Consider the following 288,358-nt stretch of genomic DNA (forward strand, 5'->3'; position numbering starts at 1 on the left):
CCCTTTATCCTCCCCTCTCTCTGCAGAACTTCTTGCCTCTCCCTTTGAACAGCAGAAGCAGGGATTTGTTTTTTGGTGTCAAATCGCAGCTGGCTAATGGTGCCCTGGTAGGACTTTTAAGGCAGGAGACCTTCAGAAGTGACTCTGCCCTTGCCTGCCCCTATATAGCGATGTCATTGGTGATTGCCCACACAAATTCCAGCCAGGGCTGACCGGCTTAGCTTCTGAGATCTTGCCTGGCTACACAGGACAGGGCTAGGGGCAGAACTGGAGGAAGTGTGCACATTCCTTATATTCGCAGAATCCATATAGGTTGCAGAATTCCTGTTTCTGTGGCACAAATTTTAGATTCCCGGGATTCAGTATGGTGGAGATAAGTGGAATGTGCTGTATGCAATTCTCCCTTTCGCAGAGATTTCCAAGCATGAGTCGTGTGTTGTTGTCTAAGCCACATACTTCAGCCATTTCAAAGGTGGCTTCTTTGGTATGTTGCTTAGGCTGCAGAGAAGGAGGCCAGGTGGAGACGAGCCTATTTTCTAGGCTAGCATATCAGGCAATGCAGTGATGACCTCAGCGGGGGGAGGGGCTCGCCCTTCTCCAAGAGTCAAAAAGGTACATGGCTTGTGCATTGCGAGTTACAGGCCTAACACTGGGTACTTTCTTCTCCCCCAGAGGTAGAGCCATGCCCCCCTCCATAGTACCAGGCAGAGCTACCCTTCATTCTGCCTGCTCTTTTCCTGAGGTGGACGGAAGCTCTCCCCGAGGCAGACCTGAACTCAGTTCTTGCCGTGCTTCCCTCTGACTTCTCTCCTCCCTTCTCAGAGGTGACTGGATGCTGGAGCCTCTTGTGCTGTGCCTGAAGACTTCCGGGAGCATCTCCTGAGAGCAAGGGTCCCCATCCGTTTGACTGGTGTCAAATCAGCCTGAACGAGGGTTGTGCGCTTTGGCTCGATTTGGCTGCCTCGGCGATCACCAAAGCCTGAAGCAGTGCGTAGGAGGCCAGCGCTGCAGCGTGGGGAGGAGGGCGGGTGGCGGAGGAGGCACTCCAACTGGCAGCCGCATACAGGCACAGAGCTCTGCACCTGCGTGGTGCCACTGGCTGGCCCTCCTCTCTGTGCTGTGGCACTGGCTGCCTCGGGTTTCAGTGATCGCCAAGGTGGCCAAACTGAGCCAAAGCGCACACCCCTAATGAACCCTGACACAGCATAGTGGTGCAGCAACAAAATGGCGGCCACAAAATGGCTGCTGCTGGAGGTGGAGCCAGCCCCAAAATGATGACTACAGCTTAACATCGGGAACACTGGGCAGATCCTTGTACTTGTTGGGGCAGCTGCTGCCAAAGCAAAACATTTTTTTAAAAATCTGCCCAGCCAATCAAACGTCCCTGAGTCAACCAGAAGCCTTGTTGGGTGAAAGCCCTACTGGACCCTGCCCACTTCTGAGAAACCCTTGGCAGACACCATAAAAGGGCACTGCCCCAGCTGGCACCTCTGCGTCCCACCAGGGCCAGGTCTGCAGCCACCTCAGTGCCTCTTGCAGCACAGAGGAGAATGAACTGGTGGAGACGAACTGGTTGGGTAACAGGTTTTCCTTCCTCTCTCTGCAGAGGTTGGCAAGCAAGAGGGACAGACAAATTGATAGGCATGGCAGGCGCCCACTAACGGAACGATTCTCTGTACCAGAAGAAGAGCTGGTTTGTACATGCTGTTTTTCCCTACCAGAGAAACAGCTTTTACTGCACGTGTGGTAAGCTGCCTGATTAGTCCTGGATCCACTGCTTTAAAAGTTAAGGGGAAATGTCATCCCAATTCTGGGATTTTCCCCCTGTAGCTGCCATTTTCCAAGATGGCGGATACGATTATATCACTGCTTAAAAGTACCTTAGGATACTCTTCCTGAGGTCAAAACATGTTTTTCAGGCTGACAAAGCCAAATCTAGTATTGTAGAGATGGTGGATTTCTCTCTCTCTCTCTCTCTCTCTCTCTCTCTCTTTCTCTTTTTTGCAGAGGCCTAATCCAGAATTAGACAGAAACTGGGAGTTAAGAACGGTCAGCCTTAGTTAGTACTTGGAAGGGAGACCACCGAGGAGGCCCTGGGCTTCTGTGCAAAGGCAGGCCATGACCAGTTCACCACTGCTCCTCTCTTGCCCTGGAAGCATCACGTTCCTGGTGTCACCGGGATTCGGGTGCAACTGGACAACATACAATGATGACCTCCATAATCAGCAAGGAAAGATGCACAGTGCTTTTGTTAACACAGTTTATTGGCACACGTATTGGCAAAGCATACATGAAATACAGTTGTATCATATAACACACCGACTCACTGTGTTTTTCTTTTACATGATGAGCTTTGAACATATTATTCATATGTAAATGAAAAAAAGTTAGTTTATTTTATAAAGTTTCACATAAATATACTGGAGTCAAAAAATTAATTGGTTTGAGGGCTTTACAAAAGTATTCTACAAGAATATAAGTGTGAAAGGAAAGAACGGAATAAACTTAAGAGAACAATAAGATCACCCCAACCCCCAATAATAACCTTTTTTTTAAAAAAACAGCTCACAAAATTAATGGATAACATGGCTTTCAAAATCCAGATCAACAGCAATTTTACAAAGCATAAATCCTCATGGGCATTGAGCATCTTTTTCCACATAAAAATATTTGTTATGTCTTTGAGGAAACAAACAAACAAAGACTTTTTAGTCATCCCACTGTTTTCAATAATTAAAACGGTTACCTGGGATTTGTTTTCGTGTCAGGTTTTAAGTGGCAGGTCCTCAAAACCAGTGGAAAGAAAAGAGGATGGGGGGGGGGGGCAACACCTGTCAGTGGCGGGAAGGACAGAGGAGAGGAGAAGGGCTAGGAAACCGCTAGGAAAAGACCCGGAGCCCAACTTCCCTTCCTTGAGGCTCCTTCCAAGAGACAGGAGAGGGTTATGTGCAGGTATCCCCCGGCTGGGTGGGAATTCGTGCATGCAAACAAGTTGTGTGTGGGAAATTCCCCTCTTCAGGCCAAGTCAGAATTGTGTGGGCCAACTGTTCACAAGGGGGCCTGACAGGCAGGATTCAGTTGGCTCCGTGAGCAGCTTCTCTGCCTGAACTCTGTTAGATCAGAATTGTAACACACTGTCAATATTCCTGGTCTCAAGTGAATTGTACTTGGTCGTAATGAACACATGTGAAGCTACCTTTTGCTGAGTCAGACCACTGGTTTCTCAAGGCTGGTATTGTCCACTGACTGGCAGCAGCTCTCTGGCATCCCATCCCCTACACCTGGACACTGACTTCCCCGGAAAAAAAAACAGGAACTGGTCATGGATCCACCTGCATGCAAAGCAGATACTCTCCCTCCCTCCCTCCCTCCCTCCCTCTGTGTCATGGACCGATGTGATTTGCAATAGCTGAACATTATTTATAATATTTTATATTAATATAATAAAAGTTACATTCATACAACTGAGAGGGGCACATCTTTGACAGTCCGTTGCTGAATCGCAGTCAGCTTGGGCTATTTTTGCAGCGGCCCCAAAGAATTTCAAGCAGGACAGCAGTGGGCTACCCTGTCCCTTCGTGATTAAAGTCTCCTGACATCTGTGGACCCTCTCTCCATTTTGCTTTCTCCACAAGAAACGAACAGACAAACGTAAAGCACCAGGCTGACCAGGGAAAACTATTCAGAGCATAATCAGGAAGCAAAGCAATTGGATTCTAGAATCAAAACACCCGGGGAGAAGATGAAAAACAGGGAGCCAACTGCCAAGCTAAAAAACAAGTGCCAAGAGAAACTTGTCTGCTAGGCTTGGGCGCTTTGGCGTCCGAAGCGCCCGTTCGCGCCCGAAGCTACTGCTTCGGGTGCGAACGGCCGCTTCGGACGCCAAAGCGCCCAACCCTAGTATGCACACAATGGCCTTTGCTGGGTAAAGGGGAGGGAATTCATGGTAGCGAAAATCCTGCACTTAGATGCATTGAGAAATATCCCTTTTTTCCTCCAACGAGCTCAGCGTCAGCTTAAATCACGTGGAAGGGCTTCCAAGACGAATACCCGAAAGCTTATAAAGTATTATCCTAACTTAAAAATGAAGGAAAGACAGCTGTACACCTCAGAAACAGGTCTGATATCTGTGGGAAGCTTGGAGGGTTTTGTTTTTTTTGTAACGAATGCGGTGATATAATAATTGCAACCTGCTGTTATAAGCAACAGTGGGTGTGGGTTCGGGTCACTTATTGGGAAGCCTGCGGAGTCGGGTTTTCAGACTTGGTCTCTGGGTTTGCTGGTGGTTTACTGTTCCACGGACTGTTGTTCCCCAGAGCCGGTGAACTGTTGAAATCTTCGTCCTCCTCCAGGCCGTTCGCCGCGTCGTACTGCGTGTTCTCTAGCCTAGTGATGAGGCGTTCGTCTTCGTCGCCAAATTCTCCTCCCATCAGGGTCGGTTCCCCGACTACCATCACATCCTGCGAATGGTACCGAACATTCGTTATACGGGGAAAAGGAAAGTCTTTCTTATAAGCAAGAGCCCAGAATGCTTATTCCTTGAAAACTCCCATGATGAAGACACACAGCAACCCCTCAGGACAGCCGAGCTCAGAGAAATTAACGTCTCTTAGACCGTTTACGCACTGGAGGTTTCATGCCGGGCTGCAGGCTGGAAGTTTAGTCGTGGCAGGTTGCCCCACCTCTTCCTGCACCCACACGGGGGAGCATTTGGCCCCGTGCACTTCATCTGCCCCTGATTGGTGCTCCTGCACGGGAGCTGGGGCAGTGAAGTTCCCAGTGCATAAACGGTCTTATTGGGTAAGTGCAGACATTTCAGGATTATACTACAAAATCTAGAACACAAACAATACAGATGGAGTAAACTGGATGTGTTCGTTTTAAACGTGCAAACTGTTACCCTGAAATGGATTGAACAAACTTGTCGAATTGGTTATGAGATCCTTCCAGATCAATGCGTTATTGACGTTTCTGGGTTTTAACCATCAACACTGATAGTACAGCGAGTTATAACATTTAAAGTCCAATGCACCCAGAAGTTCTCCTGTATAAACCCTGCCCCTCAAAATTCCTATGAGTAGCTATAGTTCATCCCACCCCCACCCCCCACCCCGATCCAGCTCCAATCAACTTGTCCAAGCAAACTTCTGGACCACAGTCTCCTAACATCGGCACTTCACACTTGATTTCTTCCAACCAATAATGGCAGTCGTTTAAAACAAAACTTACAAAACTACCTTTAGTGCATCACCCACCGGAATATGGAACTTGGAACCTCTTCTCCCTAACCAAATGCACTTGACATCCTGCCACTTAATTATGGTAATTAATTTAGGTAGAAGGGTTTTTTAAAAATAAAAACAATGTTCACACTGATTTGACAATTTGCATCGCTAATTAAGTCATTAGCAAAAAAAAAAACCCGCTGATTGCCAACAAGCCCTGAATTTACCATCTGTTATTTCGTGGTGCCTGCCACCTTTCTGCGTAGCAACCCTTCTGCCAATCTGTGCAGTAGAAGCACCAATCTGTCCAGCTGGTATCATAAAAGGAAGGCAGAGCGCTAAATATAATTACACTAATGAAGCCAGCAGTCGACAAATGCTGCAGAGGGCAAGAAAGAAAGGATCCGTCCGACGGCTGCAGGAAGCGCGAAGAATCCTTTCGGGAAGACAGGCAAGTGAAGCTCAGCTGCACATCACAGGGCCGATGCCAGCCAGGGCAGAAGGGAAATGTGCCAGGCAGGAAGCTAGAGTGCCTCCTTGGACTTGAGGCATTAAAGAAGACTTTGGGGAGAAGCAATTTAGCTGTGGGGCACAGCTTTGGGTGCAATGCCCCGCCACAGTTTCTTCAAAGGTCTCCCAGAAGACTCTAGTCCTGGCTATGTTCAGAAGGATGCGTGTGGATTTCATGAACCACTCAAAGCCCTACACAGGCCTGCCTGCCCAGAGGGACTGTTTTCTCTGTGTGATTCTCCATACTTCATTAAAAGGAAGAAGGGCTCCTCTCGCGATCGGCCTCCAATCGCATCACTCCGAACTCCAGCCTTGCTGTGTTTTAGGCCTAGACCTCCCCCTATGAGAGCACACCTCTCTTTTCCTCCCTCCAAATGCTCAGCACAAGCCCCGCTTAAGAAAATCTGACACTCCCTCCCCAACTCTCCCCGTGGCCACTGAGCACCAAGACAGAAGTGAAGGCACTGCAGGTAGGCAGCCAGCAGGCAGGTAAAGAGGATTGTTCTCACCAAGCAGCCCAGCTCCTGTAGCGTTGCCTGAACAGTCTTCCTCGGTACTCTTAGAGAGCCGAGAGCAAGGCTGCTTCTGCTTTCCTTTGCCCAGGGAGGAAAAGGCTCCCAGTCGTCTCCCCCTCCCCCAGCAGCTGCAATGTGTTCCGGGGTTTTTACTCGCCAAACACACGTTTTTGGGAAGGTTTAAGATTTTTCTGCTTTTATGTCAATAAAGGCCTTCTGATTCTGATTTTTTTGCAAAACTGGGAGAGCCTTTCCAGCAATGTGGCCCCAGTCTGCAGATATAAGTATCGTCAGGCTATTAGAATATATGACTATGTTCACTACCAATAAACCTATTTGCTTTTTGCAGAATGAAAATCTGTGATTAGACAAGCAACAACCTTTCTAACAAAATGTGTAGTGCAATTAATTGATGGCCACCTATCTCATGCAGATTGGGAAAAGAAGAACTGTTTTTATACCCTGCTTTTTACTACCTGAAGGAGTCCCAAAGCGACTTACAAGTGCCCTTCTCTTCCATGCCCCACAACAGATGCCCTGTGAGGTAAGTGGGAGTAAGAGAGCTCTGAGACAACTGCTGTGTGAGAACAGCCCCAAGACCACTGTGACTAGCCCAAGGTCACCCAGCTTCCTGCATGTGGAGGAGGAGGGGGGAATGAAACCCAGCTCTGCAGCTCAGAGTGCACTGTATGTAGCTAGTAGACCAGGGGTAGTCACACTGCGGCCCTCCAGATGTCCATGGACTACAATTCTCAAGAGTATTTGCTGGCAGGGGGCTCATGGGAATTGTAGCCCATGGACATCTAGAGGGCCGCAGTTTGACTACCCCTGCACTAGTCCATGCTGGATATCTCATCATATCTGAGTTTTCAGTGGGGATTCAATTGGCACGCTTTTGAGATGCGTAGCAGTTCACAGTGGGAGGAAGTGCATTTTCTTCTCCCTGTCAACTGCTACAGGGTCAGCTGCCTCTAGATGTTGGGGCCTATTTGTTCCAAAAGGCAGCATGTCAACAGCTTGGCCAAGATTCAGACTGTAGCATGTAGCTGGATGGGCTGATTATTGCAGCTATTTTGAAAAAAGTGGACCTCATCTCAGAGTTCTACCCTCTACAGAGCATACAACATAGTGCGCTATGAAGGGGCTCTTTGAGTCACGCATTCTTTCCTTCTCAAAAGACTACATCTTGCAAACCAGACTGTCGTGTTTGTGGTTCTGCTGAGGACTAGTTTGAAGTCCGAGGCAGGATTGAAGCGGACAATGTAATCGACCAATGGCTGCAGGACCCAGTATAAACCGAAACTGACTAATAGTGTGCACTGGTGGGAAGATCCATTGTTTACTTATGTATATACTGTATATACTTGCTTATAAGCCGACCTGCATATAAGCCGAGGCACCTAATTTCACCACAAAATAATGGAAAACCTTATTGATTCGCATATAAGTGAGGCTGGTGTTTGGATAGTGGCTTTTCCCTCTTCCCTTCCCTTCCCTTCCCTTTTGGGCAGGATCTTTTTTCCCCTTTTCTTCCCCTCTTCCTCCTCTTTCTCTTTGTCCCCTCCTGCCTTTTTATATCCAATCCTTCATCTTATCCAATTCCCTTCTTATTAGCCGGGTGTTCTGTTCTCTAACTTTCCATTTCCTCCTCTAGGGGCGTTTCCTCCTCCTGCTCTCTGCTCTCCTTCTGAGACAGAGGCTTCAGAGCTTCCTGCAGCAGCTACTACACGTGCTAGCCTCATGCTAGCCTCCTTAAGGCAGGGAGGGGGGAGGTGGAGACTTCTCTTTCCCTCCCAGGCTTGCTGCATTTCTACTTAGTTCTTGCTTCTGCTTCTTCAGTTAAGTATACTTGTCTCCCACCCCACCCTCCTGTCTTGTAGCTTTTTTTTTTATACCCGCATATAAATCAAGGGGGACTTTTTCAGCTTTAAAAAAGGGCTGAAAAACTCAGCTTATATGTATATATGATTTAAGTCGGAGATTTTCAGGGGTTTCTCGGTTCAGTTTTGCCTCTTGTACCACCATACTGAGAGCCTCAAAAAGAGCTGATTGAACTTCCTTCGAACCCATGGATTTAACACAAACTTTCATAAATACAAACATAAAAACAGCCTTCCTAGCTCACACCATAAGTCCTTTTAGTCCAGAATCCTGCTCTAACTCTGGTCAGCCAGATGAGGCCTTCACAAATTCAGGTCTCCTTAAGAACTTTAAAGGAGCTCATGCAGATGTTTCTGGGAACCACACCAACAGGGAAAGAAGGAAGTGGTCAAAAGCCCGGATTGTATTTAGAGCCTCAAAGCCTAACATAGCTCTCCTCCAAAAATGTGCCTCATCCTCCAAGCCAGGCTTCCTCAACCAGGGTTTCATGAAACCCTGGGGCTACTTGAAAGCCCTAGAAGGGTTTCCCAAATGGGTGGGAGTTCATTAATTTGTATATAATATGTATGTGTGTGTTAAACACTTATCAGCAGGGGTAGTCAAACTGCGACCCTCCAGATGTCCATGGACTACAATCCCATGAGCCCCTGCCAGCAAATGCTGGCAGGGGCTCATGGGATTGTAGTCCATGGACATCTGGAGGGCTGCAGTTTGACTACCCCTGGTATATGATCATGTTAATCCGCCCTCCCCCCTCCCAGAATGGCCCATGATGGGCCTGGGGAAAGGCCCCAGGTGGGCATGTACACACCTATGCTTACCAACCATATTCTGCACAATTGTACCACTTCTGGGGTTTTTTGAGGCCTGTAGAATGTTTCAGGGGTTTCTCAACAGTAAAAATGCTGGGAAGGACTGCTCTAAGCCAATGGCCATCCCCACTCGTTTATCCACTGTCTTACAGGCCTGGCAAGAAACACCCAGGTCTGCTTCATGCACCCCAACGCCTCTGCCATGGCTGAGTTGCAGAGGGCTGCCTCAGTTCACATGCGGCTCTGACAACCATACCATTCCTTTTTGTCACTCCTTATAAACAGCTGTGTGCATTCCCTGGAAGATTCTCATTTCTTTCTTCCTCTGGCTGGATGTGAGCTGCAGGAGATCAGCTGAACTGATCTGCTGGTTGAGGAATGCTTGCAAACTTCTGTGAACGGAGTTTGAAGGTCATGGCATTCGTGGGGTATTTTTGTAACATGATAAGATTTGTGCTCACAGGTTCTTTGGACAAACATGCGAATGGCACAGTGCCACAAAATAAACAGCAGGATTTTACCACATGTGAACAAATCCTTCATGACTGGTCAATTAATGAATTTACAATAACCTGATGAAGATTTCCCCCTTTCCCCGTCTCATGATATCACTTCATCACCACTGACAGCTGGTGTTTCAATGGCTGTCCAAGACCTCTATGAGGATAGATTCGAATGGGTAGCCATGTTGGTCTGAAGTAGCACAATAAAATCGGAGTCCAGTAGCATCTTTAAGACCAACAAAGATTTATTCAAGGCGTGAGCTTTCGAGTGCAAGCACTCGAAAGCTCACGCCTTGAACAAATCTTTGTTGGTCTTAAATGTACTACTGGACTTTGATTTTAGAGGACCTCTATGGTCTACCTGGGGCCTACGCCACAGTTCCATTCTACATCCTGGCCTCAGTTTGTTCACAAAGGCAGGGACAGAGTACAAATACTTCCTGCCTCTATTTCCATGTCCTAAACAAGCCATCAACTCTCAAGGGAGAAGAAGACATTTCAGAGCAATTAGCCCCACTTAAATTAACGAAGCGACAATCTTGTGATCTAAAGGCTTCTAACTCTCTTTGGATTGGGCCTGCTGCCTTTGCCCCCCAGCAAGGACCCCTGACCACTGGAGACCCCCACCACTTCCACACTAGCTCGTCTCTTCTCGCTACTTCCCCGTGCAATCGCCACCAACCTCTGAGGAGGACTGGAAGTGACTCCTTCTAGAGCCCCTCAATGCTTCTCCTTAAATTGGCCAGTAGGGGTCACTGTTGTCGAATGACACAAGGCTCCATCCCTCCCAGGGTTGAGGCTGCAGGTCTGGAGGGCTCCTAGCTCCTGCTCATGGAGTGAGAAGCAGAATCCAAGAATTAAACCCTCATCTTTTGCACACGGGGACACAACACAGCTATGGGCTTAGGCAAAGGAGCTTGAGCCACTTGGTTCATGGTCAGAAATGGCAATACTTGAGGTACAAATGATCAGTCCCGGCACAGTGGGGAGATCCACCAGCCAGGGACAATTTCAATCCCCATTTTCAATGTGCTGTCTACGTAGGACTGTAAAAACAGGGCACACAAGGACTCCTAGGGCCGAAAGGACAAGAGCCGTTTCTTGTGGACAGCAGTAGGGCTTGGCTGCTCATTTTGGGTGCACCTGGCTAGGGAATCCCCCTCCCTGTATCCCCCAAAGCGATGGACAATATTTTCCTTCTTCTTACCTTTGCAGACAACCCCATTATTATGATTATTTGATATTATAACAAACAGAAAAAAAACGATCTGACCTGGAGTGTTTTATGTGAGCACAGAATGGGAAAATGATCACATGGTTAATCCCTACAGGGCCCTTGTGAGGGGCTTGGACTCTTATATTACTGGGCTTTATTTTTGTTATTACTTTTTCTGGGGTGATGACAAACTAAGGGCCAGAGATGGTAACTAAATCCAAGCAGCCCTCAGTGTTTTGGAGGGTTTCCCACCCCCTACTATCATGGAGTGCCAGCTGGACCTCAACCACTTAAGCAGTTTGCACTGCTGGGAATACAGATGAGTGACCAGTGCTACGAAAAGACACCACGGGGATTTTCATTAATCATGTTTAATTTGGCACAGCTAGACGTTTCTTTGCTCTACTTGGGATCAGAACTTATTCCGCACATGCTGGATAACGCACTTTCAATGCACTTTAGAAGCCAATTCTCCTGTTCTGCACACAGGAAAATCCAACTGCAAAAGCATATTGAAAGTGCATTAACCGATATGTGTGGAATGTTCAAACTGATTTAGAGAGCCCCTCACTGCAGACTTTTATTTCCCCCTGCCAGCTTGTGTTGGAGAGTTATAAAGTTTTCAAGGGAGCCCCCCAGGCCAAGTTCATGGGCCTTTCAAAATGGGTCTTTGGGTTTATTAACAGTCGTCTGACAGCCTTATGCGGAGGCCTAAAAGGAAAGCCAGACTTACAGGTACCTGACTTGAAAGACTCAGGTTTGCGGCTGCTGCTTTTTTCTTGCTCGTGGTGCTGTTTGCGTTGTTCCCGGCACTGCTGTTGGAAGTGCTGCTTGTTGAATTTTTCCTTTTCCTTCGTTTGGTTGTTGGCTGTCTTGTAGGCTCTGCTACAGGAGACATGCAGGAAGCAAAAGAAAATGACAGATAATATATGCAAAGGAATGTGGCGGAGGCCATCATTTCCTCATCCCGCCCCTCTCCGTGGCATAATTCCTGGTGCGCCCACTGTGCTGATCTAGATCTTCAAACATTGGGAATGCTAATGTGGAGATGAAAGTAGACAATGGTGCACTTAAAAAAAAATTATATGACAATGTTTCTAATTATATGTAAACTGCTCTGAGCCTCCGGGAAAGGTCAGAGAAGAAATACAAGAATAAACAAAACAAAACAAATATTATCTCTTTAAAGATCTCCAGTAGCACAGCACAGGGGGGAAGCCTGGTGGGCGTCTTACATCCTTTGCAGATGCAACTGTGGGATTTCCACCTACTCATTTCCCTTCCTTGCATGTTCCTGGTGCTTTGGGCTTTTTTCCTCTTCCAGGTGTGCTTTGCTCCCTCTTGTGGTCGATTCAATATTACATCGGTTTATGGGCAGCATAAAAACCTTCAATGAGATATGCGGGACATAAAGAGACGTAAGATTGAATCAACCACTAGAAAGAAGAAAACCTGTACGGAAAGCAACAGGGGTACACAAGCAAGGAAAATGGGAATGCAGCAAAAGACGTTGGAACATATCTCCAGGCTTCTACCATCCACCTTTTAAAGCCACATGAAAGGCCACTCATACCTGGAGGTGCCACCATGCGCTGCCATTTCTGAAATAAGCAAGTTTTCAGGCAATCCCGAGGACTGAGATTGTACGTTTTATGCCTTGACATCAGCTCTTGCATTGGCTCCAATATTACACACAACTGCAAAAGAAAAAATGGGAGGGATTATATTTACAGTGAATGGCATGTCTTCAAAGCTAGGTTGAAACTTGGTGTTTCATTTCCTGGGCTTCCCCTCACTCTGCTAAGTAAACGCAGAACGATGCATTTCAATGCAGCACAGTGTAGTCTCTACTGACCCAGTAGGTCCCAGCGCTATGGGGAAAACAGGGTGTCGTTCATTGAGTAGCTTCTGGGGAGGTACACATGGGGACTGCATGTGAGCAGGCCTGCCATCGGACAGGTTTTATAACTTAAAGCAGCCTTTTTCAAGCTTTTGACCATGGAGGCCCTCCCAGAAAAATTTTTCAGGCTTCGAGGCACACTAGAAGTGGTCAGTTGGCCACACCCAAGAAGTGCCATGCCTCCCTGCCAGGCTCTTCTGCTGCTCCCCTAGCCTTGGAGCTCACCGGGGTCTGGCTCAACCTAGCACTGGGCCACATCTGGATGCTAGGCTCAGCAAGTCTCTCTCCTACCCCCAAGCCCCGGAGCTCACCAGGGGTTTTCCACAGCCTAGCACCCAGCAACAGCCTGAACTATAAAACCTCTCCAATGGCAGGTGTGCTCATATGCAGCCCCCATGCAGGACTGCACAGAAGATTGATGATGGACTTAATTTCATATTATTTTACAATTACATTTTAAATAATGGTAATTTGCTATATGGGCAGGGAAATAATGGAAATAAATCATGCAGACTGAAAGGTTTCAGCAACTCCTGGCTGTTCACCATTTTTAAACTTTGATTTCCAAAGTACACACACATTTTTCACCCCATGCTTTTGGAAAGCAGATGACATTTTCAGTTTGCTCTCCTTACCCAATCTGCCTTGTCCTTCGTATCTGTTTATGTTACAGATTTAAACATCCAAGTATGTTGTAGATTCTTCCTGCTGTGCATATCTTCCTCAGGGCTTTTCCATGTTCTCATTTACCTCACTTGTGTTCTCATTTACCTCACTGTTGTTTTGGGGTATTTTTCTGTTCCACGTGCATTTTGCTCTTTCTAGTGGCCTATTTGATATTACATAGTTTTAGGTCCAGCATAAAAGCCTGCCATTTAAATCTGCAGAGAGATATGCTGAGCATAACGTGATGTATTATCACTTTGACCATTAGAGGGAGCACTACAGGGCAAAAAAAAAAAAAAAAGGGAGGGAAATGGGAATTTGGAAAAGCTTTGTCTAGGAAAAGCATTCCTTTTTTCCCACCTTCCTCTCTACAGTTGGCGCTCATCCTTACTCTTTAAGCCCGATCCCATGGATCTGTACTGCAAGTGGCAGCATTTTCCATTGGTCTTACCCTAGTATAAGATGCTCTTCCAAAATTCTTATGTCAAGGGAAGAAGAGTTGGATTTCACTACCCACAGGAGTCCCAAAGCAGCCTACAAACCCCTTTCCTTTCCTCTCATTACAACAGACACATGGTGAGGTAGATGGGTCTAAAAGAGCTCTAACAGAACTGCTCTTCAAGAAGAGCTCTAGGGTTAGAGTCTGCCACTCTTTAACCACTATACCTCTAGAAGGTACTTTCTGCCAAAGAAAGCAGCTCTAGAAGCAGACTGAATCTATAGGATCCAGCCCCTTGGCTCCATCTTCCTATTTCCATTACTGCTGGTTTCTATCATTCCTCCCCCTTTTCCCCCCCTGAAAATCAAGAGGTGTTTCTTCTCCAGTGTATATAGGCCTGATTAGTCAAATTGGATAAACAGATCATTGCCCATGACAAAGAATAAATTGGCATAAGTCTGACATTAGAAGCCACAACATTCAGAAACCAGTAAGGGGGGATTTTAATTCTCCAGGACATTCAGTTGCTGACTTAAGAATAGCCGTTCTCTTGCAAAGGAATTTCAAAGGGTGATTAAAAATAGAGAGAGTTCAATAGCAACTAGGGTTGTGTGTTTTGGCGGCCGAAGCGGCTGTTCAAGCCCAAGGTGGTGCTGAACGGCTGCTTCAGCAGCTGAAGTGTACCACCCTAATAGCAATTGATAATGAGATTCTAGACAATGTGTCCTCCAGGACCCGGGTTTCTGGTCTCATCACCAATGCTCTTTCCTCCATGCCTATTGCCCCCTCTGCATATCACACCTCAACCAACTGCACCTGTTAGTACCATTTGGCCTCTGAAATCACTCCCCTTTCCAAGATATATGGATAGATGGACTCACATTCTAGCTGTAGCTGAAGAGGTTAGCAGCGACTCACGAAAACTCATACCCTGTCAAAGATTTTGTCAGTCTTTAAGGTACTACTGGATGCTTGTTCTCTTCTACTGCTACAGAGAGACTAGCAGAGAGAATAAATTCCAGCAGCTATTAGAAGTGTAGATGTTAAGAATGCATGTCTAGGTTAATTGTCCCCATGGCCTGTTTGGTTTTCTTTCACTCTTATTTATTTGAGGTTTGTACCCCGCCACTCCCAAATGGCTTGTGGCAGGTCACTGTAACATAATAAAATCCCCAATAAAGCTCATAATTAAAACCCAAAATGTTGTTGTTGTTAGGTGCGAAGCCGTGTCCGACCCATTGCGACCCCATGGACAATGATCCTCCAGGCCTTCCTGTCCTCTGCCATTCCCCGGAGTCCATTTAACCCAATATATCCAAATAATAACCCAACAGCAGCGATTAAAACCTCTTTGCACATCCCTACCCTCCCATCTCCACTTGGCTCCAGGAATGTGAAGTGCAGCCACTGGATCGCCTTGCTATCAGGACTGTGTGCAGAACCCTGACACCAACAAGGCTACCCAACTTACTCTTTGGTGAAGTTTGGTGAAGAGCTTCCAGACATCATTCTTGTCAACCCACTGTGCTCCGCCACGCCCCTCTCTATAACCTTCAGTCTTATTTTAGACATGATTTGTGTTAACTTTTAAAACATAAAATGTAATTCGACTTCCAGGTTGTTGAATGGTCAGCCAATGCACTACAGAGGTTTTGGCCAGGATTACTGTCTCATTCCTTTCCCCCCTCCTTTCCTTCTCCTTCCAACTTTGTTCTCTCCCAGGGCTAGCCACAGACATCATAAATCTATTTTTAATTATCAGCTCTTGTATTTCAGAGGGAAGGAGGGCCGACTAGATGATGGCAGGCAAAAGCAGTCATTAATTTCACGATTTGTTTTGGGTTTTTAGCACTCTTAAAAGAGTGCTAGTTTCATCTTTAATTAAAAACTAAAATAAAGCGAGCAAAGTCTTTGCCTACAAAGACACACACACACACACACACACACACACAACCGATCACAGGTGGAGGTGTTCTACACTTTTGGAGATTCTTTATTCCCTTCCACGTTCTCCTTGTTACCCCCCCGCCTCCCCTAAAAATTAATTTATGGAACAGTTTTTCTCAGGGCAGCTTTGTTTCGCTAGATTGCATTAAACTGCAAACTTTATTTTTAAAAAACCACAAGGAAACAAAGAAAGAAACCGCACGGAGGAATGGAACGAACTTCCACAGGGATCTGGCTTGCACGGACAGACCTTGGAGTATTATTGGCAATACAGCAAAACATGTAAGTGCCCCGTTTCAATTCCACACACCACAAAGTGAGGAATCATTCAGAGGTGCAATGGAGATGTGATGCGGGGAACAGGGCACTAGGCTGGAAACATGACTGAAGTCACCACTTTTAGGCTTTTGATAAAAAGAACAAAGGTGCAAAAGCAGAACTGCTTCTCAGGCTCATTCCTGATATTCCAAATGTCCTGCCAAGAAACCTTTTCTTCCTCCTTTCCTCCCTTCGCATATCAAGAAAACCAACCGCGGTCTGTTTCCAATTAATATGGTAACTTCACTGTTCTAGCTGTTTTTTGGGGGAAGAAAAACATTACATTTTGGAAAGGCCTTGGCAGTTGCAAGTAGGGTTGGGCGCTTCGGCATCTGAAGCAGCCGTCCGCGCCCGAAGCAGCACTGGCTGCTTTGAGCGCAGACGGCCGCTTCGGACACCGAAGCATCTAGCCCAGGGGTAGTCAAACTGTGGCCCTCCAGATGTCCATGGACTACAATTCCCAGGAGCCCCTGCCAGCGAATGCTGGCAGGGGCTCCTGGGAATTGTTGTCCATGGACATCTGGAGGGCCGCAGTCTGACTACCCCTGGTCTAACCCTAGTTGCAAGGATGGAAAAAAAAATCTTGCTAAGCTGTGAACTTAGTTAATACTTGTGCTTCTGGTCACTGCACACAGCAGGCCTGCTCTGTAAGGAATTCTGCTGTGTGGTCCAAGGGATTTTCTTTGGGTGACCAAAGCTAAGGGCAAAAGTCCTCTTTGTTCCAAAGGTAACAATATTGCTCTAATGGGAACAATAGCACTGCCCACCAGCATTTACCCACCCAGCCTGCTCTGACTAGGACAAGAGCCTGACTTTGCAATAAGTCCGGCCACCCACGATCCTCTTACCTTTTTCATACAATTGCTGCCATAGCAACTAATTTAAAGAAGCTGCCATGTGACAGCTGGTTCATCACTTGGGTTGCTGGCAACTATGTCCTCCTCCTCCCTGAAAGGCAGCCAGGGGCCTGTTCTCTTAAGTCCCTGCCCTCTCTGATATGATAAGGACTCTTTAGCACTGTCTCCCCTAAACCACCGACAGACGGATTGAATCACAAAGTTTCACTGATGCTGTTACAGATGCAACATATCCTTCGCCCCAGGAGTAATTAGCAGGTGGAGTTCACTGCCACAGAAAGTGGTGCCGGCTACAAGTGTAGACAGGGAATTGGATAAACATCTGGAGCAGAGGGCCAACGGAGGTTATTAGCTGCAAAGTACAGAGGGAACACCCAGTCTGGGGCAGGGATGCTCTGTCTCCTTGGTGCTTGGAGGGGCCCGGTGGGAGGGCTTCTGGAGTTCTGACCCTGCTGGTGGGACTCCTGATGCACCCGGGGTTTGGCCACTCTGTGACACAGAGATTTAGACTGCATGGGTCATTGGCCTGATCCCACATGGCTTCTCTCATGTTCTTATGTCTGCGGCAGGGATGCTTTGTATTCTCGATGCTTGGAAGGGCTCAGTGGAAGGGCTTCTGGACTTCTGGCCCTGATGCTGGTCCTCCTGATGGCACCTGGCCACTGTGTGACACAGAGGGTTGGACTGGATGGGCCACTGGCTTGATCCAACGTGGTTTCTTTATTCTTGTTCATTGTGATGACCATGAAAGCAAGTAACAGAGCAGGTCAAACGTTTGTTTCATTTATTCTTTACTTTTCTCTCCCGTGAAGATCCAAAGTGGCTTGCACTGCCCTGCCCTGCAATGGTAGCCTCACAACAACCCTATGAGGTAGGTTAGGCTCAGAATGAGAGTGGCACAAAGTCACCCAGCAGCCTTCTATGGGGACTTATTACTGGATCTCCCTGATCCTAGCCTAACAAGCCCCTCTCCAGCTCCCCGACTCTAACCAGGACACCATGCTGGCTTTGCCTCTGGAGCCAACAATATAAACAATCCAGCCTCCCTCACCCTTTTTACTGCTGACAAGCCCCTGAAACATTCTTCAGGTTTCAAGAAATCCTGGAAGTGATGTAAGCAGGCCCCACCTTCCTGTCATGTCCCTGGAAGTCACATGTCAGCAGAAGTGACATCATTCAGACACTCCCACCAGATGTGATATCACCAGGCCATTCCCACAGCAGAGGAAGTGGAAGCAGAGAAATATTTTCAGATGATTTTGGAATGGAACTGCACTCTGGGATGGCTACTAGTTTGGTCTTCTTCACCAAAGTGAGCCTGCAAGGGGAGCCCACAAAAACAGGGCTGGGGCAGGCCTATGCCACTCTGCCCCCCTCAACTCCCTGCAGTTAAGTTAAAATGAGATTTAAGTTAAAGTTCAAATGAGAGTACAAATCTTTCTGGACTCCAGTCGCTACCATGTACCTCAATGAGCCCCAGCCAACAAGGGTTTGTATGGTCAGGGGCCCTCCCCCTCCAGGCCCATCACTGGCCATTTTGGGAGGAGGGGGTCCGGATCACCATATATGATCATATCACCCAGTACATTTTAATTAAAAATATATTTAAAAATTAATTAACTACAAGCCAATCGACAAAACCCCAGGAAACCCTGGTTGAGAAATCTGAAACTTGTACACGTATTCTGAATTGCTGGATTTATTATCAGCCCACCCATTTAACTTCAGTGAGGCACAGAGGGAAAAGATTCTCCTTACATTACCAAAACAACCCCTTTAACGTTATGCAAACAAAGAACCTCCTTATTTTATGCATTTAACACTATCCTGAACCGTGAAATATTCTTTACAGAAGCTACCCATAAATAAGAAGTCCAAGTTCCTTCTGGTCATTCTGGAATAATAACCCACCTCCCAATGTATTTTTTTTAATTTCTGGTTTTTGACTGTCGATTGCAAACCCTCGTTGGACAGCACAGCTAATATGTACATCCTCGGTTAATTATTTTCTTTGTTCTCACCCTCAAATATTCTACGGTTGCTACCAGACCCCCTTCCTTTCACTGCAAGCTACTTGTGCTCTACCAACTCGTGCCTCCAGGTGGCAGGCCGCACTCATCAAAGGAAACTTCCCTCAGCTTTGGAGGAACGCACACCCCAATTTAATTCATTTTTTGTTGGTTTTTACTTTTAAACAGAAAATACAATGGGTTTTGGAGTTATTTAGGCGATGCCATGTGATTTGCACGTTCAATGTTTTTAGATCGTTAGAGGAGGTGACCTGAAGTTTTCCCCAGATCTGAAAGAAAATTCTCTACAATCCTGCGGGCGAAAAGTCTAAACTAGGGGTCCAGTGCCCAAATGGGATCTGGGGACCCTCCATTTTTACAGCTCGTCTCCAGGTCACAGAGATCAGTTCCTCTGGAGAAAATGGCTGCTTGGGATAGTGGATTCCATAGCTTCAGACTCCATTGAGGTCCCTCCCTGCTCCAAATCCCGCCCACTCCTGGCTCCACCCCCAAAATCAAGAACATATATCAGTGGTAGTCAAACTGCGGCCCTCCAGATGTCCATGGACTACAATTCCCAGGAGCCCCCTGCCAGCGAACGCTGGCAGGGGGCTCCTGGGAATTGTAGTCCATGGACATCTGGAGGGCCGCAGTTTGACTACCCTTGCAGTAGACAGGGTTTGAGTCCAGGGGCATCTTGAAGACCAACCAAGTTGAACGCTGTGCATACGCTTCCGTGTGCGTCCACATTTCATCAGATGGGCATTCTCTGGCAGGGGCTCATGGGAATTGTAGTCCATGGACATCTGGAGGGCCACAGTTTGACTACCCCTGGTCTTTGGTCTCTCTCTCTGGAGGCCATGGGGCTAAGCTATGGTAGCTTTTATTGTAAAACTGACCCTCCATAAAAGGACTGGGTAGCTCCAGACCTGGATCTAGACTTTGTTGCAAAATTAGAACTGTTGCAAAATTAAATTTGGGGCTGGGTTTCTGATTTAAACCAATAGCTTTGTTGAACATGAGACGAAATCTGTGACAGCCTTTTGACTTCATAGAAGCCCAGGCAGAGTCAGCAGGGAACTTTTTCTTTCAGACAATGTTGTTGAATCGTTTAAGATCAGCTTGTTTTTCACTTGGCCAGTTATTCTTTTTCTTGAAATAATCGTCCAGGTTTCTTTGAGTAACAGTTAAACACGTTTGCTTGCTTACATTCACAGTTAAACACAAAGAATACTTTTTGTACAGCTGGCAGGCTTTTCTTTTTGGGTAAAATGGTAAAAACAAACATAGATTCAATCGCATATGTTCTTACTGAGGTAAACTTTGTTCACAACACACTTCTTTTTGTTACAGGAACATACTGAGACACTATCTCAAACACGCAAGAACATAGAAGCAGAGGTGCTCACTGACTGATTCTTAAAGCTCTTAAATTACACTGACAAAACGCCATGGCATTCTCCCTGCATGCACCGTTCCTCTCTCCAATATGTAGAGTTCCTGTATGCAAAGATGCAAAAAACCCAGGATCTGGGTGGGAAGGGGTTAAGCGAATTGGCTCATTCGGGTACACATGGCAGCTGCCTCCAACCTCTCATGGGTTAGATGCAGTCTTTTTGGCCCTTGCCTGGCTTTGGTTTATTTTAACTTTAAATAGGACCTCTCTTCTTCTCTTTCTTACCTGGGCGTGGAGCTGTAGGAAGTCTCCATAGCTACCTTGGCCTTCCTTGGGGGTCTCTCACCCAAGTCCTAACCAGCACCCATCCCCGGCTGCCAAGTTTGGGCTAGCCTGGCCCATCAAGGTCACGGCAAGGCATGAAGAGAGGTGGTTTGCCATTGCCTACCTCTGTGTGGTAACCCTAGACTTCCTGGGCAGTCTCCTATCCAGCCCTGCTTAACTTCGGAGATCTGAGCAAATCAGGCTAGCCTGAAACTACTGCCCATCAATTCTCTTGATGGTTCCTAAGACACCCTCCGCTGGGTAAAGGGGGGGGGGAATTCTATCAGCTGACGTTTGAGGGACCACAATAAGGAACACTTTGCACAGGGCCACATTTGGAACTTGAACAGTTCCACAGGGCCTGTAAAAGGGAGCTCCTCCACCAGGCATTTGGTTGAGGTTGATCCAAACCATTGCTTCCCATCGCCCCCCCCCCCCGCAAGCCTCCCTCCTACAACCATCACTGCAGACTCGCCCACCCCATTGGGCCATCTGTAAGCATTTATTTATTGTTCTCCCCAATGTTCTATTGTTCATAATGCTATAGTTATTATTGTATTATTATAAACTGAGTTATTTGCATTGTTCTTGTTTGATGTAAACTGCCCCGAGCCTTCGGGGAGGATGGTATATAAATATAATGAATTAAAAAAATAAATTAGATGTTTTAAGTGCTGGTCTCAACCGTGAAGAATAAATGTGACAATAAAGCACCTGGAAGCCACCAACCCCTTCTGTACTACTTAACTTGTCAGCAAATCTAAGCAGGCTTGGGCACCAACTCTCTAACGCAGGGGTAGTCAACCTGTGGTCCTCCAGATGTTCATGGACTACCATTCCCATGAGCCCCTGCCAGCATTTGCTGGCAGGGGCTCATGGGAATGGTAGTCCATGAACATCTGGAGGACCACAGGTTGACTACCCCTGCTCTAACGGTTCAGCCCAGGCCTTCCCCAGCCTCCAAACATCCTTTTAAACTGGAGGCATCATGCACCGGACGCGGGACCTCCTGTGTGCTTGTCCATGAAGTTATAGGCCCAGTTTGCAATCGGCCTGTGGTTTTTCCGACAGAAGCAATAACAGACGTGGTCCGTAGTTGATACGTAGGCAGAACTCATTGTTCTACCACCTGGCAAAGGATATGAGATGGTTTTCAAAAAAAAAAAAAATCAGAACCACCAATTTGCAATGTACCCAAGACCTCTATGAAGACCGTATCTATAGGAAGCAGTTCGGGCAAGGTCTCTTTCCCTACGAGCCATTTCCTGTCACCATCATGTGTGGAGTTACCATATGACATTTCCTTCCTCTTCGTTCCTCTAAAAAGCAAACAATCAGCCGTTCTGAAACACCTGATCTGATGCTGCAGATACGCAAGCAGACGGCTTTTCCTATTTTGCAACAATGAGGCCTTATCTGTGTCGCCCGCTTCCCACTCTGACGGTGAAGGAAGAATGCGCCCACCCTGTCGTTCTTGACGGGTGTCCTTGGCAGCTCACACAGGTTGGGAAGGACTTCCGGGAGTGGCTTGTCTTGTGCATATCCTCACCCGCCCAGAACAAATGGCAGCCTTAGAACAAAACAGCCCCCATTCGAAATTCCAAAAAACAAAGGAAGAAGAGGGGGAAAAATCCTGTAGATTTGAACTAAGGGCAAGTTCAGACATGTTCTCCTCTGGATACAGATGGAGCTAGTAGGTATAGCAGTGGAATGGGCTTCCCAAGGAGGTGGGGAGTTCTCCTACGCTGGTGGTCTTCTAGCAACAGATGGACAGATCCTTATCCTGGATGCTTGAGGCTGATCCTGCAGTGATCAGGAGGTTGGACCAGATGGCCAGGATGGCGCCTTCCCACTCTAGGGTTCTATAACTTCCAGTTTTGCCAAGTAGCTATCGTGGCTTGCCGGGCAGTCTGAGAAACCAGATCTACTAGATCCCAAGAAGGCTGCTGACAAAATGCTCAGGGCTGCATTTAGCTTGATGGATCACAAGTTTTGCATGAGTAAGATGGTCCTCTGTTGCCCCAGCTTTATAAGGAACCCTTGTAGGGTGAGATTTTAAAAAAAACTCATTTAATAAACACTTTTAGGTTGGATTCAAATGAGTAGCCATGTTGGTCCGAAGTAGCACAATAAAATCAGAGTCCAGTAGCACCTTTAAGACCAACAAAGATTTATTCAAGGCGTGAGATTTCGAGTGCAAGCACTCTTTGCCAGACTAAAAACAGACCATCGTAACAGTAGGAATATATAAGCAAAAGTTAATCCTGTTACGTGAATAAACTTTCAGGTTGGGTTGTTTTAACCATGTTATTTATGCTCCACTTACGTCTGCACGACTGATCATAATGGCCTTTGGCCACATGCAACAAATGCTGTTTGGGTGTGGACTTATTGTGGGCATAATAATGAAAGTGACAGAAAAAATGTTTAAGGCTTGAACAAAGCTAAGGTTAAGGATGCCAGCCTCCAGGTGGGACCTGGAGTTTCCCTGGAACTGCAGCTCATCTCCAGACTACAGAGATCAGTTCCTCTGGAGAACAGGGATGCTTTGGAGGGGGGAGTACATGGCATTTACCCCTACGGAGGTCCTTGTCCTCTCTACAGAGGTCCTTGAGAGCCATACGGAGGTCCTTGAGAGCCAGTTTGGTGTAGTGGTTAGGAGTGTGGACTTCTGTTCTGACCGGGCAGTGATATTAGGGCTCTCTCAGCCTCACCCACCTCACAGGGTGTCTGTTGTGGGGAGAGGAATGGGAAGGCGACTGTAAGCCGCTTTGAGCCTCCTTCCGGTAGGGAAAAGCGGCATATAAGAACCAACTCTTCTTCTTCTTCTTCTCTAGGCTACACCTCCATATCTCCAGGAGTTCCCCAATTTGGATTCGACAACCCAACCCACCTTTCAATGATAGAATACTAGAGTAATATTTTGCCAAAGGATTTCCAAGTTTATGTGGGACAGAATTTATGGTTCTGTTTTATGCATTCTTCTACAGATGTGCTAAGAACATGAGAAGAGGCCTGCTTGAGGTGACCCACAACCCACTTTCCATAGCAAACATGTGGAAGAGGAGGGGCCCACAGGGCAGCTTGAACCTGGCACCCCGTGAGCTGAAGAATAGGGCCTCTGAACACAGAATAGGGCCTCTGAAGACGAGTCTTCCCCACCTGGCCCACTGGGTCACCTGAACCAACAGACCTCCATGTGTGGCACACGCATGAAAGATCCACCAGGTATCGACTCAAAGAAAGGTCAGCTATGGCTGGGAAGGGCAGGCTTTGTTTCTGGGAGTCATGTCAGCGTTTTCAAGAGACTTGGGAGCTACCAAACACAAAATGGGGGCTTGGCGAGAGGAAGCCTGTCTTGAACAAGAATCATAGTGGCCCAAAGCAAGTCTGAAGGTTTCAGACAAGGAAATGGTCCCTCTGTAGTTTTCCTAAAAAAGGGACACGTTTTCCCTGGAAGAAGCAACAGTGCTCTCCTTTACAATCCAGAGTGAGGGTGTGTCTGCGTGCAAAGAGGCGGGGAGAGGGATGGGAGGGGTGCTGGTGCTTTCCAGTTTAAAGGTGGGCATGTCCGCCTCACTCCCCTCCCAACAAAACAGAGATTGGGGGAGAAGGCTGCTGTGGCATTTTTAAAGGAAAGGATAAGAAAGGGATTAGATCAGCACTGGAGTAAGAGGAGCACTCCTTTGAATTGCTTGGCAAGCATCGGGCCACTGTGAACTTCTGCACCCCTCTGGTTTAAGGGAATGCACTGACATTCCTTGAATTTGACAGAAGTAGCCCCACCTATGGGAGCATTCATCAGGTGCCCTGCAGAAGTGGCAGGGCCCGAGGTCTCACTCCTGGAGCACACATGCAAAAGATCCGGGAAGAAGAAAAGACCAATCTGGGACTATCACTCTGTGGTTAGCCAAAAAAGAAACCATTGCAATACGCATGGATTTAACCAAAGATTTCAGACAAGGAGCAACCCTAAGCAGGTGTACTCAGAATTAAAACCCCATTTTATTCAAGGGGGTTATTACTCTTTGCTAGGTGAAAGCACAGGCATTTCCCTTTCCATCCCTTAGGACAGGGGTGGGCAAACTGTGGCCCTCCAGATGTCCATGGACTACAATTCCCATGAGCCCCTGCCAGCATTTGCCCACCCCTGTATTAGGAAGGGCTACACACCAAAAACAGACAAGCAAATTCTTACATTTTAGTCCCCTCATTTAATATTTGGACTCGCTGACTGGTTGCAACTGGACCTTGTCAATTAATCAACAAGAGTTTTCATTGATTAATCTGCCAATTACAGCGAAACAAACCTGATGTCCTGTTTTTGTTCGACAGACATATAATCATGCCCCAAACTATCCCCCACAATTCCCGACAATCTGCTCCAGTGGAGAGAATCACTTTCCAGGCCTGTCCCAAATAATCTCATTTCTCCATTGCAGCTCCGGCACAAATGTCCTGTTTTCACATAACCGGTTCTATTTTTAGACTGAACTGTGGGAAACCTGCTGCATTAATAAAGGAGGGAGAAGTGCAGAGCTAGACCAGGTGTTAAGGCGATAGTGCAAATGCAGGCCTGGCCAACAGCCAAGGAATTATTTCTTGTCCTCAGGGCTCTGGACCACGGGTAGTCAAACTGCGGCCCTCCAGATGTCCATGTTGGACTACAATTCCCATGAGCCCCTGCCAGCATGATGGTGGGACAAGGATGCTTGGGAGCTGTGCCTATTTTTGTATTCCTCGCCTATTTTGCTGGCGTTAGAAATGGGACTGGCATGATTCAAAATATTCCAGAGTTCTTTGGATTTCTGTGTGCCTTTCTTGGCCACCTCTTCCGAGACGGCTGCTTTGCATCCTGCCCTGCCCCGTGCTTGATCCTGTCTCCTGTTGTTTTGACCAGGTGGCTGTGCTGCCTAATTCTCTGCTGCACGGTGATCCTCATCGTCGTCTTTTACTGCCTGGGAGTGTTGTGTGGGACCTGCGGCTATGACAAGAACGCCACCCCCACCACAAGAGGCTGCATCTCCAACACCGGAGGAAACCTCCTGATGGCGTGAGTCCTTTACCCCTTTCCCGTCTCACCTGAGCGAGAATCTAAAGAGAAGCAAAACCTTTGGGGGCAAGCCAGTTTTCCCCATGTGCCGTGTAAGCCTGCGAGTGCCACAGGTCTGTTCCTCAGGCATAGCACTGACTTTTCTCTTCCTGTTGGGATTGCTGAAGGTAAAAACTTCCATGCTCTCATTCTAGACCAGGGGTAGTCAAACTGCGGCCCTCCAGATGTCCATTCGCTGGGAGGGGCTCATGGGAATTGTAGTCCATGGACATCTGGAGGGCCGCAGTTTGACTACCCCTGCTCTGAACATTAAAAAAAAGACCATTGCTAATAGGCGGCCAAATCTTTGGGCACTTCCACACCCGTTAAATGTAGTGAAATGCTTACCTAATGAAGTCGTTATAGTCCAGACCAGGAGTAGTCAAACTGCGGCCCTCCAGATGTCCATGGACTACAATTCCCAGGAGCCCCTGCCAGCATTCGCTGGCAGGGGGATCCTGGGAATTGTAGTCCATGGACATCTGGAGGGCCGCAGTTTGACTACCCCTGGTCCAGACCCTCCATATGACGTCGCCAACAACCAATCTCTGGGCAGTAACCGGCTCGCTACATCCTCCATTTTAAAACACAAGTTGGGGAGTAGCATAAACTAGGTTCACCAACCTATTTAACGTGAGCTACTAGAGAGCAACCAGCAGAGGGAAGGCATGGAGGCTCAAATGCTTTAAAGGTGCCTGCCTCATCCTACCCTCGCACTCGCCTCCCTCTCCCTTCTTCCTGGGGATGGGAATTCTTTTTTAAATATGGCTTACTGGAGCAACGAATAGGTGGACAAGCATGCAGGTGTTGCCAGAAATAAAATAATATTTTTTTCAAAGTTGTAACACAAAGCATGCCTCTCTAAAGTTTTCTCCCCCCCAAAAAAAAATCAGGAATGAGATTAATTTTTAAAAGTATCACAGGACTTGTGATCCCATAAGGGGTGGCGTTCAAAAAGCACTATGCATCTATGATTCCATGCATAGGCGTTTCAACTGAGAAGTATGGGGAAAAAAATTAGCGGGCACTGCGAGACCTTTAAAACATGGAGAAAGGGGATTGGTCGCCTGGATTGATTGACAGGTAGAAGCAAGTCGCGTATAAGGCATGTTGCTCTTTTCCACCATTTCCATTGACAGATGTGGAGGGTAAGATGCATGAAAAGACAGACAAACGTGAGACTGCAAAAAAGTGAGGAGAGGCTGGGAGGCACAATATGATATAGGGCTACGCCATTCAGCTGGCATAACGCTATTGTTACTGATGTGCGGAAATTGCGTTCCAGTATGCTGTCCAAAAACGATTGGTGATCTGTTTGTTTCGGCATCATGTCTTATCACCAAAGCGAACGATGTTTGGTTTGCAGTGAAGAAGGCCTCCCACCCTCCATCTGAAAACAGCGTTATGAGAAAAGGATGCATCTCACATAGCAGAAGATTCTTGGCTCTTGAAAACAGGGAAGAAAGAAAACTAGTCTGCTTCAATAGCAACAAATACTTCTCAAGGTGCCACCTCTGTCTCCCTCGCGAAAACTCGCATGTAGAGATCACTAGATCCCTTGTACAGAGGATGCCAGCCAGGAAAGTGATTATAGTAGCCCTGGAGGAAGCAGAACGTGACTCGGCATGATTTGGTGAGCTACTGGGCCCTCCAGAACGAACTCCAGCCCAAGCGATTAGTGCCAAACCTCTCTCTCCCTCACCCACAGCCTCTGAGGCACTATTCTGAAACAGAAACACCTGGGCATCTTCTCTGCATGCATTTTTGGGCCAGCGACCAAGTCATCCTCCTGCGTTATGACTCATTTCCTTCAGGGATGTTCTGTAACAATATTTGCAAACCAATTAAAAATATCCACCTAACAGCAACATCCTGAAGTTGTGATACAGGCCGATTCTGGTCCAAAGGAGAGGAACTTTCTGCCGCCGTGCACAAAGTTGCCTTTTCTAAAGCCCAAATTAGTAACGGGATCAAATCTTGTTTATGGCTCAGAGGGATATTAGGACTTCCCTCATCTCCTGCCCTTCATCGCAAACCTCTTGTTTCCGACCAACATGTGCCATGCGGCCAGATGGTTGTTTATATAAACACCCTTCAATTGCAACGACAGTCCTTTTGAGGGTTACGTAAAACAAACATCAATTACCAGAACACGGATCTTTTTAATTAAACGTATTTCAAAAAAGTAGGGATTAATGACTTTAAAGTAAGAGAACATTTTGTGCTTACAGCTGTGTATCATTCCCTCGCTTTGTCAACCGTATATTTCGGTACAGAATTGCCCGCGCTGAATGGCAGCGTAGAACTCTGGCCAGCGTAGGCTGCCAACTTTGGGTTGGGAACATCCTGGAGATGGGCAGTTTGGGGAGGACGGGGGACCTCAGCAGAATAAAATGCTACAGAATCCACCCACCAGTGCAATGATTGCCTCTAGGAGAAATGATCTTTGTTGTCTGGAGATAAGTAAAAATTCTGGGAGATCTCCAGGACCCACCTGGAGGTGGCAACCCTTTAAAGCAACTTTAACTAGAAGATTGCTTCATGGAAAGGATGATGGGTGGCAAGGCTGGGTCTTATTTCACCTCCCCTGAAAGAGGGGTGCAACCCTCCCCTCCCGCCATGGCCATCAACCTCTTGTGCATGAATAATTTCCCCCGTATGTGGCTCACTGGTAGAGTGCCTGCTTGACAGGCAGGAGGTCCCAGGTTCCATCCCAGGCATCTCCAGATAAAAGGGCCAGGCAGCAGGTGATGGGAAACCCTCTGCCGGAGGCCTTGGAAAGCTGCTGCCGGTCTGAGTTGGCAATCCTGACCTTGATGTGCTAATAACGACCTTGATGTCACTCAGCATCAGACAGCCTCATGTGGGACAGGCCGGCGACTGGCAGCAGCCAACTTCATGATCCCTAACGTATACTGGGCGGGGTTATATGCACTGGGAGATTCAATAAGCAGTTCTTCATTTTACACTTGACATCCATATGGCAAAAATGAACCGTGTAGCAACATGTTCTATATGTCATAAGACGGGTGCAGGCAACCAGACTTCGAGGATCTAATGCAGGGGTAGTCAAACTGCATCCCTCCAGATGTCCATGGACTACAATCCCCATGAGCCCCTGCCAGCAAATGCTGGCAGGGGCTCATGGGAATTGTAGTCCATGGACATCTGGAGGGCCGCAGTTTGACTACCCCTGGTCTAGGATATGGCCCCATGCGATAACTGAGCCAACCTATAAAAAGGATAGTCCTTTGGATCCACAAAGTTACGGGACTTTTACCCGTAATGGGAAAGATGTATGCATCCAATCTTCATGACAAGTGACCAACCTGGTTGGAAGAAGAAGCCATTCTTGGCCGAGGCCAGATTCCGGAAGGCCTTTCGGTCCTTGATAGACAAGTATGCTAACTATAAAGAGGACACACTGCTGGCTTCACTCCTGGACCTCAAGGCTGCTTCGGACTCAGTACCTAGAAAGAGGCTCTTGGATATGCCGAGGAAACGTTCTGGCCCAAATGTCCCCCTGATGGCAAGCCCACAGACAAAGCAGGGGTGGGAGGTAAGTGTTGCACCTGGCCAGACTGACTTGGAGAAAGCCAGATTCAGATGGGTCACTACATTGGTCTGAAACAGCAGAACAAAGTTTGTGTCCAGGGGCAACTTTCAGAACAACAATGCTTTATTCAAGGTGTAAACTTTTGTATGCATGCACTCTTCAAGAACCTGTTCTCATCCCTTCTTGCTTAACCATCTTGAAAAAGTGGCCGTGCACACGAAAGCCAGCTTGGTGTAGTGGTTAGGAGCGCCGACTTCTAATCAGGAGAGCCCGGTGCGATTACAGCACTGTTAGTGCTGTTCTGACTGAGCAGGAATCTCAGGGCTCTCTCAGCCTCACCTCCTTCACAGGGTGGTGGGGAGAAGAAAGGGAAGGGGACTGGAAGTCGCTTTGAGACTCCAGAACATCCAGAAATCAGCAATGGAGCATAAATGGCATTTGGAGCGCAGGAATAGAAATTAACCCCCAAGTGTCTATGGGACAGAATTCATAAACCAAAAGCAAGAGTTACATGAGAAATAACCACGAGCACATCTCTCTCCTCTGCCCACACAAAAAGCTGGTGAGGCTTTTATCTGTCCAGGAGAGATTCACTGCACTAACCCTGCATCCATGGCCAGCAAGCTCCGAGAACACAATCCGTTCCGTGACATGTAACAATCCAAACACATTGTTCATTGTCCATCCACTTCATAAACACACTTCAAAAAATGCCCATTTTCCTCCCTTTGATTCTACAGCTCATAGAATAGAATCATAGAATCACAGAGTTGGAAGGGACCTCCTAGGTCATCTAGTCCAACCCCCTGCACCATGCAGGACACTCACAACCTTATTGCTCATCCACTGTCACCTGCCACCCCCTTGAGCCTTCACAGAATCAGCCTCTCTGTCAGATGGCTCTCCATCCTCTGTTTAAAAATTTCCCAAGATAGAGAACCCACCACCTCCCAAGGAATCCTGTTCCACTGAGAAACCGCTCTAACTGTCAGGAACTTCTTCCGGATGTTTAGACGGAATTTCTTTTGAATTCATTTCAGCCCATTCGTTCTGGTCTGTACCCTCTGGGGCAAGAGAGAACAATTCTGCTCCATCCTCTGTATGACACCCTTTTAAATGCTTGAAGATGGTTATCAGATCCCCTCTCAGTTGTCTCCTCTCCAGGCTAAACAGACCAAGCTCCCCCAACCTTTCTTCATATGTCTTGGTCTCCAAACCCCTCACCATCTTTGTTGCCCTCCTCTGGACATGTTCTAGTTTGTCAACATCCCTCTACAACTGTGGTGCCCAAAACTGAACACAGGACTCCAAGTGAGGCCGAACCAGAGCAGAGTAAAGCTAAGTTCTCTTTACCTGTTCTCTTCCTGCCTCACTTGCTTAACCCTTAGGAATGGCTCAGTTCTTAGCCTGTTTTCAACAAGAGAGCTGCATCCTGAAGAAATGGGAAGGAATATACTTCTAAGCATAGGCCAAGTGTCTCTCTCCACCCCCACCCCCCACTTTAGATTGGAATGTATTTCTCTGGTCTAGCGACAGAGCAGAGAGACTGCGCAGCCATCACACAACCTCAGAAAAAAGAGGATGTGGTACTATTGCGTCCACATTTGAGAAGAGCTGGATGGAGCATAGTGGGAGTTAATTACTCTTGGCCTTCCACAATTAAGAAGGGAACATCTGTTCATTAATTGCTGATTTTGATACATTTATTTCCTTTATTGTGTTACCACCCCCACCAACCCCGGAATTAATCCCAAACAAATGGTACCACATAAACTAAGTTGCTATTTACTGTTTAGTCCAGGGGTAGTCAAACTGCGGCCCTCCAGATGTCCATGGACTACAATTCCCAGGAGCCCCTGCCAGCATTCGCTGGCAGGGGCTCCTGGGAATTGTAGTCCATGGACATCTGGAGGGCTGCAGTTTGACTACCCCTGGTTTAGTCCGTGCATCTGTTAAACACCTTTATTATGCTGTATACTATTTTGAGGCTCACCCTCTCCCTCTATGTATGGACTGGTAAGTTCCATTTCAATGTATCTGAAGAAGTTTGTCTTTGCGCGGAAGCTTGTGCCCTGAATAAAATTTGGTTGGTCTTAAAAGGTGACAAGAGACTTGAACTTTGTTCCCTGTTTTAACTTTCAGCAAAATGTTTTATGACTAAATGAAGGTGGATGGGTGTCTGAGGTTAAAGGAAGTCCTTTCCTTCTGCTCTCCATCTCCTACTTGGGCCACTTACCTTACAGATGTAACAATTCCCCCTTCCTCAAATTCCCTTATCCTATTTTTTTTGGCTGGGCGATCCCTTTCCTTGTTCTTAGTTTTGCTGTCTGTCCCACCTAACTGTTTAAACGTATGTGGATATATGCTGAGAGACGGACAAAATCGTTCTTTATCTGATAATGGTACATGAGAAGGTGATGATAATTCAAAACTAACAAATGCTTTTATTTCACATTTGGGAGGAAATGATCAGGTAGTTATCAGGTTTAAGTCTTAGAAGATGAACAGGCAACAGGAATGAGGCACCTTTGTATAAATATATAATCAATAAATAGCTTATCACAATCAGGTAGCTTTATTATATGGACAAGTCTTTACATCCATTGAGAGATATCTTTTGGCAGTAACTTCTTAAATAAGCAAGTATAAGCTTCTTTGCCTCAAAAATACGTACGTTTGTGATAAATACTTATGTCTGTCACACAAGTTCCAATATTCCTTCTTAACCATTTGATAGGGATCACTCCCATTTACTAGGAGCTATTTCCCTCAGTGAAGGACTACTTGTTCCACATCCCTACTTCAGGATCCTCCTTGGTCCTCTCACTCGACTTGACTCTCTTCACTGTTCTCACTTCACCATTAACTGTTAATCGTACCTGCTGCTCCCAGCTGTTTAATTTCATTTGAATCCCTTGTTACTCAAGGTTCTCCGATCAGGTTACAGCATTTACTGTCTGTCACACAGTTCTTAGTGGCTTCTCAGGTGGGTTAGAGGAGGAACTAATTTATAGCATGAAGATCCTAAGCATCCTAAGCATGATGATTCTAAGATTTTTTTGGAAGGAAGTTCAGGAAGAAGGATATTAGTAAAGGCTTATGAGAATTGGAATTATTTTATGGTGGCATTTTCCTAGGGGTAGGACTCTGAACAGTACAACCATCCTGGATAAAATGAGGCTATTGGGGTAGGGGAAGGGTTTTATTGTATGTTTCAGACTTCTCTTTGATGTGGGCTTTGTAAACGCATGCACATCTTTTGCAAAACTCTTGACAGAAAACCATTTAAATGGCACGCAAGGAAAATGCAGAAAAGCATTTGCAGGGAAATGCAGACTAGCTCTTAAAAAACTGGCTTACAGAAATAATGTACATAATTATTTTAAAACAAGGGTAATTCAGTGACTAAAAATACCAGCCTTGATCCACTCTATGGTGGAAGTAGAAGGAACCACAGATATGCAGGAGGCAGGGAGAGAAATAAGCACCCATTAATTTTTCTCCTTCGGCATTCAATCAGAGATCCAAACAGCCATGGAATGCTTTTGTGATCTGGTACAGGCTACGGCAGTCTCATTACTGCTGTCTGCACCCTGCTGTCTTTGCTAAATCAAATCAGAATTAGAGAGGAAGAGAAGGAGTGGCAGTTTCAGGCCACATCCCCCCCCTCCAGTTTCTCCTGCATTGAAGCTTATCAGAGAAGTAAGTTGTGATTTAGATATTTGCAAAGCCGTACTTAGGCTAAGAAGAGTCAGCCCTGCTTAGTATTTGGATGGGAGACCACTGAGGAAGTCTGGGGTTGCTACACAAAGGCAAGCAATGACCAGCCCCCTCTGAATGTCTCTTGCCTTGAAATCCCTACAGAGTCGGTGCAAGTTTGCTGTGACAAAGAGGTATTTTCCACCACCATACTGGCTTGGCTGTTACCATAGAGGGGTGATAACCGGGTTGCTCCTAGCTATGGAATTCACCTTCTGGCTGACAGTGCTGCTGAAAGAGTATATGTGGAATGTTTTTAACAATCAGCAAGTAAAGGCAAACAGCCCTGAGCCTCCGGGGAGGGCGGTATATAAGTATGATAAATAAAATATTATTTCCGCGAATGGGTGGGAGTTAATTTTTATATATATATATTTTAAAACTTGTTAAACACTCCATGAATAAATCTTTGTTGGTCTTAAAGGTGCTACTGCAGCGGTCCCCAACCTTTTTATGGTTGAGGACCGGCTCCGGGGGTGGGGAAGAGCTGGCGGCCCAGGCGGCATGCATGCGCGTTAGTGCCCCCGGTGGTGAAAACGTGTATGTGTGGAGCTGCTGCGCATGCATGTTTTCACCACCAGGGGGCGCTAACACGCACGCGCAACAGCTCCGCGCTTGTGTGCTTGTGTCCACCGGTGTGCCGGCAGCTGCGTCTGCCTCTTCCCCCCCCCCTCGCAGCAAGAAGCTAGTTGGGCTGCGAGCGAAGTGGCCGTTTCTCTCACGGCCTGGTGAGCTTCTCGCTGGGGGGGGGGGAGAGGCAGGCGTGGCTGCTGCCGGCCCATTACCAAGGCCTTTGTGGCCCGGTACCGGGCTGCAGACCAGGGGTTGACGACACCCGTGCTACTGGACTCTTAGTATACATTGAAGGAGTGGCGCAGTTCTAGGCATACAAAGAGAAAGAAACTGAGATGGCCGCAGTGGCACCAAGTGGGTGGTTTGCCCAGGAGTGGGTGCTTGCCGAAGCTTGCTTGCCATCCGATCTGGCCCTAAATCCAGGCTCCCTGCTCCCTGTAGGGGACAAAGTCCTCCCACTGAAATGTCAGAAAGCTCTGCATGCGCTGTTATGGGTATCCTGGGGAACAAGCAAGGAAACACAACGGGATATTTGCCACTGCTGCATTTCAACTCCGCTTGCTGTGTTATAGCTTTGTTGCCTGTCAGGCGCATGAATTTTTAATCTCTTCTCTCAGAGGTCCTGCGGTCTACAGTTCAGCAGCTAATAATCCAGAAGGACAAGCTGAGCTGAAAGGGGGGGGGGGAGGGAGATGGGGCTTTTGGATCCAGGGTATGGGGTGTTGACCTTCCTAGAATTGAAAATGAGCCCCCCCCCAAAAAAGTGTGGGGGGGCTGATCTAGCTCAGGCAGTGGATTTGGGGGTACCATTGATAGCTTTCAAATGGTTGATAGTTCAAAAATTATATTTTCACTACTTGGAGAGGGAGGGAGAAGCATTTGCATTTATTGGGCTCTAAATATTTTAGGTACTCCCTTCTGGAGTTTCTACACACCAAACTGTTCAACCAAGCTCCCCTTAGGAAATGGCTGCTATCCTGGTTATGTCGGCCAGATCATTTTAAAAGTCCCAAGGAAGCTAGTCTCTTGTGAGTATATCCTAAGAGCACTGCATTGGACTAGATGTTTCCCTGGAGGTCTCATTAAATGCTGTGTTCCCCCGGTTTCTCGTCTTTGAATTCCTTTTTATTTGGGGGTGGGGGGACACTTGGCCAGTAATGGGGTGTGGTGCCTGGAAGACAGAAGGCAAAACCTAATGGGGAGGGGAGGAGCCAAAGGTGGGTTAGTGGGCGGGGTTTGGTCATGCTGAGCTCCTGCAGCAGGTAGGGAAGTGAGCAAATAGCCAGGAACAAAACAGCCTGTTTCTGGCCCCTGACCCTGAAATTTGACTCATTCTGAAGACCCTCAAAGGAGGCTAGGCCCTTGACACTTAATCAGGTCAAACTCTGAGGCCTGTCCTTTATGTCAGACATCCCTGTCTTTGTTTCTGCACAAAGGGCTTTCAAAGTCTATCAGGGCCAACCACACTTTTGTTTTTGAGACGCAATAAAATGGGATGACTGTGGGAATTACTTAATGTCCCTCATACATATTTTATGTGAAATAGTCTGATCCACAGCAGAAATAGCCCGTAGACCTTTAATTAAGGCAGCTCACAGTTTTCTTTCTTTTTATAATATGTTTTCTTGGCCTAGATGATTAATAAGATGAAACTTCCTTCATTTGCCATTAAACCCCCCCCAACAAAACCTTGTCCATTTCTTCCAGTCTGATTCCCAAGGCTGAGAATCAGTTCTCTGGATACATCTAGGAACCAGAATCTATGACTAGACCGAAATCATTTTCACCGTGGTGCAAAAAATAAAATAAAATGCACAATAACAACTTTTTTTTTTCCTCTTGATATGTGGAGGACGGCATTTCCATAGTGAGAAAATAGCTCAAGGGAGCAGGGAAATTAATTTCAAGAAATTGGATTTTGGTGGGCATAAAAGACTTCAGAGTGAATGAAAAAAAATGGTGAGGACAGTAGGATAAGTGGAAAATATACTCATTGACTTTGACTGAAACTGGGCTGAACTCTATTAAGAAAATTTAACTTCAGATGTTGTACTACTGAAGCAGCCAGATGCCTGGGAAAAAAAGAAGGAAACCGTAAGATGGAAGAGGGCTGCTTTCAATGACAGTTTCAACTAGTCAGCCCTCCCTGTTGACTGTAACATACTCAGGTGAGAATGCCTTGCCCACCTGCTCAACAGATTACAGTGGTGATGAACAGGTAGAGACTGGAGGCAGGAGAACAGACGGCACGTATCTGGATGTTATGTTTACAGCAAAGCACTGCTCAGGAAAACTCCACAGTATGGCGTGAACCGGACTCAAATTCTGCTCTCTAATGTGCTGCATTTGACTTTTTAATTTGTCAAGAGTTTTTGGCTATGGCTATACTGACAGAGGCACCTACCTGCACCTGCAGGGCTATAACAGTGTTGTCTTCTCTAGCACCCCATGTAAGACCGAAAATAGAGGGGTGGAGGGGACCTCAAAGGACATCCAGTCCAACCCCCTACACAATGCAGGAAATATTTTATTTATTTATTTTTATTTATTATTAGATTTCTACACCACCACCACTCTAGGACTTGTGGCAGCTTACAAATAAAACCATTAAACCCCATAACAACAATATCCCCAACAGTACAACAAGAATGGTGAACACCATTCCCTACAACACTCACCCTAGATGGGGTGCCCAGATGTGAGTGCAGAGACCTAACCCTCCCCCCCTTTCCCAGTCACCCCTACTCTATGTTCAGAAGGTGGCAAAACACCTCCAGGATCCCTGGGGCATCCAGAGCCTGAAGGAAGATTCCTTCCAGCTTCAAGAGTGGCGATCATTGTAACCCTGGGCCTGTCAGAAAGGGCCACGAGAGTCGAGCATCGTCTCCTTCCTTCCGACCTTCCCCCTCGTGATCTGCCTACATTCACACAATCAGTGATGGCTGTCAGGTGCCCCCCCCCGGCTCTGCTTCAAAACCCCCAGAGAAGGAGAAGGTAGAAGATGATTTTCACTGGAGCGACAGATCAAGATGGGTCACCGTGTTAGTCTGTTCGTAGCAAGAAAAGAGCAAAAGCCCAGGATCCCCTACAAGACTAACAAAATTTGCGCATTTGAAGAACTGAGCAGTGGCCCGCAAAAGCTCCTTCCTTGCCTCAAATTTGGCTATTCTTTCAGGCGCTGCTGGACTCTTGCTCTTTTCTGCTACAGGAAAACAGGAAGGGGGAAGGCTTATGTTCTTCTCCCAGACCAGCTTTCTGTTTCCAACTCCGGTGCCACTGGCCCGGCATATTTAAAAAAAGTCTGGGAAAAGTCATGGGTTCGAGATTTTTCAAGTTTTGAAGCCAAACAACAGACCTGAAAAGGGAGCTTGCATTGTGGTGTTACTCAGGGTTGCCAAGTCCGGGTGGGAAAATTCTCCAAGAATTGAGGATGGAGCCCTGGGGAAAAGAGGACTAGGGGAAGGGAGAAGCCTTTGCAGGGGTGTGGTGCCCTAGAGATCACTCTCCAAAGCTGCCATTTCATTCGGGGGAACTGATGTCTGTTGTCTAGAGATCCATTGTAACTGCTGGAGATTGTAGGCCCCACCAGGAGGTTGGCAACCCCCATAGTCCTGCTGAGAGGCAAACCAGGCTGTCCTCCCACCTCCCGCTCTTGGCACAGACTGATGCTGCAGGGACCGAAACACGCAGAGAAGACACAGAACGGAGCTGACCCATTCATGTCCCCCTGGGTAGCTTTAAACTACTGTGGGGTTGGGGAGGGGATAAATGGTAGTGTAAAGGTTTTACACACTTTTAATTAATTAATTTTTTAAAAGACGGTGAATTCTAGCCATCCTAACAAAATCAGAGTTCAGTAGCACCTTTAAGACCAACAAAGATTTATTCAAGATGTGAGCTTTCGAGTGCTTGCACTCGAAAGCTTACGCCTTGAATAAATCTATGTTGGTCTTAAAGGTGCTACTGGACTCTGATTTTATTGTGCTACTTCAGACTAACACGGCTACCCATTTTAGTCTAGCTATCCTGTCATTTTGAACTTAAGAGGAAAATATGCTGTTGATGTCTTTTTCTAATGATTCCCCAACCCACACAAAAGGACAAGTCAACTGTTTCCAACATAGATCCTTCTATGGAGAGCCAGTTTGGTGTAGTGGTTAGGAGTGCGGACTTCTAATCTGGCATGCCGGGTTCGATTCTGCGCTCCCCCACATGCAACCAGCTGGGTGACCTTGAGCACGCCATGGCACTGATAAAACTGTTCTGACCGAGCAGGAATATTAGGGCTCTCTCAGCCTCACCCACCCCACAGAGTGTCTGTTGTGGGGAGAGGAATGGGAAGGCGACTGTAAGCCGCTTTGAGCCTCCTTCGGGTAGGGAAAAGCGGCATATAAGAACCAACTCTTCTTCTTCTTCTTCTTCTATGCTTAGGGCTGATCCTGCGTTGAGCAGGGGGTTGGACTAGATGGCCTGGATGGCCCCTCCCACTCTAGGATTCTATGAGTCTAGTTCAGCAGTGGAAGGGGCTGCCTAAGGAGGTGGTGAGCACCCCCTCTTCTTCAAGCAAAGGTTGGATACACACTTTTCTTGGATGCTTTAGGATGCTTTGGGCTGATCCTGCATTGAGCAGGGGGTTGGACTAGATGGCCTGTATGGCCCCTTCCAACTCTATGATTCTATGATTCTCTTTTTCCTGTGCAACATTATCCAGAGCTTTGGTCTTCTCACTTATCACCTCCCCCTAAGGTAAATCCAGCTTTATCTTCAATCTAGCCACTCATCTCCAGATCACGGATCTATCTCCTAACCCCTGCCCCCCTCCCTCGCCCGGCCTTTTCACTTTCTGAAGAATCACCAGTTCTGAATTCCCAACGTTCGTCTTGCGGGGAAGCGTCAGAGCGCCTTTTCATCTGGAGTTTCATTGTCCTTTTAAATCTTGACTTTAATTTTTGTTCCTGGGGCCACCTGTCCATACGGCCAGAATTCACTCACCTATGATCATTCAGATTTTACAAGTCCCTTTCCAAAGGCCTGACAGTTTTTGACTGGAACTGAGGAGGCCATTTCAAAGCGACTGCCTCAAAGGTTCTGCTTCTCACAGATCCACTTCATATGAAACACAACCAGATCAGCTGACTGTGTGTGGAACCTCCTATGGGGAACAGTGATCTCAGGGGAAGACTCCCGTAAAGGACGTGTCACGGCCTTGTGGCTGCAAAACAAGATGGCGCTGAAAAAAAAATCAATATAGCTTCCAAAAGGCAATCCTATCCCTCTCTTTTGTTTACGCAGGGGAAAAGGCAGGCTCAGGAGCATCTCCAAACTGGCTCCGAGGGATGATTAAAACATTAGATACAACCCAAAAGCGAGCTCTAGGAATCCATAGAAACTTTATGGTGGAATTCTACGGTTTCTGGCTATTTCTAGAGCTCCCTGATTCTAGTTCTGGGCTGTAGACGGAAGTGGCATGCTGCCACAGAGGCTGCCACAGAGGCTGCCACAGAGACTGTTCCTCCCGCCAGGGGCAACCGCAGCAATTATTGGAAGGTCTCCATTTCACCTGGATTCACCAGCAGCTTGCATATCAATTTGTCCATTGTTTTCAGATCCAGGGCTGGTTCTGCACTTACTTTGTTTTTTCCGTTGTCGATCCTGCTGAATTCAGACCGATTTGAACCGGGTCTTCCTCCTTCCTACTCCCCCCCCCCCCCCGAATAGAAACAGAAAGTGTTCTGCGCTTGATTGGGGAAGTTCAGAGGAGGGACGGAAGTGGTGGACATGAAGCTACTTGTTTATTGTTCTTTTCCTGAATGAGTAAGGGGGGGGGGGGTCGTGTGAAGTCCAGCCATTAAAGAGTACTTTCTTAGCAAGGGTAAGCTGGGGGAGAAGCCAAGTGCAGCCAAGTCTGCTTGCTTCTTTCTTTTCATGAAGGGGGCGGGGAGCCAGCAGCAGCCTCACAGAGAAAAAGGCAAATCTCTGCTGAGAGAAGCATGGGTGACTACTTTAAAATAGGGCAAAAATAAGGGGCTTTACGCACCGGGATCCATGTAGCAAATTGGTCACTGAATGAAAAATCGCCATTTAAAATAGTGGAATTCGTCGTTTTGCACACCTGGCTTTGTAGTGGAATCCAGCTGCGTTTTGTAGCGTTTCCCACAGGCTTCCGGTCTCGGCAAAAATCGCTAGAAAGGAAGCGCTATTGCCAAGCTCGTCCCGCCCCTGGCCGTCAAGCAGCCAATGGGCAGCCGTTAGCATGCTCCCAAACAGCCCCTTTCCCTTTAAGGAAGGTTTTTTAAAAAAAAAAAACAGACCCATTGTAACGAATCTGTGTTAATTCGTTGCAACGGAGAGACCCATCCAGCTGCCTAGTGTGTTTGAGCTGTCGTTTGATCGTTGCCACGCTCCCTCCGAGTGAAACCCCCCCCCTCTCACGGGCCCGATTTTCGGCTGAATTAATGTGTAAAAAATAAAGGGTCTTTATTTCAGCAAACGTGCTTTTCTGTGGTTTGTGCTTAGTGACTAAAGGGGAGGGACTGAAGCCAGGGAAGCCTCTAAACTGAAAGAGGCTCGCTGGTGCGTTTATCCCCGCTCGCTCGGAGAAAAAAAAAATGGCAATCGCTTTGCCGGAAGATCAGAGGAGAGAGCCAGGGGGAGGGACTTCGTAGAAACCGCAACAATGTTAACGCACAGGTCTTTTTCGCTAGTGTTGCAGATTGGTTGCAGGAGCGTATCGCTTTCTGGAGGGTGAATCCACTTTTGGGGATTTCCCTGAAAGCGCTACAAGGAAGCGCTTTTTGCAGATTGGTTTCAGGTGTGTGGCAGATTGTCGACGACGTTGTGCAAAACGGCAAATCAGTAGCGTTTTCAATTGGCAACCATTGTGCTATTTTGAAGGCGTGCAAAAAGCCCCTAAATCTTGGGAGGGAAGTCATGCAACTGGGGACTAGGAAGTCTTTGAACTGATGCCCTGGCCAATCACGGAAGACTGTTTTGCAAGCAAGGCAGGAAGTTAATCTGCGAAACACAGTACATCTACACTTATACTGGGAGCTTTAAAAGCCTGATCTTCAAATATAGTGACTTATATCTGCTCCTGGATAGCGTGGGGGAAAGGTAGGGTCACCGCAGATCAATCATGCATGTTACAGAGGGAAAATTTAAAGCAGCCAAAATCAAAATGGAAATCGAATACAGTGCAGAGAGGAGGGGTTTATTCGGGCTGAGAGAGGATAAAAAGCAAAGTGCCGACTCGACCCAGCCCAAGTAGCCACTCTTGGATGATTTAACCAGAAAGCTCTGGCAGTTTTATATATATATTCAGCCGCACAGGTGATAGTATGCAGCCTTTTGGAACACTACAAAACAGTTCCCATGGTGATGCACTAGAAACATCAGCAATGGTCTTTTCTGGGATAAGATTCAGCAACAAAGTTTGACAACAGCAGAATGTCAATGCCAATGCCAGCCAGCCAGCCAGCCGGCCATCCAAGCCACCTTTAAGTGAGCTGTGATGTATCAAAAGAGGTATAATAGGTCTGACAGGGAGATATTCCCTCTAACAGCTCCCAGATAAATATCAGGACTCATCAAGTCATCCTAATCTTATCATCAGGCTGGAAGTCAGATGGATAACAGCTGAAGAAAATTCATCCACAAATCTCTGAACTACTCTGCTACCAATCTTCAGTTAACTGCCGGAAGAGGCAATTAGTGGTCAAAAGGAAGAGATTAGTGGCTAAGACATCTTTGTCTTAAAAAAAAAACACTCAATGTTTCTCTACCTTAAGGAGTCTCAAAATGGCTTAAAATTATCCTCCCTTCCCCTCCTCACAGCAGACATCTTGAGAGATAGGTGGGGCTGAGAGAACTGTGACTGGCCCAAGGTCACCCAGCAGGGTTGGGAATTGAACCCAGTTCTCCAGATGAGAAGTCACCACTCTTAACCATGACACCATGCTGGCTCATGACCAAATTGTATGCATTAGCCCTCGCAATCACACATCCAGTCCTTTTTTTTTTTTTTTAAAGGGTCAACAAAATACCTCAGTTCTATTATTCTTACGGGTCTGTAAATTTGATCCTGGATTTCAGAATTAGACTTCAGTTCTACAGCTCTTTAAACAGTTCCAAGATCCTCTTATGGCTCTTAAAACAAGTTTTACGGTTCTTAAACTCCAGGCTAAATTGTACAGATAGGTAAGAATGTGAGTATCACAAGAAGGAGTAGAGAAAGTTTGAGTCCAGTGGCATCCTGAAGACCAACAAAGTTTAACTCAAGGTTTTCAGGTGCACGCACACTCCAGATCCTGTCAGGTACCCATGAATACCTACACCTTGAATAAAACTTGGTTGGCCTTAAAGGAGCCAATGGACAAACCTTGTTGTACTTCATACCTGCACATCGACCCAGCCAAATGCATAGAGAAAGCTATACTGTAATCAGAGTTCCAATCTCCATGCAGGCCAATCCATGGCAATGCCTCAAGATTGTGGATTTTGGTGTGCCTTCTCTGATGGCATATTCAGACCTTGCATTTACAATTATGGCATGTGCTCCTATGGTCAGAATCAGTTTTTTAAAATTTGTTCCTGTACTTGTTATGCTTATTCAGTCATCTTTAAAATTGCGATTGCCCCCCTGCTGGCTTTTAATTGCAGGCAGTGTTCCCTCTAAGCCAGGCTTTCATGAAACTCTGGAGTTTCTAGGTGGCCCTGGAAGGGTTTCCTGCATGGGTGGGGATAAATTAATTTTTATATATATTTTAAATTCGTTAAACATTTATCAGGTGATAGGGCCACATACAGTCCTGCTGAACTGCCCCTCCCCTACCAAAATGGCGAATGATGAGTGTGTGTGCAAGCTTTGCTTCCCAACCCTATTCTGCACGATTGCACAATTCTGGGAGTTTCTCGAAGCCTGAAGAATGGTTCGGGGGTGTCTCAATGGTAAACAAAGTTGAGAACGGCTGCTCTAAGCTGGGTCCATGAGAGTCCGCTCATTCACACAGGAAGCCCAGCAATCCGGAGCCACACATGACACTTTCCTAACCGCTCCCTCTGCCAGCCAAGGTTCACCTGCCATGGATTTTGCAGCCGGACGCATTTGCTTCTGCATAGCTAGCCGCTTTTGGCTCAGATAATAATAAAAATGATTTGTTCTGCTCATCAGCACAACTTTTCCTCAGGATTATCACTCGCATTTACAGCTTGCAGAAGAAGCAGAAAAGGCTGTCATTTATTTGGTTAAAAACCTTATATAAAAGCGTATTAAGTAACGCTAACAACTCTAACCACCAGGAATGTTTAAATAAGATTACACAAAGTGCTGATGGTGACAACTGGGATGCTCTCCCTCTTGCAGAGGGTGGTTTTTCCTGGGCCAATTTAATGTTCATTTCCATCAAAATTAGTAAAGTAGAGAGTTGTGAACTAAAACCGATTCAGCATTATCCGATCCCCTATTAGCAAAACATCCTCATTTTCTCCTCTTTCCTGTTTTCACAACCCTGCATAAACTGTGTCCTCATCCAGGTGAGCTGGCCTTGGTCCACGTTGTCTGTGCTGACTGGGCCATCACACAGGCCCTTTCTATATCATCCAAAGCAAGAGCTTCCTATTTGCACCTGTTCTGAAGAGGAATGAGTAATGATATTGTCTACACCAGGGGTAGTCAAACTGCGGCCCTCCAGATGTCCATGGACTACAATTCCCAGGAGCCCCCTGCCAGCATTCGCTGGCAGGGGCTCCTGGGAATTGTAGTCCATGGACATCTGGAGGGCCGCAGTTTGACTACCCCTGGTCTACACAAACAGAAAGGAGAGGAAAGCTGCTGGGGCCTGTCTTCTTCTGCAAATGACCATTGTTCTTGCTTGATTTTCTTTGGGCAAAGCCTTCAGGGCAAAGCCAAAGCCCGCCTGTCCTCCCGGCCAGCACCAAGCCACAGGGTGGCAAAACTGAAGCAGAAGGCAGGGGTGACTTGAGAGCCAGTGTAGTGCCAGCAGCCAGAAAATGGCCACGACAGGAAGGAAGCCAGATTGAAGACTGGCAAGGCTCCATGAAAGCATTTCTTGTCCCACTCTCCAGAAAGATAATCAAGCCTCCATGCCCAGGCCTCAAAGAAAGTCTCAGTCTCCATCAGATTTCTCACAGGGAATCCTTTGGCTGGGCGTCATTCCACATGTCCACCTTCTCTCCATAATCACCTCTCCAGGACACAGGCCCCCAAAAATGCTTCTTTGAGGCCTTGGGGGTTGCCCCTGGGGTCAGGGCTCTCAGCCATAGTGAACAGAAGTGGACACAGGCACAGCGCAAAGTTCTAGCACCCATGAGCCGTTGTTACTGAAGTTTGCGGACATTGGTTAAGTGGGTTCAGGAGAGGCCTCTCTGCTCCTCAGGTGCACCCTGACACCTGCCCACACCACCGGCCAACATGGGGTAGCTCAACCTGGGACCTCTGCTCAATTCCCTGCTAGCTCAGGACACTTGGTGTCCCACGCCTGGGCCAGCTGACCTTGTCAGAAGCGTTGAAGGAGGGCTCTGTTGGCAGGGACACTCCAGCTCTACTCGCTGGGTGTCCTTCGGTGAGAATTAGAAATTCAGGGAGAATTAGAAGTGGAAAGAACATGAGCTCCTCAAACTGCTCCTCTGGATCTCTGCAGCAGTGCAGGAGGAGCTCGCAGCACAGAGCTGGCACAGTCCTCTCCCCGGTCCTCAGATGCCCCCGCCAATGGCCTCTGTCTGTCGTCCACCAGGTGGATAAGCGGCTCCACTCTGGCAAGCAAATGCTCAGCAAATGTTCAGCTCCATCAGCCACAGATGACAACAGCTCAGGTACTGTGTTCAACAAATTTGCAATGCCTCAAAAACCTTCTGTCCCTGCGGTACCACAGCCAGGAACAAATCCACGTGGTCCATGGGAAAGAAGCATATGGTCAGCAGAGTCCCTTTTCCTGAAGTCCCAGCGCCGTGGCCAATAACCACCCGTGGATCTCTACAAAACTGGTTGAAGTTGTGTTTTGCCCCAAAGCTCCATTATTCAGTTTGCTTATTAAGGTGACGGGAGAGTTACCCAAAATGAAATCCCTACTATATAATTTCAAGAAAGCTGCCTCAATTTTCAACCACAGATGCCTCAAACGCTCAGCTTGAGTTCAGAGGTCTCCTCCAACCCAAGCCCCTAAGCCATCGGTGGTCAAATTGTGGCTCTTCAGAAGTCCCTGGACTATAATGACCATGAGCCCCATGGTCATTGTAGTCCAGGGACTTCTGAAGAGCCACAGTTTGACCATCCCTGCCCTAAACTATCCAGAGAAATCACTTGGCCAACCTTTACTAAGTAATATCTTACACCAGCCATTCCCAACCCTTTTTTGTCCCTGGTCTTTTCAGGAGCTTTTCTGAGGTTCCAGAGCCCCCCATGGTAGGGTGGCCACTCATGCTATGAGCCAAGCTAAAAAGGCCTTGCCTTATACATAGAACATTCGACCAAGAGAATCATGTGCATTCATTTGAATGCATTAATTCAAAGCACACACAAAGGAATGGATTACATGATTTCTTTATCTCTCCCTTGATGAAGTTTGAACTTTATTAGATGATCCCCAGGTCTCACCTGGAGGCTGGCATCCTTACAAAAAGGGTATTTCATTGGTTCGGTTGCCAGGGCCCCCCCAAACCCTTCGGACATTTTTTTTCTGTCTGTGCCCCCCTCAAGTGTAGAGGTCACTCTACCAATAAATAAACAACAATCTAATTCCATTCTCCTCACATTCCGCCCCCAAAATCTCCAGGAATCTCCCAACTTGGAGCTGGCAACCATAGTGGGGAGGACAGTGGATCACAGACGCACTACAACTGAAGTGGGATTTGAACCTGAGTCGAATACCTTTTACAAATCACATGCAGGACACAATGCAACTTCACTACTGGCATCTGACTAACTTGTTCTTAGCTATTTGCTAATATTGAGTGCAATCAGTGAATGGCTTGCTTCCCCCGGACTGAAGGGACTCCTTGCGAGCAGGCCTGGGCTTGGGAACCAGGGCTGTGCTCGAAGAGCAGAAAAAATAGTGTGTGTGGGGGGGGGGGGGAAGAGAAGGCCTTTCTCCCCCACCAGCGTACTTTTCCTCTGACCGTTGTCTACCACAGGGGTAGTCAACCTGTGGTCCTCCAGATGTTCATGGACTACAATTCCCATGAGCTCCTGCCAGCAATCGCTGGCAGGAGCTCATGGGAATTGTAGTCCATGGACATCTGGAGGATCACAGGTTGACCACCCCTGGTCTACCAGACCAGGCTCCTCTGGAGGCCTTCTTTAAGGCTTGTTCTGTGATTCTAATGCCATTAAAGGTTTTTTGAAATTTGAAATGTGTCATTCTAATGGGATCCATGGATGGTGATCATGTAGGACTATTGCTTGTGGATTTTAAATGTTTACTCCATGAACGGCACCTTCTGCTAAAATTGTGCCTTGCATAGTATAATTTCAGATTTACACCTAACGTGCCACATTGCATTGAGCTCCACAATATTCTGCACCTGCAGACAATTTGTATTTCAAACCTCACCGGACCTACCCTAAACTTACACGGCAGCATATGCATGTTAAGGAGAGCAGGGAACACTTTTAGCATATAAAAATAGCAGGTGATGAATGAACCTCAAGGATCCAAACACAACAGGACTGAACTCATTTACGGACCCTGGAAAACAGGCCAGGGTGCCCCCAGACAGGACACCGAAAGGCAGAGGAGGTGCGGGGGGCGGGTTGCCAGGTTTCCACCGATCACAAGGCGGGAGGGGATGAGTTGCCAGATCCAGTCACAATATTTGAAGACCCGGCTTTGAAAGCTACCAGCATAAGTTTAGATTTCTGCTTTTTGCGAATTAACTTCCTGCTCCATGCCTGCAACGCTAATGTAACAAAGCAGTCTTCCCTGATTTGCCAGGGTGTCAGTTCAAAGGCTTCCTGGTTCCTGGTTGCAAGGCTTCCCTCCCTGTTTTAAAGTGACTGCGCTCCAGAAGCCCACTCTCAGCAGAGATTTGCCTCTTGGATTTATTTCCCCCTACTCTGCTGTCTCCAATCCTCTTCTCACCCCCCTCCCCACCCCTGGTTCAGGAAAAGAAAGATCCTTCTGCTGTGCTTGGCTACCCTCCTTGCTCTAAGCTTCCCCAATCAAGTGCAGAACACTTTCTGTTTCAATTGGGGGGGGGAGGGAAGACTCGGGTTCAAATCAATCTGAATCCAGGAGAATCAAGAATGGAAAAAACAAAGTGAGTGCAGAAGCAGCTCAGGTTGGGAAACTCCTTGAGATGTGGTGATGGAGCCTGGGGAGGACATGGACCTCAGTGGAGTACAATACCATAGAGTCCACCCTCTTTTTTTTTTTTGTCCCTGAGGACCTGATCTCTGCAGTCTGGAGATGAGGTATACTTCCAGGGGATCCCTAGCAGCCCCCTGAATGGTTGTGAGGACTGTTTCCCTCATGAGGCCAGAGGGGCATCTTGTCTTCATGTTGCCTTGCCACAGGGTTCAGGAGGGCGAGGGCAGGTTTACTCTCTCCCCAAGCCTGACTGAAAAACAAATAGGAACAGCATAGGTGAGCAAGACTCACTTAGAAAATCCTCTCCTAGATATGAGGGACAAGAATCGCTATGCATATTTTGCAGGGGAAAGGGAAAGACAGGGAGGAAAAAGAGTATGCTTTTCTACCCTGTTTTTCTCAACTTCAAGTACCAAAGAGACCTGCAATCACCTTCCTTTCTTCTCCCCACCACAAGCACCTTGTTAGGCAGGTGGGGCTGAGTTCTGGGAGAACTGGGACTGGCCCAAGGTTGACTTCCAGAGGAGGAGTGGGGAATCACCCCACCCCACCCCACCCTGGGCTCTGCAGATTAGAATCCGCTGCTCTTAACCATTACACCATGCTGGCTGGCTGGCTGGGTGTGTGTTTCTTATGAACCCTCACCTCATAGATTGTCCTGCCCTCTACTGTGACCCCCATGTCGAATTCTAGACTGTGAATGCCTCAGGTCAGGACTTGTCTTCTTGTTTGTTGTTCGATGAGCACCAGGAATACTGAAGGCACGGAATAAATACAGAGGCAATAAACAGATGGAAAACAGCAAAGCAGGAAGAAGCTGAAGATGGACAGGAAATAAATCCACCTCCTTGATTAGCTGCCATGTCTCCAAGCTCTGTTCAGTGGTCCTACCAGGCTGCTAAAGATCAAGGAAGGAAAAAAAGAGCCTTTTTTGAAGTTCAAATCCAGCAGGACTGAATTACCAGAAAAAGCAGCTTTGTGAACCAAACACAACTTCTAGCACTGGCAGTGACCACACTCAGGAGTCTTTAGGCAATGGGAGGACATGTCAAGGCAGTGACAGTAACCTTTTCAAAAATTACTCACAGTAAGCTTACCCTGAGGTAGTTGAGGGTGAAGTTAGTCAGACCCATACGTGTGATATTTTTGGACAGCTGTTCCAAGACCTGGGGGTCTTGTGCCTGAACCCAAAAAACAGAGACATGCTTACGCTCTCAGGAGAGAAACAAAATCAATAGTAACATTGAAATTCAAGGGGGTTGAAAGTTAAGCATTTTGAAATTCCGACGTTCAAAAACAGACCGCTGATTTACAGAAAGCAACAAAGGCCTTCCCCATTTGCTGTGGGAAGGGCACATGGACGCCTCCAACCGTTCTTACCACTGAAGCAGTGATGTTAATATTACACATTTTATCGCAGGTTAGAACTTCTGTTACAGCTATCATGTACAGAAGGTAAGCATTCCCCTTTTTAGTTATTTAAAACGTTTCTATGCTTCCTTTCCAGCCAATTCAGGGCTGCAAACATTGAACTATTTCCAAAATAAAAGAACATTTAAAATACAAATCTATGTAAAATTGGTCATACAAATCCAATTTAAATAAAATATTTAAAATATATAAATAAAATATTTAAATTAATTAAATATAGCGTATGAACACACATAAAAATGCACAAAAAAGGGAGAAGGGCTGATAAGAGTGACTGAGGAAATATCAAACCAAACCAAAAAGTCTTCCGATGCTAGTGGAAGACATCAGAAGAGGGACCCAGATGAATCTTCGTGGGGAGGACTGGGGCCCAAAACTAAGAAGATCCTTTCTCGATCTGCCACCTGTGTGTAGCTTCAGGTGGTGAGAGCCCCCGAAGCAAGGTCTCTGAAGAAGATCTCAATGATCATGTAGGCTGGTATGAGAGCAGGGGGTCCTTTAGGTAGGTGGCCCAAGGATGTGTAGGTCAAAACTAGCACCCTGAATAGGGCCTACATGAAAATTGGGAGCCAGTACAGATAGGAAAAGATCTCAGCAATATGATCTCTACAGCTCACTCCAATCAACACCCTGCAGCTTCTGGATAGTCTTCAAGGGCAGCCCAACATAAAACACATTGTAGTAATCTAAATGAGAGATTCACCGGGCATGCCCCATAGTGGCAAAATCTTTCCTGCTCAGGCGCCCTTGCTTATCTTACTAGTGAGTGGAGAATATTGGCTATCAAGTTCCGGACAGAAGCACGATTTACACCCAAACATCCTAGTATATGAACTGAATAATGCCTGAGCAGCAGTTATGATACTGCATAACCCTAAAAGTTACTGCCGGAGCAGCGCACCTTGGGTTTGGGATCCTCATGCTCAAAATTTTCTGTAATGAAAACAAGCAAGAAAGCCAGCAAACAGTGAAACTCCTGAGGGTTACTTACATGCATGGCTAAAATACTGCGAGGGACTAACTCTCTGTATTGTCTAATTGTAAAGTGCCACGTCTTTATTCTCATAAGGTCGTCGAAGGTAAATTCCAAGATAAGACGCCCTTCTGTACACACCTAGAATAAAAGGGAGGGGGGGGGGAGAGAAAAAATAAAGTTCTCTGAGATACATTTAGGAAAAAAACGACCCAGTTTAAGAAATGCAGACAGAATTTTATATTTTGCTTTACTCAATCAATTGCCCCCCATCCCTGGAAAAAAGAAAGAATTACGGAAAGCAATTTAGTAGACAGCGGTTGATCGGATTGTAGATTTTATAGTGTTACAGGCTGTAATTCTTAGGTCCATTCCGCATGACTTTAATATAGCACTAGTATTACATTTTGTTCTCGCCACTAAAACTACGTTCCGCATGACGTCGTGAGCAATCTGCAACACTCCTGCAACACTAGTGCCAAAATCGCTTCGTTGTAGCGATTTCCGGGGAATCCAGAAAAGTGGATTCACCCTCAGAAAATCGCTGCACTCTTGCCAACAACCTGCAACACAGCGGTTGCAACACAGTCCCATTTTTTTCCTCTCGGAGCAGGGAAAGCAACGAACCAGCGAGGCTTGGTTCACCCAGCGAGGCTTCTCCGGCTACAGTCCCCTCCACAGAAGTGCTTTAAAGCTCCCCTAAGTCCCCAAGCACAACACAGCCCCGTTTGCCAGTTCCCTTCAATTTCGTCCAGGGGGGGGATTTTTTTTTCACTCGGGTAGCGTGGTAATGATGACTCGCCAGCCTACACACCAGCTAGATGGGTCTCTCCATTGCAACGAATCAACGCATATTCGTTGAAAAGTGTGTGTGTGTGTTTTTTAAACTGTGCTTAAAGGGAAAGGGGCTTTTCAGGAGCATGATAACAACCGCCCATTGGCTGTTCCGTTTGATTGACAGCCAGGGGCAGGTATCCAAGCACAGAAAAAAACGCTTCCTTTCTAGCGATTCCTGCAAGACCAGAAACCTGTGGGGAACAAATGAAACGCTACTGGATTCCCCTACAAATGCAGGTATGAGGAACGCCGAGATTCCACTATTTAAAATAGCGTTTCCGCTTTGTGAAACCAATTGGCAACATTGGTCCTTGTGCGGAATGACCCTTATTTATCACATCTCTTTGGTTTCCCTCTGAAATAGCAGCTAATTAATGACACTCAGCCTTTCTGTTTGCAGCTGTGCATGCACAATACCTCACTACACAACCAGAGTCTCCCCTATTCTACGTATACGATCATCATGGGTGTAGGTATAGGCGGGATAGTAAGATAAAGTCACATCTAGTAACTAGTGGTCTTCTGACTTCGATACGATTTCACATAGGGTTGCATCTGGCCAGCTGCCCCTCACAATCTCAACTAATCCTCCCCATCAACCACAGCTTTTGTTCCTGCATATCCCATGATTCCCAGAGTAGCCTTTTGATAGTCAAAGGGGACCTCCCTCCCCCTTTTTCTCCAGTTGGATCTTTCTACCCAAGCTCCTTTCCAGTTCCTCGCTTTCTCTGACTGGGTCTCCCACCCCTTTTTGTTCTTTCTGCTCCGCAGGTTCTTGGAGCAGACTACTTGCCTCTCTCTTTCGAAACAAAAGCTCAAAGCAGCTTGCTAGTGGGAGAAAAACACCAACAGGAAGGGCCTTGCAGGATGACTTGATGCTGTGGTCATAGGCTTGTGTGCTTCAGCGGCAGTTCAAGCTTGAGGTGGCCAGAGCCATGGCGCTGGCTGCCTTGGGCTTGAATGGCTGCTGAAGTGGCCAAAGCGTACAAGCCTACATGTGGTATTTTGATTCTGTGAACTTAGGCAGGTAGTGAGTGGGTGGGCAGAAGGGACTGTGTCGGTGCTTGGCTCTTGTGACCCTTTCTTGCATGCCCAGGGAAATGATGATCAGGTGGCGAATTTCTTCCAGGCCAGCCTGGTCTGGGATTCTGGGGTTGTTTTGGGCGGTCCCTTCCAACTCTATGATTCTATGACTCTATGAAAAGATGGGGCCAGGTGGCAGTATACATCAGGGGGCACCAACCTTTTTGTTTTTGGGAACAGAGCTACTTGTGAGTAATGGAAGACAGTCTAAGCTACTTCCCCTTTGCATCTGGAATGCTACAAAGTTTTGTCCTAGCTTAGAACGTGGTCTAGAAAGAGCACTGCAGATGAAGCTCTCAGCTAAGAGGCACCACCGGAAAATCCAATGAAACAAATGCATTCCCCAAAAAGCCTAGAATAGAAAATTTCCTCTTTTCCAACTCCTGGAAGCCCTATATCCTTTCCCCTTTTCCTGCTTCCCTTCTACTTCCCAACCACCAAGCAAGCAACCTTTTATTGGCCTTCTCTATCTGTCGCTTTATTTATTTGTTTGTTTATTTGTTTATGTAATCCCCAAACTCTTCTTTGCAACAGGAACTCAAAGCACCTTGAAGGAGAATCTCTTTATTGAAAGAATAGGGGGCTGGTCATCATGGGGTTCTTGCTAAGACTAAAGATTCTACCTCTACAGCCTCCTTCTCTACCCTTCACCCAATGGTTTTGGTGCAAAGGCATTTTCCTGACAAATGGTTAGGTCAGATGCAGGCACCAGCAAAGCCCCAAGGTCAGTGGGGAAGATGGTCATTCCCACAGCTTCACACATGAGACCCATCCATAAAACCCCAAGCTGGCTACCTACATACACACCTATGCTAATCAATAAGCAATAGATCAAATGCTCATACAGGATCAAAGACCACAGAGATACGCAGATAGTGTACGAAACAACCTGCAGCAAGGCAAGCCAAACAATACAAGCAATAAAAGTATAAAACATGGTTATGACATCCGACAGCCCATGGCAAGGCAAGCCAAGCAATACAGGCAATATATGGCAAAAATATAACATGTGGTTTTGACACACGTCATAAAACAGTACAATTTTAGGTTAAAATTAATGACACATTACAAACATTAAACCAGCATCTGTATTTAATAGCAGCCTCAGCATCACAGTTGTTCCTCACATGATCTCGACCAGTAGATCATTCCTGATTGGAATGTTTCTATGGAGATGTTGGGGGGGGGGGGGGGGTTAGATGTTACAAGATCCCTGACCCCGACCAAAGGCTTGGTGGAAGAGCTCCGTCTTGCAGGCCCTGTGAAGCTGAGCCAATTCTGTCAGGGCCTGGATCTCCTCCGGGAGCTCATGCAGGGGCCGGGCAGAGTTCAGCAAGGCTGCAATTCCAAAGAGTCACTCTCTGATGCAGCAATTTCCCCCTGGGGGATGCAGCCTGGAGATGAACTGTAATTCTAGAACTCCAGCAGGTAGAGATCACTGGGACCAGACTGGGGCACTCTGCCTGGGGCAGGGATGCTCTGTATTCTTGGGGTTGGGGGGGGCAATGAGAGGGTTTCTGGACTTCTGACCCCTTTGGTGGACCTCCTGACGGCCCCTGGGTTTTGGCCACTGTGTAACACAGATTGTTGGACTGGATGGACCACTGGCCTGATCCAACATGGCTTCTCTTCTTTCCTAATCATTCAGATGCTCAGGGGCACCTTGAAGCCCAACCAAGTTCAATTCCCAGGATACGCTTCTGAGTACTCAATAAAACCTGGTTGGTCTTCAGGCTGCTGCTGAACTAAAACTTTGTTCTGTTGCTTCAGACCGACATGGTGACCCACCTGAATCTCCCGTACCAGGAAGATTTTTGATAGTCCCTATTTGTCACCAAAGAGAGGGAAAGTTCTAACAGCCGGCATTCTCTGCCGACTCTGCGACAGAACATAACTTCATCACTTCATAAGGACAGGAAGTGGGTTGCTCTCAGGGATTCTGCAAAGCACAACAGCAGAAAAGACGCTAAACAACACCTAGATCCCACAACAGCAGACAATTACTATTCTCTAAGCGATTTTAAACCTCTCCAGGGCCTAGTCTGCACACATAGGATAATGCACTTTCAATGTGCTTTGGCAGCTGGATTTTCCTGTGCAGAACAGGAAAATCTACTTCTAAAGCGCATTGAAAGTGCATTATCTATTGTGTGCAGACTAGGCCCTGATGTGGCTAATAGCCTGTATTAGGTTCCACTGGAGAAGAAAAAGAAGAAGAAGAGCTGGGTTTTTATACCCTACCTTTCCCCACAACAGACTGCCTGTGAGGTAGGTGAATAAACAGAAAGAAATTTCCAAGCTGGTGATGGCAAAAAGCTTTATTCAGAACGAGTCCCTAGGTATAAAACCTCGTTTTCGTATTTTACTTGCTCAGTAAATGTATTTCTTAATTGTTTTTTTTCCAGGGATACAAACAAAGTCTTCAACCTACTATGTAATTCTTATATTTTATATACCTTATACTTAATATTTTAAGCCATATAATTTGGGTCTATTAGTATCAAAGGTCCATAAAGGTAACTTATCTTATAAATGAGGTAGGTGAGGCAGAGAGAACTCTGAGAGAACTGTGACTGACCCAAGGTGACTCAGCTGGCTGCAAGTGTCTCAAAGTGACTTACAATCGCCTTCCTTCCCTCTCCCCTGTGAGGTAGGTGGGACTGAGAGAGCTCTGACAAAACTGCTCTGGGAGAACAGCTCTAAGAGAACTGTAACTGGCCTGAGGTCACCCAGCTGACTGGATGTGGAGGAGGAGTGGGGAATCAAACCCGATTCTCCAGATTAGAGTCCGTTGCTCCTGACCAAGCTTTAGAAGAGTCACGGAGGCTTTTGCAAAGGGAAGTCTGGTCTTACCACAGTGATAAGGCTGAAACAACAAGTATCATACCTGTAGATTTCCAGAAAGCATTTGAAAAAGCCTCTCAATAAAAATTTCTGGGGCTGGCAATAAAACCAGGCTGCAGGAGAGGCTGGACCCCAAAGTTGCTATGCCACGGGGGCAATCCTGGGGCCAGCTTCTGCTGCGACACAGTTTAAACCACACTCGCCCCAGGATCGGATGGTGAGGGAGAGCCGAGGACCTTTCTTCCTTCAGCTCTTGTGCCTGCTATTGGGGGCCGGCCTCTCCTGCACCTGCCCATTACACCTTCTGGGCTCATAGGGAAATTCTGTCAGCTGGTATGGGGGGTTAGGGAGGGTGGGAGGGTTTTTCTTAGGATTGATTTACTGCTTTACTGTTTTTTATTATTGTGAGCCACTTCGAGCCAGCTGGTACTGGGAGTGGTGGCATACAAGTATAATAAATAAAATAAAAACCGGTATTGGGATCTGGGATTTTTTGTAATTACAAAAGAAAAATTCTGGTCCAAAAGAAAAAAATTAAAAAATGCCAATTTAAAAAAATTGCATATTTGTATTGTAAACTCAGCAATTTTGGGGAAAGATCTAAATAATAAATGATTTAGAGTCAGGGTTGATCTCAGGTTTGGAGATGACCACAAATAATTCAGAATGAAAAAAAAACAAAGTGTACTGCAAAGAAATGGATGGCAATCAATACAAGAGAGTCTGAATAAAGCACATCTTCATGAAACACGTAAGAAATGTTTTGGTTTTAAAGAGTTCAAAACAGTAGAAGAATTCGGAACAGTGGGAAATCCAGAGGCACCTGACACAGCAACCCCCCTAAAGCCAAGTAGATCTAGCACTGCTCTCTGGATTAAGACAACCTGGAGATCCCCACTTTCACTGCAGGGAAACATATGAAAGAGAGGTTTATCAAGAGATGGGAGCAACCATAGCCAAATGGAATCTCTATTCATTGATTTAATTTACATTAACTCAAAATGAATTACATAGAATAAATTGATAGAATCAACAGAGTGGGACCCATCTCCATCTGTGTCTTGTCTGTCAAATATCTAAGAAATGATGATCCCTATTTACCTGCCATAAATACAGCCGTATTCTAGAGCAGGAGTAGTCAACCTGTGGTCCTCCAGATGTCCATGGACTACAATTCCCATGCATTTCTGGCAGAGGCTCATGGGAATTGTAGTCCAAGGACATCTGGAGGACCACAGGTTGACTAAGTCTGCTCTAGAGGGTTGCCCAATAAGAGACTGCTTACACCAGGGATAATCAAACTGTGCCCCTCCAGATGTCCATTCGCTGGCAGGGGCTCATGGGAATTGTAGTCCATGGACATCTGGAGGGATGCAGTTTGACTACCCCACCAATCTTTAATATAAATCTTGTATCCCCCTTTTAGTTTGATTGTAGGAAGCTGGGGTATAATACTACTACTATAATAATAAGACTAATACATTTTTATTTATAACCTGCCCTTCCCTGAAGGCTCAGGACAGGTAACAACATAGATAATAAACAACAAGATAATACAATATGAACATTTAAAATATTCTCTCTCTCACCCCACTGCGGCCTGCTTAAAAACTGGCCATGGTGGGTGACAGAATGTGGCACAAGAAGCTGATATGGTCTGAGCCAGCAGGGTTGTTTTTAAAGCCTCCAAAAACAATTCATCTTCCATAGGTTTAAACCAGGGGTAGTCAAACTGCGGCCCTCCAGATGTCCGTGGACTACAATTCCCAGGAGCGCCTGCCAGCATTCGCTGGCAGGGGCTCCTGGGAATTGTAGTCCACGGACATCTGGAGGGCCGCAGTTTGACTACCCCTGGTTTAAACCAACCGTGCCGATGCAAAACCTATTCCCTTTGTTTCGGCCAGGAGTTTTGCTGGTTCCTGAAAATCTTTTAAAAGGAAGGATGACTGGAATAAAACAACACAGAAGCCTGGAAGGATCACCATTTATTCGCACACGAGCTTCTGCAGATCAGAGGTCACGCCTTCAGATCCTTGTTGGAAAGTAGTTATTGCAGAGATATTTATAACGGAGGGGGGGGGGGGGGAATCACAATTTCTGGAATTATTTCTTTCCAATAAGCATCTGAAGCAGTGACCTCTGGCTCACCAAGCCTGCTGTGGGAGAAAGTCTTCAAGGTGCCTCTGGACTTCTGTCTTGCTACAGCTGACTTCCTTTTTGGAATTAGACTGGAATAAATCAGTGCTAAACTTGGGTATTAAAGAACCGCCATGTTTGCTTTAGAAAGAAGCTTACATTTGCCAGTCATAGGTGAGCTCTAATGCCTAATGCAAATTCACTTACACAGATGCAGGCGGCTGTCTTGTTTCTTCCTCCCGTGAGGAAGAAGAGGAGGAGGCCTTTGTACCCCACTTTCCTCTATTTTAAGGAGTGTCCAATCACCTTTCACGTCCTGGTAGGTGGGACTGAGAGAGCTCTGAGAGAACTGTGACAGCCCCAAGGCCTTCTAGCAAGCTCCATGTGGAGGACAAGTGGGGAATCCAACCTGGTTCTCCAGATTAGAGGCCCCTACTCTTAACCACTACTCTTCCTTCCCTTGAGCTGGGCTCTCTTCTGCCCTGCACGTCACCAGCTGCTTCCAACAGATCTAATAGGAACAAATGCATCTCGCCGACACTGAAATCCAGGGGAACTTTAACTGGCTGGATCCTGCCCACATTTAGGACGTCCACGGAAGGCAACTTGAAAAAGCCGATAGTATCTGAACAAAAGGGATCACAGGACTAAACCAGCATGCTCCTCTGATCAGGCAACAAATATGCTATATAAAGACATTTAACTTTCTTGTTTATAGTACCCACTGAATTCTCTCTAATCAATACAATTAACATAAAAATCTTATTTGAGGCCGGCCTTCCTTCCTCCCCGCCCCCCCCCCAGCTGCCTTTCCCATCGAATCTGAAATGAAAAGGTCTCCAATTAAGAAAACATTTTCTGTTGTGCTGAATTCATGGTACCAGTACTGTGAGCTCTGACATTTTGTTTCTGTGGTAACCAAAATCAGCTGATTAGTTGGCATGGCAACAGAAAAGATGTAATCCCCCCAGACACACTCTAATCAATGCCCCCAGCACAGATGGTCTCTGGAGGATCAACAAGAAAGAGTCTGGCAGGCATTCAGAAGATCATGTGGCAGCTTGGCTGGGCCAGGGGAGGGGAGGGGAGGGGAGGGGAGAGGAAAAAGAGAGAGAAAGAAAACTAAAAAAGAACATTTCTCAAACTAACCAGCAGCTCTTTAACTCCTTCCTTGCCTCGATTAATTGTAAAACTTTCTGCTAGTTGTGGCAGAGAGGAGAAGAAAAAGACACTTCGCGTTTAGCTTGTTTTTTATTGCCCAAAACGCCAGCCTTACAAAGGAATAACTTCTTTTCTGACCTTCAGTTTTTATTGCTGAGAGTTTCTCATATCTGTCCAAAAATCCTAACTTGATCTGCAGGGGTAGTCAAACTGTGGCCCTCCAGATGTCCATGGACTACAATTCCCAGGAGCCCCCTGCCAGCATTCGCTATGATCTATGGTTTGTATAAATGCACACAAGTAACGCCTTGTCTTTCCTTTTTATCGACGGAATATAAATTGATCCTCGGTGCGGCATACAACACCAAAGATGCACACAGTTCGAAGCGTAGGGGGAAATGTATCTTAACCGGGCATAAAAGCCATGATTATAACTTTAGCAAATAAAGTTTATTTACGGGGACTCAAGAGGAAATGCAAGAATTTCTAAAATTAAATGACTCCATTGCTGGCCCTCATTGGGTTTGTGATTCAGGTACAACGGGAGAAATACTTGCAGAATGTTGGGGTTTTTTTGGACTGCTGGTTATGCCGTGTAGACTCATCCTAAAATAGGTTTTGCAGGTTTTTGTGAAGCCTGAGAGTTCTGCTTGTCCAGAGACAACAATAAGACAAAGAACCTATCCCTAGGCTACTAACAATATCAAAAACTATACCGAATAAAGTAAAAATTCTCTTCTTTGTTTGTTCCTTTAACCAGGGCGGTAGGGTATGGTTGGGAGCAGTTGCATTACTAGCACCCCTAATAGTGCAGAGCCAAAGGCCTGGGTATGCTTTAAACCAGTGGTCCCCATTCCTGGTCCAGGGACCAGTACTGGTCTGGTTGCGGCTCCTCCTCATCCTCCTCCCCAGCTGGTGCCTCGGGGGCTGCCCTGCCACTCTGCTGCTGGCTCACCTTTGGTGCTCTCCGGCGGCCACCATGGCTGGGGCTCCCCCTCGGCGTGGCACTCTGCAGCTGTTGCTGGCAGCGCCCCCCAGTGGCGGTGGGAAGTCAGGGGCACCAGCGGGAAAGCTAGTGGAGCAGGGGCTCATGCGGCAGTAACGTCCCTCAGCAAAAGACTACCCCCCCCCGGGCCTCAGTAAAATTGTCAAGCGTTGACCGGTCCCCGGTGATAAAAAGGTTGGGGACCACTGCTTTAAACTACTGAATAGAGGTAAGATCTGTATATGATTAGGGAACATTTATTACATTACTAGCTGCAAAGCCCGTTCATAAGAATGGGCTTTGAAAGGGCCCCCACAGGGGCAGGAGTGCTTGGCAGGCCACAGGGAAGGTAAGGGAACTCCCTCCCCCCTGGCCGCGCTGCTTCCCCGTGGCTCGCAGAGGCAGCGGGCGCACTTGGCAAGCCGCAGGGAAGGGACCTCTCCCTCCTCCCCACCGCCGTGGCTGCTGTCCTGCGGCCCGCTAAGTATGCCTGCTGGCTTGGCAAGGCCGCGGGGGTGCTTAGCGGGCTGTAGGGAAGGGATCTCCCCCCCCCACCGCCATGGGTGCTTACCTAGCCCCTGGCAAATGTGCAGGTGGAGGGGGAGAGACTTGCAGATGCACTGGCTCCAGCAGCCAGGCACATCTGTGAGGCAGGGGGGAGCGCTCGGGGAGGGAGGGCGGGGTCGCTTGCCGTAACTTGATTGGTCCTATTCTAACTTGGACAGCCGGACTCGTTCCTCCCCGAGGCCGGTTTCACAAATATAAATAGGCACCATGGATAAGGATTTGATTGAACATTTAATTATTTTAGGATCATATCCTTTTCAGGTGCTGAATTTTCCATTTGGATTATCATTATATTTACCTGCAAGTGAGAAGCAGAGTATAGCTTTACTTATATATGTATAATTTCTTGTAATGTTAAAAGGTATTAATTTTGAATATTTATGTTTAGGACAACCATTGAGGAAAATTACCCTTTGAAAACGGGATATATTCAGAAACTGTTTGGGTTGGATTCTCCATAAAGGAACAAAGAACAAAGAGACTTTTTAGTTTATTCTGTATAATTTTTGAAAATTTTGTCAGTAACCTAGGGATAGGTTCTTTCTCTTATTATAGATACTACAAACCATCCAATTTGTCTGCATTTGCTTGTCCAGAGAAAGCAGCAAGCTAAAAGAATCATTGGTTCCAAAACTGATAATTGTAAAAAGACAGGTGGGTAAGTAGATTTTGCAAACATCTAACCCAGGCATTCTCAACCAGGGTTGCAGGAAACCCTTGGGTTTCTTGACTACCCTGGAAGGGTTTCCTGAATCAGTGGGAGTTAATTATTTTTAAATATATTTCTATATTGGTTAAACATTTAGCAGGTGATAGCAACATATATGGTCATGACAACCCACCCACCCTTGCAAAATGTCCAGTGATGGGCCTGGAGGAGGTGGGAAGGGGAGGGGCCCTGGGTGGACGTGTATGCAGCTATGCTTCTCAACCGAATTCTGTCTCATCGTGCCACATCGTGCCGCTTTCTCAGTGATAAAAGGGTTGAGAAAGGCTGATCTAGCCTGTCTGTAATTGTCAATTTTTCAAGGAGGCCTTGAAAGAACATTAACATTTTCACACGAATACCTCAATGGCAGAGCCAGTCAGGCTGGCTATTCCTCTTCCTTTGCATTGTTCAGTGGCAACAACACTGTCACAGCGGAACAGAAGCAGTGGCTTATGCTCCCTCCACCCCTATAGACTTAGCATTTTGCTTTATTTTCCCTCAGTGAATATCACCGCACAGATAAATCTGACTGGCTACATGGTGCTATTGTGTTCACTGTGTGATCCCTGACATCTTATCTGGCACCTACCAAACGTCCTTAGAAAGGGAGTGGGCCAGGGCGGGACCAGCTCAGCAGGGCTTCTGATTTGCGAAGACTGGTTAGCTATGCCGATCAAAAGAAAGCTGTTTTGTCAGCAGCTGCCAACGTGGTTTGTTTTCTTGTCCCTTGCCCATTTCCCAGGGTATTTATAACATTTATGCCTCTCCTCCTTTGTCTTTGGGCTTCCTGTGTGGCTGACTCCTCCTCTTGCGGCAGCCATTTTGTGGCTGTGCCCCAATCAGAATTCCTAAGGTGCCCATAGACTCAACAATGTTGGGGGCCCCTGGACTAGGGGCAAATAAAGGCATTGTATTGAAACCAGCAACTTATTAAGAAACAAAAAGAAATGCAGAAATATAGGGGCCTTTGCCAGCCTTGAAAATTAGGGTTGCCATGTGTGGGTTGGGCAATTCCTGGAAATTTGGGGGTGGAGCCTAGAGAGGGGGAGGCCATTTTCTTCAGTGAAATGGATCTCTGTAGTCTTCTGGAAGATCTCCAGTTTCCATCACTCATGAACCTGTTTTGTCTGGTTCCTAAGCTACCTTTTTACTATATAGTAATCTGTTGGGGGTTGTACTACTTGGAGAAGTTGGTTCAAAATGTATCAGTTTGAAAGCAGAGTTTTTTAAATAATGACCTCACATTAAAAAGGATTTTGTATTTTTGGTGGTTCTGTATTATGCAATGGTCACTTAGTTCTTCCACGGATATTTATATATTTACTACTCATATTATATATTTACTACTCATATTTACTACTCATGTTTAGGTACTTGCCACTATATTACTGCATTTCACAGTGTTTTCCCTTTTTTTGTTTGTCCACCTGGAGGACGGCAACTCTAAACGCCAGGTTTTTAAAAATGAAAATCTACAATATAAACTCTCATTTGAACTCTAGCAACAAAGTCTCTCTTAATCGGCTTTCAACACACTACAGCTGTATTCCCTATCGCAAGTCAAGAATTGGGCAAGTCCTATTCTGGTCACTGATACCTCTAAGCTTTATTCGTTGTCAAGCAAGGTACATGGGTCTGAAATGCATGGGAAAAGGAAAGGCACAGGTGAGAAAGGAGTTCGGCAAGGCTGTATACTGTCGCCTTGCCTATTTAACTTGTATGCAGAGCACATCATGAGAAAGGCGGGATTAGAGGAGTCACAAATTGAGATCAAGATTGCAGGGAGAAATATCAACAACCTCAGATATGCAGATGATACCACTCTAATGGCAGAAAGTGAAGAGGAACTAAAGAGCCTGTTGATGCAGGTGAAGGAGAGTGCAAAAGTTGGCTTGAAACTCAACATCAAGAAAACAAAGATCATGGCATCCGGCCCTCTCAATTCCTGGCAAATAGATGGGGAAGAAATGGAGACAGTGACAGATTTTATTTTCCTGGGCTCCAAGATCACTGCAAATGGGGACTGCAGGAAAGAAATTAAAAGACGCTTGCTCCTGGGGAGGAAAACTATGGCAAATCTAGACAGCATCCTAAAAAGCAAAGATCACCCTGCCAACAAAAGTGCGTTTAGTCAAGGCTATGGTATTCCCAGTTGCAATGTATGGCTGCGAAAGTTGGACCATAAGGAAGGCCGAGCGTCAAAAAATTGAGGCTTTTGAACTCTGGTACTGGAGAAGACTCTTGTGAGTCCCTTGGACTGCAAGGCGAACAAACCGGTCAGTCCTAGAGGAGATCAGCCCGGACTGCTCCTTAGAAGGCCAGATCCTGAAGATGAAACTCAAATACTTTGGCCACCTCATGAGAAGGAAGGACTCCTTGGAGAAGAGGCTAATGCTGGGAGCGATCGAGGGCAAAAGAAGAAGGGGACGACAGAGAATGAGATGGCTGGATGGAGTCCCTGAAGCAGTCGGTGCAAACTTTAATGGATTCTGGGGAATGGTAGAGGACAGGAAGGCCTGGAGGATCATTGTCCAGGGGGTCGCGATGGGTTGGACACGACTTCACACCTAACAACAACAAGAAAAGACAGGCTATTTTGGATTGCCCCCAAACAGGGGGACAGCAGAATTTCTTGGGTGACGATTAAAATAGGTTGGAAGAAGGTAATATAAGCAGGACTTGGGAACTATGAATAGTTTGATATGAAAGAGTCTGAACAAAAATGGTTCAAAACATGAACCAAATGAGGAAAATGTCTAATAACCTCCCCACCGATGGCTTATTTTACCAACAATCCTGTATCTGCTGTGCATATTTTCTAGGGCAGGGGTAGTCAACCCGTGGTCCTCCAGATGTCCATGGACTATAATTCCCATGAGCCCCTGCCAGTGGTTGCTGTTCTAGCCTGAACATCAACTAGAAAAGAGTCTGTTGTAGCTAAGGCGCGAAAACCTGCTTGTACTGAGATTGAAAACAACTTTGTTAAAAATTCTTTGGATTCTGCTTTGCTACCTAAATAAGCAAGGTGGGATACAAATCTCTAAAAACATGACACTCCCCCAACCAGCCCCCCCTCCAGCCCAGCTTAATTTTGCTTCCATAAAAGACAACATGCTGATCATACAAGACTACATAATTACTAGTTCACCATCCCTTATTAGTTAGGTGTATATTTGCTTCAACAAAGCACCAATCTAAACAAGAAGTTTGAAAACGACTACAATTAAGAACTATATTGAAAATATGATTAAGTGTAGATTAACTATGGTGGGGGGAAACTGATGACATTTAGGAAATGATGGTATCACCTTAGTGAAAGTCAGGAAAAGCCAGAGAACCAGGGATTAGGTCAACTGAAGAAGAAATTCCAAGGAACAGAAGCTATGCACAAACCATTCCCATAAGGTTGAACCTCTAATCTGAGAATAATTCTGGGATGCACATGGCTCAGGCTGCTTAAAATTAACATTGACACATCTTCTATAATTAAGGGTTAGAAAATTCCATTTTCTCTGGGGGACCTGTTCATCTGATCAACTGTAATTGCAGGAGACCTCCAGATGCTGTCTGGAGTTTGGCAACCCTGCATAACAAAGGGAGCTTCTGGTTGGACTGTGGGTTGAATCCAACCAGCTCAATTTTACTGAATTCCTATCCTTGCTCCAACCATCCCACATGGCCTTGGCCTTTGCACCTGCCAGGAACTTTAAAAACACACAACAGCAATAAAAACCAAGACGTGTACTGAGTCCTACACAGTCAGCAACTTGCATTTGACTTGGTGGATTCCAAGCCGAAAGGCTTCAGCAAGGTGTTTCCTCTCCTGCCCTCACAGCTAACTGGATGTGGTGGTTATTTGGGGGGACAGGAGAAGTAGATTTTTGACAGAGGAAGTGAGGGTCAAGTTGAAGGTACTGGAGATATCGAGGAGTGGAAAGAATTTTCAGGCAGCGGGAATGTTCAATACAGTGACGTTTTGTCACACAAGAAGAATTTTCCAACTGTATTAGAAAGGTTTAAAAGTGGTATACAAAGACACAGGGCATTTCCGCACATTGTTGAAAATAGCGTTACGCCAGCTGAGCGGAAATCCCCACAGTCTCAACAAAGTCACAGGGCCACACAGAATAAACTATGGCAGTAGAAAAGAACAATAGTCAGTAGACCCTTAAAGACTAACAATATTTGTGGCAGGGGAAGAGCTTTTGGAAGTCACTACCACTTCTGAAGAAAGCTCCTCCCCAGCAACCTTTTGCTTGTAGGCTTGAAGGTGCTCCTGGACTCTTGGGTCCATTCCGCACAGGTTTAATGTTGCAGGAGTGTGGCAAATCGTAATCGCTACTAATTTGCAGTTATGCACGACATCGCTCACAATCTGCCACACTCCTGAAAACGATCAGCAAAAAGCGCTTCGTTGTAGCGCTTAAAGGGAAATCCCAAAAAGTGGATTCACCCTCCAAAAAGCGCTACAGTCTTGCAAGCTTAGTGTAAACAACTGGCCACATTGATACTTGTGCGGAATGGGCCTTGCTCTTTTCTACAGCCACAGACACACTAACAAGGCTCCCCATCTTGAATATACTATAGTTTTAGGTATGTAGCCATTTTGGTCTGAAGCAGCATAAGAAAGCTGGAGTCCAGGGGCACCTTTAAGGCCAACCAATTTTTTTTCAAGGCATGAGCTTCTGCCCACAGGCACACTTCCGTCAGATACTTTAAGCTATCGTTTTGTTTCTCTTTCAGGTCTTCCATTTCTCTGAGAAAAATGACCAAGGCCCAGGTATCTTCACCTGCCATTCCGACACTCCAACTTGCTTGCCCGAGGTGATCAGCCTCCCCAGGCGTCCTTCCCCAACAAAGTCTGTGGTGGTGACTTCTTGCAGAGGTTCTCTGTGTTTGCTGACTCAATTAAATGTAACCCCCACCCCAATTTAAAAAGAAAGAAACGAACTCCTGGCAGTCAGAGTGGGTCCTCAGCAGAACAGGCTTCCTCGGGAGGTGGCAGGTTCTCCTTCCTTGGATGTTTTTCATTAGAGGCTGGATAGCCATCGAACAGAAATGCTAATTCTGCCAGTTTGGTGTAGTGGTTAGGAGTGCGGACTTCTAATTTGGCGTGCCAGGTTCGATTCTGCACTCCTCCACATGCAACCAGCTGGGTGACCTTGGGCTTGCCACGGCACTGATAAAAGTGTTCTGACTGAGCAGTGATATCAGGGCTCTCTCAGCCTCACCCACCCCACAGGGTGTCTGTTGTGGGGAGAGGAATGGGAAGGATACTGTAAGCCGCTTTGAGCCTCCTTCAGGTAGGGAAAAGCGGCATATAAGACCCAACTGTTCTTCTTCTTCTTCTAATTCTGTGGATTTAGGCAGATTGTGAGTGGGTGGCTAGGAAGGGATTGTGTCCATGCTTGGCTCTTGTGGCCCTTTCTTGCCTGCCTGGGAAATTCCAGTCACCACTTTGGGGTTGGGAGGCAAACGTCCTCCAGGCCAGACTGACCAGGGATTCTGAGGGGTGTTTTTTTTTGGGGGGGGGGGGGAGGGGGGACATGATCTGGGCATGGAATTGAGCTCACTATGAGTGGTCAGGTAGTTGGGAATTTCCTGAATTCTGCAGGGAGTTGGATTAGATGACCCTGGAGGTCCTGTTCAACTCTATGGTTCTATGAACTCAGACCCATCTGTTCTCTGCACAAATGTGTCTCTGTTTAGAGCACCACCCTCCTGGGTTATATTTATTAGGGAGGAGGTATGAGTACCTCTTCCTCCCAGAGGTTGCCCACACTGGTTTGGGAAATTTTTGGAGATGTAGGAGGGTAGAATATGGGAAGGAGTGGGCGCTCCACAAGGTATGTGTATCCATACAGCCTATCCTCCTAAGGTGCCATTTCTTCTGGGGAAATTGATCCCTGTAGCCTGCAAACCAGTTGTAATTCTGGGAGAACTCCAGCCCCCTCCCCCACCTGGAGAATGGCAACCCTGCTCCTCCCCCACATAAAATGAAACCCACTCTGGTGAACTCAGCTCAAACATTTATGATTTAGAGCCTCTTGTGGTGCAGAGTGGTAAGGCAGCAGACATGCAGTCTGAAAGCTCTGCCCATTATCCTGGGAGTTAAATCCCTGCAGCCGGCTCAAGGTTGACTCAGCCTTCCATCCTTCTGAGGTCGGTAAAATGAGTACCCAGCTTGCTGGGGGGTAAATGGTAATGACTGGGGAAGGCACTGGCAAACCACCCCGTATTGAGTCTGCCATGAAAACGCTAGAGGGCGTCACCCCAAGGGTCAGACCTGACTCGGTAACTGCACACGGGGGAATACCTTTACCTTTACCTTATGATTCTTTTACTGAAAATGCAACTGTAAAAGCAAAATCATAGTTCTGATTTATGGCTGATGGCCTAGAATCCAGACATGCAACAGAGGCTTTCAAAACAAAAATCAGAAATTAAGATCTCAGGGATTAATTCCACCCACTACAGGAGAACAGTCATTTTTACCCTTCAGGGTGATCTTAAAAGGATATTGAAAATGCAGCAACAATTGCACGTTCCATCCCAGTCTCTCCTATTACCTTTGTAAACATAGGTTTTCCATGTTGGGTGACCATGGTGCATTGATCACAGTCCACTGTGATGGAGGAGTTGTGGTATGATTCTTTTGAGTGCTTGAGGATGTAATACAGGTCTGTCACACCTCCTTCAAAGACAGTGCTAAAATAACGAGGAATGAGGGTCCTTCCAATTGCTGTTGGGGAAAATACAAAGCAAAACTAAGCAAAATGCTGCAGGACATCAGTGCTTTCAGTTGTTTATGGCAGATTACATTAACTCTGAACAGACTGAACTCGTCTCTAGTTTGGCAGAAGCCAATAAAAACGCTGTTGATTGGAACTCGGATTTTCTTCAATGAACATAGCATGCCACTGAACAAGATACCTGTTTTTTTCAGGGAGTTGAGATATCTCAAGGTTATCACTGCCCAAGTGGTCATTGTCTAAATCTAGAGCAGTCAAAAACGAAATCAAAAGGCCAAACTAAAGAGTCTCTCATCCATTCTTTTAGGTATAACTAGAAATTAAGCCCGCTGTTGAAGAAATACAGTGGGCGCTAGCGGATGGGGAGGCAGACTGTAAGAAAGGAAGGAAGGAAGAAGAGGAAAGGAGGAAGGGGAGGGAGAAAAAAGGGCAAGGGGTAGTTGAAGGGATGGGTAGAAGGGAGAAAGAAAGGAAGTAAAGGAGAAAGACAGGAAGCAAGTGAGAGGGAGAGACAGAGAGACAGGAAGGAGATGGAGAAATAGAGGAAGTCAGAAAGTCAGGAAGTCAGAAGGAAGGCAGGCAGAGAGGTAGGTGAAAGGGGAGGGGACAGGGGGGTGAATGGGGGGAATCGGGGGGTGAATCGGGAGGGGGAGGTGGCGAGGGAAGAGGGGGGGTAGAGAGGAGTGTGTGCGTGGGTGTGTGGAGGGGGAAGGGGTGGGAGAGCGCGGTGGGTAGGTGGCTGTGTGTGTGTGTCTGTGGGGGCGGGGAAGCGGCAGCGGGGCGATCACGGGGGGGAGGGGCGGCCAGGGTTTTTTTTTCCAGTTTTCTGATTCTTCTTCAATGATTGCACGCAGTAAACTGTGTCAACAGAACTTACAGCCCACAAATTATTTGATTTATAAATGCTAAATGGAACATAGGTATGTTGGCAAATAGTTCGTATTACTTTGTACACATTGTGGTATTTTGTTAATTATGATGAAAATATTTATTTGTAGATTCTGGAGTGGCAATCATTGAATAAGAATCAGAAAATGGGAGAAATGTACCTGGGGCCCCGTTCTGATTGCCAAGAAGCTGAATGATTAATATACTTATTATACCTAATAAGATTGGATGAGTGACTCATTATTTTGGCTTTTTGATTTCGTTTTTGGCTTATCTTTAACACAGGGAAATCAACGGAGCAGCTTCTTTGCATTAAATCTAGAGCAGGGTCCCCAACCGTTTTGAGCCAGAGGGCACAATTCAGAATTCAGGCATGTCATGGTGGGCACAGACATAAAATGGCGGCCACCAGGGGCGGAGCCAGCCACAAAATTCTTGTAACTGCTTAACTTCAATAACACCACGCAAATCCTTCTGCTGTGATTACAGCTCCTGCCCAAACAACAGTTTTAAAAAATCTGCAAAATCAGAAGCCTTGCAGACCAAATACCCTACCTGGCCTCGCCCACTTCCTAAAAGCACTTTTAGGGCACCAGAAAAGGTGTTGAGGGGCCATGTTGGGGATCCCTGCTCTGGATTCAAAACAGTCTCAATTAGAGCTAAGAAGCAATTTCTCTGTTGGTTCACTGGACACACCAGGTTGGAAAGCAGGAATGATCATGCTGGCCCATAGGATTGCCAGCTTGTAGGTGTGGTACCTAACTGCAAAGGACGCATTCAAACATATGCTCCCTCCCCTGGACAAGCAACATGCACAAAGCCAGGTCTCCCATCAGTGGGAGACAGCATGTGCAAAGGCACCCCCTCACATGTTCACACCATGCATATGGCCCAGCAATAGCAAGGGGGGGGGGGAGAACAGGGTGGCCATGCCTGCTTCCCCTCCCCATGCAGAGGGATCATGTGTAGAGAGCCAGAGCAGGAAACAAAATCAAGGTCACCAGCAACTTTCTGCCTGGCTTGAGGACTTCTGCTAGTCCTTCTGTTGCTCCTCTCACAAGGCCTCCACCACTACCACCTCAGGTTGCCAACCTCTAGATCAGGGGTAGTCAAACTGCGGCCCTCCAGATGTCCATGGACTACAATTCCCAGGAGCCCCCTGCCAGCGAATGCTGGCAGGGGGCTCCTGGGAATTGTAGTCCATGGACATCTGGAGGGCCGCAGTTTGACTACCCCTGATCTAGATGTTACCTTGAGTTCTCCCGCCATTACAGCTGATCTCCAGACAACCAAGGTCAGATCCCATGGAGAAAATGGCTGTTTGGAATGGGACCTTTACAACATTATACCCTGATGAGGTCCCTCGTCTCCCCAGGCTCCATCCCCCCAAAACCTCCAGTTGTTTCCCAACACACAGTGGATAACTCTAACACCAGCTATGCACCTTCTTAGCCTGAATCATAAGGTCTCATCATCTGCCCACCAATATGCATGAGCAAGATCAGTGCAGGGCTGCTATTGTCCTGAATTACAAATGACATCTAGAATACAGATATCTATATCCCTTGAGAAAATGGCTGTTCGAGAGGGTGGGTTCCACAGCATTATGCCCCCCAGGTTCCCTCACCAGCCCTCACTCTCCCTAGGCTGTGCTCCTCCAAAATCTCCTCCAAAATGTTCCGACCTGGAGTTGGGTGTTTCGGCGCTGGAAGTGGCCGTTCGCTCCTGATGCAGCCAGCTGGAAGCGCCCAACTCTAGTGGCAACCCGAGCTCTATCAGTATCACATGAGGCTCCTGGTTTTGTTCACAGTACTTTTCTTGTGCTTTTAAATAACCATTCTGTTTATGTTGCAAGCCACTTTGAATTCCACGAGGGACAAAGGTGGTGAATAAATGTTTCAGATAAATAATAACGAAAATTCCCAAGTGGGCAGCTCTCTGGGGAGCCTCCACAGACAAGCTAGCTTAGCTTCAACCCAAGAGTTGCAGCATATGGCAAACAAATCCCTGGTATGCTGGAAGGTTATAATGGAACCTGCAAAGTGTGTGACAGTCTGCTCAAATTCCACGGTTGGATCAGTGGGCAGACCAAGAACAGGAGCGCCTCAAAATGGTGACGTTGTTACAGCATATCAAAATAATAACGCATCATATCAATCGTGAAGATTTCTTTCTAACATGGATGACATTTCTCGCTTAGAGGAAAGATCCTGCTTACATGTCCTAGAATGCGACCAAGTTTCAACTTCATATTTAATTCAGGAACTTCCATTTTTGCTTTAAAATCAAGCCGCTTAACTCATTTGGGTCAATCCCATTTTTGGAGGATCAATGTCGACGTTGTGCTGGAAACATGATGGTTTAGCATATTTCAAATTCAAATTAATTATGCAATAACCTGTAGGGTATTAAAATTCATTTATGGGAGGAATGTCAATTGTTTCGTAGGAATTGATTACAGATGCCACTGTAGTGAAACTGCAGCAGTAAAATTCAGAAAGATAATGTTGCATATGCATCGTGCATTGTGCATTTTCCTGGGCTCCAAGATCACTGCAGACAGGGACTGCAGCAAAGAAATTAAAAGACGCTTGCTCCTGGGGAGGAAAGCTATGGCAAATCTACAGCATCCTAAAAAGCAGAGACCTCACCCTGCCAACTAAAGTGCATTTAGTCAAGGCTATGGTCTTCCCAGTTGCAATGTATGGCTGCGAAAGTTGGACCATAAGGAAGGCCGAGAGTCAAAGAATTGAGGCTTTTGGACTCTGGTGCTGGAGAAGACTCTTGCGAGTCCCTTGGACTGCAAGGCGAACAAACCGGTCAGTCCTAGAGGAGATCAGCCCTGCCTGCTCCTTAGAAGGCCAGATCCTGAAGATGAAACTGAAATACTTTGGCCACCTCATGAGAAGGAAGGACTCCCTGGAGAATAGCCTAATGCTGGGAGCGATCGAGGGCAAAAGAAGAAGGGGAAGACAGAGAATGAGGTGGCTGGATGGAGTCACTGAAGCAGTCGGTGCAAACTTAAATGGACTCCAGGAAATGGTAGAGGACAGGAAGGCTGAGAGGATCATTGTCCATGGGGTCGCGATGGGTTGGACACGACTTCGCACCTAACAACAACAACAACAACAAATAGGGCTATGCAATGGGGGAGGATGCAAGAGGAAAAGAGTTGTAAAATTTGGGGGGAAGGCAGAGCCATAGTGAGAGGCTTAGCTGTTCTTGTGTTGCTGCAGAGAGCTGGCTAGATGGGGAAATGCGGCTCCCAAGTTTTGTATTTTACTTAAATGGGTTTGCCCATGGGTCCCAAGCAAAGTCCTCATGAGCAGTGGTCCAACCCCCGGTCTGGGGACCGGGACCGGTCCATAGATCAGTCGGTTCCGGCCCGTAGATCCTTCTTGTCCTCCTCCTCGGCTGCTACCTTGGGGGCTGCCCTGCCACTCTGCTGCCAGCTCACCTTTAGTGTTCTCCAGCGGCCGCCATGGCTGGGGCTCTCCCTCGGCATGGTACTGTGCAGCTGCTGCTGGTAGCGCCCCCCATTGGACGGTGGGACGTCAGGGGCGCCGGCGGGAAAGCAAGTGGAGCAGGGGCTCAGGTGGTGGCAACGTCCCTCGGCAAAAGACTACCCCCCCCCCCGGGCCTCAGTAAAATTCTCAAGCGTTGGCTGGTCCCCGGTGATAAAAAGGTTTGGGACCACTGCTCATGAGGATAGATTCAAGGGGGTAGCCATGTTTGTCTGAAGCAGCACACAAAAAAATTGAGTCCAATGACACCTTTGAGGCCAATGAAATTTGTTGGCCTGAACGGTGCCTTTGTACTCAAATTTTGTAGTCCTGCTTGGCATCCTGGCAAATGCTGACACCATTCCTGGTGCCCACCAAGTAGGCAGGGCTAGCTGGAGCTTTTGTCCAACTGACTGGCTGCGCAGATTCAAAGGCATCCTGTTAAAGACAACTGCTGCCTGAAAGGTTGAAGAGATATCATTAGGGTTCTATATCAACTGGCACCCTGAGTATTTGTGGCTGGCTCTGCCTCCTGCAACAGCAATTTTCTGACTGTGTTTGCCAACCTGGGTCAGAACTCCAAGGGTGACCGTAGGCTCCAAAAGCTTGTGGAAGCCTAGTTCAAAAATGTGCTTGTTGTTGTTCGGTACAAAGTCATGTCCAACCCATCACAACCCCATGGACCAGGGGTAGTCAAACTGCGGCCCTCCAGATGTCCATGGACTACAATTCCCAGGAGCCCCCTGCCAGCGAATGCTGGCAGGGGGCTCCTGGGAATTGTAGTCCATGGACATCTGGAGGGCCGCAGTTTGACTACCCCTGCCATGGACAATGATCCTCCAGGCCTTCCTGTCCTCTACCATTCCCCGGAGTCCATTTAAGCTCACACCGACTGCTTCAGTGGTTCCATCCAGCCACCTCATTCTCTGTCGTCCTCTCATTCTCTGTCGTGCTCATCCATTGACTAATCAGTGTTCTGCGACTATAACATTTCAATATTCATTATACAATTCAGGCAAATTGTCCCATTAATTCGTCACTTAGGAATCTACCTGAAGAGAGGTATATAACGTGGCTGAATTTGAGAAGACCCTGAACGGCCATACAGAAATACCAATTTTGTGATAGGTTTAGTTCTGCACAGAAAAACAGATGTTTTACATGCTCACCTCACTTATGTACAGCACACATTAACTTGTGATTTCCATGCTTAAGTACAAGAGTGGATTTGTAACACTCTGAAATCTTCTCTTAAACACAAAGAACTTTGTGATTCCAGATTCATATGTACACAATGATACAAAGCAGAATTTGCATATTCATAAATCATTGGTACAATAATAATTATTATTATAATTCCTCTTAATCTTTCCACCTACATGCTATGTGTGCGCTCTCCAAAGTTTTTAATTTAGTTACCGAAAGAACCTACAGTCCAGAGTACAAGTATCTAAATTGGCTGACTTGCCCCCTTCCAGGTTGCGAGGCGCCGTGCAGCCCTCCGCCCACCCGCTGCCGAGGTGGCAGCTCCCAAGAACTGTGCCCACCACTGCTGCCCCGCCCGCCATGGAGCCTACCGCTCCACACACACCTTCTCGCTGGCAGCGCCCTGTGGCCTGGTGCCCGCATGCCACAGAGCCTCCACTTCGACAGAACCCTTCCCGCCTGTGGAGCCGCACCGCCCTCTGACCGCCCACCAGCGGACCAGGCCCTCTCGACAGCCCTCGCTGCCAGTGCCACGTTCCCTGGCCGCCGCCCTCTCCACCAGCCACCAGCCCTCCGTGCGTCCGCTGCTGCTCGCCTACCTTCCTGGCAGCCTGGCCGCCAACAACCTCCTTGCCGCCGACACCAACGTCACCTCCAGTACGTCCCCCCCCTTTAGCCCACTCTACCTGCCGCTGCCCTCTAGTGCCCATTGCATTCCTGAATGCAATGGGCTTTGCGGCTAGTATACAAATAAGGTTGGATGGCGCTCTATTATCTTGGTGGCCCTTACACCACCGCTGTATATGAAACGCTTTGATCATTCACAAGTGCTATACAAACCATAAGTGTTGTTATTTTTTTTACGGCAGGTTGTAAGAATAATTTTATGCCGCTTCTCAATGTGTACATGACTTTGAAGTTCTGATCTCATTTACTGTGGTTGAGATTTTAAATAATGAAAAGGAAAATGAGAACGAGCACATCTGAATATGAATGAAAGGTGTATCACTGGACCATATCACCATGTCAATGTTTCATTTCTTCGACAAGCCAAATTCTGAAATGAAATTGCACGGCTTTGATATTCCCCAAAGTGTTAGTGCGTTTGTCATCATCTTCTTTTGAGGAAGAGGAGAATTAATTTCAAAACGTTGACTGTGTTTCCTATCATATCCTATGGCGTGATGCAAAATGGGGCCAATCATTCATCAGCTGGCAGTTAATTGTTTTCACTGATGTTGCAGAGATCATTTTGCCTCTGAAGTGGAAAATCGAAACAGAAGGATTATAAACACACACACACACACTGTCCTCGCAGCCCAACGCTGTAGTTTGCAAACTTGATTTCAGCAAACAATTTCCAGTCATCTAATACTAAGTTTAGAATGAACCTGAAATATAAAAGTGAGTGCAGGAGGTTAAATTTTGAACTTTATTCCAAATGGACATGTGTCCATTTAAAGAAAGCTTGAGAGATAAAAATTTAAAAAAACATGGTTAAGATTGTCATACAAGACAATCGATACAGAGATATAAAAATGTAAACATAAAAGAGCCATGATTGTTGATGAACAAATTTATTCCACTCTGTTGTCAATGTAGAGATCGTATCCCCCGCTGCCTACCTTTCCATTTAACGTGGAGAATTTATATTCATCTCGATCTGGCATAAGCGAAATTTGTTACAGATCCCAGTTTGGGATTTTTAAGTTCTCAATATACACAACTGTAAACATGCATTGACCAAGCCACAGGGCAACAAAGGAAACCAAATCCCATTGTGTGGTCTCCTCAGGACCCTCTCTCTTACATGGTCTGAATGAGTTAGGTTCCTTCTGCCTGATCCCCAAGTCAGAAAACTAAAATCAAGGAAAAATTACCCCCAGGGACTATTGTGTGAGAGCGTTCCTCAGGGAAGGGAATCCTCTCTTCTGTAACAAACAGTACAATGACATGGCTCTATGTGTGACATTCATCTTTGGGTCAATGGCCACAGATTTAGTTGCATTTAGCAATGGTTTGTTGATTAATACCATTTCAGAAAAGAAACAGCAATCAGAAAGCATCAGCATTTCTGGAATACTAGGGCAGCGGTAGTCAACCTGTGGTCCTCCAGATGTTCATGGACTACAATTCCCATGAGTCCCTGCCAGCAAATGCTGGCATGAAGACCTGGAGGACCACAGGTTGACTACCCCTGTACTAGGGGACATTTCACTTATACTTCTAGATTTCCTGATCTTTGACTGTCTTCAAGCCCGCCCCCAGCCTTGCGGCCAGATGCTCCCAGCTGTGGAGGGTGGTGGACTTGCAGCGCCCTGACTACACTGCCACTGGTGACGCCCGCTGAGCCAGAAGCAGTGTCTGGACACCGGATGTGTCCTAGACACCAACCTGGGCAGCACTCCTCCCTTAATGCCTTTTCACAAATATAAGAGGTATACTAATTGTTGTTGTTGTTAGGTGCGAAGTCGTGTCCGACCCATCACGACCCCATGGACAATGATCCTCCAGGCCTTCCTGTCCTCTACCATTCCCCGGAGTCCATTTAAGCTTCAGTGACTCCATCCAGCCACCTCATTCTCTGTCGTCCCCTTCTTCTTTTGCCCTCAATCACTCCAGCATTAGGCTCTTCTCCAGGGAGTCCTTCCTTCTCATGAGGTGGCCAAAGTATGTGAGTTTCATCTTCAGGATCTGGCCTTCTAAAGAGCAGTCAGGGCTAATCTCCTCTAGGACTGACCGGTTTGTTCGCCTTGCAGTCCAAGGGACTCGCAAGAGTCTTCTCCAGCACCAGAGTTCAAAAGCCTCAATTCTTTGACGCTCGGCCTTCCTTATGGTCCAACTTTCGCAGCCATACATTGCAACTGGGAAGACCATAGCCTTGACTAAACGCACTTTTGTTGGCAGGGTGACGTCTCTGCTTTTTAGGATGCTGTCTAGATTTGCCATAGCTTTCCTCCTCAGGAGCAAGCATCTTTTAATTTCTTTGCTGCAGTCCCCATCTGCAGTGATCTTGGAGCCCAGGAAAATAAAATCTGTCACTATCTCCATTTCTTCCCCATCTATTTGCCAGGAATTGAGAGGGCCGGATGCCATGATCTTTGTTTTCTTGATGTTGAGTTTCAAGCCAACTTTTGCACTCTCCTCCTTCACCCGCATCAACAGGCTCTTTAGTTCCTCTTCACTTTCTGCCATTAGAGTGGTATCATCTGCATATCTGAGGTTTTTGATATTTCTCCCTGCAATCTTGATCCCAATTTGTGACTCCTCTAACCCCGCCTTTCTCATGATGTGCTCCGCATACAAGTTAAATAGGCAAGGCGACAGTATACAGCCTTGCCGAACTCCTTTCTCAATTTTGAACCAATCAGTGATTCCATGTTCAGTTCTCACTGTTGCTTCTTGACCTGCATATATATTTCTCAAGAGACAAATAAGATGCTCTGGTATTCCCATCTCTTTAAGAACTTGCCACAATTTGTTGTGCTCCACACAATCAAAGGCTTTAGCATAGTCAATGAAGCAGAAGTAGATGTTCTTCTGGAACTCCCTAGCTTTCTCCATGATCCAGCGTATGTTGGCAATTTGATCTCTAGTTCCTCTGCCTCTTCGAAATCCTGCCTGTACTTCTGGAAGTTCTCGGTCCACATATTGCTGGAGCCTAGCTTGTAGGATTTTGAGCATAACTTTGCTAGCATGAGAAATGAGTGCAATGGTGCGGTAGTTTGAACATTCTTTGGCATTGCCCTTCTTTGGGATTGGAATGTAAACTGACCTTTTCCAATCCTGTGGCCATTGTTGAGTTTTCCAAATTTGCTGGTATATTGAGTGTAGCACTTTTACTGCATCATCTTTTAAGATTTTGAATAGTTCAACTGGAATGCTGTCACCACCACCAGCTTTATTGTTGCTCAGACTTCCTAAGGCCCATTTGACTTCACATTCCAGGATGTCTGGCTCCAGCTCCGTAACTACCCCACTGTGGTCATCAGGGATGTTAAGCTCGCTCTTGTATAGTTCTTCTGTATAATTTTGCCACCTTTGTTTAATCTCTTCTGCTTCTGTGAGGTCCCTACCATTTTGGTCCCTTATCATACCCATCTTTGCATGAAACATTCTCTTCATATCTCCAATTTTCTTGAAAAGATCTCTGGACCTCCCCATTCTATTGTTTTCTTCTATTTGTTTGCACTGTTAATTTAAGAAGGCATTCTTATCTCTTCTAGCTTTTCTCTGGAATTCTGCATTCAATTGGGTGTATCTTTCTCTTTCTCCCTTGCCTTTCACTTCCCTTCTCTCCATAGCTATTTGTAAAGCTTCCTCAGACAGCCATTTTGATTTCTTGCATTTCTTTTTCTTTGGGATGCTTTTAGTTGCTACCTCTTGTACAATGTCGCGAACCTCCGTCCAAAGTTCTTCAGCTACTCTGTCTATCAGATCTAATTCCTTAAATCTATTTGTCACCCCTACTGTATATTCGTTGGGGATATGATTTAGTTCATACCTGAGTGGCCTAGTGCTTTTCCCTACTTTCTTCAATTTAAGCCTAAATTTTGCAACAAGAAGGTTGCAAGAAGTAGGCACTAATGGTTACAGATTATTCTCTGCATGTGCATTAGAACATCTAATGTATTTGTAACTACGGAGGGAAGCTGTAGAAACCAAAACATATCTGGTTTTATGTGGTTCACAGGACATACTCAACCACCAGGGATGCTTGTCAATTGTACAGTCTGATATTTGCATCCCTGGTGTTTTTCATTTTAAAATATTTGCACACGATACAGTACATCTTTTATTTGTTGGTTAATTTTATTTGTTGTAGCTTGACCCTTTTGACATAACTGGAAGATCCTGAGTTGAGCTTGTTTCCCTTCTTTTGCTGCTGACCACTCGATGAACAACAGTGACCAGTGAGAGCAGCCCTGTTTTCATTGTTGTAACGCCTGGAAAGTCCAATGCAGAAGACAAATGAGCTGACCCAATAAGACCAGGAAGGCTGCCACCCTGCAGATGGAGAGACCCTGGTGAGAAACTACAGATGTCGCCTGTGCCCAGGCAGAAGGCTGGAAGAGAAGTTACTTGGATGGTGTATCCTGTTGACATGATGCTGAGTTCCCACTGGCCTTGGGAGATGTCTGGCCAAGCGAACCAATGAGGACTCAGCTCCTGAGTTGCTACATACGCTGGGTCCCTGGGATGTGGCTTTCCCCCTTGGAGTAAGTAATCTTCTCCCCTGCAGGGACTGAGATGGTTGACAGGCAAATAGGCAGGTCTATTGCAGTATGGAGGATGAAACATAAAGATTCTAAACAGTGTAGCCTGAAGAAAGGCCTGGGTTTTGGAGTACATGAATCAGAAGGGATCACCCCCAGTATATTATACATAAGCTTGCCTTTCTGCTGTTTATTAAGTACTGCGTCAGTACTGCTGCTGAGCAGGTCTGGGTCCTGGAAGGGTTGATCTTTGATTCTGATATAGGCTTCTTGTGGGGATGCCATGAACTTGAGCCAGGCGTGGCTACATTTCGTATGGCCAGGGCCAGGCTGTGTGCTGAGCAGGCCAGTACGTTTTTGGCTGTAGAAATTTGGTGCTTGGGCAGCTTGGATGCTTCTAGGGATAAGAATTCTGCCAGCTTGTGTTTGCCAGCTTGAATTCTGCCAGCTTGCCTAAGCAGGGGGCAATGCCATCAGAAAGGAAGAGCTGGTGTTGGGCCATGATGGGTGATGGTAATGGGTGATTTTGAAGCTGATGGTGGAAAAGATGTAGATCTTTCTGACTATCCCATCCAGTTGATGTCCTTCTGTGTTGACGAGGGCTGAAAAGTCAAGAGCCTTTGTTTTTCCCCTTGAATACCATAAGCAATCAGGGAGACAGCAGTAGGGTAAGGGAAGATGAAAGGGAGATGAAAGGGTATCCTGCCAACTTGGTTCTGTATTGAATCTCTGCATGCTTAGCAGAAGGCAACACCAAGGGCCAATAGGGACCTCAAGTACACCTTCCGTGACTGGGAAGGTGACGGGACCGATACTAGAAGGATGAAAACATCTGGATACCAGATCAGTCACCATTCGTAGGGTGCATGAGGCATATATTTGGAGTGGTTTTGCCACTCAGATGAGTTGTTCACTATACCTGCGAAGACTGGGAGAGTCCATGGCCAATTCTGACATAACGTCTCCAGAGCTGTTGGAACTGAGGATGCTTGGACCCTTCTATCAGCAGCCCTGCAGGGCTCTAATCTCTCTTTCAAGCGTTGATGGACAGAGATCTTCCCCAAAGTGCCGTAGTTAGATAGGAAGCTCTGTCCTGCCTTGCTTTCGGTGTGAACTGGTGACAAATGGAACAACACAATACATCTGTGTTCCTCTCTGAGGCACAGGAGGCATTGTTTGTGGCTGAAGATTTTTGACCCACGAACCCCGCATTACTAAAAGGAAGCTTTTTGTGCCATTCTGCAGGCTACACGCTCCTGTTAGGTCAATAAGGTCGGTTCATCAGCAACAATTGCTGGTGAGAAAAAGAAAGGCACTTCTGTGAATGAACCTCTCTCCGCAAAGGTAGAAATGAGGGAATAGCACTCCGTCCCCTCTAAATCACTCTGGTAAACAGAGCACCTCTAGGCATACTGGCCTTAAACCTCTCCAGCTTCACTTAGCGCAGACTCACCATCTCCAGTAACCATAAAACCCCAGACCATTAAGTGTTCCCTCACTTGCTGTTAGAAAACAGAGCCTAGTAGCATTCATTTGAATCTATCCTGTTAGAAAACAGAACGGCCAAACCCTTTGTAGACCAAGATTGTGCCTTTTCTCACAGCATGATGGCCAAGAATTCTGCTACATGTTCTGCTGCTGCAGAGGTTGTGTCCGCTAGTAACGTTTTAATGCCAGGAGCAGATAACTTGCTAGTCTGCAAGAGAGGGCCTAACAAGGAAGAGTATCTATTTTTAAAAGGGGAAGAGAAGATGAAGGGACTCAGGTTCACCAACATGGCAAGCACACATGGCAAGCACACAATGTTCTGCTGTCTCCCAAACAGTGCTGCACTAACATTCATAACTCTATTTGACTGTGCAAGCTGGGAGTCCTAACACAGAATTCAAACCAAATAGCAATTCTGGAAAGAAGCCATTAGCCACAATACAGATAGGAACATTTCATCAGTTGAAACAAGGCATCGTGGTGGCGGCTTGAGTGAGCACTCTGATTTTTGGCACTGCAGGAACATTAAAAAAATATATTCTACAGACTTTAGAACTTTTCCTTCTGATTGGATTTATCTGCAGCCCTCGCTAAGCAGACCAGGTCATCTTGTAGGAATGCTTGGAGGCAGATGCAAGTATCAGGAGACGTGCACTGAACTGATTCAAATCACTCCTCGCGGATCGGTCTTAAAGGGCCGCTGTTTGAAAGCCGTGGTCACCAGCGTGAGACCTGGTCTTCTGGGGTTCCACCGCCTGCAAATCTATCCCCCTGCTTTTCAAGCTCTATGGAAAGCCCTCGGGACAAATCATTTGTACTTCTGAGGTTGGTTGTCATCCATACGTGGATCAGACCCAGCGCTATATCCCCTTATCGAAATCTGCTGGTAATGCAGTGGGGGTTCTGATTGCTGTGGATCACTGGCCAAAAGGAAACAGACTGAGGGCATGTTGGTGAGGAAGGTGGGGGCCTTGAAGGACACTGCTCTTCCTCAGCTGACCCCTGCAGATTCAGTTAACACCCTTAGGGCTCCTCAGGTTCCCATTTTATGATTAGAGAAGCAAGTTAATGCAGCTGCCAACTCAGCCCATCCCATAAAACAGCCCTTTGTCTTGATAAGGCTGATCTGGCCACCTGGATCCACACCGCAGTAACATCAAGACTAGACTACCGTAATGCACAGTACCTTGGTCTCCCCTCGACTTGGAAACTCTAAGGGCTGCGGCTTGGCCATTATCGGGAGCTAGACAGAGCGTGCATATCGCTCCCATTCTGCAGACGTTCCATGGGCCGTCCTTAAGGAAGGGGCTATCGCACACAAAGCCCTTCATGGCCTTGGTCTCCCTTATCCAAAGGGCCACCTTTCCCTGTGCTCCACCAAGACCGCTTTCCTCATCTGAGCAAGGTCTTCTGCAGGTGTCAACTGGGCAAAATGGACAACTGCTGAAGAGCAGCATGGTGTAGTGGTTAAAGAGCAGCAGCCTCTAAGTTTGAGTCCAGGGATAGATCTGCATAGAGGGAGGTGCAGTAATGTAGTCTGGTGGTGACTCTTGCATGGATCACTGTGGCTAGGTTAGGCGTCAATAGAAAGGATGCTATAACGCTTGGCAGGGTTGGTACAATGCCTGGCATACAACATTTGTGAACTGGGCCTCCATAGATAAGGAGGCATCCAGAATCATCCCCGGGCTCTTGACAGTAGTTGAAGATGTCAATTGGACCCCATCATGAGTCAGGAGTTGCCTTACTCCATCCATGGCACACTGACTCAGACAAAAATTTCAGACAACTCCACTTGAGGAAATCCTCCATGGCCTACAGACATTTGGCCAAAGAATGTGGGGGGGTGTAGACAGACGGTCATCCATCAACAGAAATAGCTGGACATTGTCATCAGTATGCTGACCACCCAGGCCAAAACTCTGGACCAGATGAGCAAAGGGGCAAACATAGATGCTAAATATTATCAGGGAGAGAAGAGAAGAGTTGGTTTTCATACCCCACTTTTCACTACCCGAAAGAGTCTCAAAGTGGCTTACAATTATCTTCCCTTCCTCTACCCACAACAGACACGCTGTGAGGGAGGTGGGGAGGTAGGAGAGCACTCAGAGAACTGATCTAACAGGACTCTGACTAGTGTCTCACCCAGCTGGCTGCATGTGGAGAAGTGTGGAATCAAACCCGATTCTCCAGGCTAAGAACCTCCACATCAAGCTGGCTCCTTCCAGATTAGGAACCTCCACATCAAGCTGGCTCCTTCTGGGACTCCTTATACTAGGGACTGCCACAAGGCCATACGCGGTCAGGGCCCAGTGTACCTGAGGGACCGCCTCCCCGCCTATGCCCCCAAAAGAGCTCTGCGCTCTACTGCCTCCAATCAGCTAAGGATCCCTGGCCCTAAAGAAGTCCGTCTGGTCTCGACCAGGGCCAGAGCATTCTCTGTTCTGGCCCCTACCTGGTGGAACGAGCTCCCAGAGGAGATCAGGGCCCTGACGGAGCTTAAACAGTTCCGCAGGGCCTGCAAAAAGGAGCTCCTCCACCAGGCATTTCGCCGAGACCAGATGTAATCTACAGCGACCAAGGGCCCCTGCTCCCCCCCCACCCGCCCCTCAGAATTCAATCAATAAGCCACCCCCCTCAGAATCCCATCAACAAGCCCTGGACCTGTTTGTGTTATGATTGTTTATTGTTATACTGTGTTGTGTTTGGTTGCAATTGTTGGTTATTGGTGTACATGTTCTACAGACTGTTTTATGTATGGTTCTCTGTTATAATGTAAACCGCCCTGAGCCTCCGGGGAGGGCGGTATAAAAGTATGATAAATAAATAAATAAATAAATAAATAAATAAATAAATAAGGAGGTGTTCTCACCTAGTGCCAACCTCTGTACCTGACCCTGGAGAAAAGACTGTGGTTATTTGAGGGCTGCACCTTGAGTCCCCATGTCAGGTAGGCTAGTAGTCTATGACTGACAGTGTCAATCAGGCAGTAGTTGGCTGGGTCGGATAGGCCAGTCCTGATTTTTTTCATGTGGCCTAACCACAGCCTCTTTTAATCTCTTAAGAAAGTCTCTGAAACTAAGGACAGATTAATAATTTCCTCAAGGGAACTGAGATGTTCAACATCTTCATTATGTTCTATGCTAATTTCCTGTTCTCAAACCTGTAGCCCTAATAATACTCGGTTAGCGTGCCAATGACACACCAACTAAAATTTGCCCCAATTGGCCCTCAGTGGAGGATATGCCCACAATAGGAAGAGGGCCAATAGGAAGAGGGCCACACTGAGGGCCAATTGCAGGACTTGCCTGTCCTCCTTCTCCTTCCTGCTTTGAGCAATTAGCAGCTAGTCTCACTCCACAACCCCACTGATGCTAAGTCTTCCTGCTCCAGCAGCCTGCCTTGCCTAGCTGTGCCTGTGCTCTTCTGCAGCCTCCTGGCCTTCCCACCCACTGTCCCATGGAGAGCCCATTTTTACAACAGGCTTTGATACTAGCCTACATATATGTATGGACTGGTAACTTCCATTTCAAAGGATCTGAAGAAGTGTGCCTGCACATGAAAGCTGTAAGCCCTGCTTTCGGGATTCTACAGGGCCTGCAAAACGGAGCTCTTCCGCCAGGTCTATGGTTGAGACCAGGGTAGGGAGGAAGATTGGTGGGGACCCCCTGGCGTTGGGCAGAAGTTAGTTCCCGTCATCTTGACCCCTCTCTCCATCCCTCCAGAGGTTGGGTGGGGGGTTGGGGAGTTTGGAGGTATTCTGCCATGTGTTCTGTTAGAATTTTGTTGTCTGTTTTAATGGGGTTTTATTCGGGTTTTTACTGGACATTCTGTAACCCGCCACGAACCAGTCTCGGAAATTGCGGGAAATAAATTGAATTAAAAAAAATAATAACTTGAATAAAACTTTGTTGGTCTTAAAGCTGCCACTGGACTCAAACTTTGTTCTGAAAAAAACAGAGCAATTACGCCACTTGGCCAGCCTCCCTTTTGCTCTGCGAAGTCCTGCATGGTGAAACGTGGTATTATTACACTTCTCACAAAATGCATTCTTTGTGCCAGATCTTAGGCGAATATTTCCATTTCTCTCCACTCTGCAGTTGGCCAAGTATGCCCCCTTCCCTCCCACAGGGCATTGCAGATACTTGCCTTTACAATGTCATTTTGTCTCTCATGAAAGATGCCTTCTGGTTGTGCTACACATTCGGTACGAACTGGGTATCACAACTTCACAGCTTTTTAAATGTACGATGCCCTAGAGCAGGGGTAGTCAATCTGCGGCCCTCCAGATGTCCATGGACTACAATTCCCAGAAGCCCCTGCCAGCGAATGCTACATATGCTGGCAGGGGGCTCCTGGGAATTGTAGTCCATGGACATCTGGAGGGCCGCAGTTTGACTACCCTAGAGAAACCGAAAGCACCTGACAAGACTTCAACAGGTGAAAGGAAATATTGCAGGTATGTTTTCCAAGAGCAAAACTGTTCCCAAACTTTATGCGACACCAACCATAACTAACTCAACCTGCTGCAACTTGGCCATTTTACAATGGATATTTCTCAAATGCAGCCTGATTACACTTCAGAAGAGATGATCCTCTGTGCTAAATTTCAGACAGATGGGAGAAGCTGTTGCTCAGTGGAAGAGCATCTGTTTGGTATGCTGAAGGTTCCACGTTCAGTCCTTGGCATCTCCAATTCAAGGATCAAGTCAAAGGCCTCTGCCTGAGACCCTGGAGAGCAGCTGCCAGACTGAGTAGGGAATACTGACCTTGATGGACCCAGGGTCTGATTCAGTAGAAGGCAGCTTCAGGTGTGTTGAGATGTATATTCAAATGCTCTCTACAATTTTAGGATGAACAGATTTTCAAGTATTTTTGAGGTAGAATACCATGCAACTCCCCTGGCTTGTAGACTTGCAATATGTGAATTTTGCAGAACTAAACTAGCCATCTAAATACAGGCAACAATAATCTTATTCCCCAAATATCTTTAAGTCAATTTTAGGCTTGTTGCCAACCCACCAAGTGCAACAGAGATTTTTTATCATGCTTTCCCAAGGTCAAAAGGGACTCCACCAAGCAGGCCCCAAAGTAGAGAGGAACCTGTGAACTGAACACTAAGGTGGTATCAAAGCATGGGGGAGTAGAGAGAAAGAGGTATCTTAAGAACTGATCTATTCTTATGGTCTATGTTTTGCTGCTGGGCTGGGTTTTGAATGCTGGATTTTAATAAATATCTTTTAATGCTTTCCATGGAGATAGATCAAGATGAGTGTCAGTCTGTCTGTAGCCAGAGAAAAGACTATTGAATTGCAACAGATAATGAGACTCAAGACAATGCATCCTCCTGGAACAAATCAAGACTTGGGTTTCCTGTCTCACTACCATTGCCAATTTCTTCACACCTAGAATCACAGAGTTGGAAGGGACCTCATGGGTCATCTAGTCCAACCCTCTGCACTATGCAGGACACTCACAACCCTATCGCTCATCCACTGTACCTTGCCCACCCCCTTGGGCCTTCAGAGAACCTGCTACACCTCTGCATATCATGGCTCATCCAATCACACCTGCTATCATCATTTGTCTGCTGTTGTCATTTGGCATTGGAAATCACTCCACTCTTCAGGATATAAGGACAGATGGACTCCCATTCTGCCTGTATCTGAAGAAGTGAGCAGTGGCTTGTGTAGTGGTTAAGACCGGCAGCTTCTAATCTGGCGAACGGGTTTAATTCCCCACTCTCCCACATTCTGGGTGACCTTGCGCTAGTGACAGACCTGACAGTGCTGTTCTCACAGAGTTTCTGTCAGAGCTCTCTCAGCCCCACCTCCCTCACAGGGTGTCTGTTGTAGGGAGAGGAAGGGTAGGCCGTTGCAAGCCAATTTGAGACTCCTTTGGGGAGTGAAAAATCATGCTATAAAAACCAGATCCTTTTCTTCTTCATGCTTTGCCACAAATTTTGTTAGTCTTGCAGGCAGACGTGGCAATCCATCTCGATCTATTTTAATGTTTTTGCTTGTATAATTTTTTGTTATTTTGCCAGCTGCCTCAGGAGGTTCCTGAAGAGGCTGTGTAACAGCCCCCCCCCCCTTAAATAAATACATAAGTCCTCTGGCAGCAAGTGTAGGAAAGACCCACCTTTCCCTGAACCATTCACAGCCTACAAATTGCTTCCTCTGGAGGGCCAGTGGAAGACACCATGCCAGATGTCTGACCGAGGTCTGTGAGTGGCCTTGGCTGCTTTAGGACAGGCAGAGCTTGCCTGGCTTCCTCGAAGAGCTCCATATTGTTTGGGAGAGGGGGCTCTACAGGGGCGCAAAGGCCGAAGAGCGTCCCAGTGGGCCCGGCCACATGGATGCCAGCCAATGATAATTAATATTAAATGCGCTCCTGTCTCCAAATGGCATTTAACTCCAATTATTGGTTGTCTTCCAGCTGTAAAACAAAGGAAACCCTTTTTAAAAGTTGTAATTACCATCAGCATAAATGATTCATGAAATTATAATGGAGTAATGTGTCAAATGTCTATTATATTATTTACATTGGGGCTTTGGGAGACAGCGATCCAAGCACGGGGCACGGTGGGAGTTACTCTAAACCCCTGACTGAAAACCCTTTTTCAAAGCCGGGGCCCGATTTTCCAGGGAGGAAGTACTGCGGCATCATCATCTCCCGCATGGCACCCAAGCCAAGGCAGCAGCAAAAGACTCTGTAGCCCCTCTTTTCCGGAGTCACAGAAGCAGAGCCCTTACAAATACTGTGCTTCCGTCCTTCTCCAACCTCTTCTCAATTAAGGCTGAAAAAGTTAATGCCTACCAAGGCCTGAGAGCGGGTGAATTCATTTCCTATGGATCTGATAAAGTGTAGATGCACACGGAAGCGTATGCACAGCGTTCAACTTGGTTGGTCTTCAAGATGCCCCTGGACTCAAGCCCTGTCTACTGCAGGGGTAGTCAAACGGCGGCCCTCCAGATGTCCATGGACTACAATTCCCAGGAGCCCCCTGCCAGCGTTCGCTGGCAGGGGGCTCCTGGGAATTGTAGTCCATGGACATCTGGAGGGCCGCAATTTGACTACCCCTGGTCTACTGCTTCAGACCAACATGGCTCCTCACCGAACTCTCTCAGATCTTGCATGGCAGACTGCATGTCTGAATGCTTCCCACATAATTAGTCACTCTATCAAAGTAGGCAACATTTCAGCACAATCACAACAATGAAGCCCTTCTTACTGGCATTTCACCGTCCATGGGAGGACTGCACACGGCAGACATTACTGAGCACGGATTTATTTCTGAGCAGGGATTTTCCACATATGCCCCTCTTTCCCGCAGAGACAATCTGAAGCCCTCCAGTCCGGAAACCAGCTGGGAAGTCCTCGGTCCAAATTTAAATTATTTGCGCAACGATATCAAAACCAACACAAACGAACACGAATTGCTAAACGGTATTAGAAACCAAAGTGTACGCGCATTTTGTTAAGCATCCCACTGTTAAACCTTTACACTATATTGGAGCTCCTGCTGAGACGTTATTAAATATGGTCGACAGATTCTATCCAGTTGTTCTGTTTACAACTAGGGGAGCCATTAGAAACAATACCTTTGGGATTTGTTATGCACACTTTGGAAGCTTTTATTCTGAAAGAGCTACTTATCAGACCTTAGCAGTTCATCCTGAAAGAGGGGCAACAGCGTAAAATGTTTCAACCTTCCTGCAATTTATTCCTCCCCCAGGAAGATAAGACATGTCAGTCATGGGGAAAGCAGCAAAAGAAGTTTGAGAAAATGCTGAATAATTTCTACCAAATTTGTGAAATGTCTTTAGAGCAGTGGTTCTCAACCTTCCTAATGCCGCGACCCTTTAATACAGTTCCTCGTGTTGTGGTGACCCCCAACCATAAAATTAAGAAAGTTTTCTTTCTCAGAAATTAAACTGAAACTGACCAATGGCGTGAAGATCCATTGTTCATGATTGTATATAAATTGGTCCCCCCCCCCCGGGGTTTCTCAGTTCAGTCCTGTCCCTTGTCCCACCATGCCGATCTCCCTCTTTTCTGCTGCTCCAAACAACGAACGCTCTCTCTTGATCTACCCTGCAAGGCTGTTGTGTGGATGGCGCCCCCCCCCCCGGCCAAGCTGCTTGCCCTGCCGTGACCCCTGTGAAAAGGGTCATTCGACCCCCACAGGGGTCCTGACCTCCAGGTTGAGAGCCACTGCTATAGAGGGTTCTGCACATCCAATAAGCTCTGGATTAAATTCAGAGAGAAGTGGGGTATGAGGAGATTCTGTTTAGGAGGAATGTTGGTGGAATTCTGAGGGGCGTAAAAAAAGAATGTCTCCAGAATTCGGGGGGGAGGGGGGGATCAGTGAAATATCTCTGTGTAGGAAGAGGAGATGGTCATTTCCCACAGCCAACCTTTAAAGCCTGTGGGCACACTGGAATTCTGACTCAGCAGCCAATAAATGGCTGTCGCAAAATGGCGGCCGCAATAACTAATGATGTTTCTTCAAATGATGTTGAGGGCCAGACGATGCCTTCTGATGGCAAAGTTTCAGGACAGAAGCAGATCCGTTTAATCAGAAGAAGATCCCTCTAAGGGCACAGCAGAGCATAACTCCAGTTGGGATTCCACTGTTATCTGCTTTTGTGGGAGGGGAGGGATACGGTGGGCTAGAGAAAAACAACCTCAGGCATGTAGAGGCCAAGACAGCTGCTAATGCATGTATTTTGATTTTGGAGAACTGAGTCATCTTCTAGCACTCAGTGCACACAAACCTCTGAATGGTACAGAGGGTTGGCAGCTCTGGGTTGGGAAACATCTGGAGATTTTGGAGGTGAAGCCTGAAGAAGGCGGGTTTTGGGAGGGGGATGGACTTCAGTGGGACATAATGCCACAGCGTCCACTTTCCAAAGCAGCCGTGTTCTCCAGGTGAATCAGATGCAATCCCAGGAAATCTTCAGCCACGACCTAGCGGGTGGTTAAACAAAAATGTTCTGCAGCATTCTTTGTCTAAAAGAAACCAAGCCTGTCAGTTCCTAATTCTCAGGGAAGCAGGGATCACCAAAACAAAGTACAGAGTAGCCTACCCAGATTCCTAGTGGAACGAAAGTTGGAGTCCAGCAGCAGCTTTAAAACCAACAAAGTTTTATGCAACAAAAATAGAGTCCAGTAGCATCTTGAAGACCAACAAAGAAAGCTCACGCCCTGAATAAATCTTTGTTGGTCTAAACCAGGGGTAGTCAAACTGCGGCCCTCCAGATGTCCATGGACTACAATTCCCAGGAGCCCTTGCCAGCATTCGCCAGCGAATGCTGGCAAGGGCTCCTGGGAATTGTAGTCCATGGACATCTGGAGGTCCGCAGTTTGACTACCCCTGGTCTAAACGGTGCTACTGGACTCTACTTTTGTCGGGCTACTTCAGAACAACACGGCTACTCACTTGAATCTAAACTTTTATTCAGGTTTATAAGGCTTCATGTGCATGCACCCAAAAGCTTGTACCAGCCTTTCTCAACTTCTTTACTGTTGAGAATCCCTTGAAATATTCTTCAGGTTTCAAGAAACCCCAGAAGCGGTGCAATCGTCCAGCATATGGTTGGGAAGCAGAGCTGTGTACACTTCCACCCAGGGCCCTTTCCCTGCCCTCTAGGCCCATCACTGGCCATTTGGGAGGACGAGGGTGTCGACATGTCCATATACGGTCATATCACCTGATAAATGTTTTTAAAAATATATACAAATTAATTAACCCCCCAAGAAACCCTTTCAGGGCCATCAAGAAATCCTGGCTCATATCTTGAAGAGAAGTTGGTTGGTCTTAACAGTGCCCCCGGACTAGGGGTGAGTGGTTCGGCATGGTTCGGCCGCCACGGCACTCACCAAAGTTTCGTGCCTTTGTGCGGCTGCCAGCTTGCGTCCCGATACCACCCCTCCTCTCCGCACCCCGGTGCTGGCTGCCTCGGGCTTCGGTGAGCGCAGAGGTGGCCGAACCACGCCGAACCGCTCACCCCTATCCCGGACGCAAACTTTGTTCTGCTGCTTCAGACCAACAGGGCGGCCCACCTGAATGTATCTTCACTGTTCTCTTGGCAAACTCACCACAGAGGGAACTGCTCCCTCCAACAGGTTCCACTGCACAGTAGGGTTTTGTGCTTCCCCTCCAGGCCCCGCTTTGGTTCCCCAAGCCTCCTGCATTTGCTTACTGTGCGGAAAAGAACACTGAGGAGATGCGATTAGCGCTTGCTTGTTTCGGTAAACACAGAGTGTAACATATGCCTCTCAAGTAATGTGTATCCAAACATACAATTTACAAATAATTAACATCATGTTAATTAGTCACATTAATTTATGCCACTTTGTGGAATTATTTCCTCAGAGTCTTTAGGAAAGCTGCCAGCAGTTTGAGCCAAGGAACTGTGAACGTTTGCTTGGAAGGAAGCATTGTGATCGGCCGCCACACGCAGCGGGAGCGGCAGCAACAGGAGGCCGGAGGCTGCCTGAAGACGGCTGGGGGGGGGGTTATTAGCGATGCTCTACATGCAGCACCCCAGCCACACAACCTTGCGCATCGTGAAGAGCACTGCCTCTCCCCACAATGGAGTCTGCTGTGCACAAGAAGCCTCTGGCCTTTCCTTCTTTTTTTTAAAAAAATGTATTACTTCTCCCCAGGTTGGAAAACAGGGCCCATGGTACATGATCAAATAAAAAGAATGAAACGTGTTTCGTGCATGTTCCACCCGCAACAAAAGCCCTGCTCCTGAAAATGGGTTTTATTTCACTCACAGTAAAATCTACTTAAAACACGTTATAGAATTCTTGGCTGAAGACATAAATAAGAGATTAGAGACTTAGTCTCATAATTTTCAACGTGCCACGTGCACCTGGCCGTATGATACAACCAGACTAGATGTCTGGTCACTTAAAGGGGTTGGCTACATTGGAAGGCCCGTTTCCATGGGTGCAAGGTCTTCTACAGCTCCCCCACCCATGGAAACTCAAAACGTGCCCTACAATTCACTCAGCCACAGGATTTCAGGGGCCATTTCACGTTGTCCATGAGGGGGGAGCCCAGAAGCTCATGTTCTATGGGTGGAAGTTCTTGCGCCTTTGGATCCAGCCCACATTTATAATTGTTCACATATGGCTTGAATTCTCCAGTAAATTTTCACAATTGCCAGCAGAAGAATAGGACTTTCCTCCCATGCGGACCAAAATAATCCCCAAAATATTGTCCCTCCCCAGCACACACACGGACAGAACAGCATGGGAAGGAAGTAGGCGGAGTGGGTAATCAGGGTCCCCCCTCCCTTCAGTTAGAGAAAGCTGTCTTAGGATCTAACTTAACAGATGGTTTCAGTTTAGATCTGGTTCTGTGGGGGGGGGCAATTTGGGTCTTTGCCTAAAGAAGCGCATTTCAATGCAGAAACACAAAAAAGTCGACCCTTTAAAATGCAAATCCAAATGATAGATCAAGGGTAGTCAACCTGTGGTCCTCCAGGTGTTCATGGACTACAATTCCCATGAGCCCCTGCCAGCATTTGCTGGCAGGGGCTCATGGGAATTGTAGTCCATGAACATCTGGAGGACCACAGGCTGACTACCCCTGGCATAGATGAGACTTGGAGTAGCCATTTCAGTAACTCTTCTGCCCATGAGAGTGTGCAGAAGGAAAACAACTTGGCTAATTCCCACATTGGCAAGAACCTCTGACACTGCCATGTATAAGCATGTGAATTCTCAGGTTCTAAGGTCAGCGGTTTTAGAAGCAACCATGAGACAGCAGCCACTAAAATTTTAAAAAGTCACGATCCAGAAGTTTGCCTCTGCGTCTGAATGGGAGTTTATAAGACAGTTTTAGTTTCCATTTCCTAATACTTCATTAACCATGATTTATAATACAGAAAATATATGAGAAAGGGCTGTTGGGGGGTTTTTTGGGAGGGGGGGTAGTATGAGCAAAATAAACACTGAATTATGGAGGAGTGAAATGCATTTCAGTTTCCCTGCTATAAAGCCTCTTTCACAAACCAACTGGAGACATAATTTCAAACCATCCTTTTCAGCTACAGGAATCTTCTCAGTTTGACATAATAAATCAGCTTCGCTCCCCTCCTTTGCGTTCTTCTGCCTTTCCTGAGTGGCAACTGTCCAAGGCTCTCCTGTAGATGCCAAGTTAAGACCATCTTCAGAGTCAGATTCTGAGTCCCCACTGGCCCCGCCCCAGACAGTCTGGAAAGTTCTCCACTTGATTACCTAATGCTAGTTTTATTTTTTCCTGACACATTTCTTTTTCATTTCTTTGCAGTTTAAAGTGCAAATCTCTCTACCCATGGTATGCGGACCCTCCCCGGGGTTGCTTAGGTTTAGCAAGGGGTAATCTCACTCACTCACTCACTCACCCCACACCCCTTATAGTTTTCAGGGACTACCTCCCCGTATTTGCAGAACCTCACTTCCGGTTAGGGTTGCCAGCTCTGGGTTGGGAGACAGCTGGAGATGTTGGTGGTGGAGTCTGAGTAGAGCTGCGTTTGGGGAGAGGCAGGACTACAATGAGGTACAACACCACAGAGCAGCCTTTTTCAACCTTTTGACCCTGGAGGAGCCCCTGAAATAAATGCTCAGACTTCAAGGCCCCCCCCCAAATTGTTGTCAGCTGGACACGCCTCCCTGCCACACCCCTCTGAAGTGACATGTCACCAGAAGTGACATCATCAGCTGCACCTTTCGCCCTCCGTTCGCTCTCACCTCCTGCCTTTACTACTGCTATGGCTGCTCTGTCTCATGTATGCCACAACCAATTCCTCCCCCCCCCACACACACACCTTTGATGTTTACATTCATGTCTTACCCAACAAGCCTTCTGGGCAGAGGCAGTGAGTTCCCTAGCTTGTACCAAGTTCATTAAAGCAGAAGGTGGAAGTCGATGGACCCCTGGTTGGGAATCCCTGCCACAGAGTCTACCTTCTGAAGCAGCCATGTTCCCCAGGCAAGATGATCTCTTTTGCCTGGAGATCATTTGTAATCCCAGGAGATTTTCAGCCTCCACCTGTAAGTTGGGAACCTTATTTCTGGTCAACAGAGAGAGCGGCCCTACAGGTCACGTTAGCTGGCAAACACCTACAGTGCAGTCCAAAAGAGAGTCACACTGTTGTACTTCCACTGAAGTTAATGCCCTTCTTAGTACACCATTGGCCATCTTGCAAAATTGGAAGGACTGGCTCCATATATCACTGGGAGGAGGATCTGACTTTCCTTTCACCATAGGAATTCATTTCATGCTAGCAAGCAAGCAAACCCTTTGGACTTCATACACTGAAAACCAACATATCACACAACTGATGACCACCAACAATTATTGCATTACCGATGGAACACAACTAACCTTTTTCTTCCATTGCGCATCACCTATGTTATGCCTCCTGGGTCCTCTAACTTTATTCCTCCCTACCCTACCCTTTCCCCCAGCATTTTCTGCAAACTGTAAAAACAGAATTTTATTAAACCAGGGGGGGGGGAGCTGCTTTCCCCGTGTCTTAGGAACGATGCTGTTGTTCAGGAATGAAATCTTGAGCTCAATATATTACAATCCCTCCGATCGAGAGCATGTAGAATTTACATTGGCTATATAAACTGTTCACAGTAACACCAACCCGCCTCACAAAGCTCCAATTAAAAGTCGGCTAACAAAACACATTACAAATCTTTGATTACTGAACTACTTGATTAACTGTATCAATTGATGACTTCAGCCACAGTTTCTTTAAGTGTAAAAAAAGATGTATAATCATAGGGATATTCCTTCCCCTCAGGGAGATGTGCAGAAATACCGAGGTCAGTGTAGATGTGCTGGGCCTATTCCAAGAATGCTGTTCAGCAGACAGAAAGATCTCGAGTGGCGAAACCATTCACCGTTTATTAATCAAATCTAAATGAATCAATGACGTTCTACTGCAATCCACATTTTATACAATTATTGGGACGTTTATTCTTTCTTCCCTTTAAAAGAAAAACCGGGGGGAGAGAGTTTCACAGGCTTTGCAAATTTGATTCGTCTGCAGGAGAGACTGGTGGAGTATTTGGGTGCCTTTATAATAATCTGCTTGTTTACAGACTGGGTGAGAATTATAGGCAGTCAATGATCTTCGCATGGCAATATCTACACATTGGAACCCAGGCCATGCACTTAGATCTGCTCCAAGTTCTTTGCAATTCTGCTCTCGAAGAAAACAGATCTCAAGCTCCTAACACAGCCCTGGGTAGACTCCATATATAGAGTCTATGATCCCTATCCGCTACCTTGCTAAAGATGGAAAAGGAGCCGAAAAAATGAAATCTCAAATGATCAAGGGTTTGGAACATCTTTTGTTCAAGAGAAACTTAGAATATTTGATCATTGAGTACAGGAAAAATATGGGACACAATTTAAGTTTATACAATTATGCATTTTCCCCTCTTTTGCTATAGCAAAACTCAGAGTACCTCACTGGAACTGATATGGATTAGAGCAGGTTGCTGTCTTATAAGTATCTTATGTTCTTGAGGCTTTGAGGAAGGAAGTGATCTCAGCCGAGTACAATGTCATGGAGTCCACCCTCCAAAGCAGCCATTTTCTCCAGGGGAACTGATCTTAGTCATCTGGAGCTCCTCTGTTATACCACTGGATCTCTGGGTGCCACCTGGCCACCCTAGTTTAGAGCAGAATTTGTTCTATATAAGTAAAGGTAAAGGTATCCCCTGTGCAAGCACCGAGTCATGTCTGACCCTTGGGGTGACGCCCTCTAGCGTTTTCATGGCAGACTCAATACGGGGTGGTTTGCCAGTGCCTTCCCCAGTCATGACCGTTTACCCCCCAGCAAGCTGGGTACTCATTTTACCGACCTCGGAAGGATGGAAGGCTGAGTCAACCTTGAGCCGGCTGCTGGGATTGAACTCCCAGCCTTATGGGCAAAGCTTTCAGACAGCTGCCTTACCACTCTGCGCCACAAGAGGCTCATTTGTTCTATATACATCAACCTTTTTCAACCTTTTTTTACTGTTGCGAACCCCCTGAAACATTCTTCAAGCTTTGAGAAATCCCAGAAGTGAGGTCAGCAGACCACACCTTCCTGCCACGCCCTTGAAACTCATATGGCAACAGCAGTGACATCACCTGGACACTCCTACCAGATATGACATCACCAGGCCACTCCCATAGCACAGGAAGTGGCAGCACAGAAATATTTTCAGATTATTTGTGGACAGAACCAGACCTGCACTCTGGGCTGTTACCAGTTTGCTCTTCTTCACCAAAAAGAACCTGCCGTGGGCTGGGGCAGGCCTATGCCACTCCATTGCTTGCCCACTCCCCACCAGAATTAAGTTAAAATGAGAGTACTTACTCCTCTGAACTCCAGTTGCTACCTTGTGCAATAAGCCTCATCCAGCGATTTGTATGGCTGGAGCCCCTTCTCTCCCCACCCCCTCCCGGTCCATCATTGGCCATTGTGGGAGGCGGGGGAGGGTCGATATTATATAGTCATATCACCCCATTTTTAAAAGTACAAATATGTATGAAATTAATTAACTCCCAACCAATTGGCAAACCCCTTCCGGGGCTGTTGTGAGCCCCAGGGTTTCATGAAACCCTGACCTACATAATACAATCCTAAACTTTCAACCAGACCAGTCCTCAAGACACGAATACATGGAAGCCATTGGCTATTATCAAGGATACCTCTGATCATCTAAAACAGGGGTGGTCAAACTGCGGCCCTCCAGATGTCCGTGGACTACAATTCCCAGGAGCCCCTGCCAGCGAATGCTGGCAGGGGGCTCCTGGGAATTGTAGTCCATGGACATCTGGAGGGCCGCAGTTTGACTACCCCTGATCTAAAAGCTTCCACAGCTGGGGTTCAGGTGCAGCCTGCAGCTCCAAATGGATTGAAAGATTGTCTTCTATTTCTTGCTGTCAAATTCTGATTTTTATTAACTGCTCTCCTCATTAGTCTAGTATTTTTTAAAAATGTATGTTTAAATTTTAAGTTTGCTCTGCTGAGCCTAACAGTGGCGAAAACATCATATCGTCATCAAAAAAAGGGTATCTTTTCATTGAAAACAGTCTGTTTGCATACTCTTGGTGGGTCCTCAAAGGAGAGGGCCAGAGAGTCTATCTCACTCTCCTGGTTGCCTTGCAGCAGACAGCCTGGTGACACTCCTTGTCCTTCCTGTTCCATCATCCTCGGAGACCCTGCTTTGAGAGCCCCCGCCACCTTGGCAAAGGCCTTCTTGGTCACAGTGCTGAAATTTTGGAACTCCCTCCCCAGAGAGAGGCATTTGTGCTGCTCTGTCAGACAGTGCCACAATGCGGGGGGGGGGGGGGAGGGGGCAGCCCGAGCGCCGGTGTGCCAACTGGGGTGCCAACTGGTGTGCCAGCACCCGGGCTGCCCCCCCCTGCATGCCCCGGCACTGGCTGCTTCGGGCACGGCCGCTTCGGGCACAGCTGGTTTGGTTTCAGTATTTACCATACATTTTTTTAATGCAGTTTTAATGGTTTGAGGCTTTGATGTTTTCTACTTTGGAGAAGTAACACAATCTTCTAGAATGGGCAGTTTAAGATGGAGGTGGGGGGAAGTATGCTTGCCCACTATACCCTTCCAAATTGACACCTTTCGTATTTACACGCACAGTTAGGTTTTCTCTGAGCACCTTTGAACGCGCTATGGAAGGAGATTGCACCCCGTCATCAGCACACAACTATTCTCTCCGACCTTCAGCCGGTGTTGGATGTCTGTAGCCTTTTTTAAATACAGGATTTATTATCTGGCTTTCGGTGCTGAGGACTGCCCAGGCACAGATGGTCATGCAGGCCTTGCCCCCAAAGGAAACCGCTCCTAGAGCCACACGGCATTCAGAAAAACGGTGGTGTCACTGAAATCATTTCAAAACCTCCCTCTGATTCTTCTCCGGACTCTTTTTGATCCTGAAGTATCTTGGCATGTTATATTTTGGTGGAAAATTTCAGAAATGTCGGGCGACAGCCAATGAAAGGAGATGATGCGTGTCATCCTGTCCCTGGGCCAAAGCAAAGCTTTCGTCATGCTGTTTGTCTGCGTCCCTCGAAATAATGAGGGCATTCCCTTGGCTGGGGCTTGTCAGCTTGGCTCCACTGCAGCCGACAGATCTCGTCTGACTTAAACAGGCGGAGGGCCGAGTCCATAGTCTCCAGCCCCTGCTACGATGCCGTAGGGAGCCACACATCACCTGCCACGGCCTCCTTTGGAAAAAAAGTGCAGACAAAGCCCCACGGTTGGCTTGGGCTACAAGCTCGGAACTGGCCACGAGGGATTTGGTGCAATAATTTCTGCTTCAGCAAGCAGATTACCTTTCTACCCACATCTCCACACTGTAAAACAAAGTTTTAGTCTAGCAGCATCTTTAAGATTAAGAAAGTTTTATTCAAAGCATAAGCTTTCGTGGGCACTAACTTCTTCATACCAAATACATTCCAATCTACCATTCTAAGTGACATTTCATTCTGCTATGACAGCAGTAGCCTCCCAGCCTTGTTTGCACAGGTGGGAGAGCGCGGCGTGGCAAGAGAATGGCTTCCCACCAAGAGCCTTGCTTGGCGGGAACTCGCTGCTGGGAGATACGTGATTTTGTGCGTAGGAGTGGGGCACCGCCACAAGCCCAGCTACATAAGAAGCAGTGGATACGGCCACACAGCCCCTTGTTCCAAGACATGCCTGTGCCTGCTTGCTTCACCTTGCTGCACCTGCTTTTGGCTTCCTGCTTCCATGGCTACCTGGGGTATCAATGAGCTTGTGGACCATGGGAGCAGGTAGGCTATGGTCTCCGACCGCAGTGGTGGTGGTGTTTGGGTGGCTCAGCTGGACATATAATGGCCAGAAATTAATAATACAGAGTTTATTTGGGTTTTCTCCGCTGTGAGTTTGTTTGTTTGTTTTGTCTTCCTTAGGGTGTGGCGTTGTTTGTGTTTTCACTGGGACTGGGGTGGAAGCTGCAAGGAAGGGCAGTGGGACGGGAAGGAAGGCTGGGGGCCTGGCAACAGCGGGCACCGGTGGCTCAGGAGCCTGCTCAAGCTCGGCCTTGGCCGTAGCAGTCACAGCCCTGCGCTGGAGCAGAGGAGCAATGAAGTGGTTGCAGAAGCGAGAGGCCGGCATTGCTGCAGGTGTGCTGGATGCGGGGGCGTCTCCTTCCCGTGAGGCTGGACTGCGGCAAGGATCGGAGCTTGCTGTTTCTGGCCCTCCTGTTGGTGGGGCTGCCGGAGAGGGGAGCGACATGGGGGGGGGGGAAGCATCAGCAGAAAGGTGCCCTGGGGAGCCTCCTCAGGGTTTCATAATAAAGATGGGGGCTCTCTGGGTTGTCACACTGGAGGACTGGCGGGGGGGGGGGATGGATGGGCCCTTCCAGGATTTGGTGGACGGGGACACCAGGCATGGTCCATGCCGTGCAGCCGCCAGTGCTGGTGATGGCCCGCATGGACATGGGTCTTGGCACTGGCCTCCCCCTTCACCTCCGCATTCTCTTTATGGGGGTTACCCATATGGGTGGCCTTCTTTTGGGCATCAAGGGGTATCTACCACGGAGCGACAGGGAGGACAGATCCTTTTGGAGGAGCTCCTTTTCTTCAGATTAGTCATCCTCATCAGAGGACGAGATGGATGCTGGGTTATGGGATGGGGCGTATGGGCTGAAGGGATATTTTGTGACAGGGGTCCCTAATTGGCTGGCTAAAGCCACAAGCACTTGTGCGGGGCTATTAGCAAAAGGAAAAGTCGCTGGGGGCTCTTTGGAGCCTCCTGTGGGGTTTGTCGATGTGGACAATCCCCCTGCGGCTCACCTACGCAGAAAGCTTTGAGAGAAGACTCTCGATGACTGCTAGGTTGACCCATTTAAATTCATTAAATAGGATGAAGTGGAAGCTCACACTAGCATGTTCCTGAAAAAAAATAAGTGGTAAGTTAAATTTTCTCTTCCAAAGCAGCACCAACGTCCTATGTATCTGAAGAAGGTGTCCATGGATTCAAACCTAGTTCTGCTGCTTCAGACCAATATTGCTACCCCTTGAATCTATGTCCTCTCAGAGCTTTTTATTGTTAGTATCAATATTCCTAAACCAGTTTCGACAAAGTTGGCTCACACCAACACTCACAGTTTGAGGTAGAAGAAGAGTTGGCTTGGATATCCCTCAAGGAGCCCCAACATGGCCTTCAATCGCCTTCTCCTTTCCTCTCACAAAATCATAGAGTTGGAAGGGGCCATCCAGGCCATCTAGTCCAACCCCCTGCTCAACGCAGGATCAGCCCAAAGCATCCTAAAGCATCCAAGAAAAGTGGGTATCCAACCTTTGCTTGAAGACTGCCAGTAAGGGGGAGCTCACCACCTCCTTAGGCTGCCTATTCCACTGCTGAACTACTCTGACTGTGAAAAACTTTTTCCTGATATCTAGCCTATATCGTTGTATTTGAAATTTAAACCCGTTACTGCGTGTCCTCTCCTCTGCAGCCAGCAGAATCCTGCCCTCCTCCAAGTGACAACCTTTCAAATACTTAAAGAGGGCTATCATGTCCCCTCTCAACCTCCTTTTCTCCAGGCTGAACATTCCCAAGTCCCTCAACCTATCTTCATAGGGCCCTTGGCCCCAGATCATCCTCGTTACTCTCCTCTGTACTCTTTCAACTGTATCTACGTCCTTCTTGAAGTGAGGCCTCCAGAACTGCACACAGTACTCCAGGTGTGGTCTGACCAGTGCCGTATACAATGGGACTATGACATCTTGTGATTTTGATGTGATGCCCCTGTTGATACAGCCCAAAATGGCATTCGCCTTTTTTACCACTGCATCACACTGCCTGCTCATGTTTAGTTTACAATCCACAAGTACCCCAAGGTCTCGTTCACACGCAGTGTTACCTAGAAGCGTATCCCCCATCCAGTAGGCATGCTTTTCATTTTTCTGACCCAGATGCAGAACTTTACACTTATCTTTATTAAATTGCATCTTGTTCTCATTTGCCCATTTTTCCATTGTGTTCAGTTCTCGTTGAACTCTATCTTCTGGAGTATTTGCCAGTCCTCCCAATTTGGTTTCATCTGCAAACTTGATGAGTAGTCCCTCCACCCCTTCATCTAGATAATTAATAAATATGTTAAAAAGTACCGGACCGATCACTGAGCACTGAGGTACCCCGTTACTCACCTCCCTCCAGTCTGATGAAACACCATTGACAACAACTCTTTGAGTGCGGTTGTCTAACCAATTCCCTATCCACCTGACTATCTGAAAATCCAGATTGCAGTCCTTCAATTTATTCATCAGAACATCATGGGGAACCTTATCAAAAGCTTTACTAAAATCCAAGTAAACGACATCAACCGAATTTCCACGATCCAGCAAACCTGTTACTTGGTCAAAAAAGGAAACCAGGTTGGTCTGACAGGACCTGTTGGAGACAAATCCATGCTGACTTCCTTGAATCACCAATTTGTCCTCCAGATGTTGGCAGATCGCTCCTTTTAATATCTGCTCCATTATCTTCCCCACAACAGAGGTCAGACTCACTGGTCTGTAGTTTCCCAGGTCATCCTTCCTCCTGGATTGGAATAACGTTTGCTCTCTTCCAATCCTCCGGGACATCTCCAGTCCTTAAAGAGGTCCCGAAGATGATGGACAAGGGTTCTGCAAGTTCTCCGGAAAGTTCTTTGAGGACTCTCGGGTGCATTTCATCCAGCCCAGGGGATCTGAACTCATCCAGTGCAGCTAAATGCCTCTCGACAACCTATCTGTCCATGTCAACCTGACACCCAGATACTATCCCTTGGCTACTGCCATCTCTAGATGTGCCTAAACCCTTTGACCTGTGGGAAAAAACAGATGTAAAATAGGCGCTGAGCCTTTCTGCTTTCTCTGCATCCTCCATTAGAGTTTGTCCATCTGCACCCAACAGTGGGCCTTTTGCCTCCTTTACTTTACGTTTGCTCCTCACATAACTGAAAAATCTTTTCTTGTTACAATGGGCTTCCCTGGCCAATCTTAGTTCACTCTCAGCTTTGGCCTTTCTGATGACTGAGACCTTTCTGATGATTGATGCCACAAGGCATCCTATGAGATAGTTGGGCTGAGAGAATTCTGTGAGAATGTGCCTGGCCTGAGGTCACCCACCCAGCAGGCTTCATGCGGACCACCGGGGAATCAAACCTGGTTCTCCAGATCAGAATCCACCACTCAAAGGGTGGGCCGTGGCTTCCTTGAGTGAGTCAGCCCATCTCATGCTGGGTCTTCCTTTTTTACTGCTGCCTTCAAACTTCCTGCTGTCCTTTCCAATGACTCGTATTTTTTCTCATTATGTGACAAAAGTACGGAGCGCTTTTTATATCAAGCAAGAGTCTTAGTGTCCCTTTTCGAGATATAAAAGGAGATTTCAAGATTTTGATCTGCTACTCAACCTAGAAAACAAATAGCTCTTAAACTCTGGAATACTTGTAACAGAATAGATGCCTTCTCAGTGGGTTGGATCCAGACTAAATTTTCCACTGACAATTTCTGTGACCCTCCTCCCGCTCTGAAATTCAGCTCCTGGGGCAGTGGGCCCTCCAGAACAGCATGATGGGTAAATCAGGAGTCTTCAGTGGGAGGCTGTAACCAGTGGAAACTACCCCTCCCCCTCCTCTTTCATCGCTGAGAGTTCAGTCCGGATTCAGCCCCATAATTTTACTGGTTCAAATGTGCATTCTGTTTGAAATTATGAAAATATCTTCACAATGTACCCTTTCCCGGGCTTTGCAAAACCCCCATCTTTAGTACACATTCCCAGGCTTTGCAAAACCCCTGCTTCCGTGACCTTTTTTTTTGCCTCTACCCCAAATAAGATTCAGAAAAGTCTGTGGATGGGACAGTTTCTGGCAACAAGAATAATGGAAGTTATAGAATAATGGAAGAATGGAAGAATAATGGAATAATGGAAGTTGGATGAGGGACAGGGGATACATATTAAATGTTCAGACAATACTAAACTGGGAGGGGCAGCAAACACAACAGAAGACAGAATCAGAATACAGGATGATCTTGATAGGCTCGAGGTGGGCAAAACTGAATAAAATTAAAGATTCAAATGGGTAGCCGTGTTGGTCTGAAGTAGCACAATAAAATCAGAGTCCAGTAGCACCTTTATGACCAACAAAGATTTATTCAGGGCGTGAGCTTTCGAGTGCAAGCACTCTTCCTCAGACTAAGAACTCCTTACATGACCGTGGGAATATATAGCAAAAATTAATTTTGTTACATTAGTAAACTGACACAGTTTGTAAGGAGTTCTTAGTCTGAGGAAGAGTGCTTGCACTCGAAAGCTCATGCCCTGAATAAATCTTTGTTGGTCATAAAGGTGCTACTGGACTCTGATTTTATTGAATAAAATGAAGTTCAACAGGGACAAATGTAAAGTTCTGCATTTAGGTAGGAAAAACCAAACACACCAATATAGGATGGGGGAGACTTGTCTTGGCAGTAGCATGTGTGAAAAGGATCTAGGAGTCTTAGTAGACCATGCATTGAACATGAGTCAGCAGTGTGACTCGGTGGCTAAAAAAGCAAATGGGATTTTGGGCTGTATCAAACACAGTATCGTGTCCAAATCACGGGAGGTGATGGTGCCGCTTTACTCTGCTCTGGTTTGCCCTCACTCGGAGTACTGTGTTCAGTTTTGGGCACCCCAGTTGAAGAGGGATGTTGACAAACTGGAACATGTCCAGAGGAGGACAACAAAGATGGTGAGGGGTTTGGAGACCAAGACGTGGGAGGAAAGGTTGGGGGATCTTGGTCTGTTTAGCCTGTAGAGGAGACAACTGAGAGGGGATCTAAGTATTTAAGAGGGTGCCATATGGAAGATGGAGCAGAATTGTTATCTCTTGCTCCAGAGGGACAGACCTCATGGGATGAAATTAATTCAAAAGAAATTCTGTCTAAACATCTGGAAGACGTTCCTGGCAGAGCGGTTTCTCAGTGGAACAGGCTTCCTCGAGAGGTGGTGGGTTCTCCATCTTTGGAAATTTTTAAACAGAGGCTGGAGAGCCATCTGACAGAGAGGCTGATTCTGTGAAGGCTTAAGACGGTGGCAGGTGACAGTGGATGAGCGATAGGGTTGTGAGTGTCCTGCATAGTGCAGGGGGTTGGACTAGATGACCCATGAGGTCTCTTCCAACTCTATTATTCTATGATTCTATATAGGCTGCTTTAATCTCATCAGCTGTGAATAACAGGCCATTCCGGATAACATTAATTCTCAGGGTCACCATAAGTTCAAGGTGACTTGACACTTCTCACACACGTTTTAATGTATTTTACAGCGCAATCTTTCACAGAGTTCATGTGCACTCAACAGTTATGCCTTTCTATGGCCAGTGGATTCCAGAACAAGACTCAGTCTATGCTCACCTCTTTTTCTCTGAAATAGTATTGCTCATTCCCTACCTTTTGAAAGGGTGACCCAGCCCATTCTCCTCAGTAAGTCTGTCCTTTCTCCCTTGTCCTACTTCATGCTCCAGTTTCCTTTGGGACCTCCATGTGATGCTGTTTCTGTCCTCTCGCTCCATTCAGATCCTCCCTCCAGCAGGTAGCATTAAATACTGGTCCTAATTCCCAACAAAGCCCTAAAAATATGAACTGCACTGAAATTCAAGCTCTTCTTCAGTTTAATCGCTCTTTCTGCTTTCCTTCTTTCTTCTGACTGCCTTGCCTGTGGGGAAGGTTAGATTGCTACTTCCTTGGGGCAATGACCTTTTTACTGTAAAAACTGCAGGGCATCATGTCTGCTAATGCACCTATCTATATACAATAATTGCAAATACTATGTTCCAGAGCTTAACCAGCATAAGACTACGAAAATGAAGGTGGTATTTTAATTATTGCATTTCAAAAAAAATTCTTGTTATTTGCTCGCTTCCATGGAATTTCCTGGATTCCTGTATTGATGCTCCCTAGTCATTTCTTTCAATGTTGTAAGCTTTCCTTTGTTGAAGAATACAGGATATCTTCTTTGCAGAGACAAAGGTCCAGCTGACTTGGGTGAAGAAACGCGGCAACGCACAGAATTTCCAGGACCAGTATCTCAATAAAATGGAGGGGGGGGGGATTCCAATTAAGTGTGAGTGACCTTTAAAATGTTACTGAAAGGGGGAAAGCCACCATTTTCCTACTAGCAAAGGGCAGCCTTGAGTTGGTAGGTACAGATTCATTTGTGTTCTGCTGCAACTGATGCTCAATATTTCTGCACTCGGCTCCACATCATGATTCCTGCTAGTAGAGCACAAGAAATAATTCTGTATCACTCCAAAATGCCACCTGCCACAGTAGAGGGGACCAAGCAGGCCAAATGTCTCCTGGCTCCATCTCAGGAGAGGGAGTGAAATCTCGAGATAGAAAAAGCTCCTTCAAGAAAAAGTATGCTTTGGAAGGGGGCATCAACGGAAGCCCCTCCCCTCACCAGTCCCCACCACCCTCCTTAAGCTCCGCCCCCCAAATCCCCAGGGATTTCTGAATCCCTAGCAATCAGGGGGGGGGGGGAAACAGGTGTTAATTTCTAACCATTACTTTGTTCTCTGTAAGACGCATCAGGAGCAAAACACTGGATGAGACAGAGATATTCAAAGGTATAAGAAAATGTTTGAAAAACTGCTTTGGGGATTATTTTAGTTAAATAAATCAACAAAAAAATAGATGAACAATGGAATCAGGTGTTTTACTTCCTAGTAAGTTAGCAAGCTGTACTACATGCTAGGCCCAGGGGTAGCCAAACTGCGGCCCTCCAGATGTCCATGGACTACAATTCCCATGAGCATTCACTGGCAGGAGCTCATGGGAAATGTAGTCCATGGACATCTGGAGGGCTGCAGTTTGGCTACCCCTGTGCTAGGGAGGAAGAAGAAACCACTGGTCACTGAGTCAGCCTCATGGTTCCTATGACGTGTTCTTCCAACATAGGGAACTTGCTACTATTTCACTCCGCTAGAAGTCTTGCAATCCTTAATTATCCCGTTTGTGGCGCAACAATCCCATTTGTATTAAACCCAACAATGTCAATGCATCCGCTCTCATTTGCAGCAAAACAACAGCGAAAACAAACAGCAAGAGCTAAAAATTCACTACACAAAAGCCTCCGGATTCAGACACTGCGAGTTTCAGTCAAAAGAAACAGCATTTTCCACTGTTCTAATTATTCTGCATTTTCTTCCCAGCTATCTCACCTACGAGACAGAAAATGAAGTTTACACCTCCAGCGGCATATCATTGTCCCTTCTGTCCTGCTGTTTGCTTTCCTGAGCAATGTTGTACATTTACTGAACGCAGACCACACAGATTACAAGTGCACACTTTTAGCAGCAACAGCAAAATACCTCGTGTGCCTGATGCCTCGTATGCCAGTTGAGGGCATACATCCAACTGTCCCCCAAGCACCCTTCCTCCAACCTAAGGGGATTTCCTCTGAGTAAGCAGCTCCTTTTCCAACAGTAGAACCAATTAATTCGGAGGAAGGCTCCTGAACTGGTGGAAGGCTTTGAACTTCAGGCAAAAAGAAAGCGGGATACAAATATTGTATTGATTTGACAACATTTATTTCTCATTCTTTCTGCCCTCCGAAGGGACACCAAGGTGGCTGACAAATTAAACCATGAGTTAAAACTGTGGTATCTAAGGCCATACAGACTCTGTGCTCGGTAGTGGAGACTGAGATCCTGAACCCATCATCCCGCAGACTTATGGACCAATCACGGGCCTCCATTAACAGCCAATCCTGTGTCTTGGAGGGGAGCACCACTTAGGGCAGGGGTAGGCAAACTGTGGCCCTCCAGATGTCCATGGACTACAATTCCCATCAGCCCCTGCCAGGGGCTGCTGGAAATTGTAGTCCATGGACATCTGGAGGACCACAGTTTGCCTACCCCTGACTTAGGAGAAAGGCTATAACTTATACAATGCTTTGGAGACACTGTGGTAGTTGCCCGTGTGCCCGTGAATTGTGACATAGCCCATCAATAGGCACGATCTTTCAAATAGCCCTACAGTACTTAACATTCCCAAGCACACTTTCTTCTGTCTGTGATTCTCCTTGAGGTGCAGGCCTCACCCCAGGGATAGAAAGGAATTAACATCTCTCTTTGGGGAGACGGCAATTGCAAAGGGGGCATGCAAGAATTGCTTCTGGGAGAGCACTGGTTCTCTTTTTCCATTGGCTTGTCCATATACATTAATCGTTTTTCTGAGCTTATCTGGAACAATGCCTCTGTAGAACCACCACAACAACAAAAAAAAACTCGTGCGAGGTGGCCCTTCAGTAATTACAGGACCGCGTGGCAAGGGAACGAAGCCCCTTGGAAACTTGTCCGTGAGCCAAGGAATCGTTGCAAGCATGCAAGTAGCTTGTAAGCATGCAAGTAGCGGTTGCCAGGCCTCCTCCCTCCAGGACGGGTCCGCGGCTCGCCCTCGTTCTGCACAGCGCACTGCAGAGCCAACCCCGTTCAGACTGCAGCGCGATGGAAAGGCACAGCAATCCATGGCGAGGCGCCAAAGTCGCTTGGGAGGGGAGAGAGGAGGGGAGCCAGAGGGGGGAGAGGGAAGCCAGGCTCACAGAGCCTGAGAAACAAAACGATCAGCCCAAACTAAAACCACGGGAGAAGGGAGGCGAGGAAGCAAAGGAGTTAAAGAAGTATTTAAGCCCTGCCGTTGTTTGCTGTTTTCTCTCTCTCCCCCCCCTCCTTCCGTTTAACAACACTTCTGGGGGAGTGAGCCGCCTGCCTCGCTTTCTCCTTATTAAAAAAAAGAGGCCGAAAACTGCATAGGCAGCAGCTGCAGATGGGCTCTGTTGTGAGCAGATAGTCAGGGCATATGGAGATGAGTTTCAAAGAGGAGCGATGGAGACATTTCCAGGGGAGGGGATACCCCACACACCCTGCATGTGCAGTCAAGCAACTGTCTCTTGGTCTTCGGGAGGAAGAGGGGGCAAAATCAGGAAACGGGGGAGAGAACTAGCAAGGGGTTCATTTTAGGGTACATTCTGAAATCTGGGAGAAGCAGTGGTTTCCCTAAAACAGTCCCCTGTTGACACACACACAAAAAGAGACTTTTCAAATGTATAAACCTGGCAACGCTATCCTCAGAAACATTCTCACAGATGATGCCACTTTATCCAGGATGCTAAAATTCTTGGCTGGTTCACCAATGACCAAAAGCTTCCCATCCGTCCTGGATATTCCCTGCAGGTAGGAGTAAGCCAAACAGGAAAATGTGGGTCAATGGAGAAGAACAATGCCCGCATTAGGAAATCCTGGTTGAGGTTTTCTTCAGAGAAGGCTTGGAAATTATGGGTTGGATCCAACCAGCTTTTCTGCTGGGACTCCTAGAACGTGCATAGAGAAGCACCATGTGGGGGCAGGGACTGTGGGAACAAGGGGAGGGGGCACTGACTGAGACTGAGTGGCAAGACTGCCAGGATCACGCCCAATCAATACTGGCTGTGATAATCATTGGTCCAAATGGGCTGGGCTGCATGGTAGTAGAGGGATTTCTGTTACCATGTCAGCAAGGTTTTATAGTAATAATAATTTAGATTGTTATTTACTATAAATATTGCTCCTATGGCCTCAGATAACATCAGATATAAAATTTTAGGCCTATGGCATTTTATATAATTTTAAAATAATTTTAACCTAAGAAATGTTAAAAGTTTGAAAGTGTGTTTCAGACCATGGAACATGCAAAAAAAGTAGGAGTGTAGTTCTGTATCATGCAGTAGGAGCCAGCCCACTGAGAGGGTGGCCTAAAAATTGGATGAATGAATGAATAGAGTTTCTGAGACAGAAAATTTATCAATAAAGAACAGTATGAAGCTGGCCACTTGAAAAATGAACTCACAGAGCTGAGAGGTAGGGCAGCACAATCCTTAGGTCATAAGAAAACTTATGGATATACAACCTTTTCAGGTGTAGACAAGAGCTTAGTGATTGAGAGAATGTGTATGTTTGTAAGTGTGGGCTCAAAGACAAAGCTAGGTTGATTCTGCACTTTTTGTTTTTTCCCGTTGTGGATCCTGCTGAATTCAGATCAATTTGGGTCTTCCTTTATCTCTCCCCTGCCCCCCATTGAAACAGAAAGTGTTTTGCACATGATTGGGGACGCTCAGAATGGGGAGGTGAGGCAAGTGCAGCAGGAGGCTCTTTCTTTTCTTGAATGGGGGGGGGGGGGGTTTGGATACAGCAGAGGAGGTGAAATAAATCCAAGAGGCAAATCTCTGCTGAGAGACGTTAGGGCTTCTGGAGTGCAGTCACTTTAAGGGAAGCCTTGCAAACAGGAACTAGGAAGACTTTCAACTGGCGCCCTGGCCAATCAGGGAAGGCTTCTTTGCTCCCAGGCACGTAGCAGTAAGTTAATTCGCAAAAAGCAGAAAGCTGCACATTTACTCATGGCAGTTTTTGAAATATTGAGGCTTATATCCACTCCAGGATATCACAGGGGTATGGTATAGTCTCCACAAATCAATCGTGGATGTGGCAGAGAGAAAATTTAAAGCACCCAAAATCAAAGTGGAAATCAAATTCAGTGTAGACTGCAGGGATTCATTTGAACTGGGACTGGGTAAAAAGCCCCATGCAAACTACACCCTAGACAAGGATCTGGGATGATGGCAATAGAGAAGACCACCAGCTGAAAAGTCCCTGGATGACTCCAATGCCTGCAAAGTGCCATCATCAACTCTCTATCGGGGAGCAAAAGAAGGGATTGAGCCACGAGCAAAGATGTATGTCAGCAAAACAGTTCCAGAAGTTCAGTGAGTCATGTCCCAGGCCATAGGTTGAGACCACCATCATGTGAATATGTGACCTGAAACAATGGGTGCCAAGATGACCGAGATGGCAAGACTTGAAAGTCTTGTTGCCAAACTTCTCAATCTGCCTTAGTCTCCGCAAGTCAGCAACAATCTTCTCTCAAGACCAGGCAGCACTGAGAACTTAAGCTTGGCCTGATATTTCCATTTAAGTAGGCATACATCCTTTATAAAATCAGGAGCCACTCAAAGGTAAGACAGAAGACAAATTTCTCCTGACCACTAAGCATCAAGTCCAGGTTTGCCCAGCCACTGATCAAGTATGTGTAGTAGGATTATTGTAATCAATAAAGCCTCTGCTTTGCTCTCATGACCACTGAGATCTCTCTCTTTGGCAACCTGATGCTCAATAACAGAACCTTGTGTTCAATTTGTTGTGGTTTGGGGGGTTAGCCTAATCATCTTTCCTGTGATTCCCTATTGTGGAGAGAGCAGAAGCTAAGCTCTAAATGTCTCCAGAAAGCAATTATTAGATAAGAACAAAGAGAACAACAAACTTAATGCCAGAATATCCTTCTTTATGGGGCATTCGCCAATGTCTTCTAGAATTAAATGTATACTTCTGAAACATTGGCATTTACTTTCTTCTCTACCTGGTTGCCAAAATCCACCCCTAATAGCCTGGAGATGCATGAGGAACATAAAAGATTGGTTACTTACATTAGAGTTGAAAACAGAGGCTACCCAACTGAGAGCAGTTGGCATGTGGACATTGCATCATGTGTAATTTAATGTGCAGCACTACGTTGATAGAAATATAGGATGTTAATTTCAAACTGCCTGATTTTGTCAATCTCACAGTGTGGTTTATGCAATCACTAGGCTGCAAAGTCCGCTCATAAGAGCGGGCTTTGAAAGGGGGGGTGCAGCAGTGGCCCCCGCGCCCCCCGGGGACCCTCCCCCATGTGGGGACCCCCCTGGCCAGCTACCCCCCTCCCCAGCGACTCTCCAGCTTCCTTGGGGACCTTGAAGCAGGGCCGCTGCGTCACCGACGCGGTGGGCCTGCTCCGAAGCCTTCAGGGAAGCCTTCCCCTGCAGTGGAGGCAGTCTGTCGAAGATCCAATCTTGTCAATCCGGGGTCAAGAGGCCAATTGGAAGGTGCGCGCTATGCGCCTTCTGATTGGCCCGCTTCTTATCCTGGACTCGGCCCACCCCCTTAGCAAATTATTTATAACGCTCCCCGAGTGGTTTACAGATATGTTCACTCTCTCTGATAAATGGTTATGTGAGTCAAACTACCAGAACTGTAAGAACTTGTATTGTTGAGCATAGGTCTTGAATCAGGTGCAAAAATGACGATTCCCCTTTAACGCAATACTTTCAAGAACAGCATCAAGAACAGCATCCCAAGGAATGGGAACATGTAGTGTTGTCATTTGAAAATCCCCATGAAACCTCAGTATGAACTTTATCACTTACAGAGACATTTGCTGCAGAGAGAAAGTTTTTTTTCTACAAAGGTTATCAATATTATAGTCGAATGGTCTCAACACATCCTGGGAAATGGGGGCATTTTTGTAATTTTGTGAGGATATACATGCATGTATCACTTTAAATGCATTAATGAGATTTTAAGGTGTCTGGCTGACGGAGGATAAGTCTGGGTTACGGTTTCCTGTTAATGACATGGAGGATCAGTAAGTACCAGAGAAACACCTCCGGAAGCCACTCAGCAAGTATTTTATGGGGAAAATAATTTCTAAAATATTACTCAAATATTGATATTAATTATTAGCTAACCTTGGTTATAAGTTTAAAGGTGAGACGCAAACCTCTGTATGCCAGGTCCCATTGTGAGCTCATGTCCAGACTGGGTGAGTTTCACTTATGCATATATTTTATGCATAGTTAGGTTGTCTGATATGGCTATTTATCCTTTATGTTGTTATTTTTATACTTCTAACTAAGGCTGCTGAATAAAGTCATGAAACAGGCATTGTTATACCTGACTCCTGTTCAGCATGCATTATAGAGAATTTCTCCTTTGGCTTCGAAGGACTTGGAATTTTTGAGTATATATTGTTGTGTTGGATATTTGAGAACATGCAAACTGCATCTTTTTTGCTGTTATCTTCTTTGTGTGCTTCTGATGTTTGAATAAAATGTAAGAAACCAGGTCAGCCTTTCTCAACTTTTTTACCATTGAGCAATCCCGGAAACATTCTTCAGGCTTTGAGAAACCCCAGAAGTGGCACAATCATGAAGAATATGGTTGGGAACACGCCCACCCAGAGCCCCTCCCCTTCCCCCACCTTCCAGGTCCATTTTGGGAGAAGGGAGGCAGGTGGACATTACCATATTGTCATATCACCCAATAAATGTTTAACAAATTTTTAAAATCTTTAAAAAATGTATTAACTCCCACTCATTCAGGAAACCCTTCCAGGGTCATCAAGAAACCAAAGGGCTTCACAAAATCCTAGTTGAGAAAGCCTGAACTAGATGATGTTTCCAAGTAAGTGTGAAACGCAGGCAGAAAGGTTATCTCATTATGATTCTAGAAACATTTGCAAAAGGCTAGTGGTCTGAACGCCACACATTCTCTCTTAAAAAAATAGGGACCCTGCCTGGAAAAAATACAGCTATTGGGATAGTCAGTTAATATTTGTTCAAAATTTCTAAGATTCTGCACTGGAAAAAAAGAATTATAGAGAAAGTGTATGTTTTCAGATCAGTGAATGTATCTTTCAGCATTGTATCCCTGAGTCCCAGCATGTGAATATTTATATATACTTCATGCCAAAATTCTGAGATGTATAAAAGGGTTAATCTAAAAAAAACCTCCTCAGAAGCCAAAGAACTGCAGGTACTCTGGGTACCCTGCACATCTAATATTTATAACATTCATACAACTTTAATTTTTTGTTTTTGCTACTTTTCTTTAGAAAGAAGGATTACTTTTTCTCCCAAAACACAGCACTGCAGAAAGAAAGGGGAGGGGGAGGGCAGCTCTTGTTCGCTGGAATTTTCCATTCCTTTTTTTAAAAATTCTGCCTGAAAGGCAGGGGGGGGGGGGAATGTTCTACACAGTGGAGAGAATTTACAACCTTCTGCCTTTGACTTGCAAATCCTGAGAACCGCTACTCCGTCTACAGTGATTGGCAAGGATTTAAGAGTGATTTAATACTGAGTTCTGCTTATGAACTATCCTCCTCTTTGTGGAACAGAATTTATATACATTGAAACGCAATAATGGTCGGTTGTGGAAGGATCTCTGTGTGAGGTCAGTACCATGCAGCAAACTTTAAACTGGTTCAACAATCAAACTGCTTCCCAGGGGAACTTTAGAGTCGGCAGTTGTGTGAACATGTTTCGGATCACCCCAGCCGTACCGACTTCCAGGATAGTCTGTGGTTAAGCAGTACAGCCTAAAAGTAGCGCCACACAAATAAAAATCAAAGCTTGTGAAGGTAAAACGGAATGGAGGAGGATGAAGGATGCAGCTTTGGCAGGGTATACATCAGGGGTAATCAAACTGCGGCCCTCCAGATGTCCATGGACTACAATTCCCAGGAGCCCCTGCCAGCGAATGCTGGCAGGGGCTTCTGGGAATTGTAGTCCATGGACATCTGGAGGGCAGCAGTTTGACTACCCCTGGTATACACAGAGTCAGTAAATAAATAAAGGACGGAGAAAAGGATTTTTCTTAGCCTGAGAAGTCTGAGTCTACAAGAGGCACTCAGGATCCCCGTGGGGCTTGTGAGCAGTCCTTCCAAAAGGGGCTCCAAAAGGCAGTAGGGGACCATGGGACGGATGCAAGAGATGATGTGGGATAAGAGTGGGTCTGCTTGTGGTTTCCGAGTTGTTCGGGGTGTGTCTGTGTGGGAGCAGCCGTCTAACTTTTTGTGAGTGCTCTAAAAGCCCACGGTCCTGCTGGGAGGGAGGGAGGGAGGGAGGGAGGTTAGCTGCCTGCTGCTGTATGAAACCCGGAAGATGAAGAAGCATTTTTTAAAACCCTGCTTTTCTTTGCCTTGAGGACTTGATGATGATGTTAGCCATCCAATCGAGACCGACTCTTGGAGATCCTATGGCACACCTGCCGCCATGATTTCCAATATTGCACTGCTTCTTTTAGTCGTGAAATGTTCTGGCCAGTGTCCATTTTGATGGTGTCTAACCACCGCGTTCTTCGTCAGCCTTTTTCTACTGATCAAGCCTAGCATAATTGGTTTCTCCATTGAGTTGGATCGCATGATATGGCCAAAGTAAGTGAGCCGGAGTTTCATGATTTTGCCTTCCAGTGATAGATCAAGCATTATGCGCTGTAGCATTTCCTTGTTTGTGACTTTTGCTGTCCCAGGAACCCACAGCAGAGTTCAAACAAATCAATTCTTCTCTTGTCCGATTTTTTCATTGGCCAGCTTTCACAGCCATAAATGGCCATTGGAAATATGATAGATCTAACTAATCTACATTTGTAAGTCAGGCTTGTGTCCTTGCTTTTCCACGTTCGGATCAAGCTCATCATTGCTGAGCAACCCAGAGCAGTTTGATGTTTTATTTCCATACTGCAATCGCCACTCACATCAGTATGTAATCCAAGAAAAATGAATTCTTGCATGCATTCGATCTCTTCAGCATCAATTGCTATTGTGATATGTCTGTTTTTTGCAATGGTCATTATTTTTGTCTTTTAAAACGCTAGAGCAGGGGTAGTCAAACTGCAGCTCTCCAGATGTCCATGGACTACAATTCCCAGAAGCCCCTGCCAGCATTCGCTGGCAGGGGCTTCTGGGAATTGTAGTCCATGGACATCTGGAGGGCCGCAGTTTGACTACCCCTGCGCTAGAGGGTGTCACCCCAAGGGTCAGACATGACCCGGTGCTTGCACAGGGGATCCCTTTAAAGGCCAAATGTCTTGCTTACTTCATTGACCCTTGTCACCAGTTGTTCTAGGCCTTCCTTAGTTTCTCACAGGAGGGCAGAGTCATCAGATTATTTATATTCTTTATATTCCTTAAGGACCTACAAAGGGGCTTCCAATCGCCTTCGCCTCCTGTCCCCACAATAGGCACCCTGTGAGACAGGTGGGACAGAGAGAGTTCTGAGAGAGCTGCGACTGGCCCAAGGTCACCCGGCTGGCAGCATGACAACGAGTGAGAAATCAAACCCATCTCCAATTAGAGTCCACTGCTCCGAGCCACTACACCAGGCCAGCTCTCTTGGAGGTGGAGGCCCAGCTCTCAGCACAGCAGAGGCTGTCTCCCCGAGAGGCAGCAGGAGCCCTGTGGGGCTTGCCATCAGTGCTCTGAGCAGGGGAATGAGCTTGGGAGTTCAGTGAAGGAGGTCACAGGGGAGCAGGAAACAACTTGCCCCAAAGGAAACAACTTGCCCCAGAAGATCAGACCAGAACCCAAGGGATGAAAGTAATTAAAAAGAAATTTCAGCTAAACATCCGAAAGAAGTTACTGACAGTTAGAGCGGTTCCTCAGTGGAACAGGCTTCCTCGGGAGGTGGTGGGGTCTCCATCCTTGGAATTCCTTAAGCAGAGGCTAGATAGTCATCTGATAGAAATGTTGATTCAATTAGTCAGATTGTGAGGGGATGGGTAGGAAGGGATTGTGTGGGTGCTTGGCTCTTGTGGCCCGGAAGCTAATTTCCTCCAGGCCAGACTAGCCAGGGATTCTGGGGATTTTGGGGTGGGAGGCATCATCTGGGCATGGAATTGGGGTCACTGTGGTGGACAAGTAGTTGTGAATTTCCTGAATTCTGCAGGAGGTTGGACTAGATGACCCTGGAGTATCTTCCAACTCTATGATTCTATTGATTCCTCTAATCCAGGTTTCCCAAGAAAGGACATACAAACTCCCCATCAGCAAACTCCCCATCAGTCTGCTGCTGAATTCTTCCTGCTACAGAAAATCACAGAAATTCAGGTAAATGCCCTATTACCTCCTCAAACAGCTATGAATGACTAAATCAGTTATGAACGTGGGAAGCCAGCAGGGGAGCAGAGGATTTCTTTAAAATGAGGGTACATTCTGCCCCCACCCCCCTGGTTGAACCCCTGAGGCTGATCTTTTCAGAAGGAACCAAGGGTAACAAAGGCAGATAATGTTGTGATACTGGGAGACCTCAACTACCCTCACATGAACTGGGTAAACATGTGCTCAAGTCATGCTGTAGAAATTAGACAACTAGACATAAATGACTGTGCAGTTGAATAGTTGGTCACAACTAGAACAGTAGTGATTTTGGACTTGTTTCTCAGCAGGTTTCTTAAGACATTTTTGCACCAACTGGGAACAATGACCACAATGCTACTTTCTGCATTTATGTCACTGGCAAGCTATCCCTGAAGTTCAAAGTTTTAACAATTGATTTCAAAATAGGAACCTTTACAAAAATTATAAGAATAGTTAAAAGGGATCTGAAAGGGAAACACAAGCAATTCAAATTCCTAGAGCAGTGGTCCCCAACCTTTTAATCACTAGGGACTGGTCAATGCTTGACAATTTTACTAAGGCCTGGGGGGGTAGTCTTTTGCTGAGGGATGTTGCCACTGCCACCAGAGCCCCTACTCCACTTGCTTTCCTGCCAGTGCCCCTGACTTCCCGTCATCCGCTGGGGAGCGCTGCCAGCAGCAGCGCCGCAATGCCATGCCGAGGGGGAGCCCCAGCCATGGCGGGCACCAGAGAGCACCAAAAGTGAGCCAGTGGCAGAGTGGCAGGGCAGACCCCGAGGCAGCAGCCAGGGAGGAGGACGAGGAGGAGCCGCAGCCCGGTACCGACTGATCCACGGCCCGGTACTGGTCCCTGGACCGGGGGTGGGGGACCACTGTCCTAGAGGATGTTTGGAAGCTATTTAAAACCACAGTAATTGAAGCCTTGAAAGAATGCCGTCCCTGGGTTAGGAAGGACACTGCCAAGGCTAAAACAAGGCCTGCATGGTTAAAAACACAAGTCAGGGAAGCTATAAATAAAAAAGGCTTTAAAAAAAAAGAAGTGCAAGATCTGTCCCAATGACTTGAACAGATGGGACCACAGGCTTTGGAAAAATGTGTAATAATTAGACATGCCAGGGGAGAATTTGAGGGCATACCAACCTCCCCCAAAATTCCTCACCTCCTCTTCCTTATTGCTCTCTATTTTCCTTCCTGTTCAGTATCCTTAATTCCCATATCTTCCCATCCCTTGATGCATGGATTGTTATCTCCATATTATGACTTCTTTTGACGTGAACTAGGGGCACCCAGTGTGCTGGTCAAGTTTGTAGATGACACAACATTATTCAAGATGGTGAAAACCAAGAATGACTATACAGAGTTCCAGAAGGAGCTACACAAATTGGGTGACAGGACAACAACATGGCAAACTGAAATACACTAATGCGTATTGTTAACATAAAAAACACCAGCTTCAAGTATATGTTAATAGGTCTTACTGCTGAGACTTAGAGGGAAAGAGTGTTTATTGGAGTTTATTCATTTACTTGATGACTGATGATTGCTATACCGTCCTCCCAAACTGGCTCAGAGTAGTGCACCATGTTGTCATAGACAGTTCAATGAAACTGTCGACCCAGTATGCTGTGGCAATTTTATGCTGGGTATTTTTAGGAAAGTGATTGAAAATAACACAGCCAATACAATAATGCCCCTGCAGAAATCTATGGTGCAGCCTCATTTAGAAGAGGGCAACCAAGATTATCAGGGGATTGGAGCACCTTCCCTATGATGAAAAATGGAAGAGTCTGTGGGTTTTCATTTCAGAAAAGAGATGACTGAGAAGGGGCATGATATAGAGGTTTATAAAATTATGCACGGGTAAGAGAACATTTTCCTCCCTCTCCCAAAATACTAGAACTCAAGGACATCTAATAAAGCTGATAGGCAATAGGTTCACAGTGGATGGAAAAAAAATGCTTCTTTACAGGAGTAATTCACATGTGCCAGAATTTGCTGCCAGAGGATATAATGATGAACACAGCTATGAAAGGCTCTAAAAGGGGATTAGGCCGATTCATGGAGGATAACTCCATTAATAGCAACTAGCCATGGTGACCAAAAGGGAACCTCATGTAAAGGGAACCTCATGTTTAGAGGAAGTCATCCTCTAAATCTCAGTGTCAGGAGGCAACATCAGGGGAAGGCCTCTGTCTCTATGCCCCACTCATGGACTTCTGGAGGAACTGGTTGGACACTGTATGAGACACAATGCTGGACTCGATGGACCACTGGTCTGATCCAGCAGGCCTCGCCTTATGTTCTTAGTTTTATATATATGAGGAGGGTGTGCTGTGGAAGGCACAAGACGCTATTTTTAAGTCTGGTCTCAGAAGACCCTGAATTCTGCAGTGGGTTGGACCAGATGACCCTGGAGGTCCCTTCCAACTCTGATTCCATGATTCTAAGATTGAGTCAGTCACTGGAGCACACCAAGACCCAGTACTGAATTTCCTACCTCCAACTTGATAGCCCAGAAAACTTCCAGAGAGTTTTTCTGTGCCACCCTGTAGTAAATAAGGAGTAAAAAATAATGTAGTAAGGTAGTAAATAGTAGCAACCAATGAACTAATATTGGTTGTTACTATCATCGCTAATGCTCTGCCAAGGTTAAATCATCTTTTTAAAAAAACTATGAGATGCCAATTAATTCACTTACAGATTATGACAGGGTTTCTATCCAAACAGACAGAAATATTGGTATGTATATATCCACATTCTCAAGTAAATATATATTTTAGATTAAATACATACATTCATAATTGCATATAAATGTATACTGAGACATGTAATTTCCACTCTAAGCATTTAATCAATACTTTAATCACCAGCAATTAACAGAATTTGTGGGGCATATTATTTTTGGGAGCAAGCTGCACCCACTTTCCGAGCGATAACTTCTAGGGTTAATTGTTGGCGCTTATTCAACGCAATCTTCTCTCCCAGCTTTATTTTATCTGCCAGGACCACCAATAGGCTGTGATTAGCATAAATTAAACTAAATGAATTCTATGGGTTACTAAATTATTTCACTCTGATCTCTCTTATTTATTTATTTTTAAACATTTTAAAGATTAGGAGTGGGTGAGTAGCTTCATAGTGAAATGCTTACTAGGCTGGAATTACAGAGCTGGCTGGGGGCTCTGATGGTGGGGGACTGGGTGGTCAGTCTTTCGGAAAGATCTAGAACAGCGGAAAATATATGCTGAAAAAATGCCTTGGTGTCAGTATTGATTCCCTCCTATTGACCAGCATCCCCATTTGGCCCTGCAATATGGTCTTTTGAAGCAAGAAGTGGAAACACAGATACTAATGAATTCCAAAAAAAAAAAAAGCAAGTCATGGTTTCCCATGGTAAGAACAACCCTTTTCAAGTTCTTAGGCTCCAGAATTGCCCCATGTACTGCGGCATGCATCTGGTTTCCCCGCAAATGATTGCTCATTGTTTTGTCCAAACCACAAACTAAACGGAGCCATGGCAAAGAAAATTACAAGACTAAAATGTAAATAAACTGTTCTTTTAAAATCTTCAAATAATATGTGCATGATGAGGTCAAATTCACCATGGCGCTGTGTTGCTCCAACACTTAAAACTGTATTGTTTAAGCATACAATTAAACGATAATTTGAAAGTATAAATATTATGTTACAAGCCTTTAGTGTTAATAGCCAACTCTTGTCAAATGCTCAAACAGGACTCTATAAATGCTCATTTCAAACTATAAATTGTAGCATTAAGCATGGACAGTTTTCTTGTAATGGGGGGGGGGGAAGCACACAGATTTAAAATGTCCCATAAGAGGAGAGAAGAAACACTGCCTTGAAGGCAAGAGAATTAACATATTCCACAATAAGCAAGCTTAAAACGCATGTATTAAAAGCTGCTTTCTCCACCTAGAAAACTATAGGAACTTTCTCCATCTAGAAAGCTGTAGGGATCCCCAGTATGATGTCCACGGGCACCATGGCATCCGAGAACCTCATGTCGGGCTTTTGCCCAGCGGGGCTGTGCAGATTTTTGAAATGTCGCTTTAGCAGCAGCTGCCAGCACAAGACAAGGATCAGTGCTGTGTGACAAGTTAAGCTGTGGCAATGGTTTTGCGCCTAGCTCCTCCTACTCTGGCGACCATTTTGTGGCTGTGCCTGCCATGCTGTGTCACAATTCCACTTGTGCCCATAAGCTCAAAAAGGTTGGGGACATCTGTGCTAGAGGGAGATGAAAGAGATAGACAAATATCTGTATCCTTTCTAAGGTACAACAGCCAGGAATCTTTAGGTGGACTGTTAAACCGGTTCAGACTCCCATGAAAGACTGCGTTTTTGCATCTTCTGTTTTCTTAAAGGCTAGCGAAGGAGCAAGAATAAGCTGCTTTAAAAATCAGGGAAGTTTTCCGAGTACGCGTGTCTGTCGGAGACTGAACCTTTTCCCTCCCACATTTCTTTCATGGCTTAGGCCAGGCTTTCTCAAGCAGAGTTTCGTGAAAACCTTTGGGTTTCTTGACAGCCCTAAAAGATGGGAGTTAACTAATTTCCTATATACATATTGTAAAAGTTCTTAAACATTTATGGATAATATGACCATATATGGTCATGCCGACCCCCCAAAATATTGAGTGATGGGCCTGGAGGGGGCGGGAAGGGAAGGGGCCTGTGGGCACATACACATCTATGCTTCCCAGCCATATTCTGGACCTGGGGTAGTCAAACTGTGGCCCTCTAGATGTCCATGGACTACAATTCCCATCAGCCATGGCTCATGGGAAATGTAGTCTATGGACATCTGGAGGGCCGCAGTTTGACTACCTCTGTTCTGGAGCGTCACACCACATCTGGTTCTGGGGTTTCTCGAAGGCTGAATGTTTTGGGGTTTCTCAACAGTAAAAAGGTTGAGAAAGGCTGGTTTAGCCCCTCTCAAGTAGCAATTAGCTTTTGGGGGGGGGCATATGATCTCTTGCACCCGGCTTTTCTCACTCACAGAATTCTTTGCTGCATAGTGATTGGTATACCAGAATTATCTGATTTGTTTCTTTAAACCATTTATGCCCTTTCCTTTTAACAAAAGATTCTCAAAATATATTTAAAAAGCAAATTCAAAAACAGTTTTTAAAAAATCACATAAAATCAACAGCATCAAAACACTGACCAGCAGAACTTCGTCACTAGAGTGTATTGGCAGTTTTAAGTACAAAACGTTAAAACCAGACAGAGCATCTTCTTAATTATGAACTGATACTTAAAAAATACAATCCATTTTTCATACAGAAGCAAAAACAGGGACCTTTTCTGCACTAGGAATTTGCCAAATCCCTGGTTCCACATGATGTCATTGCTGCGCTGGGGCCACCCCAGGCCTGGCCTGACTCAGGCCCTCGTTTGCCCCGTGGCAAGGGAATGCGGATGTCCATATTCCCTTTTTTGCCTCAAGTGCTGACAGGGCCGGGGGGGAGGGGGAGCGCACGACGGCCGGCCGCAGGAATGCCAGACCCCAGGAAGCCTTCACCCCGTGAAGGCCTTGCTGGGGGGGGGGGGGCTAGCGCCCATTTTATTGGTAAATAAAATGGGCGTTCCCCCTAGTTTGGAATATTGCATCCAGTTCTGGGTGCCGCAGTTAAAGAAGGATTTTAATAAGCTGGAACATGTTCAGAGAAGGAGACTAGGCTGGTTGAGGGGTTGGACTCCGTGCCTTACGAGGAGAGGCTGAGAGAGTCGGGTAGGTGTAGCCTGGAGAAGAGGAGGGCAAGGGGAGATACGACTGCTGCTTTTAACTACATAACAGGTAGACGTATTGAAGAGGGGGACAACCTGTTTACTGTAGCTTTAGAGACAAGGACGGAGCAACGGATCCAAAGTATGAGAAAAGAGGTTTCACTTCAATATTAGAAAGCTTTCCTAATGGAGAGGGCTATTTGTAGATGCTGCCTCGGAGGGTGGCGGAGCCTAGGGTTTGGCGATTCGGTCGCCAAAGCAGCCGTTCCCGCCGGCCGCAGCCAGCACCGCGCCTGCGTGGTTCGCCCGCTGTCACACCGCTGCTGGCACCGCCCTGCCCCCCCCCCGCAGTGCAGCGCTGTCTGCGGCCAGCGGGAACGGCGCTTCGGTGGCCGAATCGCCAAACCCTAGGAGCCTCCTTTGTTTGAAATTTTTAGGGGAAGACTAGAGGAGCCCCTGTCAGGAGGGTGTGATTTTTAAGTCCCCAAAAAGGTGAGGTGCTGGACTGGATGGCCCTTGGGGGTCTCTTCCAGCTCTGTGTGTGATTCTGTGACAGAGTTAAAAGGCGCAGGTGAATGGCTTAAAGCTTCCGTCTGCCTTTCCCAGGCTTCCTGCACAATGCTGAAGTCCTGATCGTTTGCAGAACCCAGCTTGATAAAGTTCTGAAAACTTCTCATCGTCTGGAACAGCAAACCGGTCCGGGAGGGGGGGAGGGGTGCAACCATGCATCAAAGAATAAAATTAAATGAATCTTTGCAAAATGTAAGCTGCATAATCTGCTGTATTTCCGTCAGCCTTTATCCACAAATCCCAGATCTTTGTTTAAGCTACAAACGGGCTATAAAAACCAGCTCGCTGGTCTCTCCTTATTATCCCCATCCCTGCGTAAATCAAACACAAGCCGTCACAATAAAGCTGATAAACACTGCGCACTGTTGCACACGCTGGCTGCAAGAAAGCTGCTGTCCCTAAAAAGCCGTTAACGTGTTAACACCTTCATCTCTCAGGGGAGTTTGGCTTTGCCAAGGAACACACAAACTGTCCCTGCTGAGCAGACACCAACACTTGGGCCTGTTTGCATTGGGGATTTCCTAAAATAACAAGTGAAGACCTTTGGTGCTAGTATTGATTTTCAGCGCCAGCGCCACTCGGAGAAATGCAAAGACTGAGAAATGGCAAAGCAAATATTGACGTTCCCCTGTTTGGGAATCTGAAGAAGCCAACTCCTGCACCATTTTTGACAGCATCGAGTTATTAACCTCAATCCTTCCTGGAGATTCTCTAGATCCCTTTTGCCGTACCCAGGGAAGAGGGAAGGGGCAGCACTTGCTGAGAGTGAACCTCCCCGGGGGGGCCCTGCCTGAGGGATGAATTTCTAGCCCCTTTTTGGCTTTATCCAGCATGCTTTGGAGAACAGCAAAGCCATGGTATTACCTCCTCCCCACACGCAGGCACAAATACAGCAGGTGGCTCTGCTGCATAGTATATGGCAGTGATCACTAACCTTTTTATCACCAGGGACCGGTCAACGCTTGACAATTTTACTGAGGCCTGGGGGGGGGGGTAGTCTTTTGCCAAGGGACATCGCTGCTGCCGCCTGAGCCCCTGCTCCACTTGCTTTTCCACTGGTACCCCTGACTTCCCACTGCCCACTGGGGGGCGCTACCAGCAGCAGCTGCGCAGTGTCACACCAAGGGGGAGCCCCAGCCATGGCGGCTGCTGGAGAGCACCAAAGGTGAGCTGGCGGCAGAGTGGCAGGGCAGCCCCCAAGGCAGCAGCCAGGGAGGAAGACGAGGAGGAGCAGCGGCCCCGTACCGACTGATTCTTTCTTTCTTTCTTTCTTTCTTTCTTTCTTTCTTTCTTTCTTTCTTTCTTTCTTTCTTTCTTTCTTTCTTTCTTTCTTTCTTTCTTTCTTTCTTTCTTTCTTTCTTTCTTTCTTTAGCTGGCAATTGGTGAAGCAGGTTGTCCTCTCAGCCAGTACGCTGCTGTAGGTGCCGCTGGATTTTTTGCCTTGTTTATAATACGTTTTCACTCTAGGTGATTGGTCGCAGCAGTTCTGGCTAGTGAATCGCTGGTTTCGAAGGTCTTCCTCAATCTGTTTAAGCCAGGGGTGGGCACTGTGGCCCTCCGGATGTCCGTGGACTACAATTCCCATGAGCCCCTGCCAGCGAATGCTCGCAGGGGCTCATGGGAATTGTAGTCCATGGACATCTGGAGGGCCACAGTTTGACTACTCCTGGTTTAAGCCATGGTTTCTTGGGCGCCAGTTGTTGGATCTTCCATTCAATTGGTCGTTCTCACCAGAGGGGTTTATGAGGCAATCTATTATTATTATTCTTTAATTATTATTATTCTTTAATTTATATCCCGCTTCCCCCCGGAGGCTCGAGGCAGAATCTACCAGTATTGATTCTGCTGACATGGCCAAACCATTGCAGTTTGTGCTTTTGGATTTGTTCTTTAATTTGCGGCTGGCTGTCACATTTTGTCCGAATTGTCTCCTTACAATTATGATCACACGGAGAGACACCCAGCTTTAATGCACTACAAATGATAAATAATAATCCATTCCATTAAATTCCCCCCAAACATGTTTCAGTCACAGGGCAGCGGTCCAACATATTAATGCACATGCTATAAAGTAAAATTATTCAAAAGACAAAATATTTCTGACCTAAACTTTAAATTATAGACAAGGGAGTAGGGCCATTAACTGGATAAGTCCCACTTCATTACTGGAATAACTTAGGACCATCAAAAATATTTCCCCCAAAATTGTTGTCATTCAGGGTCTCTATAAGCAGGGCAAGACTGCATCTTCCCTCTATGGAGTATATAGCCACACTCAAGAAGCAAAATATATATCTATTGAACAGCAATAATTTATCCTGGCATTCAGCTTTCTGGCAAGCTTCTTGGTTGTGTGGTTTTTCTGGGTTGGAGATTATTCTTCCCCTTTCTTTCTTGAGTTCTGATTTCCACACATGTACTATTTTACCAAAAGGGGCTGTGGAGGAAGGTTTTCCAGCCAAATGCCCCACTTATGCATGTTCGAAGCCCCTGCTCCTCTCAGATTTATGAACCCAAGGAGCATGGAACCTTTTCTTCTCCTTTGCAAAGGTTGACCGACAGAGCACACTGGCTCTCAAGGAACAAATCAGGATCCAGTCTTAGAAACGTGTCCCAGCCCTCTTCCCTCCCCCTCTCATGAACAAATCCTTGTTTCCTGTCTTAAATATGCTTAAGTGGTATGTTTGTGTCCATATTATCAGCGGTCTTTAAAGTTGCCCAGGTTCCCTTTCAACCAGCTTCTCACCTTCTCTCCAAGCCACCATTCCAGGCTGCGGGTTATCAGGAATCCAGCTTAACATCGGTGCTGACATACCAGTTAAGCATGGAAGGGAACGAGGGTAAGGCACGAACTGACCAGTAGGGAACATTCAGTCCCACTGTGGCTCTGTGGAAGAGCCTCTGCTTTGCATGCAGAAGGTAACAGATTCAATCCTCAACATCTCTGGGTAGGAGGTGAGGTGACCTCTACTGGAATTCCTGGAACAGTCATTCCTAACTGGGGGTCTGGGGACCTCTGGGGGTCTCTGGCGGGAATCAGGGAGTCCGCGGCTGATTCACACACACACCGCCCAACTTATTTGTGAGGAAACCTCCCAGGGAACCTCCAGCTGCCAGGGTCCACCACCACCCATCTATTGGGCCCTTCAATGGCCAAGCCTCCTTCCCTTCCCGCCTTGCTTGGCCTCTCTTGGAGGTGGTGGCTGGGTTGAACCCTTTCAGGGCTGCAGATAGAGAAGGAGGAGAGGAGCCTTCTCCCCTACCATTCCCACCAGGCACAACACCCAGACCTGGGCAGAGTGGCAGGTCTGCTTTAGCCAGGCTCTGCCCTCCTTCCAGGGCAGCTCCAGCCAGGATGGGGCTGCTTGCAAGTCACTGAGCATGGGGGTCCTTCCCCCCTGCTCATCCTTTTTCACAAATGGAAAAAAGCTGTTCCTGTTCCCCCTTCCCTGCCCCACAACAGCAGCTTCCCTGCAAGCCCCTGATTGGGGTGGGGGGAGTACTCTAGGGATACTGCCCTGTTGGAGAGGGTTGCCTCCTGGTTGGGGAATCCCTGGAGATACTTGCCTCTTTCCCTGTCCTGGGAGGCTTTTCATGGGATGTGCAAAGCCCTCCAGGGGGGAGGGCTAAGGAATGCCCCCCCCTGTCTCTCCTTCCAGGAACCTTTAGGCAGGGCTGGGGGGGGTGAGATTCCAGCATCCTGAGGACCAGCACCTCCAGGAGCTGCATGCAAAAGAAGGGAGGCAACGAAGGAGGGAACTAAAACAGGTGTGTAGGTATTGTTTTTTGCAGGAATCAAAATTTCTTCCAAGGACTTTTTTTTTTTTCAACAGCAGATGAACCAGAACTTGGGGGGGCTCCATGTTTTTTTAAAAAACATGCCTACTTCAAATAAATGAATAACCAGGTAAAATAAAAGTGGCATCATCTTAATAGGATGTGATAAGGGAGATGAATTAGATTTAAGCTGCAGAATATTGGCCAGGTAATTCACACTTGTCAGGTTAATTTCCTGCAGGCTTCTGCCTCCGAAACCTGTTGCACACCAATTGGAAAGGACTGATGATACACAAGTCCACTCAGCCTGTGACAACAAACCCATTTGCCTGGTCCAGAGTAATGTCTGGCAGTCAGGCGCATCCCTTTTCCGAGGAGAGTTTCAACGCATGGATCCCCATCCATATGCCGCTGCAAGGCACAGCCTCTCGATTGTAATGGTATGTTGTCTGAGAAAAGGAAAGCTGGCATGAAGCTGTAAATTATTCCCAGTTGGCATTGTTTGTTTCTTAAGCATTTTTGAGTCTGCCTTTCTGCAACACAAATTTACCTGCCACTGCCACCCCAACTGCACCTCATTGTCTGATCTAATCACCCAAAAGGTATTGGGAAAGAGCAATTAAATCTGTTCCATTTATAACAGGAGGAAGAAATGGATAAAGGGAACACAGTCCAGAGTCCCTTCAGAGTCCTCTGACTTCAATAGACTTAAGGACATTAGAAGAGCCCGGCTGGATCAGGCCAGGGGTCCATCCAGTTCAGCATCCTGTCTCACTCGGTGGCCGTCCAATTCCTCTGGACAGCCAGCAACATGGAGGACAGGCCTACACCTTCCCCTGATAAGATCCTCAGAAGAGCCCTTGGAAATTAAAGAAGAAACAACAAAATAAATTGATTACAGCCCTAAAGAAAGATGGGAATATATTACTGGAGGAAGGTTTTTTTGAATTTTATTTAAAATTATATGAGAAGCAGGACATCTCTAGGGAGAAAAGAGAGAGATATTTAGAAAAACAGAATATTTTGAAATTGGACTCAGAACAGTTAGAATTATTAAATCAGCCTATACGTTCAGAGGAAATTATAAACACAATTAACAATCTAAAAGATGGTAAAGCTCCGGGACCTGATGGGTTATCAAGTGCATATTATAAGGTTTTTAAAGAAGAAATACTAATAGCTTTATAGGAGACAATGAACAAGATTATAATTGATGGCATCCCAGATTCCCAGAAAGAGGCACATATTACCGTTATACCTAAACTGGAGACAAATGAGGTACAAAATTTTAGGCCTATTTCTTTAGTAAATATAGATTATAAAATCTTTACTAATATACTGGCTAATCGGCTGAAAGGGATACTGGTTAAGATAATACATGAAGACCAGGTGGGTTTTCTGCCCAGTAGACAAGTTAGAAATATAAGGATAATATTAAATGTAATTGAATATTACCAACTGAGACCGGATAAACAACTGGCATTATTCTTTATTGATATGGAAAAAGCTTTTGATTCTGTTGATTGGAGTTTTTTTATTTAGCTTACTTGAAAGGATGGAATGTGGTGGAACATTTATGAATTGGATAAGGAAGATTTATAAAGAACAGTGGGCAAAGGTAATAGTAAAAGGTGAGCTTACAGAGAAATTTAATATTCAGAAGGGAACACGGCAAGGTTGCCCACTCTCACCCTTACTTTTTACCATGGCTTTAGAAGTCTTTAATCAAGACATAAGAGAAGACAAAAATATTACAGGTCTGAAAATTAAACAACAGATCTTTAAATTGAGGGCCTAGGCAGATGATTTAATATTGATTTTGGAGGATCCTTTAGATTGTATAGATGTGGTATTAGGCAAGCTTAAAGATTTTGAAGAGGTAACTGGTTTAAAAATAAATAAAACCAAATCAAAAATAATTGTGAAAAATATGGATAAGGAGAGTCAGAAAGGTTTAGAAGGGAAAACAGGATGTCAAATAGTTAAAACTTATAAATATTTAGGTATTAATATTGCTAGCACAAACTTGAGTTTATTCCAGGATAATTATGAGAAACTCTGGACAGAGGTCAAAAAAGATTTTTAAGAATGGGAGACTCTCAATTTATCTTTTATGGGTAGAATATCCGCCATAAAGATGAATATTTTGCCAAAAATTTTGCATTTGTTTCAGAATATTCCAATTATTAAATCGGATAAGCCATTCAGAAGTTGGCAGATGGATTTGGCAAGTTTTGTTTGGAGAGGGAGAAAACCTAGAATAAAAATGAAAATTCTTTGTGATGCTAAAAAGAGGGGAGGACAGGCATTACCAAATTTAAGAATATATTTAGATGCATGTAGTCTGGTTTGGATAAAGGAATGGATAGTTTTAAGAGAACAGAGATTATTAACATTATAAGGTACAGGTTTGAGGTTTGGCTGGCAAGCATATTTATGGTACGAAAAAGAGAAAGCAAATAAACAATTTTTACATCATGTTATAAGATTTGCTTTATTTAAGGTTTGGAATAAGTATAAAAGAAAATTATATTCTAAAATTCCTTTATGGAATTAGATTGACAACGGCAGCAAGGATAGTCTGGGCAAAAAAATGGAAGTTAAAAGAGACACCCACCATATTTGATTGGCAGTTGAAAACATTGGAAATCGCTCAGATGGCAAAATTGACAACTTATGTCGAAGATAAACAAATAGCGGACTTTAAGTCAAAATGGAATTTATGGATAGAGTATATTAGAAAAAAGTATAGTTGTGGATTTATGACTATCGGTTATGATTTATAACGGGAAATGAGTATGGATTGAAATTTTGAACAGGAGAATTAATGGTTTTTTTCGTATATTCTTCAACAAATACAGTTGGAAGTTATTTGTAAATGTAATATAATCTATTAACATGTAATTTTGGAGATGGCTAAATGTATTTTTTTTGTAATGGATTATAAATAAAATTTGAAATTTGAAAAAAAAAGAAAAAAAAAAAGAGCCCTGCTGGATCAGACCAATAATCCATCTAGTCCAGCATCCTCATACAGCAACATGGTGGAGAGGCCGAGGCCTTCCCCTGAAGTTGTCGGCTAGTTCTGGAATTCAGAGGTTGACTGCCTTTGAACGTCGCCGTGTCTAGTGGCCACTAACAGACCTATCCTCCAGGAAACTCTCCAATCCCCTTTTAAAGCTGTTTATTCCAGTGGCCATTGCTACAACCTCTGGCACTGAATCCCACATTTTAATCACTCCTATTAAGAAGCAGCTCTGCTTCAGATTGCAATGTCACGGCCCTTTCTTGGGAGCAAGCCAACCACAAAATGGCTGCCATCGCTTACCTTCAGTCACGCAGGACTGATCTTTGTGCTGTGGCGGCAGCTGCTGCCAAAGCAAAAAACATTTTTTAATCTGATTTTTGCCATATATTCCCTATTATGTAAGAAGATCATAGTCTGAAGCAAAGTGATTGCATTTGAAAGCTCACGCCCTGAAAAAATCTTTGTTGGTCTTAAACAGGGGTAGTCAAACTGCGGCCCTCCAGATGTCCATGGACTACAATTCCCAGGAGCCCCTGCCAGCGAATGCTTTAGCCATAAGGCAAGCACTTGTCCTTTTTGCCTGAAGCTGTGCCCTAAGCCTGCATCAAGGTGAAAGATTAAGGTGACCAGATTGTCCCACTTTTGGAGGGACATCTGGGGGTACCTGGCAAATTGTACTTATGTTGAAATTTCGAATATATATATATATATATTACAATACTATTTTTGTGTTCTATGAAACTTTTTGTTGCTTCATATAGACCAAATTTTTAATCAAGAAGGTCAATGGTGTCCCGCTTTACCAATGTTCAAATCTGGTTCTTAGGCTAGATGTCAGCTCTGCTCTGAAAGTGATGTGGAGTTACAGAATTAAGACTGGGCAGCTGGCTAACTATAAAGCCTTGAGGAACACTGTGGGGTGTGGATGCAAGGTAAGCTGCACATTGGCACCTCTTTGCTGAATCCCAAAAGCCTTGACTTCTTGGACCGAACTGTCATGCTTGTCTGACCTTTGGAATCCTGAACCTTGGACTGAAATGACTTTGTATTGGGTCTCCTCCCTTGGCGTTGGTTATTAGTGTGAGGTTTCTGCAGATTCCCCAATAACGAATCCTTGACTTGATGCAAAAGATTGATTTATTGAAATTAATGCAAGTAAACCAAATCAATACTTTGCCTGAACTCGCCTATAATAGAAAAGCTTCAGCTTTTATCCCAGCACTCCACCACACTGCCCCTCTCCAGAATATCAAAGCCAAAACAAACCGAGCAGTGTGAAATCAACAGGTTTTTATCAAGGACATTGGCCTCTTTTCACAGAGACATTTAAGAGATATATGGGGGCATGGTGTGAAGACAGAGGAAAGGAAGGGGTCCAGATGGCCAGACAATAAAAGCAATATACATTCAGACAACTGCATGCCCTACTAGCTACATAAAATATGGCAGAAAACAGGCATTTCTGACCATTAGGAAGAATGGTGACGGTCACTGCAATCTGAGACCAACACCTGGCCAGACTACTGCAACAACCTTCAAGTCAGCTGTAGAACCAGAAAAAGGGAGAGCAAAGTAAATCCAGCACTCACAAAGTAAGAAACTCGGTTCCTTCCCAACTGTGCTACCACAGTGTCTTTGGGGTTATGCACTTCGGGCACCGAAGGACCCAACCCTACTCTTGACAGGGCAAGATTTAATTTTTGCTATACATGGCTCCCTGCCGGTTTTCACCACTGATAGGTCACAAATGGTGAGTGCAAATGCACCTGAGGGGTGGCTAGGCAGATCACTTTGGGGAAATGTATTAGGATTTAAATGTGTTGTGCTGCAGCCTTGGCAGCTCAAGAGTGGCTTGGAAATTAGAACAAAACAAAACCAGAAGTTGCCACCAAGCTCCAACAATGCTGCAGTAAAAAAAGCAGAGAAAGATTTTTTTAAGTGTATTCTTTTTTTAAAAAATGGGGCCTTTACAAAAAACGAAGTGCCAATCAGCCTGCAAGAAAAACTGTCTGGAAAAGACACCTTTTTTATATGGGGATGAAGCTTTCAGCAACGGAGATGGCCTGGCATACCTTTGCTAGGAAGAGCATTCCGTGAATCCTACGGCAAACACAAGTCCAGCTCTGCCATCTGGAATCCCTCCTCCAGTGGGCTGCCGTTACTGGGCTAGGAAATACCATGGGGGGGGGAGCTTGGGGAGGGGGGGTTTAGGGAAGCCCACCCTCCAAAGCAACCATTTACTTCAGGAAATAGATCTTGCTCATCTAATGGCAGTGGATCTCCAGACCCTACCAACCCTAATCTTCAAGAGCAAGTGATCTACCTAGTTGTGCGGGGATGGGTACATACTGGCCAGGCAGGGGGACTTCTGTGAGCTACGCAGCTCTCCTTTCTAGCTCTGCAGTTTCCCTTGATGCCCACATCAGTTTCCTCATTGCCCATCCCGGCAGCAGCCTCCCTTCCATCACCACTGAGTGTGTGCTGGGTCACCTAGTAGTTCACAGCCTAGCCAGAACCACATCTGGGGGAGCGCCACATGCATGGCTGCCCCAGTTCCTATTACAATGGCCAAAGAAGAGTACCACAGCGCCCCAAGATTGTAGCAGTTGAGAGCGTTGGACTAGTACCTGGAAGATCTGGGTTCAAATCTCTGCTCATGTCATGAAAGCTGGTTGGGTCACCTTGGGCCAGTCACACACCCACAGCTGAACCTACCTCACAAGGCTGTTGAGCGTACAAAATGGAGGAGTATGTATGCTGCCTTGGGTCCCCGTTGGGGAGAGAGGTGGGTGACATGTGGAAGAAATAAATGAGCATCCCTGTAGATTCAGATGACATTACTTCTGTGTTAGGGGCCAGCCTGGCTGGAAACTCACAATCAGCCGCGCAAACTCACTCGGTGACCCCTTGGCATGTAAAAAGCAATATAATGCAGTGAAAAGGAATGGTATTTTACAGACTTGGATCTTCCTGGATATTGAGGAGTGATTAGGAATATTTGGTGGGATTTTTGTGATAAGAGTTTCATTGTCTTTTTGCCCATTGCTGTTTTGGCCTCTGGTCAGCTGCAAGCTGCAACCTGCCTTTTTTCTACTAGACTTGCCACCATATCCTGGCATGACAGGGTCTTCAGATCATATCTGTTCCCCGCCCCTTGGTTATTTTGTATAATCTAAATTGAGGAAGAGGTCCAAGGGGACTCAAAAGCTTGTACATTTTTATGTGTTGTTGGTTCCTAACGCTAGGAAAGCTGGGCCTATCACAAGGAAGATCAATGTTGGTGTTTTGCCTATATAATTTTTGCTGTCAAATCACTGCTGACTTAAGTGGCCAAATGGTGGCTCTCCAGATGCCCATGGACTACAATCCCTATGAGCCCCTGCCAACTGGAAATGCCTGCAAGGTCCCTGAAACCCCGCAAGGTCTCTGTCATCAGCTGTGCCTTGATGGCAAAAAACAAAGACCTGCTCTTTAAGCTGAAAATCTCTGCCCAAGCATCAGTGGTTTTTAATTTAGTTCCCGAGGGCAGACAAATATGACACTTTATATACAGGTACTTAAATGTAAGATTAGATGTCCATAATCCGCCAAGGAAATCCACACAATGAATCCCAGCATTAACCTAAAACAATTATACCAATGCCGCTAACAATGCTAAACTAATTGATAGTTTTTAAATAATTTGCATATCAATCAAAGCAATGAGAGAAATAACTTTGGTGAGGAGATTATTGCGTCGCGGTATAAATGCAAATTCTTCCTGACAAACCGCTTTCCTCTACGAACGTTAGCAAAACATTGAATGCCATCCTACACGGAGTCACACTCAGCTTAGGAGAGGGCTAAAATGGCTCAGGAATTCAAGGCACAGGGGTTGGTCATTGGTCACTGACAGGTATGTCATGACTTGAGCTGACAACAGAAGTCTTTGCTAAGAATTAACCAACCAGTGTGCATACTTCGTGCTGCTACTGGACAAAAACAAATATCGAGTAGTTGCATAGATAATACTTATGCAAAACCTAAAGGCCGTAACATTAACAACAATTAAGACAGATAAGAATTGAAAAATATATTGTTTACCATAAAGATATTTATTGGTTGATCATATTGTGATATATATGAGAAAAAATCAGAATAAAGGGAAGAAAAATCAACTTGTTCACCCTTATGAACATGGACAAGCATCCAGATCAAATGAAATTTGCCCATATTTCACTGTCCTTCAGACATTCTTGCTAATTTTATTCTGGTAGAGATGTAGAGGAATTCTGCTACCATACGACCGATTATGCATGGGGCAGAATGCCTGGGCTGGCGGCAACAGGGCTACAGGACTAATCCCCGATTACGCTTGATGTTGTCACCATCTCGGCCGCCACCCAGCCCTGGCCCAACTCAGGCAATTGGAAGCCGCGTTGAGACTCCTTTGGGTAGTGAAAAACAGGGTACCAAAACCAGCTCTTCTTCTTCTTATGTAGGGCATTCAATTAATTTGTATTTTGCAGCAGCATATCTTGGATGAAGGCAGCGCTGAAGAGATATTCCTCCCCACACATTCTATGAAGTCTTCAAAAAATAGTACAGGGCAAGAGTTAAATATCTGCTCTGTCCCTAATAAAAGCAAACATATGGTAAGAAAGTAACTTAGAACCTCAGAAGAGCGCTACTGGATCAGACCACTGAGGGTCCATCTAGTCCAGCATCCTGCCTCCCACAGTGGCCAACTAGGTCCTCTGGAGGGCCAGCCACAGGGCAGAAAGGGCAAGGCCTTTCCCTCATATCGCCTCCTGGCTCTGAGTTTAATGGATTGTGATGTCCATCTGGCTTTGTATGGACTGTGCCCCATCTTGGGAATTCCCTTTTCTTTGAGGCCTTTTCCTTGTTAGCATTTAGGTGCCGGGCTGGAACGCTTTAGGTCTTTCCCTAAATCCCACTTTTTTCCATTCGTGCTGACTTTTAAAGGCTCCTTTTCACAGCCTAGGGTTGGCAGCTCTGGGTTGGGAAATTCCCGGAAATTTGTGGGTGGTGTTAACCACATTAACTTGAGGCCGAAGGGAATCCGCTTTGAGTCCAAGAGAGAGGCCTGGGCTATAAATAAATGAATAAAGTTGACAAGAACATGCATGAACAGATTCGTCCCTGATCAGGACGGCTCGGTGGCACTTCCTTTGGGCTTTCAATGCAGTCTTTTTATGCTAGAAATACTGCTATCGCAAGCCTCAAATGTAAATGCTTTTAATGGTGCTGTAGTTTTTTTGAGAAATTGCAGATCCCAAGAGACAGTGTAAGACTGCCCATGGCCCAGGATAATCCGCACCCAGACCCTTCAGTCACTATCAACGGACCTTGGTCATAAGGAAGACACCGGTCCCAAAGTAGTGGAATGCCAGCGCAAGAGGTGAAATGCTTTAAAACAGGGGTCGTCAACCTGTGGTCCTCCAGATGCCCATGGACTACAATTCCCATGAGCCCCTGCCAGCAAACGCTGGCAGGGGTTCATAGGAATTGTAGTCCATGGGCATCTGGAGGACCACAGGTTGACGACCCCTGCTTTAAAACAATGCCCCCTATCAGCGGCAACAACATCATGTCTCCAGACCCAGTGGCAGCAGGATACAGTGATTCCCATGCCGTCTTCTTTGTTCACAACGAGATGTTTGCGCTGTTCCCACAGACCATGTGCAGAACACTCCCGTTTGTCTGACTGCCGCTCGCAAGGAAGCTGTGAGCGGAACCCGCAGGGGTGCGAGCATCCTTGTCCAGAGCACACGGCAAATGTTATCTGCACGCCAATTAAATTAATCCCTTAATGGGAGGGGGTCTAAACATGCGGTATTGAGGAAATCCGACCCGATACCTAGTTCTGCCAATTTCCTTGCCCAGTGCACACCCCCTGCCGGTTCCCATGCTGTTTCTTTTTATATGGGTTGGAGGCGGGGTCCAGCCACCACTCTGAGCGGGATTTGGGGGAGCTCAGCAGGCAGGGGCAGGAAAGAGGAGGTGAGAGAATTCTATTTTCCAAGTGTAACTGAATTTGCGGTGGATACGATCCAACACATGTTTTTTTGCCAGAAAATCAATGGCGTTACACAATCAGTGTAATACTTTCAAGTCCCTTGAATCCAATGAAGGGGGGGGGAGAGGATATGCACGCTTGTGTGTAGCTCTATAAAATCAGAGTCCAGAAGTACCTTTAAGACCAACAAAGATTTATTCGAGTGCAAGCACTCTTCATCAGACAAAGAACTCCCAGTTCAGGTCATGTCCTGTTCTCCATTTCCAGGGAGTTCCTAGTCTGAGGAAGAGTGCTTGCACTCGAAAGCTCACGCCTTGAATAAATCTTTCTTGGTCTTATAGGTGCTACTGGACTCTGATTTTTATTGTGCTACTTCAGACCAACACAGCTACCAATTTGAAACTATGTTTAGCTCTGTCACAGAAATTCAGAATAGGTATGAAATCAGATGGACACAAGACCAATATCTTTGAGGAAACATGATAATTTTACATACTTTAAAGATAAGTGATGCATTGAAAACTAGAGACCGCATACATTTAAGCTCACTATTAGGTTAAAGGTAAAGGTATCCCCTGTGCAAGTATCAGGTCATGTCTGATCCTGGGGGTGACGCCCTCCAGCATTTTCATGGCAGACTCAATACGGGGTGGTCTGCCAGGGCCTTCCCCAGTCATTACCATTTACCCCCCAGCAACCTGGGTACTCATTTTACCGACCTCGGAAGATGGATGGCTGAGTCAACCTTGAGACGGCTGCAGGGGTTGAACTCCCAGCCTCATGGACAGAGCTTCAGACTGCATGTCTGCTGCCTTACCACTCTGTGCCACAAGAGGCTCTTACTATCATGTTAGAAAGCATTATTTCAGGACTTTGTAGACTTGGGGAAGGGATACTGGCAGAGGAAGGAATGGACATCAGCCAGACTGCTCTGAGAAAGATCGGGAAACATAACTAAAGAACATGAAATTTGATTTAAACAAAAATCTGTGCAGCCACTATCCCTTCCAACAAAGGCACCCAAAATGGCTCACAAAGTTGAGCAAGAAAGCAGGAGGACATGGTGTTATCTTCTCTGCCGCATTCCCTCAGTGGCCTGAAATACTGAAGCACCATGTGATATGGTGCCAGTGATCTGATAACGCTCAGTATGATATAAGAGAAGCCATGTTGGACCAGGCCAGTGACCCATCCAGTCCAACACAGTGACCAGACCCCAGGTGGCATCAGGAGGTCAGGCTAACACGTTTTCCCCTCATTGGAGGTCTTCGAGCAGCAGCTGGACAGATCCTTATGCTTGAGGCTGGTCCTACATTGAGCAGGGGGTGGGCCTGTGTGGCCCCTTCCCCCATTAGGATTCAATGAAAAGGTATTGAAGCCATTAGTGAAAATCACACACTTGTCTCTAAGTGACAGGACTCTCCCTAAGTCTTTGAAAAGGTAGGTTTTACACCTCTGCAAAAAAACAAAACAAAAAAAAAACATCATTGGTGAGAAATGAGGTGGCCAGTTGTAGACTAATCCTGGATTTCCTGGGTTTGCCCCTTTTTACCCTTCCAAACTGGCTGAAGGTTCCTGAGGTGGCTTCATGTCTCTCTGAAGAGCTGAAGCCGTACCTCTTCCTTTCAAATCACACATGGCCCACCTGCCTGGGTTTGGAGGGTACCCAGTGATGTGGAAGGGGCTGCTGCCCAGCAAGGTGCTCTGAGAAAAACGTCAGATGAGGACAACATGAGGCTCCTGCAGTGACAATGACAAACAGTGTGAAAGAATCTGTAATGTTTTCTCACCAACAAAAACTAGGGATGGCCACAAAATCTGAGTAGGGCAGGTTTTGCAACAAAGACTTGGAATTCTCACCTTGAACGGCTGGCTCTTCAGGTCAGAACCTCACCCGCAGGGGTCTGATAAACAGTCTATGACAGGGGTAGTCAAACTGCGGCCCTCCAGATGTCCATGGACTACAATTCCCAGGAGCCCCTGCGAGCATTCGCTGGCAGGGGCTCCTGGGAATTGTAGTCCATGGACATCTGGAGGGCCGCAGTTTGACTACCCCTGGTCTATGAGAAAGGTTCATGCATGGGAGGGTCCCCCATTTTATGCAGATTGGGAACCCCTGGTACTTGTATAGGTCTCACATGCAAGTACTTCTGCAACCTGTAGTTTCATGGATCAAAAAAAACTACTTTCATTCGTTGCTATAGAAACCGGCAGCCATCCCACCCCCACCCCCCCAAGGAAAGAGCTAGATGTTTGAGTCCTGAAAGCACGCTTTACTTTTATTTTAGGTTTTGGTGCACAGAGGGTTAAATTTGAAGAGGTTCCTTTTGTTTTATTGTCAAAAGGAATTACTTCAAAATTAGGTTTCTGTGAGCTGTCCCCACCCCCAATGTTTACAGCATGGAAAGGGGTCATTTCAAAAGGATTTTTTTTCCTCTTCCATATTACTGTGCAGCACATTTGTTCTCTTCTGGACCATGCAAACAAATTAAGAGAAGCCCCAATCAAAACGTCAGGGATGTGAGCAGAAACTGGGGCCAGGAATCATTTCAAAGACTGTGGGCACTTTTCTTTTCCGAGTAGGTATTAAATACAGCTCCACATTTTCAACTATTTGGGGAAGACAACTTTTTTGTGAATATTTTAAAACAAGCACCCCGGGCTTCCTTTTCTATGAAAATAATTATTGCTTTACACCGAGTGGCCACGCTGTGGCTGTCCAGATGTCTGCCAGCTAGGAAGGGCTCATGGGAATTGTAGCCTGTGGTCATCTGGAGAGTCACAGTTTGGCCACCCCTGCTTTACACAAACCCATCACCAATTCTAATCCCACACATGAACATCACGGCACTGGGAACGGCAGACTGGTCCAAGCACATCTGAGTGCTCCTCACTCATTAATTTCGGAGGAGGCCGTACCAAGACATTGAATGCTGCTTCTTTCCAAAACACACGAGAGAAAAACAAGCAGAGCCCAGAAATTATTTGTAAACACTTCTGTACTTTTGAGAGGCACGACAAGAAAAGTTACTATCACCTGCATTGTTTTAAGTTCAGCCATTAAGTGCACAGAAACAGCTGTTCCACAAAATACTTATATTGCACTCCGAGTGCTGAAGCTTTTTCTTTGTCTAATATTTGAATTTATTGTGCGGGAAGTGACATGAAAAGTGGAGTTTGATGCAATTTGAAGTCTTGTGCCATCAGAAAATCACTTGTTCTCTGCAAAAGGGCCACGAGACCTGAGGAGGAGACTCTGGGGGGAAGGGGAGGGGACTGATTTAATAAAAGATGATGAAGACTGAATAATTACAGTAGCCCTCACTTTATAATGAAGATGCTGAGGGTGAAATGCACATACACATCTTTCCTGAGACCCAGAACATACTTAATGTGTACAGTCCTTTGTAGAAGTAAGTATAACTCATGACAGCCACAGCAGTTTTATTTGGAGATAAGTTACCACCAAAGTCAGCAAAAATTTGAACTCCAGGCTGAGGAATATAACTAGGTATAAATAACCGTATCAGCATGATCCCTATTAATGTGATTATTTTTGCATGGCTGTTGCTTAATTTTACTACCAGTTACAACATGTACTAAAATGTCTTCAGTGCAATTAATCTGTCTCCGGCATGTAAACTCCTTGGATCACAATAAAAGAAATGACTGAATTAACCTTCTGTCCACACACACCATGTTTGCTAAGAGATTTATACTGCGGGGATACTGGCTTCTGGATGACTTCATCAGCGGTTGACTCATCAGTTCTTAACTTGCCCTCCAAGTCCGAAAGTGATGCGACACAGGGGACACATTTCAGCAGCGGACCCGGTCCACCCTGATTTGTGCATCCCGACAGGGCGGAAAGGTTACACCTTGCCGGGGGTGGGCGGGTGTATTTGCAGAAAGGTAGGATCGCAATCCCACCTTCCTGCAAATAAAAATAAGTGCCCCATTTGGCCCTGTGGTGTTGCAAAGCATCTTGGAGTCAACAGGGGCATATTTTAGTCCTGCCAGCATGCCTTAGATCAGGGGTAGTCAACCTGTGGTCCTCCAGATGTCCATGGACTACAATTCCCATGAGCCCCTGCCAGCAATTGCTGGCAGGGGCTCATGGGAATTGTAGTCCATGGACATCTGGAGGACCACAGGTTGACTACCCCTGCCTTAGATGACATCCACACAGGCCTCTGTTAGGCTAGGCCCCGTTGGCTCCTGGAGAGCCTAAGGGAACGCAGAAATCATCCGCATTCCCTTAAAGCAGGGCACAGGGGGGCTAAAGTGCACCAGGCCCAGTAGAGGCCCACCCCAGTGGGGACACCATGCAGAAGAGGAGATTAGTCTGTGTGGAATCAGCCTGCAAGAAGCAACGGTGAGTCTGTCCATCAACAGGCCTTTTGTGTGTGACTGAATACAGCTACTGAAGGGCTTGTATTGAACCAGCAGTTCTGATTTCTGACCAGTGCATCTTGTTTCTTTGTTTGCTTTCCAAAGCACTGGCACTCAGACATAAGGCCAAACGGATTCCCACTCATTCCCTCCCCGAGGACTTGTCTCCCCTCCCCCTGAAACATGACTGTCACACACAAAAAAACCCTGGTGACCAAAGTGGCCAGAGAAGACAACTGGACATCTCATGCCAACAGCCCTAACTCCTGCTTTGTAGGAATCCAAGGGAATGGGAATCGTCAAACCAGGAAGCTGAGATGAATCCATTTCTTGAAGGCATCCAGATGCTTTCCAAAACACAGCTGCAGGCTGCGGAAAGGAGCAGATGCACATCGAGCTGTACGGAATCCATGTTTCCATGGGCAAGTTCTGGTGAAGGCACAGATTGCACTGCCTGCCTCCGCACATCCATTTCTACTCTGTCAAATCTCCCCACAATCCCTACTGACAACGGCTGAGGACAACAAAGAACAGCGTCGCCACCAGCAGCCAGTAAATGTTCAAACCATCACAGAGTCTCTCTGCTGTTCTTCTTGCTCCCTCCTTGCAGCCTGGTTTTCCTGCAAAAGGCTTGATAAAAGCTTGCTACAAAGCCATGCTTTTCTTGCTGCTTTGTGATAACTCTGCTCTAACCCTCCTAGTATTCTGGTAATGTACCTGGGGGGGGGGGGATGAGGTCTGTGATATTTGCTGGCTCTGTGTATGCCAGCGGGTCTGTGGCCCATCACCCTTCTCTAACGCCAGAGTAAAAAGTGAAAGCAGCTTGAAGCAGGGAGTTTTCTCTTTGGATGGAGCAGGGAATTGCACGTGGCATCTCTAGCAGAGCAGAAGGCATCCTACCTGAAGAACCTATGCTGAATTTATGTATTTATTTCACTGAAGAAGAAATGCCTTTGAACACAGATATAATGTAAAAAGACATACCCCAAATGGTGCTCTGGCAGCCAACTATCTTTGATGAGTGAAAGAGAGAGAGAGAGAGAGAGAGTCAGCTGCCTCTGACTTATGGTAACCCTATGAATGAATGTCCTTCAAAATAGCCTTACTCAGATCTTGCAAATGGAGGGCCCCTGTGGCTTCCTTTGGTTGAGTCCATCCATCTCCTGTTGGGGCTCTCTCTTTTCCTGTGGCCTTCTACTTTTCCTAGCCTTGTTGTCTTTTCCATTGACTCTCATTTTCTCATAATATGAGCAAAGTACAATAGCTTCAATTTAGTCATTTGAGTTTCTAGGGAGAGTTCTAGCTTGATTTAATCCAGAACCCACTATTTGGTGGCCATAAAACTGAAAATATATGGAACAAAAATGCACAGCATACTACAATGAAGCCCGTGGTTGTCTGGCTGATGCAGTAAATACAATTGCAGTAAAATAATATCTAAAGGGATACATAGACAAACGTATTTATCACTGGTCACAAGGAGCTCAGCTTCAACAGGTCAGCCAGCACAGGGTCATCAGGTCTCCTGTAGCTCCTGGTTAATTATTTACTTCAGGAATTGGTTGGCCACTGTGTTGAGACAGGATAGTGGACTAGATGGGCCACTGGTCTGATCCTGCAGTGCTCTTCTGATGTTCTTAGGAAGGCCTTGGTTTCTATGCCCTGTTGTTGGTCCTTCAAAGGAAATGGTTGACCAATACATAGGGCTAGATGGGCCACTGGTCTGATCCAGCAGGGCTCTTCTGATGTTCTTAGGAAGGCCTTGGTTTCTATGCCCTGTTGTTGGTCCTTCAAAGGAAATGGTTGACCAATACATAGGGCTAGATGGGCCACTGGTCTGATCCAGCAGGGCTCTTCTGATGTTCTTAGGAAGGCCTTGGTTTCTATGCCCTGTTGTTGGTCCTTCAAAGGAAATGGTTGACCAATACATAGGACTAGATGGGCCAGTGGTCTGATCCAGCAGGGCTCTTCTGATGTTCTTAGGAAGGCCTTGGTTTCTATGCCCTGTTGTTGGTCCTTCAAAGGAAATGGTTGACCAATACATAGGACTAGATGGGCCAGTGGTCTGATCCAGCAGGGCTCTTCCTATGTTTTTATGAGATCGAACATGGGATCATGCTTGCACAGAATCAGTTTGCACAAGTTTACTCCTATTGTGGGGAAATGTGAAGCAACTGTGAGCCCATGGGCAGTCACCCTTCATAGTTTCCTTATGCCGAGGCAAGCTTGGATCCTGTTGCTGAGTGGGCTCTAGCAGTCAGCCGCAGCCAAACAAACACCAAAGATGGATTTGCAATATGATTACTGCAAGAGGCAACCGCTAAAACAATGAGGGGTCAGAACAGCTCAGCGTTTCGGAGGGTGTTTTATGGCTTTCAAAGACCCTCGGGCTTATCCATGCCGTGTGGAACACAGAACGCACGGCAATTATCTCAAAGCATGAAAGAAAAGTGTGAGTGAAAAGCGGATAAATGGAAACACAAAAGAAATGGCCTCCTAACGTGGAAAGGAAGGCTGATTCTGCCATGTGGTAATTATTGAGTGATGTTTAATTATTGGGACCGTTGCTGAAATGAAGAGGGGCAGGGAAGAGTCGGGGCTTCGAAACGGGAGCCATCCATTACTTTTGGCAAATGTAATTTTCGCTGAGAGAATTATGTGAGGAGAGCCAGATAACAATTTTGTCATACAAAAAAAAAGGGATGGGAAGTGAATGGCACGGCCTTGTCGTCTCTGCCCCCCTCCCCCAGCAGGTAAGCAGGGATTAGAAGCACGTGGGTTGGTCCAGGTGTGGTCCTTGGGGCTGACCTCCGTCTTTCTGTGTTGAGACCGGTGGCAGGGGCATCCCAGAATGCAAACCGGCAGCCTTTGAATCGAGAACAAAGGCTGCCCCAGCTCTTCTCAGAAATTCACAAAAAAGGGAGTGCAGGTAGGTTACCAACCCTGGGCTGGGAAATACCTGGCGTTTTGGAAGATGCAGCCTGGGGATAGCAGGATTTGGGGAAAGGACCTCAGCAGGGTCCCCCCTCCAAAGCAGCTCTTTTCTACAGAGGAGCTGACCTCTGTCGTCTGGAGACCAACTGTGATAGCGGGAGATCTCTGGGTACCACCTGGAGGCTGGCATCCTTAAATGCAATGGGCATTCCTGCAAGGGAGAATGTTCGCTAGAAAGTGCTCCCAAAAAGGCATCACGTTTTTTCAAAAGAACAGGGGGAGCTCTCTGTTGCACCAGATCCCCTGCCAATAAGATTCTTCCCAGGTAAGGAGCACTAAGTGGGCGGGGTTTAAGCCCTGGAGAGGCATGTGCTCTTGAGCAATTTGAGGCAGCAGACCATTAGTTAGCTGCAGGGCTAGAGTCCTACCCGGCAGTGCTACAGTCCTATCTTGCAAAAGCTACCTTACATCTCCGAGGGAGTGCCCTAAATCAGTGGTCCCCAACCCGCAGGCCGCAGCCCAGCGCCGGGCCGCGAAGGCCTCGGCGCCGGGCCGCGGCTTTGTCTTCCCTCCCCCCACCAAAGTGAGAAGCTCACCAGGCCGCAACTAAATCGGCCGCCAAAGCAGCCGATTAGCTCGCGGCCCGGCAAGCTTTTCACTTCGGGAGGGGAGGGAAGAGAAGCTTGCCGAGCCACAAGCTAATCGGATGCTTTAGCGGCCGATTTGCTCGTGGCCCGGAGGGGCCGGGAGGGGAAGCCGCGGCCGCCGGCATGGCGGTGGCGCAAACGCGCATGCGCGGACTGCCGCGCATGCACGGTTGCGCTGGGGCTGCCGCGCGTGTGCGGGCCCCCGGGCCGCCCTCTCCGCTCACCACTTGGCAGCGGTCCGCAGCAAGCAGAAGCTTGCGGACCGCTGCCCTAAATGGCCATAAAACATCCCTATGCACACCACACGAACCAGACTCCAGCAGGCAGTTCCTCTGGGAAGTGCCATAAGAAATAACCTGAAGTAATGCGAAAGTCCAGCCCGGTTCTTGCACACCCCTTCATGTCAACGTGCTTTGCACAGAAGACATGAGCCCATTCGGCATCCCTACTCTTTGACAGGAATGCAACCCAAAATGCCCCGCTGAGGCCCCACGTAGTAAGTGAAGGATATATTTCCCCACCTAGTAAGTGAAGCTGGCTCCACTACTTGGCAAGATAAATTAAAAAAGAGGGCGGGGGAGAAGTAAAACATATTTCATCTGAATGCCCTGAGCAGCGAAAAGATAAATCACAGGACATAATATGCAAAAGTATGTTAGAGTCCCTCTGTTTGCACATTTGACAATATTGGCTATAAAAACAGATGATTTATTTCCGTACAAGACAAAGTTTCCCAGTAACTATGAATTGTGTTATTCTTGAAGAGGCCTCACTGGCACACACATATCTAAACCAGGGGAAACTGTCACTCAGATGAATCTTGACCTTTCTCAGTTTCCTGCGATCTGGGAAATATTTCATGGCATTATAAAGAGGGGTTTCTCTGGCATCAGAGGCACACTGGGTCAGGCTGCGGGACACGGGTGACCAGGCTGGGGAGAGTGGCCTGGGAGTAGGGTGGGCGCTTGGGTGCAGGCATTCGCTTAAGTCTGACCGACCCAACAACATTTGCTGGTCCCCCCCACACACCCCCTCCATGTCCTGAAGCAGCCTGACCTCCCTGGGGGTTGTCATTCTATTTGAAGCCACTGTTAGTTTATAGCTGATACGTTATTTATGAATGTGTTATACGTTTAGACTGTTCTATGTATTTATCAGAGCCTCTTGTGGCGCAGAGTGGTAAGCGGCAGAAATGCTGTCTGAAGCGAAGTCCATGAGGTTGGGAGTTCGATTCCAGCAGCTGGCTCAAGGTTGACACAGCCTTCCATCCAGGTCAATAAAATGAGTACCCAGCTCGCTGCTGGTGGGGGGGGGGGTGGAAAATGATAATGACTGGGGAAGGCACTGGCAAGGCCACCCTGTATTGAGTCTGCCATGAAAACTCTGGAGAGCATCACCCCAAGGGTCAGACATGACTCGGTGCTTGCACAGGGGATACCTTTACCTTTATGTATTTATTAGAGCCTCTTGTGGCGCAGGGTGGTAAGGCAGCCGACATGCTGTCTGAAGCTCTGACTGTGAAGCTGGGAGTGCAAGGTTGACTCAGCCTTCCATCCTTCCAAGGTTGGTAAAATGAGTACCCAGCTTGCTGGGGGGTAAAATATTAATAACTGGGAAGGGGAATGGCAAACCACCCTGTATTGAGTCTGCCATGAAAACGCTAGAGGGCATCACCCCAAGGGTCAGACTTGACTCGGTGCTTGCACAGGGGATGCCTTTACCTTTTTACCTTTTTATGTATTTATTACCCCTGCAATGTTTTCTGTGAACCGCCCTGAGCCGAATGGGAGGGTGATATAAAAATATATAATAAATAAACAAACAAACAAACAAATAGAACCAACTGTGGGTCATGGTGAAAAGTCCATTATACCTATGGCACCAAAGGAAACTTCTTTGCATTGACAACTGGTCAAATGACACTCCTTGAAGCCAGGGCAAGCTTCGTGATAATGTGAAGATTTATTTATTTAGAACAGTTTTATGTCACCTCTCCAGAAACCAGCTGAAGGCTGCTTACAAACCAAAAACAAGACATTAAAATATATTCTTTATACCCCAGCGTTAAAAGCCCTAGCCCATAAAAGCTGGATCATAAAAACAGGCCACTGACAGGCGACTGAAATTAACAGTGGTGGGATCACAGGAGGGTTTCTAAAAATCACTCCCTTGTACCCTGGCGAAACAGAAACATTTTAGCCTAGTACCTAAAAGAAAACAATGAATATCAAGGGGAAGAGCAGTCTACTACGTTTTAGAAATCTAATAACCAGAGGTGCCATTGCTGAAAAAGCCTCTGGTTACCACCTGCCTCCCCTCTGATGATACCCAAATTGGAGGTCTCCTAAATTTAGGTGGGGGAATTAGAAAATTACTTGGACATTGAGCAAGAGGTGGGTAGCTACGAAATCGCCACCAGCATATACCTGGGTTATTCCATTAGAAACCCTTAAATAAACTAGTCCAAAGTAAACTGGAAGTGGGATCTATTAAAGCAGTGGTCCCCAACCTTTTTATCACCGGGGACCGGTCAACGCTTGACAATTTTACTCAGGCCCGGGGGGGGGGGGTAGTCTTTTGCTGAGGGACGTCGCCTGCTCCACTTGCTTTCCCGCCGGCGCCCCTGACATCCTGGCCCCCACTGGGGGCGCTGCCAACAGCAGCTGTGCAGTGCCACGCCAAGGGGGAGCCCCAGCCATGGCGGCCGCTGGAGAGCACCAAAGGTGAGCTGGCAGCAGAGTGGCAGGGCAACCCCTGAGGCAGCAGCTGGGGAGGAGGACGAGGAGGAGCCATGGCCCGGTACCGACTGATCCAGGAACCAGTACCGGTCTCCGTACTGGGGGTTGGGGACCACAGTGCAAATTACAAACACATAAACACTAAAGCTCATGAAACAATAATTTAACTAAGGAAAATCAGAGCTGAATGGGAATAAAGACAGGGAATAGAAGGAAGTTTTAGTTCCCTGTCACAACATGGACAGGGCCAAGAAGACAACATCAAAATGACCAGGAAGAGGATGCAGGCCCACACAGAGGCGAGGGGTATATTGAGATTTCTAGAGAACACACACAGCTGTGGTGCAGGGTGTTGTATTTTAGGTCCTGTAGGTCAGGATCCAACAGTACCCCAAGTTATGAACCTATTCCCCTTCCAGGGACGTATAAACTCCCTCATGCTTGGGTGGGAATTAATGGGGCTAGCAACAAGTAGCTTTTAATTACTTCTTTTCACAACTGGGAAAGTGTCTGCCATTAATTACTAACCTTGACATTTTTATTGCCCCAGTGTTTTTGTGAACGGAATCCAAAAGTACTGATTTTCTTTTCTAGCAAAGAATTATCATACTGCATATTTTGGATGTTATGATGGCATTTACTAATTCGCTACTAATTTACTTTCTCCTTATATCTATACTCTTATATTCCCTGTTCCATTGTATGAGGAAGTGTGCCTGCACACTTAAGCTCAAACCGTAATAAATCTTAGTTGGTCTTCAAGGTGCCATTGGACTCAGATTTTGCTGCCCCTCTAGGACAGGCTGTCTTCTCACTCCTTAAGCAATTTTCAAATGAGTAGCCATGTTGATCTGAAATAGCACAATAAAATAAGAGTCCAGTAGCACCTTTAAGTTCAACAAAGATTTATTCAAGGTGTGAGCTTTCGAGTGCAAGCACTGACTAAGGGTGTTTGCACTCGAAAGCTCACGCCTTGAATAAATCTTTGTTGATCTTAAAGGTGCTACTGGACTCTGATTTTCTTAAGCAATTTTGTCACTGATCAGCAGCCCGTCTTTTCTGGATGGAGCTTCATTCTTCTGGCTCCCATCCATTCCATCACCAACTCCAGGCAACTGTTCAGAACTTCCACAGACCACAGCTGTTAAGGAGAAGCAGAGCTGGGTATCATCTGCATATTGGTGGCACCTTACTCCAAATCCCCTGATGCTCTTCCAAAGGTCTCGTGTAGATGTTAAACAGCATGGGAGTGTCAAGTGCAGTAAGAACTCACAACAAGCTCCTATGAAAAGAAAGCGTTTTATTGAGAAGTTACTTCAGACACCTACACTAGCGAACTCAATTCTGCCTACCGTTACATTTGCAGACCCTTTTCAACAGAATTCTCCCGCCCAAAACTTGAAGGGCCGCGCCCCAATGCCCTGCCGGTCCCCAACCTCAGAAAGGTTGGGGACCACTGTTGTATAGGACCCCCGACTCCCAACTCAGCCAGTCTCTCCAGAAGGATACTATGGCCAGTGGTATTCAATGCCACAGAGAGGTCCAGGGGCATCAACAGGGATTCACTCTCTGTGTCACTTTCCTTGAAAAAATTATTCAAGATGATTTTCACTCAAAACCCAGGACTGTTATCCAGATCAAAATGGGTCTAGATGGTCCATCTCATCCGAGGACCACTTGAAGTTGCATGGCTACCACCCAATCGAACACCTTGTCCAAAAACAGAATGCTGACCACTGGGCAATAATTCTTCCGGTCATTCCACGTCAGGTTTGAATCTCTAGCCACTACATTATGCTGTTTCCTGTTTGGTGATCTACACCAGCTGTCCCCAACCCCCCGGTCCTGAGACCAGTACCGGTCCATGGATTAGTTGGTACCGGGCCACAGCTCCTCCTCGTCCACCTTCCCAGCTGCTGCCTCGGGGGCTGCCCTGCCACTCTGCTGCCAGCTCACCTTTGGTGCTCTCTGTCGGCTGCCATGGCTGGGGCTCCTCTTCATTGTGGCACTGTGCAGCTGCTGCTGGCAGTGCACCCCAGCGGGCGGTGGGAAGTCAAGGGCGCCAACCGGAAATCAAGCAGAGCAGGGGCTCAGGTGGTGGCAGCAGTGTCCCTCAGCAAAACACTACCCCCCCCCCCGGGCCTCAGTAAAATTGTCGACCTGTCCCCGGTGATAAAAAAGTTGGGGACCACTGATTTACACTACACCTGTTGTGACCAACTACACAACTTCACAATTTCCCTTCTTCAACAGCACAGGGATCAGAGCTTTGGATATGTTTGGCAAATAGGGTCATAGAAGACACCTCTCCAAGCCTCAAATTAATGGCTAATGTACAAATTAATGGGTAAGTCAAGAATCAGAATGTAAATAATAATGTGCAAAGAACAAAAAATCCCCTTCTGAAGTTATGCCTCATTTGTCGTTTTCAGTAAAATTAAGATGGTGCACAGTTCTAGGTATAAAAAACAAGAAATGCCCATGTAATGGGCAACAATAAACTTGAAATGTGTAAATTCAACTAGAAAGCTATAATAAATTTTCTGAAATACCATTCAATTGCTTGGAGAGTCTTGTCTTTTATTGGATAAATATGTATGCATTTTGATCACAAAGTCTTTGTCAGTGCTAGCAATACTCACTAAAGTCTTTCTATGCGCTGACATTCATATATTATAGCTTTCTAGCTGAATTTACAAATTTTGTTTATTGTTGACCAGCACATGGGAACGTCTTGTTGTTATTTGTAATTGTGGCTGTTATGTGGGGTCAAAAAAAATTCAGGACAGCAATATAAATGACTGCTGGGGGAATCTAGCTTTTTTCTACTGAGATTATTACCTTTAATGTTCACAATGAACTATAAACTCAACGTAAAAAAAAATTGCATCCCTATTTTTAAAACTACCTAAGCGAAGCTCCCTTTCCAGCACGCTTGGTTTCATTTCCTTTCCCCTGCCACATGGCTCAGCAAGAGTTAACCTTCCGTGCTTTCCCTTCTCTGCAGTGCTGCATAAACACTGCACATTATTTCACATTGAGCATGTTTCATCTTTCCCCCTCGCCACAGTCTTGGGCTGTCAATCAGCTGTCAGCCCTCAACACATCAGCAGAACACACACCACCACCGGGCTGTCAGCGCGGCAGCTGACGAGCCGCTGCGAAGGGCTGTCAATCAAAAGAGGCTTCTCTTATCTCTTTTGGAAATATTTTGTCTCAAAGAAACAAAGACCCTGGTCAACAATGGAGCAGAGTCTACTATTTACTCTTGCACACCGTCTGTAGGGCTCTTCACAGACAGTCAACACGTTTTTCTTCTGCAGTCGAGAAAATGATGGGCTTTATTATTAGGATAAGTTGCAAATCCCCTCTTCTCCCCCCTCTCCCCTTTTTTGTCACAAGCACACTCATTATTGCTTTGAATCATTATAGCAGCACAATGAATGAACTTAAGACTATAATTCAGGAAAGGCAGAGTTGTTGTTTTTTTTTTCCCAAAAAGAAAAGCCAACACTCACATGTATTTAGATTTATAGCTCATCAGAATCGATTTGTTGTTTCATTCATGCACTACAAAAGCAATGGCTTGTTGTGTTTTTGTGGGTTAGTAACTTCTTGCCGGGTTGAGCAGATTACAACGTTTAATTGCCTAAAGCTCTCAGCCCTCCTGCCCAAGCCATTCCTAAAGCCGGGCTGTCAAATGGAATGCAGGCTGGATGGACAGAGGGCCGCTCTTTTTTCATTCTTCTAGACTCAGGGGTTTAGGACTGAAAGTCTCTGTTGTGAAAAAACGAAATTCTGCATTTGAAAGACATCATGTAACATGCAAAAACCAAAGGGGAGTTAGAGTTGCATAAAAGATTGCCCATCACCTCGGAGAGCTTACTGCTTTCCGTAGGGCTGCAAAACTGAGCTCTTCCACAAGGTTTATGGTCGGGGCCAATGCCAAAGCAGGTGGTATGGGTCCCCCTTGGCATTGGTGCCTGAACATCTTGCTGCGGAACACCTTGGTGCCCCCCATGCTGCCCTCACAAGCGCCTTCCTGTTTTAAGGAGGGCCATGGGGTTTTTTGACATCTGTCAAGATCAGGGGTAGTCAAACTGCGGCCCTCCAGATGTCCATGGACTACAATTCCCAGGAGCCCCCTGCCAGCGAATGCTGGCAGGGGGCTCCTGGGAATTGTAGTCCATGGACATCTGGAGGGCCGCAGTTTGACTACCCCTGGTCAAGATCTTTTGTGTATTGTAGGGATTGAGGTTTTTAATGGGGTTTATGGAGTCACTGAAGCAGTCGGTGCAAACTTAAATGGTCTCTGGGGAATGGTAGAGGACAGGAAGGCCTGGAGGATCATTGTCCATGGGGTCGCGATGGGTTGGACACGACTTCGCACCTAACAACAACAATGGGGTTTTATTAGATTTTATTGTATGGATTTTCCTTTTGTGTGACCCACCACGAGCAGCGGTCTATAAATCCAATAAATAAATATATAAATAAAATAAAGATTTGGGTGGCAGGAGGAAGGTTTGGTTCTTCTTTTCAGGGATTTTCCACTCTTGCCCCATGGGAGGCCCAATAACATGGAAGTGGAAGTACCTATCATGATAAGCTGAAGGCTAGAATATTTTGGCACAACAAGTTGTGTGAGTACACACAAGCGCAAGAGGTTGCCTTACACTGAAACAGACCATATGTCCAACAAGGTCAGTGTTGTCCACTCAGACTGACAGGGGCTCCCCAAGATCTCGGGCAAGGGAATGTCTTTCCCATCCCCTCCTGCCTGGTCCTTTTAACTGGAGATGCCAGGGATTGAACTTGGGACCTTGTGCTAGCCTGCCAGGCTGCACCTACTCAGTTGGGTGGTTGTGCCAAGGCAAAGGACTAACACAGTGAGGATTCAATCCAGGAGGTCGGGATCCAAACGGAACAGAGTTCACAGCAAGCCAGGAGGGGGACAGAGTAATGCAGAGCCAGAGTCGTGAGCCAGGGAAAGAGTCAAAACACAGACCAGATTCAGGAGCAGAGTCAGAAGCCAAACCGAGGGTCAAAGAGCCGGAGCGCGGTTGGAAAATAAGCCAAGAGTCTAAGATGGTCAGAAGACAAGCCAATGATCGAAGAGCTGGGAGTCACAGGAGCAGAGCTTCGCCGAACAGGAGTCATCTGGGAAGACAGGCAGGGTAACACGTGTGTTGTCCCCATTGTTCTTTTGATATAGCCAGAAACTGGGTGGAGCAGTCCTCAGTCAGAGCGCCTGCAGCTGGAGTCAATCTTCATTGGAGGAAGCTGGTGCACCTGCACCCCATCTACCTTGACAGCTGTCCGGGTAGATCACTTTCTCCAGTTCCTCCACATGGGGCTTGCTGGGGCCTTGACCTGCGGCCTCTGGTGCTGCTCCTCTGGCAAGTCTTCTGAGCTGGTCATTGCCTTGTCCAGAGGCTTGACATAGTAGGGCTGAGTCTCAGCCTGGCTGGGGCCAGGCTGCTCATCCTCTGGTGGATTGGGCAACTCCTGGTCTGCGGCAGAACCCTGGACACCAAGAGCCACTCTGGGCCCTGCAGATGCCAGGATCTGTTCCAGGTCTGCTGCAACAAGGGTGGACACCAGACTCACTCCAAGCCCTGGTGTTGCAGCACCGTACCCTGGGATGTTAGGGTCTTGCTGTCGGCACAGATAGTGGGAAGTGCCTCAGGCTCTGCCACAGTGGTACTGGACACCAGGAACTGTTTAGGACAGGGGTAGTCAACCGGTGGTCCTCCAGATGTCCATGGACTGCAATTCCCATGAGCCCCTGCCAGGAAACACTGGGACTTCTGGGAAAATGTGCATACGACAGTACTTTGGTGATTAAATAAATAAGCATAGCAATGCCTTTCTCATTATTGGCCTGATGGTGTGAATAAGTTTACTCCTTAGCTTGGTGGTTAGCCTAAGCAGGTCTACTCAGAAGTAAGTCTCATTTTATTCAACAAGTTCATGCCCAAGAAAATGATCTTAGAGCTTCAGCTTAACAATGCAATCTTGTACAGAGTTACTACACTCAAAGGCCATTGATTTCAACCGGCTTAGACTAGTGTAACTCTCTGTAGGATTTCATTGCAATGCAATATTTGACCAAAAAGAAAAGGAGTGAGCATCAAATTCTCGCATGAGATTTATGTGAAAACATCAAACTTTCCCCCCCAATCACCACGAGAGAGAGCGAGAGAGAGAGAGTAAGGAGGGGGGGTGAGGGAGGGAGCAAGGCAGAGCCCCCACCAAATTTCTCTGCCTGGGGGTTGCTGCCACAATAAACAACATAGCAAGGAGATGTCAGAAGGGGCTGAGGGATAGTTGGTGCTGGTGCAGCAGAGCGCTCCACGCTCGTCCCGTCAGAAGCCTCTGACAGAGCTTGACTCCTTCCCCCACTTCCAGCCATTCTCCCTCATGCCATGGGAAGGCAACAGGAGAAAGCTTTTGCAGGGATCATGGCATGTGGGTGACAGGTGGGCCACACTCACTGCAGCTTTCATTACGGAGGTGGTGGAGGGAGAGGGAAACAGCCATCTGCAGCTCTTGCATGTTTAGTGGCCTCTTTTCTCCCTCAGGAGGTGTCAAAGAGGCTTCTGTTCCCAGAGGCTTTGTGGCCACTCTTTCCTCTAGTGAGGGCGCAAAAATGGTGGCTGCCTACTGGAACTGAGGTAATTCTGGCGCACTCCCAAAATTTGTTCCCTTTCATTCACACATCCCCCACTTCCGCAACTACTTCCGTTGCACAGCCTAGCTGCGTGTGCAGCATAAGATATTTTCACATCAATAAACCCCCTTTGAACAAAGAGGGTTTAAATGTGAAACATTATCTGTAGGGCTAGGATATAATTACCCACAACTTTATAAAAGGAAGGAATGATGAAAGGTGAAAGGTCACGCTTTTATAAATTGGTGTGCTTGGTTTGGTAATTGTGGAGTTCTATGGGATAACAATATGTGACACTGTGTTTAAAATGGAACAAAATGTGAACCCAGTGGCATCTGTAATACCAGACAATTTAAACCTGGATATAAGTGTTTGTGGAATGCTGAATGTCTCCTTTTTTTAAGCACAGTGAATGAGCTGTAGGCCAGATGTTTGGTCATTATTACAATTAGAGGCGTTAACAAGTGTTTATTCATATTAAATATAGATTTCATTTCAAAGCAGGTTATTTTAAAAAGAGACATCAACTGTGATGATTTATAAAGGCAAAATTAAAAATCAATCTTTTCCCCTTATTGATTTCCACCCATCCTACTTTCGATCCATAAAAAAGTTGCCATGATTGAACTATTGCGCATTATAATTCATACCCCTGAACGACAATATGCAGTCACTTAAAAATCCATATGACACCTGGCTTAAGACCACTCAGAACAAAATCTCTTCCTTCACCCCCAGATAACACCTTCGTCTTTCGCATAGAGCTGAGTCTTGGAAGATCCTCATATTTCTTGCGGTGACAATTGGTGGCTGTATTTATTTTATTTTACCAGTTATTTGACAAGCGCTGCCTCTCTCCAGAGAAACCAAGGAAAAGACTTTGAACACTGTTTAAGGGATTACTGTTGACAGAATTACTATTGCGTGCTTTTCAAAGCAAGTGATAACTCTGTATAGGCCCTCAAATTACTGCCTCCAGCAACACTGGTAGCGGCTTATCTGTTCCAATTAGGTTGAGCCAACTTGTCAGATATCAAATTTGCTTCATGTAATCAGTCTGAACGGCACAGATAGATCAGTGAAAAAGCAATTAGCATCCAGTTAGGTAGGTGTGGGGCAGTGTGAGTCTGGAAAACAAGACTACATATGATAGAATCTGTCAACAAGTGAAAATATTCCTCTTCCCGCAACTGTTTTCAAACGGCTGTACTGCCTGCCAAAGTATCCAGAGTTGGGATGCCAAGCAAATCCATAATGCTGTGCCCTGGCTGAAAGAGATCTCCCAAGTGACAGGGAGGGGTGAACCCCATGGGGCTAGCACTTGTGAAGTTTTGATATTCTCTTTAATACCAAAACTTGGTTCAGATACGATCGGAATGCTGGTGGTTGGCCATTAGGTTGATAGGGATTTAGAACTTGTTACAGAGTCACTCTCTCTCTTAGACATCTGGTTTTCATTTGGAAGTGCCCCAGACCCACGGTTGGGTTTAGATAGTTGAGCGGCAGCCGTGGACAGAAATGTGTGTTGTTGGTGGATGCACCAGTTGCTGCTTTTCCTCAAGAATACACATCTGGCTTTTCTCACACGCTAACTTCTCTGCTCTGATGCAGTAAAATGTTCCAGGTAGTTTTGGACTTCTGGACAATTGGGAAGCTTCAGCTGGTCGAGAAAGGAGGAGCACAACTTGTGCCTGATGCCAACCATACGCAGCATGCCACACTGATCCTGCATGAGCTCTATCTTGCAAATCACCAGAAGACCAGGGGACTGGGGGACCTTAGAGATCACGACTGGCTCAAAGCACCTCACGGGGCTTCCAAAGGAAGAGATAAGCAAAAGTTGTTTGCCATCGCCTAACTCTGCATCGCAGCCCCAGTCTTCATTGGTGGTCTTACACCCAACTTCAAAGCCTGCTTCACTTCTAGCTCTGATGAGACCAGCTAGTTCTGGTTGGGCTCGTAGGGGTACCTTGTCCCATATATACTTCCTGGTCCTGCTGCTGCCACCCCGACAGCCCCACCGAGCCCTGGCAAGGCTGCAGCTGGGGCTGCTCAGTGCAGGGACGAGCACTGGCAGGGGCTCCTTCCCACCTTCCTCCCCCAGCTCCACCAACATGCAGTCCCAGGCCCTCCGCCCTCCCGCCCAGGTCCTGCTTGCCGAGCTGGCACTTCTTCCAAATGGAAGAAACTGGAGGGGGAGGCGATAACCAGCGGTGGGAACTCCCTCCTGATTTGCCATTCATTGGCAATCAGGAAAGGGACAGCTGGGACAGCTCTGACCTGATTGGTGCTTAGGCAGTGAGGCCAAAGACCTCCTTCCACCCCTTACTGCTTTTATTATAAGGGTTACAAATGAGACAGATTTCTAGAATATCCCATCAATGCATGTGCATTCATTTTTTTTCCTTTGATGCATTAACTCAAGCACACAAATGAACAGATTATATGATTCCCTTTTCTTTCCCTTGATAAGGGTCAAACTTTCTAGCAATTGATGATATCAAATGTGACAAAAAGGGTATTTCATTGATTCAGTTCCCAAGGCCCCCCATATAGTCTTTGGCCACCCCTTCTCACATTTTTAGTCTCTGCCCCCCCCCCCCTCAAATGGCCTACAATGAGAATGACTGCATTGGGTCTTCATCTTCTGTTCTCTTATTCCCCTTCACCTTCTTGTCTCCAGGTCCTTCATAGGCATTCTAGTAAAGACACATCTATTCTGCACAACTTTCTTCTGATATTAATTACAATAGTAGTATTTCTTCAAATAGTCTAACTCTCTAACCCTTACACCAGGGGTAGTCAAACTGCGGTCCTCCAGATGTCCATGGACTACAATTCCCAGGAGCCCCTGCCAGCGAATGCTGGGGATTGTAGTCCATGGACATCTGGAGGGCCGCAGTTTGACTACCCCTGCCTTACACCGTTAACACCCTGGTCCAATTCTCTAACTCCTCCCTTACGCTGGCTGTCCCATTTCAGTGAGGTCCAGTTCTCTGGTTGAGCCATTCGAGCAACATCACAATAAGGAGGAAGCCAAAACACCCAAAGGGATCAGCTCATTCCCATTCAAGAGGTGACCAGCAGCCCAGTTTGGGCCATGCTGGTGATGGCATGGCCCTAAATCCTCACTGAAAATGTGTTTCAATATTCCTTTTTTTCCCTAAATAAATACTTATTCACCTAATTCATCAATCACATTTCACCTCACTCATCTTGCAAGGAACTCAGGGTGGCATAGGGTATAATTATTCTCCCATTTTTGCCTCACCACCCCCCCCCCCAGATTCTAGTGGGTTTGGAGTAGCACAACAAAATTTGAGTCCAATAGCACCTTTAAGACAAACGAAGATTCATTCAAGGCGTGAGCTTTTAAGGGCATGCGCTCTTCCTCAGACAATGGAACAAGGATCATAAGAGTAGAAATATAGAACTTCAGAAGAGCCCTGCTGGATCAGACCAATAGTCCGTCCGTCCGTCCGTCCATCCATCCATCTAATAGATTTTTGTACAACCCTTCCATACGGCTCAGGGCATTTCACATAATTGCAGGGGTAATACACAGAACAGTCTAAACGTATAACAGAGTCATAAATAACATATCGACAATAGTCCAACAGTGGCTTCAAAGAGAACGACAACTTAGACAAAACTCCCGGGGAGGTCAGGCTGCCTCAGGTCATGGAAAGGGCCCAGTGGTTGTTGCTGGGTCGGTAGGACGCAAGCAAATGCCTGCTGGAGGAGCTCCCTTTACAGGTCCTGTGGAATTGTGAAAGTTCAGGCAGGGCCCTGATCTCTTCAGGGAGCTCGTTCCACCAGATAGGGGCAGGACAGAAAAAGCTCTGGCCCTTGTTGAGGACCGATGTGCTTCTTTGGGGCCAGGGATCACTAGCCGGTTGGCGGTGGTGGAGCATAGTGCTCTTTTGGGGGTGTAGGCAGAGAGATGGTCTCTTAGGTACACTCTGCTTGAGCCACATCGTCACTGCTTCCAGGCATCTGGCTAAGGGTTCTGGGGGGGAATCAGATGGTCATCCATCAGGAGGAAGACCTGGGTGTCATCTGCATATTGGTGGCAACCCAGCCCAAGGCCCCGCACCAGCTGAGCAAGAGGACACATGAAGATGTTATATAAACTGGAGAGAGGACTGCTCCCTGTGGGACTCCACATGTGAGCTGAAGGTGGTTGGATACTCTCTCTCCTATTACTACCCTCTGTCTGCGACCCTTAGCCTAGTCTAAAATTTGTTTCACACAGCGGCTGGCTAGCTCCTTTAGTGGTTCAACAACAGGGCAGAGAGATAGAAGCTTTCCCCTCCTGTTGCCTCAGGTGTGCCTCTGAATCTGGAGGTTTCCCTCAGTCACCATGGCTACTACTCAGTGATAGATTGCTCTTCCATAAATCTATCTGATCTCCTTTTCAAGCTGATTATTCCTGTGGCCATCACTGAATCCTCTGGCAGCAAATTCCACAATTTAATCACTACTTAAAGTTGTATTTCCTTTTGTCCATCCTAAACCTACGGCCCACCAGCTTCAATGGATGCGCTCAAGTTCTAGTATTGTCAGGAGAGGGAGAAAAAGTTCTCTTGGGCAGCTCTCTCCACCCCATGCATAATTTTAAAAAACCTCTATTATGTCTCCCCTGACTTGTCTTTTGTCTAAACTGAAAACTCCCATACTCTCCAGCCTTTCCTCCTAGCTAAGGTGCTCCGACCCCAAACCATCTTGCTTGCCCCCTTCAGAGATATAGTGACCAGGACTCTGCACCGGATTCCAAATGAGGTTACCCCAGAGGTCCCTGCAGGGGCACAATACTGGCTGTATTGACAATGAGACCTCTTCAGGAGGTCCCTCACTCAGTGGACATTTCAACCCAGATCTCCTCAGCCCAACACCCACATTCCCTCAGCTACGACACCATGCTAGCTTTACTCTACAGAAAGCTCTCTTTGTGTCTTGGTACACACTGAGTTGTGACTGTTCATGCATTCACTGATCTCTGTTTGACAGGCTAAATAACACAGAAGGAAAGCTAGGAAAGTCAGAATACTTTTTTTTCCCTTACTGTATCGCTTTGGTCCATCTTCCAAACAAAATGAAAGCGTTAAGGTTGCATCGTCTTCAAAGAACTCTGTCGCAAAGGCATCCCACCAGAGGTTGTCACTGTCCTAGGAGGGAACAAAGCATACATTTAGCGGGAAAGAAATGGATCTATTCTCATTTCAAAGTGATCACTCCCCATAAAAGGCCCTTCTTAAAGCCACGCTGACTTTTTGCAAATCCAGATTCATCAAAGTGCATCCTAGTAGTTCAGGGGAGAGCCATGCCAACGAATCATAGCCCGAGCCAAGTGCTTAAACCTTTCAAAATGTTGATGCCTTCAAATTTCACTTCAGATTCACCTTGCTGCTAAGGTCTGTTTAAACCCGTGGCCCCTCCATTTTCCACACTTTCCCCACATTCTACCAGCCAACAGAGCACCAGTCCATGTTGTGACTCTGCTCCCCCAACTCAAGAGGCAAAGCAAATATCAAAGATGCTCTCACAACTTTGAAAACAGACCTGAAATAGAATAATATTATCCTAGAGTGGGAAGGGTCCATTCAGGCCATCTAGTCCAACCTCCTGCTTATTGCAAGACCAGCCTCAAGCTTCCAGGAGACGGATCTGTCCAGCCGCTGCTTGAAGACCACCAGTGAGGGGGAGCTCACCACCTCCTTAGACAGCCCATCCCACTGCTGAACTAGACTCATCGAATCCTAGAGTGGGAAGGGGCCACACAGGTCATCTAGTCCCACTCCCTGCTCATTGCAGGATCAGCCTCAAGTATCCAGGATAAAGATCTGTCCCATCTTCTTAAAGACCACCAGTGAGGGAAGCTCACCACCTCCTTAGGCAGCCCATTGTACTGCTGAACAACTCTGACTATGGGGGGGTGGGGGTGGGGAGGGAAAGTTGTGAGAATTTGTTCTTGCGTAAGATTTATGTGAAAACATCATGGCTTTGGGGGGGGAGGGATAAAGTGCACAGGTGTCACTCTCCCTCTCCTTAAGCTGCCAATGGACCGCACATCCCTTTTCCTTCTACGGTATTTTTAAAACAAAGAAATGTAAGCTTTTGGATCTCTCCATCCATTGACAGCAAGCACAAGATGCCCCAAAACACCTTCAAAAGTAGATTCAGGTGAGTAGCCATGTTGGTCTGAAGCAGCCCAGGGGCACCTATAAGACCTACATTTAAAAACTAGGGAATGCCCTCAAAGCTGCCTTCTGTTCTGTCAGGCCACTGGTCTTGTCTACTCCAACTGGAAGAATCTCCCCAGGGTTTTGGGGATGGTTCTTTGACTGTTTCTCTTTAAGCTGGAGATGCTGGAGGCTCAAGGTGGGACCTTCAGCCATGCTCTGCCACTGACCCTCCGCCCTGCACATCCTTCCTGCATCTACAGAATTCTACTAAGCTGGAGGTTAGGTTTGAGTAAGTTTAAGGCTGCTCATGGGAGGAAGTTCTTATGTTTCTGAGGGAGCCAGATTCACACGCATGTCTTCCCCTGCAGCGCACAGCTTAAGCATTTTTACACAACACAACAGGGGTCATAGGAGACCCGAGTCATGGAACGCCATGAGGTAAACCTATTCCTCCCCTCTTCCCTTTACTATAGGGCCCCCCTACTGAGCAGTCTTACTGCAGGGATGTGGAAAAGACTCCAAAATAGCTTGCACTGGAAGGAATGTCTTTGGCTGGTCCCATTTGTGTGGAGTAATTACCTGTATATACTCGTATATAAGCCAACCCACATATAAGCCAATTTTACCACAAAATCTGAGCAAACCTATTGACTCGCATATAAGCCAAGGGTGGGAAATGCTCCATCATCACAGGCTCTCCCATCCAGCCTCCCCCCCAAAAAAAGAAATACAGAAAAGTCAAGAGGATGAATAGCTGATTGGGTTTTGTACCCCACTTTTCACTAACCAAAGGAGTCTCAAAGTGGCTTGCAATTGCCTTCCCTTCCTCTCTTGATGCCAGACACCCTGAGAGAGCTCTGACAGAACTGCTCTGTGAGAGCAGCTCTGGCAGGAGAACCAAACAGTGCCCCCCCGACCAGCAAACCAGAACAGAACAACAGTACTCGAAGTTGGCAACCTACTACAAGTACAACAACTACCAAACTGGGAGAATAGACAACTCTAACTACAAATGCAGGGCCCTCCCCCCAGAACAAAACACTGAAATAAAGAACTGTAAAACAGAACACTGAAAGGAAGAACTGTAAAAATCAACTTTTAAAAGAAACACAACCCCAAGAAGAAAAGGCAAACAATGTAGCCCATCAGAAAAAAAGAAGAAATAAACACTAGGAGAAAGAAACAGTGAATCCCCAAACCCACCCCACCCCACCCACAGAAACCAAAAGAATAGTTTGGAAGAAACACTGCAAAAGGCAATGCAACGATTGGCTGGCTGGAGCAGGCTTTTATTTCAATTACCGTATATACCCGCGTATAAGCCGAGGAGGGTTTTTTCAATGTGGAAAAAGGTGCTGAAAAACTAGGCTTATATGTGAGTATATAGGGTAATCAATCAATCAATCAAATACCTTTATTGGCATAATCATAACAAAACATTTTATGTAGGGTAATCTTATTTCCTCATGCCGTTCTGCAGTGCTGTGGTCTCTCATACTGCAATGTGGCAAGAGCTCATTTCTGGAACAGGCACATTTAGAGATGCTCATGCTTTCCTCCCAGTGATAAACTAGCAGCATGGAAAACAATGCATCAGGGGCCAGTGATCAGTGTAGTGGTTATGAGGGGTGGCCTTTAATCTGAGGAGCCAGGTTTGATTTCCCGCTGTTCATCCATGTGCAGCCGGGTGACTGACCTTGGGCTAGTCACGGTCCTGTTAGAGCAATTCTAACAGAGCAGTCCTGTCAGAGGTCTCTCAGACCCATCTATTTCACAGGGCGTCTGTACTTTGGCCACCTCATGAGAAGGAAGGACTCCCTGGAGAAGAGCCTAATGCTGGAAGCGATCGAGGGCAAAAGAAGAAGGGGACGACAGAGAATGATGTGGCTGGATGGAGTCCCTGAAGCAGTCGATGCAAACTTAAATGAACTCCGGGGAATGGTAGAGGACAGGAAGGCCTGGAGGATCAGTGTCCATGGGGTCGCGATGGGGAGGACATGACTACGCACCTCACAACAACAACAACAGTTGTGGGGAGAGGAAGGCCATTGTAAGCCATTTTGAGACTCCCTTGGGTAGTGAAAAGCGGGGTATAAAAACCAACTCTTCTTCTTCATGTTTAGCAGTAGGTGGGTGGGTTAAACCAAGTTAACTCCCTTTATAAATATCACCTGTCAGCTGTAGCAGGGATAAAAAAAATACCAGCACTCTGGTTTACTGTAGCAGGTCTCACCTCAACTGCATTCCCTGCTGCATTTACTTCTGGATTTTTCTTTATATCAAGACGTTAAGACTGCTGGATTCTGCACCAGAACCTCCTTACAATCAATGATGCTGATCGGAATGAATGTCAAGCCGATTTGCACCTTAAGACCAACAACGATTAATTCTGGGCAGGAGCCTCTATGTCAGGGGTAGTCAAACTGCGGCCTTCCAGATGTCCATGGACTACAATTCCCAGGAGCCCCCTGCCAGCAAATGCTGGCAGGGGGCTCCTGGGAATTGTAGTCCATGGACATCTGGAGGGCCGCAGTTTGACTACCCCTGCTCTATGTGCATGCACACTTCTTCAGACACATTAAAACAAAACTCCCTCAGCCCTTATGTACAAGTATGGGGGGGTGTTGTTGTTGCCAGGAAGGGCTAATTAGAGTCAAGATACATAACTAATTGATGTATAGCTAAGGCTGGAGTAAAGCCTGTGAATAGCATCAAATTTACATACAAATAAAAGGGTTAACAAACAGATGAGAAAATTGACTTTGTCCAGCGGCACCTTTAAAACAGGGTAACGAAGGCGTCTTCACTCTATAGCCATTCCCATGGATACATAATGCTGACTGTGACTCACCTATAAGTGAAATCCACAGCCTGAATCCGGAGAAGTAAATCCCACTGGTTTCAATGGGATATACTCCCTAGTAAGTGTCTCTAGGATTGCATCCTAGGAATTCCACTGCGTCAGTTCAGGTCTTATCAGACACCTCTTCCAAGTTTGCTGGTCTGCAATTGATTGCCCAACGTTTAGAATTAGGGTTGAGCTCTTCGGTGCACCTCGCGTGCCTAGTTGGGGACCACTGCTCTAGTCAACGAGCAGTTTTGCCAGAGGGCCACTATGAGAAGAGCAACAGATAAACTGAGGTCCTCCACCAGGCGTTCAACGGAGGTTAATCCAACATTAAAACATCTGGCGGTCCCCCTCAAGCCAAACCCTCCATAATCTGAAGGATAGGGGTTGTTCTATTGAAATTCATAGAATACTAGAGTTGGAAGGGACCTCCTGGGTCATCTAGTCCAACCCCCTGCACTATGCAGGACACTCACATTCCAATCGTTCATCTACTGCCACCCCCTTGAGCCTTCACAGAATCAGCCTCTCCGTCAGATGGCTATCTAGCCTCTGTTTAAAAATTTCCAAAGATGGAGAACCCACCAGGGTGGTATAAAAATAAATAGATGATGGACAGACAGACAGACAGACAGACAAACAGATATATCCACCCCACAAAATATCCTGCTGTTTGGTCCTACAGAGGTGACATCTAGAGCTCTTAACAGAAGCGGGGGGGGGGGGCTGCTCTTGGCCCAGGGGCTTCCAGTTTCTTGAGTGTTGCATGCTTTGGAACAAGGGCAAAGATGGACAGGAATGGATGTTTCTAGAAGCCAGGTAGTCAGTTCAACACAGTTGCAAGAAGATATTCAAGTGGGTCACCATGTTGGTCTGAAGCAACTGACTAAAGTTTGAGTCCAGACCAACAAAGTTCTATTCAAGGTGGCACACAAAAGCTTGTATCAGGATGTGTGTGTGTGTCTCTCTGTGTCTCTGTATGTGTGTGTGTGTGTGTAAATCTAGAGCCCAGAATGTAGAAATTGAATTAGGACAAGTAAAAGCATCCAATTTCTATCAGTGTTTGAAAGCTTGCCAGGATTTTTAATCAGATGTGTCGTAAGTCAGGGGAGAAAAATCTTTAAAATAAATAAATAAATAAACACGGTTGAATGCAAAAACACATATTCTCAATTAAAATTACATTTTGTACTCTTTGCCAGTGGGGCAAACAGCCTTCATAGCCAAACAGCAAAAGAAACCAAATTGGAGGAGGGGGGGAGGGGGTATAATTACAAGTAGGAAAAAATGATAAAAAAAAAATTTCCCCCTTTTCCAACAAAAGAGTTGAAGCTGCCCCAGGCATCCTTAACTCAGGCACTGACAGGTTACCTGGGATTTTTGGCCCAGTAATTATTTTCCAATTCAGCAATAATGAGATATTACCATGGCAACCCTCCTTTCACATAGCACACTCCGGCACTCAAACACTGAAATAATGGACAAAAAAATTAATACTTTGAAAAGTACTTTAAAAATACATTTAAACTAATGACAAAAGGAAGAAAAGAGGAGAAAAAAACTTGACAGAAGGGTCAAGAGAGGAGAAGTGACCAGCAACCTCTGACCTCTATTACTCTCTGGATTTTGAAGCCAGTTTCTCTTCCACATGAAGCGTACTTCATCATTCTACATTAGAGAAATTTTCTTTCCAATTTCCATCATGAACAGTTTTCAAATTTTAAAAAGGCACAGAAGGCTTCTTGGGCAAAATGCTAGATTTCCTCATAAACACACATCTGAAGGATGAGTGATACCAGAGAACTCTTATGCTTCAAGATTTAATTCCAAAGGCCCAGGACACCGCACAGCATTTTAAAAAAATATAATATTATATACGTACATATAAATACATTAAAATATTTTTTAATCAGTCCACTTAATTAAGAGCCATATCATAGAAACACAGAATCATAGAGTTGGAAGGAGTCATGCAGGATATCTAGTCCAACTCTCTGCTATTTCAAGATCAGCCTAAAGCAGGGATTTTCAACCTTTTGACTGTGAAGCAGCACCTGAATTATTCTTCAGGTTTCAATTAACCCCAGAAGTGATGCCAGCTGGCCATGCCTCCCTGCCATGACCCCCGGAAGCCACAGGCTTACAGTGCCTCATAAAATAAAATGTTTGTTAAATAAGAAGTTGTTGTTGTTATTATTATTATTATTTAAATAAGAAGTTAGCTTTATTTTTGTGTGTGCAGTACTTTGCCTGAGCCTTGGAAGGTTTTAAGTAGAGGCTAGATCAGGGGTAGTCAAACTGTGGCCCTCCAGATGTCCATGGACTACAATTCCCAGGAGCCCCTGCCAGCAAACGCTGGCAGGGGTTCATGGGAATTGTTGTCCATGGACATCTGGAGGACCGCAGTTTGACTACCCCTGGGCTAGATAGCCACCTCGCAATAATGCTGATTCTATAAATTTAGGCAGATTGTGAGTAGGTGGGCAGAAGGGATTGTGTCCATGCATGGCTCTTGTGGCCCTTTCTTGCCAGCCCAGGGAAATGTTGATCAGCACGTGGGGTCAGGAGGTGAATTTCCTCCTGGCCAGATTTGCCAGAGATTTTAGGTGTTTTTTTTTGGGGGGGGGGCGGGTTGTTTGTTTGTTTGTTTGTTTGTTGGGGGGGAAGGACATCATCTGAACATGGAATTGGGTCACTGTAGTTGTGAATTTCCTATATTCTGCAGGGGGTTGGTCTAGATTTATTTATTAGATTTTTATTTATTAGATTTTTATTAGATGACCATTGAGGTCCCTTCTTATTCTATAATTCTATAAGGAAGCATTCATCTCTGCTGTCATAAAGCCCAACATGCAAAGCATCAATTCTCCTCAGGATAAATGATTTGTATGATTTGGAGATCACTTGTAACTTTGGGAGATGTCCAGGCACCACCAAGAGGTTGGCCATCCTAGCAAGACCTGAGAATGTATTTTCACAAGGGTCAGAAATGGGTGCCAGGAAATGGGGGAAACTGGGGGAAATGGATCCTTGTGCAGACTGTGCAGAGTCCTTGAACTGGATCCAAGAGTAGTCACTCTCGGCTAGGGATGCCAGCCTCCAGATGGGGCCTGGGGATCCCCTGGAATCACAGCTGATCACCGGAATATAAATATCAGTTTCCCTGGAGAAAAGGGCTGCCTTGGAAGGTGGACTCTAAGGCATTAGACCCCATTGAAATCCCTCCACAAACCCCAACCTCTTTTAGGAATTCCCCAATCCAGAACTGGCTACTATGACTTAGACAGCCCCTGCATCTAGGCACAGTTCTTTCTTGATGGGCATCCTTTGTATTTCCCTCCCTTTTGAATTACATCCTCATTTCTATTGCTTTTGGTCTCAGGAGGGCAGTATAGGGGGGGATGATGATTATGATGATTAATCCATGGGCAAAGAATCCTAAACTCTGAATAACTCATAGTAACAAACCCTGATCTGTTATCATTTCTTAGTTCCACGCAAGATTCTTGAGCAGCGGGACTTTTCTCGTGCAGAAGCATCTCTCTTGGGCCCTCTCCTTGAAGGACAGCTCCTTCAAGGGCCCATTCTACACACATTTTAGAAGCAGATTATCCTGTTCTGCACAGGGAAATCCAGCTGCAAAAGCACTTTGAAAGTGCATTATCCAATGTGTGCAGAACAGGCCTAGGCTAGGAAAACCGACTGGATAGCAGGAGCGCTATCCAGATACCAGTTAAGAATTTTTTGAAATTCCACCAACTGAAATGGGAATGAAAAGCTGTCACTTAAACCTCTCCTCAGGCCATCAGCCGAAGGTCTGTGTGTTTGGGCAGACATACCTGACCAATCATACCATGGGAACTCAAATACTGATTTGCTAAACTGGTGATGGGAGATTACAAAGTGTTCTGTGCACATTTACTTTACTACAGAATTTCCAGGAGTGAGCCTCAATGAATAAAACAGGACTTATTTCTGAGTAGAGGGCCAGAGAAGGTCCAAGGGCATTTCCACACAAGACTTGCACACAAGACTGTGGCTTGCAATAGCGTGTTATAAAAATCACGCTATTCCTCCTCTACAAACTCCAAAGCCTTCCTGTCGCGTCTTCCCCTCCCCACGTGTTACGTAAACAACAAAAGAGAGAGTGGTGCCCTGCTCCTTGGCCTGTCAATCAACAGGGCCAACCAATCGGTGGTTTGTTGGTCTCACCCCCACCACCTTTTTTTTAACTTGAGACTTACAGGTAGCAGTGTATATTCAGTTCTATGAAAACACACTGCCAGCAAGCAGAGGGCATGAAGAGGGAGGCAGATTGCCCCGCCCCCTGTCATTTAAGACAGCCAAAAGGCTCCCAGCAAGCTCCCAGCCACCCCTCCAATCAATCCAGGCAGATTAATCAGGGGTGGCTCACACACACACATAATCATGCACGTATGCACACACCATCACCCCCACCCACCCTCGGAGAAGGAGCTCTCCTCTCGCCCTGCCTCCTTGAAATGGAGGGGGGGTAGGCGGGAGCGAGGGCAAGACAATGAGCTGACTATCACACGTTTCACCCTCCATACGTTCCTTCTGCTGGTTGCCTGCTGGTCGTCCACTGGTGGATTGCGCTTTTTAGGTTGGTGAATCCACTTTCTGGGATTCCCAAAGTCACACTTTAAAATAGAGGATGTAGCGAGCCAGCTGCTGCCCAGACGCTGGATGCAGGCAACATCATGTGAAGGGGCCGGAATATGCCACCTACATTCAGCAAACATTACACTGCATTTATTGCCTGTGGAAATGCCCTGTATTTTTGTGTAAAGTGCACGCAAACCCAACGCAAACGGCCATCTGGAGAACAGAGTGGTCCAGGGGAGTAAGATTAAGGCATACGGCCAAAGGCAGAAATGCCCTTTGCTTTGGGGGGTGGAAGGAGGGATCATTGTGGTTGCAGGTATAGCAACCCACATAAAGGTAACAGAAAACTCTTGTTTTGCCAATTGAATGGAATATGTCCAAGTTGGACCTTGTGTGAAGCCTGCCTCCGCCCCTTAAAACCCCTTAGCTCCCCTGTAGAAATACAAAATGGTGTGTTCTTTCCGTTCATTGCTTCACGTACCGCTGGTTTGGTTTTAATGGCACTGCTAGCTTTATTTCATTTTGCAGGATGGCTGGGTGCCATCTCTGAAACACGGTATATTTGAACTGGCAGGAAGATCTGGAGGCTTGGCACGGGGAAGAGATGTGTTTTCTGTTTAATGAGACTCATCCAGAAATGGAGCCTGCCAGCAAATATGCTTGATATTCTGCAACACTTTGGTAACTTGTCTTATTAATTAACTTGCATTTCTGTTTACATTCCAACGAAGAATCCATCTGTGCTTTAGACACGAAAGAGGTGATCCTAGATTTCATCTATTAAAAAAAGAAGTACAACGCTAGAGTAATAGGTGATTGTTCTACCAAGCATGGAGAAAGAGATTACAATCAAATGCATGTGAGCTTCGGAGCAAGTCTGATTGATAAAGGGAACGAAGGAAACTGGTTGGCTGTAGGGTCAGGATTGCGAGGGGGGGGGACAGGACCCCGTCACACAGTGTGTTGCTGCAAAAACAAGATGGCTAGTAGCTTCAATGGCTTTTTGAAACACAAGTCAGGTTGCCAGCTCTGGCTGGACAAGACTTGGAGACTTTGGGGATGGAGCAGGAGGAGGATGAATTTGGGACAGGGAGGGACTCCAATGGAGTATAATGCTCTGGAATCCCCCCTCCATTTGGTTGAGGTTGACCCAAACCATCGCTTCCCATCAGCCCCTAGCCCCTCCCCCCATTATGACTGACACTAATCGGCCTTACCCACTGGGTCCCAGTAAGACTTGAGCTGAGTCTCTTGCAATTTCTATTTTCTAATGTTGTTGTTATGATCATGTTATTATTGTTATAATGTTATTAGTATTATCACCTGTTACTATATGTTATCTGTGTCTTTTCCTGTTTCCTGTAAACCGCCCTGAGCCCCTGGGGAGGGCGGTATATAAATATAATAATAAATAAAATAATAAATAAATAAAGCTTGAATGCTGGCAATACTCTCAAGATTACCAGCAATGGCCACTAAGGACATCTGTTTCTTAAGGCTACAGTCTCCTTTTATCTAGTTTTTAAGCAGAGGCTAGATAGCCACCTCACAGAAATGCTGATTCTGTGAATTTAGGCCTATTCTGAGTGGGTGGGCTGAAGGGACTGTGTCTATGCTTGGCTCTTGTGGCCCTTTCTTGCACGCCCAGGGAAATGCCAATCACCATCCAGGTCAGATTGGCCAGGGCATGGAATTGGGATCATGGGCAGGTTGTTGTGAATCTCCTGCACTCTGCAGGGGGTTGGACTAGATGACCCTGGAGAGTCCTTCCGACTCTGATTCCACGATTCTATTATTTGTGAGGACGTCTAACCCTCCTTTTCAAAAAAGGATTTGACCATGTTGAAAATTAGAGATGATGGCAATGACGAGCTGCACGTGTTTGTCTCTTACACAGGGATAGATTCAAATGAGTAGCCGTGCTTGACTCTGATTTTATTGTGTCTCTTACACAGTTAGATAAAAATTGGTGCCCAAACCTATCACTTGTCATGTCTTACATTTCACTGCAGCTGGTAAGCAGAGAGAGAAGAAACTGTGACTCAGAAGCAGTAATAATACGGGTTACTCCACCAAAGCAAATATGGCAAACCAGGTTAGATTGGAAACGGCGTGCTTTTCTCCCCTGTGAACTGAAGCAATTTTTGTCTTATAATGCATGCACATGCAGAAGAGAGTGGGACAGAAATGACAGAAGGAACCAGCGGATGCTGCAATCAGGCAGGCAACCCCCAGGGCACAAAACAGCATGCAGTCAAATTAAGACCACTGGCTGCCTTTCCTCACTGTCAAAATAAACATTAACTTCTGTAACAATGCATGGGGGGGGGGGGAATTAGAAACATCACAATGGTTTTCTTTCAGCAGCTGCCACGAAAGAGGAAGGGTGGCTCAGGCTACCGAACGAATATATCCTCAAGAGCAGGGGTAGTCAAACTGTGGCCCTCCAGATGTCCATGGACTACAATTCCCAGGAGCCCCCTGCTGGCAGGGGGCTCCTGGGAATTGTAGTCCATGGACATCTGGAGGGCCGCAGTTTGACTACCCCTGCTCAAGAGTTTTGCCACTTCTCCTGCAACCTCGTCTATCCGTTGTGCGCTCTGTGGCCAGGATGGCATGCCTTCTTCCTTCAAAACAACACACCCCATGCAGGCCTGTGCCAAACCAATCTCTATCCTGCCCTCTCAAATTTTTACAGCCTGCTTAAATTAAGAAATTTGCATGATTTTTTTTTTTTTGCCTTTGAATAATTTATCCGGCAATCAGTAGGGGGGAGTGGCATAATTTATTCTGGTTTTGCTAATCAATGAAGGGGGGGAATAGCCTTGCAGGACACAGAGGCGTCATCCTCAACAATGAGAAATCTGCCAAGGCTGCTCTCTAAGGAGCTTGGGAAATATGGGAGGGGGTGCTGGGGGGGGCAGTGAGAAGAATCCTCTGTGCATGGTCCCTCACCAACCCCTCTTTCACGGGACTGTGACGATTCAGAGGAGCTGCAAATTGTTTTGCTTTATTGTCGTTTGCACCCAAATGCATGTTTTGTTGCAATTATGGGAACATGTGTGTTTGAGTAGCTGTGGATATAAGTGGGTGTTCTCTTCCCTTCCAGAAGGACAGGCAAGTTAGTGCCTTAAGGCCCATGGTGGCTCTGCCAATGGAGAGCCCCTCCCTTAATTATGTGTGAATTGCAGGCACCCTTGAAAGATCTGCCCTTTTTGCTCTGGGTGAAGAGAATGCCTCGGAACTAGGCAAGCGTTAATGAGCTGTAAATGCATTTTTAAAAAATAGCTAGTAATTTTACCGCTAACTTCTTAAACAACTTTTGAGAAATCCCCTTTCATTCTCAGGCATAATGAATTTTTACACACTAACACTTGGCGCTTTTAAAGATTTTGTAGTGTTTTTATTTCTTTTTATTATTTAGGCATTTCTCTTTAACTATTTAGGAAAATATTTATGCCACCTCTTCAAAGGCCTGCTTTTTAGGGTTTTAAAGAGTGTTATATATATTATCTCAGTGATCCTTGTAAAAGAAGTTCAGAACTATGAGCCAACATTGGAGAAGGGTATTAGGGTTGCCAACAGACCTGGAGAACACTCCCCCTGTAAGCAGGCCGAGTGATCAACTTTTTAAGTACTTTCGGGAGGTGGGGCTTCTCTCACAATCCCCAGGACAACCAAGAAGCCATGCTAATTCCATTAAAAAGGCCTAATCAATTTATACATGCCAACAGTCGAAGATTAAACTGAAAACAGCTGAGAAACTTCAAAAGAGAAGTGTTTTCCCTAAGTTCTCCCACCAGTACTGACAGCACAGAAGAAGAAGAAGAGTTGGTTCTTATATGCCGCTTTTCCCTACCCAAAGGAGTCTCAAAGCAGCTTCTAATCACCTTCCCATTCCTCTCCCCACAACAGACACCCTGTGGGGTGGGTGAGGCTGAGAGAGCCCTGATATCACTGCCCGGTCAGAACAGTTTTATCAGTGCCGTGGCAAACCCAAGGTCACCCAGCTGGTTGCATGTGGGGGAGCGTAGAATCGAACCCGGCATGCCAGATTAGGAGTCCGCACTCCTTACCAGTAGACCAAGCTGGCCAAGGAAGGACTGCCCTCTATTAAGACCACTGAGTAGGGACATTCACAGTAAGTGGCCCAGGGTGGCACAGCCACAAATGTCATGTTCTGTGGCAATTCCCCCCCCCCCCCCAAAAGGTAAACTCAGAGCCCTAGATGGAAGCTCAGTAGTTTATTGAGAGGAACCAACAGGCTATATAGGACGCTTCTGTTGCTAAAGCTAGAGACATACAAAAGTTTGTTCCCGAGACCTGTGATCTTACAGGATGCCTCCTCAAAGGTATGCATGAACAATGCAGCTTGACTCCTACAGGCAGGGAAGGGCAGCCACAAAATTCAGAGCATGATAAGTGGCCAGATGGCCCAAATAGCTTGAGAAATGGGGAGGGGGGACTTGAGGGAGGGAGCTCTCTGGCTTCCCCAAGAGGATCCTCTGGTCAAGGCAGGGGTAGTCAAACTGCGGCCCTCCAGATGTCCATGGACTACAATTCCCAGGAGCCCCCTGCCAGCATTCGCTGGCAGGGGCTCCTGGGAATTGTAGTCCATGGACATCTGGAGGGCCGCAGTTTGACTACCCCTGGGTCAAGGCAACCACGGCATGAGCCAGAGGTGAACATGACGATGGGATGTATAGAACTTTACGTATGGATCGTAAATAATTATTCATCAACCCACTTAATCATTCCATCAGAGCCTGCTGGAAGCATCTCCTGGGAAGGAGGCATCTGATGAAGCCTCCCTATCCAAATGGCACAGCTGAGTATAGGTGACTAAAGGGAAAGTTATCCCCTGTGCAAGCACTGGGTCATGTCTGACCCTTGGGGTGACGCCCTCTAGCGTTTTCATGGCAGACTCAATACGGGGTGGTTTGCCAGTGCCTTCCCCAGTCATTACCGTTTACCCCCCAGCAAGCTGGGTACTCATTTTACCGACCTCGGAAGGATTGAAGGCTGAGTCAACCCTGAGCCGGCTGCTGGGATTGAACTCCCAGCCTCAAGGGCAGAGCTTCAGACTGCATGTCTGCTGCCTTATCACTCTGTACCACAAGAGGCTCTTTAAAGGTGTCTAACCCTATCCAAAGTGTCTAACCCTATCCAAACAGCTGTCCGGCACACCATTTCCAGCTAGGCCACTACAGCAGCAGACCCATTGACAGAGTAAGACCCAGTGTGGATTCCAGCTCTATGGCTTTGCATGCCAGATATGTGCCACCTGGGACCCACCTTCTTGTGGCAGACACAGCTATCCTGGTGCCCACGGAAGGCCTCCTGAAAGAGGCAAGAAGAGAGTCAGACATTCTTACAGCCCTGGTTCTATGGATACAATAACTCAGGGCCTTTTTAGCATCTATTCCCTTTCCTGTGGATGCCTTGAATTAGAGCAGAACTATTTTTTGCCTTTGAATAATTTACTTGGATTTTAGTAAAGCTTAGTCGTTTGCTTGGATTTTCGTAAAGCTTTTGATAAGGTTCCCCATGATGTTCTGATGGATAAATTGAAAGAAGGAAGGAAGGAAGGAAGGAAGGAAGGAAGGAAGGAAGGAGGGAGGGAGGGAGGGAGGGAGGGAGGGAGGGAGGAAGGGAGGGAGGAAGGGAGGAGGGAGGGAGGGTGGGTGGGAGGGAGGGAGGGAGGAAGGAAGGAGGGAGGGGGGAGGGAGGGAGGGAGGGAGGGAGGGAGGAAGGGAGGGAGGAAGGAAGGAAGGAGGGGGGAGGGAGGGAGGGAGGAATGAAGGAAGGAGGGAGGGAGGGAGGGGGGAGGGAGGGCGGGAGGGAGGAGGGAGGGAGGGAGGGAGGGAGGGAGGGAGGGAGGAAGGAAGGAAGGAAGGAAGGAAGGAAGGAAGGAAGGAAGGAAGGAAGGAAGGAAGGAAGTTCCTGAGGCTCCTCTGAGAATTACACTTACAAAGCTAAGTTAAGTCAAAGCAAAAGTCTCACAAAAGTCTCAAGCCAAAGCCATGGCAACACTTTTCTCCATTCCATAGTGGGATCACCTCCATTGCACAGATCATGCAGTACGACTCAGTCTCTGTGTCTGCTGAGGCCGTAATTTAGTGTTCAATTTTCTCAGTTGTGACTCCATTTTTGTGTGCCTATAAGCGAGTGTCACTCGCGGCACTTAGCGTGCTGTTTGGAAGGCGTCCATGCTGAGAAGCATTAACAAGCCGTTGTGGAGGTATACAACCCGCCACTTTCCCTGATAAATTATCCACATGAGAACAAGTGGGCATTCCACAAGTCCCCCTTCCGTGCAGAGGGATGCAGGAGTTTGAGCGGCTTTCAATTTCCACCCTGCCTTGACCTCTGGCTGGGGAACTTCGATCTCTGCTCGCTTTGCTTTTGCTGAGGCAGTTCTGAGGACTGGAATAATGAGCAGGAGACAACCATGTCTTGGGCTGCAGCCACATTTCCACGTTGATGGAAGAGGGTGCTAAAGACCAGGCACAGATTTAACACATCGCTTCCTCAAACTATCACCATCACAAAAAACACACTCCGTTTACTGGGCACCAACAAAGGGCCAGTTTGTAAAAGAAATAACAGAGGAAACAACAGAGTACTGATTTTAAAATACTGTTATTCTATATCAGCGTTTCCCGACCAGGGTTATGCATGACCCCAGGGTTATGGCAGAGCCCTGGGGGGATTACGTCAGAAGGGGGGGGTGTTAATTTTGTTAATGTATTTTTAAAGGATTTTAAAATTTACCTGTTTTTTCCCCCGTTCTTGGGCAGGTCAACCTGCCCCCTACCCAAATGACCAATGATGGGCCTTTGGGGGATGGGGGGGGGGGCTGCCTGGATTTTTGTCCCTGCAATGGATAGAGCAGGCCACTGCACCAGTTCAGGGCTTGGGGGTGGGGGGACAGGGGCCTAGCTCAGCCCTGCTACCATTTCCTGAATTTCCTTGTTCTAACCAACAGAACAGCTGATATCAGTCAAACAAGGAATCTGTCCTACCTCCTGTCACCCAGGAAACAATAAATTACACTAGAAAATTAATCCTGCATGTCTGTCCGTCCGTCCATCCATCCGTCCATCTATCCATTAATCTATCTATGAAAAAAGTGATGTCACTTCCGAGGGGCATGACAAGGAGGCCTAATCTGCTGACATCACATCCACGTTTACTCAAAACCTGAAGAATATTTCAGGCTGTTCCGTATCTTCAGAACAACAAGTACTGAAATGGTTTTCAAACAGCCTTGAGCCTCCAGGGAAGGGCGGGGTATACATGAAAGAGACAGCTCTCTCACCAAACCATCTTGCAAAAAGAAGTTCCTTTTGATAACAAGCTTCCACAAAAACAAAAAACATCCTGGCATGGGTAGCCCAGACAAGACAATCTCACCAGATCTCTGAGCTGAGCAGGGTCAGCCCCAGTCAGTATTTGGATGGGAGGCCACCAAGAGATGCCAGGGTTATGGAGCAGAGCCAGGCAGTGGCAAACCATCTCTGAGTCTCTCTTGACTTGAGAACCCCAAAAGAGGCCAGCTGTGACTTGAGGGCCAAGAAAAAGTAATTAAACAAAACAACATTCAACTGAACAGACCCAAGGACAATGAAATCAGCAGGATGTGATCCTTCAAAACAGCATTAAAAAGGCCAACACCTGCAGGGCAGAGGGGGAGAACTGTCTGGCCCCCATTGCAGTCAAAATCATAAAATCAACATGGGGAAGAGGAAAGCCCTCAAGAAACGAATCAATATTCATTTCTATTTATTTTTAAATGTATACCCCGCCTCTCTTGACAAATGTCACCTTGAGGCGGCTTACAGAATAAAAATGATAAAACAGAGTAACCCATAAAAACCCATTAAGACATTAGAAAACATTAGTCAAACACAGTTATGACGATGGCAGTATGAACTCAATAATAAGCTCTCCAATCCAATTTAGCTAATCCCAACCATGGTCCTAATGATGTAATAAAAAGAAATCTGTTTAACGTGTCAACATTTTAGTAATTTGAGGCCAGGCTGACAGCTGTGGGGAGAGGGGGTCAGCCTCAAGGCCCCACAACCACAAGTCCCTGTCCAAGGCTTCCTTTAGGGCAGAGGGGCTCTCCCAAGTCCTGATGGGGAACAACCATGTCTCTGAGTACTCGCACCTTGTTTTGTTGTCAGTAAACAAAAACTGCACTGGCCTTGCCCATGCATGCAGTTCACCTGAAAGCAAAGGCTCAACTAGTGTTGCCAACGCCACCTTCAGAAATATCTGGAGATTTGAGTGAGCTTTAGGAAGGGGAGAAAAGGACCTTGGTAGGGTACAGTGCCAAACTGTTCATTTTCCCAAGCAACCCTTTTCTCTAGAAGAAATGAGGAAAGATATACAGACAGAAGATTTATGTATTCTGGGAAATCCCCAGCTCCACCTGGAGGTTGGCACTGAGGCTAGGCCACACGCAATTGAGGGGGGGGGGCTCCTATGGAAACACACGTTCAGGGCCGAGATCACTGTGGCTTTAAAGTGAGTCCTTGCATTACCAGCCTTGCAAGAGGGCAGCCATCCCACTCCCCCCCCCACCCCCCACTGCCGCCTTCTCCCCACCATGCCATCATTCTTTCTCTGTTCCTGTCTCTTTCTTTCCATTTTAGCCACAGCTACGGCCATTCCTCTCTCCACCTCCTTCAGCTATTGTCATTTTTTCTCTGTGTATCTCCGACTCTTTTTTTTCCTTTTCAGCCATGGCTAATGTCATTCCTCTCCACCAACACATTCCTTCTCTCCGTTTCTGTCTCCTTCCCTGCAACCTCTATTTCCGCCACGGGTACAGGATGCAAACAGGATGTGGATTAAAGAGATACTGGATTAATTTCTGTAAGAATCTAAATTATGCTGTGAAGGCAGGAAGCACCAATCAGAAAAGGCACATCAACTGGTTAGAGATTGATAATCAGAATTTCAATGGATTTTTATCCTGCCCTTCCTACAAGAAGCTAAAGGTGGCATGCATTTCCTCAAAATAGTAAATCCTGCAAAATAGTAAAAATGCTTTTTGGCTTCTGTCATGTCCTGTCCGCCAGCTCGCTGTTTGTTTTGTGTTTTCCAATCAAACAGTATCAAGGTAATGAACAAAAATGAAGTCAAATGCTCCCTGGGTCAGCCCCTTGTCCATGCAGGGGAGTATGCGCTGCAAAGGATCCCACAATTACACACCACCAATCAGACGTGTTAACATGATTTATATGATGATAATGTCATAATGGGCAAGTGAAGGCATTCAAAGGCAAAAGGAATGGAGCAAGCATCTTCTCAAACAGGCCAAAATCTGCCATAAAAGGGAGTCTCTTTTGGCATGGCTGAAAATGCTTATGAAAATCAGAGAACAGTTCCAGCCATGCACCATTTACAGAGTCCCCCCTGCAAGCACAGAGAAGTAATGAATTTGTCAGCAATAAGAAGGAAACAGCAACATACAGCCTGGAACAGAAGGAGGGGCTATGAGGGTGACCTCTGATCGCCCCGCATAGATCCTTTGCTTGTTACATTGCCATTTTCACCGCAGAGTTCCATGATAATAAAATCGGCTCCATCAGAAAGTATTTCTTCTTGCAGAAACCAGCTGTTCGGCAGAGTAACCTGTTGCAGGCACTCAGAAATTCTATGCGAGTCCCCAGAGGGCACTCCTATTTAACAAAACAAACAGAGATAGAGAGCTTGACACAAACCCGGTGGCTCTCACATTCCATCCAGTACAGCTTGGCTGCCACAGAAGCAATTAGAGGAAACCATGATTTAATGAGTATGCTAAAACCCTAGACAAACACAGCTGTCTCGTAACAAGTGTCCACTTAGCTGTTATCACTGCCACTGAACATGTGCAAAACTCCTTCAGTTGTTCCCACTCACCCTTTGGGCACACAAACAATTATTCACTAAAGATGCCCGGCTTAGTCGCTGCCCCCTGAGCGTGAAAACCATGAAAAATACAGAGTTCTGCATTTAAATGAAAGGCACAGAGCCCAAAGTTCGCACATCCACCCAAAAATGGCCATTTCTGTGACCAAAGATTTGCGTTATGTGGGCTGAAGGCTCTTGAGAATCTACAGCATTTAGGATTGAGAATAAATATATAAATACTTTTGCACACGTATTTCTACATTGTACCTCGTGCTCTGCAAGGATTTTCCCTCTGTTTCCATAAGCATCTAATGGCCAATACAAATCTGAGGGACCACCTCTCCCAATATGTTCCCCGGAGAGCATCACGCTCTGAGAATACCAGCTTGCTCTTCCTCTCTGGCTCCAAAGACGGTCTCTTAGTCTTGACCAGAGGGGGAACCTGGAGGAGTGAGTAGAGATCTGGGCCCTGATGGAGCTGTCAACATTTTTCAGAGCCTGCAAAGCAGCATCCTTCCACCAGGCCAGAGTTTCATGGGTCTCCCTCCACTTCCTTTTCCTAGGTGCCCCCTACCTATTTATTAGCAATGCCATCTCCAGTCTAGGTAGAGGATAAGGGGAAGAAGAATAATTGGGGTTTATTCCCCGCTTTTCACTGCCCAAAGGAGTCTCAAAGCGGTTTACCATTGCCCTCCCTTCCTGTGAGGGAGGTGAGGCTGAGAGAACCCTGATATTACTGAAGAAGAAGAGTTGGTTCTTATATGCCGCTTTTCTCTACCCGAAGGAGTCTCAAAGCGGGTTACAATTGCCTTCCTTTCCTCTACTTCCTTTCCGTCCTACTAACTCACACACTTCAGCTATCAGGGACGGGTTTGGGCCAGCCTCAGAATGGGAAGGAGACAGGGTTCAGACACTCTGGACCTTCTCCTTCCCCTGCAGCTGAGCACTCCCTGTTTCTCCTCTCCAGCCTGGCTTGGGTGCCCCCTCCCATTTGTCACGGTTGGACCCACCCCCCATGACCACAGCCCCAATCAGAGCTCAGCACAAGCTCTTCCTGGAAGTGATACAAGGTCTCCCTGCTGTGATTTAAAGGGATGAGGCCACACCTTCCTCCTCCATCTCTCTCTGACCCTGGCCCTTCTCAGCCACTGGCCTTTTGCCCCACCAGACAATCCAACCTCCTATCCAGCAGAGGTGGGAGGTCCTGTAGAAGAGGAAGAAGAAGAGTTGGTTCTTCTTGAGCAGGCAATGTGATGCAGCGTTAAAAAAGTCAAATGCCATTTTGGGCTGTATCAACAGGGGCATCACATCAAAATCACAAGATGTCATAGTCCCATTGTATACGGCACTGGTCAGACCACACCTGGAGTACTGTGTGCAGTTCTGGAGGCCTCACTTCAAGAAGGACGTAGATAAAATTGAAAGGGTACAGAGGAGAGCGACGAGGATGATCTGGGGCCAAGGGACCAAGCCCTATGAAGAGAGGTTGAGGGACTTGGGAATGTTCAGCCTGGAGAAAAGGAGGTTGAAAGGGGACATGATAGCCCTCTTTAAGTATTTGAAAGGTTGTCAGTTGGAGGAGGGCAGGATATGCAACTTTTCCCTACTGGAAGGAGTCTCAAAACGGCTTACATTCGCCCTCCCTTTCCTCTCCCAGACTGAGGAGGCTGAGAGAGCCCTGATATTCCTGCTTGGTCAGAACAGCGCTATCAGGGCTGTGACAAGCCCAAGGTCACCCAGCTGGCTGCATGTGAGGGAGGGGGGAATCAAACGCAGCTTGCCAGATTAGAAGTTCGCACTCCTAACCACTACACCGGCATCTGCTCACCCAGCTGAGTTGCTCGTTGCTCTTGCGTTCCCTGCTCCTTCCTCTCCAGGTAAGATAATTGAACTGTTGGTTTGCCGACTGCCTGGTGTAAGGGGCTAAGTCAGGGACATGTGCAGGCCCTGTCGCAAGAGGCTGCCGTTGTCTGTTACACCATAATGCATCAACAACCTAACGTGCATCATTTTGATCCAGGGATCAAATCAACGGTAATTGCCCATCCTATAATGCCCCACCCCTATGAGCATGTCATGCTGCAGCCTGGTTCTTGAGATGGGACCTGGAGAAGGGTAGTCATCTGCATAGATGGGCTGGTTTGCAAGATGCCTTGGGAGGAGGAAGAACTGTGTGTTAGGGATAAACTCCAGACATCCAGATTTGGATCTCTGAGACCTGGCTTCAAATCCCCGTGCCATGAAGATTAAGGAGTGTCACCTCTCTACTTAACTCATAGGGTTGGTGTGAATATAAAATAAGAAAGGGAAAACCAAGGACCCTGTCCCTCTGCGAGATTAGCAAGGGTAGCCAAACTGTAGCTCTCCGGATGTCCATGTACTACAATTCCCACGAGCCCCTGCGGTCCATAGACATCTGAAGAGCCAGTTTGGCCACCCCTAGTCTTGGATCTTGGAAGACTCCCATTCCAACCCACACTCTCCCACAAAACTCACTGGACGACCCGGGGCTAGTCACTTGCTCAGCCCAACCTTATCTGACAAGGTTGTTATGAGGATAAAAAAACGAAGGGGAGAAAAATATACATCTCCTTGAGCACCTCGCAAAAAAGACAGGACAACAATGTATTAAATCAATATCAATAAATAAATCCTGTACCTCTCCTTTTAGGCTGGGCCCTGACAGCCACTCAGTTTAACTAGGTATCAAAACCAGACAAAATCTGTGTATCTGTTGTGATGATAATTTCAATAGAAGTATATTAATCCATAAAGAATGTTTAAAAATATGTTTAAAAATGTTTTTAAAAACTTTTGACACACATGTTTCTTTATTATTATAATCTTACATATCTGCATGCGTGTGTGTATATATAAAAACACATGCACATACATATATGCAGATTATTAAATCCACAGATTATAACCATGTACAGAGGAAGGTAAATTACATCCTTGAGGGGAAAACTTGATTTACTTAATATCATTCCTGAAATTGCATTTACTATTGGGGGGGGGGGAGTTTTGCTTTTCTCCATTTATGCTTTGATAGAAATGCAAAGTGACACATCTTTTATGACTGACCTCCTGATACCTACTGGTGCATAAACATGCTGTTGTTAAAGGCTATCGCAGGGACTGTGGATATCCCCTCCTGACCAGAACTCTGCCAAGTAGGAAATAAATAAGCTAAGAATAGCCTTCTGACACTTCCCCTTGCTTTTTCCACTACAAAACCCATATTTAGGGGGGAAATATCTCCAAAGGAGATTTCAGTGATTTTACAGTTTCATATATTCTCTTTATTGATAGAAAAAAATAAAGCTATGCCGTTTAAGTCATGTAAACAGGAAAAATACAAGAAGGTTAGACTCAGCTGTAACTATTATTCACCAAGTATTTTCTGTGGAGGCACACATGGGGACCTCACATGAGCAGGCCTGCCATTGGAAAGGTCTTTGCAGCTAAAAGTCTCCAGGAGGTACAGTCCACCAAAGCCAGAAGCTTGTTCCCACTCAGAGACCACGAGCTCCTGTGCAGCAACGACCCCCTACTCTCAGTACCTCTAGGTACCCTCAGTACCACCAAACCCAGGGCATGCAATGAGGCAGGAGGGAGGGTATGCAGACCTGCACAGAAGATTCTCAATGAACAACAGTTACAGGTAAGTGCAACTTGGTTTTCATCATCAAACTTTTGTGCAGTCCCACATAAGGATTCTAGCAAGCTATTCCCCAGGTGGTGGGGCATGCTCATCCCATGGGATCAGCAAATGAAGAACTGCTTTGCCCAGTTGAGTCTCACGTTTTGCCTGCAGATACAAAGCGTAGTGATGTGCAAGCATGTTAACCAGAATAAGTCATTGCCCTAATTGAATGGGTATGAACATTCAAAGGGCAAGGCAATCTGGTGCTATCATAACACTCCCTAATGGTTCTGATAATCCATTGGGACAGGGTCTGGGATAATGCTCTTCTACCTCCCTTAGGGCTACTAAAACAAATAAATAGGCACTATCCCCGCAAAACTTCAGGGTTTTATTGAGGTAAAATAGTAATGTCCTAACATCTAAAAAAATGTAACAAGTATTCATTCTCACAGCTTCTTGCAGGAAAAAATATGGGCAAAATAGTACATTGGGATAAATGGAACCTAGAAACAACATTAGATAGAAACTTAAGACTAGGGCAGTGGTTCTCAATGTACCTGATGGCATGACCCCTTTGTGTCGCCAAGGCCACCGCAGATGTGGTGGCAGTGACGACCTTGGTGGCCCAAAGGGAATCATAGGGGTGCGTGCTCCAGCATGCTGGTGATCACAGAAGCCTGAGGGGGCCAGCGCCACAGAGAGGAGGGGCGCCAGTGCTGGTGGCGTGCCAGCTGGCGCCTGCACACAGGTGCAGAGCTCTGCACAGGTGCCCCTCCCCTCCATGGCGCTGCCTACCTCAGGCTTCCATGATCGCTGAAGCGGGCGCGCGCATCCATTGCACCATTTGGAAGGTGGCACTGCAGTGGCAGCAACAACCCCTGGGAAAAGGGTCAATCAACCCCCCCCCAGGGGTTGCAACCCCCAAATTGACAACCGACGGAATATGGCAAAATGAGGGATCTATTTGAAAAACTGCCAGCTCCCTCAACCTCCAGGCTGAGTTAACAGCTACTAAGAAACACAACTTCATGGGAAGCTTTGCCAACGAACAGGTAGCAAGAGGCTTAAAAGGCTTGAGCATTTACTGTGCAAGATAGAGACCTTTTGGGTGCCAAAGGATCCTGGGGTGGGTGGGTGGGGGCCCCAGGAAACCTCTTAGACAAATTATGGGGAGGAAACTGATCCTCTTACAATTCCTGTGTGACAGAAAGAGATAGCCGCCAGATGAATCTTCAAGGAACAAAATGCCCAGAACCTACTACCCTTAGTTTTCAGCTATCTGTTCCACATAATATATTTATGGTAAGACTTGGAGAAGGGGCTTGTCTCATGGCTTAAGTGCCAGCACTTAACACCCACCCAGGACCCACTCAGGATAGCTGCCCCGCCCGAGTGCCGCCTCCTCTAATCGGCTTGCCTGTCTGTCCAGCGGCCAGCCAATCGCCTTCCATCTCCCAACCCTGACCACACAATCCTCCTTCCACTTCCCTCCAAGGCTCCGAGGCTGCAGATCCCTGCTGTGTGAGAGCTGCCCCCATAACAGCTGCCTACAGCCTTTCCAGGTCCTGGGGGGAGGGAGAGGCCATCCGCAGAGTTCTTCCACCCCACCCCCAAGCTAGGGCCCATTGTATTCCTGAATGCAACGAACTTGGCCCCTAGTCTTTAACCGCTCCTGTGGAGCTGATAAAATAAAGCCCTAAGGGCTAATGGGGAGGAGTTAGGGCGGGCTCTGTCCGTGATAAAAACTCGGAGGGGCAAATCAGGAGCCGCGAAGCGGCTTCTGATTCGCCCCTCCGAGTGCCACTTGAGAGCCAAGCAGCCACTCGAGAGCCAAGCAGCCAAGTAGCGAAGCACAGTTCCCCATTGGCTGCTTGGACCAGCATCGCCCGCCAGGGGACTCACCGTGCAGAAGGACAAGCAGCCTTCCAACACAGTGAGTCCTCCCGGCACCTTCCCCTCACCCTAGGGACAGGTCATCTTTGACGCGGCATCCCTGCTCCTTTCACACCTCCCCAAACGCTCCCACCCACTGCCAACTACCCCCCTCCCCCTCAAGCCCCTTCCCACGATGACGACGCTCCCAACAAAACACACACGCACCCACACACACACATGCACACACCGACCGCTAAATACCAGCCTCTCCCCCCAGACCCCTTCCCACACCAACGCCAATGCTTCCAGCGCTACACGCACGCACCCACACACGCACATGCATGGGCCCACCCACCGTTATATAATCCCCGAAGCCCACCAGAACCCTTCCCACGCCACTGCCACACCACGATGGCCACCGCCTCGCCGCCATCCCCGCCCTTCCCAGCCCCACCCCACCTGTCGCTTTCCCCGCCCAAACGCCGCTCGCCCTGCACCTCCTTACCTTTCTCCCGTCCTCCGCGTCCCAGGCCCTTTCCTGCCCTTCCTCTAGTGATGCGGCTAGGCCGCGCAACTCGCGCGGCCGCTGCCACAGCGCTACACTGAACCAAGCATGTGCGGACTCCCGCGCATGCCTAGTTGCTTAAAGGTTGATTAAATATTAATCACTGTAAAACTGAAGAAATGGCCATCATATGGAACTTAGAAACTTGAAGAAAAATATTTAATTTTCCTAAGATCTAAAATGGGTCTAACTCCCCCCAACTTTCTTGTCCACTAAGAACATATGAGAAAAGAAACCCTCCGGTTCCTGAGACACCGTTAACTTTGTTTATGGTGCCCTTGTCAGTTAGGGAGCCCAAGACCCAACGCTGCTTGCTTGTATTCTCTGAAAAGTAAAGAGCAAGGGAAGCTTAAATTCTAATCTGTAACGGGACAAAATCCCCTTGTCGGAGGTAACAGCCTCCCAGGCTAGCCTGTCCCCAAACTTAATGGGTTGAAAATGATCCTAGTTAGAATGATTGACTCTGCTCTGGTTCGGCCTCCCTTGGAGTCCCGTGTTTAGTTTTGGCCACCCCAATTGAAGAGGGATGTTGACAAACTGGAGCGTGTCCAGAGGAGGGCAACAAAGATGGTGAGGGGGTTGGAGACCAAGATGTAGGAGGAAAGGTTGGGGGAGCTTGGTCGGTTTAGCCATCTTCAAGTATTTAAAAGGGTGTCATATAGAGCAGTGGTCCCCAACCTTTTCCTGGTTGAGGACCACTTCTGAGGGTGGGGGAGAGCCTGTGGCCTGGGCACTGCCAAGCGTGGCAACGCTGTGCAAGTGCACATGTGCGGAGCTGCTATGCATGGGCGTTTACACCCACCGGCAGGGCGCAAACGCGCACACGCAGCAGCACCGCACAAACGCACATGCGCGAAGCTGCCGTACATGCACTTTTGTGTCCACCGGGGGCACAAATGTGCATGCGCAGCATTTCCACACATGCGCATTTGTATCTGCCAGCATGCCGGCGGTCGTGCCTGCCTCTTCCCCTCCCCCTGCAACAAGAAGCTTGCCGGGCCGCGAGTGAAGCTGCTTGGCGAGCTTCTCGCTGGGGTGGGGGAAGAGGCAGGTGCGTCCGGCAGCGGCCCGGTACCAAGGCCTTCGCGGCCTGGTACCAGCCCGCTGACTGGGGGTTGACGACCCCTGATATAGAGGATGGAGCCGGCTTGTTCTCTCTTGCCCTAGAGCGACGGACCAGAACTAATGGGATGAAATTAATTCAAAGGAAATTCCGTCTAAACATCTGGAAGAAGTTCCTGACATTTAGAGCGGTTTCTCAATGGAACAGGCTTTGGAAATTTTTAAACAGAAGCTGGATAGCCATCTGATGGAGTGGCTGATTCTGCGGCAGGTTATAGTGGATGAGCGATAGGGATGTGAGTGTCCTGCAAAGTGCAGGGGGATGGACTAGATGACCCAGGAGGCCTCTTCCAACTCTATGATTCTATGATTAGCCGTAAAGCCCGGTGCATGCCAAAATGCAGCGGGCACTAGTGGGAAGAAGGTTGGGGGGGGGAGGCAGGGCTGTAGAGGCATGGACAGGCTTCCCAGATGCTTGCCCACCCCCGCCTATGCCCCCCAGCCTCTCCAAGGACCTAAAATGGCACTTGGGCTGGGAGCAAGGCACACGTCCCGTTTGGGCCCTGCCTCGGACAGGCCACCCCCAGTCTCTGCCCACCCACCCCTTAGGTTGTTATTTTAACAGTGAAGCACTGTTAAAGATTCTATGGATGACTTCTATGGGGCATCTCTGGAAGGAGCATCTCTGGAAGAGGATGGTTGCTGTCTCAACTGAAGTTTGCCTCTGGTAACCCTGCTGTGAGTTAATGCCTTAAGGGTAGGGTACTGAGAACCCGAGGGGACAAAAAGCAGTAGTCCTTTTGACATGGACACCAGGGCTATCTCAGAAAGGGCCTCTGCTCATATTGGCACATAGATCAGTGGTCCCCAACCTTTTTTGGGCTGGGGACCGGCAGGGCGACGGCCACACCAGCGCAGTGCGCATGAGCACGATTTCGGCCGCGCAGCATGCGTGTGCGCATGCGCGGCCGGGCCATGCATGTGCAATGCGCGGCGCGGCCCTAATTCCCTCTCCCCGCCCTCCCGCAGTAAGAAGCTTCCCGGGCCACAAGCTTGCGGCCTGGGAAGTTTTTTACTGCGGGGGGGGGCGGGGAGAGGGAGCCGCGGCCCGGCGCCATGGCCTTCGCGGCCCGGCATCAGGCCGCGGACCGCAGGTTGGGGACCACTGACATAGACGATTGTGGAACTCCTATGGGCTCAGCTATCTTCTTGTTCTTCTTTATCAGGGAAAAGATCTCATTCGTCTTGGAAGAGAAGAGAGCAGAACCTTCAAAAGTCCCCAACTTTAAGCCTGTCTTATAGGCTAGGCCATTGATCATATCCACACGTGGTGCCTGGATACGAGTTAGCTCACCCTGGCCCACACGCCGAATCTGCAAAATGCTGTCCTGTCCTGCATTAATTTTCTGCTTTGAAAGCTTAATAGCTTCTGTATGCAGAAATTTAGCAAGAGGCACCCTCTTGCTAAATGTCTGCATACAGAAGCCATTACATTTTCACACGTTATCTTCCATCAGGAATTCAAGGAACGGAAGAATATTCTCCCACAAGAAGTGCCGATAACCAGCCATGGTGGTTTCATAGTTAACCATTTTGAAACCTAACGTAGCTGGAGAATATAATTTTTGATTAACCACAAATTTCGTTAGTCTTTAAGGTACTAATGGACTCTTCAAGGAAGCTCCTACCCTGCCACAAATTCTGTCCATCAGCTGCTCCTGGGCTCTTTTTTTTCCTATCGTCCTAGTCCGTATATGCAGGATAAATGACGCCCCCCCCCCTTGCCAAAAAAAGAATTTTTAACAAACTTTTGCATACTGCCTGTTTTTTTTAAATAACGGTTTGAAACTTGGGCACACATGTTATCGAATCATTTTTTTATTCCATTTATTTTTATGAACTGTTATATAAACAGGAACAGCTGGTGTTGATTTATAAACACCAGAGTCTACTTGAGAGTTTCAATATTATTTTCCCAACACCCCGGCCTAATTATTTGCAGGCAGTTTCTCAGTGCGCCGGACGGCAGTTTGCCTGGGGTTTGGGGGAGCTGGCATCCCCTCTGCAGAAGAGTATTTCTTTCACACCTTCTGCTTACAAGTTACAGAAACGGAATATGGACTTTTAGAAGACTTGCAAGGCCAAGCCCAGCTCTGACTAGGAAAGCAATTATCATGAACCCAAAATTGAAGTGCTTGCCCGGAACAATAGGGTTTTCTATTCCGGCAATCTATAAGCCCGATCAAAAAAGCTCAGTTGGCTAGCATCTATATTGCAAAATGGTTTTCTTCCCACTATCTGTCTCACACATTCGAGGGAGATATTTGTACTGCATATACTGCCCTCTAGAACAATCAGCTATTAGCACACAACAGAAAGATGTATAAGGTCTGTATCAGAATAGTGGAATGGTTGTGTAACGGCTTTTAATCTGGAGAGCCAGGTTTGATTCCCCACTCCTCTATATGCCGCCAGCTGGGTGACCTTGGACTAGTAATAGTTCTCTTAGAGCTACACTCACAGCAGTTCACTTAGAGCTCTCTCAGCCCCACCTACTTCAAAGGGTGTCTGCTGTGCGGATAGAAAGAGAAGGTGACTGTGTGCCACTTTGGGACTCCTTTGAGTAGTGAAGACAGTGTTCTGTTCTCCATTTGTGGGTAGTGAAAAGCAGGGTATAAAACCCAGCTTTTCTTTGTCTCATGCAAGAGACACCTTGTAATTAAGTACACATATGTTACTAGCCAGCAACAATGCTTACAAAGTCAACTGCTCAGTCACCTGCCTTACAAGCAAGTAGTGTGCGTGTGCGCGTGCATGTGTGCACGCACATGTACCATGAAGCTGCAGTCAATTTCTGGCAACCCCAACAAAGGCTTTTCAAATAAAGTGGGGCTCAGAGGGTTGCTGCCACGGCTGCCACCGGATGTTTACGATGGGGCAGTTTGCCCTGCCTCTTCCCATGTCCAGATTGGGGGGAGGGGGGGGGGGAGAGAATTTTACCAGCTAGATCCGCTCTGCCCCGGATTTATGCCTCCAGACGAGGCAGATGGAGCAGAGGGGTTCTGCTATGCTTTGCAGTGGTGTGGGGTGTTTCAAACATTTTCTAAAACATTAAAAAATGCCCCAGGCAACTCCATGATGCTGAGCAGTACCATGGAGCCCACTAGAGCATTTTTGGTCCCTTCTAGGATGCCGTAGTTGGGGGAGGAGCCGAGCCTGGACAGCCCAACTCTTCCCTGCCAGTCAGGCCTGACCCCGATGGCACCCACAGCAAGGAAGGGAATGCGAAAGAATCCATGGTCTCTTACAGTCAGGCCAGCCCTGGGCCAGTGCTGACATCATCCAGAAGTTGGGATTAGCCCCGCAAACAGATGAGCGCTGGACCAGGCGTTAGTTGACATGTGTAAAAAGTTAGAAAAATGCTTTCCTCTAGCACAGGGGTAGTCAAACTGCAGCCCTCCAGATGTCCATGGACTACAATTCCCATGAGCCCCTGCCAGCCCCTGCCATGGACATCTGGAGGACCGCAATCTGACTACCCCTGGCACAAAGGCCCTCCAAAGAGCTACTTGCATGAGAAGACACCATGGCCCAGAGGAAGGTGCTGTCATCATCAGAAGAGATCTGATGGATCCCACAAGCATAGCTCCATTTCTTCCTTGTGCAAATTGAACCGACTGAATCTTTGCTGCCATGACATATTTTGTTTTCTCATCCCCAATTTTTATTCATTATTTATTATTAAATTTATATAACACCGATTCCCAGACCAGCTGGCTCATGGCGGTTCACAACAGTTAAAGCATAAAAACAAAGGACGGCAAGATTGCCACCTTGCCGATATTACAATACAATACCGTAAAACAGGGGCAGTCAAACTGCGGCCCTCCAGATGTCCATGGACTACAATTCCCAGGAGCCCCCTGCCAGCGTTCTTATCCTCAATGAATCCATCTAATCCCCCTTTAAAGCAGTTTATTCTTGTGGCCATCACTACATCCTCTGGCAGTGAAATCCACATTTTAATTTCTCTCTGAGTAAAATAGTATTTTCTTTTGGCCATACTGAACCTGTTGCCCATCACCTTCATGGGATGCCCTCCAGTTCTAGTATTTTCGGGAGAGTAAGGCAAATTTGGAGGTCCTAGTTCTCCTACCCACCAAGACCTGTGCTCATTTGCGTGTTATTCTGTTGCCCATTGATTAGATCAAGAGTGAACAAAAGCAGTCAGTTACTTCTATATAACTAAAAATAAAACGTCTTACTATGTGGTGTTTGTGCTCTTTCATGCATGCCCATCCGCAGACCGCCTAAGGGCCATGCCATTTCTGCTCTCCCCACTTCATTGAATGACCTGACCCCACCACCCACGATATTGCGTGAGAACATATTTTCCTAAGCAGTCACAAAAGCATGCCCCCAACTACTGCGTAGTCGCAAAGTTATTTGATAGGTTGCTCAAGTCAAATGGCTAGTAATAATGTCCTCACCAGATTCACAGAACCTGATGTCCACTTAAAGACCCACATCATGTTGGGAGAGGGGGGGGGGCAGCCAGGCACTTTCCCTCATATTCAGGCTCAAAAAGGTTGTCAGATCTGGGATGGGAAACACCTGGACATTTGGAAGCAGCAAAATGGTTGCCACAGGAAGTGGTACCAGCCACAACTTAACTTCAGTAACTCAGTGCAGATCCTTATGTTTTCATGGCAACTGCTGCCAAAGAAACATTAAAAAAAAACCTGTACAGCCAATCAAATCTCCAACAGAAGCCTGGCTGGGCAGAGGCCCTACTAAGCCCTGCCCAACTCCCTAAAAACACTTGGTGAGCACCAGAAAAGGTGTTAGCAGGCACAGAGGAACCCTCAAGTTAAATCACCTGTAAACGGCAGCAAACGGGAAGCGTGATCTGGACTGAGTTTTGCCCCATGTGACCTAAACTGAGGGCATTTCCACACCCTGCCCCAACTAGCATAATGGGCTAGTGCTAAAAAAAAAAAAAAGTGCCCTACCTTTGTTTTGCATGCAGCCTTTTTTCATTAATCTTCAGCTTCCGGTTTGGCCGGAGGGGAGAGCTAAGCGCCTGTTTTGTGTAGCGTTTCATCCTGCCTTGCTCTGTCAATCAAGCTGGAGAACCAATCAAATGTTGTGACAGTTCTGGAGCCTCTGACTTAACCCTATCCTTTTTTTAAAAAATAAATTTACAAATGTAAACGCGTAAGCAAAGATTAACATCTTTCTAAATCCACTGAAGTCATAGGGATACAATTCTGCTCTGGATTACGACACAACTGACCAGGAGCATAGATCTGGAAGTACCTCCAGGGTCATCTAGTTCAACTCACAACTCCCTGCTCACCCACAGCGACTCCAATTCCATGCCCAAACACTTAATGCTTTCATGGCTTAGCTAGGCTTTGACCCTTACGCTCCCCATTGTACAAGCTTCAAGCAGATCAGTTCTAAAGGGGCGTGCCTATCACATGGGAAAAGTATATTCTGAAGCATGTGTTTGCCATTTCAATGCGTTCCATGTGCAGCTTGCGTATTGGGCACAGTTGGGGAGCCATTGAAAGCCATGCCACTTTAACGATATATAATTTTTATTTTGCAGCATGTTATTAAAACGAAAAGGTCCCTGCTATCAGTGCTCAAAAGCAAACCTTAATGAGGCCATCTACCTTGCTAATAGCTTTAGCAAATAATAACCAGTGCCTGGGAATGGTAGCTTGTTTCCAAAAACATAGGAGCAGAGTTGTTTGAAGTGCATTTTAATAGCACCAGTTGGCTGCTTAAAGGCCGCTACAGTGAGGCATTTCAAAGTCAAGCCTGTTCTCCCCTCACCCTATTGTGCCCGGGAAATAGAAATTATAAGTTAGGCAAGATCACCTACCGCTCTAAGGCCTCCTGAGATGAGGGATATAATTGAAAGAGGAGGAATTAAAGGCAGAATTACAAACTTGATCTTTGAAATCCTTGGCTTTCGTGGGTTTAACTAAACCCTTAATGGACTGCAATGATGATTTTCTTTTTATTCTCAAAATATTAATTGTATTTAAAGAGCTGGGGGGCCAACCTGTTCGGGCTAGTAATGATCAAGTTGTCATCTCTTCAAATGGTCTCATTTCTGTCAAACAGAAATGCATTTTATTTCTATCCTACACATGCAAAAGTATATTTCATTCCAAAGTCACTTTGTCAGGATGGCGCTGGATGAAACATGGTGAGAAGTTGGGGAAGTGAAACTAACTCTTGCAAAATCTCAATCCAAGAGTGGCCCCCATCTACAAACATCGACACTTACCCAAAACAGATGTTTCTGTAAATTTGGGATTGCAGAACAATCGGGCAGCTTAAAAAAATTCAGGGGGGGGGGGGAGTCAAATTTCTACCGAAGAAGCAACCTGTTCCTGACTTTGGTGCTGCCAACATATCGTTCCAGGGGAGCTACTGCAATATAGCAGCAGTCTAGTGGCTACTTTGCCTTATAATCCCTGGCTGGTGATGATTGGCTTCCTTAGGGGCACCTGCTCTTTTGCTGCCCTGACGAAGTCTCCCTAGTGCATTGGTGGCCAAACTGTGGCTCTCCAGACGTCCATGACAGAGGCTCATGGGAATTGTAGTCCACGGACATCTGGAGAGCCACAGTTTGGCCACCCCTGCCCTAGAGTCTCCCATGGTGCTCACTGATACCTCTCCTGACACATGTCACATGTTTTGGTTTGGCCTTAGCCCAATAGGGCTTCTGATCAGATGCTGGAGATTTGACTGGCTGTCAAGATTTTTTAGAAGTTGTTTTAACAGCAGTGCCCACCACAGCACAAGGATATCCACTGTGTTACTGAAGATAGGCAGTCGTGTATGAAAATAAATATTTTTAAACAATATGTTCAATTTAAAAGACTTGTCAAACAGAGCTTCTGCCTGAAAGGCAGAAAAGTTATTATTGGAGTTCTATGCTTGACTTCACTCCCTGATGCTTTCTGGTTGTCTCCGCCTCTTGTGGCAGCCATTTTGTGGCTGGCATTACCTCCTTAGGCAGCCATTTTGTATTTGCGCCAACTGCTCCATGTCAAAATTCCAAAGGAGCCTGCAGACTAAAAACAACTGGGGACCCTGCTCTAGGCTGACAAAAAAGTCAGTCATTTAACCTAGTAAACCAGCAAGTTTCAGCGCCAATCCAGGATTTCCATAAAGCGGGTTGCCAGCTCAGGACTGGGAAATATCTGGAGGCTTTGGGGATGGGGCCAGGAAGGGCTGGGATTTGAGGCGGGGAGGGACCTCAGTGTTGTATAATGCTATGGTGTCCCCCCTCCAAAGCAGCCATTTTCTCCAGGGGAACTGATCTATTTACTCTAGAAATGACTTGTAGTTCCAGGGGATCCCCTGGTCCAACTTGGGGACCAGCATCCCTACATCCAAACCAATATCAAGGCTGTCATTCTCGTTCCTAGTGATCATTAATAACTATGGTACAAAATAAAATACTGTCAAATTATTATTGTAAGAAAGAAAATTCTGTTGACTTGTGCTGAACTTTGCCCACAGGAGAGAAGCCTCTCCTTCTTCCAGCGTAACCCTGGAATGACTCTTTGGACGCAGGGACAACCCCAGGGAATGCCTCTTTGGAGCCTTTCAAAAGTAACACGATAGACGGGAGTTGTTGGAAAAGCCAGTGAAGGAGTTCACCCGGAGTTCAGCTCCCCCTGTCAAATTGTCAAGATCCGAGCCAAACTGGGTTATCTGCTGCTGAGAGCTAACTTGTTTTCCATTCACAAGTGGCTGTTCTTCATTTGTTTGGGAGGATTTCAAGTTGACTGCTTTTCCTTATCTCAGCTCTCAGTTTACACTCCCAAACACATACTAAAGAATCTCTGATTGAACCCTGAGAGAACCATGATCAACTAATGAGATAGGCAAGGACCGGTATTTAGTGCCTGCATGAAAACGGAGAATCCAGGAAGGACTGCCAGTTCAAAAAGCAATGATGAGGACATAAATGGATTTATTGAAAGGGAAATAAATGTTGTTCCTTTTAAAGTACAGGTTGCCTTTAATCTTAGATGCCAAGTATATAAAACAGCATCTCCTGACAGTCATTAGCAAACCTGTTTGCTTAGCTATGGATTTATAAATGCTTATTATTTCTAATTCCGAATTTAAGAGCTGCAATGCTGGGACCTGTGGCCCACCATAGCCAACCATAGAAGGCCTACATCCTAGAGCATCTCCCTTTTGTTGCCCCTCCCTCAATGCTGAACATGGACCGATTCCACACGAGGAATCTACCCCTGGACAGCCCCTGGTTGCTGGGCAGGTTTTAGAGCTTTCTCCACATGATCTCGTCTGCATCCTGAGGCTGTCCAGGGGCTGGCTTGATGTTTGTCCAGATTTGCCTTGAGATGAGGGAAATCACCAAAACTGAATTTGCCACATGTTATCTTCCTTCACATCAGGGAGCAACCAGGGCAAGCCTGTGGAGGGAGAAACATGTGACAGTCCCTCCTCGGTTAACCTGCTCTTGCATCCACCCTGCCCTCTCCGTTTCCACCCTGCCCTCTCCAATAATTATTTTTTTTTAAATGGCACTCTCTGCATTCCTGCAGCACCGCAAAGCTGCTCTGCATAACTTAAAATAAAATGTCCCCTAATGTGGGATCATGTAGGCAAAACACAGTCCCATTTGTGTTTTCTGGCGGAGGTGAATGAACAGGGAAAGGGGGAGGCGTGATGAAGTAGACAGTTTAGCAACTTCAGTGTAATCCATCAATTTTCTTAGCCACGTCAGTTGGAAGAATGACAAAGCTTTTTCATCTAGGTGTGAAGACAATTCTGGTTGCAGATCTCGCATAAAGAAACTAAACTCTGAAATTCTTAGGAACCTTCCCCTCTAAAATAGTCAACAAAAATAATTCCAGTTTTCTTGCCAAATTACATTGCAACATTTTGAAAAATTCTTCAAGAATATTATTCCAATGTTTTCTCGCCTTCTTGCAATCCCACCACATATGGGAGGAAAATCACCGTTCTCGCATTTGCATTCCCAAATTTTATCATGATTTTTAAAATCCCATTTAGAAAGCCTTACAAGAGTGAGATGCCAGAAATATTTTTGGGGACAGAATCACATAGAGTAAACCACACATCAGTCTTCCGTAATCTACCCCAAGTATCCAGACCAGGGGTAGTCAAACTGTGGCCCTCCAGATGTCCATGAACTACAATTCCCAGAAGCCCCTGCCAGCATTCGCTGGCAGGGGCTCCTGGGAATTGTAGTCCATGGACATCTGGAGGGCCGCAGTTTGACTACCCCTGATCCAGACTCACTGAGTGGCCTATGCCCCTAGCCCAAGAGATCATAATTTCCTTGACCCTTTCTTCTTCCACATTCCATTCCAACAGTTGTACAATTTCAAAATTTGTCTACCATCCTGTTGTAGGAATTCTTTCTGAAATTTAATTTTTTGTAAATTAAAGCCCTTGTCTTTATGTTTTTTAAATAACTCTGCCATTTGGTAATATAAGAACCAGTCCAATCTATTACCCAAAAGTACCTCTCTTGATCTCAGTTTAACAATTTGTCCACCTGTATAAATCAACTGCTCATCCGTGAACCAACGGGAAATTTCCTTTAATCTCAAGCATCTGGACATTTCATCAGGAGAAGGCCATAATTGGGTGTGGCGTTCCAATCTATATTTATATCTCTTCCAGACAATTATTTTTTTAAAAAATTCTTATACAATGGTCTTTGAAATCTCTATGTACAACATCTTAATCATGCCAAATATATTGGTGACAACTGAAACGTTTCTTAAACCTAATTCCAACAATTTAGTATCTTTCAGAAGATAACAATAATTTATCTGTGTCAACAATGCTGCCTCATGATAAAGTTGAATATTGGGGGGGGGGGGAAGCCCCCCTCCTTCCTTATTGTTAGTAATGTAAATTTTATTCAAGGCTTTTCCATTGAATATCTTTCCACCAAGCTTAAAAATATTTTGTGTAGATGAATATTGGCACTGTCTGAAATAAAAATATTAACTTTGGAAGTAAGTTCATTGTGATGGTGGCAATTCTCCCCAATAAAGACAAATCTAATCTTGACCATTACTGTTAGTTATCTTAAGAGAATTATTTTTAAGTAATTTCTTCTGATAGGAAACTTGGACACTCAAATATTTAATTTTTTTTACAATTTCAAAACCCTATTTTTGGATTGGACATTTTTAGCTTAACCAGTCATGTTTTTAATCAACATTGTAGTCATCGAATTTTTTAACTTAAAACCGGCCACCTGCCCAGCTTGGTGTAGTGGTTCGGAGCACAGGCTTTTAATCTGGCGAGCCAGGTTTGATTCCCCATTCCTCCTTCACATGCAGACCTTGGGCTCTCCACAGCACCGATAAAGCTGTTCTGAGCAGGAATAAAAGGGCTCTCTGCCTTACCCACCTCACAGGGTGTCTGTTGTGGGGAGAGGAAAGGGAAGGCGATTGTAAGCTGCTTTGAGAGTCCTTCTGGCAGAGAAAAGCGGCATCAACTCTTATTCAAAATTTTGGATTTGTTCCAACAGCCAAATAATCCTCTTTATTGGGTCTTAATTCAGATGACCATCAGGTATACTACTGTGGACAAGAATCTCGCAGAAGAAATGGAATAGCCTTCATCATAATCAATAAGAGAGTAGGAAAAGCAGTCTTGGGATACAATCCCCAAAAGGACAGAATGATCTCAGTTCGAATCCAAGGCAAACCATTCAACATCACAGTAATCCAGGTCTATGCCCCAACCACTGCTGCTGAAGAGGATGAAGTTGACCAGTTCTATGAAGCCCTAGAACACCTTCTAGAAGCAATGCCAAAAAATGGTGTGCTTATCATCATGGGGGATTGGAATGCTATAGTAGGATGCCAAAAGATAACCGGGATAACAGGCAAGTTTGGCCTTGGAGTACAAAATGAAGCAGGGCACAGGCTGGTAGAATTTTGTCAAGAGAATTCAATGGTCATAGCAAACACTCTTTTCCGACAACCCAAGAGACGACTCTGCACATGGACATCACCAGACGGTCAACACAGAAATCAGATTGACTATGTGCTCTGCAGCCAAAGATGGAGAGGTTCTATACAGTCAGTAAAAACAAGACCAGGAGCTGATTGCGGTTCAGATCATCAGCTTCTTGTTGCAAAATTTAGGCTTAAATTGAAGAAAGTAAGGAAAAGCATTAGGCCACTCAGGTATGAACTAAATCATGTCCCCAACGAATATACAGTAGAGGTGACAAATAGATTTAAGGAATTAGATCTGATAGAGTGCCTGAAGAACTATGGACGGAGGTTCGCAACATTGTACAAGAGGTAGCAACTAAAACCATCCCAAAGAAAAAGAAATGCAAAAAATCAAAATGGCTGTCTGAGGAAGCTTTACAAATAGCTAAGGAGAGAAGGGAAATGAAAGGCAAGGGAGAAAGAGAAAGATACACCCAATTGAATGCAGAATTCCAGAGAAAAGCTAGAAGAGATAAGAATGCCTTCTTAAATGAACAGTGCAAACAAATAGAAGAAAACAATAGAATGGGGAGGACCAGAGATCTTTTCAAGAAAATTGAAGATATGAAGAGAACGTTTCATGCAAAGATGGGTATGATAAGGGATCAAAATGGTAGGGACCTCACAGAAGCAGAAGAGATTTTAAAAAGGTGGCAAAATTATACAGAAGAACTATACAAGAGCGAGCTTAACATCCCTGATAACCACAATGGGGTAGTTACTGACCTGGAGCCAGACATCCTGTAATGTGAAGTCAAATGGGCCTTAGGACGTCTGAGCAACAATGAAGCTAGTGGTGGTGACAGCCTTCCAGTTGAACTATTCAAAATCTTAAAAGACGATGCAGTAAAAGTGCTACACTCAATATGCCAGCAAATTTGGAAAACTCAACAATGGCCACAGGATTGGAAAAGGTCAGTTTACATTCCAATCCCAAAAAAGGGCAATGCCAAAGAATGTTCAAACTACCGCACCTTTGGCCTCATTTCTCATGCTAGCAAAGATATGCTCAAAATTTTACAAGCTAAGCTCCAGCAATATATGGACCAAAAACTTCCAGAAGTACAGGCAGGATTTCGAAGAGGCAGAGGAACTAGAGATCAAATTGCCAACATACGCTGGATCATGGAGAAAGCTACAGAGTTCCAGAAGAACATCTACTTCTGCTTCATTGACTATGCTAAAGCCTTTGATTGTGTGGAGCACAACAAATTGTGGCAAGTTCTTAAGGAGATGGGAATACCAGAGCATCTTATTTGTTTCTTGAGAAACTTATATGCAGGTCAAGAAGCAACAGTGAGAACTGAACATGGAATCACTGATTGGTTCAAAATTGAGAAAGGAGTTCGGCAAGTCTGTATACTGTCGCCTTGCCTATTTAACTTGTATGCGGAGCACATCATGAGAAAGGTGGGATTAGAGGAGTCACAAATTGGGATCAGCATTGCAGGGAGAAATATCAACAACCTCAGATATGCAGATGATACCATTCTAATGGCAGAAAGTGAAGAGGAACTAAAGTGCCTCTTGATGCGGGTGAAGGAGGAGAGTGCAAAAGTTGGCTTGAAACTCAACATCAAGAAAACAAAGATCATGGCATCCGGCCCTCTCAATTCCTGGCAAATAGATGGGGAAGAAATGGAGGTAGTGACAGATTTTATTTTCCTGGGCTCCAAGATCACTGCAGATGTGGACTGCAGCAAAGAAATTAGAAGACGCTTGCTCCTGGAGAGGAAAGCTATGGCAAATCTAGACAGCATCCTAAAAAGAATTGAGGCTTTTGAACTCTGGTGCTGGAGAAGACTCTTGCGAGTCCCTTGGACTGCAAGGCGAACAAACCGGTCAGTCCTAGAGGAGATCAGCCCTGCCTGCTCCTTAGAAGTCCAGGTCCTGAAGATGAAACTCAGATACTTTGGCCACCTCATGAGAAGGAAGGACTCCCTGGAGAAGAGCCTAATGCTGGGAGCGATCGAGGGCAAAAGAAGAAGTGGACGACAGAGAATGAGGTGGCTGGATGGAGTCACTGAAGCAGTCGGTGCAAACTTAAATGGACTCCGGGGGAATGGTAGAGGACAGGAAGGCCTGGAGGATCATTGTCCATGGGGTCGCGATGGGTCGGACACAATTTCGCACCTAACAACAACAACAAAGAAAGAAAACACGGTTTTCTAGAAATCCACAAATTTTATAAGAATGATTTCTTATAAAGGGACATTTTATCCTGTCATCTGATCGAACAGATTCAATGTTTCCAAAACCAAAATAAATAATAGTGAAGACAGCAGACACCCTTGCCAAGTCCCTTTCCTAATCTGGCAATTTTGGTAAATTCATTATTTTCCCCATTGCTCCGAATAGACTGCCTCTATACTTCTAACACATTTAACACCAAAATCTCTCTTGCACATTGTATTCATAAAGGCCCAGGGAATGTTGTCAGGAGATCCCAGGCTTAATCCCCAGCATCGTCAGCTGAAACGATCTGTTGGCAGAAGATGTGAAAAACATCCCTAGAGAGCTGTGGCCCGTCTGAGATAGACTGATGGTTCCAGATCTGTAAAAGGGAGCTTCATGTAGTCATTTAATCTATTAGACCAGGGGTGGGCAAACTGCGGCCCTCCAGATGTCCATGGACTACAATTCCCAGGAGCCCCCTGCCAGCGAACGCTGGCAGGGGGCTCCTGGGAATTGTAGTCCATGGACATCTGGAGGGCCGCAGTTTGCCCACCCCTGTATTAGATAACCAAAGCCCAAGCAACAAAACTGTATGTCTTACCCATTATAAACTATTTTGCCTCTGAGATGCAACCGCAAAAGCTTCTTTCCTGTGCTAATTAAGGAAGGAGCAAGCTACAAACATCTGTATTTTAGAGGGGAGCATTTCCTCTACTTTACATGTCATTTATCTGTACTCACAAGAACGGTGCATACCGTTTCCACCCCCAGGATATCAGCAAAGTGGTACAAGAAACTTGCATGTGCAACGCCATCCAAATGTATTCAAAGATGATGAGAAAGAAGGTTGGCACACGCAAATTCGCTCTGTGAAGCGCAGCAGACATTAGAGGAGATCATTAGAAATCCAGAGAGCCTAAGAACTTAATGGGGTTTTCAAGCATGCACTTGGAATTTCAATAAAGTGAAACGAAGGCAATATAAGTGTCTCAAGATTCCAGTTATCTTGATGCTGGGCCTTATGAAATCAAAGTCTGGGAAAACAGGACTTACTTTATTATCTTTCAATAATACAGTGTTTTACAACATGGTATTATTGAGAAAGCGCGTCTACTGGAGAAGCTCAAATCCCCACTTAGCTATGGAGCTCGTTGGGTAAGCTAGACCCATCACATTTTTCCAGTCTCAAGCCGATTCCGCACTAGCGGCGCCGCTCCGGGCTGCTGCTGGAGCGTTGCTGCGGAACAACATGCCCTACTGCTTCCTGTGTCCCTGCAGGGAACATGTTTCCACAGCGGACACTGTCTGCCCTGGATCTCTGCATCCCGAGTGACGCAGCCAGAGTGGAAAGGTTTTGCCACGCGGGGGGCCGGGGGGCATTTTTTTTCTTTTTTTGCAGGGAGGTGGGATTGCATGACAAAAAAATGCCACAATCTGCACTGTAGCACTGCAGAGCTAAGTGGAACATTTTATGTCCCATCCAGGCTGGGCAGCCTCCATTGGCCCCTACAGCAAAAAAAAGAAATGCTGATACTTCCATGTTCCCTTCGCATGGGGCAACAGAGGGCCTGATCTGTGCCAGGCCCAGGCCAGAGCCAGTACGGTGGTGATGTAACGTGGCTGCGGGGATGTCATGTGGCTGGCCTGTCCTTTTCTGCTCATGCAGAATCGGCCTCCCGGAGCAATTTGAAAGGGCAAAATGAGAACTGTGGTCATGCTCCTTGGAGCTCTTTGAAGGAAGGGCAAAATGCAAATATTATCAATACCCAAAAAGTATTGTACTATTCATTCAATGACTACTACAGTTCTTTTGGTACCAATTTGACATTGTCAGCTGAAGAAAATTTTTTGTGTTAAACACAGCCTATCCTGGGCCTCTTTGGTATGGTGACCCACAGCCCAAATGTACTTGGTATGGTGGCCCATCCAAGGCTGGGTCAAGATGTTTTGGTGTCTTAGGCAAGCTATTCCCTTGTCCCCATCTAGACCAGAACTTCAGTTGCTACAGTGGTTAACCAGATGTTCTTGACAAACCAACAAACATTACAAAAATGACAAGAGCTGCCCCCACTAAGAACCCCAAGCATTGGTCTTCCAACATACTCATCCTTTTCCTATGGAGGTTAAATTCCAGTCTTTGACTGCCCCCTCCTTCCCCATGACTCCCTCTAATCCCACCTAGGATTCTAAGAAACTCACCCTAGTAACCATCAGGACACATTTTACTTGATCTACATGCCCCTGCAGTGGAGGAAAGAAGTAAGGTGTGACATAAAAGATCCTGTTTTCAGGGTCAGTTTCTAAAACACAAAAGAGAGCAAAGGAAAGGGCAGGGAGAGACATTAGGGGGGCTGGCCCACAACCGACTTTCAGAGGTTTCATATCCCAGTTCTGAGTCCTGATCCACTGATTAGGAAACACTGACCTAGACCTGAAGCCACATTGGTCCCCCTGAACGATGATATCTGGCTACGTTATTACACCCCAAATTACCACCAAAGAGGGACAGGGATGAATATTAAGTGTGGGGGGTTGGCTTCACCTGGTGCCCCCCCTTACCAAAGTAGTCCTTTAAAAAGTAAGTCGCTGAATAGGGCTGTAGAGGTTCCTTCACTTTTTAGTCATATGAAGTAGTAGATTTTTTCCATTTCCTTATACAGCATTTAAAGAGCTCTTTTCAATGCAAGTCCATTAATCAAGATTACACATGTATATCCAGTACCAATTCTGCCCTTATATACTATCTATCAGTCATACACTTGGGAAATGGTTTTATACCCTCTGCTGGTCTGTCAGCAAAGACTACACGGGATCAGCTGATAAACTGGAATCGATTTTCACATATCACCCACGTCAAAAGGATTTATTGATGTGTCAATTCATAGTATGGAGGGGATCAAGGCAGGGGACCTCTACAAGCTTTAATACACTCTGCGGTAAATAACTTAACAAGTACGGGGTCGATCGATCCATGTTGTGCGGTCAATGGAATCTTTAGCTTGCTAATTGTCACTATTGACAAATGGTTCATGATCTAAATGAACAGCTGGTCTGGGCTTTCCAAAGGGAAAGAGACCCTGGAAACAGTTTCCCTTAGCGTGACTCTACCACCTTCAGCCTTTGAAATAGGGGAGCCCCGTTTTAGAATGAGGAGTATCTGGCTTACTAGTATCCCTTGCTCCTATTTGTGAAACTTTGCCCCAAAGAAGTACAAGTGTTTCTCTACAGTATTTCAATCATACAGTGTCCCGTTATTTACACCAAAAGCAGGCCGATTCCGCACAGGCAGAAAAGGCTGAAAGGGTGCTCATATAGAACCAGGGCTAATCCTCACTTCTTCCACATGACGCAGATCCAGGGCTGGCCTCCTACCAGACATGGTGCACACTAGGCTGTCATTGCCCCACTTTAAGGGAACACCGATATTTTCCACGTTCCCTTAAGTGTTCCGGGGGCCGAAAAGTCCTAGCCCAGTGAAGGCCCATGGAGACAGAAAGAGCCAGGCTCCTTCCCATCCTACAGAGGCCTAGGGGGGGATCATAAAATGCCCCACTTGGCTCTGCGGCACTTTGCAGTGCTGCGGGGCCAAATAGGGCATTGGAGGAGGGGGTTTGCAGGAATGTGGGATTGTGTTCTTGTGCAATCCCACCTTCCTGCACAAACCCCCTCCTTGCCGTCCCACACACAGCAGAACCATACCATCGTGGCTACATTTCCCAAGGAGGCACATTTCAGAGGCAGACTGGGTGCCCCGCTGAAATGTGTCCCCCTGTGTTGACACAGAAAGTGGCAGACCAGCTCTGCCACCGAAATGTGACGCTGGTGCAGAATCAACCTCAGAGAGGAAGAGAAGGGTGAGAACACAAAGCTCTTCCTCTTCTCTTTGGTTGGGATAAGCTACCATTGGTCTCCGCTCCAGCCAAACAGACTTCATTACTGGTCAAGTCCATCCAGACATTTAGGTAAAGGTCATCAAAGAGAGCCAGCATGCTGTAGTAGTTAAGTGTGGCAGACTCTAATCTGGGTTTGATTCCTGCACTGCTCAACCCAAGGCCTGCTGTGTAAGCTCGGGCCAGTCAAAGTTCTCCAAGGACTCTCTCAGCATCACCTGCTTCATGAGGCGCCTGTTGTGGGGAGAGGAAGGGGAACATGTTTGTGCTTTGAGACTCCTCATGGGATAGAGAGGGAGGACTAACGGGATATAAAACTTACTCTTCCTCCTTCTTCCACCAGTTCTTAATTTTATTGTCTTGCCTATTCAGCTGTAAATCACCATGAGGGGGATGAATCTGTCTAGGCATTCTGTTAGAATTTGAAGTCCTTAATACAGAATTAATTTTAAAAAGAAAGAAGACATATCTGAAGTCCACACTTAGACTTGTACTATTATGGCTTGTGTATGGGTGCAATCTTACACCTTGTAAAGGATTCTGAGTAGAGAGAATCAGAGGCAGGCTATTAGCAATAGCTGTTCATTCCCGCAGCTGTTTGGGGAAAGCAATTCCTTTATCTTGAAAGTGCCCTTTCTCTCCAGTGCTCATTACCAAAGCTCCCATCCCCGTGGACACAACATGAGGCCAGAGAAGTGTAGGACATAATGCATCATCTCTCATCTGAAAACTCTGCATTTGCATTTGCTCTGGGTTGGGAAAAACCTGGAGACTTTGGGGTGGAGCCTGCAGAGGGCGGGGTTTGGGGAGGCGAGGGACTTCAACTGGCTAGAACGCCATACTGTCAACCTTCTGAGCAGCCATTTTCTCCAGGGGAACTGATCTTTTTTTGCCTGGGGATGAGCTGCCATTCTGGGGGATACCCAGGTCCAACCTGGAGGCTGGGATTTCCCACTGGATGTCCAAACTCATCAGATTTTAGAAGCTATGCAGGGTCGGCTCGGGTCAGTACTTGGATGAGTGCCTACCAAGGGATTCCAGGGACGTGACATGGAGATAGGCAATGGCAAACCATCTCTTCCCTCGAACACTTTACAGGGTTTCCAAAAGTCTCCTGTTAATTGATGGTCAATCCTGCCCACCTCCACACACACTCCAAAAAAAGACATCAAATAGCTTGGCTGGGATTTATATAATGTTTAGAAGGGCTAAGACTAGGGTTGGGCACGGCGGTGTCCGAATCGGCCGCTCCAGGCGGCCGCAACCAGCGTCACACCACGGGGTGGGGAGGGAGTATGCGCATCCGCGCATACTCCCTCCCCATCCCATGGTGTGACGCTGGTTGCGGCCGCCTGGAGCGGCCGATTCGGACACCGCCGCGCCCAACCTTAGCTAAGTCTGTCTGCAGGCTGAAACAGTATCCTAAGCTGTACCGTAGTTATATAGACATCGCAGGAGGCAGGAAGGGGACTTGGTTTATACTTCTATCAGCATTTTTGGCACTGCGGTGTTACATCAGAGTTGGGGCCAAAATTAAGAAACTGCATGGGCTCTCTGCCCCCTGATCCCACAGCAACGACCACACCGGAGAAGCTGCGCCACCGTGCAGGAAGCACTACATGCACCAGCATACCTTGGCATAATGCCAACCTAGGTTTTGCTGCCACCGTAAGTAGAAGACGGAACTGTGCGACAAATGGCTGACTCATGTTTCAGAATGCTGGGCCGTTGCCAGCAAACCGGGGCCTGGAGCACTGGCCTTACGTCAGCACGCTTCTGCCCCGTCCGGTAAAAAACTCTGAGGGAAAGTTGTTTTCTTGCCGAATGTTAGAGCAGCGTTTCTCAACCAGGTATTTGTGAAACCCTGGGGCTTCTTGACAGCTCCGGAAGGGCTTCCTGAATGAGCGGGAGTTAATGTTTTAAAATACGTGTTAATTTTTTAAAACATTTATCAGGTGACACAACCATATATGCTCATGTCAGCTCCTCCCACCCCATGGCCAATGAGGGGCCTGGAGGGGGTGGGAAGGGGAGGAGCCCCAGGTAGGTGTGTACACAGCTGTGCTTCCCAACCCTGTTCTGCATGATTGTGCCGCTTCTGGGGTTCCTCAAAGCCTGAAGAAACTTTCGTGGGTTTCTCAATAGTAAAAATGTTGGAAAAGCCTATGTCAAAGTAATGTAGGTCAGTGGTCCCCAACCCTCGGTCCGGGGGTCGGTACTGGGCCGAGGCTCCTCCTCGTCCTCCTCCCTGGCTGCTGCCTCGGGGGCTGCCCTGCCACTCTGCTGCTAGCTCACCTTTGGTGCTCTCCAGCGGCCGCCATGGCTGGGGCTGGGGCTCCCCCTCGGCATAGCTGCTGCTGGCAGCACCCACCAGTGGGCAGTGGGAAGTCAGGGGCACCGGCAGGGAAGCAAGTGGAGCAGGGGCTTGGGCAGCGGCAGCGATGTCCCTCGGCAAAAGACTACCCCCTCCCCGGGCCTCAGTAATATTGTCAAGCGTTGACCAGTCCCCGGTGATAAAAAGGTTGGGGACCACTGCTGTAGGTAACAAAACTCCGGCTCACTTACTTTGGCCATATCATGCAATCCAACTCGTTGGAGAAAGCAATTATGTTAGGATTGGTCAGTGGAAAAAGGAAACCAGTCCAACAATGATGATGATACATGATCAAAATGGACACTGGCCAGAGCATTATACAACTAAGACCAGAAAACATGAAGGCAACTGAGCCATAGGACTGAATGGCCAACGTCGTCATCAAGGTATGTGTGCCAGTGTAAGTTCCTCCCCACAATTTCCTCCCATTGGTATCTCAGGTGCTGCCAGATAAGAAGTCTGGGTACCAGGAGACCTCTCACTATGGCCGAAGGCCTACTCACATTGGGATCATAGCGAGAGCTTTTTTTAAAGCCATCTCTCCTGTTTAGAAAAGTCACTGGCCTTTATGCAACTCTTACACCAGGGGTAGTCAAACTGCGGCCCTCCAGATGTCCATGGACTACAATTTCCAGGAGCCCCTGCTAGCATTCGCTGGCAGGGGCTCCTGGGAATTGTAGTCCATGGACATCTGGAGGGCCACAGTTTGACTACCCGTCTTACACCATGCAGATAGCCAGGTGAGTGCTTGGCTCCAATCATGGATTAAAAAAATCCACTTGAGGAGGAAAAGGAGAAGAGTTGGCTGAAGGAGTCTCAAAGCGGCATTCCCTTCATCTCCGCACAACAAACACCCTGCAAGGTACATAGGGCTGAGAGAGCCATGAGAGAACTGTGACTAGCCCATGGTTACCCAGCTGGCTGCATGTGGAGGAGTGGGGAATTGAACCCAGTTCTCCAGATAAGAGGCCACCACTCTTAACCACTATACCATGTTCGCTAAAAGGACACAATAGAGTAAAAAAGGATATAAAAGAAACACAGCAACCCAGGAACAATGGGAAACCTCAGTAGTAAGTAGCCAAAGGAAGAGCGTCAAGGGCCAAAGCTGTTTCATGGGGTGGATCCAACCCTAAAGATGCCTCTTAAGAATGCCTTAACCCAAGCCTGTTACCCGTCTTACTTGAAGAGGCTTAATTGATAACATATTTTTAATTACACAAAAGGCTTCCATTATAGTGAGGATGTGTGAAGTTGTCTCTCCACCTGCTTCACTTGTGTGGTTTTATTTATGCAAAAAAACCCTGTTGAGAAATAGTAGTTGAAGTTCTCGTTTCAAAAGAAATGTGGCATAGGCATTGGGTAATTATTAATAATACAAAGTAATAGGCTCTCTCCCTCTTTTTTTTCTTAGGTTATGAGGTCGGCTGATTATTCAGAGTTTTTAATGGCTAGATGCAATTAAAAATAAAATAGTGTATTTGCAACCTAATCTGTTCAATATTTAGCTTTTAATTTAGCTGCATTTGAATACAAATGTCTAGTGTTTTGTATTTAGCCTAATCATACAATTAGTAATTCTATACATTCCTTTTTGCACATGATTAGGTATCCTGGAGGAAGAGAGAGATGAGGAAAAACATCAAAGAAGCAAGGGGGGGGGAGTGGGAATCAAAGAGTTATTTTCTGGCAACCTCAGCATGGAAACCTGGGAACCCTACAGAGCGACAGGAGAAGGGAATCCGGGGGGGGGGGGGAGTGGGAGCAGAACTCAAAGAAGGTGGTGGGCTTTTGAGTGGCCAGTCTTATTTTTGGTATGCTATGCGAGGGCAAACTTAGGTCATTTCTGCATATCATTCAAAATAGCGACACGTGTTCCGATCCCAATCACGTGATAGTATATCGTACCTCCTGTCCCCCCCTCACCTTCATGCTGTCACTCCTTTTTCAGCCACCGTCTCATGTATCTCCCCCTCCACAGCTGGGGCTTGAAAAGGCAGATGAGAGAGCCATGCGCCTTTCATTGGCCTGTCAATCAATCTAGCTGACCAATCCCATCCAGGCATATCCAATTGGTAATTCCTGCGCCGTCCAATGTTTTTTAATGATGACTTATTCGTTGTTATGCATATACACTGCATCATACATGCATAGCAATATAAAAAAAATGAAGGGATAGCGATTCTGGGGCCCAGCAGTTGATTGTCGAGTCAAATTAGTCTCAACCAAATGCCTGGCGGAAGAGCTCTGTTTTGCAGGCCCCGCAGAGCTGTGCTAGCTCCAACAGAGCCTGGGCTTCCTTTGTGAGCTCAGGTGGGAGGCCAGGACTTCACAGTACTCTCCTGAGATCTCTGTGACAAGGACAAGCTGCAGATTTGCTCCATTTAAATTCGTCTTTATCCCCCTTCTCGCTCTCTTTCTCTCTCTCTCATACACAGACACACAAGCACACACACATTTTTTTGCAAAACTAGAGAATATTACCTTCCTAAACCTTCAGCTGCTCTTCCCCCCCCCCCTACTTTGGACACCCTCACCTGCCATTTCCTCCTTCAGCTAAGACCCCCTTTGGGCTCTGCAAGATTGTCCCTCTAGCATTGTGGTGGTGACGGCATCAGGTTAATGCAGACCTTTGCCCAAAGAGTGGCAATATGGTATCTGCATACTTTCTGCTTCCAGCTTCCGCAGTGTAAGGTGATGCAATTTGACCAGTCCTTGCTAAACCTTGCTTTGGGCTGATCCTGCGATGAGCAGGGGGTTGGACTAGATGGCCTGTATGGCCCCTTCCAACTCTATGATTCTATGATTCCATGATTAATGGGCGGTGTGGGGGTTGTCTGTCTGTCTGCCTGTCTCTCTCATATACACACAAGAACACAAAAGAGTAATCTAGCTGGGACAAGGTAATAAAAGGTGCATCATTCTCCAAAACAACCAACCCAGGAAAGCAAAGTCAGCCTCAACACCATGACACACCTGAACGCATACGAAGTTGCCATCTTGAATCAATTCCTTGGTCCATCAAGGTCAGTCCTGACTACTTAGACTGGCAACAGATCTTCAGGGTCTCAGGTAGAGAAAGGTCTTTCGCATCCCCTCCTTCCTGATGCTTTTAGCTAGAGATGCTGGGGATTGAACCTAGGACCTTCTTCATGCAAAACAGAAGTTCTTCCACTAAGCCACAGCCCATCCCCAGCCCTTCAATAGATCCGAATATAAATTATGTTCTGTTTTTTTAATATGGAAGAAAAAGTTACATCTTTAAGACAACAACTGGAACAAAGAAGAAGAAGAGTTGGTTCTTATACGCTGCTTTTCTCTACCCGAAGGAGGCTCAAAGCGGCTTACAGTCGCCTTCCCATTCCTCTCCCCAGAAAGGAGTATCTGAGCCTGCTCCAGGGCATGGGAAGAACCACAGGCCGGTGCCACTGCAGCTCCTCCTGGCCTCTGTGACTGGCATCTGACACACCGCTGATTCATGGACAGGAGCAACCAGCAAGCGTTTGGGTGCAGGAGAGCAGCAGTCTGTTTTAGCAGAGATTAATGGAATTGAAGCTGCAGTGAGATTTAAAGCTGCACAGCCGCTTTTTTAACCCAAGACGGTCATTCCTCTACAAGAGTAAATCCTGTTTTAACCATTCCACCTCACAGATCTCCTTCCAGATTAAATCTGTTTTTTTCCCCCTCCATCATTTTTATCCACGTTGATTTTTTTTTTTTGAGGGGGTGGGTGTCAAGGAAAATTCAAGAATACATGGCAGGAATCTGCAACGGGAGAGGAGAACTGGCAAAAATCGCCCCCCCCCCCTCCTCCATCAATGGAAGCGGCAGGAAATGTGGAACCAGAATGGCAAGTCATGACATGGTCTGGAAACAGCAGAAACAGCCGTTCTTATGCGGCACTAAACATATTTCTCAAGGCTGCTGGTTTTCAGGGTAGTGGGCTGCCACTTTGCAGTCCGACAAATTATGGTCCGTCTAACCCTCTGGAAACCACGGGGCATGAGAAGGGAGTATTGAAGGACCTATTGCCTGTCACATCAGTTATATTTGTAAATACAGAATTTAGAAACAGCTTCTGGATGGTTAAATACCATTAAGGGCCTCTACCTACAGTTTTCAGAGAGGAAATTGGGCTGATATTTTTAGGAAACACACAATATTATCCTTTTTAGAGCAGGGGTAGTCAAACTGCGGCCCTCCAGATGTCCATGGACTACAATTCCCAGGAGCCCCCTGCCAGCGAATGCTGGCAGGGGGCTCCTGGGAATTGTAGTCCATGGACATCTGGAGGGCCGCAGTTTGACTACCCCTGTTTTAGAGGCCCATCTTCCTCAAACACATCTTTGGAAATAAAATACAGCAGGGGCTCATGGTAATTGTAGTCCATGGACATTTGGAACTAGGGTTTGGCCACTCCGGTATATCCCAGATTTCACAAGTGTAAGCTCTTTTGGGAATGGGAAGGACTGGAAGGGAACTGACCTGCACACACCAAAATGCCGACAGCCTCAGCTCTGCTGGAGAGCTCACAAACATTTACCTCAGAAAAGCCAAGCCGATCACAAACCTAACCAGGATGTTCATGTGGTCGCAGCAACCATAGTCACAGCTCAGCACACTTCAAAAAGCAAGTGCAACATGTGTCCCAGTGAACCACACAAATGTGACGGGCAGGCAGAAAGGGGATGCACCAGATTTTGGATTTGTTTGCAGAGCTGTTGCCATTTTGCAAGAAAGGGGAGAGCCAGAGCTACGGCCACGGGGTCCTTGCACTGTGGTCACCAGGAGAGACTGTCAAGCAAGAGAGTATCAGTGAAGGGCTAAGCAGAGGGCACCCAGCGGTGGCACACCTGCCCAGGATACAGTCAACACTTTGCCACCTTGCTAGTACGTTCTTTCCATGACCCTTTGGATTTTCTCCCCAAAACTCACGGAGCCAGCAGGCACCAAGAAACCCACCACCAAGGGCATTGCTACACCAGTAAAGAATTAGCTCCCGTCGATAGACCACACTAAAGAAAAAGAAAAGCTGTTGTTTTGTGCCCCACTTTTCACTACCCAAAGGCATCCCAAGCCAGCTTACCCTTCCTCTCTCCAAAAGAGACATCCTGTGCGGTGAGGCTGAGAGAGCTCTGACAGAACTGCAACTGGTCCATGGTCACCCGACTGCTTGCAAGTGGAGGAGGAACGGGGACTCAAACTGGTTCTCCAGAGTAGAGGTTGCGGCTTTGAATCCCTACACCAGCCTTCCTCAACTTTTTTACAGTTGAGCAACCCCTGAAAGGCTATGAGAAGCCCCAGAGGTGGATTGATCATGCAGAATATGATTAAGAAATGCCCACCTGGAACCCCTCCCCATCCCCTCCAGGCTCATCACGAGCCATTTTGTGTGTGTGTGGGGGGGGGTTCTACATGACCACATATATAGTCACATTTTAAAAAATAGATTAGAAATGACTTAATTCCCACACAGTTAATTCCCACCCACGACACCAAGCTGGCTCTAGGCAAACTGTGGCCCTCCAGATGTCCATGGACTACAATTCCCATGAGCCCCTGCCAGCGAATGCTGGCAGGGGCTCATGGGAATTGTAGTCCATGGACATCTGGAGGGCCACAGTTTGGCTACCCCCTAGGTTAGACTTTTGGTCCTCCCCAGTCCATGAGGTTGCTTCTGAAGCTCCTCACTGTGAATTTAGGCAGATGCTGAGCGAGAGGGCAGGAAGGCCGAAGCCAGGACTCGCTTGCCTTGACCTTTTCTTAAATGCCTAGAGAAACGCCAACAGCCACTCTTGGGTCAGGAAGGAAGTTTCCTCCAGACCAGATTGGCTCAGGGATCCTGGAAGTGCATTGCCTTCCTCTGGGCGTAGAGCAGGGGCTCCTGGGAGACTGGTGGTAGCTGTGAATGCCCTCCGTTTTGCAGAGGGTTGGACTCGATGACCCTTGGGGATCCCTCCCAGCTCGGTGTTTCTATCTTTCTCTCTCCCTGCATCTCAGACGTCCTTTTGACGAAGGGTGCTTGCCCTCGAAAGCTCATGCCTTGAATAAATTTTTGCTGGTCTTAAAGGTGCCCCTGGACTCTGATTTTGTTGTCCCGATCTATCTTAAAGGTTAACGGAGAAAGATAATTTACGTGAAGCCCCTGGAGCCTTCAAAAACGAAAGGCAAATATTAGTCTTATTTGCTTCAGTGTAGTTCTTGGCTCCACCGGTGCAGAGGGATTCAGGAGCAACAGTGCTTGCAAGGGTGCTGTTTCTGATGTGGAAGGACGATTTCCGACAGGGGGGGGGAGGGAGAGAGACTTACCTACCCTGAGAAAACGCTACAGCAGGGGTAGTCAAACTGCGGCCCTCCAGATGTCCATGGACTACAATTCCCAGGAGCCCCCTGCCAGCATTTGCTGGCAGGGGCTCATGGGAATTGTAGTCCATGGACATCTGGAGGGCCGCAGTTTGACTACCCCTGCGCTAGAGGGCTTGGTAGCATCGATCAGTAGTGCCTTTCCCTGGGAATATGAATATTCAGCAGCAAAGAGCCTGGGCGACAGCAGGCCCTGAAGGTCCCTCCGACAGCTTCCCTCCATGCGCGGCGGTTTCTTGCAGGAGGCTCTCTAAAAACAGCTCGGCTTCTGCCAGCGTGTTTTGAAATGGAATCTCAGCTTCCCAAACAGCAGTTTCAAAGGGGAGACTTTTTGTCCGAATGTGTTAGGGAGGCAACGTGCCCTGAATATGGGCCACTGCAGCTGAAAAATCAGGTTTCGTTTGAGCTTCCACCTTTTCTCAGAACAAACAAGCTACCTGAATGATGATGGGAAATGGAATCTCGAGGGGCTCAGGGAGATGTTTTACTGGCAAAAGGGGGGACACACCTTGACACAATTCTGAATCAGTTAAATGTCCGATGACAGGGGGTTGGGTTTGTGGCTCAATCATAAAACCCAGTGAGGGACTGGAAATGGTTAATGGAGTTTGGAGGACTGTCAAAGCTATACATACTGACCCAGGAACGTGTATGGAGGAATGGAGTAAAGCCACCAAAGTAGGGATGCCACCCTCCAGAGGAGACCTGGGGATTCCCTGGAATTCCAGCTCTTCCCCCAATGACAGAGAAAATGTCATAGGCGTTGGAGGGTGGACTGTGTGACACAGTACCCCACTGGAGTCCCGGTCCTCCCCAGGCTCCATCCGCAAATCTTTAGGAGTTTCCCAACCTGGGGCTGGGAAGGTGATTCTGTGAAGCTTCAAGGGAGTGGCAGGTGACAGTGGGTGAGCGACAGGGTTGTGAGTGTCCTGTATAGTGCAGGGGGCTGGACTAGATGACCCAGGAGGTCCCTTCCAACTCTATGATTCTAGGATTCTATGATCATCAGGAAGGAACAGGCAATTCTACACTGAGCTCAGCTTCCGTTCTAATATTGGCTCTCATGTGGAAGAAAAAGTCCTTCCACATGAAGTCCTGGAAACAGCAGGGCACCATCTGAGAAGCCCAAAGAGAGGGAGATGAGATATTCAGCAGTCCCCAAGGTCAGAATTCAAATCTTCAAGGTCTTGCACAGCTGCCTAAATCCACCCTGCCCCTCTCCCCCAACAACTAACAGAAGGCCAAAGTGCAGAATATATTTAACACAGGCTAATTATACAACAAGAAAACCGGTAATGACTGGGGAAGGCACTGGCAAACCACCCCGTATTGAGTCTGCCATGAAAACGCTGGAGGGCATCACCCCAAGGGTCAGACATGACTCGGTGCTTGCACAGGGAATACCTTTACCTTTAAGAAAACCCAACAAATTGTCCACAAAATGCTTTGTGAACGGCCAGGGGAAGTTATGATGGCAAGAGGAATAAGCAGCTTAAAAACAGGATGACAGATTCATGGAGTCAAATGAGTAGCCTTGTCGGTCTGAAGTAGCACCTTTAAGACCAACAAAGATTTATTCAAGCCGTGAGCTTTCAAGTGCAAGCACTCTTCCTCAGGTTCATGGAGGATAAGTCTCTCAGTGGCTAGGTACCAACTCAGGGGAGGGGGGGAGGGGGGGATTGCATTTTAAGGGTTTTTTTTAGACTGTTATACTTTTAATGTATTCACATTGTTAACAGCCACAAGATGGCTGGACCAGGAGCGGTGGTCTATAAATGTGATTAATAAAATAAATGTAACAAAACAAACAAGGAGCAACTCAAGGGGACCTTAACATTCACAAGCCCTAAACCTTTGCATGCCAGAACCAGAAGGAAACATGAGGGGAAGGCCTCGGCCTTTCTACCCTGTTGCTGGCCCTCCAGAGGAACTGGTTGGCCCGTGTGAGGCAGGATGCAGGATTAGAGGGACACCTGGGCCCATTCCACACACATAGGATAATGCACTTGCAATGTGCTTTGGCAGCTGGATATTCTTGTGCAGTACAGGAAAATCTACTTCTAAAGTGCACTGAAAGTGTATTATCTATTGTGTGCACAATAGGCTCTGGTCTGATCCAGCAGGGCTCTTCTGAGGTTCTGATGAAGGCCTCAGCCTCTCTGCTCTGTGGTTGGCCCTCCAAAGAAACTGGACCAAATGGATCACTGTTCTGGTCTGCTCCAGCGGGACTTTTCTGTTGTTCTTAACTGACTTGCTGGGGACCACATGGTCTCTCTGCCCAGCCTGGCTGTGGTAAGACAGGCAGCAGAGATGCCCAGGACTCACCTGCAGTCTGCAGCAGCCCCAAACTGGCAGTTGCCAAGAGCATGCCAGGTCATTCATCAGCAACTACCATTCCTCATGGGTGCTGTTTAATACAGCCAAGCTACCGGTGCGAAAAGGATCTGTCTGAGACGGGCCTTGACGATTTTTGAAGAAGAGTTGCTTTTTATGTCCTGGCTTTTTACTACCTGGAGTCTCAAAGTGGCTTACAATCGCCTTCCCTTTCTCTTCCTGTGAGGGAGGTGGGGCTGAGAGAGCTCTGACAGGACTGCTTGGTCAGAACAGCGCTATCAGGGCTGTGACAAGCCCAAGGTCATCCAGCTGGCTGCATGTGGAGGAGCAGAGAATCAAACTTGGCTAGCCAGATTAGAAGCCGCAACTCTTAACCACTACACCAAGCTGGCTCTGCAACAAATACAGTAGTTCTAAAACAAAATACCAGGGAATTGATTTTATTGAATGCCGTGAGACATACTTCCATGTTGTAAACATATATAGAATTGTTCTGCCTATCTAGGTTTTGATGGCCCTTTGCACATGCACTCACAAAAGGGCAGGATGCTGTTTCTGCTGGCTGCAGAGGAGAGGACACGCAGTAATGGGTTTAAACTTCAAGTACAACGATATAGGCTAGATATCAGGAAAAAGTTTTTCACAGTCAGAGTAGTTCAGCAGTGGAATAGGCTGCCTAAGGAGGTGGTGAGCTCCCCCTCACTGGAAGTCTTCAAGCAAAGGTTGGATACACACTTTTCTTGGATGCTTTAGGATGCTTAGGGCTGATCCTGCTTTGAGCAGGGGGTTGGACTAGATGGCCTGTATGGCCCCTTCCAACTCTATGATTCTATGATTCTATGAAAATCAAGTCCCCCCCCCAAAAAAAAATCTCAAAGAAATCAAAGTTGATGTATAGACATGAGGAACCCACTCCTGTGTAGCTTCTGAATCTGGCAACTATAATATTTGTTTTTTGCATTCATAGCTACAAATGTATTTCTAAAATCACTTTTTGTACCAAAATGCAAATATATTGACTGGATGGATGATCCGAAGTGCAGCTCGGGGGAAAGATGTGTCATCAGAACAGTACGGCTGACACAATCTGTGATCTGAACCTCTCTTCCTAAGACCCTGGCAGTCATCGAGCAGATCGTTGTCAGGGTACATTTTCCAGATGTCGAAATAGAAATGGTTTGACGTAGATGCCTTGACTACAGATAGATGAAGGCAGAATGGCAGGTTTGCATGGATCAGTGTCTCCTTTCGTCAGCCACACTGGAAAGAGCATCTGCTTTTCTGGATTTGCTGTAAGTCTTTTCAGCAACCAAGTCTGAAAGATTTCCAGAACCCCTGGGACTACCCTGCTTCGCCTTGCTGTATGTGGCATGAGAGGAAGAAGGAAGGGTTAGTGGTAACTTTGGAGGACCCAACGGAGAACCAAGCTGGAGTCAGCATCCCATGGCTCATGCCTGGTCAGAAGGTCATTGGCTGGGGAGAGGGTGGTTGGGAGGGACTGGAGCCCTCAAGTCGGGAGAGGGTGTACCCCTAGCAGGGAGAGCCCACTGGGGCAACGTGCATGTGGGCTCCTCCCCAGCCACCTATTTGCGAGGCTGCCACTGGGACCCATTATGCACGGGGGTTTTAGCGCACATTCGGGGTGGAATGGCGGCGACTCAAATCACGGATAACGCACGGAGCCGGCTGCAACCGGCTGCAGCTTCGGTGCATGCCGCCGAAAAAGCCGCGTCAGTGAAACGCGGAAGAAAGCGCAGCTTCCGGGTGAGCGGGGCGCAACCAGACGCGGCGCCCGGATCGGCGCGTGCATAATCGGTTACTCTGGGTTTTGCCGCCGTCGCGCCCCGCCCCGTGTATAACCGGTATGCGTCGCGTCTTCCCCCTCCGCGTTTTCCATGTGACCTGAAATCGCCGTTTCGGCGGCCGTGCATAATGGGCCTGGGAGAGGATTCAAGGGTGAATGTATAGAGAAGCTGGGCGGCCAACGATGCACGAGGCAGATATGGTGGAGAGTGAGGTTGCCACCATGGTGAGGGACTGGTAAGGAGGCTTAGGCTTAGGTGGCCAGGTCCAGGGAGTACAGGAACTACCCTGAGGAAATCTTGTTGCCTGTTGAGCCCTCTCTGCCTTGGTAGTGTGTATCTGCAAGGAAAGGAGAGTGGTCTCCCAGCTGTCATGTAGACCGTTTCCATACCGGAGGTTTTGTGCCAGTCTACAGGCTAGAGTTTGAGCCAGGGCAGGTTGCCCCACCTCTTCCTGCTCCCGCACAGGGGGGCATTTGGCCCAGTCTACCTTGTCCACCCTGGATTTGTGCTCTTGTATAGGAGCCAGAGCAGCAAATTTCCCAGTGCGGAAATGGTCTGTGAGAGGTTTTCTATGGGGCAGAAGTAAGTATGTGCAGAGCCACAGGGCAAGAGTGGAGCAAAAAATTCTGGTGGTGGAAGGCAAGCAGGAGATTATATATGTAGGGCAGGTCCCCCTCATGCTTCAGCTCAGGATCTGTGAGCAGAGGAACGTGTGTTTCTTCCTCCATGTCAAACCTGAACACAGAGAAATGCCAGGTCTGCTGGAAAGAAGATGTCACTCATCCGGGATTTAATTGTGAGGGAAAATATTGACCTGGCAGACTTGGCCAAAACCCAGGGGAACAAAAGCAGTGTACCTATTTTATTTCAGTTAGCCCCAGTCAAGTGTGCAATCCTTCATTGCCTTAAACTCAGAGGATGTGGAGAGGGGGTGGCTTCGACTCTCCAAGAGTCTTTCTCCTTTCACAGATATCAGGCATGGAATCTGCCGGCTGCCACTCAGTGGTAGAGCATCCACTTGGCATGTGGAAGGTCCCAGGTTGTCATCTCCTTGTCATCTCCAGCTAAACAGGACCAGGGTGAAAGACCTCCGCCAGAAAAGGTAGCAATGGCCACAGGAATGACAGCTTGATAAGAGGGCTAGGTAGATCCATGGGGAATAAGCTTTGGTGACTGAAGGGAACCTCCACATACAAGGATGGTAATCCCAGAGCCAGAAGGCACCATCAGCAGAAGGCTGAGGCCTCTGTGCCCTGTCGTTCACCCTCTAGAGGAGCTGGCCTCTCTGTGAGTCAGAATGGGCTTCGTTCTTTCGGCTTGGCTTGAGCCAACTAACAGGTTTTCAGCCACAGCTTAATCACCAGTAGCCCTCTGGTTCTTAATCAGCAATGGGTTGTACCTCTGGTTCAAATGTTGAATACATGAACACATGAGGCCACTTTGATAGACCCTGAAATAGAAAACTGGTCTCTCATTGTCAGTGTTTTTTACTGAGACTGGCCGAGGCCTCTACAGTCTCAGGTGGAGTTCTTTCACATTTATTTTATTTTTATCATATTTCTATACCACCCTCCCTTACAGCCCAGAGCAGTTTACATAGAACATAAAGATAATACAGCGTAATTCATAACATCAGGTAAACAATAGCAGTGGTTTCCATATCTGATGATAACAAGTATTATAACATTTCCCATTAACAACATCATCTTGCTAATTATGGTTCCATAGGTAAATCAGTTTGGGATTCAATACATGGGCAGGGGTTATTTCGGGGAGCCCAGTGGTTTGGTCAGCCTCAACCAGATGCCTGGCAGAATAACACCATTTTGCAGGCCCTGTGGAAGTTCGGGAAGGGCCCTGATCTCTTCACAGAGCACCAGGTGGGGGCCAGGACAGAAAAAGCTCTGGCCCTGGCTGAGGATAGACATTTCACTTTGGGGCCAGGGAGCACCAGCCAGTTGGAAGTGGCAGAGCGTAGAGCTCTATGGCATGTATAGGCAGAGAGGCGGTCCCTCAGGTACACTGGGCCCAGATCATGTATGGCCTTAAAAGTGATCACCCAAACCTTAAGTCTGATTTGGAATCCAACTGGCAACCAGTGTAGAGCGGGCCAGATACGGGACCTCCATAGAGTTTTTGTGAGGACCCCGGCTGCTGCATTCTTGACCAGTTGTAGTTTCCGGATCAAGGTTAAGGGCAGGCCTGTGTAGAGCGAGTTGCAGAAGTCCAGTCTAGAGGTGACCGTCGCATGGATCACTGTGGCTAGGTGTTCCGGGGCCAAGTAGGGCACTAGTAGTTTGGCTTAGAAAGCCAGCCACGCTACTCTTGTGACCTGTGCCTCCAGAGAGAGGGAGGCATCAAGGACCACGCTCAGGTTCCTGGCGGGGTGAGCCACTGACAACTGCACCTCCTACCTGATTCTATTTAACTGCAGATGCCAGGGATTGAACCTCCACCATTGAGCCACAAGCTCCTTGGTGTTTTTATGGTCACCAGCTTGAGTGCCTTGATCGGGTAGAAAGGCAACATAAAAAAATATATATATATATATATAGGTGCATCTGGATGGAGCATCTCCCCCCGAGCAGTTTTGATCTGGTTTCTAGCCTGGTTTTGAGATGGACACAAACATCATGAGTGGCCCTGCAGGATTTGCCAAGGGGTGGGGAAAATTCTTCCATGGGTGGGTTTTGCTCTTACTATAGTGGACTATTAAATCTTGCTGAGCCACTTAAGAGAACTTACCAGGTGAGGCCCAGAGGTAGATTACGCTTCGCTCACGTTTTAAAATCAACACCAAAAGCAACAAAAAGCAGAAGGCATTTTGAGAATTTAAAATCGTAAATGTCCTGTGGCTGGGTAGGAATGGGCCAGATGAGGGAGCATGCCTTCCCTGCCTTGACAGGGTACAACTAACAACACTCCCTCTGGAATTTGGGGGTGATCTTCAATGCTTCCTTGACAATGGAGGCACAGATCGCTAAGGTAGCTCTCTGGGCATTCTTCTCTCTTTACCAGGCAAAGCTACTAGCACCCGACCCGACCCCAGAAAACTGTCACAGTAATCCACGCAATGCTCATTTGGATTACTGTAACTTGCTCTATGCATGTCTGTCCTTATCCTTGACCTGGAAACTGCAGCTGGTACAAAATGCAGCTGTGTGGATCCTCACCAGGACACCGTGGAGAACATATATTCCACCAATCCTCCCTCCGGCAACTGCACTGGCTGCCAGTTGAATTCCGGATCAAATTCAAGGTGTTGGTTCTAACCTTCAAGGCCTTGCACAATCTGGTCCTGCGTATCTAACCTCTCTCAATATGTCTCCAGATGAGCGCTAAGATCTGCAAATGCAACCATGCAGGTGGCCCCTGGCCCTAATAAGTGTGACTAGCCCCAGCTTGGTGGAATATGTTGCCAGCAGAGACACAGGTCCTGACAAAACTCTCAAAGTTCCGCACAGGCTGCAAAACAGCACTCTTCCACCAGGCTGAGGCCAGGACACACAAATTAAGTGTACGGAGCTCTCCCCCCACCCACCCAAGTACCCTATGCCAGGGGTAGTCAGCCTGTGGTCCTCCAGATGCCCGTGGACTACAATTCCCATGAGCCCCTGCCAGAAAACGCTGGCAGGGGATCATGGGAATTGTAATCCATGGACATCTGGAGGACCACAGGTTGACTACCCCTGCCCTATGCCACACAGAATTAGATACACAGAGAGGCAGCACGGGAGGATACAGTCTATCATTTATTACTACAGTTTACAGTTTGATAGGCTCATTGTGAAGATTTTATCCTTGTTGAAGAAAAGTACGTTGCCCCCTGCCTTGAGCCTGGATGCAGTGAGAGGTGGCGAATAAATCAAATTAATCAATCAAACAATCCAAATGCCAGCCAAGGGGCAAATTAACTGACAAGACACTGAAGCCGCAGTCCTAAATATGTCTGTGAGGGAACAAGCCTCATGGAGTACAATGGGACGATCTTCTGAGTATGCATGCTTCATCAAACACGTCACTGAAAATGGACTGCCTGTTAAATCGTATCGATGAAAAAAGCCCTGAAAGGGTTACATAAAAAAGGGTGATGCCTTTGAAGGTTTTCTCATTAATGCCAAGATGCTGGGCAATAACAAATGCCTTATCCAGCCTTACTAAGCCATAGTGACCATGCGCAGGCTAATAACAAATTCAGGATTGTTCACGAGAGAACCTTGGTGCAGGTTGGAAGTTCAAAAAGTGAGCCTGGAATAGAATAAAGTTGGAGTCCAATGGAACTAACAAAGTTTCATTCTGGGCATAAGCATTGGTGTGCGTTCATGTGCGTGCACACTTCTTCGGATACACTGAAATAAGATTTCCTCACCCACTGCATACAGGTATTGAGGAAGGGATGTAGTTGAAGGGCCAGTTAGAACCAAGATGCATAAATAACTGAGCAATAAAATTTGATTAAAGTAACTGGTAAGATTTTAGAGTAGTCTCTCTCTCTCTCTCTCTCTCTCTCTCTTTCTCTCTCTCTCTCTCTCTCTCTCTCTGTTTAACCCACCTCGCAGGGATCTTGTTAAGTGGGAGAGCTCCCTCCCCACCCAACCTATACCACCCATCTTATTAGAGGATAACGATGAACGGAATCAGATTTCATCTTGCTTTATTTCAAATAGTGCTAGGGGGATTCCATGCATGAAGGAAAAAAGGGGTGCAAACCCAGGAAAAAATAATTAGTGGAATTTCTGACTTCAGTTTAGGGAGAGGAAACAATGAATACAAAATTGTAATAGAAAGCTGTAAGCAGAGAGTCATTCTCCACGATGAAGCTGAATAAGGCTGCTGAAATCTATTGTTGATTAGGAAAAAAAAATACGGTTAGTGTGTGTGTGTTTTTCCCTTTAAAAATGAATTTCCACTTGGCACTCAGTTCAGGCTGAGCATTATCAGTTATTCCTGTTGCCTGGAAGGAACTCTGTGTAAGTGGCAGGAAAAAGGTGGGGTGCTAAGGGTGTTTCCTGATGGCCCAAAGACAAACAGATTGTTCTCTTTTGGCCTTCTTTGTTTTGTTCTGTTTTCGAGCTATCGCACCGGGTCACAATTGTGCTCGCAACATCCTCTTTCCGTGAAGGAAAAGATATATTTGCTGACTGCTGAAAATTATGTCAGCAAGCGGACTACAGTCACACAACGCAAGCCTAAGCATGTTTACTCAAAAGTAAGCCCCACTAGCTTCACTCATTCGCTGGTAAGTATGTTTGGCACAGCAGCCTTAACTTTGTATTTAGAAATCTCTCTTGGGAGGCTTTGTGGGACAGAGCTACTCATGCATACAGAGGAGGTAGCAGTAGCCACAGGCATGGCTTCAAAAAGGGATTAGGCAGATTCATGGAGGAGAAGTCAATAGTGGCTACAGGGAATCTCTGCGTTCATTGAACCTGAACCCCAGAGCCAGGTAGCAACATCAGGGGAAGGCCTCAGCCTCTCTGCTCTGTTGATGGCCCTCCAGAGCAGGGGTAGTGAAACTGCAGCCCTCCAGATGTCCATGGACTACAATTCCTAGGAGCCCCTGCCAGCGTTTGCTGGCAGGGGCTCCTGGGAATTGTAGTCCATGGACATCTGGAGGGCCGCAGTTTGACTACCCCTGCTCCAGAGGAACCGGTTGGCCACTGTGGGAGACAGGAGGCTGGACTAGATGGGCCCTCACTGGTCAGATCCAACGGGACTCTTCTTAGGTTCTTATGGTAGCCTCCACTCACTGTCTTCAAAATTCAAAATGTGCCCACAGCTTCATCAGTATCAGAAACCATGACATTCTCAGTGACTGAACCTGCCATGTGAAGCAACCTCTCTTAAAGGGTCAGTGAGCCAGCCTCCTTGGGGCTGCAAATCCCATTCCAATTCTAGCTGGAATAGCAAGGTTTTTTAGGGTGGGAATCTTAACTGGAGATATATATTATTAATAATGTTGGCACCATTCTACCTTTTACTATGGAGTTTATGGTTTTTACCTATTCAAATTCCTGCCCCAATGAATGCCGGAAGGGCTGAATTCAAGCCCCTTGTTAAATAAAAATCAGATGGTTTTTAAATTTTAATAAAAGAGAACCAGCTAGTGATGTAGGCTAGGATTTGGGAGACCCCAGATCAGATCCACGCGAATCCAAGGAAGCGTGCTGGGCGAACATGGGCCAGATACACACTGCTGGCCTAAACTACCTCACAAGGTTGTTGTAAGGATAACACAGAGGAGAAGAAAACTGTGTACACCGCTCTGGACAGCCACAAAGGAAAAGGTGGGGGATCAATGAAGTAAATACATGGAAAAGAAAATTAATCGCTCTCAACTCTCATCTCTGCCTCCTCCTCACAGGGTCTGTTATGCCTTGTTTTCCAAGTGCCAAACTGGAGCTGGTTCGGAATGCCTCCAATAAATTTCCACTGTCTGTGGTGAATGTATCTAATAAATCAAGGCTTATTAGAGCCATGAATCAGGCACATAATTTACCGTGCATGCCATGGCTTACAAACTTTGGCTTCGTGGGCTACGCCCCATAGGAGAAAAGTCTGACCTGGGACCTTGGGCGATTCTGTCCCGCTGACTGGGAGGGAGAGGGCTGTGAGGGTAGCAGTCCAAATGGCTGAACCCACAGCATGAAAGCGCCACAGAAAGGATCTTCTGAGCCCGATATGACATACAAGTCAAAAGCAAGGCGCTTTTATGGAACCTGTTGGGAACTCCCTACTGCTGATCCCCACTGAGCACAGTTTGGTTCAAAGCCACTCACCAAACACAGCAATTGCCACGTGAGTCCGTGCAAAAACGGCAACACAAAACCCAACATTCCTTGTGGAAGGCCATTCTGCATGAACTTCAAGAGGCTGTGAAGGATGGACAGACACCGCCTTCATCTGTTTCATCGCTTGCACTGAATTGCACGGCTTTGTAGGAACTGCAAGAGCATTTGAGCTTTGCCTTTGATGCATTCATCCATCGTACTACCTCACAACATAGAACACAACTAGGCTGGAATTCCTCAAGGAATTCCTCAAGGAATCCTCTAGGTTCCTCAAGGAAAGATTGCAATAGCCAGGGGGACAGGACAAGGAGGTCCACCGTCACCATTGGCTCTTTCATCTGGTTTTGGAAACTCTGGCCGTGAAATTAAGAACGGACGCAAGCATCCCCGCCAAGGCGAAGGCGAGGAGTATAAAATCAGAAGCGATGCTAGTGGTATAGTTTTAATGTTGGGAAAACTTGTATATGCCAAGGTTTGTGAATTGTCTAAGTGAGTTCGGTATAGTTTCCAGTTATCCTTATCCATGGTTCCTCTTAATATTTGTGAAACCAGCCCTGGGGTGGAGCAAGTCCAGGATGTCTGAGGTGCAATAGGGCCAATCAGGGTGCAGCCGCCTCGGTGACCCAAAGGGGGTTGCAGCATTAGGAAGGCGGCGGTATCAGGAGGGTGGCGGTGCGGTGGAGGGGGCCTCAGTGACCCTTGGTAAACGGGTCACAACCTCCAGGTTGAGAATAGAATCATAGAATCATAGAGTTGGAAGGGGCCATACAGGCCATCTAGTCCAACCCCCTGCTCAACGCAGGATCAGCCCTGAGCATCCTAAAGCATCCAAGAAAAGTGTGTATCCAACCTTTGCTTGAAGACCGCCAGTGAGGGGGAGCTCACCACCTCCTTAGGCAGCCTATTCCACTGCTGAACTACTCTGACTGTGAAAAATTTTTTCCTGATATCTAGCCTATATCGTTGTACTTGTAGTTTAAACCCATTACTGCATGTCCTTTCCTCTGCAGCCAATGGGAACAGCATCCTGCCCTCCTCCAAGTGACAACCTTTCAAATACTTAAAGAGGGCTATCATGTCCCCTCTCAACCTCCTTTTCTCCAGGCTGAACATTCCCAAGTCCCTCAACCTATCTTCATAGGGCTTGGTCCCTTGGCCCCAAATCATTTTCTTCGCTCTCCTAAGAGTTCATGTTCCGTTATGGCCTTCCGCTAAGAAAAAGCAGCACTGACTGTCAAATGGGGTGTCCCAACAATCTAAAAAGCTCAAGCAGGAGAACAAAGAGGCGAAATGGCAACAATTGCTCTTAAGGAGTGACCAAGCTACATACACATGGGAGGGCAAAAAGAATACATGTTTTGCTGGCCGACTGCCTCGCTCAACCAGGACAAGCGGAGACGACCCGTCAGCCAAAGTTGAATAAACAGAAACCAAGCTGGCGATGGCAAAAAGCTTTATTCAAAACGAGTTCCTAGTTATAAAACCTCGTTTTCGTATTTTACATCCTCGGTAAACTTATTTTTAATTGTTTTTTTTCAGGGATACAAACAAACTCTTCAACCCACTACCTAATTCTTATATTTTATTTACCTTCTACTTTATATTTTAAGCCAGTAAGCAGAGTTTCAACTGAAAACTCAAGCTGCCTTGTGGCTGCAGGAGAAACCTGAAAAGCACTTTCCAACAAGAGTACCGTTCCCACACTTTTTAAAAATGCATACATAGTTTTAAAGAAGATGGCTGCAAACGTTCCAGAGCATGGAGACACCCTGCTCGGGACCTACCGGACTGGGTGCATGTGACAGGAAGTCACATGACATTGCAGCCATGTGACATGAAGAGAGGGAGCTAGAACCAGGATTCCCGTGACGTCAAGGCCAGGATTGTGGGCAGCAGAACAAGATGGCAGAGGACAAGAAACATACAAGGAGGTATGTTGTGCCGAGGAACAAGTCAAAGCACATAGAACCACAGCGGAATCCTAACCACTGCTGTGTGAATTCAGATTGTTCTGCAAAGAGATGAAGAGGGAGGCAGGAGGTGCAGAACTCATGGGGCCATTCCGCACAAGGACCAATGTTGCTAAATGTTTGCAGTATGCAGAAACGCTATATTTAATAGTGGAATTTCGTCATTCCACACACCTTCAATTCTAGCAGAATATTGAAGTCCCAGTAGCAGTCTATTCATTCCCCACAGGTTTCCAGTCTCGCCGGAATCGCAACAAAGGAAGCAAAATTTTTCTGCGCTTCTTCCCGCCCCTGGACGTCAGTCAAACAGAACAGCCAATGAACTGTTGTGTTCATGCTCCCGAAAAGCCCCCTTCCCTTTAAAAACTGTTTTTTAAAAATCCAAAAACACCAGTAGCAACGAATATTTGTTAATTCAGTGTCTCAGAAAGACCTTTTTTGTTGGCGTAGGAGCTGGCACTTAATCGTTTACATGCTCTTCAATTAAAAAATTCCCCCCCCCCATGGGCGCAATTTGTGGCCGAATTTACGGGCACTGTCAAACAGGGGGCTGTATTGTGCTCGGAAACTTTAAAGACAATTGCAGAAGGGAGTTTTGTTTTACTCTCAAGCACTTCTGTGGAGGAACTTCAGCCAAAGAAACCTCATTTATTCATTGCTTTCACCAGTTTAAGGGGGAAAAATGGCGATTGTGTCTCCGGAAGCTTGGGGGCGACAGCTAAGGAGGGACATTCTTTTGACCGCCATTTTGAGAACACACATGTCTTTCACTGATGTGTTATGGCCTGTGCTCAGAAGTGTAGCAGTTTTTTCGGGAGGAATTATTGCTCGAGTTTGGCGCGAGTTCTGTGGCTTGTTTACAACTTCACATGGAACGTTGAATTAATAGCGTTTACAAAAGGCAAGACTTCGGCTACATTTAAGTTGTGCAGAATGGCCCTTGCTCTCTACACACAGTGGGTCCTTCCCAAAAAGCAACGGAAAATGAAGGCCCCAAATGCTTTTGCAAACAGGCAGGTAGGACTCTGTGACCCATTCGAGGGCTGAAGACTGCAGCCCATTTGAAGCATTTTGGATCAGAAACCTTCCTAATTCTCTGTTCCTTCTCGCCCTGTTGTCCAGGGGGAAGGCCGATGGAGAGCGGCTTCCCTAGCGCACAAATACATTGTACATGATGTGCAGCTTTGCAAAACTGCGCTTCCTCTTTCCCATGGAAGCTCAAGGAAACGAAGGAGGGGGAGGCAATGTAGTTTTAAGCATGAGAACAACAAGAGGAAGAGAATGCACCCTTCCTTTTATGCACCAAAATTAAAGAACGGAGACACTTTGGAGGGGGGGGGGAGTACAAATGACGAAAATGCTGAATTTAGCTCACACAATGTCGTCAAAGGGAAAGGGAAAAGGGACATGGGATGGGAAAGGGGCACAGAAAAAAGTTCCGAGGGGGACTTATCGATCACTTGGAGACCTGGGTAGGCGGGAAGGATATACAAGGGGACATGAACATGGGAGTTTAAACAGGGGAGACTGCTAAAAGGGAGCCCTATAAAGCCACAAATCCAGCAGGCCTGGCTGGAGAGTTCTTTTAAAAGCCTTATCTCGAAGACTCTGCAGCGTGTTTTTTTGCCATTTTGCTGCAGTCCCTAATGGGAACCATTCGCACTGACCAAGCAATAAAGTTGCAGACTTTCACATCCCTTCTCGTTTTACCATAATATATCTGCGGGATTATCTAATCCTAAAGAGGAAATTTCAGAGACGAGACACTAATTCCAAGGCTTTGCTGCGACACTGCTGTTAAATTTATCACAACTAATTTGCAAACCAGATTAATTGGCCAAAACTATCCTTACGTGAATTAGGAAAGCTCCGAGGAAAATGGGAAACGAAACCAAAAGATTTGGGAGTGTTCGTCCTCAAACCAGGGTTGGATCTTCCAAAACCGATCTTCTGAAAGCTTCTATTCTGAAACTCTTAGGGGTCTCTGAGGGGCTACCGCAGGGGTAGTCAAACTGCGGCCCTCCAGATGTCCATGGACTACAATTCCCAGGAGCCCCTAACTGTTCTACTATAAAATGGATTGCTGCGTTAGTCTGTCTGTGCTGGTAGAAAAGAGCTGGAGTCCAGGAACACCTGGAAGAATAACCATGTTTGTGGCAGGCGAGGAACATTTGTGAGTCACTGCTTGCTCCTTCAGATATAGCTAGAAAACTGAGCTGCATTTACCTGTAACTGCGCAGGCCTGCAGCGGAGAACTTTTAAAGCCAGAGCGCCAGTGAGGGTAAGAGGCAGACCTCTGGCTTCAGAACATCAGAACAGATGCACCCTCTTATGCATGCTTACTTCGATGTGGTGACCATATAAGCAAGGTTTGTTGTCCCAGTTTGCTCCTTGCATCTGTTCAACACCTTCATTATCCTGACTACTTATCTGCTGCTCCCCCACTAGCTACCTCTGTGGTTTGGTAACGTCTGCCACTTCAGAGGCACACGACAACCAACCTGAATCTATCGTAATGTTTAAATAGGCAAGTTATTAAAGAAAAATATTAATTACTGAAACTATCTTAAAAAAAAACAAAAACCCAAATTTCCATCCAAAAGATCGTGCCCATCATCAAACTAAGATTCCGTCCTGGGAGCATGATGTTCCATCTCGGTGCACAATTTGGGTAACCTGGATGAGGAAACCACAGAAGAAAATGAACCAGCTGTCCCGTGGGGGGTGCCTGGTCAGAAAACGTGCACTTTTTTTTTAAAAAAAAGCAGATTGATAATAAATCTCCATAAGCAAGAGCAAGCAACTCAAAACCTGAGATGTCTTACGGGGCTTTAGTAACAGGGTTGTTTGCAAAATGCTTTAGTCTCCATGCAAAGAGCTGTGCCTCCCCCCGCTCCCACACACACCCATTGTGAGGGGCTGCATCGCAGACAGGGGGGAAGAGCTGTAAGTCACTTGTACGGCATCTCCTACCAGGGAAGTGTTTCACTTTTATCACATTATCCTTTCTCCCCGTAAGAATTAAGTAATTTTATATCTCTGGAGATCACTCGACGACTGTTGTATTTGCTGCCAAAGTCCAAAGGTGCTTTAGATAAAAAAAAGATCTGTGATGCGATTGACTAAACAAAGCTTCACAATGGCATTAGAGCTCATTCACGTCGCCTGATTGGCTATCAACGCCTGGTGTACTCTGCAGAGATATAAAAAGGATGGAAATTTCAAGATACCTTGAAAGAAACCGGCAGAAAAGGGAACTTTCACTTTGATATTGTAATCACGCATCGCCAGCCGTAAACACTCATTCACTCAAATGTACCTGTTACGTCTTTCTTTGGGCATTACTAAAAGCAACAGAAAAGCCACCTGACTTGTTTTGTTAACACATTTGTGTTCCTGCCTGGCTTCCAAAGAGTTCAGGACAGCTTGGGTTTTGGTCTAGGGTTGCCACCCTCCAGGTGACAAGTAGAGATCTCCCGCTGTTACAGTTCATCTCCAGACCACCAAGATCTGGACCACCAAGAGCTGCTTTGGGGGAGGAAGTCTATAGCGTTAGACCCTGCTGATGTCCCCTTCCCAAAACTCTGCCTTCCTGAGACCCCACCTCTCAAATTTCCAAGTATATCCTGAGCCCAGAACTGGGAATTCCAGTTGTCGACTTTTAGTTAAGAACTAGTGGACTCTTTTGAGTAGGAGAGGAAGAAAGGGTGTGATCGCCCCAGTGGGGCTTCCAGGAGACCCCCAGAGCAACTTTTGGTCAGGAAGCCCGCATTCAGAGAAAGATCAACACTCCCCCCCCCCATGGTTCCAGCTTGAATGAGGAGCTCCTATTTAGAAAGGGGACGGGGATAAAAACTTGGTCTTCCATCTGGTTGGGCCCATATAGCAAACCCTCTTGCAGAGATATCGGTTTGAAATCAGTAGGCACAGAAAGCTGCGAAGGGGTCTGAATCTGCTGCACTTGGCAGTATCGCTCTGGAGCCCGTTCGAGACTTCCCTGTTTCCTCTATGCCTGAGGATCCGGGTTGGCTCCTGGCGTTTTGTCCTCCTGAACAAAGTACTGACATGCCCCCAGCCGCTGCTCTGTGGCGAAACGTCCCCAGGTGGGCTCATGAAAAATAACCCGCGGTTTCCTAGGATATAATTTTCTTTTCTTTTTAATTTCTTTAACATGAAACGCTTACCAAATCATTGGCAGGGATAACAGCTCCATGGGAGAATGCATTATGCGCGGCGTTACTTTCAATGCCTCCTTATAAACAAAGAGAAGTCTTGTGGCCCCACAAAGACCAACTGACTGACTGTAGCGCACCTGATTGTGGCGTCAGAATTGAACAATGGAGTGAATGGCATTCCCCCCCGGGCTTAAATTGACACCGTTGTGGCTGTTGTGAATGGCAGCTCGGCCTCCGTTTTGAGTTCTACATAGAAATGCCACAAACGGTGCCTCGTGCATGCCACGGGCCTTTGAAACCCTCTTGTTCGCAATTTCCACCCGCTGTTTGCATCCGACCCTGAACCCTCCCTAGAAACTAAAATGATGAAACTGAAGTTATTGTGTGTTGGCCACATGATGAGAAGACAAGAGTCCCTGGGAAAGAGAGGCATGCTAGGCAGAGTTGAGAGCAGCAGGAAAAGGGGACGACCCAAAAGGAGATGGACGGACTCCCATCAAAGAAGCCACAGGTGCCCTCGGGTTGCAAGACTCGAACAAGGCTATTAAGGGCAGGGCCTCTTGAAGAACTTTCATTTGTAGGGTTGCCGTGAGGTGGAAGTGACCCGCTGGCACTTAACACACACAAACAGTTTCCATGCGTAACAAAATCAGAGTCCAGTGGCACCTTAAAGGCCAACAAAGATTTATTCAAGGTGTGAGCTTTCATGTGCAGGCACTCTTCCTCAAATAATGGAACAAGAATCATAAGAGTACAGATATAAGGAGAAAGTAAATTAGTAGCAAATGAGTAAACGGCATCACAGCATCCAAAATATGCAGTATGATCAGACTTTGCTAGAAAAGCAAATCAGTCTTTTGAGTTCAATTGTCATTCACAAAAACAGTGGGGCAATAAAAATGTTAAGGTTAATGATTAATGGCAGAATTGAACTGAAAGGACTAGTTTGCTTTTCTAGCAAAGACTTATCATACTGCATATTTTTGACATTATGATGTAATTTACTCATTTGCCACTAATTTACTTTCTCCTTATATCTGTCCTCTTATGATCCCTTCTCCATTGTCTAAGGGAGTGTGCAGGCACACAAAGGCTCACAGCTTGAATAAATCTTTGTTGGTCTTCAAGGTGCCATTGGACTCAAATTTTGTTGTGCTGCTTCAGACCAATATGGCTGTCCACTAGTTTCTATGCATGTCGCTCTATCAGCTTTCTAGGTTTACGCTACAATACATCTGTTACTATACACAAGGGGTTCCCAACCAGGGTTCTGGGGGACCCTGGGGTTATGCGAGAGCTCCCCAGTGGATACGTGGCCTTTCCCAGGAGTTCGGATGGCTGCTGACGTCACTAGACATCACTGAAGCCCACTTCCCTTGTGGCTGCTTGAGGGACACACAAGTAGCACATCACACCAGAAACCAGCGGATCGGCAAACTTACTATTACTATTACTATTACTATTACTATTACTATTACTATTACTATTACTATTACTATTACTATTACTATTACTATTACTATTACTATTACTATTACTATTACTATTATTATTTAGATTTGTATAATCGCCACTCCTGGCAAACCGGCTTGCAGCGGCTTACAACAGTTCATATAAATCAATACAATAAAAACGTTAAAATTCCCCATTAAAACCCTCGCAACCACACGCAAAAACAACGCTGTCTCCAGCTATCACCCCGACCGCATCAAGCTATCAACCGCCCACAGCCAAGCTAGAGTTGCATCTGCTCCAGCCCTTCAGGCGCTCGTGTGCAGGATCCGCACGGGGCACTTTGGTCTTTAGTGAAGACGAATGAATGCAGGGTCCCCAGCAAAGCTTCCCCGCTTTTAAAAATATATTGCAAACAGCCGCATGGCAGTGAGAAATTCAAAGCATGGTGTTTCATTACTTTCCCCGACACCAGAGGCTGCTTGTGCAGTCGGTAAGGACGTGGGAACCTCGGTAAGGAGACCAGGAGTGGGGCTATCCTAGAAGAACCTCCATCCATTTCGGTTTTAACAGCTGCTGCTGAATTCAGCATTACAGGATCAATTTATGCATCTCCACTGTACCCCCCAAAAATAACAATAAAATAAAATAAGTGCTGCTTTGGCTTACAAGGTGCATTGAAATGTCCACACAGCTTACTCCCCTCATGTTTTGTTTCTCTAAATCGGGGGTAGTCAAACTGCGGCCCTCCAGATGCCCATGGACTACAATTCCCATGAGCTCCTGGGAATTGTAGTCCATGGACATCTGGAGGGCCGCAGTTTGACTACCCCTGACTTACAGGCTTAGGGCACAGCTTCAGGCCCCATACTAGGTACAAGAAGCGGGCCGGATTCTGCAATGCAGCCTTGCTTGGCATTCGGGGAGCTCTCTGCATAACAGCGAATTAGTAGCGGTCCCCAACCTTTCTCAGGTCAGGGACCGCCTCCGGGGTGAGAGCAGAGCCAACGGCCCGGGTGCTGCGAAAACGCGCATGCGCAATTGCCGCACACCCGCGTTTTTGCCACCAGGTGGCGCTAACGTGCATGCACACAGTTGCCGTGCATGCATGTTTTCGCCACCAAGGGGCGCTAACGCGCATGCACGGCAACTGCGTGCATGTGCATTTGCGTCACCGGTGTGCCGGCGGCTGCGCCTGCCTCTTCCCTTCCTTCTTGCTGTGGGGTGGGGGTTGGCAGGCGTGGCTGCCGGCGGCCCGGTACTGTGGCCTTTGCAACCCGGCACCAGGCCACGGACCGGGGGTTGATGACCCCCGCACTATAGGATGAAATGTGCAAGTAGTGCAATAGGAAAATGCCGTCCGGATTTGAATGGCCCAGGCTGGCCTAGCCTCAGCAGACTTGGAGGGGAGGCCACCCTAGAGGTCCGGGGGGGGGGGGGGCACGCAGAGGCAGGCAACGGCAAAACCACCTCGGAACATCCCTTGCCTTAGAAACCTGATTGCCCCCCCTCCCACAAGCGGACTGGGATTTGACGGCACTTCCCAGCACCAGAAAAAAGGGTCCAATAGGAAAACTTTCCCAAAACGTTCCCAGACTTTCCCACAGCTGGAGCCAATTTGTGACGGATCCCTGATTGAGGACAAGTAGCCTCGTAGGGCTTCCAGCTGTGGGTTGAGAAATGCCTGGGGACTTAGGGGGTGGAGCCCGGAGTCGGGGCAGGGAGGGACTTCAGTGGAATACACTATTGTCCACCCTCCAAAGCAGCCATCTTCTCTAGGAGGATCTCCATCTCCTGGAGTTATACTGTAATCCCATGGGATCCCCAGGTCCCACCTGGGGACTGGCATCCTGCCGAGGTTCTATCCCAAAGTGTGGGGCTGGGTGGATCTGGATGCCCCCTTAGGCCTGAAGCGCGTGATGGCAGGGGCTCATGGGAATTGTAGTCTACGGATATCTGGAGAGCCACAGTTCAGCCACCTATGCAAACCCAGACTGCCCCATGTGAGAGGGTCACTTAACACCAGTTGAGTTGGCTCTAATTTCTTAAGAGATTCTGGGCATGGTCTTTTTGTTGATTCGCTGGTGTGTTATAAGATTGGGGTGGGGCGGGGGTTTCCCAGACCGTGGCAAACTAAAAACCTCTGGGTCCACACCTTTTCAAAAGTGTGAGGCAAAGCCGGCTGGCTCCCTCTGCTTACTTCAGCTTCTCCTTGCCATAACTGAGTCCTGACAAAGGACCTGCACATCAGCATTGTAAGCGGGGAGATCACCGAATGCCCAGGAATGCCAGAGCTCTTTGTGCCTCAGGGCTGTTTATGTGCACACCTTTCATGGGCGTGGCATTGGAAAAGGAGCTGGGGCGGGGGGGGGGGGGGGCTGTGAAAACGAGGGAAGCCGCATTCAACACGCTGGACTCGGTGTGTTGAAACAACAGGCAGCCCAACTTACCTATGGCTTTACGACCCAGATGTGATTCTGGTCAGCCTCTAGCCCAGGGGTAGTCAAACTGCGGCCCTCCAGATGTCCATGGACTACAATTCCCAGGAGCCCCCTGCCAGCGAACGCTGGCAAGGGGCTCCTGGGAATTGTAGTCCATGGACACCTGGAGGGCCACAGTTTGGCTAACGCTGCGCCAGTTCTTCCTATCTCGAAAATAAGCCTGGACAGAGCTGTGATCCATTCATGACATGCCTGGATGGCCAGCTGGTTCACAAATGCAACATGCATGACATGATTCCAGTTCCAAGAGATAAAAAATAGATTCCTGCCACAAGTTGCTTTGCAGAAACCTTGATTGGCCCTTTGGGGCTCAGGTTTTCTACCCCCATTTCTATGGGACAGCCTGGGTTTTAGTCTCCCCCCCCCCCATGTATACACACACACTCATATATATACACACTGCCTTCTGGGCCTGAAAAGGCCTCAGAGACCCACAACTACCTCACTGCACAAACGTACATGTGCTCCTCACCACAGATACATTCCTCAGCTGGGCAAGCAGCAGCTCTTCTCTGGGGCCTTTCAGGTCAGGAAAGTGGCAGGGGGGGAGGACTTAAGCCATTCTGCCGAGGCTTCCAATCCCAATCGAGCCCCCACGCCCCTGAGCATTCCCAGTGTGGAGCTCCACAACTGAATGTCAAAGGTCCCCAACCCCTGGTCTGCGGACCGGGACCGGTTCGAAGCTCAGTCGGTACCAGGCTGCTCCTCCTCATCCTCCTCCCCGTCTGCTGCCTCAGGGGCTGCCCTGCCACTCTGCCGCTGGCTCACCTTTGGTGCTCTGCAGCGGTCACCCTGGCTGGGGCTCCCCCTTGGCATGGGCACAGCGTGGCACTGCGCAGCTGCTGCTAGCAGCACCCCCCAGCGGGTGGCGGGGAGTTGGGCACCAGCAGGAGAGCAAGTAGACCAGGGGCAAGTGGAAAACACAATGTTTTCAGATAAGTCTGTTCTTTGCCCATTCATTTCCTCTTTCCTTTATGTTGCTTTTTCTATTTCTTTCCTCCTTTTTATCTGTACTAAAACTTTTAATTAAAATTGTCTATTTAAAAAGAGGAGATGGACTTCGTGGCATTGAAGAAATCCCTCCCTTCTCAAAATGGGGGCTTCAATTTGTTTATACTGCACTCTCCCCACCCACCCACTTCACTCCAAAAAAGAAAAGAAAACCAGGACTAGACCTAGGTGTAGGATTATGCCCTTTAAATGTACTTTTGCAGCTATATAATCCTATGCAGAAAAGGAAAATCTACTTCTAAAGTTCATTAACTAATGTGTGAGGAATGGGCCTCAGTTTCTGGCCTACAAGGTACTAAATCTACACTCGAAAACACCATTACCATTTCAACAAAACAAAATCAGAGTCCAGTGGCACTGTTAAGACCAACCAAGATTTATTCAAGGCGTGAGCTCACGCCTTGAATAAATCTTTGTTGGTCTTAAAGGTGCCACTGGACTCCGATTCTATTGTGCTACTTCAGACCAACATGGCTACCCACTTGAATCATTCCCATCTGCTCTCAGAATAAGGACAATATTCTCCCATTACACTCTTTTTTCCCCCTCCCCCTTATTTAATCTCTCTAGTTTTGCCAGCCGTTGGCAGGAATCCAATGATGCATTTTATTGCAAATGCAAAGCTTGATTAGCAGAAACTCCCAAGTTGCAGCCGAAGTTTCCGTACCCGATGACAACTGTCCTCATCTCCAAGAGCTTTACAGAAACAGTTCTAACTTGGAATAGATTGTGCAGATGGAGTGCGAGCTTCAACAAGAAAACTGTTGGTTTTTATAACCCTCTTTTCACTGCAAGTCGCTTACAATCGCCTTCCCTTCCTCTCCCCACAACAGACACCCTGTGAGGTAGATGGGGCTAAGAGAGCTCTGACAGAACAGCTCTGAGAATAGCTCTGACAGGACTGTGACTAGCCCAAGATCACCCAGCAGGCTATACATGGAAGATTGGGGAATCAAACCTGGCCCTCCAGATTAGAGGTCACAGCTCTTAACCGCTACACCAAGCTGGCTCCTGAGTGGTGCTTTTTTGTTGTGGTGGTAGCTGCTGCTAAAGCAACATTTTAAAAATCTGCAGAACAAACCAGAACCCCTGCTGGGGAAAAGCCCCATGCAGCCTTGCCCTCTTATTAAAATCTCTTGGCAGGCACCCAGGAAAGAACTGTGTTGGGGGCCTTGGTGCAGGAGCTAGAGTATGCACGCTTGTTCCCTCCCTTTCTAGACACATTGATTCAAGATGGATATGAATCTTGGCTAGATCCCGATCACAGATCTGTAGGCACATGAGAATTTCCACATTTACAATTCCAGGCAAGATACCCAGAGCTGGAGGCCACAAGCTAGAATACGTTTGGGGAGAGGGAAGCAATTTGAAAACTACAACTTGGTGTAGTGCAGGGGTAGTCAAACTGCGGCCCTCCAGATGTCCATGGACTACATTTCCAATGAGCCCCTGCCAGCACTTGCTGGCAGGGGCTCATGGGAATTGTAGTCCATGGACATCTGGAGTGCCGCAGTTTGACTACCCCTGGTGTAGTGTATCGAGATGATGAGAAGCCATGTATTTGGAACTTTTATTTAGTAGTTTCTGAAGGAATGAGTTCTTAAACCGGTATTTCTTGTATATAGAAAACTAACGAGAAAAGAAATAGTTCAATATATGATGGTCTGTAAAGCCAATGCTCTTTACACCATTCATTTAATTTATTTTTTAAATCTCTTGGATGTAGTATGAATTTATGAACATTTGAAATGGCTCATTTTCAGAGAGGAGGTTATAACTCTCATTGGAGCAGCCCAACCAAGATCAATAAACTATTGATTAAAAAAGATAAATTATGATCATACTTAAATCTCAAGCACAGACTTGATTGGGGCAGGGGAATTCCACAATTTAAATAAAAGAAGCAAAAGAGCATCATAAAGGTAAAGGTAAAGGTATCCCCTGTGCAAGCACCGAGTCATGTCTGACCCTTGGGGTGACGCCCTCTAGCGTTTTCATGGCAGACTCAATACGGGGTGGTTTGCCAGTGCCTTCCCCAGTCATGACCGTTTACCCCCCAGCAAGCTGGGTACTCATTTTACCGACCTCGGAAGGATGGAAGGCTGAGTCAACCTTGAGCCGGCTGCTGGGATTGAACTCCCAGCCTTATGGGCAAAGCTTTCAGACGGCTGCCTTACCACTCTGCGCCACAAGAGGCTCAAGAGCATCATATCTTTAGCCAAATTAACAAGGTTTTGTTTAGGACAAGAGAAGTGCTTTTGCGGCCAAATTAATCATATTGGAAAGACAACCATAAAAGAAGCTTACTGAGAAAGAAGATTCCACAAGTAATCTGAATTCAGCCCATCTAGGGAAGGAACAAATCTCTGTGGTTTCAATTCCTAAAATGAAAATCATTCCGTTCCAGACATGACTAAACATCCCCAACAAAATTATGCGTGGGGTGGAGACAGCTGACAAAGATAAATATTCTTCCCTCTCCCCAAATCCCAGAACCCGAGGGTATCCAATGAAGCTAATGGATAGCAGGAAAGGAAAATACTACTTTATACAGACAGTGAGTCATATTTCACTGACAGAGGATGTGGTGATGGCCACAGGCATAGGTAAGTTTAAAAGGGGATTAGACAGATACACGGAGGATAAGTCTTTCAGTGGCTACTAATTATGGTACCTGAAAGGAACCTCCACATTCAGAGGCAGTCAACCTCTGAATCCCAGAGCCAGGAGGCAACCTCAGGGGGGGCCTTGGTCTCTCTGCTCTGTCGTTCGCCCTCTGTGTTGGCCGCTGGTTAGGTGGACCACCGGTCTGATCCAGCAGGGCTCTTCTGATGCCCTTAAGAACTGAGTCTGCTATAGTTTAATATGGTTTCCAAAGAAAAAGGAAGACGAGCAAACAACCTGTTGCTTAAGGACCTGCCCAATGAAGCCAACAGGACAGGATGAGACAGGGAGGGCAACAGGCCATCCTTCTGTAAAACAGGTCAACGCAGGTAGAGTAACGAACCAGATTTTTGTTACGTGATATGAAGTTGCTCAGCCTTTATAAATGAAGACCATCTATGCTTAGGCAAGGATACGAACTAGCCCATAAACAGAACTTCCTTCTTTTTTTTTCTAAAGGAAAATATGCCACATGTTAGGACAGGGGAGACCAAACTGTATCTCTCCAGCTGTCCATGGACTACAATTCCCATGAGCCCCAGCCATGTGTCCCCTAAGGCAGGGGTAGTCAACCTGTGGTCCTCCAGATGTTCATGGGCTACAATTCCCAGGAGCCCCTGCCAGCTAATGCTGGCAGGGGCTCCTGGGAATTGTAGTCCATGAACATCTGGAGGACCACAGGTTGACTACCCCTGCCCTAAGGCTCTCTCAGTGACAAAAGGCCAAAAAGACTGGGGCTTCAAGGGAGAAGTGTTTAAAATCACAAGTATAGATTCAAATGAGTAGCCGTGTTGGTCCGAAGTAGCACAATTAAACCCGAGTCCAGTAGCACCTTTAAGACCAACAAAGTTTTATTGAATAAATCTTTGTTGGTCTTAAAGGTGTTACTGGGCTCTGATTTTAAAATCGCAAGTGTTTACACAAGGTGCCTGGAGGGATTTTTACTCGCACTATTAGAACCTGGTTGGCAACAAGATTGGACCTGGCAAAAGCTCTTTGCGTGATGCACGTCTGCAGCTTCCCTGACTTCAGAAGTCCGCTGCCCTAAGATGTGCTCCTGGCCACTGGCCAAAATGACTTCAAAATGTGGGTATGAGTAATTCATGTTAGCCATGAGTCACGAAGGGAGGGAAGGCAACCCGGCAGGGCCTGATTTCGTCAAATCGTGGTTGCTAAGCAGGGTCAGCATTTGGAAGGAAGGTCCCCAAGGCGCCTCTGCCAGGGGGGGAGGTGAGGCTGAGCGTGGCTGACTGGCCCAAAGTCATGCAACAAATTTCCATGGCAGACTGGGGATTTGAACCCGACATGAACTGGAGGGGGGGGGGGAAGCTGATATTGTACCAGAATTTAAAATAATGTAGTCTTGGGGGACCACCACGCCTGTATCTACTGTGCTAAACATAACCTGGCCAAGTTTCCAAGGAGAGGAAAAAAAACACAGAAAGGAAACTGGGAGGAATGGATCATTGTGAAAGGAGACAGAATTAATTATTTAATTTGATTATTAATTAACATATCTATTATTATTATCATTATTATCATTATTATCATTATTATCATTATTATCATTATCATTATTATCATTATCATCATCATCATCATCATCATATTATTATTATTATTATTATTATTATTATTATTATTATTATTATTATTATTAAACAGAGGAGAATTATGGCAACCCCTGCAGGTCCCATCTGGACAGAAAGATGGGGTATAAATGGAATAATAATAAATCTCGAAGGCTGTGTGAGAGATGAGCCAGCTGCTTTGGACTGTCCTTAGCACCTTGTGTCCTTTGAGAAACCACCCCTCTCCCTCTGCTCAAACACAGCCGGGAACAGAAGACAGGATCTTCTTCTAGGCACACTCCTTCCTCTCACACACACGAACACACACACACAAATGAGGTCTACCTTGGTGGCAGAATATGCAGTTCCATTCGAGGCAGGAGCTCATTTTCCCAGAAATGCATTGCTGTTGGAATGTGCTGCAAAAACCACGTTTCCAATCTGTATTTGTGAGCAATAAATCCCCCTCTACTGGAGCGTCAGATGCCTGGTCAACTTTATTAGGGTCTTACATGGCATAGTCAGCAGTCTGCTTTCTCTGTGCTCGCAAGGGAGGAACTCTGCAAGCCTAGTTGCTACATTTTTGGTTTATAAAAAAAATCTTCACTTTTAATTTGGTTTATTTTTTAGACTCTATGGCAGCCTCTCTCAACTGTTTTGCCATTGAGAAACCCCTGAAACATTCTTCAGGCTTCGAGAAACCCCAGAAGTGGTGCAATCATGCAGAATTTGGTTGGGAAGCAGAGCGGTGGACACGCCCACCCAGGGCCCCTCTCCTTCCCATCCTTCCTGGCCCATCACTGGCCATTTTGGGAGGGGGGGGCAGGTCAACATGACCATATATGGTCATATCACCCAATAAAAGTTTAACAAATTATAGATATTAAAAATAATTAATTCCCACCCAATTTGGGAAACCCTCCCAGGGCCATCAAGAAACCCCTGGGTTTCATGAAACCTTGGTTGAGAAAGTCGCCTCTATGGGGACCTCTATTCTGAAACTCTTGGGGGTCTCTGAGGGGCTACCGCAGGGGTAGTCAAACTGCGGCCCTCCAGATGTCCATGGACTACAATTCCCATGAGCCCCTGCCAGCATTCGCTGGCAGGGGCTCATGGGAATTGTAGTCCATGGACATCTGGAGGGCCGCAGTTTGACTACCCCTGCCCTAGAACAATCTGCTCCGTCCCACTGGATTATCCTCGGTAGATGGACCAGATAGGTCAGTCAGAAACAACTGCTAGAAGGCAATCCCCACTTGGTGTGGGTGCAGCACCTGAAAGCCAGCAAGCTACCCAAGGCCCTCATGGACGTCACACAGTACCTTGCAAGGGGGGGGGGGGGGAGACCCTTCTGCTCCAAGCTGCAAAACCACAGGATGTAAAGCACATTCTAATAATGCTCTAAGCCAGCTCAGTGCAGTGGTTAAGAGCAACAGCTTCTAATCAGGAGAACTGGGTTTGATTCCCCATTCCTCCTTCACATGGAGCCAGCTGGGTGACCCTGGGCCAGTCACTGTTCTCTCTGAGCTCTCCCGGCCTCACCTACTTCACAGAGCGTCTGCTGGGGGGAGAGGAAGGGAAAGTGACTGGAATTCGTATTCAGACTCCTTTGAGTAGTGAAAAGCGGGATACCAAAAAAAAAAACTCTTCTAAAAACAAAATTCTTTCCCCCCGCTTTAAATGGTGTTTTTCAACTTTCAACTAGTGTTTGAAAGAAAACATAAAAGAACTGTACCGTCAAAACAGGAGCAGACTGGCTTCTGATGCCAAAGAGAAAAAAAATTAGCGTGCCATGCAGGCTCACTGAACATTCTCTGTGCACTGCTAGGGGAAAAAATCAAGTTAGGTGAAAATAGAGAATGTCTAAAATATTTAGATAAATGAACCACGAGGACAAAACCTCCAAATGCCATGTTTGCCGCAAAGAAAATAGCTGGATTTTGACATGCACCTTAATTCCACCCCCCTATATATCTTTCACACTTAGCTGCTCTTATAAGCAGCAGCCTCCTGGGCGGAGCCGGTCCGGCCTCTGTTTCCAGTCCACGGGTCAATCAGCATGTGCACAGCTGATTGGCCCATGGACCACAAGCAGAGGCCGGACCGGCTGCCAACAAACCCGGCGAAGGGCAGTCTGGCACAATCGCCACCAGTCTGCCCATGACCGCTGCCAGGTGAGGAGGTCAGTAGGCCTGGGCAGGGAGGTGAAGGGACTTCCCCAGCCCTTGGAGAGCCTGCAGCAGGTCTTTTTGGAGCAGGGGAGAGGGCTGGTGGGAGGGCTCCGGGGGGGGGGGGACAGGGATGCTAGTGCCCATTGTAATTACTGATACAACAGGATTTAAATCTAGTAGAAGGTATAAAACATGAAACAAAGCCAGCCATCTCAATTTCGTCCCCTCTGACACTCTAATCTTAAACACGTTTACTCAGTAGTATAGGGTTTCTCTACCAGGGTTTCATGCAACCGTGGGGTCTCTTGACCACCCCAAAAGCGTTTCCCAAATGGGACGGAGATAATTAATTTTTATATACTTTTTACATTTGTCAAACATTTATCGGGTGATACGACCATATATGGTCACGTCGACCTACCCACCCCTGCCCAAAATGGCCAATGATACGTCTGAAGGGGGTGGGAAGGGGAGGGGCCCCAGGTGGGCATGTACACAGCTCTGCTTCCCAGCCATATTCTGCAAGATCGTGCCACTGAACTTCTTTCCGAGTGTGCTGAGCTAAAGTGTAAGCCCGGTATTGTTATTACAAAGAGCTGCAAGGCAAATCAAACCATTTTACCTTCAAGCCAGCCCAGGTGTCTTGCTTGAAGACACAGTCCTGTCCTACAGAAGTATTAAACTTCAGAGAATATTTGCCCAGTTGCATATGTGCTGGAATGCCACTATGCTTTCCTAACGCCCTTGTCAAAGAGGGAGGAGGTGTGGCTCAGGGGAACACTGCCAGCTTGGCAGGCCAGAAGGATGCAGGTTCAGGCCCTGGCACAGATATTTTTTTTCAAAAAATCAAAGACACAACACAGATTGTCCCTAAACAATTTCTGTGGAAAGGTACATGCTTTTGAGGTATTCACGTCTCTTCATCAGCCAGTTTCTTGTCTCAGTCCATAAGCCACGGCAGCCATGCCACGATGCCCGGTTAAGGACAACAGCTTCATCTGGACAAGGCACCTTCTTTTTAAAGCAAACCTGGGTCTGTAGATGGAGATTTGCTTAAACCAAAGTAGAAACCGCCACAAATCCACAATAATGCTGCATCCTGAAGAAGGTTCCCTGGGTTGAAATCAGCCAGGAATCTACAGCTCTGTGGCTAATATCTCATTGTGGGGCAAGATGCTCAAGTGAGCGGTAACACAGCTGCAGGGAACATTTGCTGAAATGGACAGAGGAGCCATGGCTCAGGGGCAGAGCATCTGCTCAGCATGCAGAAGGTCCCAAGTTCAATCCCCAGCATCTCCAGGTAAAAGAACCTGGGTAGGAAAGGATTGGAAAGATCTTGGCCTAGGACCCCAACTCAGTGGCAGCTCCTCTCCTTGGCTTGCAGAAGGTCCCAGGTTCAATCCCCAGAATCTCCAGGTAAAAGGACCAGGGTAGGAGGGGATGGGAAAGACCTTGACCTGAGACCCTGGATCAGTGGCAGAATATCTGCTTGGCATGCCGAAGGTTCAACCCCCTAGCATCTCCAGGTAAAAGGACCTGGGTAGGAGGGGATGGGAAAGATCTCTGCATGAGTCCCTGGAGAGCCGCTGCTGGTCTGAGTAGGCAATTTTGACCTGGATGGGCCAAGGGTCCTATTCAGTGTAAGGCAACTTCATGTGACATCTTGATGCTAGACAAAAACACAATCGCTTCCACTGGTCAATAAACAAGAAGCGGGCAATTATTTTTTTTCTTCTGCCACAAAAAGGCAGTCAATGTCTGAAAGTTCACTCACAGGACTGCTCAGCGTTACTTAGCAGAATTCAGGACAAAAGCCCTCCAGAGGCACAGATCGGACCCACCAGCAGTTTACACTGGTGAGAAGAGACTCCCTGACACGTGACAGATGGAAGGGGGAGGCTTCTGCCCCCCCCCCAGCAAAGCACCTCCACCAGCAGAAGGAGCCTGCAAAGGGCTGCCTGTAAATTGTTTATTATTGTACTTCTAACCCGCTTAGGCAGGAGGGCATGAGAGGGTGGCCACGGCTCCCTTTGGCCCACAAAGCGGGCTAAAGGGAGTGGAAAGCGAATGCTGGCAGGGGCTCCTGGGAATTGTAGTCCATGGACATCCGGAGGGCCGCAGTTTGACTACCCCTGTTGTAGACCCCAGCCTCAACCATAAACCTGGCGGAAGAGCTCCGTTTTACAGGCCCTGTGGAAAGCTGACAAATCCCGCAGGGCCCGTAGCTCACCCGGGAGCTCATTCCACCAGGTGGGGGCCTGGCCCTGGTTGAGGCTAGGCACGCTTCTCTAGGGCCGGGAACGACCAATAGATTTCCCCCTGCAGAGCGTAACGCCCTGCAGGGGACATAGGCCGATAGGCAGTCTATTGAGATGAAGCGGACAAAATCAATATATAAGGTATCACTTATCAGAGAGTAATTTATTGGATGGGTTTGGGGCAGGGTGGCTAGCTAGAATTCTGATAAAAACAGAGTCCAGTAGCACCTTTAAGACCAACATTTATTCAAGGCGTGAGCTTGCATGAACTCGAAAGCTCATGCCTTGAATAAATCTTTGTTGGTCTTAAAGGTGCCACTGGACTCTGTTTTTGTTGTGCTACTTCAGACCAACACAGCTGTCCACTTGAATCTAGAATTCTGATGTTCTTCCGTGGTGGAACAACTCTGCTTTACAAGCCCTAATGCGGGGGTAGTCAAACTGCAGGCTTCCAGATGTCCATGGACCACAATTCCCATGAGCTGGAAGGGGCTCATGGGAATTGTAGTCCATGGACATCTGGAGGGCCGCACTTTGACTACCCCTTCCCTAAGGTCTGGAATGGCCCTGAATTCACTGGGTAGAGTATTCCGACCGGTCAGGGCCAGAGCCAAAAAGGCCCTGGCCATGACTGAGGCCAACTTGATTTCTTTGGGATCCTCAGGGATCCTGAACAGTTTTTTGGGTTGCCAGGCTCCAGGTGAGGCCTGGAGATCTCCCAGGATTACAGTTTTGATCTCCAGGCGAGAAAGATCATTCTGGAGAAATTGGCTGCTTTGGAGGGTGAGCTCGATGGCATTGCACCCTGTTGTGGTCTCTCCCCAAGCCCCGCCCTCTCCAGGCTCCACCCCAAAAATCAGAGCTGGTAATCCTTACAACAACCCTGCAATGCAGGCATGCATTCCCAAGACACACACGAGGGGCTGTGGAAGGCTTGCTTTTGGCCTCTTAGTGTATTCCTTGCAATTGTACGATGTAAGCTGGGAATTTCCTGGTTTCAAACGCAAAGCTTTTTTTACATGTGCCTTTCCACGAGAGCAGCATCTCCTGAAATCGAATCATTCGAAGTAACAAAACGTGGGTCAGAGGAAACATGCTTGAAGATTTTTTTCACATCTCCCCTCCACACATTTTTTTTAAACTGCAATTTAAAAGCATCTTCGGGGAACACCTTAAGGCAGAGGTGGCCAAACGTAAGCTTTCCACAAGTCCCTCAGAGGGGCTCATGATAAATGGTCATTGTAGTTTGTGGACCCGTGGTGAGCCACAGTCCGTCCACCCCTGCCGCAAGACATGTGACACACAACATCCTACGGGTAAGCTCCTCAGGGTGGTGGTCTTGGCACACAGCATTTGTGGAGTGTCCCTCTGGGGACCAACCCAGCCCTCCAGCCGGGTGGCCTGTGACACAGCACTCTGACAGTTTCAGTTTAGTCCTTGGAGCTTCTAGAGATAGTTCTGGCTTGATGTGTTCTAAAAATCCCTCGTCTTATTGGCAGGGCACGGCGTCTACAAAACTCCCCTTAAACACCACATTTTAACAACCAAGAAGCAAAGTTATTAGAAAGTCAGCTATCAATATTCTGATCTTTTCCTAGCTTATTTAAATGGTCCACCGGCTAATGACTTTAAAAGTGTTTTCTTAGAAACCTTGGCCCATTCCGCACACGTAGGATAATACACTTTCAATGTGCTTTGGCAGCTGTATTTTCCTGTGCGGAACAGGAAAACCTACTTCTAAAATGCATTGAAAGTGCATTATCCTATGGGTTCTCACACCAATGGAACAGGCATTCTGCACATGCCCCAAAGCACGCTTTTCCATTAGTCCCCATAGCAACCCTAGCGATGGGGTTCCAGGGCTCAGCACCTTTGGACTGTGGTAAAAACGAATAGCTGAAGCAACTTAGGTTTTAACTGGCTATCGCAAACTCCTGAAAAATCAGCAAATGAAAAAATCCCAGGGCATACAAATAAACATTTATTTTCAAAACACGAGAATGTCTCTGGTCACGCCAACATTTCTCAAACTGAAGCCATGATTAGGGCAGGAGTACAAACTCCCCCAAGAACAATAAAAAATACACAGCGGTCATTGGGGGGAAGTCTTCGACAGAGGAGAACCCATGAAAAAACTAGCTGCATTCGAGGCGAAGCTTAAATCACTGCTGGGTTTAAATTTTAATTCTCTGCACATAATGAGGCAGACAGATCAGGGGTGGGCAAACTGTGGCCCTCCAGAAGTCCATGGACTACAATTCCCATGAGCCCCTGCCAGCATTTGCTGGCAGGGGCTCATGGGAATTGTAGTCCATGGACTTCTGGAGGGCCACAGTTTGCCCACCCCTGAGACAGATGATAGTCAGATACTGGGATGGGGGGTCGCTTTGCTTTTTCCCACCCGGTCTGGGCGTGTAGGAATGACAGGTGTGGCAGACCTCCGGCATCACAGGACAGCAGGCAGAGTCTGGGAAGTTGGGGAAAGTGATCAGCCACTTGCAACCACAAGGAGATGCGCATCCCCCAGGGCACCGTGCGAACAACGACCACACTAAACATTTCCCAGGTCCGACACGATCCCTGGCTGCATCACAAGTTACAAGGGAATTTCAATCCTGGGCCTTTTTCTCCCCAAGGAGAAACAAGTTTGCCACCAGACAGGGCAAAGCCCAAATTGCCTCCTGTTTCCATTCAGGATCCCCCGACACTGTTGAGCCATTGGTCACAGGATTCCTTTGCGGATCCCCTCGAGACCTGGCGCGGGGTTCTACCAACGCGGAATACTTCGGCTGACATCCCCCATGCCCTCTGCGGTGGGCATGGGAGTACCTCTGCCCCCTCCCCAACGCCAGCACCGCCGCTAGTGCTCTGGCCTGGCCCTTCCCTCGGGGGTGGGGGGCACAGACCTGCTGGGTCCCCCCGGAGCCAAAGCGGGCCGCCCCCTCCGGAGCGGGGTCCCGGCGCCCGGCGAGCGCGCTGCGGGATTCCCAGGCAGCTTTGGGGTCCGGGAAAAGTTCTTGGGCGGCAACTGTGGGGGTCTCCCCTCCCGTCCCTTCTTGCCCGGGAGTCCGGGGGACACGCACGTGGAGGCGGGCAAGAGAGCGGCACGTGGGGGACAAAGCGGCAACGCAGGCATCGTGCAGAAGACCCCGCCAGCCCCCTCGCTCCAGCCCGCGCTTCCCCCGGCGCGCCTCTGCCCAGCGCAGCCTGCCCGGGCGGCCCCGCAGAGGATGGGGCGAGGGAGGCGCCGCCGCCGCCGCTCCCCTCCGGCCGCAACTTTGCCCAAGTCCCGCGGCAGGGACGCCCCCCCTCCCCTCCCCTCTCCAGGACCCCCGGCGGCCGCAGCCCGGGCGCGCTTGGGGGTCCCTCCCGGCCTCCCTCCCTCCCTGCCTGCCGGCGGCCGGGCTGACCTCGGTGCGCGCCTGGAGGCGCTTGTTGAGCTCGTGGAGGCGGAACTCGGGCTGCAGCATGTAGGCGCTGTGCCGCCGGTAGAAGGGCCCGAAGGGCGACGAGTAGAAGGGGTCGTGCGGCGCGCTCGCCATGGCGCCCTCGGGCAGGCTCGGCGGGGCAGCGCTCCGGGCGGCGGACAGCCAGCGGCCATGCAGCGCACATGGGCTCCCGCCACCGCCGCCGCCGCCACCGCCTCCCAAGCCCAGCCCGCTCCGGCTCCGGCGGCACAAAACTACCGCGGCGGCGGCGGCGGCGCCAGGGAGGGAGGGAGGCTCTGCTGCCGCTGGAGTCGCGGGCGGAGGGAGGGGAGGGAGGGGAGGGGGCGCCACGCTTCACCGCGGCTTTGCAGAGCGGCGCGGGGGCGGAGGGAGGGAGGGAGAGGGGGGGTCGTTTCCTCCCGAGGGCCCGCGACCCCCCTCCGGGAGACTGGCGCCGTAGGGATGCCAGCCTCCCGGGACGGTTGGGGAGGACCTGGGGACCCCCTGGCAGGACCGCCCACCTCCAGCCTACGGGGTATTTCCCCTGCTTGGGAGGAGGGGGGGGAGACTGCGCCCCATCGTCCCCCGCCGAGGTCCGCTGAGGGGGTATCGCCCGCTCGGGCTGGCAGCGGCTGTCTTTGGAACTGGAGGCGTCGCCGGGGATGGAAGCCGGGACCTTCTGCGGGTCCAGCCCCAAATTCTATAGGGGTTCCCCAGTCTGGCCAAACTAACCAACCCATCCATCCCCTGCTGGGGGGCAGCCCTCTGGGGGATCCCTGAGCTAGGCTTTACTTTGCAAGGTGCCCCAAAGCCTTGCCTTTGACTCGGGGTGGGGGGGTGGGGAGAGAATATGAGCCCAGTTTCCTCCAATGTTCAAAGGTTTTGAGTTGGAAAGGCACAGATATTTCTTTTCAGTGGCCTCTTCAGCTAGGGATGCCAGCCTCCAGGTGGGACCTGGGGATCCCCTGGAGTGGCAGTCCTCTTCACTTTGCCTGGAGAACAGGGCTGCTTGGGAGGGTGGACTCCATGGCCTTGCACGGCACTGAGGCCCATGTCCTTCCCAGGCCACACCCCCATATCTCCAGGAGTTTCCTAGCCTGGAGCTGGCAGCCCCCCAGTAGGGGATGGGGGGGACTTGGCAAATGCAGGAGTCTGAGACCTCTCCTCCTGAAAGGGAACGAACAGCACAAACCTCTCTGCACGAATTAACCAGCAACATGGGGGTCCAGATCCAGAAGGGGGCGGGAGGCAGAAGTTCCAATAAGTAATACCTTACAGAAACCCCAAAGGGTCATCTTCATGGAGCTATTGTTGCCAGAAATCTAGACTTCCGTTCCCCAAAGCCATTAATGGCCTTAATTTCACCATGCTGTATAAAATGGAAGCCATGCATTTGAAATTAGGTTGAGAGCAAGCGTGGGATAGTGGCTAGGGACTCCGGTTCAAATTCCTCCTAAAATCATAGAATCATAATAGAGTTGGAAGGGACCTCCTGGATCATCTAGTCCAACCCTGGCCTGCACTATCACTCATCCACTGTAACCTGCCACCCCCTTGAGCCTTCACAGAATCAGCCTCTCTGTCAGATGGCTCTCCAGACTCTGCTTAAAAATCTCCAAAGATGGAGAACCCACCACCTCCCGAGGAAGCCTGTTCCACTGAGGAACCGCTCTGACTGTCAGGAACTTCTTCCGGATTAACTTCTTCCTCTGCCATGGAGGCTTGCTGGGTGACTTTGGGCCAGCCCTACAGGTACAGCCTCACCTTCCTCACACGATATGAGAGGGACAAGCTGGAGAACAGGAGTGCCGCAAGTGCAAGGCCGGGGGTTTAAGTGGAGCCTCACCTGGGTTCTAGCCCAGGCTGACCCAGTCCTCTTCGGTCTCTGAAGTTAATGTGGCCAGCCTTCACCCTTGGACAGCTGACCACCACGGCTGCTGCACACAGATGCAGGTCACGGCACATCTCCCCTGTTCTTCTCTCGCCCTGAAAGCCCTTTGGGGTCACCGCCACCCGTCAGCTACGACTAGGCAGTTCTTCCCACCCTCGTAAGAAAATGTTTTTTCCAGGAGTTGTCTTTCATTCAGGTTCGCCTTCCTTTAGAGTAAGTGCCGCAAATAAATATTAGAATGGTGCGTTGGAGTGTTTAAAAGCACTTCACGTAGATTTCTTCTTGGAGATCCTAGCAACAGCTCTGTAGCTCTGCCAGGATGATTCTCCGTGTGTTGCAGATGGAGGACAGAGCCCAAGAGACCAACTGGTTTCCTCTGCAGAGGTGACGCTTGAACGAAAGGCTTCCTGGTCTGCTTTTGGTGCACAACACGGAATCCTTTTTTAGCTCCTGGAGAAGCTGAAGCCTACGGTTGCATGTCTAAGAATCACCTGAAATGCATATTCTTCCATAGCAGGTCTTCCAAGAGATGGGGAAAATCTTGTTATGCTTCCCCCAAAATTTCGCAACCACTTGCATGAGGGTGACCAGCTCTGGGAGAGGAAATACCTGGAGATTTGGGGGGCAGAGCCTGGAAAGGGCAAGGTTTGGGGGAGGAGAGGGGCCTTAGGGGGGATTATGATGCCCTAGAGCAGTGGTCCCCAACCCCACGGTCCAGGGACCAGTATCGGTCCGTAGATCAGTCAGTCCCGGGCCACGGCTCCTCGTCCTCCTCTCCCGCTGCTGCCTCAGGGGATGCCCTGCCACTCTGCCGCTGGCTCACCTTTGGTGCTCTCCGGCGGCCGCTATGGCTGGGGCTCCCCAGTGCTGCTGGCAGCGCCCCCCAGCGGGCGGCGGGAAGTCAGGGGTGCTGGTGGGAGAGCAAGCGGAGCAGGGGCTCAGGCAGCAGTGACGTCCCTGGGCAAAAGACAACCCGCTCTCCCGGGGCCTCAGTAAAATTGTCAAGCATTGGCTGGTCCCTGGTGATAAAAAGGTTGGGGACCACTGCCCTAGATTGTACCCTCCAAAGCAGCCATTTTGTCCAGGGGAAGGGCTCTTGGTCGTCTGGAGATCCGTGGTAAAAGAGGGCAATCTCCAGGCCCCTCCTGGAGGTTGGCAACCCTAGCTTGAGCCCTTTCTCACAGAGCTTTCCTACATGGAAGATGCCGGTTTTAAGGGGTTTAGGAAGCCATGGCTGAATTCCCAGCTGTTAAGCTGGAAAATATGTATATATTTTAATTTAATGAAATTTAATCACATCATCACAAAATAATGTAACTCGAAGCAAATCAGTGAGTAAGGGGGGGGGAACCTCAAATTGCTTTCCAAGCGAACGGTTGCAAACTGTACAGTTAGACTCCTGTACCTGGTTAATTTATGCATAAAAATCAAGATGGATTAAAGTGTGCCCAGAAAGTCTATGGCAGTGGTCCCCAACCCGCGGGCCACGGCCCAGTGCCGGGCTGCGAAGGCCTTGGCGGCTCCCTCTCCCCGCCCCCCCCGCAGTAAAAAACTTCCCAGGCCGCAAGCTTGCAGCCCGGAAAGCTTCTTACTGTGGGAGTGGCCGGGCCACATGCGCGTAAATGGCCGTATGCGCGAAAGCATGCGCGAAAGCATGCGCGAAAGCATGCACGGGCGGGCAGCTGCCCTGCCGGTCCCCAGCCTCAAGGCAAAATGCAGGATTTAGAAGAACAAGAACAAGAAGAAGGAGAGTTGGTTCTTATATGCCGCTTTTCTCTACCCGTAGGAGTCTACCAGTTCCTTGTTTGGATTTGGTATTTCCAGGGGCATTCTTCCAGCTTCTAAATATCTTTGTAATATTACTATGTATTGTTCGTGCATTCAAAGCGTTGGATAAAGCTTTTCTCTATATTGCACAAGTTCTTATTGTGTTGTGTCAGCAGTAACTATTACACCGGTTATTATCCTATTATCCCTTCTGTATAACTATTGCACACTGTGTATCCCATTTTGCATTTTCTAAGCTCCAGGTGGTGGCTGGAGGTCTCCTGGGATTACAGCATCCCTGCAGGCAACAGATCAGTCCCCCTGGAGAAAATGGCAGCTTGGGAAGGTGGACTCTATGGCATTATGCTCCTTTGAAGTCCCTTCCTCCCCCAAACCCCACCCTCCTCTGGCTCCCCCAAAATCTACAGGGGTTTCCCAACCCAGAACTGGCACTGCTAGGTCACCTCTTTCAAACCCTGGGGATGCTTAACAGGTCTATGGGGGTTGGGTCCTCTCCTACTAATTCAGCAGCACACATACCATGTTACTCTGAGTTGCGGGACACATGGTAATAAAAACCAATCCAAAGCAGAGTTTTGAAAGTGATCACATTTCTTTTTATCCTGATTTTCTTCCAAGAAGCACATTGGATTTTCCAGCCCTCTGCTTCATCCTCAATACCGGCCGGTAATGCCATTTATACTGGGAGAGCACGACTAGCCACAGTCCCCCAACAAGCTTTGGCGCTCAGGCCCTAGGTCAGGACCAGCACTCTAACTATCAAATGGGGCAGCCTTTCTCAGCCTTTTTACCACTGAGAAACCCCTGAAACATTCCTCAGTCCTCAAGAAATCGCAGAAGTGGCACCATCATGCAGAATGTGGTCGGGAAGCAGAACTGTGGACATGCCCACCCGGGGGCCCTCTCCTTCCCAACCCCTCCAGACCCATCACTGGCCATTGGGGCGGTGACGTGGCCATATATGTTTTAAATGTTTAATACATTTTAAAAATATATTATAAATTAATTAACTCCCACCCATTCAGGAAACCCTTCCAGGGCCATCAGGAAATCCTAGGGTTTCACAAAACCCTTGTTGAGAAAGCCTGACATAGGGATGCCAGTCCCAAAGTGGGACCTGGAGACCCCCCTGTTTTAAAGCTCCTCTCCAGGTGATGGAGATCAGTTCCCCTGGAGGAAACGTCCGCTTTGGGGGTTGGACTCCATAGCATTATCCTCCACCGATATTCCTCCCCACCCCGTATCCCACTCACTCCTTGCTCCATCCCAAAAGTCTCCAGGTATTTCCCAACCCAGAGCTTGCAACACTCCTATCCCAGCCATATCTGGAACTGCTTTGCTGTATAATATAAAAAGCTAAGGCCTACGTGGGCGGAGAGGGGGTGGGACCAGTCCGATCTATGGATCAATTGGAAGGCAGCCTTCCGATTGGTCCAAACATCAGACTGGCCTCGCCTACTCTCCACCCACCTAGGCCTTAGCTTTTTATATTATACAGCGAAGCTGTTTGAGATGTAATTCTTTTATTCAAATTGCACATGCAACAGATTAGAGCCACGTTATGCCAGGTGATTATACGGCTTGGGAGCCCTGCCTTTTGTCTGGGCTGAAATAATAAGCTGCGAGAAAGATGAGGTGAAACAAAGGTATTTATCAACTGATCCTCGTCACATATCAAAACAAAAAAAAAGCCACAGGCAACTTGAATGAAAGAAAACTTTTAATGGATTTTTGAATATGTTATATAGTTGTGTTTGCCAGCTATACCACAGCGTATTTTCTTATATTGTTGTTGTAATGAATTCCTGTGGGTGCCTATCTTTGTCTGCAAATGCTAGTGTCACACCACCTTGGAAACTGTCTTCCGTTTGTCTCCTGGTAGGGGTGCCCCATCCTGGCACTGCTTCCTTGTGACTCTGCCCGGCCAGCACATCCCCAGTGAGTAACCCCAGTCAGGCGGTGGACTCCCGGCTGAACCACTGCCAGGAATTTGCCTCAAGCTTAATAATAATGCGGGAATCACCTTTTCTGCCCTCCCCACATCCTTTGGCGTCTTTTGCTATCTGTGTGTAGACTGAGTGTAAAAATGCCGCTCTCCCCCATCCCAAAAAGTCAAATCCCTTTACCAAAAAAAACTGAACGAGGAGTTAGCGATCTTAAAAGGACTGTTCCATGGGCATTATGTGCTCAAATGATAAGATGGATGGTTTGTAGCACACATGATTCAACAGAATGTGAACAACGGTGTTGTGGGATGTCATTCTGGCATTTCTCTGGTGTTGCACACAGAACCTCGCCAGAAAGATTTGGAATCAAGAGGCAAGTCCACTAGATCTCATCTCTTACCAGTTGCTCTGCTGTGTTCATGCTGTTGCTCCACAGTACTACAGGATATGTCCAGGATGTAGTGTTGGCTGCAAAGTTTAGTTCCCTTGAGACTCTGCTTTTTTCTTTCTTTCTGAAATCCCTTATTTTGCCATGATAAGCTTGCTTGAAACTGTAGGGAAAGCTGGTGATATTTCAGAAGCCAGAGATGTGGCTGAATGAGATCTAACATGATTCAGGAGAGGGCAGGAATTTTTGCTCTTGGGAGAGCATCTTTTCCTCCCTGCAAAAAGTGACATGAGATTAAATTGTACAAAATAGATACACATGCAGAGTTATGTCAGAGGAAAATGCATTTGATTTGCTTAATTACGCAGGCTACCTAAGTCACTGTTTTTGGGTGTCAAATCTTAATTGCTTGGGTACAGAACTGTAATGTTATCACTGTTGAATATACACAGTACATTAATTGAACGTCTAATACAAATTTGAGAAAGGTGGGTTGGGCTAAATAACTAGCAAGCATCGACTCTTCAGACTTGGGAAAACAGAACTCTTTCTACATCCTCCCTATCTGCTGTAGCTTCATCTTTTGCCAGCGTTTAAGGCATGATTGACCGACTCGTCAGGGAAATCAAAACCCTATTTTAGTTCGGCCCATGAAGGGAGGCAGCCATTTCCAGAGGCTTAAGGGAAATACTTTTTAGTGCTACTCAAACAATGTGTCGGACTGGGCTCCATCCACGAAGAGGCCGGTAGTAGTTAGCTGGTTTTAACGGGTGGGTCGTAGGGGCTTAATCTATAGAATCCTTTGGAAAGTCATTCTAAGGTTTTGGTTAAACTTAAGATGCATTTCCAAACAATGGCATTGGGAGGACAGTATCATGTCGAGGTTAGAGTCTTCATCTAGGACAGGGGTAGTCAAACTGCAGCCCTCCAGATGTCCATGGACTATAATTCCCAGGAGCCCCCTGCCAGCATTTGCTGGCAGGGGCTCCTGGGAATTGTAGTCCATGGACATCTGGAGGGCCGCAGTTTGACTACCCCTGGTCTAGGACAACGGTTCTCAACCTGGGTGTTTTGACCCCTTTGGGGGTCAATCAACCTTTTTCACAGGGGTCACACCACCTTCCTAATGCTGTGACCCCCTTTGAGTTGCTGAGGCTGCCGTGGCTGCTGTACAGCGGCAGCAGCCTTGGTGAGCCAAGGGGTTCACAGCATTAGGAAGGTTGAGAACCATTGGTCTAGGAGCAGAGAGGTCAGAGTTCAAACCGCCATGCAACCAAGAACCTCACAAGTCTTGCTTCTCTCTCTCTCTAACCTACCTCACAAGGTTGTGAGGTTAAAAACAGAGAGAGGAGAACCTCATAAGTTGTCCAGACTTCCTGGGAGGAAGGGCAGGTGGAAACGGTGATTGATCGGCCGAAACTTCCTTGTGACCCAGATCAGTTGGGTTTTGTTCACACTGTTCCAACTCACCTCCAGTTCAGGAAAGAAGAGCTAGGGCGGAGGATCCTCTGAATATGAGAGACTACAGAGACCAAATCAGTGGATGATCTCTCCTGGCCATTTCCGAGATACTGGGGGGACGGGGATGGACTCTCATGGTACAACACAGACCTAGACCTAGACTGGAGCAACAGTTCTCCTACATCACATTCTTCCTCTCCGCCACCAGCAAACAGGGCCGTCTAGTCCCAACCCAGCCACACAATGCAGGCTCAGGTATGACCTCTTCCTAGGGTCGCCTACCTCCAGGTGGTAGCTGGAGATCTCCTGGCATTACAACTGAGCTCCAGGGGAGCAGGAAGTCCTAGGTTCGGTTCCTAGCACCTGCTGTCAAAAGCCTCAGATAACCTTGGTGAGCTGCTGCCAGCTGAAGCAGCCAATTCTCACCTTGATAATTAGCAACCTGCCTCAGCCAGAGGATATCTTCCTGTGTTTCCATACAGGGGGGAAAAGGATCAGTGGACTGGATGTCAAGTAGACTGCACTGTCTAACCAACAGTACATTGCGGGTAAATCAGCAGGTTTAGATTTAGCCTGATTACCAACCTCAGGTACCTAACATTTAGAGAAGATGTAGACCTTTGCCAGCTTCTCTCCTGCCACACACCCCTGCGCCCCCACCCCCACCCCCAGAGTTGTCATCAAGCACAGAGCTGGTAGACAACACAGAGAGAGATGGCAGCTGTTTAACTCTTCCTTCCCATACTGACAGCCCATTATGTTCACCTTCCCCTAACGCCACCGGGTGAGTTGCTAAGAAAAACCTTCATAAACCCAGAGGATACCTGACCTGAGACCTGTCGTTGGGGGGGGGGACACAGCAAGTGGGAGAAAACAAAGCCCATCGCCAGGCTGCAGGGCTCAGCATGAGTTCAGCTCAGCTTCAGAGCACATTTGTCGTTCAGAGGTGCCACTCCAGGAGTGATGAAGAGGGGTAGGAATGGAATTTTCATTCTGTCGCTAGTTTCCCAAAATTCTAACAGCAGACTTTTTCTAGACTGATCACAAGAATACACACAGGCACCATCCAGGGCAATCAATATTTCAGCCAAATTATGTCTTGGGTCATGGTTGCAATGGCTGCAGGAATTCAGGCGCATTCCCGCACATCAGTAGAAGTAGCGTTAGGAATGCTGAATGGCAAAGTGCTAAATTTTATCACGCTTCCAGCTCCTCCTCACCTTTTTTGCTGTCTCAGCTTTGTCACCTGCTTTTTTGTGGGTCTCACCTTCCACCTCTGCTTCTGGAAATGGCAGAAGAGAGCAACGTGCCTCATACGCATCACGCTTCCGCCTGTCAATCAATTCAGGCAACCAGTCCCCCTTCTCCATATTATAAAGGTCCCGCGATGCCTGCTAATTTTTTAAATTCAGTATTGTCCACTCAGACTCACAGCAGCTGTCCGGGAACTCAGGCAGAGGTCTTTCCTATCATATCCTACCCAGCTCCTTTTAACTGGAGATGCTGGAGATTGAACCTGGGCCCTTCTGCATGCCAAGCAGATGTTCTACCATTGAGCCAGGGTCTCTTGTCAAGGTCTTTCCCATTCCCTCCTGCCTGGTCCTTTTAACTGGAGATGCTGGGGATTGAACCCGGGACCTTCTGCCTGCCAAGCAGAGGCTCTGCCACTAAGCCAGGGGCTCAGGCCAAGGTCTTCCCCATATCCTCCCGCCTGGTCTTTTTCACTGGAGAGGCTGGGGATTGAACCTGGGACCTTCTGCATGCTGAGCAGATGCTCTGCCCCTGAGCCATGGCTCCTTTGTCCATCTCACCAAATGTTCCCTGAAGCTGTGTTACCACTCACTTGAGCATCTTGCCCCACAATGGGATATAAGTCACGGAGCTGTAGATTCTTGACTAATTTCAACCCGAGAAACCTTCTTCAGGATGCAGCATTACAGTGGATTTTGGGTCTACTTCAGTGTAAGTAAGTCTCCATCTACTCCTCTTCAAGGCTAAGCTGTGTAAGATGGAGGGAGATGCAGCCCCATGTTTGCATCTTGCTCTCAAAGTCTTCAGAGAGGGACAAAAGGTTGTAAAACGAGGAGGAAGGGGCCAGAATTCCCTGGGAGCTATCAATCTAAAGGAGACAGTAATAAAAGATCAGAGAGTGAATAGGAAGAAGAGTTGTTTTTATACCCTGCTTTTCACTACCCGAAGGAGTCTACAAGCGGCTTTCAATCATCTCCCCACAACAGACACCTTGTGAGGTATGTGAGGCCAAAAGAGCTCTAATGGAACTGCTCTGTGGGGGGAAAAACTATATCAGGACTGTGAGTTGCCCAAGGTCACCCAGCTGGCTGCATGTGGAGGAGCAGGGTAGCAGATAAGGGTGGCAGCCTCAAATCTTGCGAGTCAGGTTTGAATGTACACTTGATTCTTGCCTAAACTGATCACAGTCCCCTCTAAAGTCTGGAGCTCAGAGACAGCTCAATCTGATTCTCTTCCACCCAGCAAGCCCCCCCCTTCTCTGCACTCAGCTCTTTCTCCTTCCCCACTCCATCCACAGGCAGCCCCTCCCCAGAGGAAGCCCAGCTAGTGGGCAAACCTTGTGTGGCAGCCAGTCCCAGGAGGGAGTTGAGAGGGGCCAGCTGCTAGTTGCCCGAGGGCCGCTGCAAATTGCATGGCACTCATCATCCAGGGGAGCTGCGCATCAGCCCCTGCCTGACCTGGGGAAGTCTCCTGGGGGCTCCCTCCAGCCCAGAGTTAATCATGCCAGTGGCATGGAAGCAGGTTGCCCTGCCAAGGCACCTGCTAGCCATTGCAGGGCCCAGAGGAGTCACCTGGCTTAGGTGCCCTGGCTTAGATAATACCTTGAGATTTTGGGGTGGAGCCTGGGTAGGGTGGGTTTGGGGGAGGGAAGGGACCTCAGCATAGTATAATGCCAAGGGGGAATCTTGATCTTCCAGGATCTCCAGGTGCCACCTGTCTTCATGGATGTTGCTCGGCCCAGCCAAATAAGGAAGCAAGTTGTCCTGCATATCACCCTGCTGAGTCATCTCCATTGCAAACGGCAGCTTATGGCAGGGTCCAAAGGAAGCGCTGCTGCTTGGCTGGACCACATTGTGCGGCGGCAGCTGGTGGGCCTGGTCAAGTTTGAGTCATGGCAGGTTTGTGGTAGACAGTTGCCCAGTAGTCACCTCCAGAGAGGCCTCCAAATATTCTGGGTTGTGAAAGGGGAAGGGGAGCCCTTTCCAGGGCTATTTTGGGATTTCCTGGTCCCGTTGATTGACATAAACCAAAGCCTGAAAGCTTGGCAATACTATTGCGTTGCCTAGCAACCCCTCAAAATGACGGCTGAGATCTCAGAAGCTAGGGTTGTACGGTTCGGCTCGGTTCGGCCGCCTCAGCGATCACCGAAGCCCGTTTCGGGCTTCGGTGATTGCTGAGGCGGCCGAACCGAGCCGAACCGCACACCCCTACTCAGAACAGAATCTCACAAAAACAGACAGGCAGGCAGAAGAGGTAGATGATTATGAAGATTGATAGAGAAAGAGGTAAGTTGTCCAATGTTCCTGCAAATTTGGGGCATCCCCAAGGATAGATCACTCTACCAATTGGCCATTGCTTTACTGTTTGCCCAGTATTTCCAATTTCTTGCATGCCAGAACTGGGCCAGCCCTTGGCAACCAGCCAGAACTCGTTCACAAGCCGCTTTGACACACTCACCCCATGGAACCCTCACCCCAGGGAGAGAAAGGGGATGGGGGACATAAAGTGAAAGGCAGGGGGACCTGTTGTCCTTTGAAACTGTGAACCTTAAGAGCCTTTTCCAGGAAATATCCCCTTCTTCCAGAAACCGGAGAATCGCTTGCACACTCAGTGAGGCTCTATTACTTATTTATTTCAACTAGCTACATGCTGCTGTTGCTGCTTCTGCTGCTTCAACATGGCTCACGATAATACATAATTCAGTTCCAGGCCGGTGAAAAACACAAGCTGTTGAACAACACAGGCAACACAAGAACAGCAGTGCCGGAACCCCCAACAACCACTCTTCGACATCGTGATATGACCAAACACAGAGCAGCAAGGGGGGCGGGGGCAGCGGGAGGGGGACAAACCCTGATGCAAGAAAAGCTCACTGGAAAATGTTTTGGCCTGATGCAGAAGAAGCACCCAGGAATGCTGTCAAGTGACAGGGAAGGGGCGGGTATTTCGGAACCAGGGGAAATTTCACCAAGGCCAGATTCAGGCCAACTGAGGACCTAAATTCAGCCCAACCATAAGGGATGCCAGTCCACAAGTGGGACCAGGAATTACAACTCATCTATTACAACTCATCTTCTTATATGCTGCCTTTCTCTACCCGAAAGAGTCTCAAAGAGGCTTACGGACACCTTCCCATTCCTCTCCCCACAACAGACACCCTGTGAGGTGGGTGAGGCTGAGAGAGCCCTGATATTACTGAAGAAGAAGAGTTGGTTCTTATATGCCACTTTTCTCTACCAGAAGGAGTCTCAGCATGGCTTACAATCCCCTTCCCTTTCCTCTCCCCACCACAGACACCCTGAGAGGTGGGTGAGGCTGAGAGAGCCCTGATATTCCTGCCTGGTCAGAACAGCTTTATGAAGTGCTGTGACTAGCCCAAGGTCTCCCAGCTGACTGCATGTGGAGGAGGAGCAGGGAATCAAACTCGGCTCGCCAGATTAGAAGTCCATGCTCCGAAACATTGCACCAAGCTGGCTCTACACAGTGAGATTGGAAAATCTGATCCACAAAGCACCCAGGTAAACATTCCCTTAAAATCCAGCAGTAAAAAAGTTGATATTGGAAACGTAAATCTTCCTGCAACTTGTCTTTTCAACTGTTGAATTTAAATCAACTGGAGGCCTGCTTTTGAAAGGTCTCCATGGGGAGTTCCCTGTTTTGGAGGCATAACTGAGCACTAATTAAGAGCACGCCGGCTGTCTTTTTTTCATAGGAAAGGAAGGAATTGGGCATTCCCTTCAGAATTACTTGACAATCACGAGCACGTAAAGGAAAAAGGAATAATTACATTATAATAATCATTAGGGATGGGCACAAAGTGGTTCATGAGCCAAAATTAGGTGAAATTCGGAGCTGCTGAACCCAATCTCCATCTCAGTTGCTTTATTACGATCCAAGGTCAGCATACAGTCACAGTCATAACAAAACACGCAGGTGTCATTCACACAATGAATGATAAAAACTATTAATATCGTATAAATCTGTATATTAAAAAAACAATAAGATTACTGGGGGTCAGTCAGGGGATTTCTGCACCCTTTAAAATAGTGAGAAACTTACCTTTGTTGTTATATTCCGGGCCCTCCACATGACGTCGCCAACATGCAGTGTCTGAGCAGTAAACAGCCGGCTACGTACTCCATTTTAAAACGCTAAATTGGATTTAGCAGCATATGTAGCGATACCTACCGGAGAGCAGCCAGCAGGCCACCAGCAAAAAAAATGTATAAAGGTGAAGAAGTGCTATCTCTATCTCCAGTGTCCCACCCTTGCACCCGCCTCCCTCTCTCTTCTCCCAGGAACCGGAGGGTTTTTTTTTAAGTGAACTGCCTGGAGTAACGAATAGGCGTTCAATCGTGCAGGCAAAAGGTAAAAGGCAAAAAAAAAAAATCTCCAAAGTTGTAGCACAAAGCATGACTCTCCAAGCTCCCCTCCCCCCCAATCGTGATTTCCTAAGAGGTGGCAACAAAGAAGCACTATGCATCTATGATTATATGCACAGGCATTTCAATGGAGAAGTATTGATTTAAAAAAATTAGTGGGCATTGCGGGCCCTTTAAAGCAGTAGTCCCCAACCAGCGGGCCGCGGCCCGGTGCCGGGCCATGAAGGCCTTGGCGCCGGGCCGCGGCTCCCTTTCCCCGCCCCCCCCAGTAGAAAACTTCCCAGGCCGCAAGCTTGCGGCCCGGGAAGCTTCTTACTGCGGGAGGGGGGGAGAGGGAATCAGGGCTGTGCCCGCGCACTACGCATGTGTGGCCCGGCCGTGCATGCGCACATGCACACATTTGCGGCCGAAATCGCACATGCGCGATTTCGGCAACGCACAGTGCATGTGCGCATGCGCGGCCGGGCCGCACACTCGCGGCATGGGCGGGCAGTTGCCCTGCTGGTCCCCAGCCCCAAAAAGGTTGGGGACCACTGCTTTAAAGCATGGGGAAAGGGGATTGGCTGCCTGGATTGATTGACAGGTGGAAGAGTCACGTATAAAGCGTCTTGCTCTCTTCCGCCATTTCCAGCAGCACTTGTGGAGGGGATGAAGCACAAAATGGCAGCAGAAAAGAGCGAGACAGCAAAAAGGTGAGGAGGGGCCAGGATGACCTCAGTTTATTCTGCCCTATGGAGCTTGTTGCTGCACAATATTTTGCTATATTAAACATAATTTCAGTAAAGCTATCAGCCAGGATAGAAAAATCATTAATGCTTGGCATGGTCAGTGGCAAAAGGGAATGTGGTCGCCAAAGGATCCACTGGCTCGACACAATCAAAGCCAATACAGGAAATACTATGAACCAACAAAAAGAAGCAGTCAGAGACAGGGGCGCGTGGCAAAGACTTTCCTATAGAATTGCCGAGGGTCAGATACGACTGAACGGATAATCGGCAGCAGCAGCAGCAGCCAGGGTGTAAATTGCATGGAGCTTTTATTCCAATCCCAGGTTGATTCAGTCCCTGCCGTCTACACAGAATGCGATTTTCATTTGGATTTGTGGCAATTTAAATTTTCCTTCTGCAGCAAGAAGGATTGATCCGGAGTGATCCTACCTTTATTGTGCGATATCTTAGAGTGCTTTTAACACTCAATATTTTTCAAATTCGGATTGGGAAAGAAAGCTCCGTGGTAGAGAACCTCTGATAGGTCACACCTGGTCATCTGACAAGCTTGCCTTAAAGGAGAAGCCCCTAATTTCTCTCAGCTTCTGTAGGTCCTGGATTTTTCCTGCCTCCTCTGCCTTTTTCGATCTTCTCCCCCCCCCTTCAAGAAAAGAAAGAAAGTTTGGCTTCCCCCCCCCCTTCTGAATTATGCTAACCACGTGCAGAAGACTTTCCTGTTTCAATGGGGGGGGGGAAGAGGAAGATCCGAGTTCAAAGCGATTTGAATTCAACAGGATTGGCAATGGAATAAAGAAAGTAAGTGCAGACTCTGCCAACAAAAAGAAGCAGTCAGAGACAGGGGCACATGGCAAAGACTTTCCTATAGAATTGCCGAGGATCAGACATGACTGAACTAATCAGCAGCAGCAGCCAGGAGAAGACAAGTATAAAGCGGTCTGTTCTACCTGGGAATCTCGACTGATTAAATATATCAGGTGCAAATATCCTGGTAAAATTGGCAATATAAAAGCACATGTTCAATGGATTCTGCCATTCCCACTGCCTCTGAACCAATGTTTGGGGAAGGCGTCTTCTCTGAACATTTACCAAACTTTTGTCTGGTTCAACTTAGCTGTTTGGGTCATTTAAATGTAACAGCTGAGCAGGTGGGTCCACAGCTGGTCTGTTAGGGTTAATGGCTACAGGCCATTTCATCAGTCAGTTTCGCTTCCTCCCACTTCCAAGTGGGGAGAAACCAAACAGAATGATGAAATGGCTGCCAGCCATTTAAATGTAACAGTGGGGCAGGTCTGCCCATCAGCTGTTTGGTTTAAATGCCTGGGAGCCATTAAACCCACCCATTTCACTTCCCCTCCCTACTTCCAAGTGGAGGAAGTGGAAAGCATGGGTTATATGGCTGCCAGCCATTTAACCCTTCACAAGTGGATTCCTCCCCACCTCCCTTCCAAACTGGCTGGTTCAGTTAGCAACTTTTTTGTTCATTTCATTTCAGGGTTCTGCTTGGGGACACCAGAAACCGAACCAGATTTGTTAGGTTCTTGCCCATCCCTCATCATCATCCTTACCACCTTGTAAGCAACCATCACACTCAAGGTTCCTTGCAAACATCCACTCATGACAATAGATGCCTTTACTGAGCTATCTACTGCAGCCCCAAGATCACTTTCCCTCTCAGTTTCAGACTCTATTAGCATATACTTGCAGTTGAGAATTTTATTTTGTTCCATTTTGCCTGGCATTTACTAACATTGAAGCACTGAGTCAACATGGTGTCATTGGCAGAGTGTTAGAATAGGATCTGGGAGACCCAGGTTCGAATCCCCGCTTCACCATGGAAGCTCACTGGTTGGCTTTGGATCAGTCACACACTCTCAGCCTCACCTACCTCACAGGGTTGTTGTGAGAATAAAATGAAGGACAGAAGGATATAAACCCTTGGGTTCCATATGCATTTTCCACATTGTCGCCCACATTCCCAGTTTGTGGAGGTTCTCTTGGAGCTCTCCACAGTCGGTCTTGATTTTCACCATCTTCAATTATTTTGTGTCACCTGTAGACTTGGACCTATACTTCTTATCCCCAGTTCAAGACCATTTATGAACACATTGAATTGTACCAGACCCAAAACTGATTCTTGTGTGACTCCATGCCTCACTTCCCTCCATTGTAAGAATGGTCCATTTATTTCTAGGCTGATTCTGCCCAAGGACCAATGTTGCCAATTGGTCACACAAAACAGAAATGCTATTTTTAAAAGTGCAATCCCGGCGTTACGCATACCTGCTTTTTTAGTGGAATCCAGTAGTGTTTCATTCGTTTCCCACAGGTTTCCGGTCTTGCAAAAATCGCTAGACAGGAAGCGATTTTTCCTGTGCTTTGTCCCGCCCCTGGCCATCAGTCAAACGAACAGCCAATGGGCGGTTGTTATCATGCTCTGGGAAAGTCCCTTTCCCTTTAAGAAAAGTAAAAAAACACACACACACGTTGCAACGAATATGCGTTAATTTGTTGCAACGGAGAGACCCATCTAGCTGGCAGCTGGCATGTGAGCTGGCGATTCATCGTTGCCATGCTCTCCTGAGTGAAAAGAAAAATCCCCCCCCCCCTGCACAGGCACAATTTTCAGCCGAAAATAAAGGGAACGTGCAAACGGGGCTGTGTTGTGCTTGGGGACTTAGGGGAGCTTTAAAGCACTTCTGTGGAGAGACTGTAGCCGGAGAAGCCTCGCTGGGTGAACGAAGGCTCACTGGTTCGTTGCTTTCTGCTCGCTCCGAGAAAAATAAAATGGCGATCGCTTTGCCGGAAGTTTGGAGGAGAGAGCCGGGGGAGGGACTTGGCTGGAACCATAACAATGGGAATGCACAGGTCTTTTTCGCTAGTGTTGCAGATTGTTTGCAAGAGTGTAGTGCTTTTCGGAGGGTGAATCCGCTTTTCTGGATTTCCCTTTAAGCGCTACAATGAATCGCTTTTTGCGGGACTTTTTCAGGAGTGTGGCAGATTGTGTGCGATGTTTTGCAGAACTGCAAATTAGTAGTGTTTACAATTTGCAAGCCTTTTGCAACATTGAAGTTGTGCGGAATGAACCCTAGTCTTTGCTTCCTGTCATTTAACAAATTTTTAATCCATAAAATAACTTCTCCTCTTATCCCGTGACTGTTAAATTTACTCAGGAGTCTTTGATGAGGTATTTTGTTGAAAACCAACCATATAATGTCCACTGGGCCACATCTTTGTTCCCTTTCTCAAAGAACTCCAAAAAATTGGTGAGGCAGAACCTTCTTTGCAGAAGCCATGCTTATTTTTCCCTCAGCAGGCATTGTCTCTCTGTGTGCCTAATAATTCTGTCTTCGATTACTTTGTCAACTAATTTTACTGGCTCTGCTCTGGACCCCCTTTTAAAAATAATTATAACATTTTCTACTCTCCAATCTCCTGGTAACTGAATTTAGTGATAAATTATATATACAGGTTAGTAGATCAACAATCTCACATTGGAGTTCCCTAAGAATTCGCAGCTGGAGACTTTGTGTTTTTTAATTTATCCAATAGAACTAGAACTCCACCTCTTATCGCCTCAATTTCACTCAATTCTTCAGATTCCCTTCATGGAAATACTGTTGTTGGTTGGGTAGAAGCCCCACAACTTCCACAGTGAACACAGAGACAAAAAAAATGCATTGAGCTTCTCAGCTATCTCCCTATTCTTCTTTAGCAATCCTTGGGCATCCCTAGGGGATGACCTCTAGACTACTTGGGGATTAGTTGGCTCGGTAGATTTAAACCTCAGGCAGTATGCTGGAAACACATCAAAACTAGCAACAGAACAATAAATCATGAAAGACACTAAAATAAGTTTCAGCCAACCATTGAAAAAACAAAAGAGACCAAGAAGAGTCATGAGCTATCAGACCAACCCAAATGCTAGACAGAAGATCCTAATATTTAGCCGGAAATAGTATATTTCCGTCTGGGTACAAGCAGGAACCTGCAAAGACTCACAGAGGGATCTCATTTCCCCCTTCTCCACTAGATTCTCTTCCCCTTGCTTGAAAGCCCCCTAGGAGTTCCCTTTTTCCTGCTTCTTATCTCCTTCTAGGTCTGCCAGTTTGGATATCTCTTGGAATCACAATGGACCACCAAACCACAGAGATGAGTTCACATCTGGAGAGCAGTTGTAATTCCAGGCGATATTCAGTCCTCGGTTGGAAGCTGGTAACCCTAGTTCCCCTGAAGAAAATATCTGCGTTGGAGAATGGAGTTTGTGACATTAGACCCCCCTGAGGTTCCCCCCTCCTCAAACCCCACCCTGCACGCTCCACCCCCAAAATCCCCAGTAATTTCATAACCTGCAGTTGGCAACCCTGTCTACTTCCCACCCAACAGTCAACCTACCTTTTAATATGTCAGGTCAGTGTGTGCTTGACGTCTTTAGGAAGCTGTTTTGTGGGTGCAGTGGAAGAGTTTTCAGAGGGGAACAAGGCAGGAGGCTAGAAGGCTAAACAACCTGTCCCTAAGTTAAATGCAGTACCTGCTGTTCTTTGAGAGAGAATAAACAGAGGATGCATCTTTCTTGGTTCATCCTTTGCATATTAGGAATCTGAACAGGGCTTCTTGACAGTTTCATGTTTGTATTAAAGTAAGTGTGTTTGTGTGTGCGTGTTTAGCTTGGCTGTCCTTGGCATCTTACCTGGCCTTCCTCATCTACATACATGGCATTTTCCAGAATGCAACTGAATTTTCTTTTAAAAGGATTTTCTTTCGAGACTAGCCCAACCATCAGAGAGTAGGCTGTCTAGAGTGCTTCGCAGATGCCCTCTCTGCAGGTAAGTGGTGCGTGAGGGAGAGTAATGCAAAATGGAGAATAAATCATAAATAAATACATCTTTATTTTTATAATCCACCCTTCCTGTGCAGCTCAGGGTGGGTGACATCCTTCCAATGTGGATACCGCCAAATAGTCCAAAGTCTGACTCAGCATTTGAATCATAGAATTGTAGAGTTCAAAGGTAACTCCAGGGTCATTCAGTCCAACCCCTGAAGAATGCAGGAAACACAATTATTTGCCCACCCACAATGACCCCAATTCCATGCCCAGATGATCCCCCCCCCCAAAAAAAAACAGAATCACTAGCCAGTATGGAACTGGAAGCAATTTGCCTTCTGATCCCCAAGTGGGAATCGCCATTTCATAGAATCATAGAATCATAGAATCATAGAATCATAGAATCATAGAATCATAGAATCATAGAATCATAGAATCATAGAATCATAGAGTTGGAAGGGGCCATACAGGCCATCTGGTCCAACCCCCTGCTCAACGCAGGATCAGCCCTGAGCATCCTAAAGCATCCAAGAAAAGTGTGTATCCAACCTTTGCTTGAAGACTGCCAGTGAGGTGAAGACTGCCACCTCCTTAGGCAGCCTATTCCACTGCTGAACTACTCTGACTGTGAAAATTTTTTTCCTGATATCTAGCCTGTATCGTTGTACTTGTAGTTTAAACCCATTACTGCGCGACCTTTCCTCTGCAGTTTCCCTGGACATGCAAGAAAGGGCCACAAGAGCCAAGCACGGACACAATCCCTCCTGCCCACCCACTCACAATCTACCTAAATTCACAGAATCAGCATTTCTGCCAGATGGCTATCTAGCCTCTGCTTCCAAAGAAGAAGAACCCACCACCTCCTGAGGAAGCCTGTTCCACTGAGGAACCGCACTGACTGTCAGGAACTTCTTCCGGATGCTTAGCAGACAATTCTTTTGAATTAGTTTCAAATCATTGGTTCTGGTCCATCCATCCCGGGCAAGAGAGAACAACTCTTGCTGCCATATCTGTTTGTCCTGCTTGCTGTAAGTAGGCTTTTAAAATATCGCATCCCTCTTTGCCCTCTGAATTTTGGAGAATGTCTGCCTGGTCCCAGGCCTGGGGCTCGAGCCTCTTCTCCAGAGACCACTGCCGGCCAGGGGCTGGGGTTCGGAACGGGTGAGAAACACAGCCAGAGCCCCCCCCCCCATATGACTCAGGACACTTCCTCCGCCTTGCCAAGTTGCTGGTGCACAGAACTATTGATTTCTTCCAAGGATACACTTCAACACAAGGCTGTGTGCTGCACAGGCCATTCATCATTAATGAACTGGCCTCTCTGCTGAAATGTATTATTTCTTTATTATCCTCTGCTGTCGAGATGTAAAAAAAACCCCCCAAAACATTAATGCAGAGTGATTTTAAGAAGACATAGATACTTCAGTCTGAAGACGAACAGAACAAAGGCATACACTTTGACTCCAGGTAGGTCTGACATTGGGCTAGAGACCACTGCCAAAAAATGGGGGGGGGAACATGTTCACAGTTTGCCCTCACTTCAGAATCATCAAACTATTTGCAAGTGTTATCGGCAACAGGAATGAGCATTTAAAATGCATTTTAAAAGAAGCAAAAGGAAATCCCATTTATTCTGTTATTTGGATTAGCCATTCTCAACTTTTTTTTTTGCCACAGCCCTTTTAGGAGCTCTTAGAATAATAGACTCATAGAGGTAGAGGGGGTCATAGAGGGCATCCAGTCCAACCCCCTGCTCACTGCAGGATCAGCCTAAAACATCCAGGATAAGGGTATGTCCCGCAGCTTCTTGAAGACTGCCAGTGAGGGGGACCTCACCACTTCCTTAGGCAGTGAGGGGGATCTCACCACCTCCTTCATCCAGATCATTGATTAAAACTATTGAAAAGTACTAGACCAAGTACCGAGCCCTGTGGCACCCCGCTGTTCACTTCCCTCTGATGAAACACCATTGACAGCCTCATAGAATCATAGAGTTGGAAGGGGCCATACAGGCCATCTAGTTCAACCCCCTGCTCAACGCAGGATTAGCCCTAAGCATCCTAAAGCAACCTCTTTGGATGTGGTTTTCTAGCCAGCTCTCTATCCACCGAACCTTCTGAAAATCGTGCTCCAATTTACCTATCAGAACATTATGGGGAACCTTGTCAACAGCCTCTGAAATTCAGGTAAACAACATCCACAGCCTGCCACTCCGTCAAAGAAAAAAATCAGAGCAAGATCTGTTGGAGACAAATCCATGCTATTTCTTTTCATTTCCTTTGGCCAAAGTCGAACTTTCTAGCAGTTAGACATCATAAGTGTCAAAAAGGATATTTCATGAGTTCTGTTACCAGAGCCCCCTATAAACCCTTTGGGCTGCTCTTCTCGCATTTTTCAGTCTCTGACCCCCCTCAATTGTGCCAGGGCTCCACAGACTGCCATATAGCCCCCATTGGGGTATTATTATGAGGTACTGGGTATTTTGTTTTTATTGCTTGTAAGCCAGCTTGAGACAACTTAGTCAAGAGAGGCAGGGTAAAAATCAAATTATCTATAACAGCAGGAGCTGTTATATATATTTTGCTAAGGGCCAAGTGGGCGGAGAGTGGGCATGGCCTGTCAGAGGCAGGGCCCAATTGGGACGCGTTTTGCACGTCCCATTTGGGCCCTGCCACTGACAGGCAAAGCCCACTCAGGACTTTGGCCCAATCACCCAGGGGCAATCTGGAGACATTGCTGCCAGTCTGCCCCTGACCACCGCAGGGAGAGAAGGTCAGTAGGGCTGCCAATGGGGATGAGAACAGAGGCAAAGTGCCTTCCGATTGGCCCCTCCACTTGTCAATCTGGGGGCAAGGGGCCAATCCAGAGGTGTGCACAGCCAGGGGCCAAGGGGCCAAGGGGCCAATCCGATTGGGCCCTCACCAGGACAGACCAGAATTCCATCAAGTCAGGAATCATAGAATCATAGAGTTGGAAGGGGCCACACAGGCCATCTAGTCCAACCCCCTGCTCAACGCAGGATCAGCCCAAAGCATCCTAAAGCATCCAAGAAAAGTGTGCATCCAACCTTTGCTTGAAGACTGCCAGTGAGGCGCCAAGTGCCTCCTGACCCGCCCACCCAGCCCAGTCCAGCCTGGGGCAATCTGGAGACATCACTGCCGGTCTGCTCCTGACCACCACAAGGAGAGGAGGTCAGCAGGGCTGCCAAGGGGGGTGAGAACAGAGGCTTGGACAGGCTGCGCCAGCCCTTTTCGCCCCAAGGCTGTCCTAACTGTCATGTCCAACTGCAAATGGCCTCAGAACCCTGACAGAGCTGGCAGGAGGCTGCAGAGTGCTCCCCCTGCCCCTTCAGGCCTGCTGCGAAGGAGCCTCTGACAGCCCCTGACTGAGGGGAGGGAGGTAATTTCAAATTTATTTTAATACAGCACTGCAGCCAGATAAAACAGATAAGGGGAGGTATTTCCAAGAGCAATGCAGGGGAGCCTGTGGGCATGGGGGTGGGCACACCTTTGGGGGGGGGCTTTCCCCTTCTGCCAAACAGTTGGCTGACAAGGAAGCCACAGAAAAGCCCCTTCTCACTTAAAATACTGCTGTGGCCAGCCATGCTGCTGGAGGGAAGAAACAGCCAAGCAACTCTCTGCAGATTTGAGACCTACCACACAGGGTTGTTGTGCAGGAAAAACTGGAAGCTGTTGCAGAGGTTCTTTTGCCTCCTCTTTAATCTGCACAGCAACCCTGTGCAGTAGGCTTCAAGTGATTCAACTCCACAACAACCTGCATAGGAGACCTTAAATGTTTCTTCTCAACCATGTCCAAACTCCATAGGAGCCCTTTCTGCCTGGGCAACTGATCTTTATACTCTGCAGGTGAGCTGTAATTCCAGGAGCTCTCCAGGCCCCACCTGGAGGTTGACTACCCCTGGGTTGGAGATATTCCTGGAGGTTTGGAGGAGTGCCTTAAAATCATACAATGCCTTGGAGTCCAGCCTCCAAAGTAGCCAATTTTCCTTGCATTTTTGCTTGCAGAGCTGATCATCATAATCTAGAGATCAGCAGTGATCTAGAGAGGATGGTAGAGACTCACAGACTGTGGTTGGGGTGAGGCGGTTCCGGGTGCGTACCTCCCGGGCTATGGGCTTTGGCCAGACCTTACCAGCAACTGTTTGAATTTTCGGGTGCAAAGAGACAGACAGACAGACCCATATCAATCCTGCAAGTCTGGAAAGTTCAGGAAGATCTAAATAAAGAATATTTACAGCCTGAAGCTGTAAACAGTAAACAAGTAAATGGCTGGAGAGACATGGGAACTGAAGTGACTTTTATCAAGCTTGGCCTGATAAATAAAAACTCCTATGAACTCAAAGGCATAAGTGGCCCAGAATTTCAAGTGTAGTTAGCTTTACAGGAGATAGTGAGACTTTGGGGGAAACTAGGTGATCCACTTTTATTAGGCAACGACTTGGCCTTGCAGACAACAACAGAGACTGCAGTTGCCAGCAGTAGATCTGAGGCTTCAGAAGGGCAAAATCACCAGCCAAGCAACCAAGTGGATTCTGGGGCCAACTGCATTCTTTTGAAGGGATGCATGTGAGGGGAGAGAGCTTTCCCTTAAGCCTAACTGCCTAAAGATGAGCTGTACTTCCAGGGGATTCTCAGACCCCACCTGGAGGTTGGCATCCCTAAACCTCAAGGGGATACAATGCTACACATTCACCCCTCCAAAGTAGCCATTCTTGCCTGCAGAGCTGGTCTGTATAGATGAGCAGCAATTCCAGGCCCCACCTGGAGGTTGGCTGTCCCTGGTCTGAACATATTCCTTGAAGTCTGAAAGTGGGGCCTCAAAAGTGTGTAATGCCCCCAAAGCTACCTAGCACCCCCTGACCTATTTTAGGTCAAGAAAACATTGCAGAGAGGAGGTAAGGTTGCCAGATTGGTGTAGATTCATCTTCTGGAATTCCACACTACCTAGGTGTGTATAAACAGAGGGGCCTCCTCTTAGGGTTGCCATCTTCCAAGTGAGGCTCTCTACCCCACCTCCCTCACGGAGAGTCTGCTATGGGGAGAGGAAGGGAAGGTGACTGGAAACTGCTTTGAGACACCTGAGGCCTCCTGGGTGACTGCGGCCCATTCCCAGTTCTCTCAGACCTCTCACAGCCCCACATCCCTCACAGGTTGTCTAACATGGGGAGACGAAGGGAAAAGGTGTTTGTAAACCACTTTGAGACTCCTTTGGGTAGTAAACAGCAGGGTACAAAAATTCAGCTCTTCTTCTAAGGAGCAACCATGAAAGAAGCATTTGGACACATAACATTTTATCAACAGTAAAAAAATGGAGACAGAAGAAGCCGGGTGGACACCTGTGTACTGTGACTACCCCATGTGTATTAGGGCAGGGGGACAAGAAGGGAAATGATGCTGAATGCAGAACTGGGGGAAATTGGTTGCCATGTAATCCATCTAAGAAGAGTCTCCAGTCTGATTTTCCCTTCACATATCTGAAGACATGGCTCTGGAAAGCTCATCTGTAACCACTATGCCACAATTCCCAAAGGTCAGTCCTCTCCTATACTCAACGAATATTCCCAACCACAGGTTCTTGACACCCATATCTCCACACCCATGCCCTCATTTGTCTTCACGCCACCACAACCTCCCACACAACACACACATTCAACCCCATGCCCTTACAGACTGGACAACTCCTTCCGTTCCTCTTCCCACTGCCAAGCTCTAGCGCCCATTGTATTCCTGCGTACAGGAATGGCATGTCCCTAGTAAACAACAAACAAACAAACAAACAAATAGAGAAGGGCTGATTTAGATCATGGGAAAAAAACACCAAGCAAAGTCTAATAATGAATTCATTGATAAATTTCATTCTTTCAGTATTATGGTTTTGAGAGTTCAAGTTGAGTTCAGACTCGGAAGGAATTGCTGACAGTGGAGCTTTGCTACTTGTCACAGTCAAACCCACATCCTGCAGTGATGGGGATGGCAAATTGGTCCTCCTTTTCATAGTGTTTCCACCAATTATTGGTGGGTTTTCTTGATCCTTTCTAAATAGCATCCCCCCAGGCATCATCTCTTTGCCTAAACGAATTCCATTCTGTTCTCCTTGAAATTGAGTTTTCAGGTTCTGTTAGGGTTGCTAAACACAGCTTTTCACCCAGACATTTAATGAAAAGGTTTATTGTTAAGTATGTGGCTCTGCTGAAGACCAAGCTTGAGGTCAAGGCAGGATCCAGGCAGACGTGGAACCAGTGAATGTGCAGCAAGGATCCCGTCCGCCGGATCCAATCAGTTTGTACCTCTCAAGTTTGATAAAGCCAATTGCGCACATCACTGGGAAGTTCTTTTGTCTGCCACATGCATATATGCCGGTGTTTTCTGAGAGGTTCTTTGGTCTTGTTGTCACCTGCTACAACATGTACTTGGTACTGAGATCACCAATAAAGAGCTGTTCGTTTGTCCAGTAGCCTGGTCTCTTTCAATAACCCCATGGATTCCAATAAACCCACTGGTGATGCATGTGGGATCGCAATGCCAGGTACAGAACCCTGGTAAGCAATCGCCAACAGCTGTGGAATCTCTGGAGCAGAGCTCTGCCACCGAGGGACAACCCTCAAGTAGAGACCATCATTCATTTGGTGCCCAACCTCCAGGAAAGGGACCCTCCGAGTGCCTGGAGAGCAGACTCAGCAAACAACGAACACCATGGATACCTTGGGCCAGATCAAGCCCTTCAATCTTAGCAATCCTACCAGATGGCAATCACGTGAGAGGTGCATCTGCCATTACCTCGTGGCCAACCCAATCACCAACTGCAACCGAAAGAGGTCCATGTTCCTGAGCCTCTGCGGCCCAACCCCCTAAGACCTCACCCAAGATCCCTTCATGCCAGATGACATGGACACTGCAGACCTGGGTGTAAACTGCACGGAGCTTTTATTCCAACCCCAGGTCGATTCAGTCCCTGCCCTCTACACAGAATGCGATTTCTGTTTGGATTTGGGGCAATTTAAATTTTCCTTCTGCAGCAAGAAGGATTGATCCGGAGTGACCCTACCTTTATTGTGCGATATCTTAGAGTGCTTTTAATCCTGAATATATTATCAAATTGCATTGTTTTGAATCGGGGCTCATGATTGGCCACAGGTGGTCATGTGACGAATTTTCCTTAAAGGAGAAGCCCCTAATTTCTCTCAACTTCTGTGGGTCCAGGATTTTTTCTCCCTTCTCTGCCTTTTTCGATCTTCTCCCCCTCCCCTCCAAGAAAAGAAAGAGGCTCCCTGCTTGGCTTTCCAAGAAAAGAAAGAGGCTTGGCTCCCTCCCCCTTCTGAACTACCCTAACCATGTGCAGAAGACTTTCCTGTTTCAATGGGGGGGGGGGGAGAGGAAGATCCGAGTTCAAAGTGATCTGAATTCAATTGACAATGGAATAAACAAAGTAAATGCAGACTCTGCCCTGGATGAGATCCTACGGTGTCTTTGGAAACAATACAAACCTCAGGTGGGTGAGATCACATGCGTTCTACCAACACATTCAACAAAATGGTGAGTTCAATTTAAAAACCAACTCCATATATATTACTAATTTCCTATATTATTAGGGATTGTATTTGATGTGACTGTATTTCACCGACCGAACTGGGATCCTACTATGGAATTCTTGTGTCATTTCACATGTCATGTTAAGACTCAGGCTTTGTTTCAGTTGGATAGAAAATCAAGACGTTACCACCATTAGTGGAAAGGGAAGCAAAAATTAATGAATGCAGTAATAGTTTCAACAAAACAAATCTCCTTTTTGAAACTAAAATGAAAACAAAAGCAATTAATTTGTACACTACTATGGACATCTGGAGGGCCGCAGTTTGACTACCCCTGCTATGAACTATCAGGTGGATTAAGGAAACCATCTTAGACAGAAATAAGTCACCAGTGTGGAAAAAGCTTGAACTGGGAGCCCCTCATTCTTAATGAAAAGTAGGAACCAAAAGTAGGAACCAGCGGCAGGTGTGTGGAGGGAAATGATTCCAAGGAACACCAGCGGGGCATAGGTGCTTATGGCAGCAGCCAGGTGGGGATCAGTTCTAGCCGGACATTTTCAGCATCCAGTTCCTTCTTACAAGCTTTTGTGTCTTGTGATATCGGCTTCTAAGCTGTCTTGCAGGCATTTAAAATAAGTAACTCTGCCTATAAGACTTCTAGCCTGCTCTTGTGGGGGGGGGGGGGGGAGGTTTGCCAACCAAGGAAGGAAACCGATTCATACCTATTTTAACTGTGCTACACCAGATGCTTCCATTACCCTTTTCTGAGGCTGGGAACGAAGTCTGGCTGTCTGCAAGTTTCACCCACCAGCATTTTTAAAAATCCCCTTTTTCTTCCTGACTGGCGAATTGCTTTCCCAGCGGAGAGCACAACTTGGCAAGAAAACAGGCTGGCTTCCTTCCAGAGCAATAAAAACTAGCTGAAGCAAGAGGGGATGTTCATGGCTACATCTCCTCCACCCAGAAAAAGGGAAGGAGAGAGGGAAAGGGTAGCGGAGAGAAAGGGTTATGCCTTATCTCAACATTCTGTTCCAGATTCTGGGCAGAAGCTCCGTTATATTTCGGTGGGGCTAGCTCAAGGGAACATCTGCATGGATTGTGCCCCAAGTAGCTTTTTAAAAAATGCTCATTAAATGCTCTTCTGATCCTTCCACCTAGACCTGATACCTTTTAAGGCAGACATGTGGATATTCTTTAATCCATTTGAGACATTATTTCTTTTCCTGTTTTTCCCCCCCTTTCTTTCTCGCTGTCAGATTCTTTTTGCTGAAAAACGTGAGGCTGTGACAGGGTTTGTGTGGGTGGGTGAGGCACATGACAGAGAGGTTGTGCAGGAACAATGATTATTCGAGACATTTGCAGGAGATTCTGAGGCAGTCTCTCCCTCACACACACATACACTCACACACACACACACACACACACACACAAAGCCGCACACACCCCCATCGCCTGCAGATCCTAGAGGCATTCCATTCCTCCTATCACTGCGTTTGCTGCTCTGAACTGCACACAATCTGGTGAACCAAAAAATATTCTCTTCCAACAAATTCAGGTTATTACACTGAAAAATAGTTTGAGCTGCAAATTTTAAATTCTAGGTTGAAGAGGCATGTGTTGATTTGATGATTACATTTTTAAACCCCCCTCAAATAATTAGAAGATTTTAAAAAGAATAGCCATATCCAATATTGGATGAGACAAAAAAAAACCCTTTTAAAGAACGAGTAGAAGAATGTATGATAAAATGGGCTAAAAATCTTGAGTATAATCTACAAATGGAACAACTGGAAAATATGCGGTTGAAGGGTCTTAAATTAACATTAAGTTCTAGTCTTAGGGAGAACTTAGAGAGCCAGTTTGGTGCAGTGGTTAGGAGTGTGGACTTCTAATCTGGCATGCCGGGTTCGATTCTGCACTCCCCCACATACAGCCAGCTGCGTGACCTTGGGCTCGCCACAGCACTGAAAAAACTGTTCTGACCAAGCAGTGATATTCACCCACCTCGCAGGGTGTCTGTTGTGGGGAGAGGAAAGGTAAGCCGCTTTGAGCCTCCTTTGGGTAGAGAAAAATGGCATATAAGAACCAATTCTTCTTCTTCTTCTATAAAATGATGATCCTGTGTTGAGCAGGGGGTTGGACTAGATGGCCTGTATGGCCCCTTCCAACTCTATGGGGCATTTCCCACGGCTTAAAAATAGCACAATGGTTGCCGATTGAAAACGCTACTAATTTGCCATAACGCACGACGTCGTCAACAATCTGCAACAATCCTGAAACCGACCCGCCAAAAGCGCTTCGTTGTAGCGCTTTTAGGGGAATCCAGAAAAGTGGATTCACCCTCCGGATAGCGATACACTCCTGCAACCAATCTGCAACAGTAGCGCTAAAGACCTGTGCGTTACCATTGTTGCGGGTTCTTCAAAGTCCCTCCTCCCGAGCCTGTCCTCCAAACTTCCGGCGAACTGTTCGCCATTTTTTTTTTCTCCGAGCGAGCGGGGATCTACGAGGCAACGGGACAGCGACTGGCTTTCAAGCACGATCACTTTCGGAAATTCTGCCCGGACACCACAAGAGTTTTTCACAAGCACAGTGGCACACACCATCACGTTCCCAAAATTTGCCCAAAGCTTAAAACCCCGTCTACCATCGGCCAGTCCTAGCGGAGTCAACGTACAGGGAGCATTTTAAAAAATTTTCCTCTGAGCGTGCCAACGAACGTTCGCCGCTCGCAGTCTCCTGCTTAGCTTAGAGGGGTTCAATAGACATGATTCGAGGTGATATCATGAGGGGCGGCTTATGTGTAGTGGGTCTTTGTGTGGTTCCCGGTGCGTGGTTGTGCTTGGGTGCGGACAACCCCTTCCATTGGCGGCTAGACCTCCGGCAAGCGGAGTCGCCGTCCCCCGTTCATTTTAAAAAACATTCCTCTGAGCGTGCCAACGAACGTACGCCAGTAACATGTCATGTTTGGTTGATTTATGCTGTGGCTGGTGAATATTATTGGGGAACTGCCGAGTACTGCTGCACTTGCTCTCGGTTGAACACCGGCATGCGTTTGTGTAATGGCGGACATTTTCCTAAAATGGCTCCCGCTGCATGTTCAGACTGCTCTTCTCGCGTGTAAACGGATCAGCGCATGCGAGAAGTCAAACAACAAGGGCGCCAATCTGGCCATTAGGAGCAGATCCTGTTCCCGCGCGAGGAGTTTTGAACGTGACATGTGACCTAATGTGGCCAATGTGCGTGTCCCCTGCTGCCCTCCACCAATCAGGAGCCGGCTAGTCCCTTTGTCTTTGTGTGCGGGAAGGTATATGATCCGTTGCACCCTGCACCTCGCACCACCATTTTGCTCAGCTACTAGCGAAGGCACCATGGAATCTTCCTCGCAAGCGTCGTCCGTCCCTGCAACCGGCCGTGGACCAACTTGGAGGGACGCGGAGATCAGGGACCTGCTCGCGATTTTCTCGGAAGAGAAAATCCAGGACGCCTTCCAGTCCTCGCACAGGAATAGGGAGGTATTCGAGCAAGTGGCCATCAAGATGCGTGCCCTGGGCCACAACAGGACCGGCCTTGAATGCCGGTCCAAAACCAAAACACTGAGGGCGGAGTACATGCGTGCCGTGAATCATAATAAGGGTTCCGGCAACGAAAAGGTGACCTGCCCCTACTTTGAGGAGCAGCGCCCGCTGTACGGAGACGGGGAAGGATCCGGCAGGCCGAAGCGCGTCGGGAGGAGCCTTAAGGTGGTTCGGAAGCCGGCTGCCCCGGTCGAGGAACCACCCGCTGAGGAGGATCCCGGCGAGGGCACCTCGTCCAGCTTTCGGCCTCCACCCCCCGTCCAGCAACGAGCCGCGGAATCGGTAACGCTGGACCTGATCGCCATCGTTCCTGGGGAGCCAGAGGAGGCTCCTGAGCAAACGCCCCTTGCCTCCGGTAAGTAATTTTCTTTTTATTTTATATTTCCTTTTGAGCAAATGTGTGTTCTGACGTTTGGGCATCGTTTTCTCGTGTGTTCGTTGCAACGCATAAGATGGTAGGCTGTGGAGTGCTTGCTATGGTTACTATTTGAAACGGTTTTAATTTTATAATTTAATTTTAATTTTTAAAAGATTTTATAAGATGGTAGGCTGTGGAGTGCTCGCTGTGGTTAATATTTGAAACGGTTTTAATTTTATATTTTAATTTTAATTTTTAAAAGATTTTATAAGATGGTAGGCTGTGGAGTGCTTGCTGCGGTTAGTATTTGAAACGGTCATGTTTAACCAACAGCCCCAAAATATTTGCTGCATGCCTCGCCCATAGGCCTTCTGCAGTACTTTGGCTCACTACTTTGGGAGCTTGCTTTGTGGTTCATGGTGTATGCTTGCTCATTTTTCACTATTTCCTGCTCTTGTCCACAGAGACACAGTTGCCATGGACGGAGCCCCTCGAGTCTCCAGCAGCACCTGACGTGGATAGTGATTCGGGGGCATCAACTAACATTGGTAAGTATTAGTAACAATAGGGGGGGGGGCTGTTTTAACTGCTTTGTGCTTTTCTGTTTGTGCAGGGCAGCAGCACTGCTAAGAGAAAGAAGAGAGTCCCTCTGCGTTGCTGGTGTAGGCTTTGAAGCTGGCTGTGCCACCCTTTGGTCCTAGATCTGTTTTTTTTCCTTTTTTTGCAGATTTCATACCCGGAACACAGGAGGAGGAACAGCCTGGGGTGCTTGGACCTCCTGCCCGGCGCAGGCGGATACAGATTCAAGATGGTGAGTGTGCATGACCTGTTCCTTTCGAGCCATAGCTGCAGGACAATGTCGCTGGGCACTAACCATGTGCTCCCTTTTAATTGTTGAGAGTCCTGCTGTGAAAGTAGGCAAAAGTAAAAGCACACCATGGGCAAACAAACAATAACCATGTGCTCCCCGGGGATTGTTTAAATTCTTGGCAGGAAAACACGGGGACAAAAAAGAAGACCATGGGCACCATGGTGTGTTTTGACTTTATTGATGGTACTAACAGTTTTGTTTCTCATTTTTTTGCCAACAGAGGTTCTTTCAGATGAGGAGGAGGAACCACCCCTGGCTCCAGGCAGCCCACCACCTAGAGGTGCGCTCCCAGCAGAGGAGAGGCTTACGAGGGAACGCGGCAGGCTGAGGCGCGTCTCCGTCTTGACAAGCGTGGGAGAGAGGCTCCTTGAGCACTGCCAGGAGGAGTCACGGCGTGCCGCGGCCGCTGACCAAGCCATGCTCACACTCATTGCCCAGGAGGGGAGAAAATTGAGGGCAATCCTTAGGGAGACAAACCAAATCCTACGCGAAGGCGTGGAGGAGGTGCGACTGATAAGGAGACTGATGGAGAGGGCGGTAGCGGTCATGGAAAGGGCCTACCCTCCACAAATCGCCGCCACCCCCCCTCACCCACACCAACACCACCACTTCCAGCACCCACCCCACCGACTCCCTCTCAGAATGCCTCCACCCAAACAAGAAGGAGGACTATTCTCGGAAAGAGAAAAATAAAACCAGCAGACAAGTACTCCCCCTCCTAGTTTGGCCCAGTTTTTCTATTTCATGTTATCTGTGTTTTGTTGTTTGTTGAATAAAGTTTATATTTTTGACTCTGTCTCTGTGTTCCCTACTGTAGAATCTGCAAGGCCGAAAGCGGCCTCTCTAGTGATTGTGTATATTGTGGTACTGCTGTGTGGGTTGGAGGTTGGAGGGGTGTTAGTTCAAGGAGTTTTAGGAGTGTGGTGTGGGGTGAAATATGTGCGAGTTTAAGATGTCACACTGGAGTCTTGTAATAAAATTCGCAATAACATTTTATTTTAAAAAACATTTTAACATGGGAAAAACATTAGGGAATGAAACTTGGAGCCCCACCAGCACCACCACCCCCCACCCCCCTGGAAAACCATATTTTTTTTAACAAAAGTATATATTTAACAGGGGAAAAACATTAGGGAATGGAACTTGGACCCCCCCCCCAACCCCTACCCCAAAACACAAACAGTAAACAAAACTCAGGTCCCACTGCTCCCCTGCCCAGCCCCTTCCATCTCCCTCACTCTCCTGCTCAACCTTCCCACGGACCCCCGGACTTTGCGGCGGAAGAGTTCCTCATCCTCCTTCTTCTTAACTGTGTGGGGAGGGAGAAAAAGTACACATTAGTGCCACACATATTTTCAAATTTCTTTAGTTTACATGCATACAGTTTTTAGTGGCCTTAGCCACAGTGTGAGAAGAGTTGGGCAGTGGGGAACATAACCTACGTTCTTCCGCCTCCCTCTGCTGCCTTTGCCGCTCCATCTCCCCTTTTAGGTCTGCCACTTCAGCCTCTAAGGCAGTCACCCTGGCTTCCATGGCACGCAGCCTTGCCTCCATAGTTTCTGCTATAGAAATCAAATAAAGAATTTAATCACACTTCAAATGGAAGCATCACAGCGGTCTCCCATATGGCTCCATGGGGGTACACACACATGGGTCTCCCTCAAAGACATAAAACTCTCACCTGCAGCCTGTCCCGAGGTGGAAGGTCCCTCTTCCTCCCCCTCCTCACGCTCAGGTGCTTTGGCCAGTTTGGATGGTGATTGTGTGGCTGGGCAAAGAAAAAGACAAAGCATAAGTAAAAGAACACAAACCAGAGATGAAACACAGCTGGTGGACACACCACAGTTAGAGTCTAAGCGCATAACCAAAGTGGTTCTACAGTACTGGCTGGCTAAGTCAGAGGGGGTTGACAGCATCTAAATACTTTCTTGAATTTCATTGGTGACAGTAGGGGAAAGAGGCAGCTAGTCATTCCATGCATGTTTAAGGGCAAAACACAACGAGGGCAACACTCACCCATATGCCTCCTCATGTCCAGGGGGGGCTTCCCAGCCTTCTCCCATATTTTAACCATCTGGTCGTGGAAGACCGTTCTCCCACTTGGCTGCGGGATCCCCCCCCACTGTTCCAGACTATTGAGGAAGTCCAGCTTCACTCGTTTAAATTTTGTCCGGACCTGCTCCCAGGTCCGGACGTAGCCCCTCTCCCTCAGCTTCGATGCCAACACCAGGTAAGCACCCTTGGTGTGGCAGTGGGTGCTGGCCATAAGGCGGCCAACACTTTTAGATTGGAGCACAAGCTCCAGAAGTGCCTCAGCCTCGGCGCGCTGCCAGAAGGAGCCCTTCCGTGGCTTCGGCATCTTCGGAATGACGGTTAGGGAACGAACGTGCGTTGCTCCGATCGACCACCCCTTTTTTAAATGTATCAAAGCTGCCCACCAATAAAATTATTCCTTGGAACATAAGTGGATTGATCCTCCGGTTTGACAGGGGTCGCCAATACTTCCTGGCTACCCGCCTCCCCGAACTTTCCCCACTCAGCGCTTCCGTATTGTGTTTGTCAATTTCAGTGGGGAGTTAGCATTTAGGGCTGTCAAAGTGCTTTTGGACCAGAGAATCCCCGTTTTTTTGCTGGCAAAGTACAGAAACCGCACAAGACAAGGTTAAACAAAGAACACAAAACTTTATTCAACAACAGAGTAGGAAAAACAATTAAACACGCCTCCTGTTTCTGTAGATGTGGGTGGCTATGGCGTCCCGAACCTTGCACCCCTCAGCATATATCCTTTTTCTCCTTGCTTCAGGGATGTCCTGTGTATCCTGAAGGACTACAGGTTCAGGTTCGTCCTCAGGGAAGGGGATGTTATGTCCCTTGTCCTCGCATATGTTGTGCAAAATCACACATGCGATTATCAGCGGAGTCACATTGTCAATATGTACATGGAGTCGTGACATTAAACAACGGAACCGTGACTTCAAACGTCCAAAGGCATGCTCCACTACATTCCTTGCCCGGGAGTGACTGAGGTTGTAGTGGCTCTGCACGTCCGTCCTTGGCCGCTTGTAGGGAGTCATGAGCCAGCGTCGTAATGGGTAGGCTCCGTCCCCGAGGACCAACCCCGGCACACGCACGCCCTCAATGGTGGCGGTGGGGTTTCCTGGAACAAAGACCCCTTCGTCCATGGCTTTCCTGAGGTTGGATTCCCTGAAAACAAGGGCATCATGCCTCCTGCCACTCCACCCAACCTCGGCATCGATAAACCGGCCGGAGAAGTCCACTGTTCCTTGCAGGAGAACAGAGCAAAAGTCCTTCCTGTTCCCGTACTCTTTTATGCTTCCCCCGGGGGCACGGATAGGGATGTGGCTTCCATCGACGGCCGCAAAACAATGCGGGAATCCAAGCCTGGCAAACCCGTCCATACTCTGGAATAAGGGAAAGAAAAGAATATAAGCCATTGCATGTCAGCGTGGGGTGTATCGCGTCTTCGTTGCTGACCTGTCAAACAAGAAAAAAAATTTAAAGGGCAAAGGGGATAGAATGACACTCACCGCTCCAAGCCGGTCTCCGAGGCACACGACTTTGCTGAACAATTCCGCCTCCATGGCGAGGCAGAACTCCTTAAGGATATCGCCAACCGTAGTGACTCCGAGTCCGAATTGCTGGGCTACTGTCCGGAAGTACTGAGGGGTGGCCAAGTACCACAATGCGGCAGCCACCCTTTTTTCAACTGGAACGGGGCGCCGCATGCCAGTGACTTGCCTCTCCATGCGGCCACGTAGAGCCTCCACGAGTTCAAAAAATGTCCCCCTCGACATCCTGAAGTTGGCAATCCAGTGGTCATCATCCCAGCGAGTCCACACAAAATTCTCCCACCAGTCAGAGGATCGTTCGTCCACCCAGAACTGTCTGGGGAACCGGACCTCTGCCAGAGCTTGCCAGCGTTTCTTGGCCGCCATGGTTGCCCTTACAGAACGTCTTCTGCTGCTGGTCAGCGTTCCGGCCACACGTTCTCGGTACTCCTCGATAGCAGACGTCCGACGCGACAAGGCGGTATGCATGCGCTGGACCACCGCGAGCATGTGAGCCAACAATTGAAAAATAAGCCTCTCCATTGCAACGTTGACCTGTGCTGCGGGCAGTAGGCTACGCAAACAAAAGAGTGAGGCCGACCGCGTGTCTGCCCAGGTGCATATAAGCAGGTAACCTGTGGGCGTGTACTGTGGGCGGGGATTAACCAATCAAACATGTCAATGCATCTGGTTCATAGAAAACAATAGAAAACACGTTCCAAGGGCGCCAATGATTGGACGATAACGCGTTGCTACGGGGTTTCCTGGGTTTTTAAAAAAAAAAGGGAACCCCGACAAGTCCGGCTTTAGGGTCGAGGTCAAAGGTGTGCCTGCAGTTTGATTGACGGGCACGGGAGGCCAGAAGCGCTAAAAAGGGACCTCCTTTGTAGCGATAAGACGGAGAACCGGAAGCCTGTGGGTTACGAAAGTGGCGAGAAGTGAAAGTGCCAAATTCCGCAAAAACCGCAGCTGTGCGTTACGGGCACGGCTAGTTACATTTCGCTACTTGAAGTAGCGCTTTCACAAACGGCAACCAAATAGCAACTTTGAGCTCTGTGCGAAATGGCCCTATGATTCTGTGATTCTGTACTTGTCACCTGAGAGGATATCCAAAATATATAAAAATATTTCAAATGTATGCTGGAAATGTGAACAATCTGAAGGGACATTTTATCCTTCATTATGGATGTGTAAGAGGGTGAAAAAAAATTGAACACAAATGCGTTCATTAATCCAGAAACCAAATGAAACCAAAGTCTTTTCTTTTCGGAGTAACGGATAAAGAACTTGGAAAAAAGACATGGAGCTTTATTTGTATATATGCTTATGGCAGTGAGACTGTTATATCTTCAAAAAAGCAAAAGTTCACTGTTACCCACAATGGAAATGATAAAAACGGTGGGATTGGCAGAGAAACTCCTCTAATTTGAGAAAAGATGACATCCGTATTTGTGACTAATTGCAAACCTCTTCTAGATTTTTGTGTGATATAGGGGGAAATGAACTGGTGGTATATGGCAGGGGTAGTCAACCTGTGGGCCTCCAGATGTCCATGGACTACAATTCCCATGAGCCCCTGCCAGCTTTAGATGGCAGGGGCTCATGGGAATTGTAGTCCATGGACATCTGGAGGCCCACAGGTTGACTACCCCTGGTATATGGTTTTTAGGATTATAGGAGAAAATATGAGCTTATAGAAAAAAAGAGGGACTTCATTTCTTTTATGTAATAATATAAGTAATTTGATATATATTTGTTAAAAATAAAATTGGAAGCCTTTTCTTTATATGTTTTTCTTGTCTTTTTAACTGTTTGTTTTCTATTCCTATTAGTTTCATGTAGTTTTTTGATGTTGTGCTTTAAAATCTTTAATAAAAGTTATTTTAAAAACAAAGACCTTTACTACTGAAGCTGTGATAATTGCTACTGACTAGTAATATACCTAACCCTCCAACTCCAAAAGAGGACATTTTCATCATTTTTTTAAAGAGCCCAAAAAGGGACACACACAAAGGAGATGTCCTCTAAAAAGAGGACATCTGGTAACCCTACCTGAACTGGTTGTATAGCTTGTTTGTTAGATTTTCAGCTGTACTGCCGTCCATATATTATTTATTCATGGACAGTTTTCTTGAGTTCAGGCCTATTATTTATTTATTTGTTTATTTATTTTTATATACTGCCACTCTCAAATGTCTTGCGATGGTTTACAAGATCAATCAAATACAATAAGATCCCCTAAAATACCCTTTAAAACACAATAGAATGAATAATAACATTGCATAACAGGATGACACAGGTATTCCGCTTTTTTTTTTCTTTATCATTCTGCATTGATTTTCCTCCATTCAGTGCTCAGTCTGCTTTCTGTTCGTTGTTTCCCCAGGTTTTCTAAGAGAGCTTTTGTGCCAATTTCCCCCTTATTTTGAATTACTCTTTAAGGTAATTCAAAAGCTTACAGATGCCTGCATATTTCCCCCCTGCCTTTTTGCCACCACTCAAAAGTCACTCCTCTGCCCACATTGAGGTTGTTCTCACAACTTTGCACCTTCCGCCATCCCCCCTTGATCACTGTACATGCTCCATTTTTCCTCATTGTTTTTAATATTAATATTTTTTTACGAGCAGCATGAGTCTAACAATTTGAGACTATTGCTAGTCTTGGATCACTGAATGAAAAACATTAAAATGATGAGGGAAAGTTTAAAAGGACTGCACAAGATTTACTTGATCTCATATTGATTTGAAAGGGATATTGATGAGGAAAATGGCAGCATCCCCAGTGCAAAAAGAGAGAAGAGACTAACAGAGCTGCATGCAAACAAAATTAAGGGGAAGTGATCAGCAGCATAGGATGAAATTGCCATGGCACATAAAGAGAGAGAGAGAGTGGGATCGAAAGCCTAAAGCAGGGGTAGTCAAACTGCGGCCCTCCAGATGTCCATGGACTACAATTCCCAGGAGCCCCCTGCCAGCATTCGCTGGCAGGGGGCTCCTGGGAATTGTAGTCCATGGACATCTGGAGGGCCGCAGTTTGACTACCCCTGGCCTAAAGCTTTGGAAACACTTTTCCCTTTAATGCTCTTGGGAATTCCTTGGGATTGACCCATTTGGAGGACAGAGTACAATCTGCAAAGGACAGGTTTTAAAAAATTGCCAAGATCATGACCAGCGTGCATGATCAAATTAGAAAATCACTAAGAGAAAACCATGCAGATTTGCAAGGAAGGGCATGATATTAACGTTACTATGCAGCAGCACTAGGGCATCAATGAAAATACCCTCCCCCTTTTCAGTTTAGTGGCACAAGACTAAAAACGATCCCTAGAACTTCTGCCAGAGGACCTCTCCCCCATACTAATTGCAGCCCCGTGCAAAGCATGGTAGGGTTGCAGTGGACTTTGCACAGGTAAGCACATGAATGCACACACATGTTGCCAGTGATCACAGCTTGCAATGCCAGTGTCAGGGATCCTACCATGCATCCCCCCCCCCATTTTACGAGATCAAATAATAATATATATTCAAATGGGTAGCCGTGTTGCTCTGAAGTAGCACAATAGAATCAGAGTCTAGTAGCACCTTTAAGACCAACAAGGATTTATTCAGGGCGTGAGCTTTCGAGTGCAAGCACTCTTCCTCAGACTAAGAACTCCTTAAATGACCGTGCAAATATATAGCAAAAATTAATAATCTTCAAACCGAGTTAGAGTGGGCCCTGTCCGGGATAAAAACTAGGAGGGCCCAATCAGGAGCCGACTGTCCATCCAGGGCTGAGCCACCAATGGGAAGCCGCGCAAAGCGCGGCTCCCCATTGGCTACTTGCCCCGGCCTCGCCTGGCCTGGCCAGGGACTCGCCACGCAGACAGACCTGCCATCCTGCGCAGTGAGTCCTCCGGCCCGGGTTCTCCTCCCCGGGTACCTTACCACTGGCCAGGGCCCCTGGCCCCGCCAGAACACCCTGGGACGTTACCGGGTGGGGGGGTGGGGGGGGCCTGGCCTTCTCCAGCCGGGAGAAGGCCGAGGGAGCCTTCCGGCTGTGTGGGGGGGCAGCGGCCTTCTCCCGGCTCCGGGAGCACCTTGCCGCCTCGCTGGCACATCCAGCCTGCTCCTGGGGCCCAGACACGGGTGCTCCTGGGTCACTGGAGGGATGCCCCAGGTCACGCCACACTGCCCATCCCAGCCCCCGGGAAGCCTTCGCCTTGCGAAGGCTTCCCCGGCCAGTCTTGCCTAGCACCCATTTTATTCTTAGGTAAAATGGGCTTAATTTCTAGTAATAATAATAATATGTGACTTTCCCATTCTTCACAATGGCTGATAGCACAGCAGAGAATACTGATACATTTTCAACATGGGGTTTCCTCCCTTTGCTAGTCCCTTTCATTCTGGAACTAACATGCAAAACCTGAACGACCGGGATTTAAGTGGAAGGCGCTTTCTGGATGCTACCGTGCAGCTGCATAAGGGCAATGTTTTTTTTTCTTTTTTAATCTTTGGATGCCACCGCAAGTGACATTACACCCTGATTTAGAAAAGTACATTTTAAGAAAATTGTAGCTGCGGAATAAACACACCAGAGAAAAAAGAATGCTGCACAGAATAAGGCATGCACAGAATCCGAAGTCACGATTCAAGACTTATAGCTCTGAAAATCTGCAGTAAGACGTGTGTGCATCATGGACCTCAGTCAAACTACTCCAGAGTAAGTCAGTGGGTGGGCTTCAGTGTCAACAATAAATCAGGCATTGAGTAATTCCCTTTACCTTTTGCAATGTGTGCCAGTGTCCAACTATGAGTGTCATAAAAAGGTCAGAAAATTAAGCCCTTGGGGCACATGGTGGAGAGGAGACAGTCTGAGCAGCAATGGAAGCCCCATGAAATGCCCCCAAGAAGGGCACATTATAACAATCCCTTTACCGCCTCTCAGTACTTTAAGCTACCAAGAGAACTATTATGAGATTCTATTTTAATATTGAGGGGTTTTCAGGGGAATTCGGCTATTTTCCAGTGTATAATATATATTGCTGCACCGTTTGAAGAACCGGAGCAAAAAGCGGTAACATGGAATAATCCCTACTCTTTGATCTTGAGTATTATCATGTAACTCTTTGTGTGTTGCGTACTGCGGGGCTTTCAAACACAGGCTTAGCGTCAGAAGGCCAATCCGGCCCACATGCCCATTTTTACAGACATGAAAATTCTACTTGATCCAGTTATATGCCCTCAGAGGGCGGGTGGAAAACAGCAAGGCCCACAAATATGACTAAATAATAAGGCTTATCAGTCAAATGCCAACCACAAATAATGTCAGCTTCGTTTTGCTACCTCTAACGCAGGGGTAGTCAAACTGCGGCCCTCCAGATGTCCATGGACTACAATTCCCAGGAGCCCTTGCCAGCATTCGCTGGCGAATGCTGGCAAGGGCTCCTGGGAATTGTAGTCCATGGACATCTGGAGGGCCGCAGTTTGACTACCCCTGCTCTAACGTCTAAATCTAGTAGAACAAATGCCTTCATCAAAAGTAGAATGGTTTTCTTTCTCCAAATTTAATCTTCCTATGTACCATGCCTCTATTTCGGCCGTGGTGGGGAGTCTGGGTGAGAGGTGCCCATTTTTTGGGCATCCTAACACCCCCCCACCACCAAAAAGACAAACTAGACATTGTGGGGGTGGTTTTGCTTCCCACTGCAGAGGAAATTTCCTGACTTGGGTAGCCCAGGCTGGTTTGATGGCATTAGATCTCGAAAGATAAGCAGCCCTGGCTATTATTTTGATGGGAGATGGTCAAAGAAATCCAGGGCTGCTACCCAGAAGCAAGCAATGGCAAGACCCATTCAAACATCTCTTGCCTTGGAAACCTGATCTGGATAGACACTGAAACCAAGAATGGCCAACCTAATGATTACGTCCCCCGGAGGGCATCCCATTCAGGCCCACGAATCACCTTACAGCCCCCAGCCCCAGAGCAGTCCAACTTGCCTCGACCAGGGCCAGGGCCTTTTCAGCTCCGGTGGAATGAGCTCCCCAAGAACATCAGGGCCCTAATGGAACTATCACAGTTCCATAGGGCCTGCAAGACAGAGCTCTTCAGCTGGACCTATGGTTGAGGCCAGTTTGGACAAGCTAATATACCAACTTAAGGGCCTCCCTCGGCAGTAAGTCAGGTAGCTCCCCTGTCTGTTCCAAGGTGGAAACTGAACTATGTTACCTACTATCTGGTGTTTCAATTGTTTTAACTATTATTGTATTTAATTGTATTTCTTGACTGTTGTGAACCGCCCCAAGACAGCAGGGCCAAGAGGGGTGGGTTATAAATTGAATAATAATAAATAAATAAACCCAGGTTAGGCCTTGGTGGGTTGCTATGCAGAGGGCAGGCAACAGCAAACCACCACTAATCTTTGTGGTCTGGAACTTCAACGGTGGCCATGATTTCAGCGAGTCAGTCGGTCCCTCCATGGATGGCCAGGCACCAGGGATTTCAGCTTGTTGAGTGATTTCATGTGCTAGCAAGGGCTGCCTACCTAGCCTAGCCTCCCATTCTCAACACCTGTATTAGATCAGAATCCAGATACTTCAGCTCCAACACGAAGAGAACTTTTATTACCAAGAAGGGTAACAGAACAGCCACAGGGTGAACACACAGGCTTTATATACATATCCAACTGCTTTGGGCCACGCCCCCTTAGACACACTATTGGTTGTTAATCATAGAATTATAGAATCATAGAGTTGGAAGGGGCCATACAGGCCATCTAGTCCAACCCCCTGCTCAACGCAGGATCAGCCCAGAGCATCCTAAAGCATCCAAGAAAAGTGTTTATCCAACCTTTGCTTGAAGACTGCCAGTGAGGGGGAGATCACCACCTCCTTAGGCAGCCTATTCCACTGCTGAACTACTCTGACTGTGAAATTTTTTTCCTGATATCTAGCCTATATCGTTGTACTTGAAGTTTAAACCCATTACTGCGTGTCCTCTCCTCTGCAGCCAGCAGAAACAGCATCCTGCCCTCCTCCAAGTGACAACCTTTCAAATACTTAAAGAGGGCTATCATGTCCCCTCTCAACCTCCTTTTCTCCAGGCTGAACATTCCCAAGTCCCTCAACCTATCTTCATAGGGCTTGGTCCCTTGGCCCCAGATCATCTTCGTCGCTCTCCTCTGTATCCTTTCAATTTTATCTACATCCTTCTTGAAGTGAGGCCTCCAGAACTGCACACAGTACTCCAGGTGTGGTCTGACCAGTGCCGTATACAATGGGACTATGACATCTTGTGATTTTGATGTGATGCCTCTGTTGATACAGCCCAAAATGGCATTTGCCTTTTTTACCGCTGCATCACACTGCCTGCTCATGTTTAGTTTACAATCCACAAGTACCCCAAGGTCTCGTTCACACACAGTGTTACCTAGAAGCGTATCCCCCATCCAGTAGGCATGCTTTTCATTTTTTTGACCCAGATGCAGAACTTTACACTTATCTTTATTAAATTGCATCTTGTTCTCATTTGCCCATTTGCCCATTGTGTTCAGATCTCGTTGAACTCTGTCTCTATCTTCCGGAGTATTTGCCAGTCCTCCCAATTTGGTGTCATCTGCAAACTTGATGAGTAGTCCCTCCACCCCCTCATCTAGATCATTAATAAATATGTTTAAAAGTACCGGGCCAAGCACCGAACCCTGAGGTACCCCGCTACTCACCTCTCTCCAGTCTGTTGAAACACCATTGACAACAAATTAATGCAGCCTTACGAATGGCTACTAACACACTCTGCCAATTGGCTGCTTGAAACATTCTAGCTAATCACAATTGAGGACCAAAGAGCCAAGTTTTGGCATAAACTCAGGCATGTGAAGCATAGCAGTTCAGCAGAGTTCTATCCTGCCTTTGCACCAGAGACTTCATTGTTATCCCCTCCTTTTTATCCCCACAACAGCCCTGTGAGGTAGATGTGGCTGAGATTGCGCGGCTGGCTCAAGATCACCCAGGGAGTTTCATGGCCAAGAAGGATTCGAACCTGTCTTGCAGGTCCTAGTGGAACATTTTAGCTCTTTTGAACAGAAACAAATTATTTATTTTCTCGCCTCCATGTAGCAGAAAGACAACCTGGTGTTTTGGAGAGAGTAAGCTTAGATCTTAAAATCATGTTTTGTAAAGACTTCAGTGTCACTAAATAGATTCCCTAAATAGATTAATGATAACAATGAAAAAAAGCTGGAGGAAGGATTAAGAATCAAGCTAAGCACTGGTAAATCCGTATAATGATCCCACATTGACACTCAGCTCTTGGCTAGCAACCTAAATGCCGATATCTTGTAATAAACAGAAGAAACAAGACATGATGAATAAATGGGGTTATGGCTGACCTGGGTCATGATTATGATTTATTGATCAAATTTCCAGAATTTAGATCAACCCATCATGTTTAATCAGTCAAAATTGATTTATGAACTCCCTGCTGAGTCATTCTGCGTCTGCAAAGACAGCTCCAGGAGAAGCTGTTCCATTTCTGACAAAACAGAATTCCACCAGATTTTTGATGACAAGTTGCCTCTGCATTTTAACTGTCTGCACAGGATCATTAGGGAAACATGTTAGATGTTTCTGTTTTCTATGAAAACTTAGAGATGCCTCACGGAACTAAAACAGATCCGCAGGGGCTGCAAAGGGGAGCTCTTCCACATTTGGTTGACGTCAACCAGAATCAGCAACATCTGCAGGGCCCCTGAACCTCCTTCCCAGGAATCCATCCACCTAGGTACTCAGGTTTGCTATTCACCATCTTAGCCCAGACACTCTTATAAATACTAGGAATGGCCACAGACCAGCTCACAAAGTAAAGTTCTTCACAAATAATTTTGAATTTTGATGAAGTTTATGGCAGATCATGAAGAGCATGGCTTGTAGCAATTCAAACTCCTGCTTTCTGTTCCTTGGTGCTCAGTTGTTTGGTTAAACCACTGCTTCCTTTTCCCAGTGAAAGGGAGTGGGGAGCAGACAGCAGGGATTTAGATGGCTCACCAACTGATACGAACTGGTTGCAAACCACTGTATCAGTCCAAGCCCATCCCTAGTGAATACCTTCTCTCTGATGATGTAAAAGCCCACCAAAGGAGTTTGATGGAAAAAGGGGGCTTCAGTCTCAGTTGAAAGGCACAAAGCCAAGCCCTACATCCCAAGGAGGACTGGGTAAACACCATTCATGATGCAGCTCCTGCAACACAAGTTGGTACTCTAGCAATTTGCTGGAGAAATAATAAGAGGGGATAATCAATGGAGTCAGAGACACCATTTATCCAGTGGTTTGCTTCTGACCTCTAGTGGTGGTGACCGAAAAAGTGGTTGGCTCAAATGCATTTTTCACTGGTTGGTTGGGGAAATGGACTGGAAGAGGAAGTCTGGAGAGCTCAAGTGGTCTGTTACTTTCCTCAAAGGCAGGAGGGAGGGGATTCCATTTTCCCACAGTTCTGTTTCCGTAGTTACATGGACATAAAGTAGGAAGGGGCATGGGCTCAGTGACAGAGCATCCCAAGTTCAAACCCCAGCATCTCCAGATAAAAGGATGTGAGATATCTGCCTGAGGTTCTGGAGGGATACTGTCAGCCTGGATAGGCAAGACTGAATTAGATGGTTGGACTCAATAGAAGGCAGCTTCATGGGTTCATGGGTCCAGTGTTACCTTGTGCCTCAGGGCAAATCTAAAGGTTATGCAAAGCACAGTGATCAGAGAAATGGGAAGCTCCATCCAGACCTCCCTCACTCCATTTCCCTCACCCCTGCGATCAAATGCTCCTCAGTTCTCTGCAGCCCTTCTACGTCCTCAGCAGGCCACCTCAAGGCAGAGTGGGTTAGATTCAACCTCTTGATTTAGCCTCCTTTTCTCCCCAGTGGGGAATCCCGAGGGGCTTACAAAGTCATTCTCCCCTCCTTTGTTTATACCAGGGGTAGTCAAACTGCGGCCCTCCAGATGTCCATGGACTACAATTCCCAGGAGCCCCCTGCCAGCGAATGCTGGCAGGGGGCTCCTGGGAATTGTAGTCCATGGACATCTGGAGGGCCGCAGTTTGACTACCCCTGGTTTATACCCTGTGATGTAGATTCAGCTGAGAACTTGCTCAAGGTCACCTGGCCAGTTTCCACAGCAGAACGGCCAGCTCTCAGTACTGTGGACAGAGAGCAAAGAGTAAAGCACGTGCCCATTGTCTTCAGTAGCCCTGGGCCCCTAAGGAAACACCGAAGGGCGTATAAACTGACACCCACATAAAAATAATTTTGCACAAGGGAGATATTCAACAGTGGGGTGTTCTTAGGTATCCTGCAGCATTCATCCTCACACAGGACACACGGCTGTCTCCAAATGTTATGCCGATTTGTCTCTTCCCACTCGGTCCATGTCCCAGGTTGGGTGCCCACCTAACTAAGTTCATCTCCTTAAATATTTATCCATAATATATATATTTTTTTAAGTTAAGGGGGGTGGGTTTAGGTTAAGAACTGCTCTGGGGAGCTGAAAGAAATGGCCCTCTAATGTCAGAAAGAATGGTGAATCAACACTGTGCAAAACTCTGTTAAAAGAAGCAGAAGGAGAAGAGAGATCGTCTCCTGAACAAAACCCTCCGGGAAGCCTGTGCATCTAACCAAAAGGGGACAGGATGCTTTCCGTGACAACCTGACCATTCATTTAGCCCTAGGCTTCCAGTGCTGGATACTCAAGGTAGATCGGGGGAGGGAGGATACAAATGCTGGCAAATTGTCACTGAAAAGACTTAATTTTTCAGAAATATTCAACCAGATCCCTCAAGGGCCTTCAAACTGCCCCCCCCCCCCACCCCTGTTCATGGTCTGCTTGCTGAATTAGGATGCTAAGCTGTTGCATGCTTTCTGGGAAGACTCTCTTGAAACTTTGTAGATCTGGACTCTTGAAACTTTGTTTCAACTGGAGGAAAAGTGGCCCAGAGATGGTGAAAAGGTGTTACAGAAGAGAGACTGGCTATTGCTTTCTCTGCGTTTGTAGCATCCAGTCCAGGGGGGGGAAATACTATACTGATGGTTAGGAAACTTCAACCAGAGAGTCCTGAGTTCAAATCCCAAGCTCCCTGAGCACCAATTTTTTTTGTAACTCTAAGCTATCCAGAGGGTTACTGTAAAAATGACAAGGAGAAGAACTCTCACTTTTCACAACCTGTTGTAGATACTAATGTGGTGAATCAGGTGAGCAACAGAGTGTATATGCTAGTGAGAGCATGGCACGGCATGGCATGGCATGGCATGGCATGGCATGGTAAAACACCGGTAAAAATTAAATAATAATAATAATAATAATAATAATAATAATAATAATAATAATAATAATAATAATAATAATAATGGCATGGGGATAGTTAGACAAGGATCTGGGAGACTAGACCGTAGTCCATGGGCATCTGGAGAGCTACAGTTTGGCCACCCCTGGTCTTGTCTCACGGTCTCAGGCTAACATTCCACGTAGGCTGGGTGTTGTGAGGATAGATCAGAGGAGGATAAAACATTTTTCTCCTGGCCTGTGACGCACAGCAGTCTTCTCCCCTTTCCTTAGGAGAAAATGTCTTCATTGGGAAGGCTGCAAATCTGTCTGAGATGAGGACAGAAACTGCCACAATGCCTGTCTGATGTCACAAAGGCACTTCGCGTGGGTTTGGTGTTAAATGGCTGTGTGAATCACAGCTCTTGAAATGAAGCAGCAGAAACAGAATAGGTCTATTTTCATAGAATCATCTAGGGTCATCTAGTCTAACACCTTGCAAAATGCTGGAAATTCACAACTTAGGACTGATCCTGCGTTGAGAAGAGGGTTGGACTAGATGACCTGTATGGCCCCTTCCAACTCTATGATTCTATGATCCTGAGTTGAGCAGGGGGTTGGACTAGATGGCCTGTATAGCCCCTTCCAACTCTATGATTCTATGATTCTATGATAACTGCAAGCCTACCCATATTGAGCTCATTTCCGTAGAAGAAGAGAAGAAGAAGAAGAGTTGGTTCTTATATGCCGCTTTTCCCTACCCGAAGGAGGCTCAAAGCGGCTTACAGTCGCCTTCCCATTCCTCTCTCCACAACAGACACCCTGTAAGGTGGGTGAGGCTCAGAGAGCCCTGATATCACTGCCCGGTCAGAACAGTTTTATCAGTGCTGTGGCGAGCCCAAGGTCACCCAGCTGGTTGCATGTGGGGGAGTGCAGAATCGAACCCGGCATGCCAGATTAGAAGTCCGCACCCCTAACCACTACACCATACCAGTTCTAAATGATGCCCCCCACCCCCAAAAAAACAGAATCTATGGCCAGTTTGGCCTAGAGGAAATTCACCTCCCAACTCACCTCCCAACTCGAAAGTGGCGATTGGCAGTTCCCTGGCGTGCAGGAAAGGGCCACAAGAGCCAAGCACTGACACAACTCCTTTTCCCCACATATTCATCATCTGCCTAATTCACAGAATCAGCATTTGTGCAAGGTGTCTATCGAGCCTCTGCTTAAAAACTTCCAAGGAAGGGAAACCCACTACCTCCTGAGGAAGCCTGTTCCCCTGAGGAACCACTCTGTAAGGAACTCCTTCCGGATGTTTAGCTGAAAATGCTTTTGAATTCATTTCAACCCATTGGTTCTGCTTCGACGCTGTGGGGCAACAGAAAACAAGTCTGCTCCATCCTCTCTGTGACAGCCCTTCAGGTACTTTCAGATTCAAATTTATTAGTATACAGCTCCAAGCCAGGTACAAAAAAACCTTTAAAACCCAGGACAACACTGTAATTAATACAAACATATTGTAAATTAGTAAATAATCATAAAATAGGGAATTTAAAATAATAATAAATAGGAATGGTTTAAAAATAATTGAATTACCAAAAATCCTGATGAGTTTGCAGTGAGGAATTTTGGTAATTTAAAGGTTATCCGTATCTATCCAGTGCTAACATATGCTTCATGTAACTTGTAAGCTACAGCCACAATATGTAGCTACTTGTTTAGAGACATCAGTGTTATCCCGAGAGGAGCATTTTGTTGTTTCCTTCCTCGGATGCTCCAGATCTTATTGTGGTGTATTGAATAGTGTGGGCACCTAAAGAAAACAGAAATCCCCTTGTCTCCAGGCAACTCAGGTGAGCTCTTTGTGATGTCGTGTCAGTTGGTC

The 288,358-nt window shown here is 47.1% G+C and overlaps 1 protein-coding gene across 6 annotated transcripts; it reads right to left on the minus strand.

Annotated features, from left to right (window-relative positions):
* Positions 1–2,246: 2,246 nt before the first annotated feature.
* On the minus strand, positions 2,247–240,904 carry LDB2 (LIM domain binding 2). Of its 6 annotated transcripts, none has more exons than XM_077301236.1 (8): positions 240,593–240,904; positions 154,973–155,075; positions 66,116–66,288; positions 49,243–49,365; positions 47,918–48,001; positions 12,236–12,359; positions 11,402–11,544; positions 2,247–4,460 (listed from the first exon to the last, which is right to left on the minus strand). In XM_077301236.1, exons 1-8 carry the CDS (start codon positions 240,722–240,724, stop codon positions 4,230–4,232), a joined length of 1,113 nt encoding a protein of 370 aa, XP_077157351.1. In that variant the 5' UTR covers positions 240,725–240,904; the 3' UTR covers positions 2,247–4,229. The 6 variants fall into 6 exon arrangements, with proteins under 6 accessions (XP_077157351.1, XP_077157349.1, XP_077157350.1 ...); XM_077301234.1 differs by having other exon boundaries at positions 11,396–11,544; positions 240,593–240,903; XM_077301235.1 differs by having other exon boundaries at positions 11,402–11,547; positions 240,593–240,902.
* Positions 240,905–288,358: the final 47,454 nt, after the last annotated feature.

The sequence above is a fragment of the Paroedura picta genome, chromosome 10, assembly GCF_049243985.1.
Source record: "Paroedura picta isolate Pp20150507F chromosome 10, Ppicta_v3.0, whole genome shotgun sequence".
In the NCBI taxonomy this organism is placed as follows: domain Eukaryota; kingdom Metazoa; phylum Chordata; class Lepidosauria; order Squamata; family Gekkonidae; genus Paroedura; species Paroedura picta.

Bases quoted from the DNA above. Each gene is read 5' to 3' on its own strand.
- LDB2 (XM_077301233.1), bottom strand. From the start codon at position 240,724: ATGGCGAGCGCGCCGCACGACCCCTTCTACTCGTCGCCCTTCGGGCCC. The intron at 155,076-240,592 runs GTCAGCCCGGCC...GTTCCCTCCTAG, and splicing joins GCCTCCAGGCGCGCACCGAG to GACAGTGACAACCTCTGGTG. The intron at 66,289-154,972 runs GTAAGGGAAAAA...TTTCCCCAACAG, and splicing joins AGATGGACCAAAGCGATACA to CAATTGGAAGGACCCTCATT.